This window comes from Falco peregrinus, chromosome 7 (genome assembly GCF_023634155.1).
Source record: "Falco peregrinus isolate bFalPer1 chromosome 7, bFalPer1.pri, whole genome shotgun sequence".
Taxonomy (NCBI): domain Eukaryota; kingdom Metazoa; phylum Chordata; class Aves; order Falconiformes; family Falconidae; genus Falco; species Falco peregrinus.
The window spans coordinates 74,185,087-74,451,106 of NC_073727.1; the positions used below are offsets into that span (position 1 = coordinate 74,185,087).

Genomic DNA, 266,020 nt, shown 5'->3' on the forward strand with positions numbered 1-266,020 from the left:
ACACAAGGCTATTAAATTACGGGAAGAGAATACAGACGAAAACACATGGAGTTAGTTTGATCAGTATGTCTATTTTAGATCTGGCATTATTTATTTTCCTTATTATTCTCTGTAGGCTTACCAGAGACCCGTCAATTCCATTTTCATGTCACCTCTTGTGCCTCAATTAACCCACAAGTAAAGATAAGGAAAATCACACCTCTTTTGTGCCTACTGATAAAACTACTGCACAAGAGCTAAATTGGCAACCTTTTACTGCCACAAGAGTCTAAATTATTGGGGCAGAGGAATTATTTAATAACATCTTACTTATCATGGGCATTCTTACCTTGTGAGCAAGACTAGTCTAAAATTGCTGAACTCATCCCTGTTGTTGGTGGTCAGCTATTTGTATCGCACTATTTCCACATATACTGAATGTACATATCACAGAATAGTTGAGGTTGGCAGGGAAGGGACCTATATATATTGGCTAGTCCAACCCCCGCTGCTCAAAGCAGGGTCACCTAGACCAGGTTGCTCAGAGCCATGTACAGTTCAGGTAAGTATCTCCAAAGGTGGAGACTTCACCTCTCTGGGCAACCTGTGCCAGTGCTCGGTCACCCTCACAGTGAGAAAGTGTTTCCTGACGTTCAGATGGCACCTCCTGTGTTTCAGTTGCTGCCCATTGCCTCTGGTTCTGCCACTGGGCACAGAGAAGAGGCTCCACCTTCTTTACACCCTCCCATCAGATATTAATACACATAGATAAGATCCACTTGAGCCTTCTTGAGGCTGAACAGTCCCAGCTCTCTCAGCCTCTCCACAGGAACAGGGTAAGAGATTAAAATCAGCGAGACAGGGAGAATAGATTTGCCCTTACTTAGACTTTCCATACTGAAGTAATACTTTGCCTCTTCCTAGTTCAGTTCTCTCACGCATGTTTTAAAATCCGTATTTGCAACTGTAAGACATTTCATAGCAAAAAACCCAAACCAAAACAGCAAAAAAACCCCAAAAATGAACAGACAAAACCACCCCAAGCTATTTGACTATGTTACAACACAATTGTTTGAGAAGTAGCAGTGCTTTACTACTAAAATTCCTCAATAAGCCACCTGGTAGCACTCCGTGGACCACCAGTGGTCTATGAATTACTACTTGAGAAATACTCAGATAATATGTATTGGAAGAATCTACATACACAGGTTTTCTAGTCTGGAAACAAATACACCAGCCTGGCTAAAATACAGTTTACTATGTTAATGCTTTTCTCCTAGATATGAGAAGGCTTGGTAAAACAAAAGTCCTCTGTATTTGTAACATACAGTATGCATTAATTCACTGTAGTATTTTCCCTTATCCTTGACAGGTAGTAAAAATAACAGTAGAGAAACACAGACTTTGTCTTTTTTGAAAGTATCAAATCAGAAATATTTGATATTTTAAATCTTTATCTTCCTCAGATGAATCCATAAATTCCTCTGATTCCTGAGTCTTCTCATGTACAGACACAATATTCCTGAAGCCTTGACAGGAGGATCTTGAACTAGCGTTATAACAACTCTGGGTTGTTTTTTAATATTGCCTATAGACCTTTCAGTTTAAGCTTGATATTTTAAACATACCTTTATGTCTGCTATTGATAAGTGCTTATGTAAAATCCAGTCCAACATCCATTGAAAACAATGCATATATTGCCTGCATAGTCCCTCTTGAATGGATGCTTATTAGAATGCATTTACAATGGATTCATTTTACATCTGTTAATTTCCTCACTGTAAAAGCATTTAAGGATCTTGTAAGTAATCATAATAACAACAGTGTTTCCTTTAACTCAGATACCAGTTTTCTCTGTAAGAAAATCAGGATAATGTAAAGGTGCTCGTAATCCCACTGTTACTCCTTCAGTTCACCTTCCAGCAATGAAGTACAGAGAGAGGTCAAGAGAAAATCCTGTTGTGTGGTACCTTTAGTAACAACTTACACACAAGTTACTAACTTTTAAAACTGGTGATACTGCAATTTTTATCTCCTCCCTTGCTGCTCCTCCTTCCTTGCCCACCTTCTCTGCCTTTTCCCATAATGCAATTACAATTCAAGAGAAGGAATTTGGAGTCTAATCCAATGAGACAGGCAAGTCACCATCTCTGATCCATAAGGCTGAGGTGAAACAAGGAAAAGGGGAATGTGTCAATGAAGAAAACTAACTAATACACAAACTCTCCTGCTCAGAGACTAAGAACAGTAGCAATTGCACATTTAATGTTAGGATCTCAACCTTAGTTACAAATTGTCTCAACAGTGGTTCAACAGCTGCTCCTCAGGGCATCATCTCTTCGGCTGTTCCTCCCAGTACACAAGACCAGCAGGATGATGATTCACCAGCTGCTAACACCCAAATTCAGCAAAGCGACAGCCGCCTGACTCCTCCACCTCCCACCCCACAAGGCCAGCAGGAGTGTTTCAAGCCCACCTCTTCTAAGGTGGAGTCTCATCTCGCCAGAAGCTCACCTGCACCCTCTCCCAACCAAGGTTGCAGACAGGATCTCAGGAATTCAGACAAGGAATAACAGAAGGTACTTCACACCAGTTCAAATTCTCAATGGCGCTTAAGGAGTAGTATAAAATAGAAAAGAAATAATACCTAAATGGCCTAGCAACAGTGGACAGAGATACTGCAAGCAGAATAGAAGCCTGAGAACCATTTACTCAAAATCCCACAGACTAGAAAAAAATGAGGGCATATTAATATCTTTGGCTTCAAGGTATTATCAAATATATGCATGTTATGCAGTCATTAAAAATATAAACTTGTTCTGAAGAATATAAGTAGAGTTCCCCTTAGTTAGAAAAAAAACATTATTTAAAGTAATACCAAAAGAATGTGTAAGAGGAACCTCAATCCCCTTGCTTTCACCTTGACAGCTGATAGAAAACTGCTTTACTGATCAGAGAAAGATACTGCATATTAATACCAAAAAGATAGGTATGAAAAGAGAATAGAAAAATTTCCTAGTGAAATGAAGACTGTGGCCAGCACAGGGTTAGAAAGCACAGTGCCACATGAGCAGAGAAGAAGAAATAAAATAGATATTTAAAGGTGCTGGTAACTTGGACAGAAGAAATCATTCTTAGAGCAATGAAACTGCAGCTCTCAAGATGTCTGCAGGAAAGCAGCAGCTCATTTTTAATCTCTGAAAGTTGGAAAGGCAATGAAGGAAGCCATGTTCCCTTCCCTCAGGGAAGAGTCCTCCAGGATAGCTTGTTTGGTTGTTGAGGCCATGGCTTCTCACAGGCCTTCTGCTGCTGGTACTCTGCTGGTTTGGCAGCCCTCACTCAGTCTTATTCCCTGAACATCGGGTCCATAGGATAAGGGTGCCTGATCCTGCCAGTTGGGAAATGGAGGACAATTTCTTGGAAATTACTAGTAAAGGGCAGAGCTGCCATCCCCTACTCCCTGTGCTTTGATTTTGGTATGCTACCTCTTAGCTTAGAGTGTACAGGTAGAGTGTTCCTCATGGGACTGGGACCATACAAATCCCAGTAACTGGACAGCTCCTCTTGAGACCTGACACCACTGGTCCCAGGGAGCAGCTGGCAGACACACACCCTGTGATTTCCTGAGGAGGAGGAGGGAAGCTACATTTTTTTCCTTGCTGACTTGATTTCAGGTTTACAGTGTGCCAGTAGCATGGGAAGGAGAGAACACTTGGATTATACCTTTCATGCTTGAGTGTACTTCTCCCAGAACAGAGAGTACTAATAATTAGATCTATTTCATACATGGCAAACAAGCAACTAAGGAGTCAAGATGGAAAAAAAACCAAACAACAAAGCTAAAGAAACCTAGCTAGATTTGAGGATTTTATAACTCAGGAGGTTAAGGAAATAAATTAGAAATAATATTAGGGTGAATGCCAGGAAAAAAATCTGAAGATAAGGTTAGCAGCCGAATACCTTTAAAGGGAAATGCTACAAACCTAAACGTACTAGAACAATACACTAATAAAATGCACTGCGGAGAAGACTTGTGTGTGGGCTGGGCTGTGAATTAAGTGATCTGGTAGCCTTTTTCATCTCTCATATCTATCAGTTCCTTGCAGATAGGATCAGGATGAAAACAGGCATGAAATATTATGTAAGTTCTATCTCTGGTTATTAACTACCATCTATCAAATGTAACAGATGATGCTATTATGTACATTTTGTATATGTAATTGTATGTACAGCATATAAGAATGTATATAGTTAATCATATTTTTTAAGCAACTTTCTATCAAATAAAATGAAACATTACTATGTCTTGGTTCTATTTTATTGTTCTTGCTGTCTTCTGGGCCTTTTCTTGCATCAGCCCCTGTTGTACACTAACATGTAAGGTTGTTCACTTTTTCCCCTCTTTAATAACTGTTCTGAAGCCAGTTTCTGTAAAGCTCAATTTTTAGCTGGGAAAGGGGTTGGCCTGCCTTACAAGTGCTCTCTAACCTTGAAGTTGTCACAGCTGATACTGAACAGCTGCAGCTGTTCTGCTGTTCAGGAGGTGTAGAAGTACTTGGGCAGGTACATGGAGCCAAACATGAGCGGCTGCTCTCCCTGTTGCTGGTGGACTGCAGATCACACTTGATGCCAAAATGGCACAGAGTAACTGCTCAGAGACAAATTCTGTTTTTAAGCAGCAAAGGTGTTTATTTCATGCAATGTTGGGGAGCTAGCCGATTCGCACCAGACAAACTAGCTCCAAAGTTTTCAGTGAAAAGTCAGGTAATTTATACAGTTTTCATGAGAGGTTATAACATCTTTACATACATATTCATTTGATTCTGACACCTAATCTTTCTGTTCCTAAAAGGTAGGATCTAGGTGGAGTAAACCTTCCAACTTTCTTTGTTCAATGATTTCCTGACTCATGGTCTCCTTATCTCCTTCAGGTGCTCACCTTATCTTTTCTAATTATTCAGAGTACAATCCTTTATCATCAGTGGTACATTCCTTTACTTTAAAATAGTCAGTGGAACCTTTTCTAATTATTCAGAGTGCATTCCTTTCTCAACACAATCAGAGCATCACCCAGAGCATTGTACCAAACTCATCTTTTTAAGACCTTGCTCTGTTTCACACTGTAGGATGTGCTTTTCTAGTAAGTTGTCAGAGAAAACTGACTGTGGCTGGGAGCTCACCATAAAGAGTAAAGGAGGATTTTCATTACAGGGTGAAGGCCTACTCCCATGCACAGGCCAGGGAGAAAGATGGCTGTCCTGGGCAAAAAGAAGAACACAGAGAAGGAGACATTTTAGTGTTTTACCAAAGGCTAAAGAGGAGCAAGCTGCAAAGGGCCAGTTCCTTCCTCTCTCCTAAGTATAGGTATGATGTTATCCCACTGGTTAAAAGAAGATAAGTAACTTTTACATAACGACAGTTAAAGGAAAAGCCATACTCCTTGCAGTATGACGAAAACAGAAGGAAATATGACTGGTTTTCCAAAATGACCCTGACAAATTCTGAGAAAACAAAATTGAAGACTAGATAATCACAGATTAGAAATTGCAGAAGTAACAGAAGAGGAGAGCAGAACAGTCTAATTTTGTTTCTCCCAAAGATCTGCACTAAAATAAAAACTAATAGGTAATGCTTAAATGTGTTTAAAGGACATGGGGTGACATGACGGGAATGGAACACAAAATCAACAAGATGGGGCTTAAGTGGGGTCACCTCCAGCACTTGCATGTAAGCAAGGAAATGCCTACAAGGCACCATGATGGAGAAATCCCCCAGTCCCTTTCTAGGCAGTCCACATGCTGGGGTGCCTCTCTGGAGTGCCTGTATACTAATGCATGCACCATGGGGAATAAACGTGATGAGTTAGGCTGTGTGCAGTTGCAGGGCTATGATCTTGTTGGGATCGCAGAGATGTGGTGGGATGGGACCCATGAATGGAGCGTTACAAAGAAGGAGCGTTACAAAGAAGGGAGACTGGCTCTTTGGGAAGGACAGGCTCAGAAAAACAAGGAATTTGCCCTTTATGTGAAAGAGCAGTTGGAGTGCATGGAGTTCTGCCTGGGGATAGATGGGGAACTGAATGAGACTTTATGGGGGAGGATTAAAGACAGGACAGGTAAAGGTGACATTATAGTGCGTGTCTGCTATTAGGCCACCTGACCAGGAAGAACAAGCAGATGAGGCAGACATATAGGACCAGCCCTGTTCCTCATAGGGGACTTAAACCACCCTGATATTTGCCGGAGGGACAACACAGCAGGGCATAAGCAATCCACAAGGTTCCTGAAGGGCACTGATAACTTCCTCTTCCAAGCCATAAAGGAGCCAACAAGGACCAATGAAGACCAGTGGTTTGATGGACCTCATGCCAATGAGCAGCTTGTGGGGAATGCAAAGTGCGAAGGCGGCCTTGGCTGCAGTGACCATGAGATGGTGGAGCTCAGGATCCTGAGGGGAGGGAGGAGTGTAAAAAGCAGGCTTACTACCCTGGACTTCCAGAGAGTGAACTTTGGCCTCTTCAAAGATCTGCTTGGAGGAGTCCCATGGGATGAAGCCCTGGAGGGAGGAGGGACCCAAGAAAGCTGGTTAATATTTAAGGATCACCTCCTCCCGGCTCAAGAGCAGTTCATGCCAGCAAATAGAAAGTCAGGCAAAAATGCCAGTTGGCCTGTGTAGATGAACAAGGAGGTGCTGGTCAAACTCAAACACAAAAAAGGAAGCATACAAAGGGTGGATAGAAGCAAGGATGTATAACCTGGGGGGAATACAGAAACATTGTTCAAGCATAAAGAGATGAAGTTAAGAAAGTTAAAGCCCAGCAGGAATATGGGATCTAGCCAGGGATGTCAAAGACAACAAGAATGGCTTCTGTAACTACATAGGTGACATAAGACAGGCTAGGGAAAAATGTGGGCCCATTGCTAAATGAGATGGATGACCTGGTGACACAGGACATGGAAAAGGCTGACTTACTGAATACCTTCTTTGCCTCAGTCTTTACTAGCAAGACCGGCCTTCAGAAATTCCAGGTCCCAGAGATCAGGGGGGAAGGCTGGACCCTTGGTGGAAGAGAATCAGGTCAAGGGATAATTAAGCAAACTGGACATATGTAAGACCATGGGCCCTGAATGGGATGCACCCACAAGTGTGGAGGGAGCTGGCAGATGTCATTGCAAGGCCACTTCTGGTAATCTTTGATCCATCATAGTGACTAGGAGAGGTGCTTGGGGACTGGAGGAAAGCAAATGTCACCTCTATCTTCAAGAATGGCAAGGAGGACACATGGAGCTATAGGCTGGTCAGCCTCACCCTGATCGTTGGGACAGTGATGGGGCAGCTAATCCTGGCAACTGTTTCCAGACACTTCAGTTAAAGAAAATCACCAGGAGACGTCAGTATGGAGTTATCAAAGGGAGGTCACGCTTAACCAACTGGATAAACTTCTATGATAAAGTGATTGGCCTGCTAGATGACGGGAGAGCAATGGACATCATCTGTCTGTGATATTGGGTGACTGATGGCACTGAATGTGGTGTTGGCGGTTTGACTTTAAGACAGTTGGCGGGAATGAGTTGTTCAGGGTTAGTTCAGGTTACAAGCACTTTGTATGTTGCAGTGGCAAATCCTTTTGTTCAGAAAAGGAACTTTTTGCAAAGGGAGCTCATCACGGCCAATGAGCTCAGCAAAACTAGAGGAAAAGTAGTTCCAGCAGGGGGAGATGGTGACCCTGGGAATCCCCCAGACCCAAAATTATTTGAGACTGAGCATGCGAACTAATTAACATGACAACCGAGATGATTATTTGACAAATGGGAAGAGGAATACTAAGTAATCAAGTTGGGCAATTTGTAACCGATGAAGGCTGCCTTTGTATGCTAAACCGTATAAACAGTGTAAAGTTTTGACAGTCCGGGAACTGGGAGTTTGTGGGTTACCACCTAACTCCCTGCTTTGCGCAAACCATTAGAATAAGGAATACCCCGGCTCGGTGTGTGCGCTGGCGCTGCGCAGCGGGTAACGAACCCGCCTACGGGGCAACACCCGGACTTCGCCAAGGCCCTCGGCCCCTCTCCCGTCGGATCCTCACGGACACGCCGCGGATGCCTGGGCGGGATGAGCAGGCAGCGAGATGCACCGAAAAGCGGCAGCGAACGCCCAGCGCCGCCAAGGCAGCGCCCAGCCGCCCGCCGCCTCAGCGCTGCGCTAACGGCCGGGCCCGCGGGGGCCATTTTCCCGCCTTCCTTCCCGCTCCGCCGTCAGCCCCAATGGCCGCCACCCTCCTCCTCCCCCGGAAGCGGCGTGTGGGTTTTCCTCCCTTCAGCAGGAGCTCCACACAACCCGCCTGAAGGCGGAAGAGGGCAGGCAGGAAGTTATTGAAGGAAAGAGCCTCCAAAGGCGGCTGCGGGGGGCTTGCGCCATGGCGTTGGCATGGTAGCGCCGGCACCTGCCATGGGGGAAGAGGAGGGGGAGGGAGGCAAAGCGGGCGGCAACTACAAATCCCAGCAAGCCGTGCCGCGCTGTCGCCCTACCTCTCCCTTTCCTGCCGCCCCCGAGCTGAAGAGGAAGCGGCGGCGCGCCGGGTCGGGGCCTTGCTCTGCTCTCAGGTGCTGGTGGCGGCGGGCCGGGCGTTGTGAGGGGCGCGGGGCCGTCGCTTAGCGACCCAGACCCCGCGGGGCGCTGGGGCCCAGGGGCCGGCGCCCGGCGCGGCCGCCGCCGCTTCTTCACCCGCCGCCCACCCGGAGCTGTGGCGGCGGGGCGGCCTTGCGGCGCTCAGCCGTGGGGCGGGGGTGTCCGTACCCGTAGAGAAACGTGAGTCAGCAACGCCGGGCGGTGGGTGCCGCCGGGGCGGCCGTCGGGCGGGCTGCGGCTCCGCGCCGCTCACGGGTACCTTCCCTTCGGCAGGACGGTGCTTGTTCTGAAGCGAGGAGCTCAGCCTCCTTGCTCTGCTGCGGTCCTAAAGCGGCCAAAAGCGTCAACAATACCTGTCGCGGCTAACTGCGCCTGGGCTCGCCCCGCGCCTGTCGGTAGAACCGGTGCCGCAGCGGCCCCGCAGCGCCGTTAGGCTGGGGCTCTGCTCCGGTGCCGGCCTGGGGCTCTCGGGCTGCAGCCTCTCACTTCACCCCAGTAGCTGCGGCTGCTGCGGGAGTGCGGGTCCTGGGGTGCCTCGTACATCAGGCCGCGTTTTGGGTATTTGGGAAAATACCTTAGCGTGATTGAAGTCAAAATTGTTGTCGCTTATTCTGGTGTTACTGATGATTGTCAGTGAATGATAGGGAAGGTTGCTGGGTGCAGGTAGGCTGTAAAGCCAAAGTAGGCATAAAATGGAAAATGCTCTATAAGTAAAACTTACAAAATAAAACGATGAAGCATGTTTTGGTTTGTTTCTATCTAGATAATGGAGTCTCATAGCGCTGTCAACATCCAGAAGAGTAAATTGCCAGCTTCTGAAAGTGAAGATGAGATTGAGTTCGTTGGAGTAAGTAGATCGTGTGCTGGAAACACGCTGCTTGTTGTAGTAAATATGCTCTTGGTAGCCCAATAAAATAGGAGGAGATCTTTGTCTACTGTGTTGACGATCTTGATTATTTTTTGATGGAAAGCATTACTTTGGGATTTTAAGATAATTTAATTTGTGAATCTTTGTGGAAGATCACAAGTTTATTTTCAAAGTTTATCTGCCCTTTCTTTGGAAGCGTATATGGTGATACCATTTGGTCCTATGGAGAGAATAGAGACTTGAGTATCCCAGCAGGTGAGTGGAGGATTACAGTGATTGATGAGGTATATGAGAAATCACTGTAGATTACTTTTCTGGTAATCATGTTGCATAGCATTTTGCTTCATTAATAGTCCCACTGATGTTAATGGAATAAAGTATATATGCTTCATAAATGTTATGCAGGAATGCTACCTGACCATCCCAGTACTATTTTCTGCATGTCCTGAGGACCCAGTGCATCAGGTGGTACCATATAAAGTGAATTAGGGAAGCTACTTGGGTATCTCAACCTATGCTTATTCTGATAGTAAACAAATAGTAGGCCATGCGATCTGTGTGTTTTTCTTGAAAGCTGGGGGGGGGGGGTTGTTTGTTTGTTTTGAGGTGCTTTTTGCTTGGGGTTTTTTTTTTTCTTCCCCATTTCAATCACTCGGGGTGTTTGGATTCTTACTGTAGGACTATGACAAAAAGTCCTCTTTTGATGGAGCAAAAGCAGTTCCTGCTGCTGCCGGAGTTTTTGAGCTTTTACAGTCATATTCGCCCTCATTCAGGAAACTCAGAACTGTTCTTCCATAATTTCCCACCTTTTAATTCTGCATTACAGCATACTTTTGTCCAGTTAAAATCATTAAATAATAAATTTTGCATATCAGCAGAAAAATAGAATATAATCTACAATGCAAGCCATTATTCCTAGGATAGTCTGTCCCCCGTTCTGTTTCCTTGGGAAGAATAAGGCAAGAGTGAAAAGATTCACAAGTTTAATGGGCTCTGTAGCACTTAAGTAGACAGATATTCAAGTTGCCAGTCTGCACTGAAAGCATTGGATTCCTGAATTATTTTTGGCGCTTTTTTTAATGGTCTCTATCCGTTCATATTTTTTTCTGACTAATTTCTTCAAAGATAAGTAAGGCTCATCACTATGCTGCTCCTGCAAAACATAAAAGTTATTCCTGATAAGATTGTTGACTTTCCTAGGCAGGGGCTCTTCCTACCTTTGTTACTCTATGACTTTGAGGTCCCACGTGTATAGTTTTATAGTGTTTAAATACTTTCTGACTCCTGTTGTGTTACAATGGCAAGCAATGCTAAGGGTCCTTGTTTGTTTTCTGTAAACATTTGTTAAGTACGTATAAATATTATGCATCCAAAATAAAACTTAGCTGGAAAATTGAAGATCTATATATTTAAAAATAACTTTCATTTTCTGATACGTTACATTTATGCCAAGTTTTCTTCACTACAGGTGATTATTTATTTCAAATATCTGAATTCAAATGAAAACATTCTTCATAGGCTCTGGCTTATTAAATAGTTTGAGATCCAGCAAAAACAAACATACTTCATATACTTTGTAGCTTTTCCTTGTTACAATGTTATGGTTACAAAGATGCAGCCCCTTTTTGTGCTGGAAGAGTTGGAGCAGCCGCTTAATTTCTTACCAATGAATGTTTGTTTTTATTTCAAACCTGAAGAGGACTTCTGGCCTATTTTGGGAACCGAGGACACTAGAAAAAATGATTCATTAAAACCAGTTGCAGTTTTGAGTTCCTACAAAGGTCTGGGGATATAGCAAAAATGAAGTGATTTACATTTAAGTGTTTTGTTTTCTTTCCCCCTGAGGTGTTAAATATTAGCTGTACAGACTCAAGTGTTTCTGTCTGCTGGCTTTCAGTTACATCACAGCAGGAACAGAATACAGTTGTAGAGGTGTTACAAAGCATCTCCAAAGCAGGACTTTTGTTTTTGTTCAGAACCTAAGCCAGCTGGGGACTTGGATTTTTGTACTTGCTATGTTATAGAAATAAGAACTTTTGAGGTGCGTGTTGGTTCACAATGTTGGTCAGTTACTCAGCAGTCTTGAAGCTGGAAATCTGCTGGGGCAAAAATGTAGACCGCAAATAGTACAACTTAACAGACTTTTAAAATTTATTTTCATGTAAGATTGTTCCATCATAATTACTGTATGACATGTGTATACGCTATTATTCTCACATGATTATTTTGTCAAAGATGTGTTAAGTCTGTTGTCACATATATTGAACGCTAGTTTCATGCTTCGTGTGCTAGTGTGTGTATAATTATGCAAAAGTTTAGTGGTGCTTTTTAAGTAAACTGGGTGTTTGGTCTGAATACATGTAAAACTAAAAACTGAACAAACAAACAAAAATCCTGAGGTGATGTATGAGTGGACTAGGTATCTGTTACCTAGGCCTGGTTACCCAAAGGTTGATCAAATGAGGGAGGGGAAGAAAGTGAGACCACAGTTTAGGACTTTTTGAGAAAACTTATGGAGGCAGTAAAAATGAGCTTCACAGAAGTCCTTGAGAAGAAACTGCCCTTGGACATGAATATAAGGCTTCACCTTCACCAGCCGCCAAATAAACAGATTATATTAACTCTTACAGTTGGTATTTTGCATAGCATAGTGAAATTAGTTTTGTTGATTTAACGCTTTCAACCAAAGCTATGACTAACAGCAGAGACACCACAGCTGCCTGGAGACTCAAAATTTAATTTTCTATTGATCAAAACATAGAAATTCTTCTGTTAACCGAAACAGCTGTGATTAGCCATTGGCTTGTTGCTCAGTAGTGTGGCTGTTTGTTGGTGAGAAGGGTGGCTTTCAAAGGTTGTTTGAAGAATTAATTGAGAAGTAGAGCGTAGGGGGGCGTTGTTGAATGTGAGAGATATGCTTATAAGATGTGAAGACTGAGCATATCTTAGTACCAAGGATTGGCTTTCTGGGTGCCGAGTATGCCAGTAGAGTCAGCTAGAGAGGCCATAACTTTCAGTTGTTTGTTCAGTGCTTGTCCACGTTGTTTCTTCTGTAATCTCAGGCTCATGTGTGGCAAGATACTTTTTAGCTGGTGGTGTTGGTCTTGTGGGGAGATACAAGGAGTTGGGTGAAGCTAACTGATCCTCTTCTTCATAACTCTTCTACAGTGATTGAAACCTCAGGGTTGGCACTGTCTTCACATTACGTTACTATTTAGTTTAACCAGTTGGAAAAAATGAAGTAAAGTTTCTCAGCATTCAGCGTGGGGCTCACCTCAACAGAGCAAAGATAATTTCTTGCTGTTGGAACTTAACCTCCACGTGGTACCGTACTATTAATTGGAAATGTTTGCTAGCAATAGCTGCTTTCTCTTCCTGGAAAAAGGGTATGTTTCACCTGGCACTACTTTGTCAATCAAACTAAAATGCAGAAAGTCCATCCGAAGTTATGGCTTGCATGAAATTCTCAGAAGGCCTCTGTGTGTGTTTAAAGGGGAGAGCGTTCCTAGACTCAAGTCTCCCTGCATAAGGGTGATTTGTATCATAGGCCACTGAATAAAAAGGCTTTGAACTTCTGCTTTCATTTTGTTATCAACACCTTTTGGCAGAGAGGAGCACTGCTGTCAGGATGAGCCCATGCTTAAGTCAGTGTCTCTTTCGAAGCAGTATTTGGAGTCTTTTCTATGTTAATGGCATTCAGCTGGGATGGATCCAAACCAGTGTTGTGACACTTAATGGTGGCTTTCAATGGAAGTTTCTCATATTGACTTAAGCAGTTACTGAGTGGATATGGTTGGGATAGGTTTATACTGTTTTCCCCAACTCTTACACTTTCTCAAAACAGTCTTTTGTAGCACAGATGAGTTCTTGATCAGACCCAGGATCTGTGTAATTCTTACACTCTTAATTTCAGTATTTGTTTTTAGTCTTATCTAAAGTTTAAACTACCAACCAATGAAGCACAAACTAGTCTAAATAAATGTTATGTTTGGGACTTGCATTATTATTGAGGAGCATATATAGGTAGATAGTGTGGTGGTTTGTGGTTGGTTTTTTGGGGTCTTTTTTTGCCCCCATTTTATTTTTGTGGAAAACAAGGATGTATATCTTTGAGGAATCGTTGTAAATAATTAACATATTGCATTTGTGTTCAGGTCGGAATGCAACCCAAAAAGTGGTACACTAATCGTGTAGTAAGAGGCACAGAATTTGGAAGGAAAAAAAGAAGTTTCATGTATGTAAAAAAAATTTAAATAAGCGTCATTTTACTTCTGTTAAACTGAACTTTACTGTTCTGGTCACTAGAACTTCCTGGGCTTGAAAGGAAGTTACTCTGCTTTTCAGCTGTCAATTTTCTAACTTGTAATTAGTTGCTGAACTTAGGGAGTAAGTAAAACAGAAAGAAGGAAAATTTGAAGAAGCTACAGCTGTTAGGATCAGTTGAACATTTCAAAAGGCATTATTGAACTGATTGGACAGTCAGGTGGTCTGTGTCTTTGAACAGTTACTTGCTAACACCTGTTGTTTAATGTAAAGATTAAATTTCTCACACATTTATAGAGGTCAGTTTCTACAAAAGCAAATCTGTCATGTTTTGGTTTTTTTAAGATTTCATATCTTAAGATATGGTATCTTTATTTAATCATAAAAATTGAAGTAGTATTTTGGGGTAGTTTGAGGCCTGTAGCTTGATTCATGTAAGTTCTTGTCATCTGTCCAAGTTCTCATGCTTTTTCCTCCCCAGTGAGATAATAAGGACTCTTTATGCCCGGCCAGCTGAACAGCTTTACAGCCTTGAAAGCTGGAAGAGTGTAAAGAATGAGATGCAGTAAGGGCAGCAGAGAGAATTGCATGCTGCTGTTCACTACTGCTCATCAGGCAATAAATCTTCCTAGCCTATCCTAGTTGGTTGGTTGTTAAGATATTGAGAACACTGCCAAATACATGGCAGAGAAGGTGGACATAGTACTGCACCTCTTCAAGAACTCAGTCCACAGATTATTGTAAGTCCTTCTTTTGCCTGGAAAACTTAACTTTCGAACAAATAAATAATACCTTTGGAGTACATAGGAGCTCTGTGGTATCTGCCAGAAATATTGCCAGACAAATGGCTGATACTGCAGTTCAGGCAAAAACTGTCATACAGTGTAGATGGCATTGCATGTACAGGCTCAAAAAAACAACCAACGCTCCCAGCACCACCACCCGCACAACACACACACATGCCCACCCCACCACCACCCACCACCAAACCCCCCCCCCCCAAAACTTAAACTCTCTTCGGTTTTGGTTTATATACTTTGAGAATATATAATAACTTTCACAATTTGGATAGGAAACTTTTTATGGTATGTGGAGATTTTAGTTAACTTTGCCTCTTATTGAAGATGTGTACATACATACATGGTCATGTGTGAGTTAAGGTAGCTAGGAATATTGTTTGGTGTATGTAGACTTACTTATCCAGTTTCATGTTAATTATACTGATCACTTAGTTGGCATGTGATAATGTAGCATGATGGAGTGGGGGGGGGGTTGCATGACATCGGATTATGTGGACATAGTGCTTCTTTTTTCACCTCTAAAAACTGAAGACTACTGTTGCAGTGAATATGGATGGAGCAAGAGATGTAACTTTGTACATCTTCTTTAAAAAACTTATGACCTTTGTGCTTAGTTTGCATTGCTGACTGATTTTTTTTTTTCTCCATTTGCTTTTTCATGCTTGTGCTAACACTCTGCTGTCTACCAGAAGCTTGTAGTAGAAATGTTGAAATTGTTAGGAATGGAGAGTGAATGGGAATACACACACATGCACGCACACATGCACGAGCACCAGAGAGAATGAAAGAACAGAGGCATACGAAGGCATGTAAATCACCAGATGTTGGTACTGCTTAGACTAGTAGGTCATTGAGGTCCCAGACCATCTACATGAAGTTTCTGAAGGTACTCAGATCAGGAAAGCAAGAGACAGTATTCACAGAAATTAAAACCAAGGCTTAAACTGTTAAGATGGTTGCAGAAGACAAAGAACAGTACTAGAGCCGTAAGACATTGTAAGGAGGAGACTTGCAGAGGAGGGGCATTGTGGAGAGAGATTTTATTAAACTGCCTTTATCCTGGCCAGTGAAGAGGTTTTTTCCCCCCTATTATTTTCTGCCCTCTGTATCCTGCCGAGGAGGGGCCTGATAGAGTGGCTTGGTAGACACCTGGCATCTAGGCAAGCTCAACTCACCACACTTTTGGAGTTGGAATTTAATTTTTGTCTTTTAAAGACAAACAAACAAAACCAAAACAAACCCTGAAAAACAACCTAAAAACAATTTAGCATTGCTTATTGAAATCTAATGTTGTTCCTTTCTTAGTAACAGCCTGCTACCCTATTACCATTGAATTCATGGTGCAAGCTGAGTGTCTCTAAAATGTAGATCTAAGTTCTTTGAGAAGGTGAAGAATATAAGGTTATTAAGCAAGGCAAGACTGTTAAATTTGACTTCTTTTCTAGTTGATAGAAATTTATAGTTCATAGATATATGTTAGGTTGTATTTTAATTATTTGTGAATACTTATTTATTTACATATTTTACCAGTTTTGTGCATTAAGTCTAAGTGGAAAAGTTGCTATACATGAATTTCATTACTGCACCCTCTTGAAAAATTGGCAGAATTCTCCTTCAGGTATTGCTAATGCTGACAATGTGCTGTAATACCTGCAACTTTTTATCTCTTGAGGAATTTAATGCTTGTGTTTGTGTTTTAACACTTTTTTTCCAGGAAGGACCTTTAAGACCTGTACTTGAATGCATCGATCTTGTCAGTAGTGAGGATGAAGAACCTAACAGCAGTTCTTACGTTCATGTGAGTGTTATAATGTATTTTGGGACTTTTCAGTTTAGTAAAATAATTAGTCTCCTTTATGTATTTTTTTCCCCATCAGTTACTTTTCAAAAAACTTGTTAGAGGTATTTTTAACAAGTAAATAAATAAACTTTTTGATTTTTCCATACTGTTGACTGGAAGACAATGCCAACATGTGATTTTTTTTTTTAATTTTTTTTTTTTAGAGCTGGTTTTTTGCCTTCTTGAAATGGACTTGGAACTTTTATTTTACTTTAGGTGGCTTTAGCAAGTGTGTTGAAGAAAAATGTCACTTTACAAGTGATGTCAGAAGTCAGTGTGTCCAGTCTGTAGCCTGCAAATGTATCTGGCCTGCTCACAGACCTTTTCCTTCTAAAATAACTTTTTAGGAGCAGTTTGTATGTTGAAGGGCCTTATTCTGATGACAACCTGGTCTTAACTCAGCCTCATTCTTCATAATCTATCCTAAGAATGCATGGGTTGGAAGCAGGCGGGTCAGTTCATGTATCCCCCAAGCTTATTGGGCCTTCGGGGCCTTTGAGAAGGACAGTGACTGAGAATGACTCTACTAGAGTTGTTTTTGGCAGCAGTGGCCATCTCTTGACTTCTGTTTTCAAGTGTTGAAGTAGAGGATGTATGTAATAAACCTGGTTCTTAAGGAAAGGTGGGTCTTCTGTACATGCACAGGCTCACTCCACAGTGGTGACTGCTAGAGCTCATGATGTAGCAGGAGCAAACTGCAGTATATGGCCTATCCTTAATGCTAGAAAAAGCTGATGACTTGCCTTTCTGAACATACTGGTTAGCGTTGTCTTAGAGCTGGAATGGTATCAGTTCTCGGTTCTTCAGGTGGGCTGCATGTTGGCTTTGAAGTCTTTAGGGATTTTCTTTACCTACTTAAAAGAATTTACTTAGTTTTTAATTTGCTAGAGACTTCCAGGATGCCCAGTACAATCATCCATGTTCCTTTTACTGCTTTGAGGATAATGTTTGTGTTGAATTGCCTTGAATATGTAGGGGGTAGGGGTTGTTTTGTTTGGGTTTTTTTAACCAAAGTTACAGATGCTGGTAAATAGGAAAAGAAAGCTGGCAAGGTAGATCATGGAACTTGGGATCGGAATATCTGCACTGAATTATGTCCTGATGCTTGGGCACTATTCAATGTAGTAGTGCCTGTCACTTAACAATTACCAAATAAAAGTTTAACTCTTCAATTGTAGAGAAATACTAAGCGTAAAGATCATATTGACTATCAGAAAGAACGAGTTGCGTCAACCTTGGATCGTCTGGCACGCCATGTTGAAGTAGAGAAACAGCAAAAAGAAGAGAAAAACAAAGCCTTTAAGGTATTGGACACAGATTGTTTCAATAGAATTGCGTAATACAGGGCTTGTAGTCACGAGTGTGTTTGTTTCCATTGCTAAGTAAATAAAAACATTGGTAAGCCAGACCTGGGTCTAGCAACTAGAGATTTTTGCTTCTGGGCCATTTTTTGAAACATAATATGACTTTATCTCTCCAGTGGCTTCTAACCAATCAGCTTGCTAGTTTTATTACAGTTCCTAAATAAACAAAACAAACCCCACAAAACCTTCATGCAAGCTAATGGCAAAAACTTGTTCTCTTGTTTGTATATATAGCAGAGGGATCTTAGCATCAATTATTCTGGTTAAATAATTGAAAAATAATTTTTCACAAGCCACCATGCAGCAAACCTAATTATCTACCTGCTTTTGTCTGAGATTTTTGGGAAATGGTTTGCCACATTAGATCTCTGTATTAGGTGATGTTTTATAATGGGATAAAATTTTCTGTGTATAAAGCATAACTTTAAAGTTGAATCCTATTAATTGTATTGTGCAGCCATTTGAAAGGCATGGATTTTTTAATTTTTATTATGAAGTCGGAGGTGCAGTCAGTTGGCTGAAGGGTAGGGCTCCTATCAGCAGGACCTGGACAGCAAGTCACATAATTGTACTATAGTTACAGCTTGTTATAGTCTGCAATAGACTATGCAACTGTAATGCAAAAGGCAGTTAGATACAGTCCAAGGTAGCCTTGAAGTCCAGAGACCTACATCCATCTCCTGCCTCTTCCAGTTAGGATTTGTCAATCTGTTAATGTCTCCACATATGGTTTTTCAACTGTAAAGTGAAGTCAGAGCTAGCTGTGTAGCTTTTAAAGTAATTTGAGAATGAAGGCTAAAAACTTCTTTTGTTAATGATGGATATTTTCCTGCTGGGCAGGTAAATATTCCTCACTCATCAGGTAATGCAATCTGCAGATTTAAAATTACTTTTCAAAGCAAAACTGCTTTTATTATTTATTTTTTTGCCTTGGTAGTGAAACTCTGTTTTCAATAACCATTTTCTGTTGCCTTTTTTTAAAAAAATATTATTTGCTTCTTTTTATAATCTTGTAATTTTGAAGACCTTGTTACGTACATGCTTCAGAAACTTCAGTAGGTGCAGAAAAAATTGACATAAGCTGTAGCTTTTATTTAGGGTACAAAAATTAGTACTACTTTTAAATTTTTTTATTGCTGTTACATTCCATCTGTATTATTATACAGAGGTCAGTCACATTGTAAGATTTTTTTAATATTTTTTTAATCCCCTCCCTTAGGTTTTTGTGAGGTTTTTTCTTAGGTTTTCAGAGACCCACCTGTAAGTTTTAGTATATGTACTTTAATCTTGAATTTATTTTAAATTTAATCATCACCTTGCCTGATATGTTTTCCCCTTCAGGAGAAAGTTGATTCCCAATATGCTCATGGGTTGCAAGAACTAGAATTTATTCGGGAGCGCAGTGACACGGAAGCTGCAAGATTATGTGTGGACCAGTGGTTAAAAATGCCAGGTAGGAATATGAAACTCTGTTTCAGTGGTAAGTTTTTTTTTGAAGTCCTGTATTGCAGAATAAACATGCAATAATTGTATTGAGCAGTACTGACATTGAGCTTGCAAGTGCCTCTTATGCATAATCAGATCTTATAATAGTATCTTGTGTGGCATTTAAAAGTTCTTAAACACTTATTACCATAAAAGCTATTCTTCTAATGTTTTGCTTCTTAGAAAATGTAATATACAAAGTCTGAAAAACACTAAGGCAATATTAACTACTTTTCAAAGCAAAATTGCTGGAAGGAAAAATACTACTGTTGAACTGTTGCTCAGGAAAATGTCTACATAAGTAAGTATAACTTCAGGAAGTTCAATCAATTTAAAATAGTGCCTGGAGGAAAGGTGTCAAAGTGTTTGAAAAGTAATCATACTGGGGATTGAAGAGACAGATTCTTCAAGTGAAAGAGCAGACTTAACGTGGTAGGATTGAGTTACAGTGCATTGTTAGCTTGCTTTTAAGAATCAATATAACTTTATTTTTAAATGCTTTGGGGCTTGTGTGTTATTCTGTTTGTTTGCTTAAGTCTTTGTAATTCTGATTCTGGTAAAGTTCTTTGTTTTATAACACAGGTCTTAAGCCAGGCACCATTAACAGTGGAAAAAGGGGGTTTTATAAGAGAGCAGGTCAGGTGCAAGTCAACAGGAGTCCCATATCTTGTCCTGTGATGCATTGCAACAGGGAGTTTGATAATGGGCATCTTCTCCTAGGTCACCTTCAAAGGTAAGTATGTAGTGCAAGAAATAATAATGAAAGAATATGCTTGAACTTAGGACATCAGTGTCAAGACTAGTCACAAAATTGCATCTGGAGAGCAGATTAATATGGTATAGATTTTACATGGATGATATGATTAACTTCCTGGTTGGTTGTTTGGGGGGGGGGGGGTGTTGTTTGGGTTTTTTGTCATTCAGAATTTACTTCTTCCTCTTGTTGAGCTTTTTTTAATATCTGGGGGTTTTGAGCATCAAGGTTTCTGTTCTTCAGTTCTGTTATATCTAAATCCAAACTTGAAAAAGCAAAAGGCTAACATATATAACTTGATGGTAAGATTAAAAAAAAATGCTTCTAACAAAAGATAAGAGGACCAAGAGCTATAGGCCCAGACATCTGTTCGTAGCTGATCCTTGCCAGTCAGCACGCACTGTGTCTGGCGTCAATTCCCAAATATACTGCTTTTTAACTAGTGAACGTGTCATGGGGAAGATGGTAAGGAGAGAAGTTGAGAGAGGGGTGTGGGGTTAACCCTGGTAGGCAGCTGAGCCCCACACAGCTGCTCAGTCACTGCAGTGGGATGGAGAAGAGAAGTGGAAGGGTGAAAATGAGGAAACTTTGGGCTGAGATAAAAACAGTTTAAGTAAAGCAAAAGTCATGCACACAAGCACAGCAAAATCAGGAAATCACATCACTGAGGAGGACTTTATTACATGTAACAGTTACTTGGGAAGACAAACCTCATCACTCCAAACATCCCCCCTTCCTCCTCCTTCACTGAGCTTTTATTGCTGAGCATGATGTCGTATGGTACGGGATATCCCCTTAGTCAGCTGTTCCAGCTGTGTCCCCTTCCAGCCTCTTGCCTACCTGCAGCCTACTCAGTGGCAGGGCAGTCTGAAAAACAGAGAAGGCCTTGACATTGTGCGAGCACTGCTCAGCAATAGCTCAAACATCCCTGTGCTATCAACACTGTTGTTCATGCATCCAAAACACGCACTGTACAAGCTGCTACAAAGAAGATCAGTTCCAGCCAGAACCAGTGCAGGGAGGGAAAAATAATTGTTTTAAAAAAAATCCCTGCGTAGGAAATCAAGGCTTTGTTAGGTCTCTTGGTCTTCAAAACAGTATGATTCCTCTGCGAAGGGTCATGAAAACAGGTGAGCAGCAGGGAGAATCACCTCTGTACAGGGTATTTCCACTGATAACAATAGGGGAGGTGAGAAATATGGCTTAGGTTGATGTGGTAGGTTTTTATCCAACAGCTTCAAAAGACTTCTCCCCCCGCCATTAAAAAAAACATTTTGACTATTTAAAGGAGAGTAATTAATTATTTCTTCCTCTCCAGGTTTGATCATTCTCCTTGTGACCCAACAGTCACATTGCATGGACCCCCAAATAATGCTGTTGCCTGTGTGATATGCTGCAAAAGATTTTCAACCCCTCAGCAGTACAGTGATCATCTTTTATCTAAGGCAAGATCGTAAGGATAAGTAACTCGCCTGACTGAATGTAGTAGAGGGTTTTTAAGACATATAATTATGCACTGACTTTATTTTCCCCATTTAACCCTTTTTCTTTCCCCTCCTTTCTTTTAGTTTTTGAGATAGCTTTTCTTATTCTGCTATGCTTCAAACACCTTGTGTATCCTGACAGTAATCCCATTAGATCTGACCATTAGGTTGTACTTTCCAGTGCACATTTGAGAGGACTGTAGTTCTGTCTTGAACCTCTTGTCCCCGTATTGGTGCTGTCAAAAGGTATTCCCTTTTTTTGCATCTCCAAAACTATGATAGATAATGGCAAGGAGTTAGGATGAAACAAGTGACAGTAAAGAGAAGCAGCAGCCAGGAGATGGGGTGGGGTGGCGGGGAGAGGTAACAGAATGAGAAAAGTAACTTGGGTGATTCAGATGCAACCACTTCTTCTGTTTCCAATCTCTGATGTATGTATTTGCTGTTACTCGCTAGTTAGCTTACAGAAGGGAAAAGCGTTTGAGTTTTGATTCAAATATAAGCTCATAGTATTTGATTTTTTTGTTGTTCCTCCACTCTTTTAACTTCTGTTCATAACTTACCACTGTAAAACCTCAGTTCAATGACAAATGCTCAGGTGTTATCTTCTGGTTGAGTGGTTTTATTTAAGCAGTCTGGTATTGAATTGGATAATGGATAGCATTTTCAAAGCTTAGTGTTTTAATAACAAATTTTGTTGTGTGCCTGTCTCGTCTTCAGAAGCTGCATTAAAGTCAGCAGAAGCTTTAGATACTCTGAAAATCAGGCTACTTTTAGCTAGTAGCAGTAACTCCTGATGTGTAGTCATACCTGACAAGCTTGAAAGATCATGTCATAGTTTGTCCCTGCTCTTTTTCCATTGCTTCAAAGTTGTGTGCCTGTGGTGTGTCTGGGGCATTAGCAGGAGTTAGAAAAGTTTGAGAAAGGGAGTGCCTTTTGCAGCAGTCAAGAAAATGGGATTATTGTGGTGTGGAAGGATGGGGAGATAATCCTAAGCAAAGCTGTGGCATAAAGCATAAGCATATCAGGAAGATTCTTGGAGTGACATAAGAAAGGAGTAAGTAAAAATGTCAGAAGCAAAATTAAAGGGTTTTTTGCCCTGAAGGCAGACATCTGAAGTTGATGTAGAAGGCAAAGGGGGTGGAAGGAGTTGACTTTGGTAAAAGTCACAGACCTTTCAGAGTACTCTGAGGAGCAGCATTTTGAGAAGTTGGAAGCTAACAAAATTAGGGAAGAACCAATGAGGAAAAACAGCTGCTATAGTGACAGAGGAGCTTTTTCTGAGAGCCTGGGTAAAGGTACTAGCTAAGAATTGATGGCGCCCATAGTTCCTGGGGAAGATGGTTGCTCCCAGTGGTGCAAGAAGGGAATGGAAAAGTTGCTGGTTTAGTAAGGATAAGTAGCTGAGTTTGACAATGGCAGTTTAGCCAGTCCCTTGTGCATCACAAGCTGTAGCGCATAGTGGCAGACTGTAGATAAACATAGATGTGGTAGCTGAAAACCTAAAAGTGAAAATAGTACCACAGAATGGGGAGAGGAATGGAAAGTACATGAGAAGAACTGGAACTAGTTTCCTGCTTAGAATTTTTCCTAACTAGATCCTTTTTTCTTCCAGCTAAATGAAAATGACGGGCATAAAAAAGATCTCCCTCCACAGCATATTCAGTGTTTTGCATGCCCAAACTGCTTCCTCCTTTTCACCAAAAGAGACGAATGCTTGCAGCATATGTCAGGAAAGAACCACTTCCTCCAGGTTTCTAAATTGAGTGGTATGTTGCTACTAGGTGTACTGCTTTTCATTCCTTCTGATAACTGATCCTTATGGTATGAAGTGAGTTCAATTTCTCTGCTGTGTAAAAAAGCTTAAGGTTTTAAAGTTGTTTTTTTAATGAAAACCTATTTATCAGATTTAAGACCTTAAAAGAGGTTCTCTGAAATTCATATTTTTGTGTAGAAATGATTCCTCCATCACAGTTGCTGTAATGGGAAGCACGCTTGCCTTTATCTTCATGCTGTCAGGTCCCTCATAGAGGCTTCTCATCCACCAGTGACTGCGCAGCTGCTGTCCTGAGTAGGTTTACGTATAACATATTGATAGGAACTCAAATGAAAACATGATTTCTCTTTCAGTCAGACTGCTGTGATGTTCCTTCCCCTTGCCATACTGTCTGCTGGAGGCTATTTTGTTGGTTTCCTTGGCGTTCCTGACGGAAAAGAGCAGTGAAAGTTTCTTCTCCGTATAATTGCAAATTTAGCCTGCTTAGCTGAAACAGTGTTGCCGGCCCGATGCCTTGCACTGGCTGTTTTGCTGCTGAAGGCAAAAATACTGGTTATGTTGTGAGCTGGTAACATGCTGAACCATACTTACTAGATTCCACAGAAGGCATTTGTCTGATCATTACTTAGAAAACAGGGTAATAATCATATCTGTACTGACTTTTTCACTTTGACGTAAGCAATAAGCATTAAAGCATTTACTTTAACATTAGGTAAACTGAGGCAGATAAAATATAGATGGAGTTGACTTCTTATTTGAGAACCTGCCATATTTTAGCGTAGCTTTCAGGACAATCCTACAAGGCCAAAAGGATTGATATAGTTTGTATCTCATCTTCATAACTATCTTGTACTTCTGCCCTTCTGCGGATTGGCTGCAGGAAGTGTATAGTAAAGATGGGCTTTGAAGGAATCTTTCTGCAGGTCAAGTCAGTACTGCCATCTTCATGAAAGTGGCAATCAGCTGCATGGTTCTGAGTTCTTTTATGTATTGTAAATCTAATTACTCTTATTCTCAAACAAGTTATCAATTCTGTATGTGCTGACTGTAGATGCCTTTAAAATCAGGCTATAGCTTTTAAAAAAAGATTACTGGTGAGCTATTGCTTTGGAAAGATTAAAAGCACAAAACAGTGTTTTCTTCTGTAGAGATGGATAGTGCCTAGCTCAGGACAAAAAAAAGCATGTTCCCCATTTTTTTTCCTTTGCATTGATAGCTCTTGATTAATATTAATCAATATGGTCTGTAAGATCTGGCAGTGAAGTTAGTTGAAAGGCATAACCTCAAATTACTGTCTGCTGATCGTCGCATCTTACTAAACAGCAAATTCAAAGAGAATTTGCCTCCTAAGATGCAGAACAACAACAGCAATATATAGTTAATAAGCCATTTCCCATTCTCTTGTCAATAGAAATTCTTTTATTCTGCTGGTACCTGGAGTTAATGTAGAGTATTTACTCAGAATAATAAAGTCCTGCACCTGAAAATTTAAGGAGAACTGCCACTGAGGATGGGCGAGAGAAAGATGTTCACAGTACATGGGGAACTTGTTAAATGAATTGATACTTCTTTAAACACGGCTTTAATTTAAACATGGCTTAATTATGGCTTTAAACAAAAGTGTGTGTTAGTAAGAGTAGACAGGTGATGACAGATGGAGAGGAAGGTCAATAAGGACCTTCTTAAGAGAGATATCAGACCTGACCTTATAGAAGGAGGAAAAGGGAAGCAGAGTCAGTCAGCAAGTACAAAAGAGCAAGATGCAAACAGATTCAGATATGAGTTTAAAAATTTAATGCCGTTTTACTTAAAGCTTGCATTGCACAATTACTGATTCAGCTGACACATGGTAACTTGCTTTCTGAACCCTGTGACAAATAAGTACAACTGTAACTTTGTCATCTGAGTGCTGAAATACTATGAAAGAGCTCTAACCTGTGGCTGCACTTTCTGCCATTCTGTGTTATAGATGAAATGAAGGCTGGCCTTCCTCTGCCTTTCCCATCCTATGCAAAGAACCTTCTGATATCTCTGTGCAAAGAGGTCCCCTTCCAAGTGAAGTGTATATCCTGCTGCCAGATACTACGTTCGCATATGGAATTAACAGCTCATTTCAGGTTTGTGAGAGACAGCTGTCTTTGTAGTGTGAACATCCATAGCTTGATAACAGATAGGCAGAAGTGTTCTCAGTGGTGCTAGTGGATTTCAGGGCACCTAGACCATCTGAATGTAGACTTCCTGAGTAAACGATCAACTGCCTCCTTTCCATGTCTTTTACCCTGCCTTACCATACACAATCCACTGTAGAATACTGATCCATGTCTATATCCTTTTCATTACTTTCTGTAACAGAACAGTGGAACTTAGTCTGTGTTCCACTATTTCTAATTTAGCAGCATTTAATTTCTCAAATGTACTGAGTCCACAATGTAAGCATCGATCTAAGTGCTACTTTTGGAAATTAGCACCTAATTCTTTTTAAAGTACAGAGACTAGATAGGTGTTGCATGTTTCTGTTAGTAGTTGAGTTAAAGTATACAGAGAGCACCATTTCCACGCACTCATTGCTGTAGCTATTAAGTAATATTCCAAAATACACCTGAAAGCTTAAAAATGTTTCAGGGTATGATGCAACCTCTTTGGTTTTTTAATCCATTATAGAACACGTTGTCATAATTCTGGGCCTGTGGCGCTGTCAGAGAAGAGCATCTCCCAAGTTGCAGAGATATTTAAAACAAAAGGTCACTGTGAGAACTGTGATAAACTGTTTGCTGATGAGAATCAGATCACCCAGCATAAGCAAACCACTCAACACAACATTAAAGTTCTTACTACAATGGAAGAATCCATCTTGATGTTCTGTCATGTCAATGGAAAAAATAAAAATCAGTCTCATTTGTGCCATATTGTGGATCGGTCAAGACCACTGCTTAAAAGACATTTGACTTCAAATGAGTCTACCAGTGAAAGGGAGTCTACTCCTTCAAAACGGAAGAGTGATCTAAAAGGTAAAGATGACGATCATGTAGCAAGCCAAAGTCAAGGTAGTGCTTGCAAAGTAAAAGCCTGGTTTTGTGAATGCCTTCAAAAGTTTTTTACAGAAGATTCAGTAGAAAAGCACATTTTATCAGCAAATAGGATCTGTCACAAGTGTGCTGTGTGTGGAAAGCTTGCTGAAAATTCGAGCATTATCCGCCTGCATATGAGCCGATTCCATGGGGGAGCACACTTGACTAATTTTCTTCTCTGGTGCAGAGCATGCTCTGTAGATCTCAGAGAAGAGGATATTATGGGACATGTGACTGAATTTCATGGTGGACATAGTTACTATTATGAACAAGAAGCTCTAGAAGATGAACCTATGCCATCTGCTTCTGACACAGTGTGCATTTCTGCAGGTGAAACAACAGACTGCATTCCTAGTCCTATAGAACTCTCCCCTGAAAACAGCCCTATTCTGGGAAAATGGCAATGCCGCATTTGCGAGGAGATGTTTGAATCTGAAGAGAATGTTAAACAACATTGCATGTCCTTAGAAAGCCATGCATTTCACAGATACTGCTGTGGCATATGCAGAAATCACTTTCGGAAAGTAGGAACGCTACAGCGACACTTCAAAGAGCATCATAACCAGGAGATACAAACTAAATACTTCTGTGGTCTTTGTGGTAATCTCTTCTTTGACACAGAAGAAGAATTTCTAATCCATTATAAGGAGATTCATAGCGTGGACTATGCATTTGTGCCTGAGGAGATGGAAACATCAATAAAAAAAGAGGAGGACTTCCTTCCAGCAGAGCAAGGAGACCGTTTAACCTGTGGTTGCCGGACAATTTACGTCTCCAGAATAAACAGGAGGAACGATTATGTGAATTGTCAGAAAGCCATGCTGCAAAAAGGAAACTTATGGTTTCGATGCTGCTTCTGTTCTGCAACTGCACAGAATTTTGCCGATTTGAACAGTCATCTCAACAGTCACACATCACTGAAACCTAAGGAAGAGATGTATGTTGTTAGATGTGATGCATGCAACAAAAACTTCAATGATCTTCAGAGTGCACATCAGCACTATCACATGAAACACTGCTTCTTGCAGAAACCTGATTTATCAAGTCTTGCATCAGAATCAGAAAATACAGTATTCAAGTTCACAGCAAGTGGGGCTTGTGTGGACAGAAAACCTCACAAGCTAAAATCTGAAGCATCTCCATCCAAGACTCAGGAAAGACCACAGTTGTCTCCTCTCCAGGGACCGATACAGGGAAAGAAAGAAACAGAAGAGAACTCTGCATACTCTGACGAACCTGGTGAAGGTTTGTAGAAATTTTATTTTATTTTTTTAACATTAGAAAAATATTCTTGTCCTTAACACAGTTTGTTTCAATGTCAGCATATTACCTGCCTACATCCGGTCTATAAATCGGCTCAGAATTTAGTTTTGTTATTTATCGAAGCTGCATTTTGAATTCTCAGTATTTGAGTTTCCAGAACTTGGACTCAATAATTTCTTGCTATATGCTATGTGCATGAGGTCTTTAAAGAACCAAAACGTAGACAGATGTGGGAGTCCTGGGACTGAAACATTTGATTTTTCAAATTAGTTGGGAGCATGACTAGGTGTTAAAAGGAAGAGGGCAATCAAAGATCCCAAATAGGGATCTAACTCCTAGAGATGTAAAAGTGGTCTATAATACACACACATTTGAAAGAAATTTGCCTTATTTGTATGTATAAATATTTATGAGGCTAGTAGTGCTTTCTGTGTGGGCAGTCCTATTATAAACACCATCTTTGCAGTTCCCTTAGCTTGCAAAAATTTCAGCTGAGAACTTATATTCTCAATATGTATTAGGTGTTTTGCCTTGAGCATGCACATTTTTTTGAAGTTCATGTCACTTCTAAGCATGCTGAAGGTGTACTTTGTGTTTAAAAATTGGAAGTGTTTTTAATTAGTGTCATAACGCTTTTGATTAGAAGGTTGATGTGTGTTAGATATGTGCATAAAAACACACAAAATGTTTAGAGATATACTTTTTGCTGTATAAGGAATTCAATGTCACAGAGACTTGCCATAGTAGGGGGCGCATAGCTGATTATTAAATGGACTATTAAAATGTCTCAGTGTAGGGCAACAGCTTTCTGTGCCTACCACAAAACTGTCTAGCTCTACATCATCGCATAGGTAGGTTCTACTTTTGTTTGTCAGATTTGTGCATTACTAAATACAGCTTCAGTTGACTTTTTTAAAACAATGCAGTCACTAAATATGATCATGTTTTGTAACTTCTCGCTTGTAGAGCAATAGAATAAGTTAATTTTCAAAAGCATATCTTATTTTGATGTATGTTGGTTGACCACAAAGCCAGGTGAGCTTTAAGCATGTTCTTTTTATCCCATTGAAGATGGTGAACTTCCTGATCTTGACTACCTGAGTACCATGACTCACATTGTGTTGGTGGATCTGGACAACTGGGGAAGCTTATTCTCACAGCTGCCAGCTAACCTGAACCAAGGGACATTTATCTGGGGCTTTCAAGGTAAAAAGTCGTTGAAGGAAATATGAAGAGAAGACTAACAAGTCTACAAAATACTTGAGCAGAGATTCTTTGAATCTGAGAGGATGAACAGGAACCAAGCAGCCACTAGGGCTGCTTAAGTCACAGTGTCACAGGCACCATGTAACAGGAATGTTCTTGACTTTTCTAACTCAGTCTTAGCCTGCTCTGCTTTTACTCTTCCCTGTAGAATATTGTTCTAGAATTGCTGAATCGTTTAGGAGTCTTCCTGGCTTTCCTGCTGAACTTACTTGAGCTGTATCATACTAGGTTTTCATAATTATCAGGACAGCCATAGTACTCTCTGATTAATTTCTTTCTAACTCCCCCAAGTCCTTGTCATTGTGTTATTTTTCTTTTTCATTCCAAAAAGCATGATTTTATGTTCTTATACTTGAATTTTGTTCTGTCTTTGGCTTACTTCTTAAGGATGTCGATGGTCATCCTGTACATCAATAGGTGTATCTCACATCTGGAAGATACCATTAGTGGTACAAGGTGATTAATGAAATTCACATTGTTGTGGGTTTGTAAGAAAACTTTTTGTGAAGTCTGCCAATAGCATCCCTTTAACTTGATCTTTTTCTTACCTGACTGTTTCTGTAACCAACTTTTTGTCCACCTTGTGCTTTTTCTACTGGTTTTCTCTGTATCTGCCTTTATAATATTTATTGCCTGTGGGATGCTGAATACTTTAATAAAGTCTAGACAAGGGATAGTAGGAATTGTCAGGTGTGTCTCACAGTTGGCAAACACAATTGCACTGCAATTCTTTACTTAATATTCTTGGATTATCTCTTCCTTGGAAAGATAATCAAGAGCATCCTGAAAGCTGAGAGTTTTCATGCCGCTAAGGTTGGGTGGAAAGGCCTATTGATGCCTGAATCACTTTTTTTTTTTTTCTCTCTCTTAGAAATAGGTGTTCCAGTTAGCTGATGAAAGCAGAGCAAGTATGTCTGTTAATGTAAAGTGTAAGGTCTTCAGTCAGGTGTGATTTTGGACCTGTAGTCTAATGTCTGATTGTTAGGAGTTCTGGAGATGAATGCTCTGTTCTTCTCTGTTAAAGCAGGTTATGCTCCTGAGTTTTGTGTTCTGCTCAGATATTACTTTTGTATCACTACCTGTATTGTCATGCCCTAGCCTTTGGCTAGTCTGTACAGTTGACAGTATTCTTGCTCACATAATGTGCACAAAGCCACAGAAAAATGCTGATTTTTGAGGGTTTGGATTATACCTAATCATCCTGGATTTCCATTTCATCCTTGCTGCCTGGCTATTCTGTATATTCTCTTTTCTATATGGCTGAACACTTTGTTGTTTGTTCTTACAACCCTCTGTAAGGCTTTGCCCATCTTGACTTCTGGTCAAATGTCACTTCACTTCTGCACTCCTTGGCTTCTAAGGCTATTGTGATTTGGGGTTTGGTTGTGGTTTTTAATTGCTGAAGGTTTGTTGTTTACTTCTACAGTTATTCAATCCACTTGGCCTGGCCTTGGAAAAATGTTATTTTTTCTTTTTGTACAGGTACAAATAAGAAACTAGTAGGAATCTGACATGAAGAACTGTCAGGCCTATTGATGTCAAAAACTACTCTGGGTTTTATAAAGAATTATTTAGTAAGGAACAGCTTTTTCACAGTTATACATGACTTTCCCACTTGAATCAGACACTTGCTTTCAGTCATGCTTTGTTATTTTGTTTAATTTACTCAAAATTGGTTTGTCATTAATTGACCAAAGCTTGTTTGTTATGACAGGGTCTTCTGTGCTGTTACTGTTTTCCAAGGTTAAAATGCCCTGTTCTGATTCAGTAAGAAAAAATTTATTTAACCCAAGAAATGTTTGAACTGTATTGTTGTTCAGAAGTTTCTCTTCTCTGACCTATCTAAGAAAGAGAAGTAATCCATGCTACAGTCTTAGTGTTATTAGTCTATTATTAGGAACCTCTCTTAATACTATAATCTTACCCAAAGGTACCTCTGTGCTAGTTAAGACACTGTGCCCAGGGGTGTTTCAAACACAGGCACCTGCTGGCACAGCACAGCCTGCGTCAGTGCCGCTCAATTTCTTGCTTCCCAAAACGGGTTGCTGTATGCAGGGTGCCTCACGGGAATGGCCCTTGGAGCACTTGAACTCAAAAAAGCACACTGAAGAGTTAATGGTGATTAAAATGTGCCATATTCATATCAGAGAAAACTTTGGCAGTTTGTTAGCATCAGCTATATTGTTACAGAGCCTGGGTGCACTAAGGCTCCCAGGCATGTCTGGATTTATTGTTGTAGGTGTCCTCTTGTAATAATGGTTTACAGAGTTATTTGATGTATGCTATTTTTGTTTTAGTCTGTGAAAATATAGCGATATCCTTGTCTCTTCTGATTTTTTTCCTGCCTTTCCCAAACAACACTTCTGAATATTTTTATTACTTTTGTATTATACTTTTGTGTTATTTCTGTTGTTAATGTAGCCTTAGCTTTGCTTTGAGTTTGCATGGTATTGCACAGGCTTTGTATTGTTCCTGTTTTCAGACAAGTTGTCCTTAACCCATTTGTAGCCTGTCATTGTTTTCAGCTGTTCTGGTCAAATGCTTATGTTGTACATTTATGCAGCCAGAAGCCGGGTTTGGTGATTACAAGTCTTTCCCAAATAGCAGCGACCAAAGGCTGTCACAACAGATGAGAATGACTTGCAAAACCAGTTTTTCTCATGGACAGATACCCCTCAGTTGTTTCTATGTAGACTGTTATTAAATCTTTGAGCTTTGAGATCATTTTTGATACCTTCATATAGCCATTAGGCTGAAAAGGGGGGAAAAAAAACCCGCAAACCAACACCAAAACAAAAAAACCTAGGAGAAATCTACTGAAGATTGCTTCTACTTCTTTGTCAGACTGGGGGTGGGCAGGTTAGAATACACAATCCTCTGCAGCCTGTTTACTTGAGCCTTAGTTTCAAATGTCCTCAGGTGCAGTCAGTGACTGCTTTCACCTTCCATTCAAAATCCTTTCTTACATTCAACCACTCTTATCATTTAACAGATGAAGCAACATTGTTTCCTCCCTATTGCAGACCCATTATTTTTTAGCAAATGGGAATGTTATGAAATTCTTATTCAGTCACTTCAAATTGTCCTTCCATTTGTTTGCCTTTTTATGTTGCCATAGCAACTGCAAGCTCCTCTGGTTTTCCTTCTTCTTGAGACTGGCTGCTTCTTTGCTTTCCCTTGAAACCTGTTTCAGCCTAGTATTTTTATCTGTAGCAGGCCCGTTACTCATCTTGTCCCTATTATCCAACCATTTTCTCAGCCAGTAACTACATGGTTTTGGATACTGTGGAGAAAATTCCTGCGCTCCCTCCTCCAGTTGTAGCCTCATTTTGCTTATCCTTGACTGCATCCAGTTGTTTGTCAGGACTCTAGTATTTGTTTCAGCTGTTGGTCTAGTTCTTGGATCCTCTTTTTAAAGAAGTCTGACATGTGATGTGTCAGGCAGTTACAGAGTCTGTTGGAAATAATCATGGGCTTTACGTTAGTACAGGATTCCGTAAGAGAAGTGTTTGTTGTACTGTGTTCCCAAAGCTCCTCTGCTTCTGCATGTTAACCATAGCTGTGCTTAAAACTGGAAAACAATACATCATATTTAAATGCACAGGATACATAGAAGGCAAGTTTTTCAGGTTTAGAAGAAAAAGTCATATAAAATTAAAGGAAAAGCTTTGTGTAGGATCAGGCTAGCTACTTTCTCCTTGTTTTGCTTTCTAACCCAAGAACAAGGGCTCTTTTGGGATTTTGGTTATTTTCGTTTTCACACTGGTCAAAATAAATTCTGTCCTTAAAGCCAAATTTATCTTTGCTTTTACCTTCTTGCATTCTTAATTTATGGTGGCTTTTGTTTTTTTTTTTTCCTCCCCCCTTTTACTGTTTAGGAGGGTACAGCAACTGGAAACCTCCAGTGCAGTGCAAAATTTACAATTATCTGAAGAGGATTGGATGTTTCTTTCTTCATCCACGTTGCGGTACCAGAAGAGAAGCAGCAGACTTTGCTCTCTGTATTCATGTAAGTTAGTGTGTGCTTTCTTTATTGTTCGTTTCTGTACCCAGGGAAGAGTAGCAGATGGTATCTGCTATTGATGTTAAGTACTAATTACAGATAAGACTCTTGGATTCTCTTCACTTGACTTTTACGTTCACTAAAAAGAATTATAAACCTGTTGCTGAATTGAGTGAAGACAGGCAGTTGAGAAAGGATTTACGTGTTTTCCTTTCCTTCATTCTGTAGGAATAAAAAAGCCCAAATAGGACATCAGTGTGTTGAGGGAGGGAAGAGGGCTAGTTAGGGACTGAAGAATAAAATCTCTGAATTCTTACTGTTCCTATTTCAGAGAGAAATGTAACTCCTGCCTCTCGCTTCAAGGAGCCCAAATCTAGAGGCATCTTTAAGATGGAGTTGGATGGCTGCTAGTTTCAGAGACCCTGCTGGGCCGACAGCAGTGCCTCTGTTCAGTAGACTTAGGGCTTTGGGTGGGTTGGGAGAGGTACAGGTGAAGGACAGCAATCTGGGATGCCATGAGGACTCATGTTCTTAATATAGTGCTTTATCAGTTAAATAATAATACTTGAGAATCTTACTGTCTGATATAAACGTGTTTTACAGCAGTATTTGTATGTTACATTACTTTTTTTTTTTTATGGTTGTTAAAATGCTCTGGACAGGTGAACTGGTTTATGGAAGCGGTTCTGAAATGCTGCTTTTTAGGAATTTGCTCCATACTCAATCTGTTCTGTTCTGGTAGCCATTTCCTGTATCTATGGTGATAAGTATAGAATGCAGTGTCAAACTGTTGAAATGTTTCACAGTGGTATAATGTGCATTGGACCATAAAAGTGGAGGTAAGTTGCTGTAGAAGGCTTTCCTGTGAAGACCTATCTTACAAAAAGCTAGCCAAACCCCCCAAGATTAAAACATGATCTCAGTTCAACACTCTGCATTTGTTTCTGTATAGGCTGGTCGTCTGGATGAACACCTGCCCAAGCAAATTCCTTTCACTGTACTTTCTGGAGACAAAAGCTTCCTGGAACTGGAAACTCAATTTAAACTGACTCAGCGATCAGCTCGCATCCTAAATCCTCACCACATTGAGGGAGACATGATGTGTGCCTTGCTAAACAGCATTTCAGACACCGCCAAAGGTAGAAAGTAAACACATTAAACACAATCTTTCCAGTAAACTGATAGTTCTTTCCAATAAAAGGATTGAACACTGACGCGTAACACAAGCTGTTGTTTGATGCTTCTTGTATTGTACTGGTGTTTCAATGAAATATAGATCAGAAGATCAATTTGCTGGGGGCAGGCTTTGAAATCAGATTTAGACATTTTTACTCAACATAACAAACTGTTCTCCCTGTATTCTTTATTATAGCAGGAGACAAATTGTTGCAGTCTGAAAATTCCTTTCTAGTTATAGAGAAGCTGTTCAGAGCACTCTCGTGTGCACATTTCTCAATTTGTACTCAAACCTGCTTGGCTTCATTTGTTCTGGGTCTGAAACAAACGTGACCTTGCTAAAGCATCATTACTTCTCAGAGTTTCTCTGCCAATTTTAACTCTGATTGTCCTCCTGGCTACTTCCAGTCACTTGATAAGTGTCTTCACTAGCACATGGCTCATACATCCGTTTAGAGGGAAAATATTGATGAAAGCTTTTAAGTTTTTTCTGGAATTCCATGTTCTAATTAATGGCGTGCTAAAATGATCACATTGTTTTTGTATTGTTACTGAAAAATCGGAGACAAACTCTAATACTTGTTTTTTGAGTTTTAGAGAGTAGGCGTTCTTTATTTTTGGCACTGGGTGTACGGGAGAGAAGTTCCATTTAATGTGCATGCTGACTTAGTTCTTTGTTTGTCTTTATATGGCTGATTTATACATACTTATGGCACTTCTGAGAAACCATTAGGGTATTCGTTACAGTTCCAAGAGTGCTTACCATATCTACACGCTTGCTACACGTGTGGTCTAATAAGTCGGGGGTCCTCTGGTGGTCATTTGGGACATCTTCATTCTCTTCTTCATTTTCCTCCTCTTCATCTTCTTGTCCTTTTTGTGACCTCTTCTCCTGGCCCTGTTTCAGCACTCTTGGCTCATGTCCTGGTTTTGGATCGGTCTTACCTACTGGTAGCTAAACTACACAATGCAGCGTTGTACAGCTCAGCAATGTCATGGTTATGTTTGTCGCAACGCTTCCAGCTAAGCACACTGGTAAAATTCTTCTGGTACCAGTATAGAATAATCAAGAGGTCTGAGCCTGCTCATTGTCGTGCAGAGGATACCATGCAAAGGAGCTAAGCTGAGATTTAGTACTTCACAGTATTTTAAAGTATCTTGAAGTAAAGTTTTCCTGGAAGACCTGTAGACACACTATTGCTTTTCCTGGCTTCTTGTTGTGGTTTTGGGGGCTTGCAAGTTGATTGCATATTATAAAAAGTTGTCTCTGAATTAGCCCTACGCTGTTCTTAAAAAAATATACTGCTAGTCTTGGTGTAGGTGCATGAGAGCTATCACATGGTGCTGCTGTTCTACCAGGAAGATTAAAGAGGAGTGCTAGCACTGAATGGTGAATTGACATTGATTGATTAAAGGGGAAAAGGAAAGATAGGCTAACTAAATGGTTTCCTGAGAAAAATTATCTGTGGTGAGCTGGAATTGATTTATGTGCTTCTGATACAGAAAAGGTGCTTATAGAGTTTTCTGGCCACCCCAGGCATTCGCTGGTCTAGATTTTGCAGCTGGATTATGGAGATGTGATTCCCAGCTAGAAGCAACCACACCAGTAAAATTTCTTGGCGTAGTTAATTACAGAACTGTCATTTTCACTAGTACGGTTCATTTTGCTCAAGGGGGAAGATGACTTTTCTCCAGGTATCTATAAAGCTACACACTGAATCACTGCATTCCCATGATGAATGTTTTCTTTGTAGACCATATTGGAATTCTTGGATTGATAGATCTCCTCTAATGTGATCATAGCTATAACTATATATTAATGTGGGAGGCTGGTTTTGCTTTGGGAGCTTTGCGTAATTTTGGGAGGAAGAGTTGGAAGAGAGCTGTAACTTGCAAGCAGTCAATTTAAGTCAACTTAGCTGTAGGGTCTTCCTTTCTTGTAGAGTTTGTACAACTTTCCTTGCTTCTCACTGTCTTCTATCATTAATGACTGTTTTGCTGTGCAAGGCTACTCTAGCTCCCCGCCTGGGTAGTTTTACTAGTATAGCTTTATCCACCAGATCATACTGGCTCAGAGGTGATGACTTTCATCTAACCATTTTTTGTGTATAAATTTTACTCCATATTTTTTTTATATTGGTCTTGCTTTCAGAAGTTTCCTAATCTAACCCTTCTTTTAATGTCCTTTACTACATAAATGTTTAATTTACTATTATGGTCATGTGAACTACTGAGAGGCCCCAAACCTTAACTTGCTGGCAGGCTGATCATTGCACATCCCACTTAAGTTACGCATGTGGTTGTTATAAAAAAATTAAATACTTTGAGCAGGAAAGTGATGGAATTGCACATGAGCCCTCTGGTTGTTGCCATTCCCTGGCAAACTTGTAAGGAACAGAATGGACTTGAGGCATCTTTGTTGTCCCCTTCTCCAGTCAGTGTCAGCAGGGACGGACCCAGACAGTGAGAGCTGCCTTTGTCTCCCATTTCTGTATTAAAACAGGACATTAGCAAATCCAGTTCTGATAATAGGTGGTGGGATTGTGTTGTTACCAAGAGCGTATAAAGTTTTCCTTAAAAAGGTAAGCCACTACATAATACACACTTCACTGTGTGGCTCAGCAGCATCAGCAAGCATTTGCAAGTCTTAGTGTGGCAAGACCAGTATCAGAAAGCTGAGGTGGAAAGTTGTGTAGTGTATCATAGGCTGGTATAACCTGTTGTCCTGTTACAGAAATGCAGCTGAATATAAGGAAATATAAACAAGAATTGCTTGCTTTGTGACTTTCTCAAGCCTATGGCTATTATTCTGGACAGAGAAATAAGTGAGAAACAGTTACAAAAGAATTGTGTTGAAAAACATAGTTGTTGGTATTGGATGAGCTGCGAAATGGAAAAGCTATTTCCCTGAATCACCTTCTCAGAGCTATCATTAACTTGTGAGCAGCTGGATTGTGGCAATCCTTGGGAACCATTTTACCGTGTCAGCAGAACTGCTGTGGGAACTGTGGTGTGTGCATTTTAAAATAAAAAGTTCCTGCGTATGTTACAATAGGATTTCAACTGTATGCTACCTTAGACCATTGGCTGTAGTGGATGCATGAATTCCATCTGAGGTGTGAAGAGAGTGGGCAAGACATTTATTCTTATTTGCCGTCTGCTACAGCTAAGCCTGAGTTCATAAATACAGAAGTTGTTTGTTTTTTTTTCTTTTATGCTGAAGGCACAAACGGATTGTGCATATTACTTAAGTGTTTTGAGAAGGGCAGAAGTTTTCAATGTCTCCCTCTGTAATTTCTTTGCAAACAAAAGTTTGTAGCATGCAGAAAAACACCATTTTTTCCTTGTCTGTGTCTTGACACTTCATATCTAGTTGTGACAGTATGGTTACAGCCTGTGCCTTTAACGAGTGCTGGGCAAAGTTGAGGGCAAAGCTGACGATAGGTTAGAGGTCGTCATAATACCCATCCTGACACTGACAGAAATCCTGCAGCTTTTTGGTTGTCAAAAGTGATTTTTGTGTAAATTGATGGGTTTAGCTTAACTGTATTTCTCACAGTCATATTCAAGCGAGATCCTTTATTGACTGAGCTAAGTAAAACAGACTTCTTTTAATAATAGGAGGTCCAATTTTTTTTTGAGTGTTTCTTCTTTCTTTTGAAGAGCCAGGTATAGTGTTGTACTATGTACAAATAACCACTGCACCTCTTGCACTGACACACAAGGTTTTTTTTCCACTATGCTCAAGTGGAGTGGTCAGCCTGCATCTGCAATTCACTAGTATTGCCTGAAGTGTTTAAATACTACTGAATGCAGCTTTTATGAGAGTTTATATTTGGAAAAGCAGGATTTCAGTTCATTTTGATGAATGCTGTTAAGCTTCCTAGCTCCTACTATCCCAAAAATCTTTTGGTTTACACAGAGCCAACAAAAGAATTTAAGAAGAGTTAAGAATTAATTTACAGAAGACATTGAGAATAATCGCTCGCTTTCTCAGTAGTAAAATTTTTGTAGGTGTTCAGGTCCAATATAAATACCACATTTGACCCCAGTCTCTGCTTTTTCTGAACGTTAACACAGACTGCAAATGACTAAAGACGCTCACAGCCTCCAACCCCCACTGTCCAAAGAGACTGAACGTGAAGAGCATGAGCATCTGCAGTGTGATGCGCTGTGAATGAATGATAGTTACTCTAGTAAGAATCTATTCCTTTGTTTATGCTTTTGCTACAGTGGCCACAACCTGTTGCAGTAGGGAGTGTTAAGAAATTCACCTTTCAGTTGTAACCCTGTATTTAGCTACAACAGGAAGTTACTGTTGGCTTTGGTGTGTCAGTGACATCTGTTGTGTGCATCTTTGAACGTATGTATGTGCCCTAGGGAGAAAGCAACGTACTGAGACTTAATGAGTCTGAACAAGAATTGTAGCCAAGTGCATGAACTAGGAAGACCTCACCATTCAGATAATGCAAAAAAAAAATTTTTTTTAGAAAATCAAGGTTTAATTTAATATGGTTGTGAATTTGAGAGATAACTAACATGAAAGTTAAGTGAAAATATCAGTGACCATCACAGTGTTGGCCAGAGTTTCCAAAAAAAAAAAAAAATGCAGTTGGAGAAGGGCGAGGGATTTAGAGCTTTAATTTCAGACATGCTACACTTGTATGGATGAATGAGCATTTATAGGGAGAGATGTATAGAGTGAAGCTTTAGTTTTCATGGAGGAAGTCTAGTGTGTTTGTGAACCCTCAGCAGGAAGTAGCTCTCCTTCCTCTTACAGATGATGAAGAAACAGAGATTAGAGCAGGAAGTACTGGGGACGAGTCGTGCAGAAGATCCTCCGAGGGACATGCTGAAGAATGAGTAAAGGAAGGATTCTGGAAGCCAGGGAGCAGTGTTTCAAAGGCAGCATGCTCACACACACTGAACATGATTGCTTATGTAGGGCTGAGGTACTGATCTGAAGTTTTTGACTAAGTAGTTACTAGGAGTCTGAATGAGGTAACTAATGGTGTCCTTAAGGTGAAGTAGCCCTAAAACTTCAGACATCAACTGTAAAAGGGAAAAGGTCACTGGTTGGAGAGACTGCAAGTTAAGTGTGATATTAATGCACTGTACATTGGGATGGGAAAGAGGCAGATGAGATTGGGAGAAGGAGCATTGTAGGAGAGAGGAGTGAAGGTAGGGTGTGAGACTGCACACTGAAGTAGTTAGGAGGTGCGTTAAGAAGTTGTGTGGCAAGGGAGGAGGTCTAAGGTGGAGAAAGGGAAACTGAGTTTCTGGTGAGGCAGAGGAACTGGTAGATCTGATGGAAATTAGGGGGATGGTGGTAACCAGGGAGGTTGCAAGAGAAGATGATCAGATACAGGGAGGGGATCATGCTGAGCCATGTGTGCAGCTAATGCAAATACAAGCCGTGGTGCTTTGATATCAGGACAGTGGGTGGCGCTTGCATTCTGTGAGTTTACCACTCTCTTCCCAGAATAGGTTTCTATGAGACACTCATGAATTGTCAAAAAATCACTGTTTGCTCCCATCTATAGGGTTAATTTTTCTGATCTGAGCTCTGTATTTATCCAGAATTTACTTTCCTGGTTATTTTTGTTCTTCCAGCAGGAATTTGGCAATATGTGAAGACAACAGTGTAGCAGTAGGATTTCTTTGAGAGAATAGGTACAGTCAGAGTTTTAGCTCTTTGCTTATTTAACAAAATGTACTAGAGAAGAGGCTATATCTTGATCTCTTGGCTGAGAAGCCAGGCAATTGCTTTTCCTCTGACCCTGGAGGAGCTGGGAGCTACAGAATATGCTAAGCATTTTAACAAGAGAAACAGGACATGCCTGTTTTCTTCAAATTAAACATTCCTATTTACTCTTTGTGATCAGAAGATGCCAGCAGTACCAGGAGTATATGCTGATGAAACATGGGCTGGATGGGAAAACGGAGGTGGATTGAAAATTGGCTGAATGGCCGGACCTGGAATATGGTGATCAGTGGTATGAAGTCCAGTTGGAGGCCAGTAACCAGCTGCGTACCCCAGGGGTCAATACCGGATCTGGTCCTGTTTAATGTCTTCATTAATGACTTCCATGGTGGTGGGGTAGAGTGTACCCTCAGCAGCTTTGCTGATGACAAAAATTGGGAGTGGCACCTGATACATCAGAAGGTTGTGCTGCCACCCAGAGAAACCTTGACAGGGCAGAAATGGGCTGACAGGAACCTGGTGAAGTTCAACAAGAAGTGCCAAGTCCTGCACCTGGAGGGTGTGACCCAGGGATCAGCCAGCTGGAAAACAGCTTTGTGGAAGAGGACCTAGGTGTCCTGGTGGACACCAAGGTGATGGCAAGCCAGTAGTGTGCCCTCATGGCTAAGGTGGCCAACCTTATGGTTGGCCTGTTAGTTTGAGGGGTCTGCATACAACCCTGGGCTGCGTGAGGAGGACTGTTGCCAGCAGTTTGAGGGAAGTGGTCCTTTCCCTCTTCTTAGCACTGGTAAGGCCCTAACTGTCAAGTTCTGAGCTCCCCAGTACACTGTCTTTTTGGTAATACTCAAAAACCATCTGGACATGGTCCTGGGCAGCCTTCTGTAGGTGATCCTGCTGGAGCAGGGGGGCTGGATGGGGTGAACTCCAGAGGTCCCTTCCATCCTCAGCCATTCTGTGATATTTGCATGGAGTATATTCTTAACTGGAGTCCAAGATCTCTGAGAGCAGGGTTCAGTCCCAGGGTACAGGTGCACTGTGAGCAATGTTAGATCAAGCACAATGATCTGTCTGGTGTGGAAAAGTAGCCTGGTGTCTTCTGACTTGAAAATGTACCTGTTCACTCAGGTGGCCTTTCCTTCTCTTTGGTTGACAAGTGACGAGTTCCACAATAATACTTCTTGCTGTCTAGCCCCTAAAGGAAGCTGAATTCCTGCCCCCCACCCCCTTATTGTTGGAGCATTTCTACCTAGGATTTCTGCCTGCAGACAGCTTTTCTTTCCTTTTGATTGTTACAGTCTTATTCCCAATTCCCATAGAAATGTATTGGGACATCTTAAAATTCTCATCTTTGCTGCCTTTGTGCCTTTAGTCTTTGCTCTGTGTAGGTTTGGGGAGGATGGGGGCAGGGAGAATACTGAGGACAAGCATAACTTTTTTTGGTTTGTTTTCTTTTTTTTACTTTTGGGTAAGGAAAGTCTCAGTATAATTTGAGATACTGACAAGCCTTTGCATGAAAAGCTCCTAAATAACATTTGGCTCTTTGTTAGGTTCTTAATAAGTTAACTTTCACCAACTCAAAAGATTTTGGAGAATCCAGCAACTGCCTTCATGGGAAGCTGTATGTGTGTTAATACAGTTAGGTAGAGGGGAGAGGAGTCTGGCAAATAATGACCAGTGAAAGCAGAGCATAGCTCATGAGACTTTCAACATACTGCATAACAACATTTGACTCGGAGCTGACTTTTTTCCCCTCAAACTGACAGAAGATCATCAGTACTCATTGTTTTCAAGTTTCATAGTTTCTGGTAGTGGAATTGTGTTATCTTTAACTATGTTTTAAGCAAACCTGTTCTCTGTGATGTTGTAACCATCAAGTAGTAGTTAGGTATTGCATATCAGGTGTAGTGATAAATCATGGGACAGGCAGCTTGTTTTAAAAGTGTTTGGATGTTTTGCATGCCAGTTTGCATGTACCTCTGTTCCAATATGAATGTGTACCCTGTGTTATTATAGTGGTGTAATTAAGGTGGTATGACTAGCAAAACATTTTGGCAAGATGAGGCCTGCATTAATACCTAAGATGAATCCTAAACTTCCTTAATGGAATTACTATTTTAGTTTATCAATCCTGTTTTAGCATTCATAACTGTCCTAATTGACAGTAAAGTCAACTGTATTCTGAAAAGTGATTGTCAAGTTAGCCTTTTGCCTGGGTCAGGGAAGCCAGGAGCGAGCAGGAAAGCGCTGTCCTCCACCAGCGTGTCTGTGGGTTGCCATCACGGCTGCTTCTATGGTGCATGCTAACTCGCTGTGTAGCTGGTTCCAGGACAGTTGACTTCTACAGATCCTATCTGAAAGACTCGTGGATTTTTTGACTGCTCTGCTATTTAATGATCTAGGCAAGATGCCAATCAGAAGGATATTGCCTTGGCCATTTGCCAGCATCTTCCGTCAGGTCGCCTAAAAAACCTGCATTGACTTTCATGAAAGTGCTCTTAATGCAATTTTATTGAAAATGGTAGTAAACCAGAGACCCCTTTGTACTATTCTAACCTACTGTTCACAAGAACTCAGTTCTTCTATTTTATGTATGCCAAAAAGAGTTAGGGAGTGATTGCTTCAACTGCTATAAAACTTTAGAGCAGGCTGAGATGTCTTCCGAGCTGGAAGATTAAAAAGCTGGTTACTAAGGCAGAATCCACTTGTGCAAAACCTCTTCTTTGTACTTTTTCCTCCCTTTCATGAGTGATTGTAATGACATTTTTGGGGAGGTTGCATGGATCTTTTTCTTTGGCTTTCTTTGCTTTGGAAGAAGATGTTGGAAGTAGTATCTCTTCTGCCCCAAGATAGCAGGCAGCTCCAAAAAGGATTACCAGTCTGCCAAGTGACTGGAGAAAGACCATTTTAACTGAAGTGTATATCCAGCTATTTCTGGGATCTTTGTGGGCTCCTGATCTCTGTTTGATACTAGCTGTTGAAGTTTGTCTTCCTGGAATTGGGAAAGTCAGCAACATTGCTGCTTAAACAAGGTATACGTGTCAGAGGTTTGAAAAGAAGCTTTAGAAAGTGTATTAGAAAGTGTTTAGAAAAGTGTTTAGAAAGTGAATACCTAACTTGGGTCATTTAGAATGCCAGAAGTCACACACTCAGTAAATTAATGTCTGTATTGGAAAGTTCTTGGCCAGTAAACATATTCAGAAGTATGTTGGTGTGAGGACTGTAAGGAAAGTGCTTATGTTGATATGACTGTAGGAGACCTAGTTGATTGTGAATACTGTGAGACCTTGTTACAGAGACCATCTCCCAGAATAGTAATAGCCTGTAGCAAGAGAATGAATACAGTGTGACTCATGGACTTGCTTATTTTTTTAACCTGTAGTTTACTGAGACTCTTGTTTAAAGCAAATGAAGGAAAAAAAACCACCTTAGGTACACCAGTCCTGCTAGGCACTTCAAAACAGAGCTGTCATTCTGGAAACCAGCCTCATGAAGAGCATTTTTTAGACAAGGAAAGGGGATAGAGTTTTAGCTGGGCTTGACTATGATGAGTTAGCAGATGGAACTCAGTGTATCAACTATTTTATCTTTTTTTTTTCCTGAGAGACTTGAACATCTGCTGAATTGCACTGCTTAGTTGAGTTACAGCACTCCATTGTTCAAAGAGTATTTAGGCAACAAAATACAGCTAAGATCATGTGTAGGCAGACACGTGCTACAGCACTTCTTCCCATAATTAAATCCTTGATATATTTTGTAGAAAGTAAATAATGTCTTTTTATAACTATTACAAAAAAACAAATGCAGTAAACACTAACAGTAGCTTCTGCACCTATTATTTCTCGTTACCGCTTTAAAATAATTGAAGCAGTCTGCCTCTAGATGTTGGGGAGAAAGGCAGGAAGGTAGCTGAAAAGCAACTGTCTTTTGAGTTACTGTCTTAAACTTCCACTGTAATGTATTTTTATCTTGATTTTCAGATCATAACAATTGTATTTCTTCAAATTCAGCCTACAATGTTGTTAAAGTAAGAAATGCAAGTGTGGATTGTGAGCTTCTATTAAAAGCAATGTGTAATTTGTTCCAATTTTGCATGTAAGGTTCAGATAGCGAAGAGGATGAAGATACACTAACAGCGAAGAGGAGCTTAGAAGAAATGAACAAACGGGAAGGTCTGCTAATTTTTTCTTTTCTGTGTTGAGGAGTGCTATTAATCATTGAAGATACAGAAACTAAACTTACTATCAGTTTTACAGCAGGTGACATGTTACAAATACTCTAAAATATGCTGGGCAATCTTGAGTAGTGAAGAACACTGTGAGTTATAAATAAAAGATAAATTTCTTAAACTGAAAAGTATGCCAGCGGCCAAAATCTATTTTATTGGTGCACCACCACAGGGTACTGTGCAATTAAAAGACTTGACTGAGCTCACTTTGTACAAGTTTAGTATGACTGTTGACTCGGAGTAGAACTACTGACTAAATAGTTGAACTTCTGAATAAATAGTTCAAAATAGATACTGGATCTCAACAAAGCACTCTGGTCTCCTAAAAGAGCTGCAGATGTAGGCATGTTTGAATCAGCAGTACAGTCTGCTCGCATTGTATCTTACCTCATTTGAAATTGTTTTCATCCTTTTGCTGCTGTGCTTAGTGGTGGCATTCATCCAATGTAGTTGTTAAATTATTTTCAAAGTGCACTGTAGTCCATCACCAAAAGTTATTATTTAAAGGCTTAGCTCTGCCCTTTCACCTGATGGAAATAAGGTGTGCTAAAAAAAAAAAGTCAAATGAATAATTTGTACAAGGTCAGTGATAAAACTGATAACTGAATCTTAAATTTCCAGAATTTATTCAGTTACAAATTTACCAACTGTTACTAAATATTGTTACTAAATGTCCAACATATTCAGCTACAGTACTGAAAATCTGCTGTGCTCAGGTCACCCTAGCACTGGATATTGCCATCAGGGATAGCAGTGGCATTTGCTGCATACAGGAGGTTCCAGTTCTGATGCTTCAGTGCTGAAGGCATCTGTCTGACCTTAGGAAGCAGCGTGGCTTCAGCTGTGTTCACTGGCTGCCTGTGTGGTTAATGGCAGTTCTGTCATGGGGTAAGAGAGTGAGAGGCAAAATCAGCTCCAGGAAGGGGTAAAAAGGAAAAACCCCTTCAGGAAGGGGTAAAAAGGAAAAAGCACTAGCAACTGCTGGAAGAGGAGAAGGCAAAAAGCAAGTGTAGGAGGCAGAAGAAGGTGCTTCAGCAGCTCCAGGGGAGCAGAGGACAATCCAGGTATCACTGTGGAGCTAACTGCATGCCATTAGTAACAGAGTCACAGTTTGGACCTTTTTCTTGATTCTTGCACGTGCTTACTGACCGATTGACAACAAATTTTAATGTAAGCCGTTGTCTGCAAATGGCTTTCTGCTTTATTTTGGTTTCAAAATTTCTTTTTTGTTTCTGTGACCATGTAATGTTTTCCTTTCAGAAACTAACATCTCTTTTACCAGTAGTACTGGATGTTATAGTAGAGTCCAGGTGAATGAATGTGGGCTGCTGACATGAGATAGAATTCATTGATACTATTTCTGTTCCAAATCTAGGTCTTACATAAAACAGGCCAACAATAATAAAAGTGTTAAAATGTTATATTAATATATATTAATTATTCTGTTCCCTTTGTCATAAGAACAGCTTTTTTTATAGGATGTCCTTGTGTCCTTCTAAAGCAGAAGGTTAATAATTCCAGGATGATAGTGTGTCTGAAAGCTGCTTTAATTTTTCCAACTATACTATTGGTATTAATATTTACTGTACAGATAAACCTTGTCTAACTTGTCATATTTAATTCACTAACACCAAACAATTAGTGCCCAAAACAACTTCAATGTAATGCAGAAACGGAGTTTCTTTCTGATTATTATGAAAAGTGTTTGAGAGGTTGTTAACAAGTCAGATACATGCAGTGCAGTCTTCCCCCCCGCCCCCCCCCCATCAAAAATGTTCCAGCCCTGAGCTAAACTATTCTTACTGTTGACATGACTTTTTCTCTACTTACATCTGACCTTCCTAGTAAGAGTAACAACAGTGGTGCCGACTTAGAATAAGGGAGTGTCTATTGATAAAGAACTAGAATGAAAGTACTGAGAACACTTGGCTTGTTTTGTGTGTCTGTCTCTTTTGTTTTAATACTTGGTGCATACATACGGGTTTTAATCTTGGTATTATTTTGACCAGTAAATATGTAGTTGTGTTATACTCTTAAACTAATCATTGGGCTGCCCCTAGTTAATACAGTGGAAGGTTGTAGAGGTTGTTCCTGTATTTTGAAGTGTTGAAAGGATGGCATATACTTTCATTCTGTTTCTCTACCATATTTTGCAGTCTACTGACATTGCCCACAGAAGTAATTTGTTGCTTTATGTAGTAATATTAATGTGGCTGTGTTTAGGACTAGTTATCAACCATAGTTTGAGATTATTTTTTTTATTTATTTATTTATACAGAGGAAGATGCAGATTTGGAAGAAGCTATCAAGAGAAGCCTTGAGGAAATGTAAATGAAGATTCTCCAGTACACTAACACCATGTCATCAGAGCTGCTCACAAAAATGGAAGCTTGTTCATCTATTTACAAAGGTTCAAAAATACCACTTTAAAAACACATCTGTATCTTGAATAGTTAGATTTATAATCTGATGTCCTGTCATGGTGATGAACAGCTGGAGTTTATAGATATCCGCTGCAATATACTGTGTATGATTAAAAATAAATTTTTAAGCTTTTGCATATTCTGTTTCTAATGGGTGATGACTAAGTCTCTCCATTCTAGCTGTATAAGTTACTGCCTAATTAGTAGGCTGGTCTTACTAGGTATTTGGGGGGAGGTTGTTGCTAATTTTTTTTTAATTGGTTCTTCTATTTAATTTTTTTTTGTTTTACAAAATGTCATTGTCTTTATTTACTTTTTCATGTGGTCCTTGCAACAGGTAAAAATAGTAAACTCCAATTATCTCAGATTTGCCTGGCTAATCTTGTTATAAAGAGAAGCTTAGATTCCAGGTTTATAAATTGAACATACAGCCTAACTCTTGCCTGTGGCCAGTCTCGCCTCATAGACCGTAGTTTTGTCTACGTTCTGCTTGTTAGAAATGTCAGAATCGGGACCACAGGCTGTATAGTTAGCTAACTTTATTTTTCTAAATGTATATGTTTTGTTCAGTAGTAGCAAGGTAGCACATTGGATTTGATGGTTTAAAGTTTGACGGGTTCAGTTCCTTTCCCTGATCTGAGGCTGGAACAACTTTTTAAGAGAACAGAAGCTAAATAAACTTTCTAGTTCCTGTTTGGAATAGATGTGAGAGAATTTAAGCTGTATTATTCCTATATACTATTGTCTTTGCTCCCTTCTGCTCATGAAGAGGTAGCTTTGGACAAATGAATGTAAATGTCTTAATTATTTTTGTACTGTCATTATTTTAAGGTGAACAACTATTTCTTTGTTTAAAATTATCTGTCACTTTTCTCTGTTCCTTAGTTTAAAAATACCTATGCAAACTGTCCAGCTTTACCAGCCTATTATACTTCAGTTAATGATTGCTCTCCATCAGTAAGAAATCTTAATATAATAAAATGCCAGCTTGGGGTTTTTATTGTTAATCATTAGCCTGTGAGTTTTGTTCGAACTGCTATAAATCTAAATCTGTTCAGATCTGGGTGTGTGGTTTACACTGCTTCTGGGGAAGCCCTGTTCTGGGAAGATTTTGAGTTGTCTTTAGCTACTGACTCAAGCTAAAAAGTTGCAGAATTTTTCTAATAAAGGTTGGAATGAGACGGAAGACAATTTTTGTCCTCAAACATGTCTCAGTCCAGGTTAAAGAGGCTTTTGGGCAGGTGTTGTTCAGTGCAGACCCTGAAGCTGCTAAATCCTTTCACATGAAGAGATGTTTCAGCTTGAGAAAGTTCTTTGCTTGGCTTCAACAAATGTTTAAAACCTGGGTAGATGGTCTTCTCCAGAGTCTGCTATGTTAGATTTTGATAATGTCCTTTATTCCTCATAACATTCTATTCTGTCATAAATGTGAAGTTTGCTTGTACCTGATGGGCCATGACTTAACTGATTGCATTAAAAAAGAAGCCATGTGTGCATATACCTTCTCTATATTTGGAGCTCCAGTTATTAAACACGTTGTATTGGCCTCCTCATCTGCTTACCACAATAAGCAGCAAATACCAACCCCTGCTGCTATGGCTTTTTTTATAAAACAGCTAACTAGAGTTTTGTATTTTTATGTTAAAAGTAGTCTCCAGAATGCTGTCTTGAAATTTGTCCTCATCTTCTTTGGCCTCTTCTGAGGTTCTGTTAACTCCCTGAAATTTTTCTTTGCATAGTGTTCTGCCATCACAGGCTTGTGATACTTCTGTTTCCAGAAGAGCAGGGAAAATTGGATTCTTAAAATGCTGCGTGTACAGACATGTGACTTGTTACTCACCAACAATGGTACTGCGCCTTGTTCTTCAACTGGAAATGGTGTCTTGTAATTGGTTGTGCTTCAGAATTTAATGTTTCTGGCTGGGGAGTAGTGTTTAACTGGCTGAAGTTTTTGAGGTTTTCCCTGGATATGCTAAGATTTGTCTGTGTTTACAAGTAGAACTCATCTGTTAAAGGATGCTGGGCAAGCTGCTTTTACATTTGTACTAGAAGTGATTTGTCCTGCCCTTTTTAAGAGAATTTGCTTTTGTGGTGATGCTTGAGTTCACCCTTCATTAGTCTCAAGTAATCCTGTGATGCTTTCTTGTGTTTAATGAGGAAAGGGTCTAAACTCCACCTGGCTACCACCAGTTGTTCGTTTTAATGCTCTTCATTTCTTTAAGGTGCATGTATAAGTTTTACAAAACTGAAATCGTGACACGTCGAGATTGGTACAAGGCTCATCTCTTTGGGGCTTTGTGTGCCATATTCTCTTGTATCAAACAAAATCCCTCTTTTGGTCATATTCAGAGACTAGATGAGATGCCACATAAGTCAGTGCAACTGTTAAGAAAGTCACTGGAGTGCTAAAACATCATGCCTGCCTGATTTGCTTCTGAAGCTTTAATAATATTTTAAAAAAAACAATAATTTGAGATTGGCTTACTGTAAGCTACTTGCTTTGTATATGTTTTAGGGTGCTGAGTTAATTTTCTTAGCTCTTAAAGGTATACAGAAATGACCACTGCTGTTCCTATAGCAGTCACAGGATGCAAACCTTTTACTGAATCTTTACCAAATATGGTGAAGTTTATAGAGGTATGAAGTTAAGCAGTCTTCTTGCTTAAAAGGAAAATGTTCTATCATCTGCTTGTGCTGTCCTAGCAATGTTTACAATGACTGCTGTAAATTGGAAGGTGGTGAGGAAGATGGATGACGAATTGTTTCAAAATTAATTTAGAAAATTTGGCTGACATTAGCACAACGATACTTTCTGGCAATTCTTTTCAGCTAAGCAGCTTTATTAAAGTCTGCATCTGCATATTTCTCCAATGCTTCTAAATGTCTTCAAGTTTCCTGTAGAAATTCTTAATGCAAGTGGTTTTGAACTCTGTTGTAACAATCTGGGTCAAATAATATGATCAAAGATACTATAAAAGTGGATGTACGCAAGTCAGAAAAGTTAGGGAAGTGGCAAATAATACACAGTGTGCACTGGGGACAACAAAGCTCAGCGTGTGTGGAAATTTAATGTAAAGTTCCCTTTGTAAATCTGTGCAAGTTCACTTTCACTGACTGCAGTATCCTGATTTCTGAAAGTCCTTCCATTTGTGTTTTTGCCCAGAGCTCCATGCACAATCACCTGAGCATCTGCAGCTTTACAGAATTCACCGGCTCATCTACTAGGCAATTTTCCTCTTGATGAGAACGAACGGCTGCGTGCCCTGAAATGGTCTACCGGCTTTCAGATTGCTTCTGAGATAGGACTTCAGTCAGACTTACGACAGGCTTGCGACCTCGGGGCTTGCCTACAAAGTAAAATGACTGCGAGGTGCAGAGGGAAGCCCAGGGCTAGCTGTAATGGGCATTGGCAGCAACAGCAGTGAAGACACAGTAGCACAGGTTCAGCAGGGGCTAAAGCGAGGGGGCAGCCTCCTGTGACAGCAGGTACGTGTTGTGATTGAAAACACATCCTGAAACCTCACCCTAGCCCATCTTTACTGCTGCTGTTACGGTGCTGGGGAGACGGCAAACTGGCTGTGGTTGGCTGGCCCAAGCCATGGCCGCATCCTTCTGCTGCGCATGGAAACTCTGTTTCCATAACACTTACCTATACAGAAGGTTCTTCAAATGAAGTGCCTGTAGGTGCAGGGAGGGAAATAATCTGGCGTAGCATTTCTTGGGTGTGGGCTTCCTCTTTGATCCTATTCCATGACTGCCCATGTGTAAGTGTTAGGGTATGTGACAAGGTATGTATCAGGGTTTGGAATAAGGTGAAGCTGCAACTGAGGTGCTGTTTAGCCCTGTGACAATTGGCAGTGCTTGCGGTGTAGATCGTCCCCCTGGTTCTGGGACTTCTACAGATTCCCAGGTCTGACATCTGATGTAAGTTGCTCTTTCTGCTACCTCAAGGGACCTTGCGTGTGTCAATGAGACTCTTCTGCATGTTGCTCTGTTTTGCAAGTGGCACCCATTTTTTTAATGATGATGTAGTTTAAACAAGAGACAGCCAGCGGCTTCACTTCTGATGCCATGAAATACACACTCTCTCCTCATGTTCATCTTGCTGGTGCCTACAGCCAGAGCAGGGCTGTGCAGTCCATCACGTGAACACAGCTGTGGAGAAGGTGAGGAGAGGAGGACGTGGGCATGGCAGCACTGGCAGTCCTGACCTGGCCATCACTGTTCTTCACCGCAGACCACAAGGAGGAAGATAAAAATCCATGCTTTGTTTCAGATGTGGGGGCCCTTCCTCCTCCCCATCGCCTTGTGGCCCCGAAGGACCCGATTCCTGCCTTTTGTGTCCACAAACTTCTGCCAGTTGGGTTGTGAGTCAGTTCTCTTCCTCCAGAGATATACTCCTATCTTTCCAGCCCAGCCACCTATTACGGATACGTGGTGGCAGCTGCCCCTTTACATACCTTGGTGAGAAGCAGAAGGCACAGGGGCCAATCTACCCCTCTAGAGAGCAGGAAGAGCAGTTTTCGTGGTCCTTCCAAGTTTCTGAATGGGAAAATATCCCAGGTTGCACAGGCAGTAGTACTGCGGCCTGTCCTGGAAGGCTACTTACGCTTTTACATCTGCTCTGGTTCCATGGTTTGCGCTATTTGCGCTTCTAGGGTAAAACGCCGGTTTGCTGTTGCAGAGGCTAAGTCATAGGTGACATGTTTGGATGCAGCGACAGCTGTTCTGTGCCTGTGTTTCACTGCAGCTTCTATCGGTGTGGAATTAAAGCCCCGTGCAAGAAAAAAACGTTCATAGCTGTTCAGCTATTGTAGATGGGGCTTAAAAAGCAGGTATCAATTGTTACTTACCAAATTGGCAGGGGAAGAATAGAAGGATCCTAGGAAATAAAATGCTTGCGAAGTGTGTATCGTGGCTACAAGTGGTTTCTCTTCAGGCTGGGAAGCGTTTTTTAATTATCTCCTACAAAGACTGTAGAGAAATAGACGGAACAATTGTTCCGATGAAATTATTTCCATGAACTCACAGGCAACAAGACTTATCCAACTACACGGAACAAGAATACTCAGGCAATTAATTTAACGAGAGCGCTTGGGACATGATATCATTCTCAATGGATGAGCCTGTGAAAACAGCTATTTTGAATCACAGCGGGATAAGCATACAAAACAGTCTCCCTATGCAACAACACCCCTCCTCGCTCGGTGCCAAAAATTGGTCTGTTTGAGCCATTTGCCCAAACCTGGACTTCTGGGATAAGCAAATTCCTTTTTAACTACTCACAGCTGTGGCAAGTAAAGCCTACGTGTGACTTGAAGTGTTGGAACCAACGCTCCCAGCAGGAGCCTGAAGTACGAGGGTGCTCCTGAGGGGGAAGGGACCATATTCTACAGCCAAATGCCATCCCAGAACAAGTCGTTACTAGCTGCAGGTCCACTGCCTTGGCTACTGTAAAACAGATACTCTTTTTTTTTTCTGGCGTAGCAAGAGAACATTAACCACTTTCCAGTAAGCCTTTTCGTGTCATCCTGGACGGTAACAGCTGGGCACTCACGGTTGGCACCGGGACGATGCGCTGTCGGTGGCAGCACCGCGAGCGCCTTGTGTTTGGAACGCCGGTCAGGCTCCGCTTGCGGCGGGGGCTGCTCCGCTTCGCTGTTTCCCAGCTTTTCTCTCCCCTCCGACAGGCGGCTGGAGCCTTCCAGCCTTTCTTGGTTTCGTCCTCCCTTGTCTTGCCCTTTCTTGTGTTTCCCAGAGGCAGCAGCCGGGTGGCGGGGGCTCGTTGCCTGTAACGGGAGGGCGAACCCAGGGGCCGGCCCCGGGCGGCTGCGCCCCGCAGGGCGGTAAGGCGGTGTCGGGGCCCCGTTACCGCTCCCTCAGCTGCTGCTTCGGCGGGAGGCGCGGGCTGCCGGGCCCGGGTGCTCGTGTCACGGGGGGGCTGGGGTCAGGCGCGGGGCAGCCGGGGGTCCCGCCGCGCCGCCAGCAGCTCTCGGGGGGGAGCGGGGGCGCCCCCCGGCAGGGTGCGGGCGGCCGGGCAGCGGGGTGCGCCGCGAGGCGTCGGGAACAACGGGGAGCGCCTGTCCCCCTGCGGCCTGACCCCCCGGGGGGCCGCCGGCGCGGCCGGCTGGCGGGCGAGCTCCCTGCCGTACCCAGCGCCGCCGCCGCAGGGCGAGCGGTCCCGCCGGGCCGCCCCGCAGCCGGCCGGGGGCAGCCACGCCGGGGGGCGGGGGGCGCGGGCGGGGGGCGGCCGGGCGGGGGCGGGGGGCGGCCCGGCGCGCTGCGTGAGGCGGCACCCGCGGGCCGCGGCGCGGGGGCGGGGTGTCCGCGGGGGCAGGCGGCGGGGCGGGCGCCTTCTTTGGCCATGAGCGAGGTGCCGGCATTCGGCCGCCGCCGTCGCCTGCGGGACGCGGGGAGGGAGCGGCCGCAGCGCGGATCCGCCGGCGGCAGCAGGCGGGTGCTATGGCCCAGGCCAAGATCAGCGCCAAGGCCAGCGAGGGGGCGCAGCAGCAGCAGCAGCAGTCGCAGTCCGGCGGGCAGCTTCGAGGCCGCTTCTACCGCTCCACCTCCATGGCGGACCGCTCGAGCCGCCTGCTCGAGAACCTGGACCAGCTGGAGCTCAGGTGGGGCCCCGGCGGGCGGCGGCACCGCTGCGGCCGGGCCGGCGCCGGGCCGAGGCGGGCAGGGGGCGGCGAGGCCGGGCGGCGCCGGGCCGGGGCAGCCGCCGAGTCCCCGGCCCCTCGCAGCGGCCCGGCGGGAGGGGAGCGGGGCGGCGGCGCGGGGCTTCCCGGGGCGGCCGGGGGAGCAGCAGCCCCCTTCGGCGGGGTCGCCCTCGACAGCGGCCGCGGTGCCGCGGCCGGGCTGCGTGTGCGTGTGCGTGTGCGCGGCCGCCGCGCTGCGGGAGCGGGTGCGCGTGCACACGGGCTCCCCGAGGAGGCGCGGGACCCCTCGCCGTGCCCGCGCCCGCGCCCGCCGTGCCCGCGCTGCGGGCGGGTGCCGCGCAGGGAGGCGCGGGGGGACACGGCGGTGCCGCCCGGGCTCCGCGGCGCTGCGGGGCTGGGTACCGGCGTGTGGGGCTGCGGGGCCGCCCGGCCTCCCCTCGCGCCGCCGGCCCGGCTGCGGGGTCGGTACCCGCGCGCGGCGCCCCCTGCGCCCCGGGCCGTGACGAGCCGCGTCCCTGTGACGCGAGCGGCGCTGCCTCCCGCAGCTCGGCTGCGATTTTGCGAAGTCGCTGCTGCGGACACAGCGCGTGTCTCAGCGTTGTGCCAAGCCACGTCCTGCCAGGACGCGTCCTGCCCGCTCCTGCCGCTTGTCGTTCCCCACATAATCCCATGTGATTTTCCCCCCCCCCGCTTCAGCAGCACGAGAGGCAGCTCCCTGCCCTTGATCGCCTCCCTCGGCCTCTCGGCTCTGCCTCGTTACGCGGCGCCCTGAGGCGGACGGGTGCGCAGGCTGCCGCGGCCGTACCACCCATTCACCTGCGCTACAGCTGCACATCGATCAGCGGCTTTCACAGAGCCGCCCGGAACGTTCCTAGTCATTAAAAGAGCTCTGTGGGATACAGGAGTCGCCTTTTCCCCTTTCTGCTTGCTTTACTTTGCATTATTCAGGAGTGGACTTTATGTGCTCTTGTAATTAGCCTTTCCCTTAGTTTGATTAAGTCTCCTTGAAGTCCTTCGCAGACTTCTCTGAATTTGACTAAACAAAATCGCTGTCTGCAAACAAGTCTCGCTGCTCACATCCAGGTCTAGCGCATGAGTATATAATCACAAAATGAGCATCAGAATATGCAAAAATGCGTTCTAAATTTGCTGAGCGACTCTTGAAATAAAGCAGACGGTTTGGTTAACCAGAAATTAAGCCGCAAATTAAACTTCCCGGTTTGCTCTGGGTCTTTCAAACAGGCATAATTCTAAATGCGGAACAGTTAGGAAAAGAGTCGAACTACTTTAATCAAAGTCACTCAAGTCCTGGATTTTTTTCCATGCATAGCTAATTGGCCTCGTTTCAAAGTAATTTGAATGGCAGGAGGAAGAGCTTCCACACTTCTTCTCCAGCTGGTTTAGTTTGGTTAGAGACTCTTGAGACATTGCTTGTAAATATAATAAGTGAAAATTTGTCAGTGAACTACAGCCTTTAATTAACCCCCTCGACAGTCCTCAGTTCTCCAGTTGCTTAAGGTCGGCTGAACCTCGAGGCAGCCCTCGTCCCTTCGGGAATGCTCTGGATGGAACAGCCTTCCCTTTTCTGCCTTCTCTTCTACCACCGGAGATGCTTTTCTGACAGTAACGGGGTATTTTTGTACCTCCCTGCTGAGTATTTGCAGATGGACTTTCTTTTGTAGGGAAAGCGAGCGGGAAGGGGGGATTAATTTGGCTGCCAGGGAGCGAGCCCCGGCGGGGGTGGCAGTGGGGGCAGGTGGCACGTTTGTCCCTTGTAAGGGCTTGGACTTTCATGTTGCCCTGACTGTCTGTGAGTGCCAGGATGTCTTGGGAGCAGCTGGAAGCGGGACCAGAGTCTCTGTTTATGAGTCACCGTGTTCTGGTGGTTGTGTGAAGTGAACATGCAGTCCTAGGTGTAATGATAGATGAGGTAATTCGGGCTTTTTTTGTCATCTCAATTTTTTGTACCTTTTCTCCTGTCGTCCTTCAGAACAACCGTATCCTGCCACCCCACCCCACCCCTCGTTTGTATGTTCATGGAACTGCTCACCTGAAAGCAAAAACTCAGTTTAAGCAGCTGAGGATGCCAGGGTGAAACCCCCTGCCTTGTCTCCATCCAGCGTGCTCAGCTCCGTTTCAGGAAAAAAGCCACACCATCTTCAGATGTTTCTTGTTTCCTTTGAAAACTTACCTGCACCTCCAGCGTGCAAGCTTTAATGGTGAGCTGTTTAAGTCAGTCCGTAGTTTAAAGGCCGGAGTTATTGCAGCTGTCGTAAGAAAGCGGGTATCGAGTTTCTCATCTGGAAACAAAAGCGTAGGCTGGTCCACCTGTTCCTCGGGGGAATGCTCTGCTCATGCACGTGGTATGTAGGAAAGAAAGGCACAGCCTTGCTAATCCCTGTCCGACAGGGGACAATCAGAAGTAAGGAATGTTTTTTTAGTTTTAGGTAATGGATGGAATATTTAGTTGATGGTCAGAGCGACACATACACTCAAAGTAGAACGACTGGATGCTGTGGTGGGTATCTCGCCTCGGTAAAGCCTCGCCAGCGTGTTCTCTGGAGCACTGACTTTTCCTGAGGCTGGTGTGAGTGGTTTCCCCGGGTTTTGGATTTCTACCCCTAAACTGCTGTTGAAATGATCCTATCCCGTTGTTTTGACCTCCGTGTGGTCCAGGTCCCTAGCAGTGACAGCTGGCCCTTTCCTCCACTCCCTTGTCTTGCCTTTCCCAGGCCATTTCCCCCATCTTCTGTTCAAGTGTGTAACTCCTGCTGGCTGGTGGGTGCCTGAGGTGCTACCTGTGCTGCCGGTGTGCTGCGTTACCACCCTGTGCCTCCACCCTGCCCTTGAGAGGTCTCTGAAACCCGAGTTTATTTTTTAGGAATTTTTTCGAATGGATAGCAGAGGGGCGTGGGAGTCCTGACGTGCTGCTCCCTTGTCCCTCTGCCCCAGTGGCAGGAGCTCCTGCGCCTCCCTCACATGCTGCTGCACAGTGCCGGGGCGGGTGCTCATTGTGAGTGCCGTTTGTGGAAGCAAACACACTAAAATTTAGATTCCAGTGGATTTTGGTTGTGTGGCATTCACTATTGCAGTTGAAAAAGTGGTTAAAATAATTCCCAAGAAGCAGTTATTGCTAATAAGATCGTTCTCAAGATTTGGTTATATGACTTTCGGTCAAATAATGTCAATCAAAGTTCTAGTTGGTGAATCGGGGCGGGGGCGGTAGGGTTGCAGTATACAATCCCTGATGCTGATCACTTGGCTTTTAGGTCCTACCTCACATACCAGTAGCTGGCCGCTGGCAGCGGTGATGTTTTAGGCACTCTCTGGAATTGCACCAATTCGGGGTGCATCTCTGCAATGCAGTTTTTCCACATTCTTCAGAGGACCCAGCAAAGCTTGGGGAAATCACAGATTGATCCACCTCCTGAAGGCAGACCTTTCAGTTTCAAGTCTGTACAATGATATATCAAATCGGATTTTAAAATGCTATTAAAGTTGAAATTATGCACTTCCAAACTTTAATTTTAAGCTTTCCAGAGACCACAATGTGTTTTTTAAATTGTGAAAATACAAGGTTTTTAAAAAGGCATGGTGAGGCATTTATGAAAATATTGCTAGACTTCCTAAATTACAAAGTGCAGACATCTGAATTATGAAATGACTCCACCTGCCTCATTGCTCTTCCTAACCAGTCCAAAATAATAATTAAAACTATTCGCTCTTGGCAAGAATTTGCATTGCATTAACTTTTCCCACTCCTCCTCAGAATGAACATTAAAGGCAGGGCCTGAAGCTTGTGCTTTCACTGACTAAATTAGGCTAAATATTTCATAAAACAGAACCATTCCGTGAGCAGGCTGTATGTGAAGAGGGGCTATTTATATCCTCAGATGCTCCTGTTCTTTTGCCTTCCTTCGCCCTCTTTTATTGCTGTTTTTCCAACGTTGCCAGCCCTCAGCCAGCCTTTGAGGAAGGAGCGGCAGCTCTGTACCTTTCTCAAGACAGGCCCTCATCTGTGGAAGCGGTCATGAGCCATCACGGTTTAGGGGCAGCATCCAGTAACGCTGAAGAGTGCAAAGCATCGAAGAGACCTAACGAGGTTTTTAGTTTTTCTGCCCCTTTTCTGGACAGGTTTAATAAACATTTCAGGATAGATGGATTCCTGTGCTGCTTACAGCAGCCAGACCTCCCCAGCTGTGCATTGAAAGCATCTGAAACCATCAGCCAGGTTCACGTGATGCTCTTGCTTTTCTGTGGGGTCTGGGAGTGCAGAATTGATATTTTTGGCACAACTCTTGAGCCAGTTGCAGCTCGGCAAGTCCTCTGCGAGCCCCTGCCTTCGAGCCTCCAGGGCAGAGCCAAGGGAGAGGGACGTTTCCCCTATGTTCCAGGTCTCCAGAGACGGTTCCCAGATGTGCTTTTCCATTATTACCTGGCAGGATGCAAAAGCTCCCTCCTTAAATCCACGGTGGGGAGTAAGACGTGAATTAAGGAACTGGACTCGGATTTCTAGCGTGGCGTTTTCACGTTGCCTATGGCCGGATGGGTCCGGACCCCCGCAAGGCTGTGGGCACACACCTCGCAGCTTACCAAGACCGAAACGTTACCGGGGAGAGCGGTTTCTGAGGGGCTTCCCTCCTGCCCTCACCGCACCACGCGGGAGTTTCAGCGCAGGGAACAGGACTGGAGCGGGGGGGTCTTGTTTTGGGAAGGAACCGAGTTTCGTGCTTCCCAGCAAGCCCCGAACTAGGAGTTGCTCCCACAGAAGCTTCTTCCCGGTGTGAGTCACGGTGACCATCGCTCCGTGGAAAACGCCAGTGACTGTGGGGACAGGCAGTCCAGAATCTTGTCCAAGCGAGCAGGGCATGCCACTTGGTGGGGAAGCCCTTGTCACGTTAATAAAAGCGTGTGAGCTTTGTCCCCCTTACCTGTTTTTCTCCCTCGTTAAAAGGGTCATTTGGCTACAAGGTGGCATTAGGAGTTTTCTGGAGCGTCTGTGGCTTTGTAGGTGGGTTGTAGGGGTTCTGCACTGCTGGCCTGGGGGTGGCGGGGGAGCCAGGCCCCCTTGCTGCCTTCATCCCTGCAGCTGCAACCATCACCCCCAAGGTCCCTGATGGGGACTCGTCCCTCTCCCTGCGAGTTAAGCAGCTGATAATAATTGCCAATTAGCTACGGGACTTCTGCTGCTGGGCTCTAGTACCGACAGGCTCTGGATACCCGGACTAACTGCGGCATAGGATGGCACAGCACTGCCGGTAAAATAGAAGATTTAAGTTTGATCAAATCACTGTTGTTTTGGGTTTTTGTCCCTCTGTCTGTTCGTTATATCGAGTCTTGAAAAGTGAAGTTAAGATACAGGAGAAGGTAATGAAATCAGAGTCTGACTCATGGATAATTAAGAGCTGACTGTACTTTGTAAGCTGAAGTTTAAAAGAACAGTTCTTGGCAGCTATATAGGTGCACAGCTATTCTATTATTTAAACGTTTTGTTTGGTTCAACCATGTTCAGGGTAGAGGCTTTCCGTGACGCAGCATCTGCTATGGAACAAGAGAAAGAAATCCTGCTAGAAATGATCCACAATATACAGAACAGCCAGGACATGAGGCACATCAGCGAAGGTGAGAAGCTGCTTTGCCATACCCTTCCAACTGACCCAAAGCCAAAACAGCCTGCACCTTGGGGAGCAGCTGTGTTTGATCGCTCGCTGCTGGTGAAGGTACGGGCGCTGGAGCCAGCTCAGGCCACTGAAGGGCTGACAGTTACCCTGGGATCCCCTTTTTCTTGACTGTGTAAATCCACGTACTGTTCAGATGGATGGTCTCGCATGGATGCCACCACTGTGTATGACAGGACCCACATTCCGTTCGCTGATCGCTTTTCAAAATCGGGGTCAATATTGCTCAGCTGAGGGAGAGAAGTTGACAATGATGATTAAATATAGTGGAAAAACCAGCATTTTAATGGTTTTGACTACTGGACAGGCACGAGTGCTACAAAGCGTACAGCTTGTAAGAACCTGATGATTGTTGTCATGGTTGTTTGATACACGGCTTTAAATATAGTCCCTAAATCTGTACGTTTTACATTAGGTCCTTTAAATTGCTGGTTTATTGGCTTTTCAAGAACCTACATGTCAAATATGTTGCGTCTGTATTTTAGGAAAAAACTTAAGTTTCCAGAAAATAGAAAAACAGTTTTTTTCGTGCCCCCTAATTGCATCTGGTAGTCAGAAATCAGTTTTCTCTTTATGGCCTTTAGGGGTACTGTCTAAATCTCTCTCACAGGGGCACAGAAGGTCCTTAACGTGCCAGTTCTGTTCACAGATAATGTTTCCTGATCATATTGTATGCTTCGCTTTAACGTGACACAGCGAGCATTGTGTCAGCAGTGGAAAAGCATCGCTTACATTTTTGGTCGAGCTTAATGCCTCATCTCTAATCAGAAGATCCTGTGAATTAAGGAGGACTTAGGCAAATGCAAAAAAAATACTGCCTGGCCCCTGGAAATCTTGTTGATTGCCACCCAACCTTGTTTATTGCTAAGTTATGGCAGTGCAATTGTCTTGATGATGTTATTTGCACAGGGAAGCATTCACCCGTAACCTAGAATGCTTTATTGTTTTTGATTTAGGTGAGAGAGAAGAACTTAATTTGACTGCAAATCGCCTGATGGGCCGAACCCTTACTGTGGAGGTTTCCGTAGAAACCATCCGAAATGCCCAGCAGCAGGAATCCCTACTGCATGCCACTAAGATGATCGATGAAATTGTCAATAAACTTCTAGATGATCTGGAAGACGCCAAAATCCGCTTAATGTCGCTGTACGGTGCGTGCACATCTGATGTGCCAGCAGGACCCATCGATCAGAAATTTCAGTCTGTGGTAATTGGATGTGCCATTGAGGATCAGAAGAAAATCAAAAGGCGGCTAGAGACTCTGCTCAGAAACTTAGAAAATTCTGAAAAGTCAATCACGTTGTTGGAGCATCAGAAATCATCTGTTCGACAGTCTTGCAACAGCAAACAGGATTAAACCATCTTTCTGGCTACTTCTGGCAAATTGCAGGATGAGCAAATCGCCATAAAAAGCACACGCGTACATATGCACGCACAGGCACCAAGTATCTCTGATTGCGAGGTGCGAGCGTTTAATGGGTTTTGGTAGCATTGGTGTTTTCTTTTGGCAAGAAAGAATGCTATCAGTTGTCCTGTAGAGTCGATATCGCTCTATTGCAAATTGTAACTCTGCTTCTGCTGAACTGTCAGAAACCATCAAAATCTAGCCTTTCCTCCATTCTCCTGGGATTTTTTTAAAACTAAAGTTGTTTTGTCATATCATGAGATTTCGGCTTTTCTCTGCTGTATACATAGTGTGTGAACCAGACTTTTGGGAACAAAAGACAAATCATGGCAATAAATCAGAAACTTTAATAAACTGTTCTATGTTTTTTTCATAAACAACACACTGTCCTATTCATTACCATTTATTATTGGAATAATTTGGGATTATTCGTAAGTAGATAACAATACTTTCAAGAGACAGTTTGTACCCAAGGAGAAGCAACACATCCATCCAAAGGTCCCAACCAGGGCTAGAAAGGGGCTCCGGCTCTCACAATATACCTTGAGGTGACCCATCCTGCCTCCCACTATCTAGCTGTAGTTTGAGGTTGCTGCGTGGTTTTTTTAGAAGCTAAAGGGGAATTGTATTCTATCAGCTGCTACTCTGCAAATTTGTTTTGCATCATCGACTGTGAAGCCACAGATCAAACGGCTGAATTCTCTACAGGCAGATGCTGTATTTGTTTCTTGTGTAGGATGGTAATTCTTACACTTGGCGTTAACTTACTTTTCAGGTGAGTGGTTTTTTCTTTTTTTCTTTTCTTTTTTTTCCTTCCACCCTCTCACACTCTGTAATTTCTGTTCATCATGGCCATGCTCTGGGGCTCAAAAGGTGCAGATCTTAGGGTAAGCCTGGAATTTTGCGACCTGTAGCCTGTCAGTCCTGCACTATTTCCCCAGAGGGTGGTGGTCACACAAGGGGAGCAGGGGGTTCTCTGGCGCAGTGCTTGGCCTTCTGAATTTGGCTCAGATTAAAGCTCCGCTGGAGGGAGCTGGAAGATGATGCCACCAACCACAGGTTCCTCGGTGGCAGTGGGCTGCCTTGAGTGTCACAGCTGGATGCTCTTGGAGTACCAGCCCAAGGTGGGAGTTCCTTATGTAGGCTTCTGCTGCTCAGCCAAAGCTCTGGAGCGCGGTGGCTTTGAACTCCCTGTATGTGTGCAAGCAAACACTGACCGGCCCTTGGAAACCTGGGCAGCGCTGAGGTTACCATCACTGCATGTTATTCGAGAAGCGGCACTTCAGGAGAGTGCTTTCAGAACGATCAAAGTTCCAGCTTTGAGCTTGTGAAAGGTTCCTAAGAATTTGCTGAGATTAATTGTATAATTACACTTTAAAAGTAACTGGTTTGTTTTCATAAGGTTTAGATTCTTGTGAATTTTAACAAGCAAAGTAAATCCTCTGCCTACTTGAACAGCATTAAACCCTTGACAGTAATACACAGCGTGGGTTGTTCTCAGAAATCATGCTGTGAAATGTTGAACACAGCTTATTGATGCTTAGAATATTCCTTCAACATTTGGGGGGGTTAAGGCCATTATAAGCTTATTCAGGCCAGAAGTTTTTTTTTTGTTTTGTTTTTTAGATCCTCTTAATTGTACCAATAGCTAAAAGTATTTTTATAGCACTTAACAAGTGGTTTTGTTCTTGAGGACAAAATGAAGCGATCACAACCTGCATACCTACAGATGAGTTAGTAGTGTAGGTTAGACTTACTTTAAGTTACTGGTTTATTTTTTAAATTCTTCTGTTTGCCTTCCGCTTTCCTAAATCCTGTGTTACCTGACCCCCAGGAGGTCTGCAGTACAGCCACTGCTACCCTCTCCTATGCTTTAAAATTGCAGACTAACATCCCACGGCCATTAACGATCCCATAGAGCTGAACAATCTAATTTTACAACCAGTGACAAGTCTCCTTAAACGTTTCTTTCACACAGTCATACAGTAAGACACAGCATAAGACTTTTTTTTTTTTTTTTTCTTTAACTGTAGTTTCATACTGGCTATCTTAAAGTAACTCAAAATAGCTACACATAGTTGGCATCAAACACAGGATGGAAATCTACAAAAGAACAAATTAAAAGTTTTTCGCTATTTTGAAGTGCTCTGTTGTCAAAAAATCAAAACACAGTAGGCACAGCTGGGCAGACATAAGGCACCTCGGTCAAAGAATATGTAAGAAAAACCAAAGAACTTTTTGTTCCATTATCTCCCGAGCAATAAAATAGGCTGTGCTCCACTCCTCAGCATAAGCCAGGCGAACATGGGACATTTGTAAGTACGAAATGTTTTCTCGGAGAGGCCAGAAAGAACAGAGGTGTTTGCAGCGCTTACCTCTGGGGCTGGCCACGGGAGCCACGTTAAATGGCCCCCCAGCAACAGCACGTGGCCGCACAGCACATAAAACCCCCGCCCAGACAGTGACAAAGCTTCAGTCTTCACTTCATTGTAGCCAAGCTCCTCCCCGAGCTAAAAATACGTGACCATAAAACTGTGAGTCGTCTCACATTTCAAGATTTTTTTCTTGCCCGAAACATTGCTAATTAATTAATCCTTACAGGGGGGTTAAGCAAGCAAATTGTTTTTCTGTGTGTAAAGCTGCCTGCAAGAGGAAGCAGAAGTATATTACTTCCCAGATTCCTGAGATACCTGAGTAAAAAGGTAGACCCAGATGCTGGCTTGTGTTTTCCTAAAAAAGGACGAAAACCAAACCAAACAAAACCCCCAACTAATCATGCACTATTTACTTATTTCTTTTCAGAAAATTGCGTCAGGCATCTGTGATGCATTAGTAGTATTTAATGCCACTTTCAATGTCTACACCCATTCACTTCAACCTTGTCGCTGTATTAGCCAGACCAATCACGAAAACCAAAATGACCGTAAGGAGCAGGACAGAATCCATGTTTTGTATTATCTGAACTCCGTGGTGAAGAAATCGGAGGCGAGAGCTCAGAAACAGCATTTCTGTTGGCTTGGGGTACCCTCAAAGGAACAAGTGTGGGCGTCCAACGTGCTGCCTTGGATTCCGACTTGGCACCACAGACTAGTATCAGGCACAAGTTTCTCAAGCAGATTCAGGTTGCACAGCTCCAGGGTTACAGCTATTTTGTGAAATTTAATACAACGACAATTTAACATAACCACAAAAGTAGTGACTTGTATCAGACCAAACAGTAATCAAACAAACACGTTTAAATTGCGTGACACAACTAATGTCACTTTTCAAGAGAACAGCAGAATTAATTTGTCAGGATTTTACAGGAATGGCATACACAGAATATTTAGTTTTAAACATTTATTTTTCCACTTGAGGACTTATGATAAGTTATGTTGACTTTTTTTCTAAAAATATATTACATTTACTTGAGATCACGACTGTGATAAGAACAATTAGGTACATTATCTGATTCAACTGTTCAGATACTCTTACTTGCAAGTTCACGTGTAAGCAATTTATTAGTAACGATGCATCTTTATCTTCACAATGAGAGTGGTATTTCTCCTGATCCACATTAATTTTTACTTTTTTTGACCAACTTTACTCAGTTCCGCTGAACCACTTTTATCTCTGTGACAGAAGAAATAGCACTCACTCCATAAATTATTCATCAGTATTTCCCTACTACTAGAAACCTGAGAATGAGTCTAGTTCCGTACTAGGACTCACCTGTCAGAGCCAGCTCTGAGATGACTCTTTCAAACAGTTCCATGTGAAGTGTTCTGTAAGTTTCTCTTACTCTGTTATAGCACCTTTCATCTTAAATGCAAGCATTGCTGCATTTTTTTCAATTTTGATTACCTGTTTGGATGCCATAGTTAACAGAGTAAATACTTTCTTCTTTCAATACTATTTGAGCATTAAGGAAAAGATACAACTGTTGCTTCCTACAAAAAGATGGCAAGGTAGGTTTGATGAAAGCAAGCTTGTTGGACCGTGCTTGCTCCCTGGTTTATGTAATTAGCATTCGGGGTACTGCAACTTCAACCAAGGGTTGATAATTATCTTTAGAAAAGCAGTAAGGGGCTTAGGGACCATGACCGGAATCCAAGAAGCATGCTTGTTGGTTTGCTGTATGACTGAAATCCCACTAGAGGGTTCTGCAGTGCAAATTATTAATTGTGCTATTAACTAGTAGCTATCAACTTGAACAGATGAATTAACAGGTTCAAAAGTGCATGTTCAGCGAGTATTCTGCATGTACCCCTGCATAACCTCCAGGCAGTACGTGTTCCGCTGCTCAATTCCCTTTAGTATAATGTACATCCACAGAAGTGATGCAAAGAAAAACTACGTGTGATATGCTGTAGCTCAGTGGGAGGGGGAAAGAAAAATTTTACTGAAGCATAAAAAAATTAAACAGGAAATCAGACTGACAGTATGGTAATTCAGGCATTTTGACTAAAAAAGGTTAAGCATTGCCTTAAGACACACTGAAAATAAGAAAGCTCCCAAACTGTCTTAAATGGATTGATTTTTTTTTTTTTTAATTAACCACACAACACACAAGCACAAAAATCTTAGCGTGATCAGTCTTACAACTTGGAGATTTGTTATTTCCAGTTGGAAATACATCCCTAGCATTACCGCTTTGCATCAAGTGATGCCCCACTTACTGGGAGGATACCCATTCACTGAATGGATAGAACAGGGGAGTGGCAGATGCTTTAGTGTCATACTCCTTAGCGAATGCTTATTTCACTAAGGCATTAACAATTACTGAAGTTTCCTGCTAGTGGTAGTATTATCAGGTGAAATCAAAGAATTTTGGCAAGATTCAGATAATACAGCCAACAAGCTATTCAGGAGATAATAACTGATAAAACAGGAGTGCAATTAGCTTAGTCTCACAGAACAACATTTTGTGGCTTGTGATAGGAACATCTGTTGCTCCTGATCCAGAGTGCTGATCTGTCACACAGACGCACAGAGAAGGGCATTGTGATTATCAGCTCTACACCTGCAAGTTTTGGTAACTAAAGCACACGATACTTCAACGAGAACACTTTGAGTGGAGAATGGGGCAGTGTTTGTAATAAAAGTTATTCACAAAGGACAATATGAGTGCTTAACGTTTAGGCAAGTCTCTCCATCCAAAAGAAAAATTACTCTCGCTGAAGAGCAATGTGCATACCTAAGGATTCCTGCAATATGCAAGTCATCTGGTTTATATCTACACACTAACCCCAGTAGGATAAAAAATAAATTTTCAAGCAACGTACGTGCAGAGCACTCTCCAGAAAAATGCTAATTTGGACAATCTCCACCTCAGTCACACTGGAGAACAAGCACTGCAAAGTCACAACAAAGAGAAAGCAACTTTAGTTTTAAGATGGGAATGAAATGAAAACTCACTGTTACCCAATGCTGCAAATATATATTCCTACATGAAAGTACGTATACTAAATTTCAACATAGCCTAAATTCAGCAAGTCTGTCAAGTCTCCACCTATGAAAATTTCTACTGAGTTTTCAGTCCTTAAACCAGTGGTTTATAATGACAGACCTTAAATGCAAACGGCTTACGCAATAGTACGTCTACGGCAGGGGTCCTCAAACCTTTTAAGCAGGGGGCCGGCGCGCAGATGAAGTAGCAGGCAGTCATCTGCGGCTGCTTGGTTTCCCCCCCACAACCCCCAGCGGGGGGGGGGGGGGGGGCGTTGTGTAAATACCGGGGGCCGGATTGAGGACCCTGGGGGGCCGTATCCAGCCTGCGGGCTGTAGTTTGAGGACCCCTGGTCTACGGTATAACATGTCATAGTACGAATGGTCATTACAGGTAATAAAGACATTTTTCAGTACTCTGTACAAAGTCAAACAAGGCAAAAAAGATGTTTCAGACACTTTGTGGTTTTGTTTCCTTTTGAAGAAAAAAAGAATAAAAAAAATGTGAAACTGGCAGACAGACAACGAAATGTAAGAGTTTCCATATTAAAAACAGTTATCAAAATTCTTCATGCATACACTCTATTCCACATCCTGAATTTGTAAGGTGGCCCCATGATGTACAGTCATAAGTCTTATCCTAAGTACCTTACTACTTAAATTGCTAAGACAGATAGGACTTGACTCCATCTTTACATACATACAGTGATTAAATGCACTAGTTAAAAAATAAAGGCCTTTATCCAAGAGAAAATATAGGAAACATTACGGTGAAGAACACAGTTTTGCTGCACTAGCGAAGGGGACTCAGTGCCTTGAAGGCTGCCTTCTTGCCAGCAACAGGAGATGCTTTAACAGTTTGTCAAGGAAACAACGGTACTTGGTAGAAAGTCTAACATAGTAAACATGTAATACAGAGTTCAGCGATCTTTAGTGTTTGTGCATAACTTGCCACCCACTTCTCTCCCTGCAAACTGGGGGGGGGGGGGGGGGGGGGGGGGGGCGAGGGGAAGAGTACATTTCAGTTTTCATACTCACTGACTTAGAAACGAAGTCAAGCTTCCTACATGGATTCACACAGTGAAAAGTCCTTCCTCCAAAAATATACAGGATCACTCAACTCATTTTCATTTTCATACACCATTTAAAAAACTATTAAAACTTTGAATTTTTTCAAGCAGCATATTTTGCATTTGTCAACCGCAGGTTTGTTGTAGAAATCCTAGAAAGTTAAAATTATATCATACCGTACAAAACCATGTAAACAAAATGGGTATTTTTTTAAAAGGCATGCATGCTCTTGTAGAGGATTAAAAAGTGTTTATTTTTGGTAAATAAAAAGATATCATGCTCAGCATTTTTAAAAGCACCTTAGTGATTTAGGAGCCTAAGCCCACACAACTTCAATTTAGATTTGGTCTCCTAAACATCTAAATCAATTCTGTAAAATTACTTGAGCACTTTGACAAAATTTTGCCACGTCTCAGGTCTTGCAGAATTAAGATCTTCTGTGACCAGCAGCTAACTTTGAATCTTGAGACAATATTCAAGAATGTCCCATTAACGTAATTCACCCATCAGCTGCATTTTTTGGATCCTTCATAACTCAGTTTATAGAACCTATTAAAAATTTTGCCAGAGATTAATATTTTGTGACACCACTTTGCAAGTTCCTTTTTCATAGACAACACAGGATACAACAATCAAATTTGAACAGGAATATGATTATACTATTTGTTCCTTCTGAATAGCTATTAGTGTGAAAGACACTGTTACTTGTTCGATCTGTTAAGACTGAGAAAAACAAACTTACAAAAACTTCTGTAGCACATCATTACGTAAAAAGAAGGAGCATTTTTGGCACCATACATTTTTAAACCTAAACTTTTAGGCCCAAAGTATAGCAAGTTAAGCAGACACAGTGGCAGCTGGGAAAGCCTCACCTGAAATGCAACATTGTTAACGGAAATTTTTTTTTTTTTTGGAAGATGCTATTTTGTGATCATTAGCATTGATCTCCAAGTAACATATCACTGGAATTTAGCCTAAATATTCATACCAAACGTTTACATATATACCTTAGCACTCATATATATAATACAAGTATATTGCACTGACAGAACTGCCAGAATCCACATTAATACGGTCGGGCATAAAAGGTAGTCTCTTCTTTTCACTCTTCATTTATCTTAAGTTTCCTCACTAACCAATTCTAACATTTTCCTTGAAATGTAGTTGCAAGGTTGCTACTTTACCTTGGGCCATAGTGTTATGGTCTGTACCTATATTTGGAAGTATTATCCTTACATTAAATGTGCTTTGCAAATCAGAAATACCTAGTTCATAGCTCTGTAAATAATTCCTTGAAAAAGGAGAAGCTTGCCTAATTTTTACAAAGTGCACAGGGCAGCCACGGTTCTGTTTTGCCACCAGGTGTCTCACACTACACACCAAAACCCACTGCATCAGCAAGTTTATATAAATCCATCCTCTAACAGGGATCCCACAGGCACAAGTTTTGCTAAAGCACTGGTGAAAATACCTCTACAGCTGGCTTTATTCTGCATTCAATTGCACAACTTCATCCAATTCACTGGGTTGCTTTTTTCCCCCTCTGACAAGTGGTCTAAGGTATGCTGCAGTTGCTAAAAGGGCTTCTGTTTTTCTTGGTCCTCTGTTTGTTCGGTCTAAGGTTGATGACATCTCCACCATTAAGAGTGCTAGAATTTTGGTTGGAGTGACTTCCACCAGCTGTATTAAAAACACCTACAGAATTTAAAGACAAGAAAAGTATTTATATTTCTTTACTTCCTGCAGTAATACATTAACACTTATGCCTTAGTAAGTGTTGCTTCTTAACAATGCACCTCAAATGCATACTCTAGTATTTTAAAGTTTTTAAAGGCTTTATGTATTTTTGGGTCAGTTTTGCAGCTAAATTTGAAGTAGAGCCAGCTGGAATTGCTAGCCAGGCAATAGTTAAAGCTGGCGTACATCTATGTAATTGAAGGGCAACATATGCACTCATCTGTGTATACGCATGCTACTAATTGCATGGTGAACAGGGTTATGGTTAATTGAGTAATATAATAAAAGAAAAACATGACAACTTTGAAGTTAGAAACTTTGCTGAGATAAAGGTAAGGAAAAAGCCTGAATAAAAAGGGAGTGCTTTAAGGAAAACAAATGAACTGACTCAGAAATGCTTTAAAGAAGTTCAGTGTTCCCTTACAAAAGGCAGTTTACAAAGACCTTCTGATTACATGCCAGATTCTTTCACCGTGAGTCTCTTGTAAATCTGTACATCTGTACCAAGACGAGTAACACTAATTACTTTAAAAGAACCCAACAAGCATACTTTCTTAAGTCCTTACACAATGTTTGTTTAAACAAATTTAATAAAAGGGCACTTGCCAAACATTAGCTAGACACTTCAGTACATCAGTTTGACAGTCTTGTAACTGTAGAGTCACAAAGTTATTTCACAGAAGAAGACAATATCCTAAGACAGGAAGGTAATAATTAGACCCTGATTCACCTTGTACTAACTCCATAAGGAAACAGATGAAACCATAAGCTTTGATGGCACAAAATACTGGTTCTGGGTTTTTTTATTACAGTATACATACCAATCTTGTTACTGCTTGTATGTACTGGTTCTGGATCTTCAGCTGTTTGTTGCTTGAGCCTTTGAAGATATTTATCAGCCAAATACTTAAAAACTGAAACGTTAAAAAGAAAAAAAGTACATCAGAGTATGCTTAAAAATAATCTCCATATCAATAATAGTACCTTTGTATCAAAATTTTGACAAAAGTGCATTTGATGCCACAGATTTAACACGATCTAGTAAGTGATTATCTCCCGGTAGGCCTGTGTACCCAAGCAGAATCCAGATCAGTCCAGCATCTACCCAGGTCTTACAGTCTGCAGTACTGAAGTCTTGCACAGCAGACAGAAACATCTCAAAACTCCTATAATAAAGCTGGCACATACATATTGCCAAACATTCCAATTCAATTCAAACTTGGAACTTTTTAACGTTATATAGGAATTTTACCTTTTTTTTTTTTTTTTTTTGCAAGAAGCCTTAGAATAATAGCAGGCACGTAAAGTAAGTCTGTTAATAAAAACTTGGCAGCAACATTTTTCTAGTTAACTAATGCTACCTTCCTTTATATTGGAGTGTGTAAAGTCTACCTAGGATTCTGAAAAAATATACAACTACAGGAGAATTTTCAGAGCCTGTATATCTTGTTATTTAAATTTGAAATTAATATGAAGTTGATACAGAAACCTTTTACATTTTCTCTTGCAGTTTTTTTTCTTAAGGCAAATGATGTTAACAGAGAAGAAACAATTAGTTTACTAGTAAGTTTGTCTGATTAAACAAAAAAACAAGTTACCAGATAGTATAGTTCACAAATATTCATACCCATCCCGCAAAAGATAGCGACTGAATTTTATAACAGAAATTAAATATATACATTAAAAAGTGATGCTTAGGAGTTAGCCAAATACCACCAGTAGACAAAAGGCTGCGAGAGATCCAATCTTTAACACAACTTTAACAATCTTAAATACAACTAAACTATGAGATAATTGCTTGTATCAATTATTTATTAAGTATTATCAATTACAAAATAATTCAACAACAAAAAAATAGTTCAACAATTTGTATATTGTAATAATTGAACTTCTACATATATTTGTTTTAAAAGCTCAGTGCTTACTGACAGTCATTAGGACTAAGCAGTTTTAACACACTGGCACTTCTAAATACTGAAGCTGTGCACTGTTTCTGGCAGAACAAGGAAATACATCCACAAAGAAGCAGGCCTAACACACTGGTATCAAATAATTCTAGCCATCTCTGAAGTGTGCAGCTCAGGATAAAAAGGACTGCCAACGGCACGCAACAACATGGGAAGTAACAGCTCAGCTCCAAGCTAGAGCGTGGTACAGTGCTACAGAGCCCAGGGCAGGACAGCCACCCGCGCTGCTGAATCTCATACCTTCAGTTACGTTCAGGTCTTCCTTCACGGATGCTCGGTAGAACCTTAACTTCAGCTTTTTTGCCAGTGCTTCTGCCTCTTCGCTGCACAACAGAAAACAACTTTGTAAATACTAATCTGTATCATCTGTCAGCTTTCATCCTTATAGACAAAATGCTTCATCCTAAGTTAAACATGGCAAGGTGGGTTAAGAAACTCTGACAGTCAAAAAATACCTGACACTTATGTTTTTACAATATTTCTACTATAAAAAGAAGGTATTTTTACATGCAGGTTCTTTATGACAAGAAGTAATTGCATTTCAGTATTTATTGACTTAACTAAAATTTCCCAAGGGTTTGAAGACAGATGTCAGTGCAACCAAAAGGAAGGAGGCTGTTAATAACGGCAATAAACTCAGAACAATTACCACTGCAGTCAAAACAACAACAACAACAAAGTAATCCTTAAGTATATTTTCATAAAGCAGTAGACTCTGCAATCAGGTGAGTGCAGAGATGAAATCAAGATTTACTTTTTTCTGTGAAGTGAAAGGTAACTTGTGCTAAATTTTAAGGAAACTGGAAAATTTCACCAAGGGAAATCATGCCATCAGAAAGATGATGTTACTGAGGCAGAGTATTCTGAGAACAAAACCTAAGTGACATACCATGAATAAAGGAGGAGTTCAAATGCAATTTTGCTTTTCCTTTGAAAAATCCTCAGTATTCTTTGCAGAGGGAGCAGAAGCTGATTTATGCCATCAATGATAGCAAGCATAGAACAAAGAAAGCCAGTGCAGGAAACAACAGAAAGAAGAAATAATCTACATGTCTCTGGAACATGGTATAAATAAAGAAGCGGAGAATGATCGACTCCATCATGCAATATTTTCTACATGATATGCTGTGGCAAACAAAAGTTAGCACTTGTTAAGCTGATTTTATGGCAAGAATGAAATTGGTCATATATACAAAGGCAGAACGAAGTGACAGTAAAATCTGTGAAGAAAAATATAGTGAAGAAGGATCAGCACCATGCAGTTTAAGAATATTACCAGATACGGGTTTCTATAGAGTTCTAATGTTTTGACAAAAATGAGCAATAAAACCAGATTAATGAAAAGTGAAGCAAAGAATATTAAGATACTTTTTCAAAAAACCCGTTTAATACTTGGTTATCATTTCAGCAAGCATTCACTAGCCAAACTAGCACAGCACAATTAATAGTAATTGTACCTGTAAATTTTAACAGGAGAGAAAATTTAGTTTTATAATTTCCGATTAACAAAAAAAAAACAAAAGAAAAGAGAATCACAGCACACCACAAGAAAACTCTTCATGTTATTCCTCTGGTTTTTTGTCTGACACTTCAGAAGAAGGCATGAAGCGAAGAGAAAACTCTTAGTTTTGCAAGCACATCTGCCCAAGTAACTACACTCATGCAGCAATACCCATCACCTGCATTTCTAGGGCATGTTTTGATGCAGGGCATAGGTTTGACAACCTAGATATCGTAAGTCTTCACCAGAAACTCCCATGGACTCTGGGTTTTTTTAAAATGTGTGCATACAGCAGCCATGTATTGTTCTTTAAAAACAGTAAGATAAAACTCCTACTTCTTTATGCAAGAGTCATCAAGAAGATCAATCTTATTCTGCACAAGAACTGTGGGAATGTCTCCAACTTCAGTCACAACTTTTTCCTTCCAGGTAGGGATTGCTTTGAAGGACTCTCTATCAGTTGTAGAAAACACAAGAACACAAGCCTGGGCTCCTAAAAATACACAAATCAATTACAAATACAAATAAATATAAATCAACCAACAAAGACTAAAAAAAAAATAAAATCATCATCTATAATGTATTTCAAATACCAGGGATTTTTCACATTTTTCCCATAAAAGTGTGCTTTTACCACCAGCTAGTGTCAAACCAATGGTCATAAATTCCCCAAATGAAAACAGACTGATGATTATTTTGACGTTATACCCATTCTTCATGATGGCTCTAGGTCTGTTATCTTTCAAGCTATTTCCACCATGGTGCATGTATGTCGGGGAAAGGAACAGGAGGGGGTATGGAAAAGCTGAAAAAAAGGAAAAGGAGGTTTGTTTATTGCTCATTGTTTTCCAGACAGCTTAATGGAGGCCAGAAGCACACTTTACATTATCCTTTGTGCTACAGTAATCTGGAATTTGAGAACCAGAAAACTTTAAAAGTTTTCAGAGGAAATTATAATTATTCCAAGTAAATTGTTTAGTAGCCTTTTGGAGAAACTAAGTGGATTTCTATTTCTTACCAATTCTATCACAGCGCTATGACAAATTATACAAAATGTTTTGTACCAATTTTTTTTACGGTTTGTAACAGCCTTGACAATAGTTAAACCCCATGGATACTGAGAAAGTACCTCCACAGCTGAAATATTAGTAAGTTTTCTTTTGACTATCTAGTAGCCCTTTGTCATCCTCAAAAAATACTTTTCCTTGCACATAAACACATGAAGAAACACTTCATTATTTATATGTCTTTAATATATTTGCTATTTAGTAATACAGTGTAAAAGGAATAGATAGCTAGTATCTTTGAGACTCTAACCTTGTGGTGAATATCACAAACTAATTACACATAGCATAAAAAATTATTTCATCAGTATGAATTTTCTTTTTTCTGTGAGTTTCACCAAGTATCCCACATTCCTGTATTTCGTTTCTCTTTCTTTGACACAAAGCACTTGAGTTATTTTGTTAGGTTTCCTTTTATTTAGCTTTTCAAAGCCAAGTTCAGTCTACATTTACAGAAGTTTTCCTATGCTCTTCAACATTCTTTCACATGCCATTAAGACCCTTCTGGTATAGTTTTGTACAAAACAGTAAGAACTGCCCTCAATTTCAAATCAAGCTCTACTAACAAAACAGTAGCAACGCAGTCTTCCATAATTTTCCCTATTATCTCTGTTCTAAAATTTTGTTTGTTTTCCTTAATGTCCACACTATACTGTAATGTGTGCAATTATTCTGATATAATTCCACTTAGAATCCTGAGATATGTGTAAAATTAATTACTCTTTCCAAAGCAGGTTAGTTTGCATTTGTCAATGCTGAATGTAACCTATCATCTTGCAAACTAGCTTAATACAGCCTCTCAGGTTCTTTGCTTTACTGGAGATGAGAATATTTATTAAAAGACTCTTACCATCTGTAAATGTCACCTTATTCAGTTCTAAGACTAAGAAACCCAATGTGAAGTTTCCATCCTAAGATACTTTCACTTCATCTCTCTCCTTCCATCCATTACTTCTGAATGTTAAAACATGGAGATAACTTGGTAATATTAAGTTTAGAGGGAAAAGTCCTAGCATGTGGTAGGTCAAAAGTGGGTGACTTACAACATCAGACCTCCTTCATTACAGTACATGTAGCATGCTGTCGACAGGGACAGTAAAAATAACTCAGCTTGGCCATATTACGTTTTAAAGATAATTATGATAGGCTCTGATCAGCAATCAGATTGAAGTATTTTTGGGGACCTTCAAGATTCTGATATTTACAGGTTCTTACTGGGAAGTTAACAAACAACAGTAAAAGAAAGTGTCATCAACAATGACAAATTCTATACACTTACATAATGGTGTATTTCCAAACATCTGTTGAAGGTTTTGATCACTGGATTGTATGGAATTTCAAAATTTACTAATCGAGTAACCCTGCAAAATGCTTATTTAAGAAGAGAAGAACAAATGGGAGTATTCTTCTCAAAAAGTATCAATTGGGATCTTTCTGGAAGTATGCTTCAGTATAGTGCAGAAGTTAGTATGGCAATAAAGTTCAACAAAAGATGCTGCAGGGCTGAGATCTTAATAGGTAAATACTTTTCATCTTCTAAGAATATTGCTAAATACTCAATATTTCTATTAAGAACATAAACAAGTTTAATAAATTATAATGTTTATGTAGGAGTTCTAAGGGGGGGGGGGGAAAGGACAAAACCCAGGATTTAGGCATGTAAACACCTTTCTGTGTGCAATGACTGACAGTATTCAAGAGTCAATAACATCATTATCTCACTCATGCACTGCAAATGTAGTCATACACACCTCTGTCATACAACAGATGGTGTATGACAACCAACACCAGCAGCAAAGTCACAGGATAGTGTCAGACACGAGCTTAACAGCTAAAACCAGAATGTTCTTGGTGAATATTTTAAATCAAAGCATTTTGTAAAAAGTTCAATAAATAAATAAATAAATAAACCCCATAAAATATATTTGGATGAATAAATAGGAAATATTGATTTTTAAAAGTAATTAATTAAATAAATTTCATAAAGCTACTTTAAAGTATTGAAGAAAAGGACACTGGATTTTTTGTGTGCAATTACTGCTTTGATTACCCCCATATCTTTATTTTAAAAAGATTCCAGTTGGCTGCAGAATCACTGATACAATATTCATACCTGGACTAGTTCAGAAAATAATTAAGAGAGTAGCGCTAGCATCTACTTGATTCAAGTAGAGCATGAGCTTGTCAGCTGAGTTCTCAAAGATTCTCAGCAGACCAAACCACCCTCACAGACTCCATAACCACTTGTGGCTTTTCCCCTTTCATATCAACACAAAGCCTATGTCATAGAAACTGTGTGTCAAAGAAATTCCTTTCCATGAGTGGGCTCACACAGGGCTTTATACCTGGCACCTAATGATTCCACTCTTCCGTTCTTTGCCTCAGCTTTTCCAGGCTATGACAGAAAACACAAGTTCACTATAAAACTGAAGGGGGCTTGTTCAACCTTACACTGAGATCAAAACCCAAGGTTGATGATATCATCATCCAGAAGTTTTGTGGACTGTTGGTGTTCTAACTGCTGTGGATCCTGGCTGTATTTAACAGGCTTAGCACTGTTTAAGGTCTCACTAGCAGCATCCAAATGAGGGCTGCCTTCTTCCAAACCGGACCAGGACAGTCTTGCAGCCCTCCCATTATCATAGTTCCTACGGCCAAAAGTGATTGGTAAGTGCAAGCTAGAGCAATGCCATGAAGGCCTGAGAAATACAAAGTCTAATTATTGTGCAACAAAAATAAGATCCTGAAAATTTGACTAATCAGCAGCTGAATAACAGACTAATGAGCAAGATACCTGTTTTCCATCAAAAACCTAACAAAGGTCTACCCAAATACCAGTGGTAGCAGATGGAAGAGATACATGCATGAAGAAGTGATCAAATACTGCCTTGAGAAACATCTCTAACATGGACAGAAGACATGGTGCTGCTAATGACAGCCACTTGTGTATGTGCTTAGCATATGAATGAACTACCTAGCCAATTAGAAAACGTGTGGCTTCCATAGCACTGAAACTGGTAAGAAGATGCATGATACAATATAATTATATTTTATATAATTATATTTTAAAATTATTAAATACATACTGAGCTTCCTTCAACTCTTTGAATTTAGGCTGCTGGACTCCTCACGTTGTGTGACCGTGGGCATGCAGCTACACCAGCTGCACATATTTGCCTGTACATAGAAAACCACATGACAAATCCACTGTCAGCTCCAATTTTGTTTCTCTGCAAGGCTGAAAAATTTCATCCCTGGACAAGAAGGGCTCAGAAACAGGCTTTGAAGCATTCATTGTGATGAGCAGCTGATCCCAGAACTAACGATACATAATATTCCAGGAGAGTACGTAAGCCCTAGTGTAATGATAGTGGGACAGTGATGTGTGGGAATGGCAGACCTTACAAGTAACAGCCAGCGTCTATCTTACCAACCTTAAGGGGCATCCTCCCCTTCTCAGCAGTAATTGGCAATTAAATGCTTGCATGTTGTAAGCTTGACCTTTTGCTTCTATAATATTGTGCTTGCAGACCTGATGCTAAACCAAAATTTCATTCCAGGCTCTTACAACTTCCCTTGTCCTTCATGAGTCAAGGTCTAGTGCAGAACAGTCACTGTATCTAGTAGCTTGAACCTGTTAATACATCCATCACGTTATCTACAACACCTGTCCACAGGATGACTGCGTCCTACTTCACAGCAGCCTCTTCAGTATAAAGATCTTGGAGGCAGAGATCTAACTGCACTACGCTAGGCACAAGTCACGAGCATCTCAAGGTATGCATGCAGGCTTTTTTTGGTTTTTCCTTTTAAACCACCAGGTTGCCTGCGGTAAGTGAGGCCAGTAAGTGTACTTTTAAGTTCTTCTGAAGATTCCACATATAACATATCAGTCACAGGAATTTGGAGAAAAAGTCTTTGGCTTGAAACAACTGCGGAGAGCAATGCACACAAGAGAACTGAAGGCCAGGAGAATAAAAAGGATGCTTCAAGGGAATCGAGTACCGCCTTCTAAAATTCTTATTTTACAGCTGACAAGTTAACTAACAGAATGATCTATGTCCACATGAGGATAAAAATAAATGAGAAAAGAAAGATTTTTCTCTGAAGAAACTGTAATTGTCAATTATGAGCAACTGGAAACATTACCAAAAAAGCCCTATTAGTTGACAAAACAATCATGAAATATATGTATAAAGGTCAGAGGACTATACTATCCTGTAACACCATGGCATAACTATTATTTTATCTCTAAATGAGGTCATTTTATACTATAGCAATATATTTTCCCAGCCATCAGGTAATTAGCTGGGCAAGAACTGAATCATGGAATCTTTGCCAAGTCATTCATATCCCTCACATTAAAAAAATAAAAAGGAAAGATTTTCACAACTACTGTTAAATTATATGCAAAGAAAGCTAAGTATGCAGTTTGTTAACTGGCAAAATAAACTGCCTTTATATGACTGAATAATACCATTTCTATTTTAAGAAGTAAATATACTTTCCTTATTACTCTATTGTGCTCAAGTGTTCAAGGTAGCCTCTACTAGCAAGAGAACCGTTGTGTCTAGTAAACTATCTTTCTAGGATCACCGGTGGATTTTTTTTCCCCTTGGACAAATTTCTAAGTGCATCAGCCATAGTTTTTGGGACATTTACAAATACATATCTTAAAGAAGTAATAAAACACTTTTAGAGGGAAAATATAGATTTGCCTTTGACTGTTTAAATAGCTACTTTCTGTCCAGTTCCTGTGCAGATATTTGTCTCATTCTGTTCTAAGTTTTTTAAAGGGTACTACTGAACATTCTGCATAAAGTGGCACTTCATTAAGGCAAGGATCTTGCATGAAGGGGAAAAATATTTAAGAACTGAAAAAGGCAAACTAAACACGCTTTGCATACACATGTGGTAACTAAAATTCTTAATACAAAGACAGGAAAATATTTGAGAGCTGTGCAGACCAAAAAAACAACAACTAACTACCAAATAACAAACATGGCATTTTCACCTCTATAGTAGGCCTTAGTTATGGCATCAAATTCTTCTTGACCTGCAGTGTCCCATAACATTAGCCTGACATCTTCATCATTAACTCTGAAATAAACAATACAGTTTTATAATCAATACAATGAACAAGAGCAATTCAAAATGACTGACATGGAAGTACTTCCATGTCTACAATATAAGAGTAATCCATGTCAAATTTAACTTGATTTAAATATAATGAAACTTAATAACAGTTCACCTCCGTAACATACTATGGCAATAGTGCCTCAATTACATTACATGCTCTTTACTGAAAACCTGTATTGCATTTTCATCTTCCTTTCCTCCTCTTCCTCTACATTTCCCTCTACAAGGAAAAATAATATACACATCCAAACAAAACTTAAGATGGCCAAATAACAGTCCTCTTGACTTTTTAATTATCTTACAAAATGTATAGAATTTTCTTACTTCTCTTTACCACAGTATTTTCCATTTTAACAAAGAAAATTGGGTATTATCTGGTTATATTACGTGAAGAGACTAAATCTATAGCATATTTAATTGTTTTTTCCATGGTCATTTTTATTTCTATTGTCTAATAAATGTGTGTAATGGGTTTACTGTAAGCACTTATACTTCTTCCACAAGAAATTACAAAAAAAAAAAAATAATCAAAACCAAACAACAGGTGGTAGAAGACAAAGGAAACTTGTCAAAAAGCTTAGAATGACAGAGGTTCCAAATTTTATTTAGAATTCTAAATCCTGACTGGAAAAGAGTGATATAATTTTAGCCCACAGTGCAGGACAGAAAATGATTCCCTTTACTGTGCTTCAAAAAGAGCAGGCCTTGTCTTCCAAGCCTTTGTAAATCTTAGCATTACAACAGAACAAAGAAATAAAGGGAAAGGTAAAAATCAATAGTATGGCATCTGTTTAATACATACTGGATTTGTCTTTCCAGGAAATCTACACCAATAGTTTTCTTGTAGTCTTTTGTAAAAATCCCCTTGCAATATCGCTGAATCATACTGGACTTCCCAACAGCTCCATTTCCTACTACTACCACCTTAATGGCCACTTCCATATCTTCTTCCAACATCTTTGTGTCTCAGATGACTCTCTGGCTTATTCAGGAAACTATTGATCCTGTAAACAAAGTAAATGCCTATGTTCATAAAACCAACGTGAGTAGCAAGCAAGAGGAAAGATGATCACACACATTAGGATACACACAGGTAGTAAAATTTCCTTCCAGTTCTGCCACTTACTGTTTAAATGACCTCTGGCAAGTTATTTAAGTAGTCTGTACTTTGATTTGACACTTATTAATTGGAAATTAATATAACTGTTCACGAAAAATATCCTTCTACTGTACAAATGTATTGTCATATTCTGATTAAGCTCCTGATGCTCCACTGCTAACGCGTACAAGGAGCTCAACTGATCAACCTAGCATGTATCATGAGTCAAAGTACAGCAACTTCTAACCTCAGCCACTGTTCTCTTACACCCAGTCACCTAGCACCAATACTGGTGCTTTGAAGACATAAACCTACATCATTCTGTGATTACACCCCTTACTCCAGTTCTTACAAATTTGTCTACATTTGTCTTTCTGAGGAAGTCAATAAAAATCATAATCAAATTTGTGTGCGCTCCTCTTCATCTAATTTTTGGCATGTGAATCAAAACACTAAACGTATACATATTACTGGGTAATTCTGAAGGTATTTTCCAAAGGCTTTTTTTTTCAAATAAGAAATGGAATAATCCAACTGTCTTAAAGTATTTTTTTGGATGCTCAAACTTTTAGATAATTTATCTTATCAACACTCAATATGCAAGTTATATACATTTTAAAAGTCCATATCATAAGTATATTAGGTGTGACCATAATGTCCCATCACACGGCTACTGCAGGGGAGCCACCTAATTTCTCTCTGATTTAGTTTTTCCCACATACACTGTACAGTAAGTAGAGAAGAAGCCAAGCGGCTGCAGTCACAGAGTTCAGAGCACAAGCTCTTATAGTGGATAGAGATTTTTACATAAACTAGAATTCCAATGTGCAAAAATGGAAAACAATTTATTTGGCTTACTGCAAAGATATTTCATTCAAGTTTTGGTGTTTTGTTTTTGGTTTGGTTTTTTGTTTGTTGTTTTTTTTTAATGAGGAAGAAAGGGATGCATACATAATCATACAACTATAGAATCATTTAGGTTTGAAAAGACCTTTAAGATCTTTGAGTCCAACCATTAACCTAGCACTGCTTAGCCCATCACTAAACCATGTCCCCAGGCGCCACACCTACACGTCTTTCAAATACCTCCAGGGATGGTGACTCAACCACTTCCACCGGCAGCCTTTCCAATGTTTGACCACCCTTTCTGTGAAGAAATTTTTCCCCATATCCAATCTAAACCTCCTCTGGCACAACATGAGGCCATTTCCTCTTGTCCTATTGCTTGTTCCTTGGGAGAAGAGACTGACACCCACCTTGCTACAGCCTCCTTTCAGGTAATTTGAAGAGAGCAATAAGGTTCCCCCTGAGCCTCCTTTTCTCCAGGCTAAAAGACCCCAGCTCCCTCATCAGATGTTCTCCAGACCCTTCACCAGCATCGCTGCCCTTCTTTGGACACACTCCAGCACCTCAATGTCTTTCTTGTAGTGAGGGGCCCAAACCAGTATTTGAGGTGCAGCCTCACCAGTGATGAGTACAGAGGGATGCTCACTTTCCCTGTCCTGCTGGCCATGCTGTTTCTGATACCAGCCAGGATGCTCTTAGCCACCTTGGCCACCTGGGCACACTGCTGGCTCATATCAGCCAGCTGATGACCAGCACCCCCCGGTCCTTTCCCACCAGGCACTTTTCCATGTGCTTTTCCCCAGGCCTGTAGCCTTGTGTGGGGTTGTTGTGACCCAAGTGTAGGACCCAGCACTGAGCCTTGTTGAACCTCATAAAATTGGCCTTGGCCCATCAATCCAGCCCACCCAGATCCCTCTGCAGAGCCTTCCTGCCCTCAAGCAGACCAACACTCCGCTCAAGTTGATGTTGTCTGCAGGTTTACTGAGGGTGTACATGATCCCTTCATCCAGATCCATACAGATCAGGATAATATCCAGACCTTGATGAAGTCCTGTTTACAGGACTGGCCGCAATACAGAGTCCTGGGGAACACCACTTGGGACCAGCCGCCCACTACATTGAATTCTATTCACCCCTATTTTACCCAGCAAACAGTACACCCGTCTAAGCCACAAGCAGCCAGGTTCTCCAGGAGAATGCTGTGGGAAACTGTGTCAAAGGCTTTACTGAGCTCCAGGTAGGCAACATCCACAGTCTTTCCCTCATCCACGAAGCCAGGTCACCCTGTCATACAAGGAGATCAGGTTCATCAAGCAGGACTTTCCTTTCATAAACACATGCTGACTGGGCCCCTAGTTGTCCTGTACGAGCTGTGTGATGGCACTCAAGATTATCTGCTCCATAACCTTCGCTGGCACGAGATCAGAATGACTGGCCTGTAGATCCTTGGATCCTCCTTCTGGCCCTTCTTATAGATGGGCATCACATTGGCTAACTGCCACTCAGCTGGGACATCCCTGGTTAGCCAGGACGGCTGATAAATGGATTAAACAAGGCTCAGGGAGCACTTCTACCAGCTCCCTCAGCACCCTTGGGTGGATCCCATCCAGCCCCATGAACCTGCGTGTGTCTAAGTGGTGTAGCAGGTTTCTGACCATTTTGCCTTAGATTATGGGGAATGTTCCCCATCCCTGTCTTCAAGCTCAGAATCGAAAAGTGTAATTTCATCATCACTATGGCCAAAATGGCCTCCAACCACCACACCACCTACAGGCCCTTCGCTGGTCACAAACAGCAGGTCCAGCGGGGCTCTCTCCGGGCTGGCTCCCTCACCAGCTGTGTCAGGAAGCTCTTGCACACACTCCGGGAACTTCCTAGACTGTCTCCTCTCTGCTGTATTGTATTTCCAGCACAGGCCTGGTAAGTTCAAGCCCCCCATGAGAAGAAGGGCTAGCAACTGCGAGGCTTCTTCCAGCTGCTTATAGAATATTTCATCTGCCTCTTCATCCCGGTTGGGTGGTCTGTAACAGACTCCCATCAGGATACCTGCCCCGCTGGCCTTCCTCTTGATCCTTACGCATAAACACTCAACCCTACCATCACCATAATTAAGCTCTAGACAATCAAAACACTCCCCAACATCCAGGGCTACCCCACCACCTCTCCCGCCTTGTCTACCCCTCCTGAGGAGTTTAGAGCCATCCACTGCAGCACCGCAGTTGTGCCAGTCATCCCACCATGCTTCCATGACGGCAACTGTGTCACAGTTTTCCTGCTGCACAACGGCTTCCAGCTCCTCCTGTTTGCTGCCCATGCCGTGTGCACTGGTGTAGGTGCACTTCACTTGGGCTATTGGTCCCGCCACCTTTTGCGAGGGGGGGAGAAGCCCTAATTCCTACGTGACTGTTCTCAGGCGCTTCCATGGATTCTAACATATCACTAACCCTGGTGTCTTTGCTGCTGCATGGATCTGCATCCCCTGCCTCCACTGAGACAGCAGACTGAAGCATCTTGCTGGCACACCATCCCTCAAAACTTACTGTCTCTAGCGAGCCTGGTTTTCTCCCTTTCTCCCTTCAAATCTAGTTTAAAGCCCTTTCAATAAGCCCTGCTAACTCCTGTGCAAGACGCTTTTCCCCCTTTGAGGCAGGAGTACCCCATCTGTTGCCAGCAGGCCTGGTGTTGTGTAGACCAAGCCATGATAAAAAAACCCCAAAATTCTGCCATTGGCACCAGGCTCAGAGCCAGGTATCGATCTGCTGGCTCTTCCTGTTTCCTCCCTCATCATTCCCTGCAACTGGAAGGATAGAGGAGAACATCACTTGCGCTCCTGATCCTTTAACCAGCCATCCCAAGGCCCTGACATCTCTCTTGAGTGCCCACAGACTTCTTGTGGCAGCTTCATCGCTGCCCACCTCACAAAAGCCGTGCCTCCCCTGGGTTCGCTGTGCTGGGGTACCATCACAGCAACACTGCACACCTGCAGATTTCTTCTGAAGAACTAAGTTACCCTCCTTTCAAAGGAGGAAAACACATCTGTTTTAAAGATTGTGCCCATCACCACACACACATCACCCCGCGCTGTAAGGGCTGGGCTACCTGACACCCTCGCTGCAGCTCACCAGGCAGGTAATGTTTCTGGATTGCCTTCGGTTGCATTACACGTTACTATACATATATTTTTATCAGGTATTCGGCACGCACCGCTAAAACTGCCGCTATGTCTGCCCCCAGCAATCCGGATGGCCATTTTAAGCGAGGAACTGCGCTCGGCAGACGGCCGCCCGGTGGTCTCCCCGCACAGGGCTGCCCGCAGCCGCCCCCCGGCCCTGCCCGCGGGACGCCGCCGCCGCGGCCACGCACACGGCGGACGCTCGGCCGGCCGCCCCGGCCCCTTCCCGCGGCTCCGGCCCCTCCGGCGCCCGCCCCGCCGCCTCCCCGGCCCCACTCCCCGCCAGCACCCGCCCGCCCCGGGGCGCGCTCAGCCGCCGCCCCGATTCCCGCCTGCCCGCCCGCGGCTCCTCTCACCAGCCCCTCGCCGGAGCGGGGCGGGCGGCTCTCCCTCAGCGGGCACGGCGGCCGCTCCACCGCAGCGCCGGCGCGGCAGGGAAGGGGGGAAGGAGGGAAGGCGAGAAGGAGGGAAGGCGAGAGGAAACCGCTCGCTGGGGCCGACCCAACCCGGACGCATATCCCGGCTCCCCCGCCCGGAAGCGCCGTCAGGACTGGGGGCGCCGCTCGGGGAGGTGCCTGCCCGCTGCCCCCGCCCCCGAGGCGCCGGCGCCCCCGGTCCGCAAGCGGCGGGTGGGCTGGCGGCTGGCCGGGCGCCCCCCGCGTGGCGTTGGGTTTCGGAGCTGTTGGTCGCCTGAGCGGGGGGAGAAGCCGGGGGAGGTGGCGGATGGGGTCCGCCTGCCCGGCTGCGGGAGGTTTTCGTCCGCGTCCCCGAGGGAAGGTGTGGGCGAGGCTGCGCTCCCCGGGTGCGTTCCTCCCTGCCCGGCGGCCTGTCTGCCTCACCTCGTCAGCCGTGGAAAAAACCTCTGCGTGGCCAGCCGTGGCCTTCCCGCCGGCCATCGCTGCCGGCAGCTGCCGCTCCCGGGGGGGTACCCACGGTTTGAGCAAGGTGCGGTTATGCCAGGTCTCAGCCCGTCACCGTCGCACGTGGTCTGCCAGCTTCCAGACTTTAAATAAAACAGAACACGTTAGGCTTTAGCATAATTGCAGAGATCGTAGTCTTAACGATCTTAAGATGTCCCATTGTGGCTTTTTGTTGTTTTGTTTGGTTTTTAAAGTTAGACTGATAAAAGATGTCCCCTGCCTTAAAATCCCCTTTTTTTTACATATTGCAAAGCACCTCCGGTTGGCTTGGGTGGCTGCTCCCAGTGTCCCCCAGCACTCCTGCTCAGGTACAGCCAAGTAACGCCTGGGTATTACCAAGTCTGTTGCTGAAAACCGAGGTCTCTAGCCCTGTCCCATGCTTCTGAGGCTACATCTTCACTCCAGAGTCAACTGCTGTTGCCTGTGCCTAAATAAATACCTTTTGGATTAGTGCATTTTGCAGCTACATCTCAAAAGAACAGTTAAATTTTACACATAATTTCTATTCTGAAATTTATGCTTTTGTTTTGTTAATGCTGACACTGGCTACTAGTCTCAGGGACTGTCTGATGCCAGGGCCAGAAGGCCTTAGACAGCTTTCTCATTAAGAGAAGTTTGTTACCTGCCTGATACCAAAGTAATTATGTCAGAAACGTTCCTTGTTCGTTGTGGGAGACGTGAGGTACATGGCTGGGATTCATCTCACCTAATACCTATATTGTGAACATTTGTATGGTATGGTTCCCCTTCAGATGGCTGCCAAGTAGCCCAGGTGAAGGCTATGAGATTAAAGGAGACATATCCTAGCCTCGGTGTCCTAATTTAGGCAGTAAGTTGGTGACTGCTTTAAATAATTTTAGTTTTCTGTCCTTTAAATGCAGTATATTGGGTAATGCTTTTGTGAAGTGTAAGGCTAGAACATGCCTCTCATATTCGTGATGTGCAGGTTTTTCTTTGTGAAACGCCAACAATTCAGTAAGGTTAAACTATTCCAGCATGTCTTATGGGTATATTGAGAGCAATTCAGGAAACTTTTCTTATCGTGTCCCACAAAGGAAAGAGAAGAATGGTGGAACTGATACATTCACACATCTCAAGGCTTTAGCATGTATGTGATTTGATGACTCCTGATGAGATCAGCCAGCAGTGTGGCTTGTTTGCAACTAAAAAGCTGTATCTCTTTTCAGTTTGCCTAAATTACAATTCCAGTCACTGGATCTCACTATGTCTTTTCATGGAGACTGGTGAGCACCTACTGCTGGGTATCTTTTTCGTTTGCAGGTAGAAGGATGCACTAATGAAATCGGCTGTGAAACTTCTCTTCAACAAATATTGAATTGGATATTCCAAGCCCTGTAAGACAGCTATTGTAATGTGAACTTTTCAGCATCTAGATCACTTTCTGTGACCTCCTTTGAATGTTCTCCAGTATTTTGATGTTGTAAGCAGATACACCAATTTAGGAAGCAAATTATGCCAAATTAGTGTTACAGTAGTATATGTACAAAGGTAAGGCAACTTCCTACCTTCTACTTGTATTCCCCTTTACAGACCCCCAAAAGGTCATGCTAATCCCTTTTGCCATACCGTTTCACCAAGGTCTCCTATTCAGGCAGTTTTCTGTACAGTCTCCTGGGATTACTGCTTTCCAGAGCATTTTTTAACGTAAGCATGTAGCCCATACTCTGTTTTTTCCAGATGTACTGTGGTGCAGTTAGCTACGCTGAAAAGATTTTGTTTGACTGCAAGGTAAATCAAGTCGATCTATAACAGGAAAAGTAATGCCGTCCTTTATTAACTCATCTGTTTGTTAACAGCAAGCTTTACATGGACGTCATTATCTGATTAATCAGTAAAAATGTTAAATAATCTTTCCCCAAGAATCCTTGGGAGTCCCATTGGAGTCTCTCTGCTTGCTGCTATCTCCATAATCACAACCATGTTTTGAAATCTCTCAGCCAATTTAATGCATCTACTGCACAACCTGGTTTTTCCACACAACATAAGCATTTCAGCCAACACAAGGCCAAAGAACCCCCAAAAAAGGACAGCAACTTCCTGTATAATTTTTCTGTGAAAATATGCTGCGTGCTGGACTTTTAAGTCGCTTTATTTCTGTTAATGTAATGAAATATTTCCATTTATATGTTTCTATTTTAATATCTTAAATCCTTTTAAAGTTGGATTTTAATGTAGCTGCTCATATAGAATACCTAGGAGCTGAACTGCATGCTAATAAATCATAAAGAGTAAGATCGTACAGCTGAAGTAGAACATACAGGGTCGGAGACACAAGTGGAAGGTGATGTGCTGCTTTGAGTGGATGACTAAGGTCATTGCTTTGTACAAGTAGTGGGAAGCAACTTACAGGGGTGACAGTGGACCTTGCCACAGTGAGGCATGCAGCGCGCTGCAGTGATTCCCTGTCTCTGGCTTTCTCTCCTTTGTACTCGGCTGCTTAACAAAGAGATCAGGTTAAGACTTGCCAAGTGAGACACTTCTCCACAGTTCAGCAACTCATAGACACAAACCATCCAGACTTCTTGAGTCTGAGTTGGAAGCCAAGGTCTGCCTTTCAAATCTGCTGTCACTGATATTCTTCATTATTCTTTTTTTTCTCTCTCTCCCCCATTAGTAAAAGACTTGCAAATTTGCAATTTTGACCTACCATTTTCTTCCAAGTTACTATTTCTGTAACCACTTATTTTTGTAGATTTTATGTATTGTCCTCTCTATGATATCAGAGGAACTAATTTTCCAAATGATGCTAGTAAGGAATCATCTGAGTAGCCTAAAATAAAAAGGATCCCAAGCTTTTAATTAGATTCCAAGCTTACAGTTCACACCCAATACAGTGTCCTCTCAAAGCAGCTTTATGTTCTCTTTCTTTAATTAAACAGAACCTCTGCTGAAAGTTGGAGAAAAAATACACAACCCAATCATGGGAATATCTAGGTATGATAAAAACAGTCATTTGAATGCTATAGTATAAAAGTGTCATTAGTTACGCAGTATTTTTAATGAGAAGCCAATCTGCGAAATGTAACGTCACATCTTTTAATCAATATTTGCTTGCATTTTTGACACTAAAAATTTATTCTACAAATAATCCAGCTTTGTTTGGCATCTAAATGAAAAAAAAAACCAGGGAAAAATAAGTTCTTAGAAGCTATATAATTTTTCATTGCCATTTATTTTTAATTTTCATACTTTTCATTTACATATCTTACTCAATTTAAATTTCCATATATTTCACAAATGTATTAAAATATAATCTTTGACAATATTTTTATTTTTTTAAACTGAAATTGTATAATACAGTCTGACATTGTCATTTTGTAATCCCAAGGTTGGGGCCATATCAACAAGGTCAGAGAAAGAAAGATGTGTTACACTGAAGTATTTTTATGGCTATTTGTGTAATTTTGAGCATACTGTTTAAGACTGCAGTTACTAATGTATTGTTAAGTAAATCTTAAATATGCCCAAACCAAATGTAATCTATGAGTAGAAGTTAATGAGCCTTGAGATGTCAACAGTTCTGAAGATGCTACTCATGCTGAAGGCAATAGTTTCTATGCTTGAGTGTAAATAAAGCAAATAAACCAAAAGTTGCTGGCAGCAGTGCTTTCAGCTAATTCCAACTAATATATTCAGTGATGCTGTTGAATTATCAGGTACAAACAGTGTGTCATACAATGACAAAGTAGAATTTGTAAATACAGTTATTTCTATTAACTATAGAGACAGATTAAAAAAATCAAAATAATTGATCCATGTGTTGTATGTTTTTTGGGTAGTAAAAATATAAAGAGAAGAGAAATGGAAATCTGAAAACTGAGGATGTTATCAGGATTGAAACACTAAATATTAGATAATTCAGTTATATGTATTGAAGAATTATGCATAGCTTTAGTATTTGCTATAGATTACTTCATCTGGAAATGCATTTTCCCAAAGAGAATGCTGAAAGTGTTTAAAGTTGCGTATGTTCAGAGTTACTGATAAATCAATACTAGCTGAGTTCTTCGTAGTAACGAACTTGATTCTCTTCTCCTGCTCTTGCTACTTTATATACATATCCAGTGAATGAAATGCGGTGGCTGTTTGATGAAGAGCAATCTGCCACCAAACAAGAAGGAAATGAAGATATTAACCTTAATTGGGTAATCATTTGAAAGTATTTCCCGGTAACGCAGAAAATGGTTATGTAACAGTTGACAGACAACAAAGGTACAAAGACATACATAGCAAAGGAGGGAGGAACTAAGTCAAAATCAGCAATAAAGAGCTTGAAATTAAATATTTGCTGTGGTGTCAGTACCATATTCCCCTGGAAAAGCAAGCTCTGAATACTGCTTATCAATCTTTCATGTGATGGATCTCCAAATCAAAATTTCAATTATCAGGGAGCAAAATGAAGAGTACTAGAAGTAGGAATTATTTGGGGATAAGAAAACAAACCAAACCTTCTTCTGATTAAAATTTGCTGCTGAAGGTAGCTGAAGAGAACTGTCTTAGTGATGATCAGAAGGCTTAGACAGTCAGATTTTTAAATTAGTAATTCATTCCTTTATTTGGCAGGATATACAGACCCTTCTGAAGCATTTTGGAGAACACAGTGCTTACTATAGTCAAGCAAACTGTTGGCTTATTTTTACTTTTATTTTCAGGGAATGTTGTTGATTGGAGCATTACGTCTGAATTTCCAGAATTTGGAGTGATGGAAATAAGTTTCAGGTTCACAGTGTTACATTTAGGCACCTGAGTTCATCTAAAACCATGTAACGGAGGCTATATGAGTTTTAGATATACTGAGGATTTACAGTTGCCTCAAAGTAAGTGCAGCTGAAGAATCTGAGTAACCTACAGAACTATTACCTGTATATGTACTTACATGCATACGTATATATACATGTACCTTACAGTACATGTGCATGTGTTGACTGAATAGCTTGTGAAAATGCATTTTTATACTTCTGTTTTGTGAATAAATTTTTTGACAGCATTTCTGGGAAGAATTACACAGATAGAATAGAAAGAGATACAAAGAAGGTGACAATAATCCTGTGAAATTAAAAAGGTTCCAATTAGCTGTTTTCTTAAAACTGTGAAATGTCTATTAGAAAAAAAAATGGAATATTGGTAGCAATCTTACTGTCAGGAAATTAGCTTGCTATTCAACAGGATAAAGTCAAAAGGTCTAAGAAGGCCAAAGGAAAGCAGACACTGCATTGCTTTAGTCTTGAGAACTTGTTAGGAAAATACATACAATTAACTAAAACAAAGCTACCCGGAGACTTAAGCTGTGAAGTGTTTTTCTTACTACCACTGTCATTTGTAAGTGCTGTTCAGACTTTCTGCAGAGCTGTATTTTAATCCCTATGTGAAATTAGAGGAAAATGTTCCTATGAAGTGCAAAATGATAAACTAATGCCATTCAAGAATTGGAATCACCAGAATACAATGTTATAGTTGAGTGAGGTCATTCTCAGAGGCAGTTACAGGTGTTACAAAGATAGTAATTTGCTGCTTTTCTTCACAGATACAGTCATCCATCAACATTTAGTTTACGCCCACATTTTTCAAGTTCTGTTTTGAGTCACTGAAGGCTTTGTAGGAAATAGATGATTTGAGAAATACCTTGTGTGACCTTATCTATTTTTTGGCCCAGTCTTGGCAGTTAATAAGATGTACTTACCAGTGTAATAGCATTTAAAACTTGCAGGGGCAAGAATTAGAGGAAAAAAACCATACATATGTGGGTCCTTGTAGCTAGGCATGTAATGTATTTGCCCAGTTGCCGGGTTTTTATTATTTGATAAATTTTCCAGGGACTGGAGTCATTCATAATTGCCACATTAGAAGTGGAAAAAATCAGCTTTGTGCACAATGAGTCATATGTGTGCAAACTATTTTTGAAGTAAATTAATGTCTTATGTGAGACTGATGTAACTTTATTTTAAACTTGCTCTGTTAGATAGGTGTAAATTTACTGTATTGAGTACTCAGCATCTTTATATCCTTATTTTTGGAAGCACTAGTTCTCCACATTTCAAATTTTGCATGCTGACAGGTGTCTTTGCAGATGCTTGTTGTTATAAAGCACTTTAAAGATGAACTGCCACATTATGGGCTGTATTCCAATTCAGTCTGTGAAGTTTAGCCCATTTCAGACAAAAAATACCATGAAACAAGCTAAATGTTTGAGATTACCATAAATCAATTTGTTTCAGGACACACATTTCTGAAATCAAGACATTGATAATCACTGAATAAAGCTTTGAAATACTGCACTACTACAAAACAACACAAGTATTTGGGGAAATTGTTGCTATGATCTACCACACTCAGGAAGAGACTTGTCTTTACCATATGTTACAAATTTGTCTATGTGATATCTCATCTGGTTTCTACTGTGAAATACCACGTGTCTTGTACTAAGAATCTATGGAAAAGTGCTGAACTCTGTAACAAAGAGAATGTGGATAACTATTTTGAGACTTGTGCAAATCTGTAGGTATTTTTAGATTATTAACACATACAGTTACTTTTAACACAACATAAAACGAAAGTATACAATTCTTAACATGTTACCCATTTGATATTTGCAGTTAAAGGAGACCTGTAAGATATTCATGATGCTGTGACCAGCCGCTGGTAGATCATATGGCAGATGGTATCTAATAAAATATCCCATCTGCAGTTACTTCTTAAACCTAATAGCACTGTGAGATTAAGGTGTCCTAATATGCAAGTTTATAGAGGAAAATGTTTTACATATCAAATACGATGGTTGTGGCAGAGATGAAAATGCTCTACTTAGATTCTTAGAGAAAAGTGGATTTGCTTTGCCTCATGGTTAAGCCAGAGAAATTGCCTGCACTCATGTAATGGTTTTGGTAATGTGGGGCTTCAGTTGTTTCCTGACGTATGTCAGGACTGAGTTTAGATTGATTTTTAGATACTTGCGTATCTGTTTTTTAGAAAAAAGAATTCCATTTATTGTCCTTTTCTTTACATAAACACAAAAAAACCTGCTAAATATAAATGAAAATGGCAAAAAGGACACTACAAGAGTGAAACAGGGTATTTTGCCTTAAAGCAATCAGAAAACTTTCAGGCAGAATTGTCAAGAAAACTGGTGCAACAATAATAGGTAAATTTGCTATGAAATCTATACAATTTTACTTTGGTCCACACTGAATTAAACTGAATAAGTCTACTGCAAATGAAACAAAACCTTGCATTTGACTAAGTGTACAGACAATAAGTACCAAATGTTTTGATTTCACTCAGTAAAAAGCAATGTTAAAATAAACTGTTGGTATTTTTATTTAAGGCTACAGTACCCTTCCTCCTTCCTTCAGCTTCAATTGTGGCAGACAGGATAAAAGTCTTTTCTAGGCTCTGCCTCAGCATGCTTTAACAAAGATGTAATTTTCTCTGAAGCTCCCTTCAACTCTTACGGTTTGAACAGTGGAGCCTGAAGCTGAAGTGTGTTATTTCCTGTGGGGACAAGAACTTCAAGTCACAATTCAATGGTTCTTCACCCAGACTGTATGGCCTGACCAAGGCACACCCCATGCAGTGTTACTTCTGAGGCTTTAATGTCAGGTGAGGATGAAGTAGCCTCTCTGGATGACGCTCCCTTGTTGGAGGCATGGGAGCAGGGACTTGGCAGGCACGGGGGAACTTGTGTTGTTGATAATCTGCTGGAAAACTGAGGCACAGATTAGTTTGGGGAGCAGAGCAGAAGGAGGAGAGTGAGAAAGCATATCTTGGCTGCCTGTAATTTTATTGAAAGCTTTGCCAGACAGTTGGGGTGTGTATTTACTAAGCCTCCAATTAATTAACGCTACCTTATTTGGGACTAAAAGTTCAGATTGTAACAACTGACAAAATGTAAAAATATGGAAAGTCGTTAATTGTACTATAAAAATAATAAAACAGCTTGCTTTTATCTGAGATGTGTTTTAATCAAGAATGGCTAAAATTTGCTTATTCCCTGTGGAGCAAGATATTAATAGAAAATTAATAAATTATTAATACATTAATAAATATACAGTCCTGAGAGTAGTTATGAGTCTTTCTATGCCTACATAATTATTTCTGTTGTTCTCAACATATTGTGTATTATACCTTAAAATGCTATAGGCTTGTTTTAAATAACTGCTGAAAAGAGCAACAAATACAAGTTATTTGATAAAAAAGTTGATTCCTGTGTCCTGGTAGCTGATCTGTCTTTTATGCCTCCTCCATAATGCTGGGGTTTTGTACATTTGCCATGAAGTAACTGTAGATCTCTTAACTTTTTATTTGTGTTTAGGACTACTATACAACATGATGAGTTTGACAGGAAATTTATGTATATTGAAGTTAGTGTACCTGTTTCATCAAAAATTATTTTTCATAAGGAAATAATTTGCTGTGGGAATGCATTAATTGAAGTAAAATGTCATTTGGTCAAACTTTCTCTCTCTGCTCAATTAACATGAATTATGTTTTTACCAATATGCTGGAAGGACATACCGGAGGGATAAAAGATTTGAGTTCAATCAGGCAGAAGAGGAATGTGAACTAGATTTCAGTTTTTCAAATTACAGCTCTAAGCACTGGGCAAGTAAGCATAAAGAACTGCCAAGATGCTTCCTCATGCTTTGTGTGAGGTTGGAAGCTTACCAGATGATGACTCCTAGGGCTAACAGTGCATACTGTTCTTGTCTCACTGTCCTTGGGGGCAGATAAATTATATAATGTGATGGCAAGAGGGGTCTGTAATATGACAGGCTTAACTCTTCACCCTTTTCACACTTGTACTATATAGGTTTTTAGCAAACCTTCTTTATCAGCTGATTGGTGTATGCCTTCTGACTGTATCACCATATTCTGTATAAGGGGGCCATGCCCGTCACTGCCCCTTGGCTTCTAATTCGCCCTCGCTGTGCCTGCCGCCAGTGATGCTGGCAAAGTTCCAGCTATGCCGGGCTAGTTGAGGACCATTAACTACAAGCTAGGGCAGATGGGTAGAGTTTGGCATCACAGACTTCATTTTCACCCAAAACACCGAGTGTAGCTGGTGCTATTTCAGATGGGACGGTACCCTTTACATCCTCCACTGGATAATGGCCAGGTGACAGCTGCATCCCAGCCCAGTCTTTCTATTATCCAGCAGAGTTTTTGGGTGAGGGAGCCAGCACCTACTTGCGGGACCATATTGTTTTCCATTTTGGAGATTCCTAAGCTGAGTTTAGGACGAGAAGGGCCTTATCAGGAATGCTGTACCCACTGCCCTGCAGCAACAACAGCATGTGTCTGCCAGAGCTGCTGTCAGATTGCAATGAAAACGGGACAGAAGCCATTGTTTCCTATGGAGCCCAGCCAGTCCAAATGTCTGCATTTTAGCTGCAGGCTACTTTGGTGGCAGTGAATCCACTGCTGCTTTATAGCCTTTGAAATAATTTTAAAGCCCTCCAAGGACACACATCACCTCAGAAATGAAAGAAAATGTATAGGTAGGTAGGTAATTAGAATACGAGATCTATGCTATGACATAGGCATGTCACTATGGAGATACCTTTTTTTTGTCTGCTTCCTTCCTGTCTCCTTCTTGGTAGTGGATATTTGAAAGGGAATATAAACCCCTTAATAAACATGTTAAGAGAGATGTTGTGAGTTCAGACCCTGCCCAGCTGCAATATGACTGGAACCCAGGGTTTCCCAAGGTCCTGGGTAAGCACTCAAAAATTTGGTCTTTACGTGAAAGACCTTTTCCAAAGACGGCTGGGTTTTTTGAATCCTGAGTAAATGAAGACACTTTAAAATGGGAATTAGTTTTGATGTCTGAAGCCATTAAAATAAAGTGACACAGGAGAAAATTTTTTAGGTACACTTTTTTCTTTGGCATTTGTGATTGCCTTGTTCAGTCATCTGCAAATCCTGACTGGGGAGTGTTACTCTCTGCCTACCTCTGGACCTTTTCATATGTAAGATTAGGCAAACCATGAAGTTTGTTTTGTGACCTCAGTCATAGACTTGGGCAGAGAAAGAAGATGAAAGGTGGAGGTCCAAGGGAGATCTTGCAGCAGGGCCCCTGCATGCACCCCCAGGCTCTGCAGTCTCTGCCCCCCACGCAGGGGCTCGCTGCCTGGGCTGGAGGCCAGCTCTGGTACAGGGCAGCTGTGTAAGCTGGGATTGGGCTGCTGGGAACTCAGAGAGCTGTGAGATGCTTCTCTTGGGGATCTCTTCATTGTCTGGGAGCTGCATTTAAGCTCAGGCCCTCAACCTTGGTTCTCAGTGGAGCCACATTAGAGGTGTGGCTCTGCCTGGCCCCGATCCTGACCTGCTGACTTGATCTCAGACCTGCCAAGTCACCAGGGCTTTGCCTGGGCTGTGACCAACCCTGGTTGCTGTCACTGGACCTGCCCTACTTTCCTTGCTTTTGGAAATACCAGTCCAAGAAATCAGATATCACAGTGCAGGGGAAAAAAAAGCCTGAACCCCAGGAACCTGTAAGTCACTCCTGAACATCAGCTCAAAGACTTACTTTTCCTGTTTTCTCTCACATTCATACATTGCTTATTTATATTGTAAGGCCAGTTACAGCTGAGATGGGGTTAGAGGTCTTACCTCAGTATTCATTTCAGATGTTGTGCATTGCCAGATTAATACAAATCTCAGGAAAGCTCATGAGTTATTTTCCCAAAATGCCTGTCGGAGTCAGCTATATAACTTAACCTTTCCATGGAAAATATACATTGGTAAAATTGATGTCAACTATAAAATGTCACTGAAAAGAGGAGGAAATTACTGCATAGCTTTTCATTGTGAGGCACGGTAACCTGGTAGAGCACTGCAGCTTGCCTTACACAAGTAGGTTGTCTATAGCTCCTGTCAACAGAGGGATTGACTTTCTCTGCCAGCGGCTCTGTTGAAATGAATACAGGTCACACAACTTCCTAGTGGCATGGTGAGTTTTTGAACTTCTACTAAATGAGCAAACCATAGTTTCAGAGGAAGCTGTAACTAACTAATATGTGGAAATCCACCACTGACTGACTGACATGTCAAAATAATTTGGGCTGAAAAAAATAATCCCTCCTCCGGTATCAGTTGGGTTAGGAATTGTATTTAAACAAGTGTAACTATATGGCTATTTTGCTAGATTAGAAATGAGATTTCTTTATCTTGAAAACATGAGGGTTTGTACATGAGGATATCACCAGCTCCAAATTCCATGTCTGCCTCTTAGCAGTTCATTTGGGGATATACTGCGCTTCCTAACTTCTCCAAAGTCCACAGGAACACAGCACCCAGATGATGTTGCGTATCTCCACTACTAACAAAATCACCTTTGTAAATTTTGCTGTCAGAAAATTGAAAGAACCTGTTCTTTGAGCCCAAGTTGTATTTTGAGATCCTACTGTTATGCTAAACCGCTTTCTTCTAACATGGCATGCGTTACATGAGGAGTCTGAACAGCTGGGATAACTAATCTGCTTTCAGGTTTGCTTTTAGAGCAGGGGTCCTCAAACTGTTTAACCAGGGGGCTGGTGCGCGGATGAAGTGGCAGAAGTCATTTGCAGCTGCTTGGTTCCCCCCCACACAACCCCCGGCGGGGGGCAGGGGGGTTCTGTAAATACCGGGGGCCGGATTGAGGACCCTGGGGGGCCGTATCCGGCCCGTGGGCCGTAGTTTGAGGACCCCTGGTTTAGAGCTTTGCTGCGATAGAGTCTTCAGTAATAAAAGCAACATTTTAAGATCCATATATAAAATCTTCCCCAAAATCAGTAAAATGTTCTTCATGAAAATACTTTTAAATGGGCAACTCTAACGATGTTATACTGAATATCTCCACACCCCCGAAGGAAGAATAAAAGGTACTAGACAAATAGCAAGGATCAAGTGCCCAATATATCTCTTTCTTATTATATGAGGCTTGTAAAAGGTGACCGGGAGACTGGGGAGTGCATTTTTACTGTAGAGTGGCAGAAGAAAATTGAAAAATGGCTTTATTAAATGTTCTCACTAGCTTAATTAAGAGACATATAATGAGGCACTTCATCTGGCTGGTTTTTATAGCCAATGGCAATAGTAAGTCTTTTGAAAAGAGAATAAAAGAGAAGAAAGGAAGTATTGCATTCACATGTTGTGTGGGGAGAAGCTGTGGCATAAAGAGGATCAATTATCTTGAAATTTCATGGGTAGAAAATTAAAAAGGTTATTTTTGGTAGCTACTTTACACTCAGAACTTTGCTATTTTATCTTGCAATCACAATATTTTTTGTGCTGCTTATTTTCATGCCTATTGACTGACACTTGATATCTTCAGGTAAGTATCACAGTCTCCCTTGGTAATGTCCTTGTGCTTCCAGAGTGCATATTCTTGCTTGGCACTTAGACACCACCCACTAAACATACTCATTAACAGTATCGACTGTCCCTTCACAATGATTATAGATAAAGAAGAATCTTTGACAACTGAAAAAAAATATTTACATCACTTTAAAGACCAGTAAATGCATTAGAAATAGTTAAAGGAAGTTATGGCAGGTTGTGGCATGCTTGTAAAGAAAGAAATCAATGAGTTGCATATATATGATAGATTAAAACAAAAAAGGCATTACTCTGCAGGAGGTGGAATTAGGAAGGTGGTGTAGGTAAGCTTAACTTGGAGGTTCCAATTGGTTAGGAGACCTTAGTTTTCAGTATCACAAGGCAGAAGGGAAAACATGGCATCTGAAGATCTCTTTTCTAATATTGACTCTTGCTCCTGACAAAAGGTTTAAAACAGAGTTTATGTATCTAGGTAAAGTAGATTTAGACTGTCATTATTACGTAATTATCAGTTGGAAAAAGACCACATTAAAAAAAAAAGAAAATATAAAAAGATTACAGAAATGCAAAAAGGTATTATGAACATGCTAATAAAGTTATTTCATTGGCAAACCCTTTTTTTATGTTTTGTAGTGTCAGAGAATGAAGATTTTGTTAGTCTTCCTGGTGTTTAAGTAAACTGAGGCCTCGTAAAAATAAAGCATATGTGAGACAGAGAGCTTTTGCTTTATTTAAATATTACGAGGAGTGTAACAAATTATTCAATCATTTACTTGAGGATTTTCTTCTCTAGCATACTCTAGAGAAATAAAGGCCATAATTTTGATGATCTGACAGGCTATGTTTTTCCTGTCATTATGCAGAAGCTTAAATTCTTTCAAAATCAATCAACCTTTGTTCAGTGGGCTGATAAACACCATTAACTCATAGGGAGGTCATTGAAAGCTGAGCAGGGACTCTGCCTCTGAAGAGCTGTCTGATATGTGTGTTCTTCATCCCTTGGCCAAGATTCATCCTCTCCTGCCCACAAACACAGACACCTAAACTGGGAACTCTTTGTACAGGCGTCAGAAAAAGGCAGAAAGACAGACATATAGGGAAAGAGCAATTCCATTAACATTCAAAATTGTTCTGTGGGCCTGCCTACTGCCCCTATTGATTACAGAATCACAGAATGGCTGAGGCTGGAAAGGACTTCTGGAGGTCATCTGGTCCAACCTACCTGCTCAAGCATAGCCACATAAGCCGGTTACCCAGGACCATGTCCAGCTGGATTTTTAATATCTCAAATAATGGAGACTCCACAACCTCCCCGGGCAACCTGTGCCAATGCTCAGTCACTTCCACAGTGAAAGAGAGTAATATAGATAGATAAATATCTCAAAGATGGTAAACATTCAACATGTTGTCTGAAAATTGGCAATTAAATAGACAAAAGAGTCCTAGATAAATGAGTGTGCTCACCTGAAGCAAGACAGCAAGAAGTCATCTGTTACTCGATAGCTGCTACTTAGCTAATCAATGTCCAGCCCATGTACTCTCTTCTGGCAGCGAAGAAAAGAAGGGCCTAGGAAACAAGAATGGGGAAGTGGGTGAGGTTGTGTGTGAAATGGAGCAGAGGGTTGTAGGCATGCTAGGGGAAAGAAAAGATGGTGATCCATAAAATCCAAATTGTATGTATTCTTCTAATCATAGAGTAAGTGCTGTACTTCTAATGCCATACAGAGTTCAGGAATTATGCTAGGTCCCAGGTACTTCAGGGGGATCATCTTTATGCAATGACCTGTTCCCACAGCCTGTGTGGGTCACTCTTCCATTCCCAGCTGGAACAAAGCCACTCGGAAATCCAGCTTTCTACACCACAGCAGGCACTGCCAGCTTTATAGCTACTCAGAGCTGGAATTAATAGTTTTGAAACTTTTGCGTGGAGTAATGGGGACAAAAGGAATGGATAACATGGCTTGTTATCTTTTCCCTTCTGTTTTTAGTTTATTTAAATTCTCAGGTGGATCTAAAATTCCAGAAATAGTGTTATAAACCTCCGTAACAAATAGAAGATACACTGTCTTGTCAGATTTGCTCTCCTGAACTTTTGGTCTGCTTATCTACAATTATAATTACAATGAATAAGCTAAAAACTGAGGCAAGAAACCAAGCAACCATATCACACTCCAATGAGCTGAAATGGTTTTAGATATCACTAGCAAAATTTCAGCCTGAATATGTGAGTGTTGCCTCAAAATGTTCTTCCAGCTGACTGCCAAAGGCTTTTTCTGTATGAAATGAGACTCCCACTGCTTGATCAATTTTTTCATAAAATTCAATCCTAAATTTTTGTGGCTTATGTAGTACTGCTGTTATGATCCCAGCTCTGTGGCTGAAGTACAGAATTGTATAGTTTGTTTATATTATTTCCTTTTTTAAAAATGTTTTCATTGATCTTCTATGTAAAAAAAGAAAATTCCTTAATTATGTTTCTAAACTTACAGGAATTATTAAAATGCAAAGAAATGGAAAAATGGAAATGATTCACAATTAATTTGTTCTTTGATTTTCTTTCAGCCTTGACAATAAAACTAGGTAACATATATCCACTGTAACACTTTGAGGCTCTTGCTGCAATCTGTGAGGAATGTTTCACTTAGAAGTAACTGTTTTTATTGGTACAGCCAAAAAAATTAAAATTTGTAAGACCTTATTTTTATAAAATATCCTTCAAATTCAGTATTTAATTTGACAATATTATCTAAAGACATTTAAATGCCCTTTTCCTTAAAATAATGTGTTGTTCAAAGGTTAGAACTTCAATTTTTAGGATGTTGATGAAGAAAGCATCATAATATTATTTACTAGTTAAAATAATACCAACCAGGAACTAACGCTGTGCTTCTTAGGCTTCTACCACTATAAATGCATGCATAAGAAATATCAGTGCTTTGCCTCCCAAGGTCAGGATGTAGATGTTTTTACAATAATAGTCACAGAACTTATCGCATACCAAACTATTATTTGTGCATTTTGAGATCTCGATGCTATGACATCTTTCAGACATGCTGCTTTGTGCATGTGTAATGAATTGTTTCTCCAAAAGCATGGCTCCTACACTCCACTGCAATACTAACAGCAATAAGGAAGAAAGATAATTTGCTTCCTTTATACAAATATTCTCAGCTAAAAATGTATCCAGCATACATAAAGCCTATTCCTTTCTTTAAAAGAAGCAAACCTCAGATAGTTGAAGAAATCTAACTCAGCCCTAGTCAGGCTTGTGTAGCAAGCACAGCTGGACTCCAGACACTGACTCATTCTCCAATTACCACTATCCATCTTTTTTTTCCAACAGGCTCGCCTCTGGCAATAAATCTTCCAGCTTCCCAAACGTACTGTCAGGCTGAGATCATGTCAATGTAATCATAAAAACTAAATCTATGTCCACGCCCATAAGGAGGAAAATAAGACAAGAATTTGGAACTAACTAGCACCAATAAAGGCATAAAAAAAAAAAACAACAACTGGGAAAAATACAGACAACTTTAGAACTTCTTTGTACAGATCACAGTGGAAATACTCTGCATCTGTGTTTACCAGACCACCCTCTGTAAGTCTTCTGTATTTCAGTTGAAAGCAGGACAGGAAGGTGATTTATACTTAAGAAAGGCTACCCTTAGTTAAAAGCAATAAGACATCAAAATTTGATGTTGTAAGACATTATAGCTAAACTATAGCAACCCCCCCCTATGTTTTAAAAACTATAAGACAATAAATAGTGGTCTCTACCAGCCCCAGTCTTGCTGTTATATGTAAGTAAATAATTATTGATCTGAAGGACTGTTTGCAACATCTAGCTGCAAATTTCAGGTATGTAGTACGTTGCATGTTCTTGTGAGCTCAGCGTGTGGGCTTTACTGTTTTGGCACAGCAGATCTCCCTTCAAGGTTACTTCAGGTAATTTGGATTTGAGTTTAACTGAAAGATCCGGAGATCCACTCTTTCCTAAGTCAGTTATCTTAGACCAAAGTTAGTTGTACGGATCCATACAGTGGATGAAATTCTATGGCCTGTCATACGTAGGCAGTTTAAATATATTTCCTTCTGGTTCTAAAATCTATTAAAAAGAAAAAGCAGAAAAAGTAAATCAAAAAGCATATTCTATTTTTACTAATTGTATGACCATTATCTTTCTGTAGACCACCAGCAAGCACCTTACAATCAGCCCATCATCAGTAGACCACAATTTAAAACAGACAGTTGTCACTGATGGAAAATGATCTGTCAATCACAAAAACAATATAAAAAAGGTACTGTTGAATTTCCAGAGCTACCTCATTTTTTAAGGAGTTTCTACAGATATCCAAAAATTCTAGCCAACTGATTTCTTTGACCTACACAGCACGAGAAGGATAATATCCTGAAGTAAGTATGTGGCTGATAAACTGGCAGGTAGAGAGTCCCAACACCAAAAACAAATGGATATAAAAATTTGGTTGGTTTTACAAAAGCTCAGGCAGGCATTTTTTCCAGTCTTTTCAAAGTTCAAAAATGTCAGGGAGAATGATTTTCTGACATTTTCTTTGGCTGCCACTGAAAACTTGTCTATATTCACGCTATTACACATGAACTTTAAAGAGTCTGTCACAGCAACCTTAAAAAAAAGCTAATGAGCTCAACTTTAGTTTACTGAGGGAGACAGGAACCTTGTGAGTGAATTCAGGTATTTTTATGACAGGCTTTTAGGAGAATGCTCAATAAAAGTCACATAAACCACTATGAACAAGGATAAACGAAATGGGAAGTTATGCTAGTCTTTTGGCTCCAAAGCCAATAATCTGTAAGAGCAAATGTTTCTGTAATTATCTAAAATGCTGTTACTTCCCCTGTCTTCATTTATACATCACATCACTGAATTTTCAGAAAAGCCCTTTGTCTGAGATGTGCCTTTGAATTTCAGTCCTGTCAGGAGACTGCACCAGGAAGTTGCAGCTGTGCTGCTTCTGCCTACTTGGCCTATGCCTACATTTGGAGAGGCAGAGGGCTTGGGAGGTGGGAGCTCTTCTCCTCTTCCCTGGACAGTCTGAACTTCTTGGATGGCAAGGGTGAGATGGAGACAGGATGAAGAATAGGGTGTAGATCCCTTCAGCTGTGACTACTGAATGGGGAGCGCCTGGAGATGCAGAATAAGCAGGTTAGTAAGTCTGCTGCTGGTGAAAAGAAGTGTGGGAAGAAATAGGGCTGGCTCAGGCTGCCAGTGAGGGGAAGAAGTGAACTATGGTGGCATTATCCAGGACACCAGGCTGGTTGGGGATGGGGTTGCTGCTATTACTCAACTACTGAATTATTGCTGCCTACAAGTGAAGCCACATATTTGGAGCTGGGGAATCTGTGCAGGCAGTAACACAACTACTTCCTACGCAGGAAACAGAACAGGGGAAGGAAATAGTGGGGGAATGGGAAAAATAAGCATCACAGGTTTCTGGGGCCCTGAAATTGTCAGAGTGGACTGAGATGTAAGTCAACTGGGATGGGAGATGAAGAGACTGAGGAGATAGGGATGGCAGCCTAACCAGCATACTTCTGAGGACATCTGGGACTGTCCCTCTCTTTTTGAGACTGCCTGCAGTGTACTCCCCTCCTATAGCTTTGGCTTTGTCAGTGCCCTGTATAGAATGTGCAGGCTGCTGTGGGCATACAAAGCAGAACCAAGATGTTCCCAGGCCTGTAAATAAATTAACACTCTTGGCTCTGTTCCATAAGAGTATCACCTGCTCCCTCCTGCAAGCCCATGAGATCAGTCAGCATGGTATGTGTGTATCATGGAGGGTGTGCTGCCTGCTCACCACTTGCCACCAAAGGGATACTGGCAGCTCTGCCACTGCTATAAAACCGTGCTTTGTTGTAGGAAATTCTCTGTTCACCTCCATGCAAGAGGTCCCTGAGAGATGATAACAGTGGACTTTTAAATCCTAAACGTGAGTTACTGTCACATAAAAGCTTATTTCCAATTACCTAATTTTCTTATTGTTCTTCTCATTCCATCAAATCTTTAACTAACTGGACTTTTAAATCAAAACCAAGTGTAGTTTTTATTTTATTACTCTTCTGGTATATATTTTTTTTCTACTAACCAATATATTATTGTTATGTGGTACCTCTTTGTACACCGTATAGGGGTTTGTCCTATGTAAGTTTTTGTACTAGCCTTGCCTCTCTACTGTGTGGACAACTTCTAGAGATACATGCAATATTACGAATTTGTCCCAAATGGTTGGTTCTTTCTCTCATACTCTTACCAGAGGGAGAACTGTATGTGAAGTTTAGTGCTTTGCTGCTGATGCTCTTCTGTTTATTTAACAACTTTTATTTATGATAAAGAAAGGAAGACAAAGAAATTCTTGCATTTGAAATGAAAGCATGGAAAACTGGCTCCTCAAGCCCCTGTCATCTTTTACATTGTTAGAAAGATGCTTAATTCCCGAGGGAGATAATTATTGACCTTAATCTTAGGTGACCCTTTGGCCATGGAAATTGTTTGTCCTCAAGAGTAAGAGAAAGACTTTGCATTCAATAGAGAGCCAGTACAGGGAACAAAGAAAAGGCAGAAACTTTTCTTAATCAATAAAATAGCAAACAGATCTGGTATTGTTGAAATACAACAAATTCAAAACTAAAGCACACAAACTAAACAAGTCTGAGAGCTGTTTGTGCTCTGTGACTCCCCAGGGCAGACTTTGTAGGAAAAAATGTCCTACATTGACTTGAGACATCCAGCCTTCATAACTGCTGAAAAGTTCTCTGAAATAGTAGGTGATTTTAAACTACAGCAGCACCAACACATGTGAATTTCCTGTTATTGTAAAACGAGACTTGACTGTCTCTGAAATGGAAAAATCAGTATTTTTGCTCCACAGCTGACCATTTTGCTGCAGCTAAACTATATCCGTTTTATTTCCCTGCCCTCTAGAATCTGTCTGTAGGTGCCCAGTACTTGGCCGCTTTCCTCACAAGGTGAAGGTAGATGAGTGTGCACAGTCTGTACTACGCAATCAAGAGAGTGAGGAATCAGGAGAGTATTCAGGTTGCTAGAGAACAGCAAGAAGAGCCAGGAGAAATGCCAGCAGTGATTTTTAGCTGTGATGACTGCCATTGTAGCTGTTGCACCTGCTTTAGTGATTTTTGCTTTGTTCTACTTTCAAAGTCTACCTTTGTCTAAAGTCTGGTCTAGAAGACCTCAGAAGAACTTTCTTCCACTAGCATGGAATATCAAGTTATTGCAGAGATCATCATATTCATCATATATTGGTGAGGCACTCAACATCTCTACATGTACTCAACACTCAATATATAATTACATATCTACCATCATTTGTATCTGTATTTAACTGTATACAGTTCACTGGGAAGGCAAAACTGCAGGCACTCGAAGTGTGTAATACCATGCAATACATACATAAGTAATGGTTCCATAAAAATCAAATACGTATAAAGAGAACACAGTCACTTTTGAAAGCATTTGGCACCCTATATTCTAGGTAAAAAAATAATTTGCAGTTCTGCTGCTTTTTTTTGCAATGCATCATTATCCCCTAAAATATGGCAGTAAGGTATACTAGCTGGATTCATTTATATTCATTGTGATCCACCCTTGCCATTTAACTGTTACTAGTTCTGTTATAAAGATGTTAGGTCTTTATATCTAATAACCTTGTGGTTTTGAAGGCAATATGTTAATAGCTGTGCAACAGATAAGCTTGGTTTCCTAACTGGAAGTATAAACATAGTAATCTTTTCTTAGTGTGTCTATACTGTAGGCAATTTTAATGGTTATTTAAAAGTTAGTAGGATGAATCCCAGTTTCTGAAATTTATTATGTAAAGGTGCCATATAGTTTTCAAAACAATAATATGTGTACCAGATTTGTACATATTCACATAGGTGACCTGAAATAAGATTGCAAGATATTGGTGCCAATAGTTATCCTAGCTCTGTAATCTGAAAATAAATCAACAGTTTTATCAGCAAGCCCTGAATTTTAAGGAGTGTTACAGTAGGAACATGTCTACAGTGCTGGAGGATGGGGCTCGGGTTTTACATTCTGAGGCTACATTCTGCTTCCAGTGAAACCAGTGCAATTTTAGACAAGACTTAATGGGGAGAGAAGCCTTCATTTGAATTTTGCGCCATTACTTTTTGATAAACTAGTCGGTGTTGCTTCTTCAGCTCAACTTCCACACAGCCTCAGCCAAAGGAAATGCTATAACAAGGCAAAAGTAATATAAAGACAAAATACTAAGAAATAAGACAAAGTAGTATTTTTAGTTTCTAGTAGGAAAGTGGCTCAGAAATTAGCTAGTAAGTTAATAACCTTCATCTCATGTCTTGCTCAGGAACTTCCAGTTAATCTGGAATTTTACTTGCATAAGGAATGTAGGAGTTACCTCTAATTGCTTATGCTGGTATAAATTTATAACTGGGAACAGGACCTAGTATTACATACAAGGAATACTCTTTTTCTCTAACTTGCAAAAATACTGAAGTATCCACTCCTGCACATGGCTTACATTTCAAAAAGACCACAAAACCCCAACCCAGAAAACAAGCAAACAAAAACCCAAACCCAAGCAAACTTGAGGTAAACAAATGGAAAATAAACCAACTACTCAGACACCTAAATTTAGGCAGGCTGGATGTCCTTTCTGAGGCCAGCAGGATACATACCTCTTTCCAAGTATTCCATGGGAAACTGTCCCTTTAAAAGAAGAGCTTAAAAGGTAGGTGTGGGTTCAGTGGCTAGATTAGGCAGACCAGATCCCACCTAGACGTTTATTTTGGGTTTTCAGTTGTAATGGTGGAAGTGCACCAAGTAAGTCTAAACCAGAGATTTATTGGCAATTGGAAGGTGGCTAGCCACTTATGTTTAGGTTGGAATTTTGCAGAATGTTTTACACAGCGACTGGGTATTTGAAAACTCAGTGTGTGTCAGTACTGAACAGGACATTTTTTCACAATCAAGTCATAGGCTTAAAATGGGAAATCTGCCTGGGCAAGTCTGTATCATTCAATAGCCCTAAATAAACACTGAAAAGGCTGAAGAAAATCATTAAACTGCAGTAGGGTTTTTTTTGATGGAGACAGCATAGTATTTAAAAAATTTTAGACAATAAGAGATTTTCCTTGTAAAAAATATTTTAAACCTTTTTTGCATTATTCTGAATCTTGGCAATTAATTCTTTATATGATTAATAAAAGGATAAAAATCTTAGATACATATGTCTAGGTTTTATGTTGGATAGCAATACTTTTTGGGGTTAAAGAAATCTTTCAATTATGTACAGATTACTTGACAAGAAAGGATCCCATTTTCTTACTGCTATACAGGTAGAAATTCAATTCATCTCAAGAGAGTATTAAAAATGCCGCAAATCCTAAATGTTACATATAACAAAAGCATTTTCTTCTTCTAAATTAGTTTAGTGTTAATAATTTCCAAGAAAAGAAAACATCAGTATCTATACAGATAGACAGACTGAAAAGCTTCTTTGCACGTTTCAGAAGCTCACGATTCAAATATAATAAATACAGACATACTGGGGAAAAGAAGGAGATCCTTATACAGCAGAATACATTAAGTTTACAGAAGAATTCTGTTTTCTTAGTCCTGATGCTCAGTAGTTCAAACCTTCCCCTGTCCACCTTTTTGGAGATGATGGAGCAGTGGCTGAACTCAAGTTATATTTACACTGATTGGGCAGCATGTTTGTGTTAACTGTCTGGTTGCTGCTGCTCCACACACGAAGGAGGCTGGTACCCATGGCAGAAATTTGAATCTCTTTCCTTTACCAGGATCTAATTTCTCAAAATTGTGAGTAGTTCTTATCTTTGATGCTTCAAGCCCTCTCTCTAACATTGATTGAATGCTCAAAAATTATCACAGGAAGAATAACAAGAGAAAAAAACCACCCAAACAGGTCAACCTGCCCCCCCCCCCCCCCCAAGCCCCAGCAAGTGGAACATCTTGTAATGGAGTACAAGAGTGGCATCCATTTGGAGAAGCCTAGCACAGGGACAGGACAGACTCTTCCTTGATATGTAGCCTGAAAAACTATACTAAGGATTGGAAATATGATCTATAACAGAACAAGGATGCAGTGAGCATATTTGCTACAGCAGCCTAAACATACTGACGAAGATGCATGCAGTGAGAGGCAGAGGTGGATGACAGACCTACCTGTCAGGATAAATTTCAGAAGGTTGTGAAAATGTATCTAGATTTCCTCTGCCTGTGTACTAAAGTCTTGGGCAGGGGTCTTGGGGGATAAATCCAGGATCTGAACGCCCTGTATGAGTGGAGCCAGAGAGTCTTACAAGGGATGTGACTGTTGTCACTCCCCACTTAAATTAACACTGAGAGACTGAGAACATATTCCAACTAAAATAGCCCCCTGAACCTCTCTTCACTGCACGATTCACAATTTACTCACTTCAGAGCCTGCAGAAATTAAAGGCCAGCTCAGAATATTTACCCTGCTATTCATAGTAAGTACAGAGATACCTGTGCATCATGGTCAGAAACAAAAATCTTGGTAAAACCTGGATGGCAAACATTTAAAGATGTAATAAAAAGCATGAGCAGAGAACTACAAAACAGACATACAAAGAGAAGTTGGTCTAGCAATGACACAAATACACTACAAGAAAAGTATAAACCTGTCAAGACTTCTGAAAAAGCCAGACCAGTAAAGGGATTGAGTTAAGTGATGAAAAAAATCTATAAATAAGAGGTAAAAACATCAAGTAAGCAAGTTATGAAGGCAATTACATCTAAAGACTGAATTACATGAGAATTCACTCAGGCTGATGATAAATGCAGTAAATAAGATTGTGGATAAATTAACAGTAAGAGTTGAAAGGGAGCTGGAAGCAGAGAAAGGACACTTTGTGCTAATCCCCGCCATCCACAGAGATCCAAACATGCCAAACATGATGGATGAAAGGAGCAGGTTGAAAGAGAGACTAGATATTGGCATTACCGTATTTACCCTTTTATTAGCAGTTGTAGTTACTCAAGTAGAGAAGAACCAGGCTCTGACAGATTAGCATCAGGCACTCCGCTAGATAATATAACAAAAGTGGCAGTAGAAACTGTGTAATCATTTATATTTAATGCAAATAAGGACTCTGGTTTTTGTTAATTAGGTAGCAGAACAGTTTGGAGTATGCTGAATTGGGCTGTGTTTGGATGTGATGATGGGGACAATTTCACATCTGACCATATGGATGTTGTTTTAAAACATTTGTGAGGTGGGTTGTTGCAACATCAATGATTCTCTTAAAAAAATACTTAAAAAATCAGACCCTACTGGTAACGTTACTGTGGAAGTGATGCAAATATAGGTTTCAATAAATGCATCAGTAAGAAAATTTGGGTTATGAAATTTGGGGAGTTTTTCCCCAAGGTGTTACCTTTTAACTTCTTTGTCTGTTTCCTTTTCCCAGTAAAATTAGTTTTGTATGAAAGGGCTGACAAACCCCTCTAAGGTTTTGCATTGTAAGATTTATTTGAGACAAGTAATATAGATGTTAATTTTGCTTCTTAATTTCAGCTGAAATAATGATAGTGTAAGCAGTTAACTGAAATAAAATAAATGGGGTAAGTCTTGATTTAATTACAGACAATTTGATGAACAGTATTCAGCCTTAGAGGAAAAATGACTACTATTAAAACAAAACAATAAAGGACAACAGCAGATGTAGACATAACCTGTTAAAAATCAGCAGGACATTGTTCAGGAGAAGAAATAGTGATGTACAGCAAACCGCATACCATGATTTTAAAAAGTGTGGTACTGCTTTTGTGCTAAACTCTAAAACATCAATTGAAATTAAATTAAAATGAAAATCATTGCTGTTTTCTGCAGAGTGCTCCTTAGCATTGTCACACCTCTCCCCCTCTGGTCCAGTCCCGGTACAGCACTCAAAGCAAATGTACCTACTCTTACCTCACTCCTCAGCCTGCCCTGGACGCTGCATGGCCAGTCTCAGTAAGCTCTCTTGGGTATTAACACACTGGTCAAAGGCAAAAGCTCTGCCTTCTTGCAGCTACTGGGTGGATTTTGGCAGATGAACTCCTACTCCTGAGTCACTTACGTAGCAGTCAGGTGGAGAAGGGAAAAAGCTGCAGGGATAAGCACTGGCTACTCGAAAAAAGTTGCTTTGGGTTAAATATATTACAAAACTATAAACATATAAACAGATATCGATAACATGATTTTTCCTGGAAAAGTACAAAGCAGCACTGGAGAGTGAAACTTGATTTTCTATCCTGTTCAGATGGTTCCTTGGCAGAGGTCTGGCCCAGATCAAAGAGCACACTTCACAGTTTAAGAATTAGCATAAGCACAGGAGTATTCTCTGTAGGTAATTTGGATGCGGCCACTGTTTTGAAGGGTGACTGGAGTGGATTATCTCACAGCAGTTGAACTCTGAGCCATGTTTAATCTGCTAGTACAGAGGCAAGCTGCAGTTTAAGGCTGGTGGTGTTTATTAAAGCTGCAATCAGATCACTCACTTAGCAATGTCCTAGGTGTTGCCCACGAACATGAGACTAGCATGTGTCGCTTCATTGTTCTTAAGAACTTGCTAGCCTATGCTACTGATTTTCTTCACTTTGTGGGCATAAACTGAATGTCAGTTCTGATTTTCCATCCCTTTACACTCTGAATTTGTTGCAAGATCATTAACCAATTTTTCTGGTTGGGAAAAATTGGCAATTAAGTGGCATTTTGAGGCAGGGACACAATACAGAACACAACCTCTGTTGCAGCAAAATGGTCAACCCAGTGGCAAAAATAGCAAATCCTGCAGTTATCTTGGAAAAATGACAAAATTATACAACTGTAGAATGGTTCAGAGTTTATGGGATCATGGAATTAAAAGGAAGTTCCTCAGTGTTTGAATACTGTGCTGAACGTTTCACTTTCAAACCAGCTTAACAGCATCGTGAAACTTAGTGATATTGTGATCCTCAGTTTTGGGTCCTGGAGTTGCCTAAGATTCGGATGACAGTGCTGCTGCTAAGGTGAGCAGGGGGCGACTGTAGATGACCGGTGAAAAACAGCAGTTGTGCCAATCTTGAGGACAGACATTGGGTGCCATGGGAGGACAACTTGGGTAGACACTTTGGAGACAGCAACACAGGTGCCTGGGCCACACGGGGTTCACGCATGGTGGCTGTGCGGCCAGGCCCTCCACATCGGCAGTGAGCCACCGGGGCTGGCCGCGGCCTGCTGCCACCCACAGGCTTTGCTTCGGGCCCCAGGGAACTGCTTTCCTGTGGTAACGTTCAGTATTTCAAACAAGGAAAATGCCAGCAGGCAGGCAGATGGTGGAAGCCACTGCCACCCAGCCACCCACCAGCCTCCCGGAAATCCAAAGGCTGGGGGGAAAAAACAAGCAAAAGCGTCTGTTTCATTTGGTGGCAACTATTTGTAAGGATCTTCAGCCCCGAAAACCACAAACTGACAGAAAGTTGGTTATAAAAAGCCATCCCGCGCTGTCTAAAAACCCATGGGACAAAAAGACCCGCTATAATCTGTTCAGGTACCTGGGCAGACCAGGCCGCCCGGCCGCCGCTGGGGCCGCCGTGCCGCCTGTGCGCACTGTTTGCTGCCTCGCGGGCGCCAGCCAATCGCCACGGGGGGGGGGGGGCGTGGCTGTGGGGCGTGGCGTGGCGGAAGTGGGCGGGGCAGGCCGTGCGCGGGAAGCTGGGGAGCTCGGCCGCGGCGCGGCAGCAGGTGGGAGTTTCTGTGTTGCGGCGGCGGGCGGGGGGAGCTGCCGTGGGAAGGAGGGGGTTGGTGACCGCGGGAGGGGGCCAGCGGCAGCCCCGGGGCGGATCGGTGGCGGGCGGGCCCCGTCTGACTCGAGGGCTGGCGGCAGCCGCCGTCTTCCCCCCCCCCCCCCCCCCCCCCCTCCCGCCATTGCTCGCGGTGCCGCCTCCCCGGCGGCTGAGCGCGCGTGTCGTACCCAGGCCCGGCGGCGGCGGCGATGGAGTTCTCCAGCGGCCGAACGCGGCTGAAGCAGGCGCGGGTGGCCGGGGACCGGCGGGAGCTGTACCCCCACAGCCTGCAGTTCTACCTGGAGCCGCCCACTGAAAGCATCTCTCTGGTGGAGTTCGAGAGCTTGGCCATCGACCGCCTGAAGCGTGAGTAGCGGCTCCCCACACACCCCCCTCCCGCCCCCCGAAACTTTTGATTCCTCCTGTCATGGCTGTATGTATTTTTGGCGGGCTTAGATGGTCTCTTTGCCTGCTGCTGATGGGAACTGGGTGCCTGCTCGTGCTGAAATGAACCATCTTTAAAGGCAAACGTGGCGCTTCAGGTATTTTTGAGAGCTCTGAGTGATTTCTTAACGAGTGTTCGGTATGTAGCAGCCGGGACTGTATAGTTTTGGTTTATACTGGTAGTTTTCACGAGCACGTTTCATTTTCTAGGTGTTGTGACATATCTGATGTGTCTCAGTACAGCGATTGTGGCTGGGAGTAAGGGTTCCCTTGAGCTCCTGAAAACTGCTGAATCCAGGGTTTCCTTCATTACAGTGGAAACCGATGTTCGAGACTGATCCGTCAATGTTAGCTGTTTCCCTTTCCCTGTGGACTCCATGGGTCCCAGAGTTGAGCAAGCTGCTCGGGACCTGTGGGCCAACTTTAATCTTCCATATTTCTTACCCTTTTGTTCCCCATACTGCTAAAAGCGATTTCTGTGGCCTTACCACAGTTTGTGCATTTCCCGAGACATGATATGGTTAGATTTTTTTTCAATATGTTGTCTCTAATGTGGACTTTTTCTTTTTTTTCCAAGTGCTCAAGGTAGTTGAAAACCTTGGTGTGAGCTATACTAGAAATAGCGATTTTTACAAAAGCAAGCTGGAGGCTGAGCTCCGGAAACTTAAGTTTCCTTACAAAGTAAGTAAAAATAAAAAAAGTGAACTCTCTTGCACTTTATCTTGTTTACACCATTCAATAATTCTGAATAAAAGTAGAGGTGATAAAGTACTATTCCTAAAACTTAAATCCTGCCATTTTGACAGAGAAAATGAGTTTTTCTTTGAGTGTATATATTTATTTCTTTAGGATAACCCCCTTCTTCAATAGTCTTACATTTATTGTCTTAAAGATGAGTATTAATACACTGTTGAACACCAATGATAGATAAATTGTGGATTTTTAATCTGGGAGAGATTATTTTTCTGAAATAATATGTTCTGTAGGCTTTGGCTGAGGATGACTATGAGGCAAGAAGAAAAGACCATATCTCCCATTTCATACTGCGCCTTGCGTACTGTCAGTCGTAAGTATTTTTTGGATTGTGCTGTACTCTTAATTTGAAATGTACACAGATATATTGCTTTATTATAGACATAGATATTTTAGAGTTGCCTGGGTGCTAAATAAAAAAGTAGGCTCAAACAGCGTTGTTTTTTTTTTGGTAGGAACCTGATTTCACCTGTGATGAAAAGAGATACTTGGGATCAAAATTAATATATAGATTTTGTAGTAATCTTACACCGTTAACAACATGGTAGGTGCCTGCTACAGACCATAAGATCAGAATAGGAAGTAGCAGAGGCCTCAGAAGCCTCCAAATGGAGGAAACTTCACCGTGACAGGCCCTGGGTGTCTTTAAACACCCTGACATCTTCTGGGTTGTTCACATTACATCATGCTGCCCTTTCAAAAGACATCTGGGCTGTGGTGAAGGCGGTTTGTGGATGTACGTGATTGATGAGCCAGCTAGGTCTGGGATGCGTGTACAGTGAGGAACAGGTTGTGGATGTGATCAATAGCAGCCTTCACTGCAGTGACTCTGATAGTACAATTTAAAATCCTGAAAGAAGGGAGCAAGTTGAGTAACATTAGTACAGCTGAAATTCTTTCTGCCCTTTTCTGGTCTATGTATATTATTTGCGATTATGAATTAACAAGCATAATACTGGTTTCTTTCTAGTGCTTACGTTAATTGTGTATGTTTTTATAAATTCCCTTAGTCATACTTCTGCTTATTTTTACAAGAAAATACCTTGCTTTATCTATATTGTAAGTTTCTACAACCACCCCCCCTGCCCCCGCCAGAAGGTAGTATCCTTCAGTAGCCTGGGACTGAAATGGCCTTGAATATTTAGAAGTTTCTTATTATACAGTTAGTGGCATTTTGAATAGTCAGTTTGGCTTTCATTGTCCTCTCTTGTAAAACTTTAAGCATTTAATTATTATTTAGATGGAACCATTGCTTTTCTCTGGGAGGCAAGGCACTTTGAGGGTGTTGGTAGTGACACATTTGAAGACAAAAGTTCTGCCATTCTGGAAGGTAGAATTGTCTGTTTGCAAGAATCTGATCTGGAATTCAAGAGGCATCTATTTTTGATTGGTCTGTGTCTTCAGGAAAAATGAAGACAGATTGGGTCAGATTCACAGAAGGCAATACAAGACATCTTGCAAAAGCCTGAAGGTTAGGTATTTGGTTCAGGAGTGGAATCCGCTGAGCTTTGTCTACTGTACTGAGAAGGGAGAAAGGTGGAGGAAGGCATATGTGAATGACAGGGGCTAGCATGCTGAGTGAAAGGCTGCCTCAGGCAAACATTTGCCTTTGTGACTGATGTGGTATCTTTCCCCCACTGCCCTGCATCTCTGTAATGACTCTGGAATCTCCTGGAATTAATGATAGCTCTAGATAATCAGGCTGCTTTCTTTCTGTATGCAAGCTGTCTTTCTAAAAGAAGATCCTTGGCTTTTGTATGAGAATTTACTTGACTGCAGTGCTTGCTTAGGATATAAATGGGAGACATGGTTCAAACCCTGTGTTTTAGGGAAGTATCTTAAGAATTAGGGTATAGGTATGGCAGAGGTGGGCAGCTTGTTGAAGGTGAACCACTGCGCAGAAATGAATACAAGGTATTTCGGGCCACAGAATCAGCAGGAAAGAGCCTTTCTTTGTAGTCTAGGGGAAAGACCCCCTCTTAGGGAGGAGAGACCTTGGATAGAGCTGCAGGGCACTCTTTAAACTACTTGCAAATGTGTTTTTATGTTTCTGTTTATATACAGATGGCTTGATTCAGTGTTTCAATAAAGCAGCTTGATAGTGTCCACTTAAACTAGCTTTGTTTGTTTCTTTGAAGAGGTGGGCCTAGTACTTACTGGTAAAATAGAAAATAGCCTCTTAAGCACGGTGAGGTGACCGTGTACTGAGCGTTCTTCATTCTCTCTTGAAAAGCAGCTATTTCAGGAATGAGAGATTTCTATGCTCTAAAACTGGCACGTTTCCCAAAAGATAAAATTGGGAGGCAAGTAGAATATACTGTTCTCTTAAGTTTTTATCATATTAGGTCAGAAAAGTAAACTTGGCACAAATAATTAGGTTAATTGATGAAAGCTATTAAGGTAGGATTGTTTGAAAAAGTGTACTTAAATGGACATAACTGTAAACTAGATTGAATTCAGTTCCGTGTGGCAGTTGTGTTTACCGTCTTGTTCTCCTGTGACACCATGGTTTTAAGTTTCCAGTTGACCAACAGTGCCACCCAGGGGTACAAGTTCACATCAACTTGTTTTTCTAGTCTGCATCAGTTCTCACTTATAAATTGGATTGTTTTGGTTTGGGTTTTACATGGTTTCACAGAAGCATAATCTTCACTTAAGATGGAGGAAATAAATCTTGCCTCTGGCAGCAAAACTCGTTTGTTCAGGAAACTTTCAAACATACTTCTGTGCCTTTTTTTTTTTTTTTTTTCCCCTTTCTGTCTGTGAAACTTAGCATGGCCTTTTCTCTAATTACTGTTGTTTTTTTTTCCTGTATGATAATTTAGACTCATGTGGTGAAATTGCTGCCTCTTACATTGACTAGCATTTACTTTTGTGTGCTTTCTGTATCCATGTTCCCCTTGCTATATATCTTTTGAAACTTAAACTGAGGAATTTTCTGGTGTTAGTTGCTTGGTAGAGTAGAGCTCTGGCCCATGCTCAGGCTTTTCAGAAGTTAACATTAAGTTGTTGGAAACTGAACTCTCATATTTAATCATGGAATGTGAGCTACTAGTCTTAGGTTCCAGATTTAGGAGCATTTTCATGTCTTCTACAGTACTTCTGTGTTGATGCTTCATAACAAATACATCAGTCTTCCCTCCCACTCCTTGGGGGGTGAAGAGGACTTTTCCCCTGACCCTGGGTGTTGTTCCCTGTCATGAAAGAGCCTGTTCTTTCATATTATTTTTCTAGTCAGGAATCTACTGATGTGATTTAAACTGTTGAGTATTCTGCATACAAAAAAATTAAGTGGCAGAAGACAAGGAGACATTCCTAACATCTATACTTCAACTACCTGCAAGTGTCTCATCTTCAGCAGCAGCAGCTTGGTTAGTTATCTAACGACAGTGACATTGCTTTTCAGTTAAGCTTGTGGTTTTGATAGTAAGTGTTATTACTAATATGTTCTGGAATGAGAGCGTACAATTTTTAAAAATGTAAAAAATGACTATAAGACGTGATTTAAAAATTGATGTATTAAGAAATATGTAAAGATATAAAAAAAAGTGTACATAGTAAGAAATGATGTAAAATTTTCCAAAAAACTTAAGGAAAAAAAAGAACATAAATAATGCCCTAATGATGATATTCCTAGGAAGGTCAGTTTTAAAGTATATGCTGGACATATACAGTAACATAAGCCAACTCATCAGTTAGTTTGTCAACTGTAGGAAGAATCTGAGTGGGTTGTGTGTGTTGTCTTAGAGGTAACAGTTGTATTATCTTGTTTTGGTAACTTAAGTGGCTAGATGGGATTGTAGCCTTTGATCTGCTCTTCTGAAGGACAGGAAGAACAAGACTGGCTGGGCTTCAAAGTAACTATATATGCTTGATTTTTTTTTTTCCTCTTTTTTCCCCTTAGGAGAACAAAAGCAATGTAAAACTGATAAATTAGGAAAAGAGTAGCATTGTCATATCCTAGGATTTTGTTACAGTCTGAGATAATCACAGAAGAACTGCAGGAGATCAGTCATAAAGGCATTAACTTCCATTTTAAGTTGCACAGACTAATAATATATTCCAAGCACTGAAACTGTCCACAGGGTTGTACTTTACAGGTTACCGTAACAGAGCCTTTCCATCTGGAATTATAATTTGAATAATAATTACTTTTCTCCAAGCCATATTTCAAGCAGAGGTTTTGTCCACAATAACACAAACAACTCTGTAGCAATTCACTGGTCCCCTGTGGGAAAAGATGCTTATATATTGTAAAGAGATCATGTAAGACTGCAGTATTTCAGTGCTCTGTGAATTGTCATGGCAGTAGCTTACAGCATGGCTCTCAGAGGACGATTTAAAAGGATACTCTGTAATAGCGAGATACATTATCATCTATATTCTCTGCTTGTACGTACAGGGTGGCGTTTGTTACTAGTATTGTGGTACGTGCTTGCTGTAGTCTTAAGTAATGTGCTGATGCCTGGGAATCTGCGTGCTGGGATGTAAAGAGTAACATGATTACATAGAGACTGGTGTCAGTGGTGTTTTTCTTTTAGGTTGTCTGCTGACTCCTGTCCCTGTGCTCTTGTTTATGCTCACCTGCAGTTGCTAATCCCCTTTTGCTCTTTTGACAAGTGTTAGAAGTTACTTGTGTTCCTCAGCCGAGTTTATTGTCATGTATTTTCCTTTGGCCTGCTTCCAGGTGATTTGTTGCCTTTCATAGAGCACTGTTGTTAGAGTATCAGAGATATGTGTGTGTTCCGTCAGCTGGAGATACATTATGATGCCTACTTCCTTTAATTCTCACTTTTTCGGGTAGTAGCCTTATTGGATTGTGATATTAATTTTACGATGAAGAAATACTGTGCTGTGTGAACGGAACCCCCCCCTGTCCTTTAAATACTGAAGGAGAATGCGATCTGTAGTCAGTGTTCTTACCTAGAACAAGTAAGAAATTGTGAGTACCATTTAAAAGAGACTAGCAGCTTTGATACCTACAGAACAATTTTTAGTGCTGAGATTGACTACCTCTGTTCTTCCAAAACATGTACAGTCATGCTTCTTTGTGTATTGTCTTTTCTGATTGAGCATTCCTTCATGAAGGTTTCCTGCCTTCTCTTCCAAGCTCCTCAGTTTGGGGGTCCCATGCAAAACTCGGCATTAATTTAATGCTGTATTTACTAGGTTTGACATCTAGTTTATAAAGAAAGAAAGAATGCAAAATCACCAAACCTATTATGGTTTTTTTGGTTGTTTCTTTGCAGAGAGGATCTCAGGCGTTGGTTTCTTCAACAAGAAATGGATCTCTTGAGATACCGCTTCAATGAACTAACTGACAGTTTAAGACAGAAATTCCTGGAACATGTTCACTTATCATTTGAAGCTGTAAGTATGTTACTTTCTGTATTTGTGTTATGTTGCATGTGCCTCTTATTTTTTAAAATTCTCATTAAGATAGTTTTAGTACTTCTGTTTAAAAAATAAAAAGTGCAGTTATGGTTTTAAAAAACAACCACACAGAACTTGTGAATTTGGAGAATAGTGTGCATGCCACAGAAATGTGGATTAAATGATGTAATTTTGTGCTGCAACAAGAGAAGCTCAGTCTGCTTCGGTCAACCAGTCTGCTTCAGTCAGCCAACAACTAAAAAAATGTGTAATGACAAAAGTAAGTTAACAATGTTTACGAAAGCTGATAGGAGGTATTTTTGAATCAAGATTCTGGATGGGCTAGCTCTAGTCTATGTTCTTCAGATATGACATTTGTATGTCTCATCTGTCCATCGGGGGAAAAAAAAAGTATATAAAAAAATTTGCTTTCTTTTACATGTAAGTGATGAATTATGTGATAATTCTCTTAAAGGTTTCAGTGATAAGAAAGCAATGTCTGTGTGTTTTTCTGACCTGATGTGTGTGTGCAATCCATTCTCATCAGATTACTGATTTCACTCGGGAAATAGTTTTGGTCAATATACATTTTTATGAATAAACTTTGCCCTGGAACCTTTGCAGTCTACTAACTACTTTTAAGATGGTGGCTTCTTGCTATAGTAACCAAACCAAACCACAGTGACCTGGTGACTTTGTACACAGTACCATTTAATGAATACTGATGCCTGGAAAACGATGTGAAAATTAAAAAGACACGCATTCAAGGAATACTTGAGATAGCTGTTGAGAACGTAATTAAAATTTCATAATCAAAGTTATGAAAATCCTGTATGGATTGCTCAAGAACATATCTTAGTGTGTAATTGTCACTGTAGGTTAAAAATAATAAGCTGCTACTTTGCAAGTATATTTTTGATGCACAGTTGTATGTTTTTGCATGCTAAAAATAATTTTGATTCTGCTTGTTTATGCATATTATGTGAGTTACTGGAGCTATAGGTGTGTAACCAAGACTGATTAGCTTTAAAAAAAGAAAAGCTGGTATTAGATACAATAGTTAAAAAATTGCTACTGTGTTTATACATTTATATGTAATTTTAGAAGAAATGATGTACAATTAAATAACAGTTTTATTGTTACGTAGACTTCATACATTCACATACATGTAAATTAAACTTTTTAATAGCCCATTTGATTTTGGCCCATTAGGTACCTGCTATGGAGAATGCAGAAGGCAAGTTGTGTCCAAAATTCTGTAAATGCTCTTATTCCACAGTTTTTGCATTCTTGTTAGAACTTAGATTCAAAGCTTTTTTCCCTTTTAACTTAAACTCTTTCTAGTTCTTTATGAAACTTATGAAAACCTTTAAAAATATCAAATTTGTGTAGACAACTGTTTTGAAGTGCTTTAGGGGTATTGCAAAAGAGTTCCAGCTGTTACATACCGCTTCATTTTTCTGAGTGGATTAAAGGATTAAAGGAAAATTTCTATTGTGGTTTCTATGTTAATGATTTCAATAGTTTTGCATTGCAGTGATGAACTAGTTTGTTAGAAAGCTCCAGCCTTGTCTGTAGCTCTCAGAGTAAACTTAAATTCATAAAAATTAATGTACAGTTATCACTCTACTAATAGACTTTCTCATAAAATACGGCTTAATTAGAAATAACTTAAATGTTCTAAAATATGTGGGTGACATGCATTCTGTGTTGCTGGATTGAAATACCCGGCACCAATGCATGCTGCTGCTGAAAGATGATCTATGTAGTGTTGAGAACGAATTTGTCTAGCTAAACAGTAACACATGGGCCTTCCTAGGTCTATAGAGAGACTATCGGGAATGTCATTCTTCGGTTCAGTAGACCTTGCAGCGAGCAGTGTGTTTGTGCAGCTGTATTTCCGTTGCTTATTCCCCAGTCTCACATTGTCCTGTCACAGTTTCAGTATTCAGGCTTGTGAGAATAAATTAATGTTTGTAGGAAATAGCTAGGAGTATGGCTTGGTTCTGTGCTATTGAATGTGCCTTCAATATATCAAAATGATTAAGAAGGTTTTACTTCTTTACGTCTATTGAGGCAACAAAGCGTAATTTCATTGAAAATGACTTCCCTGTTTCTACTTTTTTCCTCCCTTTTGATTCCAGTGGGAATTCAGGCAAAACGAATCCCTACTTGCACTATCATCCATGAAACATTTGAATACTAAGGAATTCCATACGTATCTGAAACAGGTCTAAACTTCATGATGTTATGTAGGAGCCACTAAAAAGTAAGGCCATTGTAAATGCAGTATTATTTTTGTCAATGTATTTGTAAGAGGTTTTAGAAAGGAAATGATCTATCCTCTTCATACTTCTGTGTTGGAAGTTACAATGTTTTCAGGCCTTATTGTGCATAAAACAAGATGGAAATCAAACTTTGTGCTCCACCTGTTAGAAAAGGGTATGGTCTTCAGGAAAAAGAATTAAGTTCTGATACTACAATTCAGTTTCTATATTGGTAACTGGATGCACATTCTACTATGGGATTTTAATTCCTTAGGATATCCTAAGAAAGTTACTTGTATTTCTTTAAAGAGAAATGCTTTGCATTTTCTAGATAATCATTCTGCATTTCAGAATTGTAACCTGAGATAGGCCTGAGCTGCTGGGCTATCAAGACTTTGGTGTAGCTATGTCTCTAGTTAACAATTCTAAGAACCACTGTCAGAAGCAATTCTCAGTGTTTAATAAAAGAACTGGTCAACTTTTTGTGGGGAGGAGGAATAAGTGAATTGTCTTGTATGGTTTTGTCACAGTTGTCTTAATTTATAGCACTGACAAAGTGAACCTAACATTGAGTATTCAATCACTGTCACTTACCTCCTTTTCATGTTTGCTTACATGCATGAGAAAGTGAGACGTATTCATATAATATTTTGCAGACTAATTCCTGAGGTTTTGTGAATTATAGATTGAAAATGATTCTTTTATAGAATCAAGAACTCTTCAGTCCTATCAAGGATAATACTTAAGCAGCCATTAAAGTTCTTTGACGACTTTAGTGCCGAAGATCTTATTTAGCAACTTTTTTGGAAGAATGAAGTTGTTAACAACTAGAAGAAAAAAATAAATCAGACTTTTTGAATTTTTTTTGTATGACAGTTGGCTGTGGAGAGTTTGAAATGATAGTAGTTCTGATCTCTTGATTAAAGATAATTTTAATAAAAGAGCAAGAGCTTTCTGAAACTAAAAATAGAAATGAAATTTAATGAAAATGAATGTTTTAATTTTTATAATAGGATTTCTCATGTCTTGGGACTGACATTTATATTGCTGATGGAGCAAAATGCACAGGAAAGGGTTTATTACAATTAAGTAAGTAGTTCCTCTGGGGAGTTTTACCTGTTTATAAAGATGCCCTTTATGTGCAAAAGGAGGGATATAAACTGTTCAAAGTATTAGATTAAAGATAATGACTTCAGTATAATGAATTTGTGTTTGAACATGCATTGGATTATGGTAATTCAAAATCTGTACAATGTGAAAATAAGCTTCTCTACATTTAGTATAAAGTACCGAAGTTTGTAGCTTATGTAAGTTCTTCCTTGAAATATTTTATAAAGCTGTCACTGGATTAAGTTAGTGCATCTTTAGTATTTCTGAGAGAAGCCTCTGGAACCTGGACTTTCTGAAAAAAATGGGAAGTTTGCTTTCAGTTTGTATTTGAGACATTTTTTTGAACCACTGAGAGGTAGATTGCATTTTAGTCACTTGTAGGAAGTAGCTTTGGCCAATTTGTTTTCTGGCAAACGAAGATGCCTGGACTGGTGCTGTGCAGCCTAATGAAACATTGCTGTGGTGCGCAAAATTTTACAGTCCTCTGAAATGTTAGTGTTTATATTATCCTACCAATTTATGCCAGCATGGGCAAGATACAGTGTGTCATGTTGAATAAAATATCAAGAAAGAAGAGTGTAGAAGGAAAACAAGAATCAGACTGGAGGAGCAGCAATGATGGACAACCTTGCCTTATTTATTTATTTTTACTTTTTTCTGTGATGGTGAGGTGTTAATTGTACCGTAATGTGAAACAACAGCCTCATGAATGTACGGATTTCCCTTGTTGCAATTTCTGTACATTTTTAATTATTTACACTTTTATTTTGAACTCTGATGTAGATGTCTGTAGAATGTTACTGAGATTGGGACTCTGCTGGAGTCTTTGGCAGCTGTTACTCTTCTAGTTAGTTGTAAGTGGTGGTGGTGTGGTGGGGAGTTGCCTAAATTAAAGTGGTGTTTTCCTTTTGTTTAAGCATGCATATGTTAGGTTGGATAAGAAGAGATTGTCACATCATGGGTGGCAAGGGCTCATGTTGTGCTCAAGAACAGAGACTGATGGGGATTATTTGAAATTTTATTATTGTTACTTCTCAGAGTGAAAAAACTCAATGGTCTCAACTTCTGAGGGGATGTATTCAGCATCTCTGACAATAACTTGCTTCAGCTTTTGCTTTTTGGCCAGAATTTGGGACAGCAGTGAAGCTATTTTCTTTTTTCCTTTTGGTTAAAGCATTCTGTGTAGTGTAATGAGTGTCTGGCTCTGAATTTGAACATCAAACCTCAGCCTTTTTTTTTTTAGGGGGTGGAAGTGTTTTAAAGAAGTTTTTGCCTGCAAATAGTATAAAAAATAATATAGACTGTTGTACTTTAGTATCTGAGACTAGTTGTTAGTTAATTTCGATCATTTAGTTTCTAGTGTAATTTTCTAAACAGGTTAGAAGCTGTTGGTATTGAATTAGAAAATAAATTATTTAAGATTTGTGCTGTTCAGACACTTCTAAACTGTTTTAGGTATCTTTCTAAAAATTAAAACACTCAGTTTTGCAGGTGATTTCTATCTTCACAGTCATTTATACACCTTACATGAATAGCTTCCCCCTCAAAATTGTAGTATTGAGAACTTAAACAATTCAGAATTTAGCATCTTTTCTCAGAGATAAGTTGTGGTTGAACCATGGTGTCAAAGGTAATGTTAACAGTATAGCCTTCTTTCCAGTAAGCAGAAACACTGAAGAAATTTAACTTTCAAACTTTACATTTGACAGTAGCTAAAACTTCTAGGGGCAAACAGAAGTGATTTATTCAAATATTTAAAATCCTGCTGTCATGCATAAAGCATCTAATTGTTCATCTTAGAGCACTGGATTTAAAGGAACATTTGCTAAACTTTCTAATCAGTGCTTCTCCAGTTCTCTTGTTCAGTGAAACTTGTTTTTATCCTTATTGCACGCTGGACCTAGGTCTGTAATTTTGTGTGTCTTGACTTTTTATGAAATACTTTATAGATAGCTTGCTGTCAGGTGTCCACCAAATTTTGGGAACTGTTTAAGGGACAGCCTTTTGATTTTAGTGTTACGTGGTTTGTCAGCCTTTGAATATGTTCAGATGTGAGAGTTTCCTATTTCTGATGTTTCCTTGTCCTGAAAGAAGTGCTACATTGCCTTTCTTGACGCTTTGATGTGGGACATTCAGTATGAGAAGAAGATTCTGCTGTATAATTGTTTCTTTCTTTTTTTTTTTCTTTTTTTTTTTTTTTTTTTTAAATAGAACAAGAAATACTTGGTAATCTGTTCCCTGTTTCTATCACAGTAACAGGAGAATCATGGAATGGTTCTGAAGGTATTTCAGAATGTTTTCAATCTATTCTGTACTTAAAAAAAAATAAATTAAGGGACAGTGCTGTCATAATCCAGATAAATAGTGAAACTTTTTATGTATGGCATGTAATTTTGAGCTCCCAAGGCACATTAAATAGTCTATGTGCAAAGTCAGTCATGTAGGGGGCACAGGAAATCCTTAAGCAGCACTCAAGAAGTAAATGCTGACATTTAAGATTACAGAGCCTATGAGAGAGAATATGCAAACACAGGTGTGCAGTTCAGATTTACATTAATTCAGGAAATTAAAGCATTAAAATCTTACTATAAATGAGTAATTACAGCAATGCTGCCTTGACAGTCTCTGGCAGTGAAAGCTACTAATACAGATTTTTCAGATATTTAAAGGGAAATATAATGAATATTTAAAATATTATAGTAATAGAAAATATTTAAATCTCAAAGTAAGTTCTTCAGTACTGAAGGAATTATATAAAGTAAATGGTTTTACAGGTAAGTGATACTCGGGGGTTTAACTAGAAAGTAGTTTTTCTTGCTTGCCACAAGCTGTGGGTTATCTGCTGTTTCCCTTTGTTTAAGTTAGGAGTGCCTGATTTTGTGTCTGCCAGTTTGGAGTTGGGTGACATTACGCCCAAGCCCCATTTTGTCACATAACTTTATCAGTGAGATTGGTTATCTGTGTGGTTTTTCACATGTCCTGCTACATACGTACCTTGCCATTCATCCCCCTGTTCCTACACCAGCCTTTTCACTTGTCCTTTTTGCTTTTTTTCTTGTTGCTGGTTATGCATGCTGGTCTCAGAAGCCTTTGAGAAATGACCATACTTACACTTTTTTGTTATAATAGTGCTTTTAGACATTCATAGTGTGAGATAAGTCCTAGTTCATTGATTTGATATTCTGATAGCCTATTTGACATAATCAGAATATTTATGGTAACTGCCGCAAGTTGTTACTGAAAAGCTTTCAGCGTGTCTGTAAGTTTCAGGAAAACTGCAAGATATCTGGGTCATTGGCATTCCTAGAAATTCCTGAATTAAGGTGTCAAGCTTGCTATATCGTTCAGTGTTTGGTCTTACACGACCTAACACTGGGAAGCAGTTATCATGATGATGATGATGATAATCTGAAGCCATAAAAGTGGAGCAGATTTATTCTTTCCTTCACTCTGCTGCTTACCTTTTTCTTGCCCTTCAAGGCTGTGTCTATGTATGTTACATTGCATAGTAACTCCTATATCTTAGGCTGGATTTTTGCATGCTCCTGAAACGTAAATAGGCAACTCTACTGTATTTTGCTTCTTTCAGCAGTTGTTTTAAGATATTTATGAAAAGTGATGATAGTATTCTCTTTAGAGTTTTATTTATACTTTTTTTTTTCCTTCTAATATATGCCAACTTGTGCTTTATAGCATTAAAGGAGAAACTGGGTCAAAAGTTACTTAGTCACTGGTATCTTCGCTTTTGCTTAGTAGTGGAGTGCCCTGGATTGGCAACTAACATGCCAGTTACTGTAAATTAGTATTTGGATTAATGTTTCCTTAAAAGGAAACTCCACTAGCAGAAGTCTAAATTATCTTTCTTTTCGTTCCTTGTGAATTTAACTTATATGTTAATTTCTGTAATTTTTCACACTTCTTTCTTTCCATGAATTTGACTGTATTTCCTCAGCTGTTGCTCAATCCTTCTGTTTCTTAAAATGACAATCAACAGAACTTTACTCTTCAGTGCCTTTTCATTGAACTTTTCGTATAGGAACTGTCACTCCTCTAATTTATCTTCAGACAACTGCCACGTATTCTGGGACCTTTAACTTAAAATTTTGGGAATAGCTCTGACATAGTAATTTTGTTGTTCTGTCCTGTTTCTCAAATCACTCTAGTCCTCCTCTTCTTATCACAAAGTAACCCTCTAACTTCCCCATCTCAGCATCTTGCATTTCTACTTTCTGTATACCCATCTCGGCAGAAGCAATGCCTAATTTTACTCTTTAAATATTGGGAGATTCTTCCACACTGCTTCAGTGAAACTAATAATGTAATTAAGCTGTTCATAACCCTTGTTTTAACAGGGTTTAAATTTTGAAGAAAATTTAACTATTCATTGTCTGTTTTCAAGGAATGAGCTCTCCTGCCAATATTATATTCAATACTTCATCACTAAATTAACTGCATGTAGCATTTTCAATGCTTGCTTCTTGCTGCTTCTTTGTCCTAAGTTCAGCTTCAGGTCTTTCTGGTTTTTCTCAGCTACAGCTTTTACTTCCTCTACTAAAACTACTTTCTAGTCTACTCAGTCATGATTCTCTTCTCTCGTTGTGTAAGGCTGTGGATATTTGAATTATTTTCTTTTAACTTCCTCTTTCTGTGTTGTGGTTCTGTGGTGAGTGCGATAGGATTCAGTTCTTCAAATTTTCTTCTTTTTCATGGGTGTGGTATCACTATTACTCTGGTCTCAACCCTTACGTGATAGCTAAAGATACTTTTTTGCTACTAGCTCTTTGTTTTCCGTTAGTTTTGTCTTTCCCATTTTCTCTTTTGGATGTTCTCCTAGCTTATGTTTGGTGTAGCAAGGCTGTAGTTTTCCTTAGAACACCATTTACTTCTTGGCATTGTCACAAATACCTGCTTTGAAGACCTCATTCTGAGTTTTAGCATTTTGTCTGCTTTGCCTTGCATAATTTTAACTGCCCAAGACCTCCCACTTGTTCTTAGGCATCAGATGAAAGATCTGTGCTTTCAGCTGCAGCTGAAGGTCTTCGAGTAGGTGATACATCTTGTGTTGATTTGGAAGATCCAGTGAACTTCTGGTTCCTTTGCACTTGGTTCTTGTGAAAACTTGCCACAAAACTCATTCATCTTAACCAGCCAGACTTTGTCTCTCTCTGGACACTGTTCAAGTGTCTCTGTTCTTCCCACGTGGACCAAAATGTTCTGTGATTGTTTTCAAAATGCTGTGTTTCTTTGCTTTTTGCCTTTGCCTCTTTTAATAGCGCTTTGAAGATGACAGTTGTTTCATTTGCTGTGTGCATGAACACTTCACAGCTTTGCTTGCCAACTCCCCGTACCTGTATATTTGTGTCTCTCTGTGGTGGTCATCGTTCTGCTGCTTTACTTTCCTTGCAACCTTTTTTTCCTAAAAATCCTAACTCTACCTTCCAGTAACATAAGTCCATTTCTTCTTGTTCTTGTTCTGTTCTGTTTTGTTTGTTTGGGATTTTTTCGTCTTCTTTCTGTTTGCCTTCTACACGTAAGATGACTCTAAGTAGGCTTTCTTGTTGTTTCTTCTTCTAGCCTTTCTTTGTGTGTGGTGGTTTGTAATTTTTGCATGTCCTTTGCCATGTTTAGTGGGGCAATGTCTTTTTCCAAATGCGGTGTCTGCTGGTCAGAATACTCCTGACCATTACCAATTCTAAGATGACATGGAGATCAAATAAATATATTCTTCACACTTCACCCCCATGCCAATAGCATGATACAGTGACTCCCAAGCTGGGGATGGGGAGGTTGCACAACTGCTTTTGTCAGCACTCCTGGTTAGTCAGGTTTTCCTCTGTTTGTACGGGACTGGCTTGGATGTAAAACCATGAAGCGTCTCTGCTGAAATACAGCCTTCAGTTTTAGACCAGATTCTTTTGCCTGATTCCATTCTTTAGAGCCCTTGCAGTGTCTCCAGTTTCCTGGCATTTAAAGGTGTAATCTGCCCCTATTTTAATATGCACGTTAGGAACAAAAATACTGGATTTTAGTTTAAAATTACATAATTGTGGAACTGAATATGTCCTTTTATTTCTGAGTTAAATTCTTCCATGCATGGCTTTTCTGATTGGTTTTGCACCCAGGTAATAGGAGTTTCAGTGGAACTGTTTGGTCATTTGCTCAGAGTGTCTTACGAGAGTGACTTCAAGGACTTTTGACACAATATGACACCTGCTTTTTTTTCCCCCTATCCCTGAGATCTGTTTCACTGTCATAAAGGCAGTGAGATTGGCTTAACACAGATTTTTTTTGACAGATCCATGTGGGCTGTTGCTTGTCTCCTGTGGTTTTTCCTAAGTGCTATCAGGTGCTTTGATTTGTTGCTGTACCTTTCTAGGAATTTAACTTCGTGTGATGGAATGTGGAGTGGAGTAGAATGTAAAGGTTTACCCTAAATTTATGTTTCAGTTACGTTCTGGTTATCATCTTGACTGTTCTGATTTCCTGGACCCGGCCTTCATCTTATCTTCAGATAGTTTGTTCCTTGAAATAGACATATTTCTTCTTTGTTGCTTTCACAACAAATGAAAATTAATAGTTATTATCATGTCTTTATCTGTGGTATAAGGATGATGTATAATTGAATTTAGATTCCTTGCAATGCTTCTGTTCTGTGCTATTTTTCTGCAGAGTGCAGAAGAAATAATCTTCAAAGTGTAGTATATTTCTTTCTGTGTTGCTGTTTCCTCTCCACAGAGCATAAAAATCTTGTGTAAATTATCCTAGAACTTCTTCATCTCTGAAAAGCCTCTTGAAATTTAAAAATAATGATTTTTTTGTAACTTCTAAGTTACATGCTTTGGTTTTGGGTAACTGTCAGTTGTCTCAAAATTTAACCATCTTAATTTTTTTTTAATGCTGTTACAAAGCACATTATTTTAATAAAATGCTTTGGATCATAGTAATGGGGAAAGAACAACAGATGGGAATGAATAGTCAGTTGGGGGAGCTAAAGCTCTGTAGTGCATCTGCCAGCATTTGAGAGGAAATAGTAAGAACTGCAAAAATAAAAGGAATGAGCAAAATGCATTAGAGTTAATTTTTTTCCACAGTAGCTCTTTGATGTTGAGGTTGAAGTGCTTTTTTAGCAGTTTTAAGCAGTAGAAATTAAACTTCTTTAATTCCCATTTTTATGATCACAGCACTCCTATGAGAGACTTTCTGATATCATTATTACGCTTTCTTCAGAAGCATTTATCTCAGTAGTGGGACAGTTGTATAAATATTTGTAGTTTAGCATCTTGAAAAAATGTTTTATGGCCGCCTTTACTGGGTATGGAAGATCCTAAAGTCAGATTTGGATTAATGAGAATGGGACTAGTTTGTGTGCTTAGTAAGGACAGATAAAGGCAAAAGAAAATGCTCAGTACTGTGTCTGGCCACTAAAAGGCTGTGACTTCGTAATTATGTATTTTGGTATGAGGTGTATAAAGCAAATTCTTCTGTTTGGGTTTATGGTTTTGCATTTCAGAGGCATCACATAATATTTCTTCCTTTTCCAAACAGGATAGGGAAAAACCTTTAAAATTGGAAGCTGTCTAGAGCCTAATTTTACTGTGTGGAAACTTATGCCAAGCTCAAACAGTAACTGTGTCCAAGTAGGCTGCAGTTTGCATTTGTTAAGGAAATGATGCTGAATTTTATCTTTGTTTTCTGCTACTTGAATCTTACATTTGCTTGAAAACCAATGATGCTTGTCTTAGAGGTGACAGCAAAGGTCAGAAGTGACGTGTGTCTAGGTGGCAAATAATGCCTTATTGCCAAAGTTAGCTATAAATATGTATTCTGTCACTTGGCTCCATGCTTAAAATAACAATAGAAATAAAATTATGGAAGGGCTTAGAGTAGGTCTTTTGAAACACGTATACCATTGGCACTTTAAAAAAACATGGCCGGGTTACTCTTATCCTAAAGTGTTTAATTTCAAAGGAAGTAATAAACTCAGTCTAATCATTTACATTTCAGAAGATAAATTTAAGTGACACCAAGTGGTGGCTTTGTCACAGAATTCACTGCTCCTTTTTATAAAATTGTCTTTTGTTCCTGATAAAGAAAAAAACCTCCACTGATGTTTAGGTTTATGGCTACCTCTTGCAGTTAAGTGTAGTTACATATTAGGGGAAGAAAATCCTAGGGAGACCTCTTTCTTCAGAAGTATTAGCAGGGAATCCAGTTCAACCAGTATGTAGTACTCTTTAGGCCATTGTACTGCAGTCCCAAGGATTTGGTAGGCCAGCTGGTGGGTCTGTTTGCATATTAATGGATTTCACAAAGCAGTCTTACTACCAAGCTACAACCCAAAATAATGGGCTTGATTGCAAAACAACCTGAGTATTGTAGTGGGCTAGCATTGTAGGGGATGGATAGATGATGTGAATCTTGATTAAAACATTTAGGCTTTAAATTAATTGTAGGATTCTTTTACAGACTTTTTTAAATAAAGCTTGATTCACAGGAGAATATAAACATAAATCTGAGAGGGAGAAGTGTTGCCTGGAAGGAGGGAAGAACATGCACTTGCCATTTCTTTGTGCACTGACAGGGTGGGTGAGGAGGGGTCTTTATTTACTCTTCTCTAATGGGTCCTTGAACAATAAGCATGACTTTGTTACTAGTCATGGAGAAAACTAGCATTTTGCTGCAGTAATTCTAGTTGCGTGTATTTATTTGCACATACGGTATTGGACATGTTCTATAAAATTGTGGAATTAAGTAACAGATATGATTGAAGAATATATAGCTACTGGGGATGTCCCTTTTCACCTTCTTAAACATAACGAACGACAGTTTGTAAATGATGCAAAATGCTAATTAAAAGATTTAATTTGGTAATCATCTTGGTTTGATTAGAAACAGATGCTGGTTACCTGCAGAAGTCTAAATGGACCCTTAGAAGATAGCTTTTTTTTCTTAAAATTGGCTACTGAAGCTAAGTAAAACTAAACCACAAACTGTACAGTTACTTATGCCCCCTTTAATGCATCAGAGCACTACGATTCTTACTAAATAGCTTTGTGTGGCGCATTATTTGAGTTAAATAGGACTGTTAGAGTCCACTGTAAGGTTGAATCCTTCTGTACTGGGTACAATACATGCTCTTTCTTGTTGGAAGTCCATTCTCTTCCTGCTTTGAAAAAGTTAGGGGCTTTAAAAAAAAAAACCTGCAAAAAAGGCTGCAATAAAAATGAGATGATGAATGAAAGTATCCTTCCTCCTAGTCTAGCTGAAAACCACCAGGCAACATTTGGAATAGAGTCTAGTCTGAGGCGGATGTTCTGCAGTAACCCTGAATTTCTAAAGTAATGTGAAATGGCAGCTATACCAGCAATGCAGTGGAGAATAGGTATCTTCTACACCATGTTCCTCAGCTTATGATAGAAAAGGTGGGAAGGGTAACCACACTGCTTGTGTGATAATGTGTTCTAGCACTCAGTAGTTAACGAGTTCACACTTGACTGCCACTTACCTAATGGTTTGGGAATGGTGAAAGAGAAGCAAGACCCCTGTAGATCCTCAGTTCTTAGCAATTGATAGTTTTGGATTCCTGGAAGAAACTTAGTATAGACAAAGAGAATGGTGTCATCAAGTTTGCCCTCTTTTTCTGTAAGTATTTTAGACATTCTTTTGGGGCAGAAGAGAAGAGAAAATTGGGAAATCAATAGTTTATTTTTTCAAATGTTATTCAAGAAGAAAAAATTCTTTGGATAATCAAAGTGTTAAGTTCTTTTGTAGTGGATGAGGTTAAGGATGTTTCCAAAACGAATTTATTCTTCACACAGCAGTGAATGCAGCAACTTTGGAAATGTTTGTATTGTTCCTTGGTACAGCAGCATAAAAGATGAAAGAATAGTTTTTGCAGGATGTAATTACATTGCAAGTAGAATTTACTAGCAGCTGTTTTGGACGTAAGCTTCATAAAATGGTCTGCCAACACTGAAATGCTCTTCCCTGCTAATCCTGTGATTGAGTCTAGAGAAACATTTGTTAACAAGTTTCTGTAAAATTGAGTCTGACGTTAGCATCCTGATTTGTAAATGCAAGAAAACTTCTTGCTATATTTCTCATAAGGATCTTCTGTCAGCTCTTCAGTCATGTGCGACTCTAATATGTATGTGGTGATGTTTCTGGAGTAATCTTAAATGGTTTTGTTCAGTTTTCCTTTTCATGAACGTAGGGAAATTTTTGTCAGGAATGTAGGAAACTGGACCTGTGTCACTGAGTTTCTCTGTGATTAGGGTAACCATGAGTTAGCTGCATAGTTGAGGAAGATCTATAAAATGTCCTTTCTGTGCCCACTCCTGACTTTTTTTTTTTTTTAAAAAAAAAACAACAAAAAAACAACCCCAATCAGTGTTTCAGTTGATGGATAAGAATATATAATAATTCCAGGTGCAGCCTTTTACATTTTTAGGGATGCCAGCAACCTGAACTTGAGCTAAAATAGTAAGTTGTAGTACCGTGGAAATACAGGTTTTTTTCTTAATTAATCTGTGCCTGGCCAAAATAGAATTGTTACCTGTTAAGAAATGTCATCAGATTTGTTAACAACAGATTTGTGGGCCTCTGGAATGTTTTATTTATGGCCTTTCATGCTTTTAATTGGTAGGACAGCTGGGAGTGATGTCCTTCCCTAATTAAGCTAGTATTTGCTTAACTGCCTGAATACACTTTACATTTATATTCTTAAATGTAATGGTATCTAGGTTAATACATTTATGTTCTAGTTCTAGCTTAGTTTGTACTGTGATGTGTGGCAATGCAGAAGATTGACCAGGAAATTATCATTTTGTCCATTTCATACTTAAAATGGCAATGGAGTAGAGTGTTGAGAGATTGATGCTCTCTTTTTGAGGAGGGTGTTGTGCAATTTGAGTACCAGCTGCTCAGCTGTTTTAGAAGTTCGCTTTCTAAGGACGTTAGTGATGTGTGTACATAAATACCTGAAGCTGAATCTTGGAAAAGGAAAGGACTTGTCCATGGAGTTCTTGTTCCTTACTGGGAGACTTAGGAATGGCAAAATTAAGTAGTTGTGCATAATATGTGTGTGCATCTTTATCTCTTCATTAAAGCAGAGCAGGGATATCAAACTTACTTTGAGGTTGTTGGACTGCCTTACTGCCAGTGTTTGTTTAACCAAGCGTTACATATTAAATTATTCATATTTTAATCTAAATGTATGTGTCTTTGTGTTTCTAGGACAATTCTGTGATTAAAAATCAATGAATAAACTGCACATAGAAAACAGGAAAACTAGAAATAATACAACTTGTCCCAAATTCTTGCTTGCTTCCTTTCCTCTTATGCCTTCCCTTTTGATGTCTTGATTTTTGTAATTCTTCTAAGTCTCAAAACCTTACGATGGCGCATTGAATTGTTTCAAGCTATGGTAGGTGACCCGCTGTCACTGAAAAGGGAAGATCCTTTTCCTGGTGGTATTGTTCTTTGCTTGAGTGAAGCGCAGACTGACTTGGTGATTAGCAGGTTCAGTTTACTAAACTGGCAACAAAGGTATTATTCAGGTATTAATGAGGCAAAACCAGTGTGTTGTTTTCTGTGGGGTGAGTTGAATCGGTTCAGCGAGGTTGGTCAGATGGGCACCAGATGACACCCTCAGAAGAATTCTGTGGGGTTTTTTTTCTTTGTTTGTTTTGTGTTTAAAACTTTTGAAAATCACAGTATTTTATGTGGCAAACATCATTGAGTGCTGTCAAAAGTTAAGTCTGTTTATCTTTCTGATCTTGATTAGAATCCTAAAAGCTGTATTTAATTGTGTCTAATTTTTTAATGATTACCGGAATGTGTTCTTGCAGGTGCCATTTAGAGATGAAATTACTAAATGTACAAATTGTTCTTTGTACATTTATACTAAATGTACAAAGTGTTCTTATTTCAATATAAGAAGAAAAGAAAAAGCTTTTCCCAGCTTCCTTGAACCAAGAAAAATTGGGATACATGTTTTATGATGCTTTGTATACAGAGGTAGAGGCATGACCTAACTGAAGGTCTGAGTCAGAGTTTAGACTATAAGGAGTGTATTTTCATTGCACTGCACCTTCAGTCAATTTTACACAATTTTATGTGAAAATGGTGAAATCTTTATGCCAGGTTTTTTTTAACATTCCAGTCTTTAGGAAAAGAAGTTTTATTTTTAAATGTGTTCTGGAGCCATCTCACAGATTTAGTTAGGAACTAGGGATATCCCTGTTTCTTCTTCCTCTGTCTCCATTAGCTGAAAACATCAAGGCAATGTGAATTTAGTGAAAAGGCAAGGAGCAAAGTGTTTGTAGGGCTGCTGAAGGTTTGCCTTAATCAATAAGGTGCTTGAGGATGTAAGAAGAAAATTATTGAACAGCTTTATAAGTATTAGGTATTTATATGGTAAATACTCTTTTGCAATAATATTTGTTTGTTTAAAATATACAATTTCTGATGAAACTGTGTTTTCAGTAACACTGTCCACAGTCTTATCCAAATCTTTACTTGTGGCCTATTAATTTGTTTTTCTGGAGGTTTCATCAGGGTCTTGTTTTCCCCAACAATGTTAAATTTTTTTTGGTAGTGAGATGCAAGAAAATGTAAAATCACTGTGATTTTACATATGTACAAGTTCAATGTGGTCAAGTTACTAATGAAGTAGGATTTAGACATCTTGTGAAGTTTGGAGTCAGTATAACTATTGTATATTAAACTAAAATTAATATACAATATTAAATTAGTTGTAATTAAATGTAATACTGAATAAAATGGTTTTGTTGATGAAAATGAGCTAATTGTTTTTCAAAAAACAAATAGGCAAGGAATCCTTGCCTTTCCATCTTTTCATTCTCCCCCCAGTATTGCAAAGCCTGTCTGTAAAACAGTCACTGGACTGTTTTAATGGCTTTCTGTAAAAAAACCCAAATAGCTATCCTTGGCTCGGTTTGATGTTTTTTTAGTGAGATACTCTAGAAGTAGTAATACAATTGTAACCACCTAATAGCTATACAATATGTTGGGCTGTTTTTATTTGAAGACGGTTTCACTGAGGGTTTGGAATGACTTGGTAGACTGGGCTCTCCTAAGCAATTTCTATTGACAAAGCATAAAACTGTTACATTTGAAGAGTGGAAGCCACTACTCTGGAATTAAAATTAAAACTTTGGTCTATACAAGGTGAAAGGCAAGCCTGCAGGCTGATACCAGTGACATAGATTCCTACTTACTTAAAGAAGAAATGCATCATCTGGGAGGGAGTAGCACGGTTCTGGTAGCTCTGCATGAAATTCGTATATAGTTCCTGTGTGTCACATTTGAAAAGCAGGAATCTTTCGAAGACTTAACAGGAATAAGATTGTTAGTGGGAGTATTTTATAGGAAGTGTTTTCTTGTATCTTTTACACAAGCACATTTAGTTGTTTTGATACAGCTACTTTGTTAAAGAAAAATGGTTTCCTTACTTTTTTTTTTTTGGTTTTCCCTGTTTGTGTTTCCCTGCTGTTTTTCCCTGAGTATTAGATTTTCACATGCAGAAATACAATGATGCTGTGTATTTCCTCTGTCTTCAAAGTTACAGTCTTCTGACTTGCTGGCAGCTTTATTATTATTGTTTTAAAGCTGATTTTCCAGAGAGAGTACTACAGAGGACATCAAGATGTGGACAGGGTAACCATAAGCCTTCTAGAAATCACTGCTTTGGCTATTTCATATGCATCTATCAAATCACTTTCATAGGGGATTTGCTGAGCTACTTCTCCAAATTTGAAATTAAATGGTCCTTCATATGAGTCCCAAGAAAAGTATTTTCCTTCATTTTCTCAGTTTTTTCCAACTGAGAAGGAGGAAAAAAGTTTTGTGTAAATAGTACTTAACTGCATAGAAGCGTTGGTCAATGAATTTAGATGTACAGTGAAGAGACTGAACTGCTTACACATATCCTTTTTCATGGAGAGGAAAGCCACTGAGTGTCATCTTTATATCTTGCATTTGGACTCTGGATGTCTATTGCATGCAATAGCCTTCGCGTGGTTGCTGACTAGTCCCTAAAAGCTATCTTGACTGCAGCCTTGCATTACCTCTCCATAGGTTATTGTCCAGTTTATGTAGAGCAGTGTCACACAATGTGTTATATTTCGGTGACATCTGTGTTTTGGGAAGATATTCTGTGTGTTCCTTGATGCTTAATCCCTTTCAGTCAGGGACTATGTCCGTTATACTTTATCAGGAACTTGGTGTGCAAATATTTAAGACTTGTATGTAATGAAGTTACTAGGTATCATTGCTGGATTACCATCATGTATGATCTATTTTATCACAGTGCATTATTTATAATTTTATTAATTTATTACTTTTTTCAAGTTCTAAACCCTGAGCTTAATCATGATTTAAAGCAGAACAATGCAATTTCAAATACTGTTAACTGTTTTCTGTTGAATGAAACCCCCAAATGATTTATTTACTAAAATCATAACAATATGCTAATTTTAAGTGTGGCTTTTTGACTGTATTTGGTGTGTTATTAAATAGCCAAAAAGCATAGTAACTATCTGTTTATGTAACAGAAGTATTTAAGCTTTTATATTAGGAAGTGTAACATTGTCCATGATTTTTCAGGCTAGAAATTTTGGTTTAAATACTTTAAGCTGTTGAATTAGAGCATTGCTGCTTAACTTACATGTTTCAAGAATTAGGAAAGCACTAACATTTAGTGAACAGAAAGTATAACACTGTTCTCCTCAAAAAGAAAAAAGGGGAGAGAGAGGTAAACCTGTGACTATAAGATGATATGTAATTTTTTTTAGAAAGTCTGGATTTAAAAATGAGCTGAAACTGATGTTAAAAATCTGATGATGCTAAGTCCTTACTAATTGCTATTGGGTCATCATGCTTTGTTTTAATGCATACAGTAAATCTAGATATGAGCAGGTATTGTCACATTTTATTTTGAAGGGGTTGACTTAGTGTCAACACATGATAGCATATTTTATAGTTCTTGTGTTAATGTTTGAAAGTAGTGCAGATTTTAAAATACACTAATGCTTCAGAAGGAAGGCTGTTTAACACTATTGACCCACTAGTGTTTTGCTGGTTTCTGCTTAATAAGTGATCAGTTGCTGAATATGTAATTCTTTTTCCCTTGTGAACTAAAGTGATGATATATTTACAGATGAGTGATGATATATTTACAGATGAAGTAATCTTTTAGCTCATGTTAATTAAAAAAACCCACCACCTAAAGTATTTTCACAGTTTTAAAACAAGCTCTTAATTTTAGGTTAGTGAAGACCTGAAAAGTGAATTGGCAAATGAGCTGTGTGCATCAACCCCTGGCCTCACTGCAAATAAAATGAAAGAACAAATGTTCTATAAGGTAAGTAGAAATTGCCAGGTTCCACAGGTTTGCATTTATTCTCTTTCAGTTAAACTTGGAGTTGTTAAATTTGCATAATACTATTGCTAATAGTTAATCTAAGTATCTAAATTAGCTGAGACTAACGTGAGGTTCTCTTCATATCAGTTTAAGGGTAGGGGGAGGGACTGGGAGAATGAAGGGACCTTTAAACTACTGTTGATGTCCTCTGTCCTGTCATCCCTTGTTTTTCCACAAAAATGGTCTTAAGTTTTAATGTTTCTCAGACAAATGACTTAAGTTACCTGGCTGACAGTTTGTTTAGGATTGGAGGCCTTCTCGAACATCTGTTGTTGAAACTAGGTTTGACCTGATTGCATTAGTCTGAAATTCTTTTTGCAAGAGAACAAAGGAAGAGGAAAAGAGGTATGTAACGTAGCCCACTGATTCTTCTTTGGAGCTAAGTTGGTTGGGTTCGAGCTCTGTTTCCAATACCTTATGTACGTAGCTTACATGAATCAAATATTTCAAGATGTGTGAAACAGAAGGTCAACACAAATCCACTTTCAAATATCAGTAAGTGATGCAAAGCTACATACTTGGGCTAATAATCATAGATGCAAAATTTAAAGTAGCTTATTTTCCCTTTTAGTGTGACTTTTTGCAAGTAAACAATATTTTTCCATCAAAATACTTATCAGATATGTCAAAGTTAGCATTTAACTTCGAAGTCTTTGTTTTGCCTGGATAGAGTATTAAAAGACAGAGAATGACTTAAAGCTTTACTGGTCCATCTTGAATCTTAGGGTTGTAAACATTGTTACTGCATTATTTTGCTATTTCACAATGTGGGTTTTTTTTCTTTCTTAGGTTGGACTTGCAGATGCTGTAGATCTATTTAGAGCCAGAAGAGTGTTCATTAAAGACGGATTTGCATATGTGCCACTAAAGGACGCTGATTCAATTGTTTTGAGTAACTATAGAACAAAGTTATCTAAAGCACTGGCGGTAAGTCTGATAAAGTCTGATTTTTAACAACTTCTGTTGCATTGTTTAGTGACACTTTCGGATAGCAGCCTTTTGGATTTTTAGATTTATCTGTTTTCATCTGGAGAATACCAGAAACCTTATCAAAAGTGCTGTAGCTCTAAAAAAAAAGGTCATTATGAGCTGAAAATTCATTAATTTTAAATGGAATTTAGCATGTGATGTGCCTTGTGAAGAAATTTATGCTAGAGGATTTAAAAATGTTTCCCACATAGAGAGTAACATAATTTTTCATTGAAAATGGTAGGCTCATAGACACAACTGGGTTTTTTTTTTCCTTTTCACATCAATCTTTTCTTCCACAACGTTTTGTAACAGTTTTTTGTTGAAACAAGTGAAATAGTAATTTTTGGCTTTTTTCTTCTTTCATTTGTTAGTAAGAACTGAAATGACGATAGGTCAAAACACGTCAGGCAAAAATAAAATTCTTCGTTGTACGAAAGTCTGAGGTATCAAATCTAGTTAGGACACCTACGGTAAATCCTGCATGTGAATGTTCTATTAGTAATTTGGTGATCAATTTAGGAATTGCTACTTTTGCAATGTTAGGCCCCTCACAGGGTTTAAAAGTTGGTCATCGTGTATAATGTACAGAATTTTAGTCCTAGAAATACAGCATTGAATAACATGAAGGCAGTTTGGATTGCTTTTTAAAAATGTTTTTAAAGATTTATATTACTATGTCACATTAAGATCAAGGTTGACCATGAGTGTTGTAAACAGTGTAAAGTAAAAATGCAGTCCTTTAAGAAGCTGCCAGTATGCTAATTTTCTAACTTGTTCATTTTGAATATGCCTGGATTCTGTGGAATTATTTAATGTGCAGTGAAAATTGTGATACTCTTACGTGAACATTTCTGTTGAAACTGTTTAATACAACTGCAACTAGAGACATGCTTATTTTGGTTGATGCATAATGTTCTTGCTGAAAGCTGATAACACTTGTATGGGATTTAAAAATGATGAATGTATTCTATAGAAATATGCCTAAGTACGTAGGCTTTCTGCATCTATTTAAAATACTTTTGAGAAGCTTCATGGGCTTCTGGAATTTGCCTGTTGTGTGCGTAGCTGAGGAGAAGTCTGAAAAATAGTGGGAACTGTAGTAAGTAGACTACCCAGCTTTTCAGTTTGAGGAAAACTCCAACATTTTCTTAAAAACACGTGCTATCTTATATATAATTCATTTAACCCAAATTACTTTGTTAAAGCCAATAGCCGCTTTGTAGTAAAGTACTTATGTTATCCTCTGTAATCATAGTTTAGAAATTTTAACACTCCTGTGAGCTTAGAAAACTATCTTCTATAGAACTACGTCTTAAATTAATACAGTATTTCAGGTTTGCATTAGTTTTAAGTTTTAATACAAACATTTTTGTTTGTTAAAATTCACCATGTTTTTGGAGTAAGGAATAAAAGAAGATTAGTGATTTCTGTCCTAATCGAAAGCTCGTGATTGAAGTTGTGGGGTTTTGATTACTGAATTTGAGAAACCACCCTTAATAAGCTGTTTCAGTTAATTTTAGCCATCACAGCTCACTGCTGAGAGATGCTGGGAATATTACTAAATTGAGCCTTCTGGAAATGAAGGCCAAAAATCCAGCATGTCTTACAGAGGTCAGTCTAACGTTATTCTGTTACACCAAACAGAAGCATAACTGCAGCGTGACACTTGGTAGCTGGATAATTAATGTAGTTTTTTCACTGGAACAAAATATAATAACCAATTAAGTTTCAGAAACTGTAAGAATACACTTTTAAAGAAAGGATTGTACATAAGGAATCTTTTTAAGATCTAAAGATGGTAACGGTTGCTGTTTCACAACATGCAAATTAGGAGGATAACCTTTAATGATTTTCCTCAGCCTTATTTGGAGTGCAGAGGCACATGTCAATAGAAGTTACGACACAGTAGCACACTTCCAGTATTGTTTGTGAAAAGTAGTTGTTGAAATACTGTTTGATTTAGGCCTAAGTTCTGCAAGTACAGCTGTTTTAGTAGTGCTTGGTAATGCTTTTATAGCACATGGATGTTTCTATGTGTCTGCTGCAAAGGAGAAATAAATCAAGGTAAATGTGCTGAATTTTAGGCACTATCATAGTATAGAGGTCTTCATGAGTTTGCAAAGTTGTGCATCAGGGCCAGACTTAATTAAGAAGTAATAGAGTCTTTAACAGCATCACTGATTTGTTATTTAATTTATCTCTTAATGAATGTATTTGATAACATTACCACTTTGGTAAGCATTACTTATGTGTGCTTTTGGGAGTATGTTTTAGTGTTTTGCAGCATCTGGCTGTTTACACTTTGTTCTCAGCACTTTCTAATGGCCAATCCTTCTTTTATTAGAATTTGAGAATTAAAGATCTTAATGGTGTGATAACCCAAATTAGGCTGTTTCTAAAGGAGAGGTTTGTATCTTCTTAGGGTCATAAAATTAGGCTGAATACCTTCATCTCCTGTGGGGTAGCTTGACTTTGGCCAATACTTCTGGCTTTGACAGTGTTACAAGCTTCTAAGGCACAAAATACCTTGAATATAGGGAGATAGTGGAAAGATGGTCTTTCAGGCATGTAGCTTTGTGGAATCCTTCTTAGAGCTCTTGCAAGTGATTCAGTTCTTCAATGTTAAAGCAACGTAGTTTTCCAGTGTGGGTGGTTTGTGTGGTGTTATTATTTGTGCTGTGATGCATGTTTTGCCTCTCAGGTTATTTGGTGCTATTCCAAGCAGTTGCACACACAGGCTTTTGGAAGGGGTTATCTCTACGCAGGAATGATTTTATGATCAAGGTCTGCCCAGTCTTTTCCAAGGTGTGCTGAAACTGTTACACTTCATGGGAGTGTGCTTTTGCTAAAGCTACTCTTCCTCAAAAGCATTGAATGATTTGGGTGGTTGCATAGCCTTGTTATGTTGCTTTGCTTCGTTGTAGACTTGGGTCACCACTGTAACCCTGACTTGAATCTCCCTGTAATGTAACAGGACAAAGGAGGAGTACAAGAAGAGTGAACTGATATGTTGATACTGAGCTTTAAGAGAAGAGTAAATAATTCATAGCACCGACTTTTAAAAACAGTTTTATGTTGACACTGGCACAAATTCAGTTTAGTCAGAGTTATGCTTTAATCACTTAATGGGTAAGCCCACAAAGCGGTCGTATGTTTTGTTTCATCATTTCAAAATAAATTTGACATCTTGACTATGTGTGTATTTCTTGAGGCTTGATAATAGAGCGAGTTAATACTGTTCAAGCTTTCTTGACAGTTACAAATGCAACTGAAGAAGTTAATTTTATGCGCAAAATCAATACTGCAAGGACATTCTTTCTGTATTCTCTGACCCATTAGTTAATAAATAATTTCCTTTGTCCCATTAATGATGATTAAACTGTAGAAACCCTAAACATTTTCTGTAGTTCATGTAAGCTGTAGTATTAGCTCCACTATTGTTTCATAACAAAACAAACTTTTATTAATTCAAATTGCACTGTATTTTATTCATTTAAACATTTCTGTAGTAATCCAATTTAAATATTTCTGTAGTAATCCAATGCTGCATTTTAGTGATTTCAGTTATAGGCATGTAGTGGACTTAGGCAGTATTGGATCTTCTTTTTTTTTTTTTTTTTTTGTGAGGATAGTTGTTTTAATTTTTGATTTCTTGAGATTGGAAGCTTTGGTTTAGTGTTGTGGTTCAGAGCTGCAGACCCGTACCAGAGCTGTGTTGTACTTGGTACTGCGCAGAGGAGGATTGCTCCAGCGAGATCTGAAGCAGGACAGAAGAGGCTGCCAGAGCATCAGCTGGGACTGGCCTTTATCAGCAGCGACCTGAAATAATTGGGAAAATCACTTAATGTTGCATTAGCAGTTGCCTGCCTTGTTTGAATATGAGTTTTCATCAGACAGCAGTTTGCCTCCACAGTTCCCACTCGGTGTGGTTAACTGTGACAGGCATAGGGGTGGACAGCATCTCCCACCTGCTGAAAGTGTTGCAGTGTTCGGTGTGAGCTTCCCTGTGATGTCTGATCCCCAGAAATGATGTAATTTCTGAAGATGCATTTAGGTTTTTGAACTACTTTTCTCATAGTACTGTTCAGTACTTAGTGTCTGATACAAATAATCTTCCTGTGTGGTTGATCAGAAAATCCTTTATATAGAGATTATGGTTTCAGGTTGATCACATAATAATCATTCTCATCTTAATGAATGTTACAGTTCAGAAGATGATTTGTTCTAAAGTTTTAGTGCTTGTTGAACGTTACATTTTAAAGCTGGAAGCAAATGCTTGAGAATGTAAAACAAATGTAGGGAGAAGAGTCTGCCGGAGTCAAGAGACTACTCAATATGAGTTATGCATCTTGCTCAATTTTATTAGCTTCCAACATTTCTTATATAGCCTAATACACTATCATGCTTTCAAAGCTTAATCATGATTGGAACAAGCATTCGATTCATGCAGCTGTTTGCATCATGAATGAGCTGTTATGTCTCGGCCTTGCGGTTTGTTACTTCTTCTGTCTACCTCCTGTTGTTGGTTTTGCAACAGGATTCAAGAATAGATCAAAGTTACTTTCTTGTTAACTTCAGCACAATAATTTCAGCACAATTCTAATTCCTGTACACTTCTAATTCCAGGCCTGGATAGTGCACTCCAGGCTTGGATTGTGCAGACCCTCAGGGGTTCCGTGGCCACGCTTCTGCAGCCATTCTTCTACAGTTCCCCCTTCTTTCTTTTGCACAAGCCAGGCCTGATTGGTTATGTTAAAAACTGCTCTCTTTAAACAAGAAAGAGCACAGCTAAGAACGAAGAGCATTACAATAATGATTACAACAAATAATATTCCTTCCAGTTTCCCGAGCGCTGACAGGCTTGAGAAGCAGACTGGCAATGGTCACACCATACAGACACCGAACAGGTATGGTGTTGATGACCTTTTTCACCACAGCAGAAACAAGCTCCGAGTGGACCCTTGGGCTTGGTACTTGGCCATACCGCAGGTTTGAGGGCAGCTGCCAACGCCTGGGTATGGGTTTTCATGGCTGTAGATACAGCAGAACTCACAGCATCAGAGACAAAAGCAGCCTGTTGGGCAGCTGCACTGTTTACCATTCTGTCTAACATTTCCTCAATTGAAGCGGTTCGAGGGAGGGTAGACAGAATTGTTTTGGCCCTTGGATTAGCATTTTCAAAAGCTAGCATTTGGAGCATTTGCACTTTAAGGTCCTCCGTCATACTCGGGTTTTGATCTAAGGCTTGTACTAGCCGGTTCACAAAGCTGTCAAACGGCTCTGTTGCTCCCTGCTTGACTGTTGTGAAGGAAGGGGCCTTGTGTTCCGATGGGACAAGTGCAAGGGCTTGTTTTGCAGCCAGGGCGGAGGCATTATGCATCTCCATGGAAAACGTTAATTGCACTTTAGGGTTGGCATAGACGTTACGACCCAACGGCATGTCCTCATTTACATCACGCAGGGGGTGTCCCTGGGCCTTAGGCGGCATCAAAATCATCTGCACCTGTCATTCCCACTCTTTTTCAAAAAGCAAATACTGTGCTGGTGTAAGAAGCAATCTGGCTAGTGAGGTACAATCGCTGGGTGTCATGATTTCGGAGTCAAACAAATAATTCGGCAAGTGCTTGGCTGGTTCTGATTGCAAACCATATTGTGTAACAGTTTGTCGCAGCTGCTGCATAAACTTCAATCAAAAGGTTTCCACGCTGTGGCTGCTGTACCGTCTGGTAATGTGGTGGTCCACACCGGGCATGCAACAGCAGAGGCAGCCTGCCACTTTCCCTCCAGTATCGCATCCCGTATAACCCCAGACCAACGATTTTGAGGGACAGCTGGTTGGAAGATGACACCTTCCCGAGTTTGAATTTGAACATTGCGACCACCGGTAGGCAAGTGGCACTCTTCCGTCTGCTGAAGCAAGCGATTTAAGGTCCAGTCGGAGGGTTTTACCCGGGGGTGGGATACTGGAGCAGTTGGTGAGCCCTCATTCTCTGTCTCCCCACTCACATCCGGAGGAGCACTCGGTCTTATTTCGGTGCCCTCATCCTCCTCCAGTATAGGGGGTGGTTCCCAGTAGAGCTTTGGTCGGCACTTTGGACCACCCGCTGCAGCGGTGCCCTCAGGTATCGGGTGTAATAGTTCTGTCGCAGATTTCTTAATAGGCACAACTATGCCTTTTGCAGACGGGGCGCCTTGACCAAATAAATCGGGTAGATGACATCGACTCGGTTTCCCGACCGAGGAGTTCTGAAGCAGCCATAGCCATCTTTTTCTCCACGACCATTGACCCTAAATGGTTCATGACCTCCCGCCAGGTTGGTCCCAACTCCTTGGCCGATTTGCTGCCTCTAAGGGTCGCATCCCAAAGGGAATCCCCAATCTCTCACCACTCAGTCACACTAAACATCAGTTGGGGGTCCTTTAAGTGTCCTTTTTCCTGCGCCCATCTGCATAGCTCTTGGAGCTTCTTTGTGCTCATGCTAGCCTCTCGCTTAGCAAGAACCTCAGATAAAAGTGTGAGTGCCACCTTCCTTTCCATTATCGAGGGAAAAGACGGTCTTACTGGTGCAGGTCCGTGCAGGAGCTCAATGCCGGATTCAGACGCCTTCTCTGTCGCGGGCACCTTCCTGCTCGGACTCCTCTCCCGAGTCTCCCAATTCGCAGTGCAAAGGCAGAGTTTTCCGCACTCCTGAAGGTTGTCGGGGTCCCTGTTCGGGTGCCAGTTGTAGGGAGAGGAGTCCGCCGGAGTCAAGAGACTACTCAATATGAGTTATGCATCTTGCTCAATTCTATTAGCTTCCAACATTTCTTATATAGCCTAATACACTATCATGCTTTCAAAGCTTAATCATGATTGGAACAAGCATTCGATTCATGCAGCTGTTTGCGTCAGCAATGTCTCGGCCTTGCGGTTTGTTACTTCTTCTACCTACCTCCTGTTGTTGGTTTTGCAACAGGATTCAAGAATAGATCAAAGTTACTTTCTTGTTAACTTCAGCACAATAATTTCAGCACAGTTCTAATTCCTGTACGCTTCTAATTCCAGGCCTGGATAGTGCACTCCAGGCTTGGATTGTGCAGACCCTCAGGGGTTCCGTGGCCACGCTTCTGCAGCCATTCTTCTACAAACAAACTCTTCAAATTCACAACAAAAACACTCATGCTACACAGGAATATTTACACAAAGACTTGTAATTATTGTTGATAGCACAATGAACTTTCCCTTCATAGTCTAATGTTGATTTGTCATACTTCTATTTAAGTTCAGCCCTTTTTCCGCCATGTTAAGCCTAGCAATTTCAGTTGTAACTTGGCTGGTCTTTGAATTATAACTTGGCTGCAAGAAGTTGCTTTTGTGAAAATACTTTGTTAGAACATCACATAGGTTTTAACTGTCTGCAAATTAAAATGTTAGCTGAAAGTAATGCAAACTGGCGCCATAAGAAATCAAGATTCCGATGTTAATATCTACAATGTTGATAGCACGTGCTTCTTCTTAATTTAATACCTACACTTTTTTTACTTTGCAGTATGACCTTGTGTAATCTGCTAAAATGTCTACAAATCAAATTGTTGGGTTTTGGGGACTTAGTACAAAAGGAAGACCTCACTGGTGTGTTCTAATTTTTTGTTTATTCCTTTTCCTATTTGGGATGTGATCTTCAAAACTGTTAGGAATGTGGATCAAGTAAGTTGCTTCTGGCTTTACTAATGTTTGTAATAATTTGTCTTTAAATATATGCTATTTAGGTTGATTTATGCTATATGTTCAAAGAACCTGCTAATTTGAGGGAAGTATACATAACACCACCTGCATAACATTTTCTTCCTAAAACGTCTATGTCTTCAAGCAGTGAAGCATAAGGCTTTATGTAGTGGCATTAATGTTGAGAAAATATGATTGATGATGGTCTTATCACTTGAAATTCATTTCAGGTGTTGTGTTCCCAGTGTTAACTTAAAGTAATTCACTGTAACATAAATGGATGATTTTTATAATATGCACATACAAGGTTAGTAAGGTAATAACTTTGGCAGTGCAGGGTAAAATGTGATTACAGACTTTGTCCTCTGAGTCTCTCAGGTGAAAGTTTGCAGTGAGTGTTGCAAAGAAGCAGCTGCTCTTCATTTCTGAGTAGCATTATTAAGGCACAGGTCTGCTGAATGAAATGGTGGTATTTTGAGTGGGAGAAGCTAAATTGGGGAAGTGACTTCGTGTGTATGTCAGAAAGGACTCAAGCCTGTATGCAGAATGGTTACCTGCAAGACAGGGAAACTCCTTGGACTTTTCTTTGTGGGCAATTTTTTTGGCCATGGCCCCTTAATTGTTCTAGTGTTGGCTGTTCCCTGAAATCCCTTGTTCGGTGTTTTATCTTCTCTGTGAATTGAAGTATGTGTGTTTCTTTTAGAGGCTACATGGATAGCTAGCAAAAAGTAATTGTAAATAATATTAGGAGGCTAAATGAAATTTGACTGTATTCAGTAGTTTGTTTCTTCTATCTGCTTCTTGCTTCTGCTACTAATAAGTTTTTGTTAAATACTAAACTTGCAGCATAAACAATTGCTGTGGTCTCTGCATGGTCCTGTTTGATTTGTATGGAAATACTTCCAACTTCAAATCAACGTAGGTGTTTCATCATAGTAAAACTAACAGAGCAAGAGTACAGGATTTGAAGCATGTGGAAGACTTGCTTAACTGTTGTGATATTCCCCAAATGTCAGAAAAAATGTTGGAATAGAATATATTATCAGAAAATACAATTTTGTTTCTGTCTTGTATGATTGATAACCTGGAAATGTGTCAATTAAAATAGCACCTGTTTAAATGTCACCTGACAACAACTTATTAACATGGTGGTAACAGTAATTTGAGAATGATGCACTATAGTCGGTAAGAAAGAACTGGAGTAGTATGCAGTTGGTAAGTAAACAGAAATCTATTTCAGGATGACACTGCTAGAAATCTGAGTTTTCTGATTATTTTCTGATGTCCTTCTGTGACCCACAGGCAGTTGCTATGTAATAGCTGTAGTTGTATCTATCTGGAGTTGGTTTACACTGGAATTAATGACAAATCCTTTCTTCAGCTGTGTTTTGACTTTTTCTTGGAGAAAACTAGTTAAGTTTCTCGAAGTTAACTGATGAGTGATCTAGCTGATGTTTACTGTGGACCAGGACCCTAGTGACATAGGGAGTCATCCAAACTGCCAGTGAAGATATAGCTATCATGTTTCTCAGCCTTCCAGTGTTTCACTGTCAAATGAGACTGCTTTGTGTTGTGCAGTTGTCTTCTGGGGAAACTTGATTCATGCATCTAATTAATGCTGGCTGAATCCCTTCTGTGATAGTGGGGACTTGGATTTCTAACCCACCTGTAGATTAATAGAGGTTCATTATTGAGATCCAAGTTTCAACCACTTACTAATTTTATGTGTGGTTCAAGAGAGCACGATGTACCTACCGATGCTATGTACAGTAAATCAGAAATTTCACTTGAATTAATATATTGAGTCTTGCCTACAACGTTGGAGGATTCTGTAAAGGAGCATAACTCTTAGATGTGCTTTGTCTAAACCAATTCTTTCAAGTGATGTAGTTGCTTTTAGAACACGACAGTTATTCACTGGGCTTAACAAATGGATTCTTAAATTCAGGACTGTTGAGAAGCAATGTTGCTGCCTCACTGACACTTGAACGAACATGGTCAAATCCTGATGGTTACATTTTGGTAACATTTCTAAATAGCATGCAACTTTCCTCCTAACTTTAAAATTGTTTATGACTTAAACTCTGCAAAAAATGATGCTAAATTTGCAGTTCCTGTAGAATTTAAATAATATGCTTTTTCATGCTTGCATCTTTGTGTAATCACTCTAGTAACTAGTTTCGTCACTTCTGTTAGACAAATTAAAATTTCTTCTATTTGAAAGCTCCGTTGAGTACATGCTCTTACCCAATTCTTAAAATTGGACTTTTTCTTGTTCTAGTTCATCCTTTCTGCTAAATCTGAAGCCTTGTGTGTTGAAAGAAATGGAGGATTTTGGGGTTCCCCCCTCCCCCCAATTTCTTCATTACAATTTAGAGTGCCTGCCTTGTATTTGCTTTTCAAAGTGATTCTTTTCTTGCTTTGCTCCCATGTTAAAAGCTGTTTTGAAGCTAAAGGGGAGAGGAACTTTGTGAAAACTTTGCAATGTAATCCTAAAAAATTCTGTATTACAGAAAAATCCCAAACAATGCGGGAGTAAACGCACCTGCATTCACCATGGTGGTCTTTCATTATCTCCTTTGTCTGTAACCGTTGTCTCTCATGATCCTTGGTTAGATGTTAAATTCTGGCTAGCATATTGTATGCTTTTATAAACCTACTCTATAGATATCCAAGAAGTTGCACCTTGTTTTTTAAATAATAAATCTTTTATAGCATACCAAATACAGTGCTTATAGGACTTGCTGTTGTGAGTAGTCACCATGAATGAAATGAGTAGGTCTTGTGGCTGTTGAAAGCAGCGAGTACAGCAGTTAGTGTCAGATTAAACATTCAAGAAAGAGTTGGGGTCATGCAGGTTATTCTGAGACTTAAATTAAGCTGTAGTATCTTAAATTATGATTACAGTCTGAATGAACAATTTGGATTAACAGCAAAAAAGGCTGCAACAAATACAGAATGCAGAAGGATAGGAAGAGGGTATGTTGTAAAATGTTTAATGCAAGTTTATGGAGCAGGCAAAAATAGGTTGAATCACTAAAAATTATGATGATTACTTTTCCAATTACATGATTTTTTTTTTCCCCATACATTTTTCTATGAAATAGAGGGAATGGCTATTCTCCCGAGTAAAATTTTACAATATCCTGAGCCAGTGAATGTACATATTCATGTGTACATATGTGATGTTAACACGTTTTTGCCATTCCTGCTAATGATAAATGTTGGCTGATGATTGGGAAGGACTAAATCTTAAATCCTTCCTTCAATTAGAAGGAAAAATGTGAAATGACTGTCAGTAGCTCAAAGTCAGACCTGGAATAAATTGAACAACTTATAGTTGTATGAGATGACACTGGGTTAATTAATGTATAGAATCTTCCTATAGGTTGGAGTACCTCTTTAAGCAGCAAGTGTAAGAATAAAGTATGCACAAGTCTCGTCAAGAAATGCTTTTGTCAAGACATCTTTAAAAGAAATTCTGCTGTAAGACTAATGTGTAATCAATAAAATTAGTGTCTCTTTCACAACTCAAGTGTTTTGAACTCTTCTAAGAAAAATGGTAGCAATATGCTTGTTGAACTTACTGAATATTTATTTTTAAACTTCTAAATATAGATTGAGTATTTTTAGAAGCTCTAATCACTGTCACTGCTGCTTCAGCTGATTTCTGGGTGGTCTTACTGCATGATGGTCATTTTACTGTAATTTCCCAAAGGGAATTTCATCTGTAACGATATTTCTTCTGCAATTAATTCCTAATCTGCATATTTATGCTAGCGAGGTACTAGCCATTTTTTGTAGTTCTTGTAAATGAAGATAGTCAGAATTATTTTTCCTGTTAATAGGCAAGAAGGGTATGTTTCAGAGGTAGTATAATTCAGCAGAATTTTTGCAATAAAAACACCTGCTACTGTTTTATGGGCAGTCTGTACAGGCTGTCACTGAAATAGTGGAGTCCTGTCTTCCTGAAATCTTAGAAACATGATTTAATTAGGCTGCAAAGGCAGAGTTAGGGTAGTTAAACTTGGCTCTAGTAATACTGAGTCTGTGGGTATACCCTGCCTGGCCCGCTCCCTTTCCAGCTGTGACTTCATTTTTGCGCCTCTGGCTTGTGAAGAGGCAGCTCCTTATTTGAACAATTGCTTGTCTCCAGGAGAACCTCAGGTGCCTTCACATTGCCTGTGCTCTGCTGCCAGGCTCTGACTGGATCATCACTTGCCTGGCCACCAGGAGGAAAGAAACTTAACCTGCCTGAGGAGGGTACTACTTTATCCCTGAATATCTTGACTGCAGGGATACATTTTAAAGTTGGGTAATCAATGTCTTACGCTCAACTGATTTCACACACACCCGCCCCCCTCCCCAAGCTGTTTTATTGTTAATACATTTTAGAGCTGGGTAATCAATGTCTTACGCTCAACTGATTTCACACATCCGCCCCCCTCCCCAAACTGTTTTATTGTTAAGTTTCTCTTGGGTACCTGACATGGATTGTGAAAGGCTTTTGTTGGTTGATTTGGGGTTTCTTTTGCTTATATCTCCTGCTGCAATATCTTGGGTTATTTTACAGTTTACTCCTAATTTTTTGTTAAATTCCTGAATTTGTAACCTATAGGGAAATATTGACCTACTGATAAAACCTACCTCCTGCTAGCGAGCATACTTTCTAATTAATTTTCCGTTCCTTATTGAGGAGTATAGCCTTGCATTTCCATGAGAGGTGTGCTATATTGTATTTGCATATTCAGTTATCTCATGTGATCTGTTCAGCCTGAAGAAAGGTATGAATCAGAAGCTGGGTGTGCAGACATTACTGAGTTAGCTTTCTTTGAGAGGCCTCGTGCTGCTGTGTTCTACCTTTACAGGTCTACCTTAATCTGCCAGTGTTTCAAGCCTGCATGGATTTATAAGCACTGGAGTCCTGAAAGGTGACAGTTAAATTTCTTTGTCTGAAGTGGCTTTCTTTTCTCTTGGGATATCTAAGAAGGAGGTGGTTTAGTAAGGATAATTTCTACATTAGTAGGTATCTCTCTATGCCCTTGCCTGAGCTGGTTTTTTGTTACTCCTTCAATCTCCTATTACTGTGAAATAGAAAACCAGCGAGGCTTTCCATAGATTCTGTGTGAGTTATGTATATTTGGTAGTCTGTCAAGTTAAAGTATATATGTAAATGTTTTTGTATAACTTCATCTGTCTGAGGGAGGATGCAAAAAGTACTGTAATATAGATGTCTTGTAGTAAAAACGGATTTTTGAAAGGTGATGATGGATTTATTCAGCATCCAGGGTCACAGGAAGGTCTCCAGCTCTAAGTGAAGTTTTGTAAAAGCTTCTATATGCTCTGTAGATTTTGAAAGGACGCTGATTAGCTGTTCGGTGTCTGATTTGTAGAAAGGCTGAAAATAAGATGAAGTATCAGGGAAAAACAGACCAATGAGGATAGAAAGTTTCAATTTATATGTAGCTTGTGAAAGATCTTTTTAGCTATAGTTTTTTTCTGTGTTTATGTAAACAAATTCCTTTTTATGTAAATACTACTATTTTTCTGTTTGTACGGGTCAATGTTTAAGTTAAATAATCTGTAGTCTTGAACAAATACTGGAAAGCAAAGGGGTTTTTTTTATTATCATCTGTCACAAGTTAAGCAAAATGACATGATTTATTAATGACTACACCCTTTGTTTATATTTGTATATATGAAAGAAATAGATTAAATCTGGATGTAGTGCTTAGAGTTTTGTAAGTAATAGAAAACCCCATGATTTTTCCCTGTTATTTTCCTAGTTATGCTGCCAAGATGAGTTGAAGGTTGTTCTGTTACCAGCTTTGGTAATCCCAAAGGATTTGTGTTTCTTTTTCCTCCATCCTTTTGATGCATAGACAATACATAAAAAAAAAAAAGAATAAATGTGGAAATCACACACCCCCCACACACAACACACCCCCAAACTGAATTGTGAATCAGAAGAATCCTCTTTGGAGTACATGAAAATGTTGAATTACTTCTTTAAAAAGTGGGAATAATCCCGCCAATTGTTAAAGTGAATGGATAAAACTGTTGGATTGGTTTTTATTCCAAATGAAAAGCTCTTAACTAATTTTTGGAAGAGTTGAGTTTCCCAGGCACTACTGTAGAATGCTACCTGTGTAATACCCTCTAGTGATGGCAAGCAAATACCTCTTTCTGAATAAAAGTTGGTATTTCACATTGCGTGAACAAATAAGTAAAAGAAATGTAACAGAGAATGTAGGGTAAAGAATAAGAGCTATGAATTAGCTTAAAATATATTTAAATTTAAAATCAGTCTCTTATCTGTCACATACAATAACATTTTGCCTTGTTAGATATTGTAATAAGTGGAATTTCAAAGGAAAATTACACTATTTCTTTTGAAACACTCTTCTAAACTTTACTGAAATTGTTTCTCTAGGTTGTTGTTACTGAACAAATTAAAATCTTGGGGGTTATCCGTTTCTAAATTCGGTATGTTTTCTCGTGCTCCTGTATAAGAAACAAGGGCCATTGGAGAGAAGACATCTTGGTGCTGGTAGGTCTCTTTCCACCTTACAGTACTACTACACTCATTGTACAGCTAGGCAATTTTAGAGTACTCAGTTATAAATAGTAAGTCCAGACTTTTGATCTGAAGCTATTTTGGGAGGAAAAAAAGAGGGGAGTGTTGTGGATCATCTGATGATGTGCATTTGCCTAAATGTAGGCTGGTGAGTAACCCCTGATTTTCATGATCAATACACTTCCTAGTGGAAAACTATTAGGTGCTTCTGTCCATCTATGTGTGTTTCTTAGGGTGTAGGATAACGCTGGTAGAGCCTGCAATGAAAGCAGAGAGGTGACTGAAGTAATAATTAGAGAGGCAGTAATAAAAAATTCTTCCAAGCTGCATGGTTTTGAAACCAGCACTGTGTTTAAATCAGTGACTTTGGGGAATTTGTTCAGAATATGGTTCAGACAGAGGCAACGGGTAATTCTTGTGAAGTCCACAGCTTAGTACCTGGCTCTTAAAAAAAGTTGGATTGTTTCGTGAGAGGCTCTGGAGATACCTGAATTTAACTGATGCGAAGTAGAATATGTCAGATGATGCATGAACATAAACTTGTGCTCTGCTGCTGAGGGATTAAAAAGTAGCTGCAGGGTAGTGGAGAACAAAAGCTCCTGGCCTGCCCTGCACAGGGTGATCTGCCATCATTGCTAGCAAGTCTGTGCGGAAGCGGTATAGGGCTCATTGTGAGCACTTTCAGGTGGAAGCCTTTCCTCTTCCTCAGGCATGAATATTATTATGAGTACTAGAAGGATATGAGATATTTGCAAAAAAGAAATCCATTTTCTTTTCTTACTTTTTTTCATAATCTTTTGCCTTTGTGACAGTGTCTAGAAGCCACAGAGAAACCTTCCAGGAATAGAAAAGGAGCTTTTGCTCGTGTGTGTGTTTTTAAAGATAATGGTTCACCATAGAAGTTTACTACTTTGTATAGCAGGCGGTGACATGCTCTCGTCTAGTAAAGTGATTGCTCCAAGCTCAGGATTAGTCCTTCAGTGTTTTTCTTATGCTTTCTTGTGAACATTGGGTAGTAAAATTGAAATCTTAAGTCATAGTGACCAAGAACTTCACTGGCCACTGATGCGTGTTCCTTCAGCCACTTAAACGGCATAGCAAAAGCAACCACAATGGGATTGTGTATCAGAATTTAATGATACAACTTAATTTATGTGATTCTGTTGCTTACACTTCTAGTGCAAGATTACAGTTTGGATTTAGTGTAGTTCATCTAAGCAAACAGTAGGCTCAACATGAGCCACCGGAGCACCCTGGCAGCAGCGGTGGTCAACGGTGACTTGAGCTGGTGTCCCCCTTTACCAGACACTCATTAGACCACATGTAGAATACGATGTCCAGGGTTTGAGGGCTCACAGTACAAGAAAGATGTTGATAGACTGAGGCAGGTTTAGTAGAATTCTACCTTCTATGTTTTCTGCCTGTCTTTACTGACAAAGTTGAGCCTACTGTTTGCCAGATCTCCAGGTCTTTTCCAGAAGAGCTATTCCCCAGTGAGCTGGCCACCAGCCTTTACCAGTGCAGGGATTTATTTTGTCACAGGTACAGGACTTTTCAGTTGTGCTTTGTGAATTTCATGAGGTTCTTGTTAGCTGAACCCTCCACCCTCTTCAGATTCAGGGAATGACAGCATTGCTCTTCAGTGTATTGACTGGTTTCCTCAGACTGTTGTTTATGAACCTGATGAAAAGGCATATTGTCTTCTCTGGGTAATTGGTAAAGATATTACAACATAGCTCTCGGGATAGGCGCTTGAGGAACTCCACCTATAACTGGCCTCCAGGTAGTGTACAAAGCATTTACCACTATCCTTTGAGCCTTGTGACTGTTTTTCATCAGGAGTTGCTGGTTTGTTTAGATCGTGATAAGAAAGGCAATCAGACTCAGTGAAGTGTTGTTTAAAATGCCATTTATTGGAGGCAGTGTGATAGAGGATAGTACTGATCATCTTACTCCCTTTGGGTTCTGGGAATCCAAGAGTTTTGAAACATCAAATGAGCCACCAACCAGGGCACATCTCGCTGTGTAGGTCCTGTCTGTGGAAGGTTGCCCCATTTTGGTCTTTTGAGCTCCTAAAAGGATTCATCGTTTCCACATGTTCACATGAAGATTTCTTGCCATGCTTTTAAATAAAGGCAAGGATGTGCAGATGGTGCTGCTGCTGCTGGGAGTTGCCTACAGGCTCCTTCATTAGTTAGCCACCTAAGTTTGTCCTGTGGCGAAGGGATATTTGTGGCACAACACAGGCTGGAAAGCCAAGTTACACATGCAGTATAGTACAGCCCAGGCTTGCACCTGCTCCACTTTACTGTTAAGGGAATCCCTAACTCCTTGCTGTATAGTAATCTTCCAGTTAGGATCACTAAAATGATCCAATGGGTTTTCATTGATCTAGTGGTCAACTTACCTGGACTATAAAGTTGTAGCTTAGAGAGATACTGTAGAATGCTGTGTGGAAAGCCTTGTTAAAGCCAAGGCAGATGGCATCCACTGCTCTTTAGCTGCAGATGTACTCATTTTGTCCGAGAAGGCAGCAGAGTTGGTTAAAATTAAATTAATAACAATAAAAATTACTTACCCTTCGTAAATCCATGCTGGCTATTCCTGATGACCTTCTCCATTGTGTTACCCAGAAATGCATTCCAAGGCAACTTGCAATTTTGACTTTCCCAGGGTCTGAAATGAGGCTGACTGGCCTGTTCCCTAGTTATCCGTGTTGCTCTATCAGGAGATGGGTGCAAGACTTGCCTTCAAGGCATTGGGAACCTCTCCTGATTGCAGTAGCCTTTCAGCAGTGATAAAGAGGAGGCTCATAACATCGGCTCTCGGCATCCTCGGGTATCATCCCGTTAGGTTGCATGGACTTGCCTGAGAGATGTCATGGTAGATCCCTTATTCAATCCTTTTAGACTACTTGGTAGTTCTTTGTTTCCTTGAATAATCTTTACAGGATATGAATGTCCAGAAACATTGTCAGTAAAGATGAGCAGAAAATGTACAGGATAGAGTGGTTCTCTAACTTGCATTTGTCTCTAATTAGTATCAGTACTCTTTGAAGCTAAAATACTTAAGATCAAATTTATTTCTGTTTATTTCTGGAAATTTGAAAAGGCAATATGTAGTATTCTTTTTTTTTTTTTTTTTGTTTACTGTGTCCTGTCACTGAGCAAACATAATTAAGCTATGCACTTTTAGTATTATTTGGAAATGGTATAGCAATTATACTTCATTGCTTGCATAATTGGACTCAAGGTAAAGTTCTCTGTATTTGCAGAATTCAAGATACAAAGTATGGAAGTGGCAAAATACTTCTGGGCAATTATGTCAATATTTAAGTTAGTGTTTAAAATTTTGTTATGTTTTCTGTCTTTGAAGTCTTTATTCAGCTCTTTATAGTGAGCTCTGTGAAAGCGTAGTTTTCTGTGTTGGGCTGGAATTCGAGGAACCTTTTGCTTTCAGAAAAGCAAATTCAGACAAAATACTAAAAATTAAAGGCTATGTACGAGCCTTCTCCCCAGGTTGCTGCAGCTCAATCTTATATCACGCAGTATAATTGGACATTTTGCCTACTGAGTGTGGAGTTTGGAGCAACTTCGTATTTCATAAGCTCTTTGTAAGCTATGGTGGTGGTTTTAGTTCTGGTCAGCACACAGTTAACGGGGGTGAGGTTTGGGAGGAAGTGCTGGCTTGCTGTTGCATCTAGTCTCGCTGACAATCAAATTGTCAATGCATTTTTCTTCCAGTTCTTAACTGACATGTGATGCTTAGAATGTTATGTGTCCGGGGTACTTAATTGGTGTGAGGCTATAGATGCACCTTCTGGCCTTGGCCGTCAGAGGGCACTGCAAGAGTGCTGAACGCGTTAGCGCAGGAAAGTGTGCCTGAAATGCAGCCTGTCTGTATAGCACGGGTATTACTTTAAGGAGGAGATGAAGACATGGTATTAAATTCTCGATTTTAAAGAAAAATGTGTTGTATTTTGTCTAACGTGGAATTTACGTAAATGAGGTTGATTTTATTCTCTTGGTATACACCAAATGCAAATAAGCATTTTGCGAAATGCCATTGATTTTTAGTTCTGTGATTAATTTCACTGTATCTGTCGGTATGAACTGATAAGAAAAAGTTAAGAAATGGTCACCATTTAAAAATTCTGATGATATCTTAACAGTAGCCTCATGAATCTGCTTGCATATGTCATTCAGAATTACTAGGCTTTTATGTATTTGTGAGTTGTAGCTGATTCTGTTTGTTTAATCTGGTGTAGCAGATATCACCTGGTACATTCGAAGTTTTCAGTGTCTGCAGTAGCATTATGTTTTGTTCATGACATTATGACTATATAGGTTAATCTTTGAGTCATTAGATTTGATTCCATAAAATTTAGCATCAACTAAACTGAGTATCTGACCATAAATGAGCAATTATGTTTTTTCTCCCAATTATTGTCAAGAATGCTTAGCATTTATTTTATGGACAATTCCTGTTCTTGTTTTCTCTTTTTAGTGTCCTAGTTAATTTTGTTCCTATATGTTATGGTATTCTTATTAAATGGACACTTGTTCCTTCTTTTAAGAAGTAGATTATTAAATAAAAACACTTTGTATCATATTTAGGTGATCAGTAATTTTTTTCCTCTCAAAATATTTTTTTAGTAACTAATGCTGATCTTGGAAGATGATGCTATTTGGACTTATCCATAAAACAGAAAACTGTTATTAATCATTTAGCTATTTATCCATTTCAAAACTCTGCTTCTATTTTCATGTCTTTTCAGCTTGGGCATTTTCCTTCAGCATCCTTTCAGGTTCCCTCAAGTCTTCTATAGCTTGAAATACTGCAGATGTATCATCATCAGGAGACATCTGGCTGTAAAAGTCATCCTGTGTTCAGAGCTTTGTTCTTGGCCTTGATGTGGTTATATTCATCACACCTAACCTTAATCTAAGTAGCATTCTAGACATTCTTTGAGTAGTTTAACATCTGCTTGTGTGTTTTAATTTTCCTGGAAATGTAGCTTATTGGATCTCTGCATTTTACCAGTTGGATATTTAGAGGGATGTCCTGCATTTGGTATTGTATGAAGAGCACAGACTGTTACTGTTGCACTGGAGTCACAGTGGTACTGTTTCCAGTCCCAGATTTTTATTCTTGTCAGCACAGTTACAAAATTGCATGTCAGGTTTCTTATAGAAAAGACATATTTCAGGTTTTAACTAATACTGCAGTTATGTCTAAAACTTTTCAAGGAGAAGATGTAACATTCACACCCCTAGTTCTGAGCTGTTCATATTTTTTATTTTTTTACTGACCTGACCTCCCCAGACCCCTGGCTTCGACACATCAAGGGGAAAGGATGAAAGGATCTCACATGCAGAGTTTGCAAAACGCCTTAAATTTTAACTATATTATACTGGGTTATGCAGGCAACTAGGAATTTTTATTAGAGCTTGCGATAGCCTCAAGCTCTGTGTTTTCATTGAAGGGAGAATGTACAAATCTCACTCCTTATCTAGATCTCTCAAGACTGGATATTCTCTGGACATGCTTTACTTTGTCACACCGATTTTGGGTTTTGGTATTTTGATGGAGCAGGAATCCTCATTACAAAGTGCAAATCCATCAGGTCTTTCAGAACAAGCTGCTGGGAGGTGTTCGTGCATCCTTCTCACCCCGTCAGCTGCATGTTTTCTTACGGATGAGTCTGGACAGGGGTCTTGTTTCATCTTTTCATGTAGAACAGGGCGAACTTATCAAGAACAACTGGTCTTACTATTAAAGACTGAGACAAAGACGGCATTAAGTGCCTCAGCCAGTTTTCGTCCCTGCTGGCTCATTTTTTGGTGCATGGGGATGGCCTGCTCCTGCAAAAGCCTTTAAGACTTCCTTCTTGAGGAACGTTTAGCCTTCCTGGAGCCCTTGGCCTTTCGGGACTGTCTCCTAAGGGGCTCTGTCTCCCAGGCTCTTAAACAGGCCAAAGTCAGCCCTTCAGAAGTAAAAGGTACCAGTTCAGCTGACCCCTCTCCTTACTTCTCTGAGAATTGAAAACTCTTACCATTTTGTCATCACTATGGCCAAAATGGCCTCCAACCACCACACCACCTACAGGCCCTTCGCTGGTCACAAACAGCAGGTCCAGCGGGGCTCTCTCCGGGCTGGCTCCCTCACCAGCTGTGTCGGGAAGCTCTTGCACACACTCCGGGAACTTCCTAGACTGTCTCCTCTCTGCTGTATTGTATTTCCAGCACAGGCCTGGTAAGTTCAAGCCCCCCATGAGAAGAAGGGCTAGCAATTGCGAGGCTTCTTCCAGCTGCTTATAGAATATTTCATCTGCCTCTTCATCCCGGTTGGGTGGTCTGTAACAGACTCCCATCAGGATACCTGCCCCGCTGGCCTTCCTCTTGATCCTTACGCATAAACACTCAACCCTACCATCACCATAATTAAGCTCTAGACAATCAAAACACTCCCCAACATCCAGGGCTACCCCACCACCTCTCCCGCCTTGTCTACCCCTCCTGAGGAGTTTAGAGCCATCCACTGCAGCGCCGCAGTTGTGCCAGTCATCCCACCATGCTTCCATGACGGCAACTGTGTCACAGTTTTCCTGCTGCACAACGGCTTCCAGCTCCTCCTGTTTGCTGCCCATGCCGTGTGCACTGGTGTAGGTGCACTTCACTTGGGCTATTGGTCCCGCCACCTTTTGCGAGGGGGGGAGAAGCCCTAATTCCTACGTGACTGTTCTCAGGCGCTTCCATGGATTCTAACATATCACTAACCCTGGTGTCTTTGCTGCTGCATGGATCTGCATCCCCTGCCTCCACTGAGACAGCAGACACTTGCTGGCACACCATCCCTCAAACGTTGATGTGCTGCCCCCAGACTTACTGTCTCTAGCAAGCCTTGTTTTCTCCCTTTCTCCCTTCAAATCTAGTTTAAAGGTTTTTCAGAGAGCACTGTTAACTCCCGTGCAAAGATATTTCAGTATTCATGATGGATGTACATTCTTGTATGCAACAGTATGTTTCAGTGTTCAACATGATTGCATACTGATATGATCACCATTCCTTGCTCTGACACGTGGACACACGTGCAAGAATATGACATAAGTATGTCTACATAGTACTCAAGAGCAACATTAGAAGTTTTACTTGAATTCACTTAATTTTAATTTGTTTTGCTTTTCTGTTAACATTCTGTTATTCAGTCACTTCGGTTGCTTCCATGTTTTCTTAGCAGCAGGCACAGGAGAAAATCTGAGGTGCCAGATTACTTGTTGCAGCGGCTTTCCTCATCCTCAGTTTTCTGTTTGCTGCAGTCAGAGTTTGGTGTCCTGCATACTTAACTAAGCTGTCTACTGTTCTAAATACTTTATCACCTTATTTAGATCTATTACTGAAACTAGGTATTTTGTTTTTCATTGGGCTAATAGTAAGATTTGGGATCATCTTACCCAAGGCAGTTTACAAATAAAGTGTTAATATTACAATCTTATTTCCCACAGACTTGTCTTCTATTTGAATTCTGCTCGTTTTCAGATCTGTCTTACATTGTGTTGTGTGTTCCCTGCCTGGCAACAAATCCAACTGTGCAGGAAGCTTAACAAACCAAAACATAACTCTATTACAGAGGTCTACAATAGAAAAAAATTATAAATAAACCGCACTGCTTACTCTTCGTAGAGCCACAGCTTTTTTTTTAAAAAGTTATGCTTAGGTGGTAACTGTGCAGCGTACTGCAGAGATCACAGAATTAGCTACATGTGGCTCTCTTCCCTTTGGCTCCGTATCTGTGTTATGCCATGCTGTGACCGATAACTCTGAGAAGTGGATGAAAGTAATAACAAATGCAGTTTTATGCTAACATAATGATTTTATCCTTAGGATTTGTGGTGGTTTCTCTAGTGAAGGCTCTACATGTCTAGCACACGTGGCAGCAAATATGTTCTGAACGTGATTCTGCATATTATGACTTTATTGCATGTGAACTTGAATATAGCACAAACGTAGTTCAGATTTGCTTCTAATTTGGCCCAGGTCTACCTGATTTAAATGGCAATATAAATTCAGGTTGTCTCACGCAACAGCAATGGGCTGAAACCCTGTTACTGCTGACGTTCTGACTGGTAAACCAATGAAGAAGTAGAGGCTTGAGTAACAAAATACATCAGTTCAAAATGTGGTTATCTGCCTCTGCAGTTGTCTGCTCTTGTGGTAAGATAAAGCAATAAAATAGCCTTGAAAAGTATTTGACACATTTTCTGACATGATTTGTCTGTAAGCAGCACTTCTTATATAGCTCACTTTTGCAGTTTGCAATGGTCTTTTCTCAAAATAATAGAAGTAATAAGAGAAGTAGTACTTCCTCAGTAGTAGAGATCTAACTATCCATCAGATAGGATGTGATAGTGATACCTTAGTAATAAAAGTTGTCTTTTCCTGTGTTTTTCAGTTGGCTACTTGCATTTATAAGCCTTGTTTGTGAATTTTGAGTCAGAATAGCAGTGTGCTGTATATACTTGTGTACTGCATTGATTGAAAATATGGTTTAATCAGCTCTGTTATGATCTAGTTATGCAATGTTAGCTTAGAAGTCCCCACAGGGTACATCTGTTTAGAAATAGGCATTTGTTTCTAAAAAACATATATCTGAAGATACTTTGAGCAGTTGAAGGGATTTTTTCATGCCTCTAGTTGTCCATAGACCCATGAAACTGCAAGTCTTTCTTGAAGAAGGGCAGAGTCATGTATGCTTATTTTATTATTTGTTATTAGAAAGATAAGTTTTGTTTATCTGCAAGATGAAGTGAAAGATCTTTGGCATACAAAATGATTCTAAACCAACTCTAGTACAACATTGTATGAGTTAAAGCAAAGGTATTCTAAATTTTGCAAGCTAGTCCTAACAAAATATTTTTCTTTCTCACAGAAATGTTAATTACTGGTTTTTTAATGTACCTTACAGTGCATTTACATGTTTGTAATCATTAACTGAAAGAGTACTATAAATTATATATATTTTAAATGTATATGTTCAGGATTTTTTTAATTATCTAAGACTTGAATCAAAAAGAATATGTTAATTTAGGAAAATGAAACAGACCTGCCTGTGTAGTCACTGAATTTACTATTAATTTAATTAAATTTGAGCATATGTATCACTGCTGTAGTCAGTCGTTGTGGAGGAGGCAGATTCATTTAGCCTTTGAATAGTGAAGTTCAGAACGTGTTATTCCTAAACCAAGATTTACCTCACTAATGAATAAGGTGGATGGTGAAAATGGTTTAAATTTCTGTTTGCTTATTATACTTTTTCCCTTTACTGTAAGTTCTGAGTACCTTTCTCAAAAAGGTGAAGAGTTACCAGGTGTTCTCTATGTTAACTAAGTCATTTATGATTCTCTGGAACACATAAGAAAGATTGAAACATAAACAGAATATCTCAAATAACGTAAAACTCGTGAGGTTTTGATAGTGCATAATAGGCTGTCATGTAAAGCTCTTTGTTGTTGGGGACTTTTTTTTGTTGTTTTGGGTGGGGTTTTTTTTGGTTTGTTTAGGCTTTTTTCTGGGGGGAGCTGCTTAAGTGTACTTGGTTAGCCATTAGGACTACCTAAAAAAAAAAAGTTGTATTTTTATTGAAAACAGATGTGAGAATTAGCAGATTCTTGTTTATGAGTATGTGGTAACATGCAAAAAAATAAACATGCTATTTTAAACATCTCTGTTATATTTTACTTCTAGAAGACCATGAGATGTCTTACTTGATCACTTTATTAAGTCTTTGAAATGTTAGATTGAGTTAAACAATGATGTTTTATGAATAGTATCTTGGTTTTTTAAAGGTTTTATTGTCTGTAGACTTGACTGATTAGCTTGTATAACTTATGTTTTATCACCTGTTTCTACCCAGAAACCCTGGTGAAAATTTGTGACTTCCCTTGCATGTTTTGTTGCTTCTGATCTCTCTATTTGGTGCAAAGTTGGCATATCTCATATATACCAATTGTATTACCACAGTGACCATTGTTCTTGAAAGATCTTGATCCAGCAGGAGGTTAGTTCACTCTGTTGAAAAGTTATTTAGAGATTGCCAGCTCAAGATCAAGGCAAATGCTCCTATAGCATCACTTTGTGTTAAAAATAAAGGTGGACTGGTTTTGAACCCTGGACTTGTGGGAACTGAACCTTCATATTCACAACTTAAATTGGGAAGATGATCTGGTCTGTGTTTCTGCCAGTGGTTCAGGAAAGGAGATGCATTTTTATCACCTGCAGGATGCATACTTTGTCATTGCTTGCTCTACTATCATCTCTGTGTTTGGTGAAGGCTGTTATCCTTGTCTTTATCCAAGTTTCAAACTGTCTCAGACAAACTAAGTTACTAGTAACCCGTGTTTGTTCAGGAATTCAGTCCATGTGTACATTACCTTCTTCATCTGGAGTACTTTACAGATGTGATGTTCAGTGAAGAACAACTGAAATAGCAGTGGATGGCAGGGATAGAGCTGGAGTGCCTCTTTCTGAAAAGGTACTGTGCGGCGAATGAAGAGACGGGACGCAGCTTGATGCAAGCAAATGTCAATTTATTGTACAGAAGCACGAGTTTATATACACTTACAGAAGCTGCGCGTTTTAAACAGATTGGTTCTTGAAGCTAAGCATTGCATACTAGGCAATCCCTGATTGGTGGTTAACTACCAGCAATTAACAGCAAGGTGTTACCTTTCTGGCGCCATCCGTCCCCCACTAATTGTCAGCTAACTGATAGCCACGCATGGTCCTAGTTTCCAGCCCACTCCTGCAGTACTGGGCCTTACATGGAAGAATACCTCTTGCTAGATGACACAGAAGAGCTGCCCATCTTCAATACTGCTTCTCTAGTAGTAAGGTTTTTGTACTTTGTGTTTATATATAGATTATTTCATTGAAGAATATAGTAAAAGATAAATTAATCGGTAAAATAGTAACCCACTCCCCCCAAACCCAAATAAAAACCTAAAAAACCTGCATGACAGCATGACATTAATACACCTTTTTGAGCACATAGTTAAAGACATTGAAATCTGTTAAATAAAACAAAACACTGCACATTGATTTTTTTTTTTTTTTTCCCTTGCTGTCTTCATTTTGCATCCACCCTGCACCAGTTGGTAGAGATGGGCAATGAAGTTGGGAACACAGGAGTGAAACTGAGCCTGGGAAGAAGAGAGGAGTTGCGGGAAGGTGGTGTTTGGGTTTTTGTCTGTTTCTTACCATCCAGACCTATTTTAATTGTCAACACATTACATTACTTCTCCCCAGATTGAGTCTGGTTTGCCTGTAATGGTAATTGATAAGTGACCCATGAGCTTTTCAGTCTACTTTCTTCCACTCTCCTGTTAAGGAAGGGGAGTATGTGAATGGCTGGGTGGGAGTTTGGCCCTTAGCCAAGGGCCACCCACCAAACTGTTTCATGACCTGCTCACATGTTCTGTGAAGAGTCACATCAAACAAGTCATCTTCTCTTGTCAGGTTGTGACTGGTGCCATGGACTCTGGACAGGGCACTCCAGCTGGTTAAGGGGTTCGGATCTTGGGCAGTGGCCTGGCTTCTGTGCATGGTGCTTCCCCTTTTGGCTCAGCCTTTTGCAGTGTTGGATGTTCATGGATGTGTCACCTCCTCCTGCCTGGGGCTATTATTTTTCACTTATTTATTGTTTTCTAATTTAGACACTTCGCATAAGCTATCAGTGGCCTCTTGACCTTTTTGACCTTCTCCATATCTAAAGCCCACTTGCTGTTTTTATGTGAAGTGCTGTCATTGTTTGTCTTTCTGGCCCAAATGTGTTGTAAGAATGTAAAGCTGTTACGAGTTCATCCATGCTTCTTTGTTTTTGCCCTGTGCATACCTAAAACATTACAGCAAGGCAAAGGTAGTCTTTTGGGTAAGGTTACCCCCATAACAATTATCTGTGCTTTCCAAGTTTTCCCAGTGTAATCAAAGTCTTGTTTCTGAGTGAGACTTCCAGGCATGCTTGGACAATATACAACTCTTTTCATCTGTTACTTATTAAAGGCATTAGGTGCAGAAAGTTTGAAATAATAAATAAGTTAGAGTTTTGTTGCATGTGCGCTTCTATTTTGACTTATTGAGTTGACCTTAAAGAGCAGAGATAATCTTTTAGACAAATAATTTTGCATTAAACCTTGCTTTCTAAAACAATGTTGTATATGGACTATGGGGTCACTGTGATTGCTCTGACATTTTATCGGAGCCGTGTTCTGTTTTCTCCTAATCTCTTCCATTGTCTCTTGTACATATTTGAAAACAATTCTATTTTCCCAACATCAGTAACCTTATTGTCCTTGTCCCAGGTAATTTCTCTCCTGCTTGAATATTCTGTACAGGTTTAGTCTTGGTGAGGATCACAAGTTAGTGTGAAAAGGACCTGGTTTTCTTATGCAAAATAGATATTGGTGTTTCACATGATTTTCAGTAACTGTTAGAGAAAATGTTGTAAAAAGCAAAATAAAGAATTTTGCAGATTTGGAGTCAGGGTTTTATGGTCATAGGGATGATGGAATATTTTGAGAGCTACAGGAGGTACGCTTAGTAGGACTTGTCCTCAGTGAGTTTCAGGAAATAAAGTATTTTTTTAAAAAAGTGTCACTCAACACATCTGGTCAGTTTAGTGAGAAGATCACCGGAGCCTTTTTGGTGTCCAAGTGTTATGCCAAACCAATGTGCAAAAAAAAAAAAAAAGTAAACTGACTCTCATTGACATTTATTTATTATTATTTCCTATTGTTGTGTTGATATACCACCCAGAACAAGACTGATCCATATTTGGGTCTAGTTGCTTCTAATTTTGTTTATAGACCTTATTTTACCTTATTTTTTTTATAATGTATTTAACAATGGCTTTGCTGAACTATGTAGAAAGTAGCTGTTGATGTGTTTTATGTAATCTTCCTCCACACAGGCTGTTTTCTGTCATGAGAGCATGCTACAAGTAGTTGTGAGCAGTTTAGGTCCTGTAGGGCTTTACAACCGCTCAGCTGCCACAGTGAAACAGATTTGATGCTAGCAGCAGGAGTTCCTTGGGTAATATAAATACCTGAACTAGTAATTACAGCCTCTGATCTTCTCTGGGTAGTAATTGTATCTTCTATTCCTCTGCCCCAAGGGTAGTCATTCAGGAGGAATGAAACCTCTGCTGTCTGTTGCCATCAGACAGTTGGCCAATACCCTTTGTGTATTTTCATGGCTCCCAATGGATCTTAAGCTGCGGTTTGAAGACTACTAGAATAATACAAAGAATATTTCCTCACAGGTTTTGCCTAACAATATGTTGGTCTTGCTTTAGAAAATGGATGCTGGATCAGTTCAAAGACTAATGCTTGGGGATTACATTCTTCATAGTAACTTATTTTTAATGCCCCCTTTATTTGAGGACATTACTGTTAAGTAGCTTCTCTGAAATGCAATGGTAATACCTGGTTTGGCACTTCTTGAAGTTCAGTATTTTTCTTTTACATGTTCAGCTGACTTCAAACAGCCACTTACATCTTCCAGTCCTGTACACTTTTGGTTGCTGGACTACATAGTATTTTTCAACCCTTGTGCTGTGGTCGTTATGTGCATTTGTTTGTCCAGTGTCTAATTACTTTATCAGTCATCTCACAGTAAGTCAGATGCATTAGCTAATAGGAGCAGCTTTCAGACTTTTTTCCAGATGACCGGTAGTCAGAAAAAAATATGGACTGGTGAGAGTCATGGTCCTAATAGTGCCCTCTGATATTTTCCTAGTGTCCTGTTCTTTAAATCTGTCCTTAAAAAGTAGCAGACACATCACAGTTACTAGTTAATTGTTCTCTATTTGTCTGCTAATCTTTTCACTTGTATTGTTACATGAAGAGGGGTCTAGTTTCCTGTGATTATTTTGTTGTTTGGATACTTCAGAATTTAAGAAGCCTTTGAAAATTCTTTTGTAATTGACATGTAACACGTCTTCCTTGTAGGGTCTCTGGTGTTCTGTACAGTTTCTATTCTTTATTTTTTTTTGTTTGTTTTTATTTGGTAGTGTTTTGCTTTCTGAGAGGTAATACTGTCTCTCACCTATTATTTCCCCATGAAACTTGTTAGGACTGAGTGTCTTTCAGATTCTTTTCTCTATCAAATGTGGTGAGATGAGCAAAAATTATTAATTGTAACACTTGAAGATAAATGTAGATAGCAGGCTCACTCTAGCTTCATTTTCTCTGGGAAAAATGTACAAAATACTTGTCACTAATTATTTACCTTTTGATTTTCTAGACCTATATTGTTTGAAAATGAGTCTGTCCTGTATTGGGTCTGGCTGAGCCCCATAGCAGCCCCCACAGCGCTGTGCTTGTATCGGTAGCTAAAAGGTGTTGGTAACACACCAGTGTTCTGGCTGCTGCTGAGCAGCGCTCGCACAGCACCAAGGCTGTCTCTGTCTCTCCAACCTTCCCCCTATCACCACCAGCAGGGTGGGTGTGAGCAAGATCTTGGGAGGGGACACAGCCAGGACAGCTGGCCCAAAGTGACCAACGGGATATTCCATACCATACAACGCCTACTCAGCAATAAAAGCTAAGAGAAAGGAGCAGGGAGGGGGGCATTTGTTATTTACAACATTTGTTTTCCAGAGCAACTGCTACATGCACTGAAGCCCTGCTTCCTGGGAAGTGGCCGAACATCACCTGCTGATGGGAAGTAGAGAATAACGTCTTTTGTTTTCCTTCACTTCTGTGCGTGCACAGGACTTCTTCTATTGTTTAATTAAACTGCCTTTATCTTGAACCACAAGGGTTTTTTTTCCATCTTATTTCCCCCCCTTCTGCCAAGGAAGGGAGTGATAGAGCAGCTTGGTGGGCACTTGACATCCAGCCAAGGTCAACCCACCACATCAGTGAAGCTGTATGGAGTTATAGTCCAGAGGAGGCATGGAGGCTGAAAGATACAGTGTCTTGATAATATTAGATGTAATGCTTTTCATAGTATTCATCTTTAGGAAAGGGCTGAATTGCCTTTATACTCTAGTTAGGAAGGGATTTGCTAGCCTGTATAGAAGATTCTCATAAGGGAGGTCATTCTGTATGCTTCTGTGTGCAGTCGCCCTTTTTCTTGAAGAGTCATTGGCTTTCAGGTGCAGATTGTTTTCTGTTAAAATATGTATTTGAATGTAGTAAGAGGCTTATTAAGAAGAATATGTGTAGGATGAGGATATCATGTTGGATGGCTAAAAATAGTTGACATCTTTGCTTTATTAAAGCTCTGTCTAGGTAAAATTGAGTATTAGCAATGTGTCCTTGTGGCAAAGAGTTCTAATGGGAATGCACTGGGAGGACTGTTGCTGGCATGTCAAGGGAGGTGGTGATCCTTCCCCCCTGCTCATCACCGGTGAGGCCATATGCGAAGTACCATGTCTAGTTCTGGGCTCCCTCAGTACCAGAGAGAGATGGACATACTGGAAGAAGTCCAGAAAAGGGCTACTAAGATGATGGATTAGAGCATCTCTCCTGTAGTGAAAAGCTGAGTGAACTGGGACTGTTCAGCCTGAAGAAGGCATGGCTCGGAGGGATCTTACCAATGTATGCAAATACCTGAGGATGAACCAAACCCATGAGCACTGGCACGGGTTGCCCAGAGAGGTTGTGGAGTCTGCCACCTTGGAGATATACAAAACCCAGCTGGACATGGACCTAGGTAACTGGCTGTAGGTGGTCCTGCTTGAGCATGGGGATTGGACCAGATGACCTCTAGAGGAGGTTCCTTCCATCACCTCTGGAGATGTCCCTTCCAACCTCAACAGTTCTGTGATTAGGTGGAAAAGTAGCAGAAAGAGGCAGCAGAGCCAGTCCATTTGAGGGACTAAATCTGCCATTGCTATTATAGCTCATAACTTAATAGTGTTTTTTACTTTCTTGGCTTCTGTGCCATGGCTTCAGGCGGTCTTTAGCAGGTGTGTATGGAGTACAGTATTTGCCACTTCACAGCATTCTTGTTTGCATGCAAGATCTCTCTTCTATACCAGATGTATTCAGGAAAGTCATCCTAGTGGGATAGCCATTTTTTTTATGAGTGTGCTCCATGTTCTGCATCTCATTACAATACCATTGCATGCAGGACTAATTTAAACAAGCCAGGAGAAGTTACTGTCCAAAATTAGTGCTTTTCCAATGTTCATGTCTTGTTGCATACATGCTTTAAGATCCAAGATCTTGCCAAAATGTTTGGTGAAGCATTCTCAATTTGTCCTAATGCTTCAAGAGCTATAACTGAGGTTTTGTATCCATCGGGCCTGAGCTGTGCTGTGATTTCTTTTTGTTGTATTCTCTTCTTTACCTCTTCTGTAAGTGGTCTTTCTTACTGGTTCTGTAAAATACAGTGTTATTGCTGTTGTTATTGTTTAACATCAAGGGGTAAAACACATCTAATTCCTCAACACGGTGGTGTGGTTTAACCCCAACTGGCAACTAAGCGCCAAACACCTGCTTGCTCACTTCCCCCGCAGTGGGATTGGGGAGAGAACTGGAAGAGTAAAAGTGAGAAAGCTTGTGGGTTGAGATAAAGACAGTTTAATAAATAAAGCAAAACTGTGCATGCAAGCAAAGCAAAGCAAAAGGAATTGATTCACTGCTTCTCATCGGCAGGTGCTCAGACATCCCCAGGAGAGCAGGGCTTCATCATGTGTAGCAGTTACTTGAGAAGACAAAATGCCGTAACTCTGAATATTCCCCTGCTTCCTTCTTCCCCCAGTTTTAAATGCTGAGTATGATGTCATCTGGTCTGGAATATCCCTTTGGCCAGCTGGGGTCAGCTGTCCTGCCTGTGTCCCTTTCCAGCTTCTTGTGCACCCCCAGCCTGCTCACTGGTGGGGTAGGCTGAGAAGCAGCAAAGGCCCTGTAAGTGTTGCTCAGCAGTAATGAAAACCTCCCTGTGCTATCACCCCTGTTTCCAACAGAAATCCAAAACATAGCCCCATACTAGCTATGGAGAAAGTTAACTCTATCCCAGCCAAAACCGGCAGGCATGGGAGGCAGTCTTACATTCCACATACCCTTATGCAGGCATATCTGGTTAATGGCTATTCCACCTGAAAAACTAGGACAAAAGACAGGACAAGTAATAAATTAAATGCCCAGATATGCAGACTCTGGAGAGTGGGAGATAATTAAGATACCAAAGACCAATACTGTCAGACTACTGGCTTATGAACCATTGAAGGAGCAGCTCAAAGCCTTGATGGAAACAAGATTGTCACATGTCTTGTGAAAAAGAGCAGACTTACTATGGGGCATTTGAGGGTGCTTGTGGGATTGTGTAAAAGTTGTTATGGATCATCTAGCAGAAGATCCAAAGGCAGGAAAAGGGAGTAGATATATTGTAGTCCTATTGATCTGCTGGTAATTAGGCTTGTGCCCAGTGCCTTATTGCTGCAGTAATAACTTAATAAGAAAATCTGTCTTACTAAACGCTATTTCTAATTATTTTCCTCATCGAGGGTTCTCTCTGTTCTCTGTGTGTGGTGCTACTGAACTTCAATTGAAAGTAGCTGGTGGGTAGTTTCAGAGGTCTGAGAGCCAGAGCCCACGGGTCTGGGGGCAGGATACTGGAGAGAGCAAGAGGGTTTGAGAGTTGGTGGCTGGATGGGCTGATGTCCAAGCCAGCTTCCAGAGACAGAGTCATGGCTTTGAGAAACAGCCTCTGAAGAGACCACAGTGTGTGGCCAGCTATGAGAGGTTCATGAGCGTGACATCAGCCAACATACATGAGAAGATGAGGCCATTTGTATAGTTTGTATATGCATCTGCTGTTTGTTTGTGTGCGCGTGTGTGATGCCTGTTCTTGTGTTTGTCATGTTCTTTTGGTGGCTTGTGGTGTCTGTAAGTGTGTGCATGTGTGTGTATGAGGGCTACGTGGTTCGTCTTGCAGCCGGCTGGGGCTAGGGTCAGGGGATGGTAGCGCAGCCTGGCTGTGGTGGGCTGGGAAGGAGAACATCCCTGGGCCTTGAAACCCACCAGCTTCAGCTTCACTTTAGCAGCTTGCTGTGTGCACTTCAGTTTTTACTTAAAAGCACCAAGGCACAGGCAATAATAGGAAGCCAAATGGAGGTCCTGCTGCCATAGTTAGATTGTAAGGCAATAATATTATGTTTTATAATGAAGTAGTTTTTTTGTTGGTTTTCTGTTTCATGAACTTGAGTCCCGAGGGAAGTGTTCTTATGTCCAAGTGTATTTTTCTTTGGAAGTAAAATATTTGTAATAATTGCAAATGCAAATAATCAACATTTTAAAAGGGAGTTAAAAAATTGCATGTTGTTGGAGTTGATAGTAGTTTTGCTTAATGCAAATGTCCTTTTCTGTTTTGGAAAGAAAATATTTAAATATTAACTCTTACTCGTATTTAGGAAGTATCATTGCTGTTGCTGGCAATTGACACTTGAGATTAAGTAAAATATTTGAAAATTATGATAAGTAGGCTCAGATTAATGCTGGTTTTTAGCAGCATGGAATTTGAGTGCCTGTCATGTTTTTAGCTTTATTCACTAAATATAAAAAATGAATCATAATCACTCATACTTGAACATATGGGAAGCTGGGACTTAAAACTCTTTCAAAGGTTGATAAGATTTGAGTTTGCTCCTTAAAAAAAAAATTAAAAAAAATTGTAAAATATGCATAACTGAGCAAAAGGATTTTAAATAACTTTTTAGAACATGGTTCTAAGTCTTAGCAACAAAACAATTATTTCCAAGCAGTACCACATATTGAGAGAATAAACCACTGAAATTCAAATGCTTTCTGGGGTTTGAAAGTAAGAGGTTGACATCACACAGGCTGTTGCAATAAAATCTTTTCTATGTTTGTTGTTACTAAAGGTCAAGTATGGAATTCTTAAGGATTGTTTAAATTTATTTAAAGTTTTATAGTAACTTTCTCAAGGGAAGAAAGTGAGTATATGAAGATTTGAGGAGCTCATTAAACAGAAAATGCCTTGCAATAGAATCCCTTAGTTGTTAGTGTCTTTACCCTACTGTTTAAAGACTTTGTAGGAACATAGCCTTGGGCAGTGTTGAGTGTGGTAAATAATCCTGGACCTCAACAGCAAGTGTATTTAAGTTTTCTGTTAATTATTTCTCTCTGAAAGCAATCTAAGAGTAAAATGATCTTGTTTCTAAAAAAATTACTTAGTTTTGTCCTTAACTCCTGAAAAGGGATTTAACAGTCTTGCTAGAATTTGCGTCTCATTGCTGTTCACTAGTAATTTTGAAAATTTCACTACATTGCAGATGAAAATGTGGACTTTTGAGAATGCTTAGAAAATGGAAGTTCTCGTACAGAAAACAGGAATGCTAGTAGTTCTTCAGAATTATTTGGTACTGGAGGTCTGTATTATGTGTTGTGTATTTGGAACCTTCTGTGTGTTTTGGTTTGTGCCCATTGCCTCTCGTCCTGTCAGTGGGCACCCCTGAAAAGAGCCTGGTTCTGTCCTCTTTGCGCCCTTCCTTCAGGTATTTATATGCATTGGTAAGGTTCCCCCAAGCCTTCTTTTCTCCAGACCGAACGGTCCCAGCTCTCTCAGTCTTTCCTCATAGGAGAAGTGCTCCAGTCCCTTGATCGTTTTTGTTGCCCTGTGCTGGTGTCTCTAGTACGTCCACCTCTTGTACTGGGGTGGGGGTGCAGAACTGGGCTGAGTAATTGATTACCAGTAGTAAAATCCTGTTAAGAAAATTAAATATCTCATCTGAAGTTCTATAATAAAACAGTTTTAAAACTGATTTTTATACAGTAACAGACATACTTATTTCCCATAGCACCTTCTGAATGGCACAGAGTTTTAGTAATAGGGTTTGTCAAGGTAAATAACTACATAACAGCTTTTTAAACTTAAGTTTTTAAGCTTAACTTAAGCTACGTTGAATAGATGAAGCCCTGTAGTAGTAATGATGGCTGTGGTAAATGAGATTTTAATCAAGTGGATTGGATGGGTATATAGATGCTTGTTTCTTCTCTTTTTACTACATATTGTCTTCGGCATTGGAGAAGTTTTGCTAGCATTGGTATTGTTACTCTTAAAGCAGTTTTGGAATATAGCATTAGTATTAGACTGATGAAGTTTGTGATGGGAAAAACCTACCATAGTTTCTGACCTTGTCTTTGAGAGTGCTTAATGAAGCAACAACAACTAATCTTTCATGCTTTCTAGCTGATTGCTTCTTTTGTAGTATTGACTAGTAACTTCTACTAAATTATGCAGAAGTGCTGGTTTTCTTAATTTTCTTCTCATGAATGAAGGGAAAAGAGGGGAAAAACTTGAAAAAACATAACATTAAAACTTTGGGGAAATGTCTGAGTGACCTTCTCTCCCTCCAATAATACTCCATTGATCCAAGTTAATTAAAGCAGCAATGTATAGTTGAACTGAAGAATAGGTTCCAGGTTACCTTGGAGTACTCAAATTTGTATTTAGTCTGTGAACCTGGGAGAAATACAGCAAGACAAAGAGTCTTCTGTTCATAAATAATGCGAGAAAAAGAAACAAAAGATCTTCATACAGCTAAAGAACAGTAAGCCATATTGAAGAGATGAATAAATATTTGCATGTATCAGAAATTAGCAGTGAAACACAGTAAATTATTTCATTTTCCAGGCTTGCTGTGAAGACAAGTGTTCCAGTACACTGTTTACTTAGTTTTAAAATTGCTAGGCATCTGGAACTAGATACAAAAAAAGACAGAGGACTAAATTACAAGTTGAGAAAGCTATCAGTAAAGGGCAGGTCAGTGGTGAAACGGTCAATAAAATCACTGAAGAACCTTCACTGTTATGGAAAGCAGTATTAACAGAACGTTTGGATTTTGCTGACAAGGTAGTTTTCTAAGTGGCTACTTCAGTCTGCGTATAATTAAAGCCTGAAAGACACTATATGCTATTGTAAGAAAGATGGAATTAATAATCTGTTTTGGGAGAAAAACAGCTAATGAGCATCTTGGTAACTGTCAACTTTAGCTTTATGTTAGAATGCAAAAAATACAAGAGATGAGTTCATTTACATACTTACACCCCAACGTGTAAGCGAAATGTGCACAAGTAATAATGATGCAAAATCCAGCAACAGTTCACTTACCAATTAAACAAGGTAAGGTTAATTACTAAAAAATTTACTTTAAAGACTAAGTATTAATCTTCAACCCAGATGTTATTTATACCTCAAGGTGAATATGAAAGCTAGACATTTCCAAATGGAAAAAAGGAATCAATTACTTTCAGAAGCAAATGCCTCAGGAAAACATTAATTATTATTCTGAATGCATTTGACAAATGCTGAGCTGAAATTAGAGGAGTTTGGTGTTTTCAAAGTTCTTAAAGTATTAAGTAAATATTTAGGACAGGCTAGCAAGGAAGTTCTTTGCAACTGTTAATTCATTTCTTCTGCCATGTAAGATTTGCCCTTTGGCAGCTTCAATTAACTGGCTAAATATAAAACAACAATTATATATGTAATTTTTATAATTTAGAATATATATTTTATATTTTTATATAGCTTTTAAATTGTTAGATGGAGCATTTAAGCAACATTGATAATAAGTGTTGTGCCCCCCCTTTGAGTCAAAAAAAGAAAAAAATACAGTGCTAAGAATATAACTTTAATTCCTTTATAAAAAAAAAAAAAGTTAGTGGTTGCCTTTGATTTGCTTTCCTTAAAACATAAAAGGCCACTTTCCATTCTCTTGATTTTCTTTGGGCTGATTTGTGTTATTGTGAAGGAGGTGTATGTGTGAGAAGAGTCGTGGGGAGTTTTATTCCATTAAATAACAGTCCAAACCAAAACAAAAAAGAAACCTCAAAACCAATCTCACAAAAACAACCTCAGCCTTATATTGACACTTCATATCAACTCCTAGAGATTTGTGCGGGAATTCTTTTCCTGTCCTTTGAAAATGTCAGTTGTTACATTTGTACTAAGAGCACAGTAATGCCAATCTGTATTAGTTACTTCTGCTGTATGAAAATAATCTAGATGCTTTATGCATTAAATTATATTAGCCCATTGCAAGAAAACATTTGGTAATGTGAAAAATATTTTGGTTAAATAGTTTCGTTAGTTTTGAAAAAATGTTATGTCCTGTCACATAGATCGTGTGCAAACAATTAATGTGGAATAAATGTAACATTAATTGTTTGCTTTAGTTTTTATTGAGCATATTTCGGTATAAGTGCTGCTGAAATAACTCGTAATAGCTGAAAAAGCCTTGGCAAAATTAGTTATTAATTTTGTACAACACTTGAGATTTGTAACATGCTCTGAAAGGTTAAACCCCAACTTTTTTCAAAAGAAAATTGATCAGCACTAAAATGTCAACTGTCTAAGTACAGCAGCATACTGGCATGCAAACACTGTTCTCTTATTTCAGGTTCCCTAGCTGCATAGCATTTGCATTGTGACATTTTGTTACAACATTAGCAAGATAGCTGAAGTTTCAAAATCAATCAGTTTTTGTTGGTATGAGACAGCCTGCAACTTAGTTTGATGTTGAAGGTGTTTCTCTGAAATGTAATTAAATTGGATTCTTGAGTTCTGGCAATATCTGCATCTCATGACTACTTAGTGGTGGCTGCAAAACTGTACAGTTTTGAAGACCACATTAGGCTCTCATTCTGAAGTATCTTGAGAAAAAAAAAAGGCAAAAGGCAGCAATGTTAAAACTTTCTTAGAAGTACAAAACTTTTCTAGACATCATGTTTTAAGTTTAATTTAAGACAAGTATTTTTGTGTCTGGTGCATTTAAATGCAAGGTAGAAAAACAGGCTACCCTACTGGAGAGTTCATATTCTTTAAAACTACTTTTTAGGGAATTGCTAGCTAAAATTCAGGTTCTGTTGAAAACAAAGTTGTTTTAATTTTTAGACTTCTTATTCATCAACAGTGCTTCTAATTGGAGAGCAGTGTATCAAGAAATTTTTTGTGACTATCACTTTCCCCATGTAGGCTGTATTCTGGAATAAAAGGTAACACAGAAACTAGTATTAATCTCTGAAGGCAATCAGATTGCAGTGGGATAAAGGTTTTACCTGAGCGATTTATTTTTGAAATAAGATGTCAGTATATAGTAGAGTCTCCTTTTTTAAATAATAGCATGATCTTGATTATATGCATTGAGAAACACTTGTAGTTTGACTCATTATAAAGGGAACTGAGACATGAAGGCCTGTTATTTACTGTAACCATGCTGGGTTTGTGCATGGTTCGTGTCGGTCCTGAATACTGTAAAGAGTACTTTGATGTGCACAGAGTAGCTATAATGATATAGTGAATGTTACGACATAGTCCTTAAGTAAGTAGAATGTAGATGTTTCTACAGCATTATTTTTAACCTGTTCTGTATCTTAAAATGGGCGTGAGGGGAGGAAAGCCTCCCAAATGCTTTTGTAGCATCTCCTGGAGATTGTTTTTTTTTCTGATTAAGTAGAGACTCTAGAAAGGTAACTAATCTGGATAGACTAGGGATTAGGAGAAAAATTGTGAATTCAGGTAAAAAAACTTTCACAGAAAACAGCTTGTTGTCTCCTCTCATTTTTCGGATATCCCTGGTGAGGAGGGAAAGCTGGGATCTGTATTTCTAACTCTGAGGTATGTTGTGACTATGGTACTTTCAATAAAAAAAAAAAGTGCGTGTCTGGTTTTGGTTACATAAAAACTGATTCTCTGTAAGAGAGGTTACATCTGGAAAACAATTTAAAATTTTGCAGGCCAACAACATCTGTGAATAAGGCTTGTCTTGCGTTAAGGAGTGAGTTGGAATAAGTATTGTGCCAGTAAGTTAAATAGTTATCTCTAAATGTAGTGTCTCTCAAAAAATTCAAGAGAAAGATATGAATAGGTAAAGTAGTGTTGTACTGACAGACTAAAACATGATTTTGTTTCATTCCACTAAAGGTAATTTCTAATTGCATATGGTTACTTTGGATGTGTTACTACTGCAGGTGCTACTACAATGTTATATTTTACTCATATCTTTGTTTCTATTTATCTTTTTCTTTAGGTCCCTCTTGCACTTCACTACTGTGCAGGGTCATACTCAGCTGGGTGATGCATTTAATGGGAACAAATAGACCATAGTCAGAGGTGTAAGAATGAAGGCTTTCGGTTTCCAATAGATTTACAGCATAATGATTTTTAATCACTATCTAAGAATTGAATGGTTTGAGGAGCAACACAGTTAATATCACTTCTGTTTTCTGCCAAAGTTTGTTTGTTAGATAGATAGTTTTTAAATTCCTGAAAATAGGCTTGTTACTTAGTCTTTGATGAAGATGAATTGTTCATATCGGGACCTTTAACAGCAGGTTTGAAGAATTTCAGGAAAAGCTGTGGCTTGTGTGTGTGCTACAAATGAAAGAAGTTTCCCCTTTCTCTGTCTTACTGGTCATCAGGTCAGATCCTACTTTAAATCAAAGCTAAGCTAAGTTTGTTTCTGACTGATCACAGAAACATTCTTGAAAAAAGATTTATTAAAACTTCTAGTAGGATGCCACCTTTCACTTAAAATTACAGTAATCTTAACTGTGACCTTACAGAAACTTTGTGACATAATGTTGCCTTGAGAAGGCTCCTGTGAAGTCTACATCCGTAGAACTACATCTCTCTTATTTTTATCTAGTTCATGTATTTATTTTCTACTTGTTAACACTGATTAAGCTATGGTATAATTGCTATTGTCTACAAAAATAAAGTTGTCAAGTTTATGTTAGCATCTGCGTTTCCACTTTATTTTGTTTTGCAGAACTGTTGGGAAAATCCACTAGAGGTGTAAGTTACTGGTATGTTTAAGCCTGCTGGATAATAGTTGTGTGGTGTTTTTTTTTTTTTTTTTTTTTTTTAAGTGTTGTTTACAGGCCATTTAGAAACAGCTCACAAGTTTAGTATCTTTTTTCCTGTCTGCTCCAACCTCAGTCAAAAAAAAATTCTCTTGTATAACTTTGGCAGTGTCCTGGTTTTGGCTGGGATGGAGTTAATTTTTATCTTAGTAGCTGGTGGAGTGCTGTATTTTGGCTCTTGATGTGAGAACCATGTTGACAGCACAGGGATGTTTTTAGTTGTTGCTGGGTGATGTTTATACTAAGTCAGGGGCTTTTCAGTTTCTCAGGCCCTGCCAGCGAGAGGGCTGGAGGGACACAGGGAATTGGGAGGGGACACAGCCAGGACAGGTGACCTGAACTAGCCAGAGGGGTATTCCTTACAACATGATGTCATGCTTGGTATATAAACTGGGGGGGGGTGGCCGGGACCTGCTGGTCACTGCTGGGGGCCTGGCTGGGCATCGCTCAGCAGGTGGTGAGCAACTGTACTGTGTATCACTTGTTTTCTTTCTCCCTTTCCCTCTGGATTTTATTCTTTTCCCCACCCTTTCATTATAACTGTTATTGACGTTATTGTTATTATTGTTCTTTCGTTTTTATTCTATTTCAATTATTAAATTGTTCTTACCTCAACCTTTGAGTTTTACATTCCTTTCCAATTCTCCTCCCCATCCCTCTGGGTGAGGGGGGAGCGTGTGAGCAGCTGCATGGCGCTTAGTTACCAGCCAGGGTTAAATCATGACATTCAGTAAGTTTGTAATACTGCAGTTCATACTAATCAAAACCAATTCCAGCAAACCTAGCAAACAATATAAACTTTAATGCTTTTTTTTTTTTTTTTTTTTTTTTTTTTTTCCCCTTTTAGGCAACATACCAGGCCACTGTAACTCTTTGGGCTAATAACTAATGCTTTTCTGAACCGTCATGTATGTATTGTGTCCTTTTCAGAGCAAACAGGAATTATCTAAGGAAATATTTCAGGGGAACAGTGAATAGGAAACTTTTTTTAAAGGTTTTTAAGATGAGCTAATGAAAAGCAAATGTCACAACTAAGTTTAAGACATTTTAACAAGAAAGGCACATTCTGTGAAGTGGCATATTACAAAACAAATGAAATAGAAAACATGTAAGTTACAGCTTATTCCTTAGGCAGCAATGAGAGACTGAAGTAGATTCTCTCTTTAAACTTTTGAAGTCCTAACTGTAACAATTTAATGTCTGTAATCCATACAGCATTATTAAAGAAGCATTTTTGTGATGTTTCCTCTGAATAGGTTGTTAACATTACATAGACAATGTTTCTTTCGTCTCTTCATAAAAATTTTTCTTAGATTGCATTAAAGAAATAAAGAACAATCTAAAGCCTTCGCTGGAAGGCTGAAGTTGAAGTTCTGATGTCCAAACTGATTTTGGTTTTCTTTATGCTCTGTCCTTTCTTATTGGAACAACTCGGAAACAAATGCAGGAAAGGGTTGCCTGTACCACCAAAGGCATTTAAGTGCATTTTAGGAACAAATTGTTGGTGGGAGAATGGACTAAGAAGTACATAATACAATAAAAGAATATGCTAATCCATGGTTTGTTTATTTGCTTTCTAAATAGAAATTTCCTCTTTATACTTAAACTTTTAGCTAAATCCTTCATTTTTCTTTTCATCAGTAAACATAATGGGAAGACGCTAAAGGCTTCACAGTGTAAATTTTAATCCTCATAAAAATGTTGTCTGTAACCTGTGGTATAAGATTGAAAACACGTAGGCTTTTGTTTCTTTTCTTATTTCTAATTTCTGTGTTCTTACTATTTTCTAAAATTTGCTTGGTAGTTATCTAATTGAAATATAACAAAAGCCTGACAACTTTAGTTATTCTATGCTGCATCAAAATCACTGTTAAAGAATTTTTCTGCAGATGTTTTTCACTAATGTATTAATGACTTAGTTAAAGAGTTAGAGCATGGAATATAGGAGTGTTATTTCTATACTCTTAAAATCAGCATATAATACTTGTCATAGAGGTTTTTACTTTGCTTAATCTACTGATTTTGTTACTGCTGCTATGAAGATGGAAAGACTTGGAATTGAGAAATGAAGTTTTATAAGGTAACCACTTTGCATACTCTTCTGCTTTTCTTTTGTCATCTTAGCTGTGTGCTTGGTTGCCACAGTATCCTGTTATTTCTTGCTACTGTTAATAGTGTAATCGCTTCAAGTCTGCCTTTTTTTTTTCTTTTTTTTTTTTTCCTGGGGGTAGGAACAGTTCTTATGAACCTTTGTTGACCGATTTTTTCACCAAGGCTTAGAAACTGTTATACTAATGGTATAAAACATTTGTGGATAGTGTAAATACCATGTAATTATCTTGTCAGTGTTGTCCCCAGTAGCATTTAAAACTAGTTTTGGTACCAGTTTGTTTAATTAGAGCAATTAAAATGGAAAAGCAAGCAACCTGGATGTGATCTCTCCAGTTTAGAAGTTGAAGCCCAGTAATGGAGTAATGAAGTATTAAGATGGTTGTGCAGGAAGATTGTAGGGAGATGTGCAATTGTAGGGAAGAATTTTCCAGTATTTTTCTTCGACCTTTTTGAGACAGTATAAAAAAGAACTCTGAATTAGTATATTAAATTTGATAATTAAAAATACTGTGATTTGTTAGTACAGTTTCAAATGGATGTAGTGACTATACTCGTTACTTTTGGAGGTGGCTTCTATAGGTCAGGTCTCTAGATTGTTGGGTAAACAGGAGTAGGGGTTGAAGTTCAGTTTTTTTCTGTCTAGATGGGATCAACTTTCTGTGTCTTAAAGGGATATAAGAGACTTAGTTTATAGTGGATTTTGACCCTTTGCATTTTAGTTTCTATTTAAACACATGTACTCTTTTTTATGCCCCCCTGCCCCCATATTTGGAATATGATTTTTATTTTTTTTTATTAAATTTGCCTCTGTTAATAGGAAAGAGTTGCTGTTGAGTGTAAAAGGTAAAAGGAGGTGGTGTAGAACCACCTTCAGTAGATTTTGTACAAACCAGTAGCAGCTCTTTTTGGATTCCTGTAAGATAGATGACTAAGCTTTCAAAATACTGTGAAATCTATCATTAATCTGAAATTTGCCCATTTCTTATTGGTGCAAAATGATTTTATATATGTTGTTGATTGACCCTGGCTGGCAGGAAAGCCCCCACCCCACCCAGCCCTTCCCCAAGGGCTGGGGGAGAGATTCAGAAAGGGCAAAAATAAGAGAACTCATGGATTGAGGTAAAGATAGTTTATTAAGCAGGGAGGGCAGGAGGAGGAAGAAGAAAAAAATCAGGAGTGATTTTTGCCACCAGCAGACTGATGCCCAGCCAGGCCCTGAGCAACGGCTACTGTGGAAAAACTGCCCCTCAGTTTTATTGCTGAGCATGGTAATTTGTGGTCACAGGTGATGGTAGACTTTTGCAGATGACTTTTTTTCTGTATATTGGTTTTGGGTGTTATTGTTGAAGCCTTTTCTTTAGTTTTTATGGCTGCCTTGATTAATCCTACTTGAACCCTTATTTCTTCTTTGCATTTGGATTAGAGCTGTTCCTTCACACCCTTTATTAGTGACATAACTTGTAGCAGAAATAGAGAAAAATATTCTGGGAAAATCTTTGTATCTGTTCTGCAGAAGGCTCCCAAACCTATGCCTGGTCTTAATCCAGACCTTGTTACACTGAGTAGCGAAGCACATATGGAGGTGGTTTGTTTTGGAGCTGCCAGTGGAGGTATAGGTTAAATAATTTCAGTAGCCCCTGTAGAGAAGTTTCTGTATTTCAAAGAACTCCAGCGTGCTTGTTGGGAACTGTGGGCTTGCCTTTAGAAGTACTATGTATTTCAGAGGTGCGTTTAGCACTTGAAAGAGCAGTCCTCTATTCAAAGTCTCTGCAAGCCTCCTTCAAGTAAATGTTATAAAGGTTGGAGTTACGAAGGAAGAAATTTTAGGAGGAAAAAGCAAGGTAACTTTCCAGGGACTGAGCATTCTTTGAGATACCCTGTCCCTAGACATATTCACAGTGCAGTCACCCTCCCTTTTAAATGATGTAATCCTGCCTGCCTGGGTTTAAAAAGAACTGAGGAGGCAAAAGCACACTAAGCCTGCTTGTACAGTGTTTGTTAAAATACGAAAGATATAGCATGAATGCCAGAACAGGTGAAAAAAAACCAAAAGTTGGGCTTGACAGATGGTGGATGGTGTAGGGGCAAATCAACAGGCTGTAGATGTGGACAGCATGCCTTCAGACACTCCTTGTTGTTCTAGGAGTACTTGGTCGATAAGGAAATACTCTTGGTGGTAATTTACATTTTATGTTCTCTAATGAAACCTCCTAAAGGAACGTACATTTCCCTACACACCCCCCACCCCCTCCCCCCATCCCGAAAACTGTAGAAACAGCCTGGAGTAATTCAGTAGCCTGCCTCAGCTAAAAGTAACCTTCATCACAAACCCTCTCTTTCTGTGCTTTCCTCCTAAGCTTTCCATGTAATTTTTCTCAGTGACATCCAACTCAATGTGATTTTTTTTTTTTTTTCAAAAAGGTATTCATCAAATGGTCTGACAGCATATTAAATTTTTCTTGTGCTATACAGCTAATTAGGACATCTAATTTAGAAAGTAAACTCTTTGTGAAAATTAAAATTCTCTTATCTTTTGTGCAGAAAAACACTTAGAGAACAAGTAGCTCTCACATGATAACCTCAAAATCAAGAAATTCACGCACTCCTAAAAAATTGAGAAAAGTTAATTGAGCCATAATAATCTTGTTCTTAATTGCCATGTATAAAAATGTCATTGCCTTCCTGATAGCATGTGGAGCTGCTACTTCAGGCTTTGTGTCAAGTTAACCTTTTTTTAAGGTTTACAGTAAATCTTCAATACCTTGCAATTTCATGTACTGGTTTCACGTTTGGATGGGGGAAAGAAAAACAGACCAATTCATAGACATCAGCCTATTAGTTGTCATCCTTTTGTCTTCATTATTACGTGAAGTACCACTGCCAATCTTAAATAATTCCAATGTTCATGTAGTTTTCAAATCAATCCGTGCTTTCTTTGTTCTGAAATTGTTACCTTCTTCATGACATATGAAAATGTCCTGCAGCATAGTGAAGGCTAGAGATGTGATTGTTGCATAGAGCTTGACAGAAAAGAACAACTCAGCTTCTTTCTCTTGTACAAGATTGTGTAAAAATACTACAGAATTTTGTCAAAATTGTAGAAAGCTTTTGGAATTCTGTTTATTTCAAATATATGAAATACCTGATAATATCTGGTTTGATTTTTTCCCACCAATGCTTGCGCTGCGATTTTTTTTTTTAATTATTATTTTTATTTATTTTTGTACTGTTCACAATCTAAATTGCAGGAAAGACAGCTGGTGACTCTGGTACTAAAGCTAGTGTGAAGTTGGACCAATGTATTGTCTCACATTTCAGTTTTTTTATTCATTTTCCTCATATTGTTAAGCATTCTTCCTCCTTTCTCAATTTTAAATGTTGTGTGATATTGATAACATGGTGCTCAATTTGCCTTTAACGATCCACATCACTCACCCCAGCTTTCACCATCTCAGCTCAAATTTGAGGTGTCTGCATGTTCTGTCTGCAGCTCACTTTGCCCACTCCTCTGACCATCCAGGCCTTGGGACAGGAAATACCTGAAGTCTGCAGTGGTTTGTGATCTCTGTAAATCAAACTGCTTCAGCATGATTGGAGTTCGGAGCTATGCTCCTTAATTGACAACATTTTGACATCTTTCATGCATCTAAAATATGTTGCTTTTCTTTTTTTGGTAGGATGATCTTTGTGTTGAGTACCATATAGAGGTGAAGGCAAGGCTTGTGCCTTCATTTCAGAGTGATTGAAAACAATCTTCAGAATCTGTTTGGATTCTGTAATTGGGATTATCTTTTCCTTTTAGAAGAATATTGTTAAAAAAGGACATAAAATTATTCGCTGTTTGAAAACAGTAACATTAATTTACCACCACCTTGTAAAAACCAAGTGTGGCTCATGAGAGAAAACACAGCTGTGAGGAAAGATTTAATACATTAAAACTTTAACTTTTGTTTTTATAATCCAGGTAAATTAAAGGAAAATGTGCTCTTTCAGTTAAAATATTTTGATGGGCTGTCCTCAGCTGTGTTGAGGTCTCCTCAACTGTGTTTAAGGAAAACTGTCCATAGTTTTGGATTGAAAAGACCAGTTATGAAGATCCCACATCTTCCTGACAATAGACATTTGAACTAACCTAATTTGTTGTAAGGTGTATGATCTTGTTTTCATAAGAGCATTTTCTGTAGAGAGCTTTGTCTTCTCTTTCTAGACAATGTGATGGAGGAAATGGGGATTCATTTTACTACTAAAATTTGCATAGTTCCATAATTTTTGGTGAAATACAAGGCAGTAAGAAAAAAAAATGAAGAAAAACATTTGCCATGTGGATTCTCCTGTGATTTCAAGGGTTTACATTTTTTTCCCCTTTAATGGTGGTTCCCGAAACAGCCAGCATAGGGCACTACTTCCATATTCTTTCATTGCAACAGCAGGAAAAAACTGGGGTAAGATCACTAGATCTTGGTTCTTCCACAGCTCCTACAAGTCTCCCAAATAAGTTTTAAAACAGTATTTCTGTTCGTTGGTAATGTTTATGTAACAATGTAGTTTATTGTATATATAACTTTGACAATAACATCAGTACTTTTGCAGGCTTTGAATTTTATTTTTTCCTCCTTTACTACGGTCCAGTGTGACTTTCATAAACATCATCTTTTTGTGAATGCATTGTTTATAATGGGGAAAAACTTGGAGCTTTTTCTGATTAAATGTAATATTTAAAGTACTGTATAGAGAAAAATACTGTATACTTGTCTCATGTAAAAATATACATATGTATGTGAGTGTGTACACAAATATTGTTTTCTGTATCAGTTAAGTTATTAATAGAAAGAGAAGAAAATGGTATTTCAGGTAATTCAGGCTCTGTTCTGATACTAGCCAAGTGGAATAACTTGGCTAGTATTTGGAGGGCTTCCAGTTTCTCTTCAGAAATAATTTCTGATTTTCTGGTTGTGTTTAAAACAAAATTAGAGGGTTACTTTATAGAGGATGTGAATATAGGACAATATGTGTGTTGGCCTTTAATGCTCAGGGGTAAGAAAATGAGTTTTTTATCAAGAGAAACTTCTGAGTAAATACAGAACTTACTGAATTTTTAGTATTCTGTATGCGTCTCAATCTAACTCCATAAAATAAGAAAATGTGGATAACGCTTTAATTGCCAAGATAGAAGCCTTTTTAAAAAGAAAGATGACTGGATTGCTGAGACTACCTGACTTTTACTACAGCAGTCAGATTGGATGAGCACACTTGGGTTACCCAGGACAGAGAAGAGCCGCGTTCTGAAGCAGTGATTGCTGCAGGCCAGGGCTGGCTTAACAGCTGAAATGGCCCGTTCCTCCTTTCCCGCTGTCCTTGATTTCAGTAGCTTCAGCTTTCACTTGACTGACTAGCTGTTTTGAACGTACTCTCATTTAGGTGGTGGTTGATACTGCTCGCTTGAGGCACGAGTCTTAAAATTTGGCCCCAGTCTGACTTCTGCCTAGCAGCAAAGGTGATGAAATGGATGCGCTGAATGGGTGATCTTTCAGGAAAATATTAAACTCTTTTCATATTCGCACAGTCTACCTATGTGCCAGTGAAGTCTGGCATGGAGTTTCTTACGGTTACAAATAAGCCTCCTGTACCCAAACACTGAGTGCAGCTTTTTCTGGAGTATATTTATTTGTGGGTGATAAATAGAAGTTGCAGCCTGCTAGTTAGTCCTCCTTCAGTGCTTGCCTTTACTGATGTGTTGGAGCCGGCAAGGTGAAGCTACACTGTTGGTGCTAAAAGGTTTCTGGCCTTGGTTTTGGATTTATTTTTTTAAAATAAGATTTTAAAAGAGTATGTATAACGATGCATGCTATTTTGAGACTGTCTATTTTAAGTCTGTCAAATACTTGAGAACTTGATGGTAATTTATACAATGTGAAATATGTTGAAATTTTAGATTTATACAAAGGTAGTTTTCAAAGTGCAGCCTAACTTGGTAGCAATAGAATCATGAAATGCACATTATATTATATTAGATGTATGTCAGCAGTATTCAAAGTGCTATGCTTGTAACTTTTACAGATTAAAGGTAGACGCCTATATACTGATATTAAGCAAATTTAATACATATAGTTTTCCAATCATTTTAGGGAATACACTAGTTAACTGGTATTATGCAATAGCGTGACATGTAGTTATTAATTTATAGACTACCACATTTGTCTTTCAAAAAAAGTTTAATCTTTTAACTAGTCAAATGAAAGAGGTACCTGAAAAAAAGTATGTATTTAGTTTAGAACAGGCCAATGACAAAATACAGGTTATGCCTATTTAAAAAAAAGTGTACACAGGGGAATGTCTATATAAAAGTAATATAGTGATAAACATGTAAATTTTTCTACACAAATATAAATTGTATATATTATGGCTTAATGGCCAATATTTACATTATGTGATTGCTAGAAGGCTGGCTGAGTGGAGTATGACTTCTAGTTCAAGTATGTGTGGGAAAAAAAGTGTATCGCTTTCAATGATGATTTGCTATTTAATTAAAATAACATTGTAATTTTTTGTATAATATTTTTCACTGTTTGGCTTTATTAACTTGTAAATATTTCTGCAAACTTCAGATTCTGGAGGGTTGTGCTTAGTTATTTTTGATAGGAGGAAGTCTGTTTTATCCAATGTTGTATAAAGTTGTAGCAATGCAGGATGATTTCTTAGATCATTCCTGCTTTGTGCTATCAATTTTTTTGAAGTTAATATTTTATTAATTGAACTTCTGTTTTCTTCTAGCTGACAGCACGATCGCTGCCTTCCATACAGTCTGATGAGAGACTACAACCTCTCCTTAATCATCTCAGGTAGCATAAACGGGAAGCGTGAATATATTCTTTCATACAGATTAAAAGAATTGTATTAGTAGAATGTTTTTAGCTACATTTTTTTTCAGACACTTCATCTGTGTAGTTGGCTTTGACTGGAAAAAAAACACCCTGGTAGTATCCCTTGAACTTAACAAAAGCTTTATAAATGATATGAAACATAATTTAGAAGTCTGATGTTGCATCTATATAACGAGAAAATATTTTAGCTTTTATGATTTTTTAAATAAATGTAGTAAGTGCAGAGTTGTTAAGCTTTTTATAACTAAGACAGATTCCAAGTTGCACTGCTCAGAGCATGTGCCTTCCTCATTGCAAATATTTTATTCTCTGTGATCTTTTTGGAAGATTTCACTGTCATTCACTCCATTGACATATGGAGTCCTACTTTATTCTTCTAATGGATCTATGGAGGGAACTGAAAATGTGAACCATTAGTGTGTTCTACAACACATCTGAAATAGTCATTCCTCTCTCTTAGTAGTATACAGTATATAGAAGCTTTCTACTTTCTTTGAACGTGTTTGTGGATGAAGAGTTAAGAAAAAATACTTTTCTGATGTTCTTCAGCTTAAGCATAGGTCTGGTCTCTTTCTTATATATGTGAGTGCTTCCTACCCCTTTATATTGTTTGGGAGAGTTTTCTTACTGTGGTAGTGTGCAGGAGAACAAGATCTGTACAATTAGAGGGAGATGCATTGGCTTAGAACCATTGAATAATTTAGCTTGGAGTGAACCTCTGGAGATCATTAAACCCAGCCACCGCTCAATGCAGATATGGTTAGATTGGGCTGCTCAGGTATTTATTCAGTTGAATTTTTAATATCTCTAAGGGTAGAAAGTTACTTAAATATTGAACGTCAGTAATGAAAGCTCTGTTTTTGAAAACATACAGCTTTGCATTAAGATCACTGTTTCCTGTGGCACTTTACTGCTCAAGGCACCTGTACCCAAAACCTGACATTTTATTTTGATTTTAAAAAAAAGTAATTCTTGTAATTTTTATTACATAGGAGCAGTTTCATCTTCTGTTGCTTTTAGTGTAAATCAGAAATGGAGAAATAGCTTTCATTGCATCTCTGCTTATTTACATATGGTTGAACTTCATTCAAAAGCAATGAATGAAAATATTGCAGTGTAACTGTTACGTAGCTGGTTAGGGGGTACTTCTGAGTGCCAATGACTTTCCTTGTCTTTGTTGCCATACATCTCACTGGGATTTTAGCAAAATGTCTCAGTGGCATGCCTTTCTCCATTTGAAGCTAAAGAGCAATTAGGTTAGCTTTTTATAAATTGTGCTTTCTAGCTGAGAAATTTGAAATTTATTTTGATACGTGCTGTGCACAGCCTTCAGTATCACAGCAATCACAGTCCTTTCTGTGTGTTTTGTTTTGTTTTGGATAGTATGGGAAAAGGAAAGGTTGCAAAAAAAGGTAGCTTGATATCAGCTACTTTAACAGGAATACTGTATCCTACATTTATGCAAAAAGGTATTTTTTGCACATTCTTATGTTAACTTGCGTGTGTGTATGTGTGTTAAACATCTGGTAAGTTACTTCCATTTTGATTTTGCGAAAATGGAGGGGCTGTTCCCAGTACTTTTTGTCACCAACTGGAAAAACTACCTAAATGCTTACAAGCTGCCTTTTTGGAAGTTCCTTTAAAATAAACAAAATATGTCAAACTTTACAGCTTGAAAAACAAACTCTGTCAGTGAGCAGACAGATGACTGAACAGGTGTTTTTTATTTCTGCAAATCTGTAATTTCTTTTTGCTTCGTCTTGCTTATAAGAAAGGAGGATATTGGTTAGTTGTACCGTCATTGTATGAATTCTTAGAGCAGTATTTTTGTTTTTGGCATATGTTAATAGAGCTTTATCAGGGGAGCAAAAGCTTAGACAGAAATGCATGAAAAGAGCATACAGTTGAAGGTTACAGAGCATTGTTTGGTTGTTAATGCCCCACATATTTTTTGGCAGCTATTCATATCTGCTTGTGACTTTAAATTAGCTAGTCCTCCAAAAAGGTCATTTTACTGTGGATTATCTGTGCACAGATATTTTAATCTATGCCTATTTTTTTAAATGGACATAACATATATTTTGTAATTGGACTTTTCTGGGCTAAATACATACTCTATCTGTGACTTTAGTCGTCTTTTTTTACCCTATTCTGTTTCGTTGGTGCTTTCTAATAATTGTACTAGACCAAAAAAGAGAACATTTTTAGTTAAAATGTTAAAGTATTTAATGCATGCTCACAGTAGGCTACAAGGAGATTTAAATTGCTAAAACTTCAGCAATGTAATAGAAATGGAAACTTTATGTCTAAGTGCATGAGAAGAACACTTGCACAACTCCAGTTTTTGAAGGAGTTTATATGGGTTTTGTGATGAAATTACAGGGTCGTAACACTCTACTGTTTTAAATCTTCTGCAGGCGTATTTTCGAAGATAGACAAAACCTGTTGTATGCAGTCCCATCAAACTACTCTAGGAGTGTCTGTACATGAATTATAAAAAGCAGAGTTGATTTTTAGTGTGGTGAAGAGGTTGTTTAGGGATGATCAAACAGCAGCCTATAACTGTTAGAAGGAAAACATCATGGTATTGGAATTCTCAATGGTGCCAGAGGATATAACAAATGACAGTAGTTACATACAGCAGCTTGGGAGGTTTAGATCTAATATTAGGAAAAATACCTTGTTAGAGTGATGGTGCAGCAGACTGCCAAAGGTGAAGAATCTTGGTTCATGGAGATTTTTAAGATGCGGCTAGAAAAAGCCATGGCTTATCTGACTAGTGTTGGCAGTAGTCCCACTTCAGATGGGTTGTGGGACTCAATGCCCTTTTTTTAATGTCCTTTACAACCAACATTTATACAATTCTGTTATTTCTGTCTTCAAACGATAGTTCATAAGGTTGATGCAGAAACCAAGTGTTTTGTGAGATGGGATTTTTTTAATGGATAACACAATATTTGTGCAAGCCTGTTCACTCTCCTTCTCACTTAAGCTTATCTCACAGGCAAGTAAAGAAGAATGCACACCTTAATAGACTGGTGTCATTTACTGTCCTCAGCACCTATAAAGTGCCCTTCATATTCTCACTAAATCCCATTATATACTAGCACATCTGTGAATAATGCGGTATTTATCAGAATGATCCTACGGCTGTTCATTTGAAAGACAAAGGTCCCATTCTTGGAAACATCGATGTGGTGGAGGTTTCTTCTTGGTCAACAGTGGTGTGAATGTGTGTATTGATCTTTAGTTGCAAGATATGCTTAGAAAACTTCTGGTCACTGAGATTTTTGGATTTTAGAAAAACAAGTTTTGAGTGATTTAGTCAGGCTAAATGAAGAGAGACATGAATTTATATATAGAGGTAAAATCAAACAGGTTTTTTAAGTGAAAAATGAAGACGCTGCTGCTTGCATTCCAGTAAACTAAAAAAAGAAATTATGAAGAACTAGATATTTCTAGGTAAGAAGCTTAATCGGGAAGTAACCTCAGAAGCTATGTGGAATAAAAGGAAGGATGAGTCCAAAATAAGAGCTAGAACTGGAAGAAAGAAATAGGAGAAGAAAGTGAGGGTGCTCACAAGCCTGATTGGTTTGTGCTATAATGTGTTTTCAAACCAGCAGTGGGAAGCTGTTTGGCAACCTTTACTGACATGAAAAAGTGAGCACCATTGTTCACAGAATGAAGGATAGTCTTAATTCCCCACCCCCACCCTCCAAGGTTGCTGAGATATTTAAATAGAAATGTGGAGAAAATAATGGCAATCTATGGAGAAAGCAGCGTGATTTTTTTGTGATGAAATCAAGGGACCTTAGGGAATCTCTAGTGTGGAAAATCAGAAGACCTGGCACCTAAATTTGCAAACCCCAAAGCTCTAGTACCTTAAGCTCCTTGGTACAAGAATCCAACAGCTTAGTTACCGAAGGCCACATGACTAGTGCTGGGTTTTTTATGCCCAGCTGCTGTCTACCACATATTCTGGATGGATAAAGCATACTCTTTTTCAGAGCACCACGTTTGAAGGTGGTTTGTACGATTCAGCCTTTTTAAGTAGTGTCAGGTATCAAGACATCTTGACCTTGCAAAGTTCATATGCTACTTTTAATGTAAAACTAAGGAAACATTAATGAAAAAATTTTGCTGTTTGCTTACCATACTGAGAATATTTGACCTTTTGAGAGTCTGAAAAGAAGAATTGCTTCTTCTCTCTCTACCCTGCCCCCCCCCCCCGGCATTGAGTTTTCTGTCCTCGCTGTAAAGTTACCTACCAAGTCCAGATGTAATGGTCTGCAAGATTCAGAGAGCATGCCCTCCTTTTAGCAGTTGCTCCTTAAGTCACACTTTGTTCACTTATAGGAAAACTTGCGTGTCTTCTCCTTGGACCTCCTATTTCCAGGCCAATCCTTTCTATGGATGATAATAAGAGGGTTTCTTTAGCTTAGCAATTTTTTTCATTATTGGTATGATTTTAATAAATACTATAGGATACAAGCAGATAGTCTGAAGTGATTATAGTAGAGGAGCTTAAGAAGTTACCAACATTCATCTGGGGATGTCATAACTGGCTGAACGGTCATTTTCCTAATTGGTTGGTTGTTTTTTTTTAAAAAAAAAGCCTAAGCATCAGCTGGTTTTTGTTGTTCTGTGCTTTGATTCTAATATTTTGAGGACTGTAATTTTTCTTTTGTTTGTAGTTTGCCTAAGTAAAGTTGTGCAGATCTGGTTCTACAAAGGAATTTAGCTACTTCTTCAGTAGAATCAGTAGTAATAGACACACACTGCTCAAATACTTTTAATTATTTATCCATTGTTGTGTAGTGAAACAAATCTGAGTACAGTAAGCTTGCCTAGTGCTCCAGTGTGTGCCAGATATAAGGCTAAAGAATAAAATGACTGCATGTATAATTAAACAAACTATTTGTACTGTAGTAAAATCAACTCTTAGCTATATGCTTTTCACACTTTACAGTATTAAAATGTCACAAAATGATCTGGAGCACCTAATATCATCATTTAGCTAAATTCCTTTTTCTGGAGTTAACTTCTATATGCCTTCAAAAGATTTACGAAACGATCCTTGTAAGTTAGTTGCAAAATCCTTCTTGCACAAAGAAATTTGCTCTTACCAAGACTTTGCAACCTGATTTTTGGATACAATATGCCATATCCAAAGCCCCCGTTTGCTTTATTGCCTTCTGTACTGTCAAGTCTTGAGTTTGGTTGGGTTCTGCTGTAAGCATTTCTCTTGGCCTGTTCTGCAGCCCTGCATATATCCTCATTCAAGAAGTCTGTATATTCAGAAGTAAAAGCTGGGCATTAGATGCTTGTACTTGATTTGAAATTACTTTTGTTGCAATGTCTGTGTAACTGTCTGCTGTAGTGTAGGGTAACCTGAACTTAGCTCAGGTATCACAAGCAGCTTTGTTGCAGTGTGAATGAAAGGTGAGGCAGCACATGCAAAGTCCTGTGCTAATTTGGTCTGACAGCTACTGTCAGGAGTTAACATGTTTGTATCTCAGTACTGCAGTAAAAGCCTTCCCAGCTTTTTATTGGTACACTTAAGTAGTTTTTGAGGTTTTACTTTTCCCCATGGTAGATGTTCATAGTGGTACATCAGGTTTTCTGTTTGTTAGTTGGTTGGTTTTTGTTTTTTTAAAATGCTAAACAAATAGCAAGTGGAAGAGATTCTTGATTACTGGAAGAAAGCAAAAGTGAAGCCTGCCTTCACAAAGTGTAAGGAGAAGTATCCATGGAACCATAGGCTGGTCAGCCTCATCTCAGTTCCAGACATACGAAGGACAAGAGCATGATCATGAATGGTCAGCTTGGATTTGTGAATGGGAAATTATGGTTGACTAACCTTGTAGCTGGTCATCTTATCATAGAAGGCTCAACAGACTGGGGCGGGGAGGTAAGGAAGGCAATCAGTGGATTTTATTTATCTTGACTTTAGCAAGGTTTACGACACTGTCTCTTGTAACATTCTCACCAACAACTGATGAAGTATGGGCTAGGTAAATGGACAGTGAGGTGGACTGAAAACTGACTGAAGTGCTGTGCTCAGAGGTTTGTGATCTGAGGCATTAAGACCAGCTGGAGACCAATCACCAGTGGAGTACCTCAAGGATTGATACTGGGTCCTATATTGTTTAGCTGTTTCTTTAATGTCCTAGGTGATAGGGCATAGTGTGCACTCAGCATGTCTCAGATGATACAAAACTGGGGGGAACGGTTTACACCAGGTGTGCTGCCTTTCAGATGGACTTGGATAGGCTGGAGAAATGGGCTGACAGGAACCCTACAAAGTTCAATAAAGGGAAGTACCAAGCCCAGCATCTGGGGAGGAATAACCCCATGTACCAGTATACACTGAGGGACGAACAGCTGTGAAACAGAGTTGCAGATGACCTTGGGGTCCTGGTAGATAAAAAAGCTGACTGAAGCCACCAGTGTACCCCTGAAGCAAAGAAAGCGAACAGTATCTTGGGCGACATTAGGAAGAGCACTCCCAGCAGGCTGAGGGACGTGATCCTTCCCTTCTCCTTGGCACCGGTGAGGCCACATCTGGAGGGCTGTATCCACCCTTGAACTCCCCAGTGTGTATGAGGAGACGCTGAGAGAGCTTACATTGTTCAGCCTGGTAGAGATAAATTTCAAGAGGCTCTGTCTTACCAGCATGTATAAATAGGTGTCTGATAAGAGGGAGTAAAGAGGCAGAGCAAGACTCCTCTCAGTAGTATCCAGAGATAGGCTAGGAGGCATGAACTGATACACAGGAAATTTCCACTTCAACATAAGAAAACATTTTTAATGCCAGTGTGGTCAAACACCGGAACAGGCTGCTCAGAAAGTTACGGAGTCACTGTTCTTGGAGATGCTTATAACCTAACTTGATGAGATATTAAGGAACTTGCTGTAGTTAACTCTGATTTGAGCAGAGGGTTGGACTTAGATGATCGTCAGAGGTCTTTCTCAGCCTCAACAGTAGTGTGATCTTGTGATCTGAATTCTAAATGACCTCTCACCACTCCTTTCAGGTGAAAGGAAGAGCGGGTTTCTTTACCATGTTGACTCTAATAGTTGGTTTTATAAATCTTAATTACTTACATAACTGTCAACTATGGTTTCCTTGGTTTTGCCTGATAGAAAAGATTTGCAGTCCTTAATTGGAAAAATAATTTCTTTCTAAATTTGTAAGTTTAAAAAACATCTTTGAACAGTTTTAAATTATGCTGAACTGTTTGCTTTGTTTTTCAGCCATTCTTACATTGGCCCAGATTACAGTGTGCAGAGGAACACTGGAAAAATTTCTCTAGAACAGATTGATGCTGTAAGTCCTCTGTGTTTATTGAGTTATATGTTGATCTATAACTTAAAATTCAAGTACTCTATGTACATACAACATATAAAGCCTTTATCTTTTTTGCTTTGTAACACTTGGGAACCACTTGAACAAAATTGTGATAAAGTTTGAAATAAAGCAGAATTAACTGAAAATGCATCTAATCAGGATTTAGACTGGAGCTATTATGAATTGCTTAATTTGCTACTTAATTTTGTGAACTTTCACAAATACCTAACATAATTATGAACAGTGTCTAACAGAATTTTCATATTAAATAATTTTGCAACTTATGATGTTTAGTTTATGATTATTGCATTGCAGTATTAGTCTTTTCAATGCTATTTTTTTTACTTTTGAGTTACAGAAGGGTTTTTCAAAACAAGGAAGTAAATACAAATGATTGTAATACCACATCAGTGGTGCAGAGGCAAAAACACATTACAACTACTTTATCTGAACTTTATAAATCATGTGTGTTTTCAGTGTCCATCTTAACCATGATAAGTGGTTCCTTTGGTAGTGAATTCCATGGCATAACTCAGATGTTAAAAATGAAAATGCAAAGCCCAAGTAAACTTGAATGTTTCGGGTTTTTTAGTCTCTGAAACCTTGCTTTATAAGAAATAATATTCTTCAGGGAAAAAAACCAACCTGCAGATCAGTTGCAGTGGATTTTAGTCCTGCTTGTAGTTTTTCAAAGACATTTCAAGAAAAATACCCATCCCCACCTGCAACCCCCAAAAACTCTTCACAAAAGTCACCTTGCCATTCCAGAACCTAAAATAAGGGAGAAGCAAGAAATACTGTAATGGAACTGTTGGTATGTTTTTCCTGACAGCCTTAAATCTGTGTTACTTGTAGCTGAAGATAGTCTGATACTACCACCTGTATTACTCTGTTATTGGATTTGATGGCTGCCAGACACGCTTGTGTTATCGGTCCCAAGGCACTCTGCACGTGCATGTCTATTCTTCCAGCCATTGGCATTTTCAAGTGGAGCTGATTAATAATCACAATAAACATATATCCGACAAATTAAAGGATCAGTATGCCTTAAACACGTTTTTTCTCTTGACAGCTTTCTGTGAAGTCATTCCCTCTTTGCATGCGCCAGTTGCACAAAGCCCTACGTGATAACCATCATCTCCGTCACGGAGGCCGTATGCAATATGGACTGTTCTTAAAAGGCATTGGCTTGACTCTGGAACAGGCACTGGAATTTTGGAAGAAGGAATTTGTCAAAGGAAAAGTGGATGCAGACAAGGTAATTCATGAAATGAAAAGTATCTAAATATGTGAATGTGAGGATGTGGTTAATGTGTACATTGTACTACACATTTGAATAGGTGCTTGTTAAAGTAGATAACTGGGCAAAAGGCATAGTAATGTCTTTTAAAGGTGGGGGAGTAGTTCTCTTTGTTTATGATTTTATTAATTTTGTTGGTCATTCTCCTGAAGCATAGGGAAAAAAGGCAAGCCCCAAAGAGGCTTTCTATAGATGAGGACTAGAAAAATCTTACTTTACCACTAAATCACTAGGAAACCAATGTCCTTTGGTGAAATACACTTAGTATGTGACTAAATTAATACACCCGGCAGGTAAGTGACCACAAACAGTACTATCTGAAAGGCAAATTATCCTTTTTTTTTGTTGGTTAATAAAAAAAAATTATAAATTGGACAGCTGCATATGAGGTGAGCTTGCCTTAGCAAATTTATAGTCTAAGAATAAAAGAAGAAACTGGAGGTGAATGAAGATGGAAGAATATGTTCAAGTGAGAAAATGCTGTTCAGTGCAGTAGGCAGTATTATATTAGTCATTGTCGTAACACTTGCTAATATTTTTGAGAGTATCAAGAGTGTGGAGAGTGTAGCATACATGTGCTGTCTCTTTGAGAGTGTGAAAAATGTATGCTAATTTTTTCAGGTTTGTGGCCTGCTCCTTACCTTGAACAGTGTATGTAGAATCGAGCAGGTTTTCTCTGTCATCAAGCCTGTGGCATGCGTTGGAACAGAAGTTTCAGACCTTATTATCAGTTTTGTTTGGACTGTGATACTTTGCATTTATTTTTGCGAGATCTCGGCTTTCTAGAGTTCTGTGAAGTATTTTGGAGTGTTTGGTAGACACTCTTTTGTTAGTTTAGGTTCTCTGGGGCATGGCTATTTATAGAAGATACAGGGCAAAAAGTAATGCTTGCTACAATGAATTATGGTACGTTTGTCTCTTTCAAGTCTCAGAAGATATATCAACTGTCTGCAGTTTTTTTGGGAAGGCAAAAGGGATTTGAAGGTATGATTTGAGTTGAGTACCTAAATCTCTGTAAATCTAGCTCTTTAATTTGGATATGATTTAAGAGTAGATAGATATTTTGTTAAGAAAGAAATCCAAAATCTGTTCCCTGACAAAGATTTCAGGTGAGGTAATAAATTTTGCAGTTGAAAGCCAGTTAATTACTACTTGTATTAGGTTTGTGTGGCAAGGTTTTGGTAGCAGGAAGGGCTACAGATGTGGCTTCTGTGAGAAACTGCTAGAAGCCTTCCCCCATGTCTGACAGAGGCTGTGCCAGCCGTCTCCAAGATGGACCCGCTGCTGGCCAAGGCCGAGCCTGTCAGCAACAATGGTAGCACCTCTGGGATAACATTTAAGAAGGGGGAAAAATAACCTGAGCAACTGCCTCGAGAGAGAGGAGTGAGCAACAACTCTGCAGCCCCCCAGGTCGGTGCAGAAGGAGGGGCAGGAGGGGCTCCAGGTGCCGGAGCAGAGATTCCCCTGCAGCCCGTGGTGAAGACCCACGGTGAGGCAGGCTGTGCCCTGCAGCCATGGAGGTTAACGCTGGAGCAGATCTCCACCTGCAGCCATGGAGGACCCCATGCTGGAGCAGGTGGATGCCCGAAGGATGCTGTGACCCTGTGGGAAGCCTGTGCTGGAGCAGGCTCCTGGTGGGAGCTGTGACCCCATGGAGAGAGGAGCCCAGGCTGGAGCAGGTTTGCTGGCAGCACTTGTGACCCCTTGGGGGACCCACACTGGAGCAGCCTGTGCCTGAAGGGCTGCACCCTGTGGAAGGGACCCACGCTGGAGCAGTTCATGAAGAACTGTAGTCTGTGGGAAGTGCTCACGTTGTAGAAGTTCATGGAGGACTGTCTGCTGTGGGAGGGACCCCAGGCTGGAGCAGGGGAGGAGTGTGAGGAGTCCTCCTCCTGAGGAGGAAGGAGCAGCAGAGACATCTGATGAACTGACACTCATTCAGTGCTACCCCCGTTTCCCATCCCCTTGCACCATTGGCAGGGAGGAGGGAGAGAAAATCGGGAGTAAAGTTGAGCCTGAGAAGAAGGGAGGAGTGAGGGGAAGGTGTTTTTAAGATTTGGTTTTATTTCTCATTACCCTATTCTGGTTTGGTTGGTAATAAATTAAGCTAATTTTCCCCCAAGTCAAGTCTGTTTTGCCCATGACGGTAACTGGGGAGTGATCTTTCCCTGTCCTTATCTTGACACCCAAACCTTTAGTTATATTTTCTCTCCCCTGTTCAGTTGAGGAGGGGATAGAGTGGTTTGGGTGGGTACCTGGTACCAAGCCAGGGTCAACCTGCCTAGTTGTGTGTCAGGTTGTTGTTGCCTAGGTCAACTAGTATGCTAGTTGAGTTCAGGAAAATGCAGATTTTTCAGTTGCAATTTCCTATTCTTAAAGGAAACTGAAAGAATAAAACCAAGCTATCAGAAACAGTAACAATGTAAATATATACATTTACTATTTCAATGTAAGTATTTATTATTTCTGTTTTTAAAAAGTCATTGTATGAACAGGTGTGATTACACCATAGGTATATGCACATGTAGGACAACATGTATGCACCTTGGGTCTTTTTTTCAGTCACAGGGTTATAACTTTATAGCATCTCCCTTGATAGGCCCTAGAAATAAATGAAATTTTATGATCCTGTGTCTACCTTTGACAGTTAGAAAGTATATTGTGAATGAAGTAAGGAGTTGTAATTACTGCATTTTTCACAAGCAGGCTGCTACTTCCATGTAATTTTCATTCTTCTTAAGTTCTAGATAAACAGCTTCAGACTGGGGTAAAAAATAAGCTGATTTTTCACACCTGTACCTGAAGTCAGTAGCCTGTAGGTTTTCATAGTAAAATGTCATATAAGGTTTAATGTCCTGAAAAAATGAAAATTACTAAAGTTCTTCTTGGTACTTTCTTCTTTTGACATTTTCATTTTTTGACACTCATGCCATTGTTCCTTTCCTGTAGAGTGGAGATAATTGTACTTTTTTTGTCTTAACAGAGCATTGTGAAGATATATGCATTATACTTGCTAATTATTTGTTCCTGGCTGTTGTATTGCAACAAGGGAGTGTTCAATTTGCTGCAGTTTCAAAATTATGTGTTTACATTAATCTTTAGTGGCTGCAACATTTATGTCAGTTCTGAATCCTAAGAATTCTTGGCAGACAACTTCAGTCTTCAGCAGGGAGTGAGTTACCTTGAACGCGCCAGTGGTGCACTGGAGTGCTTACCAGCAGGCTAAGCATAGGCTTAGCACAAGGAAAATTTGCACCGAAAAGAACTCATCCTGTGCCGTGAATCAGTGATGTGAACATACCCCTAGGCTCATTGATAAAAACTTTTCTACAGTGTTTTTAAGAAACAATATTTTACCTTTAAAAGTAAAGTGTATTGTAAGCGAAGTGTGAAACCATGTATTCAGTGGAAAAAAAAAATTAAAATAGTGCCTACAAAGAAAGCACTGAAACTAGTGGAGATCCTCTGTTGGGGGGCAGATGATCACGTACTGGCATGTTCACAACAGCGACAAATACAGAGCACAAAATAAAACATTTTTTACTGTAGGCACTGTAATTAAAATTACTGTGTGAATTGCTAGGCTAAGAGTGCCTAAATGGTAAGTTATTGTTGTTGAAATGATAGGATCAGCTGTGAAATGGTGGTAGATGTGTTGCTTCTTACTGAGTGGTTATGCTAGCGGGCTTCATAATCTCAAGTGTTATTTTAAGGCTCTTTTGGTTTTTTTTCTGTAACATGTAATCTTACTCTAAATAGATATTAATTCCCTTAGGTTCATTCACATCCTGTTCTTCTTGCTTAAGAAGCAACACCACCCCACCACCCCCAAAATAGGGAGGTAGCTCCAGTATGCTTTTAAAATACTTGAAAAAAAGAAAGTAATAAGATGAATGAAGAGAAGTTAAATAGTTACAGTATAGTTAGTTGTAAAAATGCTCTGGTAAGTTGAAAGTAAAATCCTCCTATAGTGGAGGTGATTATTTGGCTGTTACTGTTTGTATCTATTTGTATGATTAGCTTGTGAATGTGAAATCAGAGACTTGAAAGATAATGTAGCGTTTGGAACAAAGGAAAGAATGAAAGCTGTATCAGTTTCTTTAAGGCATTATTCAGTTACTTCCTTAGCAAATAGCCTGGAATTAAGGTTTTGATACAGATGGATGGGTTTAAGGCAACCCACCACTTTTTTGCTTTCCTTTGCTACATATATACTTGTTGATATATATTCTTTTTCTTAGCAGTATTTGATGCACAGTGATGGGAAATGTTCTCTTCTAGTACTCTGATTATTTACCATTTTTTACAGAAGAGACAGTTGCTAGTTGTGCACTTCTGTGTTGAAAAGTAATTCCTTTGATAATTGCAATTTGAGATTGCAGATTTTTATTATTGTTGCATATACTACTGAGGAGCATCTGAAAATTGCACAAGAGTTTGTCTGTCTTTCTTTCTTTAATAAATCTCCAAAATTATGCATTACTATATTTACAAAATTATCCTTGTGACATAACAGCTGTCTTGTCCTTGTGACTTGTTAATGTGAGTGAGACGTGGCTCTTCAGCTGCTGTGTTCTAGCACTCTTTCCTGGGGGATGTGGTGGCATTCAGGCTAATGAAGCCTTTTATTCATCCTGACTTAGCTTTCCAGATCATCTTACTGCAGTTTCATATGGCTTGTTGTTTTCTGTAGCGGTTGGTCGCAATGGCAATGAGCAGGATGTTTTCTAGTTGTCAGAGGTTCCTGTCTGAGGTATGCCTCTGCATCCCTTCCTGCTGGTAAAGGTCCTCATGACAGACATTTTCCTGGGAGACGCAAGAGGAAACATTACTCACTTAACCTTGCTCAGCATCTGTGACTGGGGAAGAAGCAAACCATTCACAGTGAAGCTTTTGAGCTTCAGTTGATTTTTAATATATTCTAGATGTTTCTTACACACGTGGTGATCATGTATGAATCTGAGGACAGACAACTTGCCAGCCATATACTGCATCAGGAATAAGTCTCTACTCTGTTAAGAAGTGATGAGGCTTCAGGATGGAGATACGTCCCAATGAGATAGTTTCAGTGACTGGATTTTCCTGCCTCTTCCATTTCTTTTCCAGATGATCTTAGGGAGGTCCTTGAATCTGGATTCAGGAGTGAAGCTTTACCTTGACTGCAAACAGCTGGTGGTGAATGTTTCTACCAGGGCCAGCTAGAAATTCCATGAGGGGGAGCCTGGACTGGAGACCTCCTGAGGTCTTTTCTAGCCTGACTTACCCTGTGATTCTGCATCCAGGTCTGAATACAGGTAGAAGTACATTTCTGTGAGGGCCAGCCACTAGGGGGAGACAAGATCATAAAGAATAAACAAATATAATGTAGAGATGTAAATTAGAAGTGCTTATGCTATAAAGCTTTGTAGGTCTATACAATTATAAAATAACTCCGTGTATTTAAATGAAAATAGAAATAGGCACTTCATAATCTGCAAGGCAATGCTTTTCAGTGAACAGGACTATCCCCAGTGCAATTTATAATGTTTGGATGATATGGTGGTTCTTTGAAACAACCTCCACCTCCTTAAATCCCTAGGAATATTTTCTTTATCGGTCGGTTGGTTACATTTGGTTTTGCTATTTTACTCTCTCATTTGTTTGAGACTTGGGGATTGGTTTGCAGCTAGATTGTTTTTTTTACTTGCCCTCTTTATGTTGCGTAATGGTGCCTACTGTTTCGGGAACATATTTTGATTCATAAATCAGAGAAAGATCTTTGTTCTGTCACATTCTTAATTAGAATTCTCTAATTGAATGTCATTTGCTACTTCTATTATTCAGTTATTTAAACTTTACAAATCTGCAGCCTAAAGTGACATGTTGAACAGCAAGACACAATATTTAACCTCTAAAGGATAAAGATATAAACAGATTACAATCTGATCTTTTTTTAATTGGACATCAGTAGTACTATAATGCAAGTAGATGGCCAGGCTTGAATTTTCCTGAGATGTGTAAAGGCTATTATAGAACTTTAAGAAAATGTTTGCTGTCTTCGAGGATATAAAAAAAAAGTAATAAAAATGCAGCATATATTACCTGTAAAATCTTATCCCTCTGAATTCTGTGGAAGTGGAAGAGTATGTCATGGTACCAAGGCATTAATATAGTTAAGCATATTGCCTTTGTTTTCATTGGTTATCAGGGGACTTAGATAGTCTTGATTAAATTCTCTTTTTGTGTTAAACTTATCATAAAAAGAAATAGAAATTTTTTTTGCATTCTACCAGTGAATGTAAAAATTAGCTTCAGTAGAACGACTTGCTGTCTGTATTTCTCTTTCGTTATTTGGAAATTGTCATTTCATTCTCTAGTTTTAGTGAGGAAAAAAAAAGTGAATTTTAAAGACTGAATCACTTTTATTTTGTATTGGCAAAATTACATTCTATTCATAACATTATTATATGTTGAATGGCTATGCTTACCTAGCTTACCTTTCTTTATGCTCAGAAAGTCAAAATACTTTTATGATATGTTTCCAGATGTTTTTTGTAATCTACAAACAGCTCAGGCTAGAAGTGATTTAATTATCAGAAAAAACATGAAAATGCATTTCCATGTACATGACTCATTTTGATTCCCAAACTTACTGTTGAATTTGCATTAAACCTTTTCCTTAAATGCAATTTTGAAGAAAAAAACAGTAATGTGCAATTGTTACAGGGGTTTCAAAACAGTAGGTGGTCCAAGTGATCCTAGGCATGCAGGCTTGAAATAAAAATTAAGATTTAATTTTTATTTCAGCCGCGACGGCTAATGAAACAGACTTTCGGATTTCACTATTCCCAAGTTCTTTTGTGTGGTTTTGGTTTGGGGTTGGTGTGTTGGTTGGTTGTTTTGCTGTTAGTATAATCCTTTGTGGCATTCCTCTGAACAGCCAGGTCTATGCAATCAGAGTATTTGTGCAAAACTGAAGTGACTCAACGAAGATGCTAGTTGTTAGGAGTTGAACAGTCTTAAAAATGTCCATAATCTGAACTCACGTCAGTCACATTAGTTTTGAGAAATCAGCTTTATGGTAGTGAATCAATCATCATGAGATCTACTCCTTTCATATAGTTTCCTTAATGTTTTGTTTGCATAGAAATTGAAGCTTGGATGTTAACAGGTGCATTGTTCAAATGGGACATAACTGTTGTTGAAACTGGTATTTCATGTGAAGAGATGTCATGCTGAGATCAATTAGCTTGCATGATCTTGACTGAAGAGGATAGTCTGTGGTTTGTTTTACATTTTAATAAAAATTATGCAGAAGAAGTTTTTGAGTGAATTTGTTTTATAATCACAATTTATACAACTAGGCATGAGAATGAAAAGCATGACTTGAAGCCGTAAATGCATGGATTGTTGTTGCATCTGAGTCAAGCTGAATTAGTTCAGCTTTCTTGGTTGTAGCTGGAAAAAGATGTTTTCTTTCCTTTGGCTATGGTAATTTGCTAATAAGCAGCAGTGTGATGTTGGATGCAAATAACTGAAAATCCTGAGGACTTTACGCTGTGGACAGCTATTATTCTTCTCCATTTGGTTACATATGAATGGTTAGAGCTGCATCTGAAAATTAGGAATTTCCTGCAAAACCTCTGTGATCTGGCCATGGAGTTTAGTCCAAGTAATAATAATATCTGTCCTTAGCTGAACGGAAATAACCTTCAATTGCTATTAAAATTGGGTTATTTTTGGCATTAAGTGTATCACAGTATGTATGTTAAGTCTCTGCAAGATTCTTGTTATTATATATTATCATTTTGATTTAAAGTTGTCTTTTATTGATGGGAATTTGTCCTTTTGTGTCCGTGTGTGCATTCATTTATTCTTGTTAGCATTGTATTCCCTTCTCTTGTGGAGCACTGCAGAAGTTTGAATCAGATGAGTAGTGTTGGCATATTGCTGAAATACTAGTTTGCTTTGATTTCTTCGGTTTTGTATACCTATTAACCAAAGCAGTAGGAAAGAGATCTGTAATGGATCCTGGAAATAGGAGGGCTGAGAAAGCATGCTTATAGGAGTTGTATTTGATTGTATTCCAAGTGCGGTACTTAGGGATATGGTTTAGTGGTGGACTTGGCAGTGCTAGGTTAATGGTTGAATAACTGTCTTTTCCAGCCTAAATGACTCTGTGATAAAATGTGAATAACTTCTTCCAGAGTCCTGTTAAATTCTGCTAGGTCGTAGGAAGGAGCTGGGATAAGATTCCTCACTGACGGTATCAAATGTAGAGAATACTAGCAAAGCCTGTAAACGTATAACCCTCACCTGTGGCTAGGGGCAAGTCACTACCAGCGTTGTCAGTGTTAATTCTCTTTAGTATTGTGGACACAATCATTCTGGAAAGGCTGCAGAAAATTTGCTCGACTCATTAGAGCTAGAGATAGCTGTTTGCTTCCTGTTTAATTAAGCATCGTGAGATCAAATCAAAATAGTTGGAAGTTGTTTGCATCAGACTGTGATTTTTTTATTAGGACTTACAGTTAAATAATAATATGGAATTGCTGTCACTAAAAGTAACATGCCATCTTGTATTTATGGACATTACTGCATGATGTGATTAGTAATGCAAGTTTTGCAAAGCAGTTGGTACTATTTCTACTTTTCTGCCAGACAGGAAATCCTGACTTTGTTGCAAAGGTATTTACCGCAAACATCTATGTTGTTCACAATACTTGGAGAAATGTGTGCAAGTTTGTAGATAATTGCTGCTCTGACCTTTTTATTAAATGAAGAATATAGACATGTGTACCGCGGCTGTTTCTCTCGTAGTCCATTTTAGGGTTTTTTTTTCAAATTAAGCAAGTAAATGAAGCATATCATAGTTCCAGTTGACATATAAGAAGTCAGGCGATGAGAAATCGTATGTGAATGTAGGAGTAGATGTTCTTTGCGATACATGGTAGAAATGTCCTACCATTTCGGCAAAATATGAAAGTAATAATTTTTTCACAATTTCTGCCCATATGCAATGTATATTAATAATCACTGAAAAGATATTGTTAACTTACAACTTTATACAAATATATAAATGAATGAATAGATATATATACTGTGTGTATGTACCTGTATAAATCATGTGGAGGCTATATATGCATAACTGTATGCAGAATTTTTAAAAATTGGAGTAAGAATAGTAATACCTGGTAAGTGGTGCATAATGTTGTGCTATTGAATTGAACTAGTTAACTTGGGTGGTATTTAACCTTGCAGGTAGAATATTCACTGCTAAAGGGAAACTGCAACTTTACTTGGTTTTCTTTCAGTGTACATTAGAGTTTTGTTTTGCTTGCCACATCTGAAGTTCTGACCACTAGAAGGAACAAAACCAAACCAAAACCTTAACATTTTTTTTTTTTTTTACCTTTTCACTTGTAAGGATGTATTTTACTTTAAAACAATATTGCCTGACCTTTTAAACCCAAGGTCCTTACCAGTTTATTGGTAAAGTTAAGGATACTAAAGAGAAATTATCTTTGGGACATAATTATGTAGATTTAAGAGAGCACTGTAGTTTATTATACCCTGTAGCTAATGTAGATGCATATTAAACTCAAGCATATTTTTGTGTATTTCCCTCTGAAACTTTCTTTTCTCAGGCCTTAAATTACTAATCAGCATACCAGCGTATCTTACAGCTAAGCATACTGAATATTGACAAGAATCTGTTTCTCTGTCATTTTATATAGTAACTTTTTTCATAAAACAGTATTTTTGTTACAGAAACCTTTTAAAAAACCCTTAGAATTTAAAAAAATGTTAATTTTTGTATAACAGATTCAAAACCTCAAAGCAGTATTTCTTAAATTAAATATGCCTAGTATAAAAACATTATTTTTCACCGTAGTTTTGTTTCATGGGTGTTACTTAGACCACAACTGATGATTATGTGCTAGAAAACATAAAATGATTCTAGACTATGATATACTGGGAAGTTACTGCCTGGGCACATAAATATTCTAGGAATCGCAGTAATAAGTAATATATGATATATATATAAATATAAAAAAATAGTAAGTGCTCTGTGTGTTGCTCTTTCACTGCAAACACAGTCCTTTTTTCGGTTGCTACCAGATTTCTCAATTATTTCTGTTAAACTGGAATTCTCCAGTCTTTGTTTTGAAGCCAAAGTTATGGTGGTGTTTTCCTATGATTATTCACTTTAAAGTACTTTAATTTGTTCAGCCTTTTTTTTTTTTTTAACCTGTTAAACATGTATCTGTCTTTTTGATTTTCAGTTTTCATCATCTGACTTACATTATAAGGGAAAATTTTGAATGGTCTTTCATCCTGTGGCGTGTCTTAGGGACGGAGAAGAGCTCTAGCTACATAATCTCTCTTCCAGGACATTCATTACAGTGCTGGCATAATTTTAGTGATGTTTTTTAATTGTACTGTACTACCATAAAAAATAGGAATAGTTTCCATAGTTGTTCCATATTAGGCACTGAAATCTGTATTTAGTAATCTAGTATATGAGCAGGTTAGCGATAAGGTTCTTGCACTGAGAAGAATGAAAGCAATAATTATCTTTCCTGTACTAAAACTAATCTGGATTAAGAGAATCTGCTCTCTTATGACGTGTTTCATTCCCAGCAACACACGTTCTCTTCCCATACTTTAGTATCTTTTCAGAATAGAATGTATAAAAATGGATGTTAAAGCTAGACTTTCAATTCTCTAAGATTCCCTTTGTACTCTTGAACCGCTTTCAAACTTGCACTTTATTATCACTGTAGAAAGACCATGTACTTGTCAGAAGACATTTCTGTTTTATTAGCCATCACAGCAGCAGCAAGGAAGTCTGTGACATTTAAAGAAAAGTAATAGATGGGTTTGCCTATCTGGTTGCCAGATTTCTGTGTCACTAAATGTGGTCTTTAGCAGGCTCTGTTGAACGCCTTCTTAACCATACGGCCCTCTCTTGACAGCCATCTGCTGAAAAATGCCTGCTGTATGTTGCCCCACACACCACCAATAATGTATTTAAGCTCTTCAGCTATTTACCCCAAGTTCTGGGGCAGGGCCTAACTGTTTTTGAGATGCAAGTCTGTTCATCTGTATCTTTTTGTTAACTTCCAGAACAAGTTGAATGCCACAGCACGTCTCTTTCAGTTGTGTTCCTGTGCTTTTTGAACAGAAAAGTTTTGATAGAATGGTTTATTAATCTTGATATAATTGTTTGAAAGAATATTTTAAAATTACTTTAGTCAATGTTCAGGTTTTCTGTAATCGCATAAACTGGCTTTGAAAACAAACCCCAGAATCCTGTGTACTTGGTCTTCTCTTTTGATAATGTGCAAGTAATTGTTGTAATATCATATAGCTGTCATATTCCATTTGTCTGTATTCAGCCAGTAAATTTCATATTCAGTCATCCAGAAAAGCAGCATGTTGCATCAAATGTGCACTCCGCTGATATACCGCATAGCCACGATGTAAATAAAAATGTATTTTTACTTTCAGAATTGGTTTAACTTTCTGCCGCATGTCTTTGAAATCTATTGAATCTCATGAATAAAGACAGGGCAGCTCTTTTATATGTTACTTGTGCTATGCACAATTTATGTTTCAGAAATTTAATATATTGACTTAGGGAAGTTGAATTACTATGATAGACCTTAAGTATTTCAACATTATAGAGGTTACTACTTCTTGAAAGGAGGTTAGGTTCTGATCTTATATTGAAATGTACAATGCTGTTTAGCTGTGAAACTGAATTCTGCATGATGTGGTGTGCTCTGAGCTTTTCCTGTTCCCGATGTCCCTTCTTAATTAAGTCCACTCACACAAGGAGAAAAATCTGCTGTACACTGGGGAGCAGAATTTAGTGGTCTTTATGGCAAGTTTTGCTGTTTAAATTTCAGTGGTTTTTTTTCTTTCATTTTCTAATTAATCTACTTAATGGAGTTGAGTTTGGGGCATGAGGACTGGGGCAGTACCAGTGAAACTCTGAGGAATTTTTTTTGTAAACAAGAAAGGTGTTTTGTTTTTTTTTTTTTCTTAGGTGGACTACAATAGTTGGACTCTTTCTTGTATTTTGTTACCAGAGTTATTTCCCTATTTTTAGAACCTTACAGCAGGCACTAAAAAATGGGGTGCACGTTACTTTTCCTGAGACAGTTCAAAGCAGTCTGGCAATAGAGCTTCTTTATTTTTGTTTGCCTTTTCCCTGCAGTTAATCGTCTTTTAATTAATGATGGATTAACAATAGTTTTTTTTTAAAAAAGCAAAATAGTCTTGTGTATTTAAAAAGAAGCTTTTTTCTGGCATTGAATGCAGAAAGACTCATGTTGTACTTGCAGTCAAGAGTTCAAATATGTCTTGATTATGGTGCGCTCTGTGTATAACATAGACTATAAAAGGGTCTTCAACAAGCAGTTCTTATTATGACAGCAAGGACTAACATCTGGTTTTCTGCACTTCCATTTCCTTTGATCATCATCTTAAAATGTGATTTTGTCCTTTATTTTGCTGTTAATAGGGAATTTTTTTTTTCCAGCAAACTTTTTGCAGAGGGAATGCAGGTGTTCTTGAGCCAAACTGTGCTGTTCGGAGAGCTCTGATACTTGGTTTATGTTCAAAAGGGTAGGCAGACATCAAGTGTCTGTGTACAGTTTTGTGTTTTAATACCTTGGTTTTGTCATTCTTTTATGACTGCAACAAAAAAGTGAAATGTACCTATTTCAAGAGTAGACTTCAGGAATAGTTATCAATCTGAGGAAACGTTTTCATTACTCAGCCTCCTTACAGTTTTGTTTTAAAAATTATTTGATTTTTTTCTGTTTAAAATTTTTTTTTCTATCTATGCTTATATTGGGGATTTGTTGGTATGGCGAGACATTATATGATTGGAGACTTAATATCTTTCTGTTCTGACCATGATCCTTGTCCGAGAGGTTTAACCATTTCTCAGTAAAAGGCAAGTTTTTTGCCAGAGTTGTATCACATTTTGATAACTTTGTCACTTGGATTGTTTGAAGGGATATTCTTCAGCTCAAGATACTTTTGAGTGATCTCTTTGAGTGATGCTGCCGCTTCTGCAAATCTGAGGCTTAGGGTAAAATTGAATTTCTTGGACATTACTGTATCTTGTTACAGACTAGATTGGGTCAGTCACAAGATTTCTGATGAAAGAGGACTGTTTTACTGGTGGCCTGTTAGAACCTGAGGGTAACAGCAATTTACCATTCGATCTTGGTGATCAGTGAAGAAGGCCTGCCTGTGTTTTTTTAATTCACCTTGCTTCTTATATACTTTTTGTCATCTAGTGCTGGACTTGGTTTCAGATGTGATTCTGATCAGTGTGTAGATTAAGGAGTAACAATCTGTAAAGGATTCTTAATAACATTACCACACTGCAAAGGTGCTTGCAAGGGCATGCAGTAATAAATTAATGAAGTAATTCAGTAATATAATCAGTCAAAGATAGGGAGCTCGCTCAGGTAAACTCCCTATGCAATATGCATGGTTTTAAAAGGGAAGAACACTTCTGTGGTTTAAGTAGTCCAAATGGTGTGCAAAACCTTCCAGACTCTGCCTCAAAGATTGCATATTTAGGGAATGCTGCGTAGTTCAACCAGCTTGTAAAATACAAACAATTCAGTGAGCACATGAGGTCTTCCACTGTGTCAGGAGATGATTGTTCTTTGAAAACAAGACACTTCAGCTCTTGTGGTGAACTTGCTTAGATCTTTTGACTCTCTGGAAAACGTACCAAGTAGCACCAGAATATTGGATAATAAGACAGACTTCCTTGGATTAATTCCAGTATTCTGTCTTTGTCCAGAAGTCTTTGAAATTGAGACCACCCTAGCATAGGTGAATTGTAGCCCGTGCCAGCAGCAATGCTTTTCAAGAGCAGATCAATGCACTGTCCTTTGGACTCACTTCTGGTGCTGTGGTTGAACAGGTGTCTGTTGTTTTAATGCCAAGAGTCCTGTTCAAAATGAGGCAGGTCCGGCTAATTTTGATTGCCTGGAATGGCTGAGACAGTTTTTCCTCAGGACTTCTCTCATTTGTGAGTTTCTCTTCTGCTGTTCCAGCAACCTGGGAGTCATCATACCCTATTTAATTTCCAGTTTTGTAGTATGGCTGGTTGGGTAGCTTTGCTTTCTGACATGCTCTTTCTCCTTCCATATAGGAAAAATTTTCATTACTAGAATGAAGGAGCCTGCTATGCTAGAGTTATATGATAATAATTAGACATGGTAACACATTGGACTATTTTCTGTGAAGCAGAAGATCCCAAATATCTAAGGGACGAGCTGGAGCCAAGTGTGGTGGCTCTCCTCTAAATCTCTTTGAAAGTCCATTTGGCTGCTGCTGTGGCCTATAACAGTCTGGTCTGCTGAATGCCTCTGTCTTTTCATCCACAGCTTTAAGGTGATGTGACGGGCTATTGAGAATAAACCCTCCGTCAGCATGCAGTTTGAACCTCATGTCCCAGTCCTGCATTTTATTGCTGATTGGTCTTATAACCAGAGGCTGATTGCATATATTTCAGGATTCTTCACAAAGCGACAACATGTCTCCATGCTGACGTCAGTTTTCTTTCCTATTCCTTCCCTATATGTTACATTTTTATTGTACGTGCTGATCTAGGTTACAGTACAGAACATCATATGTGAGCACTCTTGTTTAGAGTACTGATAGACTTTGAATAAGCAGTAGGAATTTAGGTTTTGGACTTTGCAAGACTCTCTGGCCAGTCTTTGCCCATCTTCCCTGAAAACCTGTATAATATGTGCTGCAGTGTTATGGATGTAAGTATGGATTTCTCCCAATTCTGATACACTTACTGATTTTCTTTTTCTCCTTGTTATGTGTATTCTTTACACTGAGATCCTAAGCTGCCGTTACAATCAATAGAGATCTAGCCTAGCCTATACAGTCAATAGTGTCTAGAGAATGATTTATTTAATGAGCCTCTAGGTGCCTACGTTAGGGTAAATTTAATCGCTCCCGAGGCCCCTCTGATTGCATTGACCTCCATTGACAATAATGGGAGGTGTCTGGATTTAGATGCCTGGAGCTGAATCTTACTTCTGTAGATGTGCACAGTTAGTTACTATTCTACTTCTGTTTAACTTTGTTAGTCGTTTTTTATTCTACCACATGCCACATTTCTGTCTAGTTTGCAATCTGTTAACACAGTTAATCTCTTTCAGTGATAATGCTTTGCGCTCTCCTTTGTCTGTGTATGTTTTGGGGACTTTTATTCTGTCTGCCACTTCTGATGAAATGAGTAGCCCTGCTAATTTACTGCTTATCTTCTACTGAAAGATACACTTCCCTCAGTTAACTTCTCTGAATATTGAAATGTGAGAAACACTGATTGAAAAACATCAGCAGAACAATTTGAGAGGTGTTGGTGTGCTTATAATTGATGGAGTACCAGAAGTATGGTGTGGGTTTTTTACCTAACTGATGAAATCTCTTGGTTTAGAAATTAGTTATTGGATATTTTTTCATCTCATACTAAACTTTCTAAATGAGAGTGTTATGGAGTAAATATTTAGTAAAGGATTCAAGATTGTTCTCTGATGTTAGAATGACTTTTCTTGAGCTCCTTAAAACTGTAGAGAATGGTCTGTAGAAATCTGTTGAAAATAAAACATGTTTACAGTAATCGGATTTATTGTTTATTTATTATTTGAAGGAAAGTGCTAATGTATTTTTACAGATACTTAAGAAAAGCACATACCTCTTATGGTGTTGTCAAATATTGCCATTTTAATTTGGCCTTTGTTTTAATTTTGTTTAAAATAAGAATAGTTTCTTCTATTTAAAAACAAAGTGACAGAAGTTTGCATCACCTGTTCAGTGTTAATTATCATCTAAAATACTTATTTTCTTGCTATAATTTTCTTACACATCTTGATTATAATTCATAAACATGACTGTTTCTTTGTGTAGTTGTTTCATTTTAAATGACGAGGAATTTACACCTCTATGTTCAGTAACACTCTGAACTGCCATCAAGAAACTTGCAATATTTTCAATAAGATGGTGTATTAATTTGTTAGTGGAATTCTGATATGGGTGAAATTGTCACCCACAAACTGATTTTTGTCGTAAAATGGCAGTTCTTTTTCTCAGATTCTTCTTTTTTTGGTAGTCTTACTCCCTGAAAATTTTGCAGTAGGTTAAGTAAATATTTAGGAAGAATAATGATTCTTGGGAGGACAAAACCAGTGATATTCATAGCTACGTAGCATTTTTATCTTTTTCTAAGTTTGTATTTTTAAAAAAATATTAACAATATTAGAGAAAATGACTAGTATAGTTAGTGGAGTACTATGTGAAATGACTTGCACGTTGCAATCCCATAAAAATTAGGAGATTGGTGCAGTGTAATATGGAAAGGATTTATTTCTTTCAGATACATCTATTGTTTTATTGAAGAAAAATGCTATGTATAGGTGATATTATGCCAAGGAGCTAGGACATTATGCTAAGGGAATCAGATCATGTTCTGTAGAAACAATCTTCAGACAAAGACTGCTCTATAATTCTGTAATCACAATGACATTTCAGTTTACTAGAAGTATAAATGAGCCAAATATTACAATAATCACTTAGTGTTGGTATTTTTCTACTCTTAACGGTGAACATTAAAATGAAGTCATAATTTTACATGCTCTAAAGTGTTGTTTAAAGTAGTTTTTAAAGTATCTTTCACCTTTATGACCTCCACAAGCTGTTACACCCATGGAAACTTTATTTTAGTGTCAGTCCACAAAAGAACAGTTTGTTCAGTGCCATTTTCTTGTTCAGAGACTTCAGTTTGAAATCAGCTCCTCCATTGTTTGCTCCAATCAATCAAATCTGAATTGAAGTATCTCCTCTTTGGACCTGGAAAGTTTTGAAATGCCTCTTCTGTATCTGAATAATTTCAAATAATGTACATGAACCATTAAGAGACTAAAAAAAAAAAGTATTGATAACTTAGATACAGAAAGAAATACTGCAATGTCTTGAAGTAGCTAATACGATCTTTCATAGATGGCAAAGTATGTGTCTAAGAAAAATCACGTTGTTATAGGAGAGATGGCTTTAAGATGTGTTGTGCTGGTAACTTTATGCAGCGTCTTCAGGCAGAAGACAGCCTGCTGTGGTTTATTTTATGCGTTTCCTAGTTCAAAGTCTTGGTCCATGTAAATGTGTGGAAAAACAGTGTACGTAAATTGTATATTTAGCTAAGCTATATTAAGGCAATCTTAGACTGCTGTAAATAAAAGCCTACATTGTCACATTTTTGCATGAGTAGTCTGGGGTAGCTGAAAAACTAGTTCATCGGCCACGCAGTTTACGCTCCTGTGGGTAGTATACAAGGAGATTGTTAAACCTTTTGATTTCCTTATGGTAGATGGAGCCATCACCAAGTTGCCTTGCTTCATGTGGGTTGGAAAACCTGAAATTGGAGAGGAAGAGGGATTTTTTTGTACTTGATTTGAATCGGTCTGTAATGACCACCATGCAACTTATTAGAATTTTCTGGCTCGATTTTAGCTGATATCTCTGAGCTGTACCTTTAAGGGGAAACTGTGCTATGGGTTGAGAACTTAGGATAAATTGAAATTTTTTGTTGTTGTTGGCAGATAGAGAAGCATTTATTTGTGCTCCTAAATGACAACTGTGCTTGGGAAAAAATAACCTTAAGATGAGGTTATTTTAAGAGTGAGCTTAAAAAAAAAAAAAAAGTTGCTTGGAAAAAGATATGCCAACTAAGCAGTGTCAGCAGTAATGATTTGAGCCTAGGAAATGGATGAAAAAGTGAACCAATTATTTCAGAAGATACACAAGCGTGTGCGATAAATTTATGAGTTTGAAGCAGTTATCCATACAGGCTCAACAATTTTAGACAAGAAATTACCCAATGACTGTTTTTTTTAAAAAAAATGGTTAAACCATTACTTCTTCAAATTTTGCAGAGTTGGAACTAATCTGGTGGCCAGCCAAGAAGCTAGACAAAATTACTGCAGTCATTTTGCTTAGTTGTTAGACTTTAAATAAATAAATCTCCCAGTACTGTAAGGAATAGAAGCATAAAAACTTACATGAGTATATAAAAGTAGTTAATATGAAACATGAAAGTTTTGCAGAAGTGTGAACCTGAGCACACAGGGCTTGGATGACCTGTCAGCAAATTATTTTCCACCCTAATATGCACACTGAATATCAGAATTGGTAACAAAATTTATGGAGGACCTAGTTCTATTTCCAGATACTAATATGCAAATATGATGAGTGATAAAAGGAAGGTAACTCTCACTGGTGACATGATACTTATTCTGCGGCGGCTGGAATGCCTCGGGAATGTCACTTGTTATTGTTCTCTTTTGAAAGTGTATTCAGTTGTATGACAATTACGATTCACACATGACCTGTCTTTTCTGTTTTGTTCAATGAAAACTTTTCTTCAAAGGAGAGCATATACCTGCCAAGTGGCCCATTTGATGTACATCATAATTCCATATCCAAAGATCTTGTGGGCATTTATGTGATCAGAATTTATTGAAAGTAACATTTTTCTTAAATTCCTATCTGGAACATAGTAATCTGGTATTAGGCTATACCAGTTGCAAATTTATAGCTTATATATCTTTCTCCTTTCTTAAAAAATACCTTTTTATTATACTTATACCTTAATTTATAACTTGCATGTCTTCTCGTGAAGGCTGTCTAATACGGTATGTGTGTCTTAATGGTTATAAGGCAAATTAATCTGCATTAGTCTGATACTCATGTAGATATACCGCACAAAAGCAAAAGGTGAGTTCCTTGCTACGGTACTCTCATCTATACCCTGTGAACTGTCCCCCAGCATCCTTGATTCTGGTTTTGGCTACTGGTTCAGTGCTAAGAGCTTAGTTTCTTATAGGGAGAAGAAGTGTTAAGAAAGCCTCAGTGCTGCCTGTTCCGGGATGCCCAGGATCATCATTAGTGCGTTCAGTGTAATATACTGGACATCTTGGTTCATTACAACAAATACCGATGCATTAAAACTCAGAACTACCCACTCGTCGTCAGCAGTATACTTCAGACCAGGCGTCACGTGCATGCTACAGCCACGCCTGGAGGAAGGAGAAGTCCTCAAAAAACCTTGATATCTTCAGGGATCAAGTTAAAGTTCAGACAGTTGACTTGCAGTCTTTTACAACAAAAATTTACACTGCTGATAGTCCCAAGATTTGCACATTCCAACATCAAAGTGACAATTTTTGATAGAGATGCTGTTAAAGGGTTGTCTTTGCCTCAGCTTATTGGCTTCAGTGTGGGCCATTTCATTGCTTATGAGATCTGCCTCTTGATCCATTTCTCCCTGACCAAAGCTGTGGACCATCCACCCAGCACATAAAATAAAAATGTCTTGTAGGTTTTGGAAAGCTCGGAGAGCTAAGCAGGGGCAAAATAATGAATAGTTGAGATGTGGGCCATACAGTTAAAGAGCTGCCGCTCTCAAGTATTACCAGCAGTAGGTGATCTAGTACATGTAAATACTCAACGGTATAATGATGTTGCTTTAACATTGATGCTTTATTGTAACTTTGGCAGTAAGTTCCCATTGATACTTAGCACAGATTATGGTGGGATGTATATGCATACAGTTTTTCTATGATAATAGAATAATTTTTTGCCTTTGTATTCTTTTCTTTTGTCTTAATGGAAACTGGTACAGAGTATGAGGGGAATGTATGCACTCCTGCAGCATCATTATTATTGAGCAAGTTCATATCAAGCTTCAATAAAACCTTCAAAAATTGGTACAGGGCCATCACCAAGATTTTTCAAATCACTTAATTTGAGTTTTGACCTTTTACATTTTTTTGCCATAATGACCTTACGGTAGATTGCAGTTAAAATATACTGTAATAGTTTTACAGGTTTTTAAACTGGTTTTCTGAAGTAGTTTATAACGAAGCAATTTGTAAGCAGTTAGAATGACCCTGCAAACACCTACATGCATGATGTGTGCTGCACATAATTTTGTTCAAAGAACTGTGAAAATCCTACCACCTCAATTTGGGGCATTAGAATGGATAGGAAGGGACAGTTCCCTACCTGTGTCATCTTGTTTCTGCATATTTCAAACATGTCTAATTATACCTCGGTGGTTTTGCTGGCAAAAGGGATTGCTCTCGTGGGGGACTTTTTATGTGCACATCCTAGAGTAATAGTATTGGGAAGGAATGAGTCTGATCATTGAGTTCATCCCCCAATGTACAGAGAAGGCTGTTCCGCAGTGTGTTTTCTGAAACCAAATGCTGCAATTCATGGTTTCTTCCCACGAAGGATGACCACACAGCCTGTTGGATATTGGCACTACTAAAATCCTGTTTCCTTGATCATTGGTAAGAAACGCTGAATCACAAGGGTGAGAGAGCTCTCAGTGAAGCATGTACCTGCGCGTATGCTAACTTGCACCATGTAGCTGTGTTAGTTGCCGCCATCTGCCACTGCGAAAACTCTTTTGAGATCCCAACAGGATTACAAGAAAGCAATGAGAAAATATCCAACCTGTCCCAAAGCTACGTTGTGTTATTACGTATCTGTTGATTCTATTTACTGCAAGAGCTGCTTCTCAGCATAAAATAATGAGTTAGTAAAAGTAGTTTCTGGGGGCATTAAGGCAAGTGATGTGAAAAATACAGCTCAAGATTTTGGTATACAGGACTTTTAAAGAGGGGTGTTGATTTTCTGGCAAACTAAGCAATACATCCTGAAGCATTCAAGATTTGCTTTTCCCTTACAAAAAAATAATTTAATTTAACTGCTTGCTCAAATAGCCTTTGTCAAGTAAATGAATTATGCTTTCATTCGTCTTTTGCAAAGAAGGAGGAAAGTTTCCAGAGCTGCTGGGTGGTAGAATAGGTAGCTATAGGAGCACAGACTCCATCTTCAATTTAATAGGTTCATTCAATGGTTGGGAATTAAAACACCCACATCTTTGTATTTGGTGTTTGCTGTATTTCAGTAGATACCCCGTTTACAGCTCCTGCAGGAGCAGCAGCAGAACTCGGCCAGCAGCTGCTGCTTGCCCTGCTAAGGGGAGGGTGCCTGTTGCCCCAGCCCTTTGCGGGTATGTGCACGCACCTAGAGCAGATCCTCATACAGTCTTAACCTTCTTTCTAAGGAAGAGTTGGTAAGCCCAAGTCTGTTGCTAGCAAAAATAGCGGCCATTTACTATTCAACCAAGCAGCTCTTTCCTCTCCTGAGCAAAAAGGTTGACTAGATAGGAATATTCTGATGTGCTGGATCCTGCCTGTGGCTATGCTGGAAAACAATGTTACGTCTTCTCACTCTCTCTTTTCTTCCCCCCTTTTCCTTTTCCTTTTTAATCTTTTCAAATAAAGCCACTTTGTCAAATGCTCAGGAAGGATTAATTAGGCGATGTTTGTTCAGAGCTTTGGATGTCTTAAAGCTTATTTGGAACGAGTGCTGAGTATTACTCTTGATACATTGACTTGATTATCACCAGCATCTTGATAGAGGAGTTTCTTTTTTACCCTTTGAATCAAGTGCAGTTTAGGATTTTATTAAAGGTTGTGTATATTTTTATATATATTATATGTATTACATATTTGCATATCACGATACGGATTTTGCATTATTTATATTTAAAAAAAAACATTAAAGTGTTTTATATGAAGAAAAATACACTTCATTTTTCTCTTACCTTGATCTGCTAAAACAAGTTGTATTTCATAGCTATATGAATATTTTGAATTACTATGTGGAAGTCCACAGGCCAAACAGGGAACTACTTTTATCTGTAGAAATGAGAGTATCCTTGAAGTAGCAGTGTTACCAGTTATATGCTTGAATGTTTTTTCTCCATATATTACATTGTCTTACATTAGGAAAATACCAGAGTAAAAAAATTACTCTAAAGTGGTTTTGAGAAGAAAACATAAATTTTTATGGGAATTGTTTTTGTTCAGACACAGAACTTTACATAAGGTTAATGCTCAAATTTTGAACTGAGCAAGAGCACAGTTGTTCTTTTATGTATTGTTATAGCTTCTTTGGGGTGAAGAGAGACTGAAGATGTGTAATTCTAAATATGATGCCTCATTGTTTTACCCTATTTGGGTTTTTTAACACTATAAGTATGGTATTTGAACAAGTGTTGGTGTCTTACTAGTAGCTTATGCAACTCAATGGGATACGTATAATAAATTATCTGATTCTACTACAGATTTTATGTCACCTATTGTCATGTATAAAGTAACATGAACTCATGTCATTGAATGTTCTCCATGGGACTTAACTAAAATGATAGATTGATAGCGCTGTACTCAAGCTGCCAAGACAAATGTTTATTTACATCTATATTGCTTTAGGATATTTCATTTTATTGGAGGAGTTGTTAGTCTATCAGTAGATGAAAGAAATTTGCTAAAACCTTCGTCTTTTGTACAAGTGAAGTATACTCCATTTTAGAATTTAATGAATTGAACTTCAGTGCTGAAATAAAGTATAGGTGAAGCATTATGCTTTGGGAGAAGAAGAGTGTGAATCTGACTAAAGAAACCTATATTTCTGTTCTTTGTCCTGATAAAGCAATCAATTTATGGGCATTTATGAAAGATTTTAAATTACTCTGTTTCCTCCATTTACTAACATCACAGGGTTGAAAATTTGATCTTTAAGTCATCTTATCTGTAAAGCAATCGCCACATCAGCTGAAAAGGCCTTAAATCCATACAGTTAAACACTTTTCCTGTGATGCATCTGTAAAACATATACATGTGCATATACAAGTCTGTGTAATATAAAGATCAAAGCTAGCAGCAAGCAACTCTGTTTTTATTTTTCTCAGTTTTAATGTTTGGAAGATTTATTTTGTTACCCAATATTTCTATTTGTAGAGCAGATAGAATCACTGGCACAATATATTAGAACTTTTTCTTTTGTTTTTATTTAGTTTGACAAAGGTTATGCTTACAGCATTCGCCACAGTTATGGGAAAGAAGGAAAGAGAACTGATTATACTCCGTACAGCTGCATGAAGATTATCATGTCCAATCCACCAAGTCAAGGGGATTATCATGGTGAGTTCCTTGGAGGGGGGTGTGTGGGGTGTGGAAGTTTTACAACAGTGGTAGTCCTTGGCTAGAGAAGTTACTCCCTCCCATAGTCTCTTAAATTATGTATTTAATTTCAAGGCCATAGTAGTCTTGCACTGTTGTCTTTAGATTACACTTGATAGCTTCTGGTTTTATATACATTGTGTCATGTAGTGCTAGGGGACTTTAAATGTACAGATGCTTTAAAAAGTGACCAATTATAAAGGTGTTTTGAGGTATGAATTCAATTGTACAGAAATTCTGAAGATTGCTAGGGTACTTTAAAACATTCTACCTCTGTGTGACTAAACATGAAAAACCTGCAGTGGCTTCACCATTGATATTCTATTACTTAGTTGTTTGTTCGATGTGTCTCAAAACTGATCTTGGGACACCCCACCCACCCCCCCCCCCCCCCACCCCCCCTTATTTAAGGTGGTGGAACTTTCTAAGGTATTTATAAAGTAATATTTTTGCTAAGGACTGTGCTTTTAAAGACCAGTTGGTGCTTATTACTTGTCTTTTCATTTTTTCCCCGCAGCTATTAACTGTACTAGTGCAGTGGTTGTTAGTAAGGAACTAAGTAAAACTCTTTTCCTGTCAGTGAATGAGAACTGTGGTTCGTTTATGTTAGGATATTTTCTGTAACTCATGAGCCCATTGTGCCTCAACCATGCAATGGAGTAATTATTTAAAAAATACCCTGCAAAACCTCAAAATTAAAAAAGTAAGCAATTGTACACGTGGGCAATTAACTTTCATATTAATAAGCTGTTAGATAATTAGGAAGAGCTTAGCTAGTCTCTTGAGTGCCTTACTGCTCTAACTCCTGGGTAAACAGCCTTGTTTGTGAGCTTGCTTGTTTTTTACTGCCAGGGTGCCCATTCCGCCACTGTGTTCCTGAGCTGTTGAGGCAGAAGCTGCAGTCATACAAGGTTCCTCCCAGTGGAATAACTCAGGTAAGGCATATTTTGTTTGGTGCTTTCATTAATAAGGCACTGCTTTTCAGTTTTACTTTCTCTTTGTGTAGGAATGCTGTATGTGATTTGTCAGTGTGTATTGTGAAGTATCTCTCCTAATAAAAGGTTTAAGCCAGAATATTGACTTAACTGGCTCCAGTGCTCCCACTGATATGTTGATTATTTTCATTACCTTTTATTGTTTAGTATCATGAGTCAGTTTATTGCTATAGTCGATGCAATACAGAATTTTGTTTTACTTCATTTTACTGCACTGTGATAAAACAAATGTTTGAATCTGGTAGTGTTTTAGAAAATCTATTTTTGTTTTTGCAGTGACTTGTTGAAGACTCCACTGTGTAGTCAGTAGACATAAGTGATTATTTTCTGTAATAAACTTCTAAACCCGTACATTTTTAAATAATCCATTGTGCTAACTTCCCCTAAACAAAAGCACATCAAATACCTAGTGAAATTAAGCAGAGATTTTTTTAGTAGCTTTTTAAAAGGTAACACTAAATTCAAAACCTATCTTATATAGCAAGGACAAGGCAGGAATTGGAAATTTTTGAGAGGTATACGGAAGGAATGTGGCTGGCATTGCTTGATGTAGCAAGAGGTTAAGACTATAAAAGGGTGACATTGTTTTCATTGGAGGAAGTTGTAGTGGTTAGAGTTAAGCTGAGACAGTTCAGCAAAGAGTCGTGAAAACTACTTTAGGTCTGTAGGAAAAACCTGCTTGAAGTTGTCATCGTTAGTTTGTGTGGAATGTCACCGTTGCTTGTCAGGCATCAACAGAATGTTGAACTAGATAGAAAAGAACGTGAAAGTTCCACTTAAACTAGTCTCCCTTGGAAAGAACAAGTAGAATTAAAAAAAATAAAAGAGAATAGTTTTAGAGTGTTTGTTGTTCATTCATGATGATTCTTGACAAATTCTTGAAATACCCAGACTTTTTCCTAGGAATGTTGTTTCTTTTGTTTTTTCTTCTTTTCTCCTGGTTGATAGGAATAAGCATTTGGCTCTCTTCCATGTATCTGATAGACACTAGAGATACTTTCCTTTGACTTTTTTCCTTTCTATATGCATCAAAAATTGATGCTACTCTAGGATTTTTATCCTGCTAATCATTGGAAAGATTGGTGAGTATTTACTGTTTTAGCTGCCTTGCTATGTGTGGGTAGGATTTAGTAGAGGTTACTCCTTCAGTGAATTTGCACAGTAGGGCAGTATCTTTATATTTAACATAGTTCCTTACTTGATGTGAATTGAGTTTTGTTTTTTGTATCTGTGTTTGTGTGTTTGGGGTTTTTTTCCCCTTGTAAAGTAGGATTGCAATGCACTAGGAATCTTAAATTTTCTTATCAAAAGTGATTAAGAAAAACAGTCTCCATCACTGTCATCTTTGCCCAGATGTGGATGCCATCCTGTTCACAGATTTTGTGGTGTCAGTTTAAGTACAGTTGGGGTACAGGGCTTTGCAGTGGCTGTTCCTAGTGTTAAACCAAACTAAATCCAAAACAAAACACCTTCTACCTGAATAATAGTAATATTATTATTAATAATAATGATAATAATGATAATAACGATAATAATAGCGGTAGTACTAATAGTAACTAAACCCAAAACAAATGAACCTCCACTCAAAAGCTGCTGCTGCTAATAAATAAATAATAATACAAATAAAAAAGAAGTTGGCTATGGCTGGGTTTTCAGAAACTGGTATTTTGCATCAGACAGTCTTTGAAATATTCAGTAGGATAAGAGGAAGAGACATCTGTCTCCAAGATATCGTACAGACCTTACTGCTTGTTGCTGTTTTTCATGGTCCAATAACATTTGCATGACTAATAACAGTTCAGGATCCTTCAGTCCAGACTGTGGCTTTTTAGAGTCTTCTCTGATGCTGGTGGTAGTTGCTGAGTATCAGAGATGTTGTTTTTCCTTCAGCTTAGTGAACGGTTATCAGTGGTGGGGGGTTTGACAGTCTCTCGAAGCCTCTGATGTTGTTGCTTTGCACAACTCTGGGCCTCAAGACTGACATTCGGTTCTCTCTGCCTGGTTTCTGGTAGAGATGAATGCCTTGTTCTAGACTGAGGGGACAATTAAGTGGCCATGTGCACAGGACAGCAAACAAAAGGAGCAGGCATTTTACATCAGTTTTCCAGGATTCTGAGGTGCCTGCAATGAGTGGAAGTCTCACACACACTTAATGAAAGACGAAATAGTTGAATCATCAACAAATGTGTGTCATGGTGTCATGGGTGAGACGGGGAATGACAGCTTGTAGTGGATCTGGATACTGGTTTGGTTTTGGTTTTGTTTCTTTTTTTGTTTGTATGTTAGTTGTAAGAATCAAGGAGAATAGAACTATACCTCTGCTTGATTGTCTCGTACAGTCCCTCATTTGCTCTCTGCTCTGGTGGTGTGTTTGCTGAGGTCTCAACTTTCCTTCCCGGCAAGGGAATCACTACCAGTCTGGGAAATTGGGGCAGAAAGTCATGCCAACGCATGCTTTGCAGCTGCTTGCAGTTAACAGTCTCAGGCATTACAGGCTGGTGTCCCAAGGCATTTTCCAGCATTCACCTCCATTCATCTCTGATCTCCAGGATCTTCCTCAGCTTCCCAGGATCTTCACCCTCATTGTTCTGTGCTCCAAGCCCCTATTTTTCTTCATCTAAATAATCTATCTGCAAAACCTGTGGTCAGGTTCCTAACTGGTAGTTCTGCGTCACGTCTCTCTATTAATGGGACGATCAGAACATGTCACTTCTGTTTAGTCCAAATGTTATCAAAATTTACAACCAGTCCATACCAGTTGCAGCTAGCTAGCAGGTTCATGTTTGATGGTTTGAATATTCAGTTTGGGACATTTTACAAGCCTCTATATGAAATCTGTGCAAAAGTAACTAGAACCAGCTGTTGTTTGCTCAACTGTTTCTCAGCTTGCTTCTTAATGGGTGATTCTGAGGGAGTTATGAGACTCCCTGCAGTGGCAGCAGGTGTCAGATCATGTGAACAGTAGACTTTTGCTTTCCAGGTTAGTAGTGATGCATGCTTCTCTGTGGCTAAGGAGGTGCTTTAAGGAATTCAAATGAAAGCTCAAGACTTGCAGTCCCTGTTGAGTGCAAATTACAGTGTTCTGGAAATCACATTAAAAGGTAACGCAGTGGACCTTCTGTTCCTGAATCAATTAATCATTTCAGCCCTCCCTGCTTACAGCAGATATATCACTACCAAGTTATATTATATGTGTTACGTACACCAAGTTATATTTTTATATGTGTCTATAAATATATATATATTATAACTTGGTGTTCAATGTATTTTATATATCTAATATACCAAATTATAACACTAACAAGTTCTGTATCAGCGAAATAAAATACTACAGGATCTGTGAAAGTAATGCACTGAGCAGTGAAAGCAAACATATATGTGAGTACATAGATTTACATATTTAATGGACTGCAAACTGTGGAATGGTATTTTAGAAGCCACCTTTCATCAGTGAGGCACTCCAAAATGGAACTGTCCATCTTAGAATCTAACGAAGTGCTGATATTTCTGTTCCTGGGATGGATAGGTTGTGGGACTGCTGTCAGCTTCTCTAATGGGGAAAGTTATTCTGTGCTTTTCCCCTGATACTTTTCTTCAGCAAGAATGCTCCTGCTGCACAAAAAAATTAAAGATGGCTTGGGATCAGGCTGCTTCACTGTGGGATCCCGGGATTTGATCATGGTGTCAAGACATTCTGATTCCAGAATCTGGTCAAGTTTACTGTCCAATCCTGTTTGAAGTACTTCATGTTTGACTTTGAAAAATAGAGTATTCCTGCTCATTTCTTAAGAGGGTACCTTTGATTATCATCAGAAAACAATCTGCTGGGCAAAATTTCCATCCTGGTGTACTGTTTTTTTACTTTGTATATGTCAAGTTTGCTATGCTCCTAATAAGTGATTTTTTTACCTATAATTTATAGTATTTTACTGGACTTGAGAAGATAGGACTTTCTGAACTGACTCAGCTAACAACTGGCTGCATAAAATCCTTCCCCTTCAGACATAAATGTTTATTTTTATTGCTTTTTTCCAAAAGTTTAGCTATGGCATTTCCTCTCTGAGAACCCACTCTCCCAGCAGCATATCAACTTAGCCATTCATTAATTTTTTGAACTAACAGGCACTTGCTTTCTTTCTGCCTTTCTAGGATTATGACCTTCAGTTGACAGTAATTGCAACAGAGCAGTAGAATCCTTCTTTTTTCTTTCTTTTTTAATTCACCAATTCAATCCATTTGGAGATCATACTAGTTCTTAAAATGAACTGTAGGTTTTTGCTTATAGTGCTGTGTAAATTCTGGGTGATTAATCTTGGTTTTATTTAGTAGTATATTTTTCACCTAGACTAAGTGTTTTCAGGGCTACAGATTCCTTGTATCCTATAAGCATGTATCTATAACTAGGAGACCTCTTGGGTAGATGGTTTCTGCCCTAGATTTTTTCCTACAATTATCTGACAATGTGTGAATCTGTTACATAGCCATTGTATGTATCTTCATGCTAGGTCTCAAGGAGCATATCTGTGCCTAAGATCATGAGATCTTCAGAGCTCACACCTACAATTGTGTTTGTGTGCTCACCAAGTGTTTTGTTCTTGTTGAAACTTGTGTATAGTCCATAGTTTTTGCTGAGCTAGATATTCCAGGGTATTCTTCTGGACAAATGGCATTTGTGAGAGTACGTCATGCTGCTTTCTTCAGATAAGCAGTAATAATTTTTTTCTCTCCTAAGCTAAGAAGTCCACTTTAAAGGTTTCAAAGGTCAACAGTTTCTATTCCTTACTAAGATTAAATTCTCATTGTGAAACAGAGATTGACTGGAAGCTCATCAGACCTCCCAGAAGCATCAATCAGGATGTCGATGCTGTCCTGGCCAGAGGGTCCAGAGAAGCGGTGGCAACTCAGGCCACACACTAAGGATTTTACTTTGCGTGGCTACTTTAAATCTGTTTCATTTGGGGTACAATTTCTGCAAGTGTGAATGCAGACACGCAAGTCTGAGTTTGGTGCAGACTTAGAACATGTCTCTATCAGCAGTGCCTGGAAGCCTGTGTTTCTTGTTCAGGGGACTCTTGTTTTTTCATAGCATCTGTTGAACCCTTATCTGCAGTTCATAAGCAGTGATCTGAATCAGAACTGTTACTGTTTGAGGGTGTTTCCCTTCCATTTGTTCACAACATTTTTTTAATATTCATCAAGGTCCTGCTGACAAACTAACCTTGAGGAATTTTTTTTTTTTTTTTTTTTCTGCTGAGAGTCCAGGGGGGTCTCATGGGACAATGCTTTTTTTGATGTTTTATGTGTTTCTCTTCAATAGTCTTTGTGCCAGCTGTCAGCACAAAATGCATGGCTTATTTCTGAATATATTGTATTCATCAAGGGGATATAGATGTTTGAGTGGTGGTGGTTTATCTTCCATGAGGTTAGTTCACAGTGCTTTAGACCATCAGAAAATTGGGATTACTCACATGAGTAATTCTTTTTCCTAGTTCTCCCATAACTTTCATAGGTTATCTCAGGAGGTCCTTGAGTCATGAAATCCAGGCCACTGTCTTAGTTGATTGGCAGTTGCTTCAGGTGGATTTGGTTGTTGCAGAAAAGAATTGCAAGCAGCAACTGCTTGGTTTGTATGCGTTTCCCTTGCTGTGTTTGCTGTTTATGCCATCTGTTTCTGTGCATTCTTTACAAATCACCTTGTGCTCCACCTTGATTTCAGGTCTGGTTTCAGGCTTGCCCTGTCTGTCCATTCAGAACCTGAGGCCATTTTTTGAGGAACATTGAGGTTCCTGCAAGTTATTGTTGGGACTTCGATCAAGTACTTCAGTTGTCCTTGAGACTCTCTTTTTTCCAGTATAGGTTGTAGTTGGTTCTCTGTGGTAAACTACATTCTTCTGTGGTCAAATGTTTATTTTTATTTTTTTTTTTTTTAACAGCAAGAGTATGCTTCCATCTGACGTTATCAAGATACGTCTATTAATGTTATTTTCAATCTTTTTCAGTGTTTTTACCTTGTTTATTTTGGGATATTTATTGGATTTGAAAAATAGCCTCTCAAGTACTGGACTTATGCTCAAAATTTTTAATTTCAGACCTGTCCATTTTTGTGTGAATGATGCATAGTTTTCCAAATGTTTATTTTGGATTTAGCTACGTGGTTATAAATTGTTTGTAATCTGTTGGCTTAGAGTACTCCTGTTTTCCCTTCAAGCCCATGAACAAGCTCCTTTCTTGTTTATAAAGCTTCTTCCTCATGGCTATTATGTGAGCCAGAATGTGGGCTAGTGTCCAGCCCATACGGTTGTGGTTTTACCCAAGATGGTTAGTTTTCCAGTGCTGTTCTCAGTCTTCTGTTTCTAGGGCTGTCCTTCATACTTGTGAGATAAGGAGTACACCTTTTGCTTTTAGGTTCATAGGAGAAAGGAAGACCTTCCTTTGTTGGACATTTTGTGAGCTTTTACTGGGGAAAGAATTCTACCACAAATTAACTAGTTAAATCTCAAATTATAAAATAGGGTGCTGTCGTGGTTTAACCCCGGCCGGCAACCAAGCACCACGCAGCCACTTGCTCACTCCCACTCACCCAGAGGGATGGGATGGAGAATCAGAAAGGAATGTGAAACCCGAGGGTTGAGATAAGAACAATTTCATAGGTAAGGCAAAGGCCACGTATGCAAGTGAAGCAAAATAAGGAATTCATTCACCACTTCCCACGGGCAGGCAGGTGTTCGGCCATCCCCAGGGAAGCCGGGCTCCAGCACGCGTAATGGTTACTTGGGAAGACAAACACCATAATGCCGGATGTCGCCAGCTTCCTCCTCCTTCCCCCAGCTTATATACTCAGCATGACATCATATGGTATGGAATATCTCTTTGGCTGGTTCAGGTCACCTGTCCTGGCTGTGTCCCCTCCCAGTTTCCCATGTCCCTCCAGCCCTCACACTGGCAGGGCCCAAGGAACTGAAAAGTCCTTGATTCAGTATAAACATCACCCAGCAACAACTAAAAACATCAGTGTGCTATCAACATTGTTCTCACATCAGAGCCAAAACACAACACTGTACTAACTACTAAGAAGAAAATTAACTCCATCCCAGCTGAAACCAGGACAGGTACCCTTACACATTTTCTGCCAGAAAATTTGTAGAAGCATTGGACCTTGAATCCAGCAATGGGCATTCAGATTTCTGAACTGGTGGCCAAGACACCTTGTTCAGTGTCCAAAATCCCTCAGATAGTTATTGTCTTTATTACATCAAAACGTGTAAATGCTTTAAAATGATTAAGTCTTTCAAAGTATATAGTGTGAAAGTCTCAGAAGTAAGATTATTCAAAATAAATCTTTCTGACACTCTGGTGTAGATTTGTGTGCTGGAAGTTTCCACGTATTTTCTATAGATGAGGAACATTTAGTGATAGGAGACAACATTCAGCCTTTCCATAATTTTGAGAATAATAGTTGTGTGCTGAGGAGTATGTCTTCCCTATTTTATCTGACATTATACTTTCTCTAAGTTACTCTGTAGACCCTGTATCTTGACACTACACTTGTGTGGTTTCCCAGCTAAAATATGTGCCTTGTGTAATTGTCTTGTATTTGGGGTTTTTTTTCCCAGCACAAACATGCTTATTCATTTCAGTAGGACTGCTTTTGCATAAAAGCTGAACCAATACAATTACAGATTTAACTAGCCAGATCTAAGACTTCTTTTCTGATATTAAAATTCCCACCTGAATTTTTTAGTGTGTGTTTATTCGTGCTGTGATGTTACCATTACTTGCACCATCAGTGAGTAGAATATTGTAAAGTATTAACATGATGTGGCTTAAAATCTTAAGATGACATGACATCTTAACATGACATGGCTTAAAACTGATTATTTTAAAAATCTGAGTTACAATATTTCTGACTACTAAATTTTCCCAATCTTCAGTTTATTGTTGGTAAGTGGAGACAAGTATTAGAAATGAGAAGTTATATCAGGTTATTGTCAGGTGAGATTATAATGTTAAAAGGCTGTATGTGATTAAATAAGTGGACTGTTCAATAATCCAATTTAAGTACTGGTAAGAAAAAAGTGTAGACGTTGATTAATGAATGGGCTTGTGACAGTAAAACAAAAAAAAACAGCATAGGAAAAGAAAACTTGATAGAATGCAAGACATACAGAAACAGTGAGAAGCACAGCTAACCTGTTTGATTATAAAAAACTAAGAATACAGAAGACTTCTAGTGTATGTACACAGATGTTACTATACATAGAACACAGCAGAAAGTACATAAGGTAAATAGTTGAACTGGAAAATGTATTTCTTAAAGTTTGGATTTGATATTCTAACTACCAAAAGGACGTAATAAGAATGTACAGTCAGGTGCTATATTTATTATTGAACCACAGTGTGGCTGAGGTTGGAAGGTGCCTCTGGAGGTTATCTTGTCCAGCCCTGCTGCTCAGGAAGGGTTGTCTAGAGCCGGGTGCCCAGGATTGTCCCCGGATGGGTTCTGACTGTCTTTGACGGTGGAGACTCCACAACCTCACTGGGCAACTTGTGCCAGTGCTCAGTCAAATGGGCCTTTTAGAACAAATAATATGACAAGTAGAGTTAAAATGCATATTTTTTTCCTCTTGTTAAAGAGGTGAATGGCATTAATTTCAGTGTGTCCAATTTAGAAGTATTTAAATTCCTTACTCAAATCTCAAGCTGCAGTTAATTAGCGTAAATGGGCCCTGCTGGTGTGGAAGGCAGTTGTAGTTTGTTCATCCCTGCCTGTTGAGTTTCCATTCCTCTCCTTATGCTGGCCTTATGACTACGTGGTAAAATAATTAAAAAAAAACTATCCAACTATAGGCTTACTTGGGGAACGTGAGGAGGAATGGGGTTCATTTTCAGATGGCAGGAATGGGTGGACAGAATTAGGGGCTGTGTCTTCACACTTCGTCAGCTTCAATTTACAGTGTATTAAACTACTCGTGAATCTTTTATTTAGAAGAAGGAAAAAAGAAGCACACAAAAAAGTCTAAGGGATAAACACACAGTTCAGCATGAGAAAACAGGAAAACAATGAATGAACATCTGAAAAATATTTCAGGTCATTGTTCTTGAAACTGTTTTGTTGCAAACTTAGAATGTATATGAAGCAAATGCTTCAAATTTTTTTAATGTTGTAACTTTTATTTTTTTAAAGTATTTCAGGTGCTTGCTTTCATACTTGATAAGAATCCAGGCTTTGACTTAACATTGCAACAGAGGAATGTGGGTTATCTGTTATATCTAAAATCAGCTATGACTGTCTTTAAAATAGGTGGCTGTAAACTCATGCAGGACTTGTCATTTAAATGAAAACATGTCACTGAGAAATAGCCAAAAAAATTCTAATCATAAAATGTACATTTTTATAACGTTATTTTAAAACTATGTGAAAACAGAAGTGGAATACTCAGGTGCATTAACCCTTCTCCCATTTGATGCTCACACCATTGGCTTTCAGCAGATGGCTGTATATAACTTAGAAAAATAGCTCACAACCAAGCAAACAAAACCAACTAACATTAGAGCTGTTTCCTTTCAAAATTAACTCAGTTTAAATTAACATCTGTCTTCATTTAATAAGCTGCCCAGGGTTTGCTGCAGCAAATGTGGGCACATATTGACATATTCTTTTCATTCAGATACTCACTCTGTTGTTAAGTGTTTAATGAGTTTCTTACTGACATACATGAAGTAAGAACTTCAGGCTAGAAAGCCTATACATGAAAAATGGAGGAAAAAGTACAAGTATTTTCAAGACACATTAATAAAATACCACCTTCTGGATCATGACTGCCTTTTACTTTTTTGAAGTGTGCTAGAATATAATTAAGTTTTGTTGTTTGACAGTGTGATGGAAATTGCAGGGGAGAAATTGGTCTGTTATGGTGCCCTAAATATTACCATATTAAATGCTAAACACTGTGTGGTCAACTACACTACAAAAGGCAACTCAAAGAGTCTAAAAGGAAAAGGAGCTCTGGCAACGCTGAAACAATGATTTTCTAGCCTTTCTGTTTTTTCCTTGAGGGAAAACAAATCTGAGAAAATTGTGCTATACATGCATACATTATGAACATGAAACCTTCAGTATCAGTTTTAAATATAAAGGAAATACCTGAAAGCAGCAGAAAGAACAGATGGCTGTACTGACCGGGAGGCAAAGGGCACTGGGGAGTCCTGGGGCAGGACTCAGTGCAGAGATGGTGACAAAGTGACCTGAAAGAGATGAAAACTGGAATATGTTCAGATACGCTCCAGCAGTTGCTCCCAGTCATCTCTTCAGTCACCTCTGAAATAAAAAGAAAGTTAGAAATTAGTTATACTTAACTGAATCTATAGTAGATTTTAATTTTGAAAATGTACGTTAATTCTGCAGTTTTCAAATAGAACTAACTGTGAGTAACTGAAAATAACAGTGAATAATCATAGAGACCAACTTGTCGTGCTACATCTTAGCTTTGAATGCGAGGATCTGTAAAGCAGGAGGCTGCATACAGATGCCAAACATCATCTTGACCTCATTAGTAGTCCATAAAGCAACATCAGAAAAGCAAGTTGCAGATGGCAGTGAAAGAAAAGGCACATAAGAACTAATAAAAAAGAGTCCTTGAGTATGTACCTTTAATTGCAAAATAAAGCAATTCAGTGTGAATGTTTTAATATATAGAGAGACAAGCTGCTGCTGTGAATTAAGGCAGTTTTAGGTGGAGATCTGTTCCTGGGTAACACTACTGAAAAACAGCTGTGAGCTTGTTTTCATTATGTGCATAAATGTAGTAGGAAAGATAGTATTTATTATGAATGATAATTCTGTTTTATTGAAATAGAGGATTGTTAGTTTCTCTCGCACAGAGGATTCCTTTCTAGCTGAGTTCCATCCTATTGTGATTTTTAACCTTCTCTTGTTTTTTCTTTTAGCAACTTGTTCCCTATTAAAGCCAGTTAATCTATTAAACCTGTTCTTTGGATATGTTTAATGTCCCCCTTATTCCTTAGCCGTGTCATATATGCAGAAGGTGAACCTGGTCCCCTGTGCTGTGGCCAGTTTAAACTTACATATGTGCTAAATATCAGGCTCATCATTTGGCTGCCTTCTGTCTGCCTCTCTGAGTAGCAGCTAAGTTATAACTGCTTTTGGCTGAATGAGCCACAAATGTTGTTCTGGATGGTCTACCCAACCACAACTTTTAACCAACGTGTAGGAACTGTATAGCTTTGTCATCTCTACTTGTCAAATTTGGCTGAAATCGACTAACCAGTCAAAGCTGGGGAGGTGGTGCGGTGGAGATGATAAAGGAGCACAAGTAAAATGATGACTACCAGTGCAATCAAGTACATTGATAAATTTAACAAACTGGATGAAAGTCTCTGATCTGTTCTGGTGGGCATCTGTTTTATGGAGCACTCAATGCCTGGAAAAGAAGTGGCATGAAAACCTAGTTACCAGACTTCAGTGGAGAATGCTGGTAGAGGCCCTTCTAACAGCTTTTCTCAAAGATACATGTCTTGATAGTAGTACAGCAGAAGAATCTATGTCGTGACCTAATAGTCTCTGAGAGGTCTGAGAGGGGTCTCAGGGGAGTGGGACCGTATTTCCTTGGTGAAACAGCAATGTAGCTGGGCAACAAAGGTTCAGCTGCTGCACAATAACATGGTTGCTCTTACAGATTTTAAAGTCCTTCAAGGCCAGCTCTGATAACATGACCATTATAGCTTTCATATGTCAGCAGCATTGATTCAATGGAGTCCTCTTCTCCACCCTAAGGGTGGGTCAAGATTTTCCCAAGGATGGGTCAAGGGCTGAAATGGGCTTGGTTTCAGAATAATTTGCTCAGAATAATTTCTCCTACGCAACTGGAATTTATTTTTAAGTGCCTCTTTATTCTGTGGTCTTCTGTGCTGTGTTGGTCTGTGATCCCTCTTCTGTCACTTGAAGTTAGGATATTTCTGCTGAACTGTCAGAGAACACAACAGCAGCTTGGTCTTTCATCCTGTGAATCATTGTGAATTAGTACATCGAAAGCTAGTTTTGATAATCCTTGTCTTTTCCACTTTTCAGGTTGGGTTCAGTTGGGTAATGACATCTTTGCTACAAAAAGCAGCTATAACTATGGTCAGTGATTCAGAAGTTGAAACAAACCGCAGAATGACTACTAGCCTTTTAACTGATCAGCTTTTTCAAAAAGGTCTCTTTAAATTACAAGAGGACTTCAATGCTTTTGAACTTTTGGTGGTTTATACTCAGAATTTGTCCATATTGAAGTTTTTGTTTGCTCACTTAAGGTTCTGAGAGTTAAAATATCTTTGCACCTGAATCTTTATTTGTTTATTTATTGCACCTGAACTTTTTATTTATATAATTTCTATTAGGTGTAATCTTGATTAAACGAAGAATAATTTTGAGAAAACCCGAAGTATTTATGGGCTAGATTAAATTATTTAACTTATTTCAGATGGAAAATTCAGATTAGAAAAGTCTGAATGCTACAGAACATTACGAATGTTTCTTTTAACTAACCAACAGACTTATAGGTCTTCTGATCATTACTCCAAATTGCATGAAAAATACTTTTTAAAAAAGTGCATACATACAACATGGTTAGCATTTACTGTAAAATAGGGATCACTCTTTTGCATGGCACAGATTTTATTGTAACGAACAAACAGGAAAACATAAGGCAACATGTAACTGAAGTGTTTAGAATAGACGAGTTTCTTCAATCCTAAACTACTTAAGGTGATGCTGATTTTTTTCAGTTAATTTTCAAAGGAGGAAGAAGAAAATAAAAAACCATGTATGTATACAGATAGTGCAAGATTTCAAACTTCATTGCCTATTGGCCTTGGCCTTGATCTTTTACAGAAGATTTAACAGGAGGTGGCAAGAGGGACAGAAATGTAATCAGTTGGGCTATTACAGTGGAACAGTGCCGCTAAGTACTTTCTTGGCAGTGTGTTGCTGGTTTTATCCATTCAGCAAATGTAATTTATTTATACATCTGTCAATAAACTCAATAATGAGTACAGCAGGGATTTAAGCTGGAGCGTATCACTGTGTTTGACACAAAGGTCAACCTTGGGAAAGGGGCTTGAAATTAACGTTTCTTTAAAACTATTTTTCCTTCCACTGAGGCTATCTCTTAATTCCAGCAATTTTCTCTGTTTGATAAGCAGAGGAAGCATGCATTTTGATTATATAAAGGAGAGGGGAGGTGAACAAACGAAAAAATTTCAACTGGCATTGCATTCTGGTGATAAGAATGAGACTTTATGCAGCACAGAAGAGATTACCTGAAGTAGAATTGGGAAGCAAATTGTATTTACAAAAGATGGCATGATTTTCCTAATAGGTGTTCAAAACAGGCTATTCACTCACATATTCTGCTGAGCTTGACTAGAAATAACTTCATTTCAAAAAGGACAAATCTGATTGACGGTAAAAGCATTCCCCTCTCACAGATACTTGTCTAAAGGATTTGCATTAAATTTTCTTGATGGGAACACAGTAGTATTTTATTCTATATCTGCATGAACTGGTAATGTGGAAAATAAAAATACAAATAGTGTCTTAGATTGCTTCATTCTTCAACCACTTGAATTACTAGATTTATGTCTGCAATTATGGAAGAGATATTGCAGTATGATATATCATTTGACAATGACTGTCACAATTATATTGCAAAAATAGAGATTCAACTTATTCTTGAAGTTAAGAGTGTTGAAATTATGTTTTAAGGACTAGGTGTGTCTTCCTGTGCTTTTATCTTGTTTTTAATGTAGCCAGGGTAATTTTAAGCTATAGTTGTCTAAACGTTGTCAGTTACTAGTAGGATATGCAGATATCAAAGATGTCATGTGCTGCAAATTTTCATGAGCTATTATACAAGGCTGTTGTGAAATACCTTGTCATGGTAGGTACCAACAAGATGTACGTGTGCTACTTCTGAATCCGTTACATTTTTCTCCTTCTGTACAGATCCTGGAATTGGTGAAGGGCATGCATTACCAGCTGGCCTGTCAGAAGTACTTTGAGTTGGTGCATGATGTAAGTAGCTACTGATTTTTATTAGACTATAGGCACCGTCTTTGTCTTGAGGAAGGCCTTGGAAATCATGCATAAAGCTGAGAGGCTATTTGCAGTTTTCGTATCCATCGTTAACTGTCTTGCCTTGTTTTTTTCCATTTCAATAATTTCAGATATTTTGTAGTTTTATGCATTTATATATTGATGTTGTCAATACCCCAAACATTACAAGATGTAGTAAAAGATTATGCTTTTTTCCTAAAAAGGTCAATATTGTTGAATTTTATCTATTGCAAGGCATTTAATTTTTTCAGAATCCTGTTTTTAATAAAATTTGTGGGGTTTAACCCATTATGCAAGTTTGATGTTTTGAGATATACCTTGAAAAATAAACAAAAAGGATCTAAAAGATGTAATTAAAACTTTAATCTCCCAGCACATACATAGTTAATATTGTTAATTTTCACTTGATATTTTTGGACATCTTTAGTCATGTGTGATTAGTTTTCAAATATAGATGAACATTCTCAGAGCTTTCCCATTTGCTTAATCATAGGCAAATTTAAAGTAAGATCCTTCACAAAACTGTAAGATTGCCACAGTCCTCCTCCTATGTGATTTCTTAATTTAAAGAACCAGCTTTTGCATTGGTTTAAGACTGCTTGTCATCAAGAAAAAACAGTGAAGCACAGCCCTTCTTACACCTTTGTTCTCTCCACAACTCAAAAAAGGAACCATCCCTTTCAGACAGCAGGCTAGGGAACAGCCTTGCTGAGGATTAGAGAGCCTGAGGATTAGATGACCCACCCAGAGACATTTACCTTTGATTTCTTTCATTCTTACTGGTTTTGACATTTGATTTAAATGGAACTGTGTGTCTCCCCAAATTCCCAGCAATCATATGAGTCAATGTATAGCAAAGGCATACTCAGTGTTGTTTTGGCAGTTGTAATTTGCGAGGAACACTGTCTTACAGTCTTAGAAAATGATAAAACAGTCCTAATATTCTGGAAGGAAAACAAAAAATATGTACAAATTTAAATTTAGATAACACTTGCCCTGTGTAAGGCTAAGTCAGTGGAAACAGTATTTGTCGAAGATGACTATAGAACCCAAGATCAACATTCACCAAAGGATAAATCAGCACGGTGGCGAAGAGCTGTTGTGTTTTAGGACAGCTGCCTTTCTATTGTTCTATGGCAAATTCCAGAACAGCATTATTTTTTTCAGTCTTGTGGTAATACAGATATCTGTCTTTGCTGCTTGCACTAAGAATCTTCTGCTTTGCTTTTGGTAAGTCTCTTACTTCAGTGGGAGAAAGCAGAACATGCAGAAAGGCACTTTCTGCAGTTTGAATAGCACATGCTTACAACAGTATGTTTTAAGGAGAGTTTAGCTGCTAAAGTTGTTACCAGCGTGCTCAGAATGATTTTTCTGTCCTATGACTATGCTTTAGTAGTTTTTTTCATGGGGTGATCAAGAGATGTGTTTCTGAAGCTGGTGTGGTGACAACTAATCAGACAGTCAAACCCTTGCTTTCCTGTATCGCTAGCAGAGCTTTTCAGTGAACGAAATTTCTGAAGAATCAATCAGCATAACATTCATTGTTATTGTTTCTTCAAATAGGTTAACAATCTTAAGTAAAATTTTCCTGGAAATAATGGACTAGCTCACATGGACGATTTCAGCTTCAATTATGTGAAAATTTTACCGAGGAAGGGTTTGATATATGTTGGGCAGAGCTCTTAGTGTTACCTATAATTCTTGAAAGTTGCAGAGCATGTGTGGATTAGATCTACTATGAATGACTTTGTTGTGGGGACTTACTTAAGATTATGATATTTTTCTAAGTTCACTGGGTCAGTTGCATGCACACTGTCTCTGCTTAAGGGCTCTCTGCATTTCCTCCCCATCATCCTCTCTCAAATTTCTACTGCATCTTATGCTCACACTGGCAGCAGCTTTGCTTCAGTTGTCTAGTGCTTGGCACTGAGACTATGCCAATAAATCCAGCGGCACTAAAGTGAGAATGTTTAAATAAGTTTTTTTGAGGGGTTTGGGGGGTGTATCTTTGCATCTCAGTGCTACTGGTTCAGATAGCACAAATTACCTAAAAGCTGCTTCTCTGAATATTCTGTGGAAACTGGCCTTACTAGTTTCAATACTACACCTCTCTTGGACTTTGGTTTCACTGTCCTACAACCACACAACAAAAGCAGCCATGATATATGTGGTCTAGTACATTGTCTTCAGGCAGGAACTAATGTGTTAAGGAAATGTGCGCATCAGCAATTTGTTAGGTCTTTCAATAAGTGTAGGAAAGGAAAGCACGAAGTATAGTTGTTGTGGCTTAACCCCAGCTGGCAACCAAGCCCACACAGCTGCTCGCTCGCTCCCCATCCCCGGGGGATGGTGGAGAGATTCAGAACAGTAAAAGTGAGAAAACTCATGGGTTGAGATAGAGACTTTTTTTATCTAGCTTTACTAGGGAAAGCAAAAGCTGCACACGGAGGTAAAGCAGAACAAGGAATTCATTCACCACCTCCCACTGGCAGGCAGGTATCCCCAGGAGAGCAGGGCTCCATCATGTGTAGCGGTTACTTGAGAAGACAAACGCCATCACTCTGAATGTCCCCCGCTTCCTTCTTCCTCCCCCAGCTTCATATGCTCAGCGTGACGTCATACGGTGTGGAATATCCCTTTGGCCGGCTGGGATCAGCTGTCCGGCTGTGTCCCCTCCCAACTCCTTGTGCACCCCCAGCCTCCTCGCTGCTGGGGTGCGGTGAGGAGCCGCAAAGACCCTGGCTCTGTAAGCCCTGCTCAGTGGTAACAAAACCTTCCCTGTGCTATCAACCCGGTTTCCAGCACAAATCCAAAACATAGCCCCATACTAGCTACTGTGAAGAAAATTAACTCTATCCCAGCCAAAACCAACACAATAGTGCATGAATAGTTTTACATATTTTTCAAGTTCTGGGATATTAGGGCATACTTATTTTTGGGAAAGCTATTCTAAATAATAACGATGTGATTCGATCAAGACAAGCTGTTTGATATATGTGAAGAAAAGAAGGTCTTTTGACTTGATAAAAGACTGAATGGCCTGTAGGGTAGATATTTTCAAACATTATCATATTTTAATAAGAATCAGGAATAAAGTACGCTTATGTGGCAACTAGAGTAAGCATTTAATCAGACACTACCAAAATATCTTTCTTGATGGTCAGATTTGGATTTTAAGCCATATGGAAAGCATCATAGCTCTTTGATGTTCTAATATTTGTACCTGAGTTTGCAATAAGTTATTTCATGTTGGTTATCCCTTATAGATAAGTTTTTATTTTCTACTGAAGTGAGGACACAAGGCAACTTGCATAAAGTGGAAGTGAGACACCCTAAAAATGTAAGCAGTGTAACCGTAACCCAAAGTAAATAGTCACATTCATGAGGAATGCCTTTCATGGTCACAATAGCAGCAAGATTATATTTTACTTTAGTTGGTAGAATTGGATGGCAACTCAAGAGGGAAAAATATTTCCAGTCCAAACAGTTTGGAGATCTTGGCTACATATATGCAGTCAAGTAAAACAGATTGATGATATCAGCTGTGAACTACTAGTAGGTTAAATAAAGGTCCTTGTGATGACAGCATGCCTGTAGGAATAATTAGTGCTTTCAAATCTGATTGTTTTAAGAGCCCCTGAGCATTATGTATAAATAAGAAAGCTTAACTGGCTAATATTCCAAAGGAGCTACTGATGTTAATGTTGTTTACCTGAATATTGCTGTATTAGTTACTTTTTACAGATACAGCTGTAACAGATGTTACTTATTAATATTTATCTCTAAATACTTTATTCTTAGTACTGGTATTTTACAATCCATATGAATTTTTAAGAAGTAAACGAGATCTGACACATAGCAAACTTCGTTGTACAGAAGAATCACTTTTGATTAATTTATTTAAAAACATATGCAAAACCTGTTTTTCTTAGTCTTTTGTGATCAAATCACAAGAATACTGGATTATTTTTTTTTAAAGGGATGTGCTTAATTGATATCATCTACTGTAGCACCATGATCGCTCCACATGGGGAGAGAGCAGTTTAGAACAAAATTAAGAGTTACAAAGCGACTTATAAATTGGTGTGATGAAAGCTGAAATTTTAAAGTAAAAAAACCCCAGAACTAATTAAGAGGAAAGCCAGCTTTTCACTGTTATCGCTTCTTTTTAAGCCTTTTTGGTGTAAAGAAGTAATTTAGCTCCCACATAATGGAAATTGGAGCATAAGACTGAAATGAAATTCAGTGGTGGCTTTGGGTTTTCTGTTTGGTTTTGGGTTGGGTTTTTGTTGGGGTTTATTTTTGTTTGTTTGTTTTTCTTTGTGCCTTTGAGTACCAAATTAGTGTGCTGGGCCTGTCACTTATTTTTACGATTTTCAAGCAAGGTCACTTACTACAGTTGCTAATGTCTTCGTGTCTGAATTAGATTGTGTTATACATGTCTGCATTTTCTGATGGAGCTAAGCTAGGCAGCGGTAATGCGTTTAATCAGGATTCCATTTAGAGCGCACATTGATCCTTTGCTTTATGATTTCTTACAAGTGGCTGAAGTTTAAACTGATGGGTTTTGGCACATTAAATCAGCCACAGTATATACCCTCATGAGACACTGTGTGTGTGCAAAGTTGCTTGTTATGCTTGGAGTGGCCCAGCCCTTCTGGGAAAAAGAGGAGATAGTGGTAGCAGAAAATTACCAGTATATGGCTCTTAGACTTCCTTGGTTTTTTGTATCCCAGGTTTGTGAACCTTTCCAGTATTTTTTAAGAGCAGTATTTTTCTTACGATGTTCTTAGTATTCACATAAACTGACAGGCAGATAAAAGGTGCAGATTGCCTGAGTAGGAGGTGGAAGCACCGTTTAAAGTAAGCATTTCCAACTTCTGAGCCCCTGAGAAGAGATACAAAGGTTGTAACTGAGACTTGTGGTGAGCATGTAAGAACAGCTTACTTTTAAAACTGAAAGCTTTGTTGATTTGAAATATTTGACGAGCATTAATTGAATGTTCATATATCTAATAATTATGGAGCTGAAAGAATGCACCTGCCAAGTAGAAAGGAGCAATAAAAATATGCCGCACCTTATGCTAGTTTTCTGTTTTCTTTTCCACTGAAGACGAAATGTTCTTTTGTATTCGTTGTGCATCTGAGTTTCAGGATGCTGATGCTGGCTGGCACTGATGGAGCAGAGATCAGCTTGATCTATGGGGCTGTTGCATTGTAAACATTGCATTTGTACCTACTGGAGAAAGCAGGGAAGTAGGTGAACCTGCCTGTTTCCATTCACAGTTTCACACTGATACTTAAGATCTAGATTTATACTGTACTGTTGTTACAACTTCTAGTAGTACTCTCTACCGCTGTTTGCAGTCTAGACTTGTCTCAGTCCCTCTTTTGGGTAGGGAAATGCTGTTTTAAGGTGTAGGTTCAATTGTCCTGCATCTGTAAAGGTATGCCATTTTACTTCTAGTGTTTTATATGTTTTGGGATGTTATTTTTACTTACTACAGCAAAGACAGTGTGAAATACTGTTTGAATATGCCGAAAGCACTAATTTTATTTCTAACATGAAGGAAGAAATTTTCTGATGAAAGTAAGTCTGTGTCATGCTAATACTTACTGGGATAGTATTTACAAACTGATGCCTTTTTCTTCAACAAAGTTGGAACTTACTAAATTGCTAATTAATTTGTGCTTGAGTGTGAAAAAGATGACTTTAAAAAATAAATATAATAACTCATTGTTCCTTTCCTATGCAGGTTGAAGACATTGGGTTTTCTCTGAATCATCCTAATCGGTATTTTACAGAGAGTCAAAGGCTGTTAAGTGGTGGTAGAGAACTGAAGAAGGAATTAAGTAATTCAGGAACCTCTCAACAAAAAAGTAATAGTCAGGAAAACATGAATTCGAATACTACTCCCACCTCTTCAAATACAACAGATGATGCAGAACTGGAGGGACTGGAGGCATACTTCACTGAGGACTGAGCAGCTGTGTTACTTGCGTTTTTTCATTCTGGTTTGGTTTTGGTTTTTGTGTGTGTGTGTTTGGGATTTTTTTCTTTCTTTCATTTTTTCCCTTCTCTGGCTGAGTTTGTCCCTAAACTAAGGAATATGCACTTCACTACCTGGAAGACACAGACATGTAGTGCTTTCAGTAGGCTGGAGGGAGAGATAACTGTAATTGCACCTAGTACTTACTCTTACTGCTTTGGGACATTGTTTTATGTGGAAGGATGGGAAATAAAAGTTCCTTCCCAATTATTAAATGGTTTTTGTCTAACTTACCTTTTTTGGTTTTCTTCAAAATGTTTAAATATTTGTATCCCATTTTATGGTCACTTTTATATGTTTCTTCTTAATAAATAAATTGCAAAGCAGATTTTTTTGTGTGTGTTTTCTTTTTAGTTGTATTTGGATGATAATTAAATAGAAGTTCTTATGATCAAAATTACCCTCTGGAGGAGTCTGTCTATCTCTCTTCTACATGAGGAGCTGAGGGAAATCAGCTTCCTAATTTGTGTATCTTGACACGACATTTGGAGAGCTGGTTTTGGTGCTTGAAATAGAATATAAGCAGAGTTTGGATACCTGTATGTAAGAAGGTAATCCAAAAAGCCGATGCATCTTGAAGAAGCTAAAAACTTATTAGCATATGTTCCTTTTAAAGTTTCCTTAATGTCTGAGTGTGGCTGGAGTCTCCTGTGTCCTACTAAGCTAAACAGCCATCTGAACGCAGCTTTGGGTTGCCCGAATTCCACCCATTCCTCCAAAGCCCACGTCATCTAACACAGCAGTGGCATTCAATTGAGCAGCAGCCACTGTCCGATGCGTGGAAGCTCTAAATAGAGCTGCTATTTTATATCATGCTGTAGAGTATTCTCCTGGGGATCTGAAAGGCTGAAATTTTATTTTATCTGATGCCTAAGGAGTTTCAAGACAGCATTACCCCCTCCCTGGAGAGTGACCTAGCTACTGGTACAGCCCTGTAACCACCTAAGCACAGAATTGTCGTTGCTGGTATTAACTCTGCACGGCCTTAGTATGAAGACTCACTGAGCCTGATTTTTCTGGGCTTGTCTTGCCCTACCTGAAGCTTTGTTTTAGCCATAACAGCAACTGTCAAATGACAGCCTAGCTTTGTACAATTGCATGGTGTACCGCCTGTGTTTATAATGATTTTGATGTATTTCTGTAGCTAATGAGTCATAAGTAGTTATTTTGTGTAGAATGAATTAATCTATGATCTTGGATGCCAGATGCCCCATGGGTATAAACGAATCATCCATGGCCGAGTGCTGATCCTTAAAGAAATACAACCTAAAGAATAGTGCAAAAGAAGTATTTAGGAATAGGAGAAGAAAGAACAAATATGCAACACGAGTAAACCACACGCTATAGATATATAATTATTTGGCTGCAATGTGGAATTGCCAGAGCATTGAAGAACAGCAAGGTTGGTTTTGGAAACGTGTAATATTACGCTAGGTGGACTCTAGGGAGAAGAAAGAACAGTTCTCACTGTCAAATGTCCTACAGCTCCTGATGAGTGACTTGGGACCCTGACTGTGTGCTGCTGATCCTGGGACGCTGAGTGTATGAGTATGTAACATTTGCTAGTTGTATTATGTTGAAGGTTTTATTTCTTCCACAGTAATTGACTGATTTAGACTATTGTGACTGGTCTAAAGACTATTCCATTACTGTTAAGATTTGGGGCTAACTGTAAATTTTTGGCTTATCTTACATAAAGCGTTCCTTTAAGTTCCTTTACCTCACATGGGGCTAATGCAACACCAGGCTTTAAAAATAAAACACGTCATTTGTTGTTAAAGAGAATCTGCCAGGATTCATTGTTCCTTTTCCTTGAATTATTCCTAAATTTATTTAGGGACTGCTTTGTGTGAACTACGAAGCCTCTTATCTTTGGATATAATATAGTCAAAGGAGTTGTAGGAATCCACCCTGAGCAAAGGCTCTGCGTCTGGACCTGCAGGGTGGTGGTTGTTCTGGGCCCAAGAAACCAGGAGTTGCAAGAGCTGTCAGGTTGGTTTCTCCTGTTGGTGAAGCTCCTGGCAGCGCCCAACCTGATGTGTGGAAGTCCACTGCTTCTATCAGGTGGTTAAGAGACTTAGCCTTTTGAAGCGTCTTTGCAAGTGGTAACTCTCCTCTACTTCTGCGTTACTGAATACCTGAGTTGGAGGCACCTTAGTGAACATCGTGGATCTTTTTAAATAGAAGTGAAACTGCTTCAGACCTGCAGAAGAATGAGGTGGTCGAGGCAGTGAATGAAGGTAATATTTCCCAGCCAAGGGAAACTGTGAATTCTGGTTCAGTAGGAAAGTTTCCGTTATGCCCTAGCCCTGCTCGTGTAGACATTGTCACTGGTGTGAATAAAACTCCTAGCTCTTCCATTTCTGAGCTTTACATGTACCTTGAAATCTGTTATGTTGGGGATGGGCTGCTTGTTCACGTGTTCTACAGTGGATTGCTACATTAGCAGAATAAAGTTATTTTTAGGAATTCAAGCATAAAATTTTAAAAAAATCTCTATTACAAGGAAGAAAATATAACCGCACAAATCTGCTGAATGAAAAATCTTATCTGAAATGCAACAAACAACAGTATGTGACAAAGCCTTTGTCCTTCAGTGGTTTACTTCGTTATTGTGAGTTTACCTCTCTTGATTAATAGTGCTACGAATTGCTTTAAACTGTATTTTTGTCTCTCTTATTACTTGTCAGGAGTAATAATAAACTATGTAACAGAAAAATGTACAAATTATAGCACAGAGTTATATGTAACTAGCAAAAGATTGATAGAGTTATATGTAACTAGCAAAAGATTGAAATTAATGCTTTTGTTGCTATTCAGGGAAAATGAAAATTTATTTTCATATTTCACAGCTTTTGACCATTTTAATTTTTCTTTAAAAGTGGAATATTTTATTTTAATAATATAGAAAAATCCAAAATGAGAATCCTCCTTTTAAGCAGTTGGGCACCAACTCCTACTGCTTTGTAAATTGCTTAAGAATCACTTGTTCCTTGATTACAGAGCTATTTGAGATCAGAAAGGTAAAATCACTAAGTATGTAAATCACTCATTTTAAAACATTTCTTGCATTGTAGTAGCACTATTAAAAATTGTATTTAGTTAGAAGATAAGGATTCTGAAAACCAAGTGACCCTGATATGATTATGCAGTAGTCAAAAATAACAACAAACCGGATAACCAAATAAAGCAATAACCAAACAAACACCCACAAAATCTCAAACCCTATTCTTTTGCAAGTTGAAAAGAAAATGAACAGTAAAGCATTGCAGATGGATCTATTTGCAAGCATCAACTCTCCTGCGTATCTTTGAAGAAAGTAAATTTTGTTATACTTTGCTACTTGGAAAACAAACGAAAAAAACCAACCAGGAGACACACAAACACTTAAAGCTTGAAACTGCTCTGGACAAGACACGTCTGTATTCTGGGTCAGTAAAGGAGATACTAAGGTAATACCTGGTTGCATTTCTGAGGGGGTGCACTGTGCCAAAAGGTAGCCCTGTGCCGCCACGGTGCTGAGGTAGGAGCTGCTCTTCTTTACAGCTGATCTTAAATGTACCGCAGTTAATTCAGAGGCAGATGTTTGAAAAGGAGCGCTCTGATCTTTTGAAGTGCTAGCATCGAAGACAATAAAACAGTCTCCGACTTCAAAGCCTTTCAAGATGTCACGAAGAAGAGAGCTTTACTAGTGGGTGTGCTGCAGAGGGGCGGGCGAGGGGCTCGCGAGCTGGGTGTGAGATACAAAGTGCTCTGCTGAGATGTGGAGCGCTGCCCTGGCAAGGGGAATGGCGAGGGCGGCTGGTACCGTCATGGCACGGTAGGAGCGGACCCATGCAGAAAACAGCTGATGCTGAGCACACGGCGTTCCTCCTGTGCGTGCTTCGGGACTTCTACTTTGGGCTGATTTTAGTCTCACAGTATGGCTGGGGTGGTCATTAGACAGAAGAACATTGCAGAGCATGCTTTTTGGGTGAATTTCTTCCAGAAGGAATCCAGGTTGCATATGCTCAGGCCGATCGGCAGTGCCAGCCAAAGCAGAGCAAGTGGGGGTGACTGAGAGATTTCCTTGAAGATGCTGAACATCTCAGTTGGCCTCAACCAGTGTAATTTGTCCTGGTTTTGGCTGGGATAGAATTAATTTTCTTCCTAGTAGCTGGTGCAGGGCTGCATTTGGGATTTAGGATGAGAATAATGTTGATAACACCCTGATGCCTTGGTTGTGGCTGAGCAGTGCTTGCAGAGCCAAGTGCTCAGCTCCTCACCCCACCCCAGCAGCGAGGAGGCTGCGGGTGCGCAAGGAGCTGGGAGGGGACACAGGCGGGACAGCTGGCCCCAGCTGGCCAAAGGGATTTTCCAGACCATATGACGTCTGCTCAGTGTATAACGTGGGGGAAAGCTGTTTGGGGGCTGCTGCTGAGGAGCAGGCTGTGGGTGGTGAGCAGTGGGTGCTGAGCAATTACTTTTCATTTGCATCACATGTTTACCTTGGGTTTGATGTATTTATCTTTTAAAAAAAATTTCTTCACGGTTTATGATTGTGATTATTTCAATTATTAATATTGTTACTACTTTTTCAATTATTACACTGTTCTTTTCTCAGCCCATGGGTTTTCTTACTTCTATCCTTCCTACTCTCTCCCCCACCCCGCTGCAGGGCTGCGAGCGAGCAGCTGCGTGGGGCTGAGCTGCCAGCGGTGGTTAAACCCTGCCAGACACCTGGCAGCAAGAATAGTTTAGAGGATGAGGCAGGGCAACATCTTTGCCATGCAGGTCCTTGCTCTGTGGTGCATTTTCACACGGTTGTGAAATGTAAAATTTCTTGTGGTTTCTACTATTGAAATACTTAGGGAAGTTTAATGTATCAAAGTTTGTACTATTTGAAAAAACTTTTTTCCCACAGATTTGGTGATATGCTAAATACAATAAAAGGATTCCAGAACCCCATGGTTAGTTCCTTGGGAGGGGGCGGGTGGGTGTTGGGTTTGTTTTTTTTGTTTTGTTTTGTTTTATTTGTTTGGTTTGTGGTTGGTTTTTTTTTTACTTAGACCTGTTGGGCTGTCAAGGATATTTCTGTTACCTGGGTTGCTATCTTCTTCTGGCTTCCTTGCTCAGATCTGTTGCAAAGATGTAAAACTTAGAGTTCATTTATGCTTTTTGTTTCTTCCCTAATGCACCTGAACCCCTAGGGCAGGGCAGGTGTAATCCAGAGCTTTTGGACAAGCTTATCTATCCCGATATAATTACTGATGCTTTCCTTGTTTTCCCATGTGCATATCAGAAACATCTATTGAATTACAGCTAGACAGATGTAGTCAAGGTCTCAGTATCCAAGTGGTTCTTTTGGGTAGATTTCACACCACGATTTCTATGCTTTTAAAAAAATTATATATATATATATATAAAAAAAATATTCTAAAATCTGTCTATTTCAAGTCTCTTAAAAATCGACAGAAGAATCATGCTGTCCTTTTATGCCATTGTATGGGTTTTGTTTTGGTTGGGTTTTTTTAAATTGATTTAATGAATTTTCTTTTTTTTTTTTTTAAAGTTTCTCTTACAACGCTGTAGGTCTACTGAGTAACTGGCATCTTTTAACTAACCTCTGCTGTTCACAGTCTCCTTATTTTACTATTCTGTGTATTCCTCCTTACCTGCTACATAGTGGATGTTATTGGCGGTGTTTTTTAGAACTTGTATGAAGTCAACTGCTTAGTTCACATTAGCAGAATAACCTGTCCTTGCTGCCGTGCTTGCCAGTTGCTGCCTTTCATGTTTTATTATCCCTTCTACTGTACAAAATGTTACCATCCTTCACTGGCCCGTCTAGTTCATGTCAGTGGATCCCTGTTTTGAACAGACAGTTTTGAGAATATTAACCTTTCTTTCCACCTGGATCTGCACTCTTGAAGTACTGTTGGTAATGGTATTACCTAACACTAAAAGTTTTACCTTTGGTATCTGGTTGAAAAAAAAGAAAAATAAAGGCTTTCACCCCTTAGCACACTTACCTGCTAAGATTTGTATAGATCCCTCAAATGCTGAAGAATCGAAGGCATTTGAATCAGGCAAAGGTTATGACAAATGGGTGTAATTGTAGTAAAATAGATATAAAAATGGTTGGATAAAGTCGAGTGAATTGTAGCTGGGAAATATGTAGGAATAGATACCTAAATACTGTTTTGTTAATAGAGGAATCACCGGCAGGCTTTAGGAGTAGGTTAGGGTAGGTGAAAAGTAGATTAGTGGCAGGTAGATCTCCTGAGGGAGAGCAGGACTTGGTGACTGGGCTTCAAAAAGGCAGGAAGATGTATGAAATCTCAACATCTCTTAAAACAAAAATGATAACGACAATGAAAGCACCACAAGGTGTGTTTCTAGCCAAAATGAAAGTTCTCAGCCAAGTTGAAGATGTTTTGTCATATAATCATAAACCTTAATGAAGATGGTTCACGAACATAGCATAATGAAAAGGACATTAGTATAGCAGAAGCAGATATGGCACAACTTTAATATTTAATTTTTAGGAGAATATGTGTTGTGGGAGGTGTTACGCGAACAGCCTGCCATGCTTAATGGCAGCACTTAGAAAGTGAATGTCAGTAAAAATCCAGTTAGATCAGAAGAAATGTCTTTGTTCAAACCCTGCTGGTCAAATTGATGCATGAACTACTGGATGAAATGTAATGGTCTGTGTTTCACTGTTCAAAGTAGATTATCCGACTGGCCCTTTTGGCCATTAAAGTCTATGACACTTGGATTTATTTTTATGTTTAATAAGAATTTAATCTTCCAAGCTGTGGAGTGTCCTTGGTTCAGATAGCTGCTGTAGTGCTCCTGGGTAGAATATAGAGGGAATCTAAATATAGAGACCTAAGAGTTAGAAACGTGTGATTCAGCCACTCATTGTTCAGGTCTTTGGAGTGTCAGTGGTTTGGCCAGCTACAGTTTTTAGAGAAATGGTTGGCAGTAGAAAAATATCAAGAAACATGCTGAATTACATTAATTCTGCTGTGATCTCTGGTGTGAGAACATAATTAAAATTATGTAATGTTCTTAACATGCCGTAGGTAAAAAAAAGCTGTAATTGCTGTTGGTATATGATTTTGAATGGGAAAAAAGAGAATCCTTTTCAGCTGTGACTAAGAAAGGAGGCTAGGGGTTTCTTGCACTGTCTCTCTGTTAAACCAGGAGGCACTACTGAAGGTAATGGTTTTATTTACGTATTTATTTATGAACACATTTTTTTTCTTTATTATGATGTTCTAAGGGGTGACTGTAAAACTGCATTTTTCAGGATCTAGTATTAATAGAAATATAATTTTTGATAGTTGAGGGAACTTTCCACTTGGATTTAGGCATTCACCTAAGGTCTTGCTTCTCACAGTTTCAAACTATTACAGCATATCAAGAGTAACAAGTACAAATATCTGTATCAATGTACAAATAGCAAAAGTAAACTCTATGGTTTGAATATTGTTTCAAGTCAGTTGTAGGATGTGTAGTAACACTTACAATGGTTGACTGTGTCAACCATTGACTATGTAGTGCAGCTATAGTAGTCTGCTGAGCGCAAGCATATGTGAAAGAAGTGCAGTACCCCTTTCCCTGCCTATTTCTACTCAGTACATATAGAAATGAGCCTGAAAAAAAATTCTCCCCCTTTTAACATTCATTTAAAGGATATTATAATTCTGTTTTGTAAAAGTTTCAGATGTATTATGCAGTGGAAAAAGACATTTGAATGTCCTTGTAATTTAATCACTGGGTTTTGTAGACTTTCTATCTATTGTCTCTATATTTTGACTTAAACAGACTTCTATGAGATACGTAAGGCCTTACCTTGAAACCTCAGGGTTTTGCAACTTCGGATTAAAGAATGCCACTTGATTTATTCTCTCTCCATGCATCTGCCAGAAAAAAGTCCCTACACAATAAAAATTTTAATGACCTTCGCAGGCCATATGAAATTAACTCCTTCCTTTGCCTTTCTGAAGTTCCCACCAAACGAAATGATAAGTGCATATAGATAAAAAGAAAAATCTAAGTAAATTTTCTTCTGAACACATTTGACCAACTTACTGTAGGAGTCCCCCTATTACACCCAGGTCTCATGACAATATATTTATGGTAGTTCTAGATACAATGTTTTTCTTTTGATCTCCAAGTTGTTCTGGAGGATATGTAAAAGGGACTTAACCAAATCAACCTTACTGCCCTTATTAGAAATAAAAAATGGTAGAATATTCAGCCTTCTTAATTGCTTCTAAACTGATCTGAAGCTCAGCCACCAAGCTGGCATGACCAAATTGATTATCAAGCAGATTTGATGGGATGTTCACTCTTTAACTGCGATGTGGGCTCCCAGCACATGCACATACTGAGTTAGATGGCAGAGGAGAGTCACTTTTTTCCTGTAGGTAGCCAAAAACTATTTTAAAGCAGTTCACCTGTGTGACACTTACTTAAGGTTCTTAAATACAGATCTGGGAGGGAAAAATTGCATCTCTATATATGATACAGCTGTATAACTGGTTCTGCTAAAGCGCTTTTGATAGATGGTTTTTGTGTCTGAAAAAACAATAGCTGGAGCGGTAACACACCTTTCATATTTTTGCAAGCGATGTTCTTGACAATTACTTCATTACATGATAAGCTCAATATTTATTAAATTGTCTGTTGTGCAGAATTTAAAACACCCTAAACTCCGTTCTCCAGGAATGCAGCTCAAATCTCTGCAGTAATCCCAGCCCCCAGCACTCTCGGTTCTCAGTTCAGATCCAGTTTCTCAAAAGGCTAGTTGGTAGTTGTTCTTATTCTTGAACATGTGGCAAAGCTTTTTTCCTTGTTATAATTTAGTGTCATTTCAAAAGTTTTACTTCCCCTCTTCAACTGTAGCAATCCAGTATTTCTGGGTGATGTTAAAAAAAAAATAAAATTTAAAGAGCTTTTAATCACCTTTAAGCTATTTGGAAAACGCTGCATTTCTTAATTACAATCTTTTACTAAAGTTTCTTAGAATCAGTTGGAGCTTATTGCCAGTGATGAAGTTTGTTCCCATTAAGTTACTTTTTTCCCCCTTCTACCCTCTGAAAGTGTTTTTTTGCTTGTGTGGATAATTTGCAGTGCTTCACTGAGCAGAATCTACAGCATGAATTAGCTGTATGGCCAAATAAAAATTACCTGAGGAGTGTTTCTGTAGCCTGCAAGAACAATATCTTAAAACAGGAAAGAAAGTAGTACCCCTATGTATAGTGTTATTTGTTCAGTTGTCACCTTCTTAATCATCATAACTGTAGAGAACATGTAATTACTAAGACCTGATGTTGTCCATAAACCTCAAAGGAATGTCTAAATGAGTGCATCCCCAGGACTTCACACGGACCATTTTTAACAGACATTGTTAAACTGACATTCTAAAGAGGTGGATTCACTCTTTCTACTTCACTGATCAAGATTTATACTGCAATTGGTAGGTATCAAGCAATGTCTTAAAAGAGCTGCAATTCATAGTGTCAGACTAAAGTTTGTTCTTCATGACTGTTTTCAGCCGAGGATTATGGACTTAGGTCTGCCAGGCAGGTGAATAGTGCAGCACACCTTGACCAGCAGCTTAGAAAGCTCAGAGGTCTTACATGAAGCGGAATGCTCAACGTATAGTAGCTGCACAAGGAGGTAAGTTGATTGGGATGGATGTTTTTAATCGTGTGAACTAAAGCGAAGTGGTAGGAATATACCAGAAGTATCTTATTTCCTCTTTCTACTAGTAAGCTGAAGGTTGTTGACATTTCCTTCAATTCCAGACATCTATATATTTTTATTAAAACCAAGCAAACATCACCTCCACATGCTATTCCTGGGTACTTTTGAAGCGTTTTAATTTTCAAATGTCGGTGAATGATTGTTCTGGGAATGAATAGCTGGCTCTTCTCTGTGTCTTCATGGTTCACTGTGGTGAGGGTCTTGCATGCAAATCCTTGAATGATGCTTAACCTAAATCTACCCTCTGAAAGTGTTTTTTTGCTTGTGTGGATAATTTGCAGTGCTCCACTGAGCAGAACCTACAGCATGAATTAGCTGTATGGCCAAATCATGCCTGCGGAGGGAAAATTCTTAAAGCCATGGGTTACTCTGCATCTGTTTGTTCTGCCAGGTGGAAGACTGAAGTCTAATAAATATATACTTCTAAAATAGTCTCTATGGGATGTTTGTAAGTAACTGGTAAAATCTTAGCTTCCCAGGGGTGGAGGAAGGATTGTGAGGTTTCCTTTGGCGGTCGCTCCTGATGTTGATCATGACTCAGAGCAGTTGTTAGCACCGAAAGGAGTCAAACCGGTTCCTTGGGGTCACAGGGTGGCTTTGGGATGGGGAAGGGAGGGATAAAAGCATCAATATGTTTATTTTCTGCATGGATGAACTGGTTGTGGAACAGTGAGCTAAGCAGGACATGGGCTTTTGGCTGCATGTGTCAAAACCAGCCATCAGGTCCCTAGAAAAACAGGAGGTCTTGTAGGTGACATCTGAGGGACTTTGTTTATAACTCATAGTTATTGGAAGGCAAATTTCTTTAAAAAAAAAATCCTATTAGATTTGCATTTCTATGAATGCACAGAATCACACTATCAAAAGAATTATGACATTAAACCTGGTTGTTTAGCGTAAAAAAAATTAAAAATATTAAGAACATCCTTGCCCATAAGCAAAATAGTATGGAGTGGTCATTTTGGGGCATAGTATTCATGATTGCAGGCTGCCGTTAGTATTCACAGCTACTAAAGGAGGAGTGATTGAAGCCCAGGAGCTTTTTCCCTCTGGCAGACAGCAGGCCTTTCCATTTGTGCGTGCTATCTCTGAGCAGGGTTTCAGTGGAAAATACTTCCTAGATGGGTTTTTGTTGTCAAGTTTGCTCGTTGAAACAGATTTGGCTTAATGGAAACATTCAGACGAACTTCACGCTGTCATTGTCTTGTTCCGTGTGTTCCGTGTTCAAGGAATTGGGGAAGAGAGAAAATACGCACCAGGAACACATGAAGACATGCCTGCTTCCTTCATCGGTCTGTAGGAAGCTGAAGGTTGCTTAAATGATAACAGCTCACCGGAGTTGGCGGCATTTTGGTCAATAGATGTTGTATGAAAGATTGTTTTTTCCCACAGAACACATTTTCCATTTCTAATCTCCAGCGCAATACTGAGATGCCATGTACTACAGATTGCTGTCCTGTGACTTTTTAGAGCATCAACAGACTGGAGCATGACAAAAACAAGGTGCCTTTCCCTGAAGGACAAAACCTGTCTGGATTAATTTAATCTGCTGCTGCTACAACACACTTTTCTCTATGGAAGAAACATGCTGTGAGGAGCACAGGGTGCAAAGTGCAAAGAGGTGCAGTACTTGGCATCTTCTTCATGTTTGAATGCAAATCAGACAGCAGCTTCCATTGTTCTGCTTAAAAAATAAAGGAAAAAATATAGTTTGAATTCATAAGGAAATGGTTGGAAGGTTATAATAATATTATTACATGTATTAATTTCCAGAGGAGCTATTGTGACAGCGTCTCATTGTTCATGGTCTCATTGCACAAGAATATGGAAGACAGAATAATTTTTGTCAACAGCTTAGAATTTAAATTATGAGATGTTGTGATGAGAGAATGTAACAAGTACGAGGGGCAGGTGATTAAAAAAAACCAACAGAAAGGATTGTGACCAGATGTTTTTACATTGATGTGTTGTTGTATAAATTGAAGGTTTGAGGTGGGTTGTCAAAATAGACATGTTAATTATGTCCATAGTCTCAGCTGGCCACTTGCCTATCCAACATGGGCTGGCAATTTACCATAGCTATTGTGACAGAAATGGATACTGAGGAAGGCTTTGAAATCAATGAATACAAAGCAGGAAAACACATTAAATCAATTTACATGCTAAATAACCCTGAGCTGAGGTCTGTGCCTCCCTTACTGTCTGAGTTCTCTTGCCATCCACAAACTTCTCAGGATCTTTGGCAACGCAGAAGCTCTTGTTTGAATAGGGACCCTCACTTTCTGGCTCTTTGTTTTGCATTATTGATGTGACATTGCAGCAATAACAAAAGGTACAGAAATGTGCCTGTTTCACATCTATATCCATGAGAAGGATGCTTTTGTATCTGACAAGACCTCCATTCATGATGTTGCTCTTCTGAGAGTCTGGAAAGCTCAGTATTCCATTGCCTGGGACTTCTGGATGAAGAACAGCCTGGGTCTTGTTTTATCGTTGCCCAGGTCTCCTTTATTCAGCTTTGTAATCTTTTTGTCATCTTATGAAATATCTTTTTATTAGCCTTTATGGTTTGCTTTCTAAAGGAATGCTTCTGTCATGTGAGCATTTTGATGCACAGCAGCCCTGCTCCCATGTCTAATATGAATGGCACATGCAGATGATTTATGGATTGCTCCAAAAGAAATGCTTGAGAGTCAGGTTTGTCTTTGCAGACCTTTCAGCTGTGCCTTGTTCAAGGAAAAAAAAAACTCCACAGTCACTGGCAATTCTAATTCGATATGAGTAAAAATACATCGGTTTTGAGTGACACTGGGCTAACGCGCATCATGAGATGACATTTCTAATTTGTCATTTCAGCTATGTTAGCTCTTAGGTGTCAGTTCATAATTATTTATAAAGATTACTTTAATGTATTGAGGTTTGGTGCACTAAATTGCATTTATGAGTGATCGCAAGGGCATCTGGAGCCTGGATTTCTTTGCTTGTTTCAATCCAGATAAAAATAAGTATTATGCACACAAACTAGCCATGATACCTTCTGTTTTGAAGGACCGTCTGTTTGCAAGAAGCTCTAATTCAGATGAGAAATACTGGAGCTGCTTGCAATGTCTCAATCCCACCTCTAATTCTCATAGCACCGAATGGCAATAACAAGCTTGATATATACTTATTGCTTATTCGGTATATTGTTTATTCTGATGGGCAAATCTTAAATTTTCATTGTTATTGCTGCTGCTTTGAACTCCCTGAGCATTTTGAATTGAGATGAGTGCTTTCTACCTAATGAAGCGAAGTGAGTGAGTCCTGTAACTTCCTAGTCCATATCTCATCCCTGGCAGCTGTAACTGTCTGGATGCTCAGGAAAAGGAAGAGGACAAGTGGGCAGTGATCCTTCTCTGGGCAATACATGGATTTTTAAAACAGTTTTTGAAGTAATGTATATTTTTTACATTTGCATGCTTGTGTAGCAATAGTTCCCACGATAGGGTTATGTGTTATGTGAAAAAACGCTTCCTTTTTATTGTTTTAAGCTTGGTGCCTGATTGTATCATCATGTTGTATGATGAGAAACAGCAACTAACTGTTCTTCTCACCTTGTCAGTGTAACAGGTCCTAGCTGTCCTTCCTCAGTTATTACTTTCCTAAACTGAAGAGTTCTCCTGTGTTTAATATTTCTGCGCATGGATGTTCTTCTATGCCTCTGATATTTCCTCTTCCTATGTCTTTTTTGTATGTGGTTTATCTCTACCCCAGACTTCAGGTTGTGTTTTCAGTCCCAGTGCTCAAAAGACTTCCTCGGTCACGGTGACAGTGCAGCTAATGAGTCTCACTGCACAGCCAGAGCCACGAGCTCACATCTCCTGTCGAACCTGCACGAAGGCTGCTGCCAGCTAACTCGTCTGTAATTGGGTACCTGGCTGTTTTGGCTGGTGGTGACCAAAGTTGGATGAACATGATGCAGAGAAAATGACCCTCTTGTGCTTTCTTGGTCTCAGAAACTGAGATGCCTCAATCACATCTGCCTGATAGAGATCTGTGCTGGAGACTGACCTGTGTGAGTATTTGTTAGGGTATATAGATCAGTGAGTTATCTAGGCAATGCAGTGAAAGCAAGTAATTCTGTAACTAAGAGTTTGCAGAGGCACATATTTTTTCTAATTTAGTCTCTCGTTCTAATATTTACCAGTAAAGAAAACAAACATTTCTTGTAACTAGAATATATGTGTAGGAGGAGGTAGTATATTAAACAGATATAATAGGAAGGATTTTTCATAATATTGTTTTTCATAACAGATCTAAGGCGTATTAAACTTTGTCATACTTCATGATGAATGTTGAGATTAATATAACAACTTAATTTATGTGAAGTATAATCTAGGCCACTCCATGGAGGCCGGAGTGCTCTGTTTCAAACACTTCAAACATCTTCTGCCTCAAGCAGAGGCTTCAGCTGTGGTAAGAAATCTACCACTAAAAAAAAAAAAAAAATGTCTATTAAAAAAGATGCTTATTGGGGTGGGGGGAAGGCGAGGTGGATTCTGTCTTCATTTCAGGCTCTCAGAGAAAGGATAAATATAAGGCATCTAGGATTCTGTAAATTGTTACATTTCTTGTTTTCAGAAAACTGTTTGTAGGTGTGACAAACGTGATTTGCCGGCCCTTTGGACTGCATAGAGATACTTGATTGGTTTCGGTGTTGTGAAAGCCAAAGCCAGCCCCGTGTTTTATCACCGTACTCCTCTATGGCAGATCTTGAAGATGAGATGAAATGCCCCTAATATAAACTCTTGTTGTAATTACTGATCAACCAAAGAGTAGGATTGTATATACTTTGTGAACACTTTCTCTTGCTCTGAGCGTCACAGATCTCACAGTCTCTAAACACAGGTATTTAATGTTCATAAATGTCTTTCTATTTGAATGCTGTGTTTTGTATTCCAGTCTTGTGATTTTACAGCCAGAGTGCAACTCTGGCTTCAGCAAATTTGATACACCACCTTATGTGCTGCAGCAAATGATTTTGGATTGATGCCATAAAGCTGGTTTATTTTGCATTTTAATAATTATTTTATAATCATAACTAACTGTTAGCAATTTGTAATATGCAAATTATTTCACAACCAAAAAAAAGCAACAAAAATACCTTTTGCTTGGCAGATTTGGTTGACGAAGGAATAAAAGAACTCCTGTTCCTGTTGACTTACCTGTTTAAATGCAACCTAATAATTTATGACAAGCAATTTTTGGATACTTGATATCAAAAATGGATACTTTATTCATCTTTGACATGATGACTGAATGGTCTTCCCCACCGTAGATATGTTCCCCTAAGGTGTTAGGGTTAAAGAGACATGTCTGGAGCTAATCAAGAAGCATAATATGATCTCAAAGGTCTTTTCCAACCTAAATGATTCTATATTCTGTCTCCCGTTCAGCTCTTCCTAGCCACAGAAGTTTTTATTTTCAGAGCTGTCAGTTGATTATGTTCAAGATATTTCACGAGCACTGGAATATACTCAAAACAGTACTCTGGTCACTTAATTAATTTTTTTCTACTATTCCAGAATTGCTTTAAATAAAAGAATTTTTTTAAAAAAATACTTTTTAATAGTACTTTCAGGAAGAAGCTTGTTAGAGGAGTGGAATTGCAGAAGGAAATTTATGATCCGTGAGCAGGCTTCCAGTTGTTTGGCTTTTACCTCATGTTTTTTTATTTGGAATGGGTGTTTGAAGTGTTACTTTGTGTTTCTCCACAGGTACTTCAGTAAGCAAATGCTTTTGTTCTTGACAAAAGACTTGAGAAGAATAAAAATTCACTTTCCTGTAGCTACTTTTTGAGCTTTCAGTTCCAAGGACATAGTATCAAAGAGCCTAAAAAGATACCAAACAAGAAAGTCAAAAAGACAAAGTATTTTTGTCACCTTACTCCCTTAAATCATGCCTGAAGTCTACAGGGGAGGGAAGGCATGTCCATCATCCAGGAGCCTGAGCCTTTGTGGGAAGACTCCTCTGCCTGCTGAGCAGCACCCGGGCTGGGCAGCTGCCTTGCCTTGCCTGGGGGTGCTCTTGTGTGCAGAGTCAGTCACTTGCTTTTCCTTTTCAGAGTGGGGATATATTCTTATAATCTCTTACGATATGGAAGCAGTAAATTTTCTATTTTCGGAACATGTTTTATTTGCTCTCCACTGCTGATTAACATACAAAACACATCGTTCTATGCCAGATGTTGTGTCTTTTGCCTTATCCCTTGAATTTTAGTTGTAGGGAGAGGTGAACATTTGGGAGCTATTCCATAGTAATTTCTTTTTCTTAAATGATAGGGTAAGAAGCTGTACTAACAAGGATTGCGTAGCAGGTCACACCACCAGTGGCAGCTGTCAGGTTGCACGGTGAGCCACAGATGGGAACTGAATGCAGTCAGAAATAAATGCTTTGTCACCACGGACTGCAGGCAAAACTTACTACTTCTGTGTTCTGACATACATATTTCTTATTAATGCACCACAACATGGCGTATCTTAAGGTGTAAGTATAGGTAAAAGCAGCCACTTAACATTATTTTTTTATTTGCTTTACTCTATATTTAAAAATGAAAATACCCTAGGGCCTGGAGGGGGAAAACAGTATTATCTACCAGCATTATAAAAGGATACAGAATGGTTTGCAAAGAGAATAATGGAAATCTGTGGAGTCACACTTCAGGCTGTGTAAGCAGGTACAGTATTCAGCTAGCATGATGGAGTATGGTGAGTAGGGGCTAGGTGGGTAATCCTGCAAAAAAAGAAGGTTTGCATCCCATCAGAGGTAGCAGGAACAGGGTTTTGCCTTGGTGAACTAGGAGATGACGGTGAGCCCATTAACATATGATGAGAAAAATTTTTCTTGCCCACTAACCAGAAACTGCCAGGTTAATGCCAGGTGAGAGCCTGTAAGGCCAAATATTTCCAGAATTTCAACCTGATTGCAAACCCCCTCTATTTGTTTACAACAAAGTTTTGGTAGTGCTGAGCCTGTATCTAGACTTCCCTGGTCATACCTCCAAAACAACCTGCTCTCCCTGGGAGGTTGTGGGGAAGGGCGCAGATAAACAATGTGCTGCCTAAAGGTCTGAAGTGCTGCAGCTGCAGCAACAGATTTTGCTGTTGACACTGGCTTTCCCTGCTCCATCAACCTCTTCACGTCTCTGTGACGGTTTGAGAGGACGCCCAGCTCTGCTCTTGACGAGCTTGGCCATGGAGGCAGGGCCGCACAGCCGCCCGTGTTGTGCTGGGGGTGGGCAGGGGACAGCCTCCGACACAAGCAGTCATGTTTTACTTCCATTGCCTCCCAAACCAGAATTACACGATATTTTCTGTGTAACAGGAGCGAGTAGGAAGCAAAAGCCTCTGGTTGCATAGCCCAGGGTGAGGCTGAAAACCTTGTGGCTTTGGTTGTGCATGGAAAGCTGCCAATTTTGCAATGCTTTCGCATGTGCCGGTTTTGCATCTGGAGTGACAAATTTTAGGAAGAGCTTGACTTTGTTAAAAATAAAGGCGAGTTGTTTGCAAGGCTTTTCAGAGGGAAAGGACAATGCCTTCCTACAAAGTGAGGGAATGGGAAGTGGCTAATGGAGCTGACATCTCCTGTGTGCCAGCAGCCGGCAGAGAAGCCCTTGTGCGGGGACATGCTGGAAATGTAGGGACAAGAGTGAACGAAATGTGTTACTTTTCCCTTCTTAATGAACATACCAGATTCACACTGGCTTAACAGGCACAACCCTGTTGCTGCTGTTAGCATTGACCCACTGAAGATCACCTTTCTTGCCACTCAAAGACCATGCTGCAGATGCCAGGAGAGCTTGTGTTCAGTTTGAGATGTGGCCATAGATTTTGCTGGTGACCTGTGGCAAATTGCCTGCCTGCCTCACCTGCAAGGCAAAGGGAACCATTACCCTTCCTTATCCTGGTTCTGGCCCATTTGTATCGGTCTATACCATGTGTATTATGTCTCCTACTTTGTATAGCATATTGAGAGGATTGCCTGAGGTGGATTCTCCAAGCTTTCCTGAAATGACAATGAACAGTGATAAAAGCTCCCTTTCCAGGGGTTTGATGTGTGAAGGCGTATTTTACTTGAGCAATAACTTTGGATTATAATAGAAACAAATATTCCAGGTGACTGTCTCTAGCATCCTGATGCTAAAAGTTGTGGATGTTTGAAGCATTCTTGCTAATTCTGTAATGTTTTGGATTTCACATTGGTCCATGGATGCTAGATTTCCATCTGCCATGTGATATTTCCTTCAAACCTCCTGTGCTTCTGGCAGCTCAACTGGAACTCTTCCCACTCCCCTGTCACACTGTACCCTCTGCTTCGCTCTGAAGGGCCGCGTGCTGTCTGTCTGTAAGGGCTGCAGCACTGTGCACATCAAGCAGAAAGCAAAAACTTCCTTCTACCTGCGTGGGTGCTGCGGGCTGCTCTTGACCTGTGTTCTCTCTTCTGCTCTGTCATTTGCTTTAATAGTCAGTTCAGATCCAGCCATGAAAAGTCTGCCATGAACAGCTCCATCCCACTCCTTCAGAGTGTGGAAACCTCTATTGAAGTCATTTGCAATGTTGTGGGTATCTAATTATTTTGATTGGTTTGTTTTTCTGTGCTTGCATTCCCTCCCAGCACAGCCGGAATGACTGTGTCTGCAGCTTAGGAAAGAGGTTCCTATCTGGATGCTTTTGACCAGCTCAGCTGTTCTGTTTGTTTCTGTTTCCAACACAAAAGCTCTGTAAGCTGGTTAAATACTTCATGAATTTCTTGCCTGCCTTAGCGAGGCAATGCAGGGACATGCAGGTCCAAATAAGAGCTAGGCTTAGTGTGTGGATGCCAGTGTCTTATAAGTGTTTTTTTTATATGTGGATGCCAGTGTCTTTTTTATATGTGTGTGAGATTTAATTACTTCAACTAAGTTTAGTTTTACTATGTAAACTGACCTACCAGCTAGGTTTGAGGGAATTCACAAGGCAGAAAGGAAGACTGGTTTTGTACGGACTAGAAAAAATTATAGTGAAGAACCCCAGAAGGAAAAGTGCAATAATCAACCTGGGACATGACTGCCTCCAAAGAGGAAAAGAAAAATAATAGATGGTAACAGATGTGACTGACACAGGCTGTAAGAGAGGGAAGGGGGAACTGAAGATGACCGTTGAGATATGGGCCCAGAAACTACAGCGTTGTGGATGTGACATTTCTAACAAAGACCTGGGAGAGAAGAAGACAGAGGATGAATTAAGCTTTTGATTTTATTTGCACTAAGCTTGGGATGTCAGGGAACCTTTCAGAGGGAGCTGCCAGTGAGACAGCACAACCTACAAATGTGAAAGGAATTCAGTTTTTTAATGGCTGGAAGATTTCTAAGTCTTAATGAGATGGCAGCAAGGTTGTTATTTATGATGTCTCTGGTGCATAGTTCAAAAGGAACTGGAACACAACTATGAATCCACTGCACTTAGCTCCCCCCCACCCCCCTTTCCCTCTCAAAAAAAAAAAAAAAAAAAGCCATATGGCTTCCTAAAATGATGATGCCTTGGGGCTTCTTGGCAGAGCTTGTAACTTGTGATCCTGCTTTTTGCCTATTTTTGTTAGGAAACACTGAGTGTGGCTGTCACCTTGCAGATTGCATGGTATACTCAAACTCAGCTTAGGTCTGCCTTGCTCTCCCCAGCCCAGTGGGCACCTGGTACATTTCAGAGGTTTAACTGGCTTTGCATTTCTCTTTGGTGGCTCCTGAGCCCTGTAGATCTGGCATAAATTCATCCTTTTTCTCAGTCCTACTCAGCATCTGTTCTGCTCAGTGGGACAACAGGAGGATTAAAATGGATTAAAGTTGGGTAAAGTGCCAAGGTGCCAATAATAAATACAGGAAAGAACAAAACTTTCAAATCTAACTGATGAAAGGGTGGGGTGGCAAGGAGGGAAACACAGCTATATTTTTGGATGGAAATCCTGACAGCTCTATCAGTCAAGATGACGTCTCACATTAGAAAGTGTTTGTAGCCCAGAAATTCCCCTAATTGCTGAAATCCTTACAAATTGATTTGCAGATTGCATTGAAATTTTTTCTACCTAAATGTCATTTTTGCTAATAATGGATATTTTGAAACAGTAAATGAATAATGTACAAACCCTTTGAAATTTTAAAGGTGGGTTCATGGAGGAGAATGTAATCTGCCAAGGAGAAGTGAGGTCATTACCTGTGCTTCTCTGATAAATGTTGCAGGGTGTTGAGCAACTGTGGGAGGGTCGGTCTTTGCAGCGAACTCATCCTTGTGATTTGTTTGTATAACAAATATATAAATGTATAAATACCTCGATTTGGAGGTTTTTGCACCCGTGTTTGTCATATTACGGATTGAAATTCATTGCCCTACAGTCTTTGGGCAGGCTTTCCTCATTCCTGTCAGGGTTTACTAACATCAGGCTAATTGCTTTCTTACTGCTGGAATAGGGAAAATGATTTTTTTTGTTGTGCTTATTATTATTATTATTATTATTATTATTATTATTATTGGTAGTATTAGGGTTTTTTACACAGCTTCCTGGAGCAGGACCTGCTGCGTGGGGTCTGGAGGGACCCACTGCTCTCTGACCTTCACCAAGATCTCTTCAGACAAGTCCTATGGGAAGTAAAAACAGTCAGCCAGGATTTTTAAGTCCAAACTTCCAAATCTTTTAATACAGCATGTGTACCAGTAAAGCTATATGCACCTATTGCAAAATGTGTTACTTTATAAAATGCATTTCAGGAGATGAAACTTTTTTCCATGATTTCCAGTAGATAATCAGAAAACTGCCTGCACCATTTAATTATGCCACAAGATGTTTCAGCTTTAGTGAAATGGCAGTGTAAAAGCCTTAAATATTGCTTACATTAAAGAGATGGGCTGTTGAACTTTTCGATAACAGCAGCATCAACAAGACTCACAATATAAGTAATTAGTTGCATTTGCAGACACTTGGCTATGTTGCAAATTTAATATAATTTCATTGATTGTCCCCATAGCTAATACACATTTATATTTATTTGAGCAATAAGGGGGAGAGAGCAGAGCTGGGAAGCCCTTACCTTAAAGTAAATCAGATTGATTTTTACTTAACTTTCTCAAGGAATACCGGATAGTTTAACAGGAATTGTACCCCAGTGATTATGATGAGAAAATAATTGCACTATTTAAAATAATTGCCATCTGGGATTTATATCTGAGTGTTTGCCTTACTTGTTCATATAAAACGGTCTAAACAATGAACACCAACATGTAATTATACGTATTCAAGTGCTGTTATGAAAAAATGGTTTAAATGTGAAATCAGACTTTACAATGTTTAAAAAGAATATGCATTTATTCTCATAATGACTTATGATAATTCTGTTTGGTTGTAATCTCTCACCACATCAAGGCTTTTTTCAGTTTTCCAGTTGAATTGTTGACTCTAAGCTTACAAAACCCAAGGACAGAAGCGCTTTGTGCAACTGTGTGTGTCAGTGTTTACTACAGGTGTTTGGAAAGTTTTTGATGTAGGGGAATCCTCATCTCTTGAAGTTAAAAGTTTTGGGCAAACATTTCAGGGAGACGTCTGTTACAAAGGCTCCTCAGGTCCTGGCCTGGTGCAGGTATTAGAAAGGCTGAGGGAGCCCTTGATGGCAGTGGTTTTATGAGACCATAGCTCAAGCCTCATGATTTCGGCTATTACCACTCCTGTTAGCCTATTTAAAACTGCATTTAGATAATTTCAATTTCTAGCAATCTGTGGCCATCAAAAAGCTCCCCACCCAACCATACGGAGAGTATAGGAGCTTGCTTTTGCAATTCTCTTTCTTGGGCAACTTAAAGTCACTCCATGGACTCCTTAGGCGTCTAGAAGCTGCAAATTGGAAACCAGTCATTTAATTTACACGTGCAGTGTGGAATATTGATCGCACAGTACCATGGCTGGGGAACTGCTGGGAAATCAGACATCTCAAGGAATGGCGATTTAACACTGGCTATCTGCAGCAATTATCTTCCCACCATGTTTTTCTCCTGCCCCTTCCTGAAGCCATGCACTGTTGTTCCAGCTCATCCTTATGACGGGCAAAACTTAGTGGTGAAATATGAATCACTTTGTTAAGCAGAATTTTTCTTTTCTGGCCAGCCTAATTATAAATGTCAGATGGTGCATATGATGCACCCAGTAGCAGGTACGTAAGAACAGGCAATTGCTCACAAAGAGATGTGTTTATTTTTGTGGCATTGCAGCTGGGCGATTAGCATGGCTTGTTTTCCGGGTAACACCAGAGTCACAATTCTAGCCTAAGGGACATTATTAGTTACTTGCTCATATTTATTTTTTTTTTTTTTACTGAAAAGGATTGCAACTTGAGCTCAAAATGACAGATGAAATTGTTGTTTGTATATCAAATTGGTCACATTAGTGTCTGGAAATTAGCATAACAGATATGAAATCCTGCTTGAATTTCAGAAGGCAGCTTCCTTTTGCAGCCCCCTGTGGATCACATTTGAGGTCGTTAAGTCATTAGCAGGCAGCAGGGAAATTGTAATTTTGCTTTTCTTCAAACTAACTATTCCTCTGTGCAGCCCCTTTTCTACTCATGTTGCCACTTCTACTCGAGTTGATTACTAACACAATCTCAGAATAAACCTACTAGTTATACAAGAAAAGATGGGAATCTGAGTAAAGCCATTAAATCTACATTTATAAATTTATCTCCCTGGACTTAATTAGCATTATCCTGCTGGATACTCTGATTCTACACTTGCTTATCCCTTGACTTTGTTCTCTTCTTTGATAATACAACTCCTCATAATCCACACAAGCCTTGCAATATGTTTCACTCTCTGACATTTCACTTTGCTGCTGATATTCATCACCAGGTATCCCAAAAATGCCTGTCAATTAATCAGTCATCAGTCTGCAGAGTGTTTGTTATTAGAGCCAGGGACTAAGCACCCAGCTTCCAAATAAGGCATCATTTATCAATTCATGTGACTCTCACTTTGAAAAAAAGAGAATTTTACTATGTTGTTGCCAGCAGCCTTTAGGATGGGTAGTATACGAGGCAAACTCTGGGCCAAAACCTACTGGATCTTTTGGAGGTATCTTTCAACGTCAGTGGGTTTTGGCTCCTTCTAGCCTTATCTGTTGTGATCACTGATTATTCTGTGTCATGATTTAAAAAAGTCTGGAAGTCGGTGTGGCCTTTAAACGCTGGTTTGACAATATGATTTCCATGAATTTTAAGAGCATGAGCTGGCTGAAGCAATTGCAGAAATATTATAGGTTAAATTTTCTTCAGACATTGGAGGAAATTAGTAACTGAAAAGCCACTTTTTGGTAATCCTGCCCTCGCTTTTTCTGCACAATTTCATGCTTTCCATCTGTTCTACACATTGGAGGTAGTTTTTTAAGGGGAACAGCCTATTTCTGTAAAAATGAGCAGGCTTCTGAAAACAAACAGCAATGGTGACCACGGGGGGAGTGTGAGCTGCACAGCACAGCACCTGGGGTAGCGTCCTCCATCTGCTGTTGCCTCCCACCAGACTTAGCTATGTCAAAGGAGAAGCCAAGAAAGCATTGCTCTCTCCTGTAAGAAACATCAGTGTGTTCTGCTTAACAGAGAGCAGCTTCCTAGACAGTGGGTTGCTTTCCAGTCCCACTCCATTCACCCATTCACTATCAAAGCCCCAGGCTCACAAATACTTGAGAAATGCGTAGCAATACCTGAACAAGGGTGTCCCTGTGTATCAAATATGTTTTTGTAAGTCATCTAAACATTGGTGTTCTCTGTCTGTGTCCAAAAGCAGTGTCATAATTAGTGGTAATATATTTGCTTCCCAAAAATGCATTCCCAGATGTGTTCCATCCAAGGAGTCTTATGGCTTGGTGTAACACGTAGTCAATGAAAGAAACGCTGTACTGGATCTGTCCATAAGGTAGAATTTAAGGGATACTGAGAGTTATGCAGGACCTCAGATTTATGAACCCAAGGGAGATAGTAAAGCTTTTGTTAGCACCAGTAGCTTGTGGTGTCTAAAAGTGTCTCCTCCATGACAGGGAGGAGCAGCCAGATCCTGGCTCCAGGGAAGGCACAAGTGACATGGGAGGGGAGACTGGGGCTGCTAAGAGCTTCATTCTAGTGCTGCTGTTTGGGGGATAAAGGGGCAGGGTCTAGGACATGCCATTTGCACAGGCATGGGCACAGGCGGGTGATGGTCAGCTCTGCCTGCACTCAGGGCTAGCTCTGCTTTCAACAAAAGTTTACTTTAAATATATGTGTTTCTAACCTAAATGTGAGTTACTATCATTTTCTTCCTTATCTGATAGTCCAGAGCAGAATTTTTATGTTGGAGGTAATTAAAGAGGCTGCTGATTTTTTTTTAAACTTATTTATGAAACATGTTGCTCAGAGAGAATGGGTTTCAAAGGAAAGTTCCTGGTCTGAAAGAGGCAGAGGGGGGATTTCATGCCCATCTTTCTCATTTAAATACGTGTTCTGATTGGATTAGTAGTAATTTTTGAGAAATATATGAGCTCCACTTTTTTCCCAAATGCCTTTTCATCAACATGCAAGGCAAAAAACCCAAACACAAAACTTTTGAATTTTTTTTTGCAAGATAAGAAAGTCTTATCCAGACTTATTTGGCTATTCACAATATCACTTGAAAGTCTTTAATTGATATAATCTTTCATGGATCCTTCTTCATCCCTTGTTTTTGACAACATGGAACAGTTACTCTCTGTGGTATTTGATGAGTAATGGTATTTGATGAGTACTCGAGCACTGGTTGCTGTAGAGATGGAAGCTCAGTGCAGAAGTCAGGGGCAAACAAATGCCAGTCATGAAGCTGTCAAGTGAGAAAAGTGAGATGTGTAATTAGCAGAGATGTAATTCAGATCCCCACAAAAGCTTCAGTGCTGAAGTGTCCAGTTGAGATGTGCATAACAACTTTGTATCCATTTGTACTTAATTGATCTGGTTCTGGGCAAGGCAGAAGTGTAGAGTGAAGGGAGGTGGCAGCGGGCAGTGAAGTGACTGTCACTGCTTTCGGGAGCTGCTGGGCTCTGCGTGTGCCCGAGAAGCAGCCAAAGGCCTTGGCCACAGCTGGAACCAGGACTTGAGAGTCAGGGTATGTACATACAGGTGCACGTTATCTATATGTACGCGCACACATGCATGCGGTTTGCATCCCGGGTGATGTATTGTGGAAGCGGCGCTGCATTGCTGCAGCAGCTGTGCTGGCATTGCATGTCTGCTGAGCCCTGCAGTAAAGATGCAGGTATAGATGCTGCTTTTGTTACGCTGTTTCCTCAGACAGCCCAACTCAGCTGATAAAAGCATTATCTGTACCTACTCTAGGGGTTCCCCTGGCGGAGGTAAGCTGGCTTTGAGATACAATTTGTGTTTGTTTATTTATTTAACGCTCATAACCAACATAGCTGCTCCAGCAAAGCTTTACAAGGGTAGCTTTAACCTTGATAATAAATGACCACTGTACTGCTAACCTTTGCACAGTGTCGTATTTTAGGCAGGGCTCACTCCATTTTTAATGGGATGTGTTCAATGTAACGTAGTACTGCAATCTGTCAGTCAATAAAAATGCTATTTCCTCCCCAGGCTATACGTGTGCTCACCTGTTACAACAATATTGAAATGATGCCAGTTGCATCGTGTTTGTAAACAGTGCCAGATTGGGAATGCATGCTCCATTCTGCAGGATCATGTCTGTCGGGGGATGTGAGCATCACTCAATTAACCAGCTCCCTTTGTTTTCCCTGAATTTCTCCTTGGCATTTACTCCTGGGGAGGCAGACCCTGCAGGCAGCTTTATTTGTAGCTCAGGAAAAAGACACACTTTAATACGCTTACGCTGTATTTGTCATCATCTTGCCTGCCTCCAGAAGGAAGCTGCAGACACTGTGATGGATGGAGGATGATTCTGCCAGGTTTGCTGTGGTTTCTGTAAGTGGCGTTCTCCATCTTTGGACAGAGAGACATGGTGTAATTTCTTGTGGCTGTGCCACGCAGCCGAACCCTGATCTCTCGCTCCTCACTCTCTCTGCAGATAACCATTGCCTTTTAAAGGAGGTTTTGCATGATCAAGTACTGGAGTTGCTGTACCATGGTACTTGGCAATGGTTCAGATGAGACCCAGCTCTGCAGCCCCCAGCGCCTGGTTTTCTGCGGGTAGAGGTACTGCAGCATCAGGTCAGGGCTGTGTGTAGCAAAAAGCCCCCTAATAATTTAGTTGCAAATTAGGTAGATACATCCAGAGATGAGGGATACTAATGAATTCACATTAATAGAGAGCTTTGTCATTTAAACTGAGCTCTGGTAACGGCTACCTCTTATTTATATTAATATGGTTTTGAATTGATTCCAGTGTATTATCACTAAAGGGACAATTGTTAGATAAGAATATTAACCTGCTTCCTGGATAACAGAGTTCAGCGTTGTCATCTTATTTGTTAACCTAGTTCGCTTCTCACCGTGGACTTACACTGTCCCCATCTGCCTCGTGTTCCTTTTAAACAAAGCTCCAAATAAATGACTCCAGATAGACGTAATTTTCCTCCGGCTTGTCCGTGTTGATGTTTCCTCGGTGCCTGTGGTGAGGAGGGCTTTCTCAGCCCCTTGCTGCCTCCTGGCTCTGTGGGAGCGGCGCTTGCTGTGGGGCCAGGGGAGCTGGCAGTGGCTGGTGCCAGCTCTGGGGGTGGTGGCACTGCGATGGCTGGGGGTGCAGCAGTGCGGGGCCACGCCGTGCATGTCACTGCTTGGAGGGCTGAGCAGGGCTGATGGAGGCAGGTATGGCCCTGATGACTGAGACCCCTGCTAATCTGGCTAATCCCCCACTGAATGTGTGGCACTAGGAAATGACTTTTTCTCCTTAATCAGATGAATGAACACAAAATGTGACTGTTCCCTACTGGCTATGTTGTATTAAGTGCTGAAAAAACCCCAGAGATTAAATAACAGCTCCAGAAATCAATCTCAGTAGCTACTTATTGGGCTTCCCCCCCTCCCCCCAATATACAGTGGAGCTATAGAAGCCTTAAAACTGCAGTATAAAAAGTCAGAAGATGAATATTCTGCTTTCAGACATGGACTTTGTTTTTTAGAAGGAAGAGGAAATTTCTGTATGTAATTTAGAGCATTTTGTATTATAAAATGACAATGAAGTAACTGTGGCAGTAGAAAAATAACTGGTGTGTGTTCTATTTGTTCTTTACTATTTCTGGCTAGGGAATGAATCTTCTTTTTGCACCATGAGGCTCAGCTATAAGTTTTAACAAACATAATTGGGGATCAGCTCAGAAATGGCAATGTCTGCTTGCAGTAGGGGAATATCTCCTAATCAAGAGGCAGAGCCATGGTAGAAATCCTGCTTTTTCCAAGCTAGCAGCTTTAGGAAACTTGCCTTTCAAGATGTTTGATAGAATTGGTAAGTCTAGGGAATTAGCTAAAGAAGATTATGGATTTTGGGTTAGGATAGCTTCCAAGATTGGTCTAACCTGAACCTGCACCAGAACTGGGCACAGCCCCTCTCTTCCCCAATGTGGGCTGTGTTGCCAGGCCTTTGTGTGTCTCCGTGCCCCAGTGTGCCAGGCAGATCAGGGTGGGTGGGGAAAATGAAAGCCAAGCTTTCTCCCACCCCTATTGAAAAGTTACTGCCCCCCCCAACACTAACTGGTGGCTGTTAATTAGGAGTTACTTTTACTTCCCACCCCCTCAAAAAAAAAAAATCAGTAAAACCCCAGGCTTATCTGAAGAAAAGCAGAAAAATGTCAGTCTTATTGTGCCGAGAGTAATGTTGGAGAGATGCACCGCTTGGTCGATTTGTCCCACTATGTACAGCCAGGCTTATAGCTACGTGCAGGCACTGGACTCGTCCAGGCGGATATCCATTAGGTTCAGCTGCTCTGCGCTGACACAAACTCGAGTGCTCTCAACAGGGGCTTGTTGTGCTGAGGCTGTCACCTTGAATATGGCTGCTCATGTGATAACTCAATGTAACTATCGGATAGCGAGTGACTTACCAAGGCTTTTTGTCGAACCACTGTACAGCACAAATTCAAGTTTTTATAAATGAGGACCAGTGCCTATTACAATTAATCAGAACGTTGCTCCCTGTACTTACAGCATATTTAATTTACACCCGTAATCAGACAAACCCATTGTGATAACAGACTTATTTTTGCTGTTGTAGGTGGGTGGTGGTGAAATGCATTTCAAATGATCTCGTCTTCAAAACTCTACAAAATTTTTGCCAGCTGGCCCAGGAGAAGCCAGCTGGCCAGCATGCTGGAGGACATGGGCTCAGCCCTGCTGTCCTCAGTAACAACATATCCGCTCACGTGGAAGGATGCCAAATTATTATTACAGCTAAGGAATGACTCTCGCCTTGCATGGGTATGTCCTTCATGCTATGCAAAGCAATAGGTTGCACTGCCGATTCCGGAGCTTTCTCCCTAAGTGTTGGCCTTTGGGACCCAAAAAGCAATGAGGAGAGAACTGCAATGAAGAGAGGTGAGAAATGGAGCAGG

General features: G+C 39.4%; 5 protein-coding genes across 21 annotated transcripts in view; 4 read left to right on the top strand and 1 right to left on the bottom strand.

The window, feature by feature from the left end:
- The window catches only part of BEND6 (BEN domain containing 6), a 24,365-nt gene extending 20,082 nt beyond the window's left edge, over window positions 1-4,283 (top strand). For all 14 annotated transcript variants that reach the window (XM_055811180.1, XM_055811175.1, XM_055811174.1 and 11 more), the window contains one exon: window positions 2,285-4,283. In XM_055811180.1, the coding sequence (XP_055667155.1) occupies window positions 2,285-2,552 (268 nt within the window). In that variant the 3' untranslated portion in view covers window positions 2,553-4,283. The remainder of the gene's footprint in view (window positions 1-2,284) is intronic.
- A 4,039-nt stretch (window positions 4,284-8,322) lies between these two features.
- Window positions 8,323-47,377, top strand: ZNF451 (zinc finger protein 451). Of its 4 annotated transcripts, none has more exons than XM_055810475.1 (15): window positions 8,324-8,582; window positions 9,371-9,454; window positions 16,253-16,336; window positions 17,557-17,682; window positions 19,084-19,195; window positions 19,810-19,960; window positions 21,300-21,426; window positions 23,081-23,234; window positions 25,212-25,359; window positions 25,904-27,555; window positions 28,645-28,779; window positions 32,718-32,848; window positions 33,795-33,981; window positions 43,820-43,891; window positions 46,226-47,377. In XM_055810475.1, the coding sequence occupies exons 2-15, from the start codon at window positions 9,374-9,376 to the stop codon at window positions 46,276-46,278; spliced, it is 3,213 nt and encodes a 1,070-aa protein (XP_055666450.1). In that variant the 5' UTR covers window positions 8,324-8,582; window positions 9,371-9,373; the 3' UTR covers window positions 46,279-47,377. The 4 variants fall into 4 exon arrangements, with proteins under 4 accessions (XP_055666452.1, XP_055666450.1, XP_005238169.1 ...); XM_005238112.4 differs by lacking the exon at window positions 8,324-8,582 and adding an exon at window positions 8,615-8,787; XM_055810476.1 differs by lacking the exon at window positions 8,324-8,582 and adding an exon at window positions 8,843-8,862.
- Window positions 47,378-52,696: 5,319 nt separating this feature from the next.
- BAG2 (BAG cochaperone 2) lies at window positions 52,697-60,469 on the top strand. Its single transcript, XM_055810606.1, has 3 exons — window positions 52,697-52,993; window positions 58,545-58,654; window positions 59,667-60,469. Exons 1-3 carry the CDS (start codon window positions 52,833-52,835, stop codon window positions 60,065-60,067), a joined length of 672 nt encoding a protein of 223 aa, XP_055666581.1. The 5' UTR covers window positions 52,697-52,832; the 3' UTR covers window positions 60,068-60,469.
- A 2,780-nt stretch (window positions 60,470-63,249) lies between these two features.
- RAB23 (RAB23, member RAS oncogene family) lies at window positions 63,250-83,656 on the bottom strand. The gene is made up of 7 exons (XM_055810605.1): window positions 83,495-83,656; window positions 78,824-79,025; window positions 77,897-77,982; window positions 72,155-72,311; window positions 70,558-70,640; window positions 69,172-69,264; window positions 63,250-68,308 (listed from the first exon to the last, which is right to left on the bottom strand). The coding sequence occupies exons 2-7, from the start codon at window positions 78,976-78,978 to the stop codon at window positions 68,169-68,171; spliced, it is 714 nt and encodes a 237-aa protein (XP_055666580.1). The 5' UTR covers window positions 78,979-79,025; window positions 83,495-83,656; the 3' UTR covers window positions 63,250-68,168.
- Window positions 83,657-110,110: 26,454 nt separating this feature from the next.
- Window positions 110,111-238,016, top strand: PRIM2 (DNA primase subunit 2). The gene is made up of 14 exons (XM_055810587.1): window positions 110,111-110,181; window positions 110,415-110,588; window positions 111,244-111,347; window positions 111,653-111,732; window positions 116,669-116,789; window positions 135,459-135,554; window positions 136,404-136,541; window positions 184,641-184,708; window positions 192,008-192,080; window positions 193,174-193,359; window positions 216,362-216,488; window positions 217,380-217,462; window positions 231,528-231,596; window positions 237,395-238,016. Exons 2-14 carry the CDS (start codon window positions 110,432-110,434, stop codon window positions 237,620-237,622), a joined length of 1,530 nt encoding a protein of 509 aa, XP_055666562.1. The 5' UTR covers window positions 110,111-110,181; window positions 110,415-110,431; the 3' UTR covers window positions 237,623-238,016.
- The last annotated feature ends 28,004 nt before the right edge of the window (window positions 238,017-266,020 follow it).

Excerpts from the sequence above, each read along its gene's own strand:
- ZNF451 (XM_055810475.1), top strand. The coding sequence starts at position 9,374 with ATGGAGTCTCATAGCGCTGTCAACATCCAGAAGAGTAAATTGCCAGCT. Across the intron at positions 21,427-23,080 it reads GTGATCATCTTTTATCTAAG|CTAAATGAAAATGACGGGCA; the intron begins GCAAGATCGTAA and ends TTTTTCTTCCAG. Across the intron at positions 27,556-28,644 it reads CTCTGACGAACCTGGTGAAG|ATGGTGAACTTCCTGATCTT; the intron begins GTTTGTAGAAAT and ends ATCCCATTGAAG.
- BAG2 (XM_055810606.1), top strand. The coding sequence starts at position 52,833 with ATGGCCCAGGCCAAGATCAGCGCCAAGGCCAGCGAGGGGGCGCAGCAG. Across the intron at positions 52,994-58,544 it reads CTGGACCAGCTGGAGCTCAG|GGTAGAGGCTTTCCGTGACG; the intron begins GTGGGGCCCCGG and ends AACCATGTTCAG. Across the intron at positions 58,655-59,666 it reads CATGAGGCACATCAGCGAAG|GTGAGAGAGAAGAACTTAAT; the intron begins GTGAGAAGCTGC and ends TTTTTGATTTAG.
- RAB23 (XM_055810605.1), bottom strand. The coding sequence starts at position 78,978 with ATGTTGGAAGAAGATATGGAAGTGGCCATTAAGGTGGTAGTAGTAGGA. Across the intron at positions 70,641-72,154 it reads GATGACTCTTGCATAAAGAA|CGAAGAGGCAGAAGCACTGG; the intron begins GTAGGAGTTTTA and ends TCTGTTGTGCAG. Across the intron at positions 68,309-69,171 it reads TACAAGCAGTAACAAGATTG|GTGTTTTTAATACAGCTGGT; the intron begins GTATGTATACTG and ends TAAATTCTGTAG.
- PRIM2 (XM_055810587.1), top strand. The coding sequence starts at position 110,432 with ATGGAGTTCTCCAGCGGCCGAACGCGGCTGAAGCAGGCGCGGGTGGCC. Across the intron at positions 184,709-192,007 it reads CCTCTCCTTAATCATCTCAG|CCATTCTTACATTGGCCCAG; the intron begins GTAGCATAAACG and ends TTTGTTTTTCAG. Across the intron at positions 193,360-216,361 it reads GAAAAGTGGATGCAGACAAG|TTTGACAAAGGTTATGCTTA; the intron begins GTAATTCATGAA and ends GTTTTTATTTAG.